The 252,765-nt window shown below is 42.1% G+C and overlaps 1 protein-coding gene and 1 long non-coding RNA gene across 5 annotated transcripts; one reads left to right on the top strand and one right to left on the bottom strand.

Annotated features, from left to right (window-relative positions):
- Positions 1-15,831: 15,831 nt before the first annotated feature.
- KLF3 (KLF transcription factor 3) lies at positions 15,832-51,446 on the bottom strand. 4 transcript variants are annotated; one of them, XM_065907063.1, is made up of 7 exons: positions 50,978-51,441; positions 36,987-37,082; positions 29,729-30,215; positions 28,696-28,846; positions 22,816-22,892; positions 22,466-22,626; positions 19,672-19,807 (listed from the first exon to the last, which is right to left on the bottom strand). In XM_065907063.1, exons 2-6 carry the CDS (start codon positions 37,041-37,043, stop codon positions 22,490-22,492), a joined length of 909 nt encoding a protein of 302 aa, XP_065763135.1. In that variant the 5' UTR covers positions 37,044-37,082; positions 50,978-51,441; the 3' UTR covers positions 19,672-19,807; positions 22,466-22,489. The 4 variants fall into 4 exon arrangements, with proteins under 4 accessions (XP_065763133.1, XP_065763134.1, XP_065763135.1 ...); XM_065907061.1 differs by lacking the exon at positions 22,816-22,892 and having other exon boundaries at positions 15,832-19,807; positions 50,978-51,430; XM_065907062.1 differs by lacking the exons at positions 22,816-22,892; positions 50,978-51,441 and adding an exon at positions 41,764-41,894 and having other exon boundaries at positions 15,832-19,807.
- LOC136147804 (uncharacterized) lies at positions 50,941-177,421 on the top strand. Its single transcript, XR_010659397.1, has 3 exons — positions 50,941-50,957; positions 150,676-150,778; positions 177,292-177,421. It is a non-coding gene; the product is annotated as an uncharacterized lncRNA (long non-coding RNA).
- Positions 177,422-252,765: the final 75,344 nt, after the last annotated feature.

Here is a 252,765-nt window from a genome sequence, read left to right as displayed (position 1 = left end):
GCTTTCTTCACAGTCCAACTCTCACATCCATACATGACCACTGGAAAAACCATAGCCTTGACCAGACGGACCTTTGTTGGCAAAGTCATGTCTCTGCTTTGTAATATGCTGTCTAGGTTGGTCATAACTTTCCTTCCAAGGAGTAAGTGGCTTATTTAAAAATGGTCTAAATATGTGGAGGATGGACTTGTGGCTGCCAGCGTGAGAGAGGGATGGATGGGGAGTCTGGGATTAGCAGATGCAAACCGTTACGTATAGGATGGGTAAGCAGCAAGGTTCTACAGCACAGGAACTGTATTCAGTACCCTGTGAGAAATCATAGTGGAAAAGAATGTGAAAAAGAATATATACGTGTAACTGAATCACTTTGCTGTACAATAGAAATTAACCCATTGTAAATCAACTATACTTCGATAAAATAAGTTTGTGAAAATGAATAAATGAAAAGGGTCAAAATGAGAGTAAAAGGAGAAGTCGGTTTGTGGCAGAAAGTCAGTGATGATAGTTTGAAGAAGCTGGTCCTAGTCACCATTTCTTGAAAAACCAGGAGACTTTAAAAGATGATAAGTGGGCTCATTGGTTGCTGGGACCAGCCCAAGGGTGATTTTTTTTTTCATTTATTTAAGATGAGATAATGAGGGCGCAGGGGGTGCTTCTGTCCTCTGCCCGCTCCCATCTCCTCGCCGACTTCACCCCGCCCCACTTGGCTTACAAAGACACCACTTCCCTTTCCACTCGTGCGAGGCCTTCGAGTTGATATTTTCTAACCAGGTCTGCCGCTGAGCGGGACTGTCAGTCAGGTTTGCAGCCCTATAGAGTCCCAGCTCGGTTTGCTGAGAAGCCAAGGAAGTTTCCAGGGCTTCACTAGCATGGGCTTTTCCAAGTCTGGGGTGGGTTGTGAGGGGGGAGAGTGGGCACCAGTGTCCTGTTCCCTCAGCATTTGCTCTTGTGATATTTGCAGAAGTGTCATACTTCAACTAAGGTTGGTGAAGACCGCTGTCTGCTGCCTTCATGACTTCGACTTGGGTTGTGGGATAAGAGCAGCTTTGGATACTTTGGGGATTTGCTGCAAGGACTACTAACTGAGGAATTTCATTTTGGGGGCTTAGAAGGATGTATTCCTGTGTTTTTTTTTTTGTTGATGTTGTTACTTCTGTGCTGCGTTTTTGTCAATGTGGGACTAACATCCTGGAATATTTTTATCGCCCACAGGGCTGGCTCCACCTGTTGGCTACATGCAGCTGCAGGGCCAGAGGTTGTGGAGCAATAAGAAGATCTTGCAGCGTCTGGCCCAGATGTGCCAGTGGAAGAGAAGTGAGGTTTGAAATGTACAGGGTCAGAAGCTAACCCGAGGAAATGCGCCCAAGCATCAGGCGTGCAGAATCCCAGGCACGGGACTCAGTTCTCCTCAATACGTGATCCAAACAAAAGTTCTTTCCTGTCAAGAATCTACTCAATAATGCAATGAGTATCATTCTAAGTGAAGCATAACACGCCTTTTCTTTTTGACGGCATCACGTGAAATAGATGTTTTTCCGAATTTCTGTATTTATAAGGCACAAACCTGTAGCATTCTTACAAAAGCGTATATATTTGTGTGTGAAGTCACACACACATCCAATGATTAATAATAAAAATCTAATTTTAATCAACCATGCCAGAGGAAAGACTGACTTGTCTTTCTGTTCTCACTCTATATATAAAAAGCTATGAAATTATTATCATAGAAAAAAGCTATGCAGCCAAAAATACGTAGAAAAGCAAGCATTGCTGAAATGGTCAGGATGGTTTGTGAAGAGACGGTATGATATTGTTAGAGATTTTGTAATGTTTAACATATCTATGAGCCTTTAAAGTTTACTGAGATTTCTTTTCTCATTGGAAATAAATGTTCACAATCATAACTGATTTCATATTTTTAAATTTTGTATTTGTGTTCATAGTTTGATGTTTTTTTAAGCCTCTCCCCTCTCAAATATATATACTTAAGATATATATATCTCTCTCTACAAAACTATATCTGCTCTTGAGTCAATTACACTGCATTTCTGAGACTCATTTTCCATATGGCTGCCAGCCCATCCCTCTCTCCCCACCCCTTCCAATAAGGTTGTATTTCTCCCTGACTTTTTTGTCATTCTCACTTGCCAAGATAATCTCTTATTTAATCCCAGCCAACGTGTCTTCCCATGTCTTAAATTCTTGTAAAATCAGCAGCAAAGATCTTTGCAATGCCTCGCAGGCAAAATACTTGTAGGCATATTAAGTTTGGTCTAATTAAAAGCTCAAATGCAACCAATTGTTTCACTCCATGTTTTATTAGGGAAGGGAAGCCTTTAAAAGAAATGAGCCAGAGGATTCTTCTCATTTCGAACACTCAGTTCAACTATTTCCTTACTGTTACTTGTAATAAAAAGAAAGTTCTGATTAGGAAGCTTGAATGATTCTGCTCATTGAAAAAAATATGTACAGTAAACCTAGTCTTGGTGGCATAAACTTATGTGAGTCTTTGAGGTGGTGCTGGGGAGGGAGCTAATGACTGGTCCATGAGTTGCTAGACTAAACGTTTGATGAACATTTTTTAGTCTAATTTTTTCTTGCATGGAATTGAGTACTCATGTTTAGACTAGTGCTCTGTGCTGAAGTGTAGGTTGTCTTTCTTTCTTCCCCCACTTTTCTCCCTTACTTTCTACTGTCATTCGTCTCCATCCAATATACATACTTTAAGTCCTGACTTTAAATATGTCTATATTATAAAACATGTCATTTTATTTTGCGTGCATATGTGCATCTATTTATATGGATGGCATGCATGAATGCTGATATGTTTCAGTTGCGTCTGACTCTGTGCGACCCACTGAACTGTAGCCTGCCAGGCTCCTCTGTCCCTGGGATTCTCCAGACAAGACCACTGGAGTGGGCTGCCATGCCCTCCTCCAGGGGATCTTCCTGACCCCAGCGACTGACCCTGAATCTTTTATGTCTCCTGCATTAGCAGGCAACTTCCTTACCACTAGTACCGCCTGGGAAGCCCCATACAGATGGCATGCAATATTAATATTGCTTCCTACTTTTCTCACTCAACACTGATTTTGAGGTCTATCAATATTGATTTATATGTCTTTTGTACAGCTTTTATATAGATACTAGAAGTATCTGTTTCTGTTCTGTTAACTATTGCTAACTTTGTTGAAAGAAATGAATTTTGGTACAGTGAAATACACTAAAATTTTGCCATATGGTTTTTATATTTCCAGTCTCGTTCATAAACTCTCTCCCTACCTGGAGCTCACGATGATGGTCTCCTACATTTTCCTGTTAGCACTTAGCTTTTTTCTTTTACATCAGACATTTTTTTTTTTTATATAAGTAGAAAATCTAGCTTATTTTTCTCTGACTAGTGTTTCAGTTTTTTCTAATCATTTTCTAAATAGCTTTTCACCTCTCGAGAGGTCCATGGTGGCCTAGTGGTTGGTATTCCAGGTTTTCACAGCTGTGGCCTAGGTCCAATCCCTGGTCAGGGAACTGAGATCCCATAAGACATGTGAAATGGCCAAAACAAATAAACAGAACCAAAAAAATCCCAAACCTCTTAATGTGTGTTATTATCTTTCTTATGTGGGTTTTTATCGTTCTTATGTATCAGGTGCATGGGTCCAATGGTGAATTCTAATGGGAACCAAAAGCAGCCTTCATATATACATATGCTCCTATTGTTTATAGGTAAGTCTCCTGCATATAAACCTTCAAGTTGCCAGCTTTCAAAGATGAGCATGGGTGTCTGCATGTCCAATCATGCAAGTCAGTTCCTGTGACTGGCGTACATCGTCATGCGTGTGCACCCTCTACAAGTGGTTGTGCGTTGCGTACTGTGTGGAGCTTACTGATGAGGACCTGATGGAATTGGAGGTCCAGAGGAAGGATGAAGAGCAGCAAGAGGATGAAGAGTAACTGGAGAACCAAAGAGATTCGGGATGCAGGAAATGGCAAGGGGATTTTCTTTACTTGAGGAGGCATTATTAGTTTTTGTGGAAAAGGAAATGGCAACCCACTCCAGTATTCTTGCCTGGAAAATCTCATGGACAGAGAAGCCTGGCAGGTTATATAGCCCATGGGGTTGCAAAGAGTTGGACACGACTGAGCAACTTCACTTTCTCTTACTAGTTTTTGAGGCACAAGACCCAAGCCTAGAATGGTACATGAGGGTTGCAGCAGCCATTTAGAATGCAACCCAGGGCTACTGTGTCATCTATGATGAGAAAGAAAGAGCTACTAGGCAGACATCCCTGGGTTGTTTTCTCAAGAGGGTAGATAGAATTGAATCCAGCAAGGAACCAGAACCTGCGCCATCAGTGTCAGGCATGAGTGAAATTGTAGTTTGCCCCCTCCATCCCTTATTACTAATGATCCTTCAGCTCTGCCACCGGCCACCTCTTCTCCCTCCTCCAGTGAGTAAGTCCTCTTGCTGTTCAGTCAATGCTAGCCCCTGTATGCCAGCGGTTGTACTGTACCTCTGTACTTTTCAAGGTACTGTTTTCTTTATTTTCATATTTGTTTTTAGCCTATTATTTGTGTGAAAAGCATTACAAATCGATTACAGTATAATACTATATGTGTGCGAAGTCACTATGCAGTCAGTTATGTCTGTTGGGTAACTATGCGAACTTTGTTGAATATATGAACAAGTTGGACTTACAAATGTGCTCTTGGAATGGAACTTGATTTTATGTAGAAGACTGATTGTGTAGTAATAGCGCGCGCGCGCACACACACACACACACACACACACACACATATATGTATATAAAATGGCTCCAGAATCCTTCAGTAACATTAGGCTTGTCTTGCTCTTTAAAGGAGATTTTCCACCATGGAAAACACAAACCAATATCAAGAATCTTAAAACACAGGGACTTCCCTGGTGGTCCAATGGTTAAGACTTTGCCTTCCAATGCATGGGGTGGGAGTTCAATCCCTGGTGGGAGAGCTAAACCCTTATCCCTTGCCGCTAAAAAACCAAAACATAAAATAGAAGCAACATTGTAACAAATTCAATAAACCACCTCTCCACCCCGCCCCAACACACACAAAAGAGTTGGGAACACAGATCTCTTGACTTTTTGTGTGTTTACACCTACTAGTACCCAAGGGCATGTCCCTGTCTTCTAGGTATTTAAAAGGAAGATAACAATCTTCATCCCAAGAGCCTCCACTCACCCCTCAGATGGGCCTGATGATGCATGCATTACATTTTGTGGCTTACCCTGTCTTTGTGCCAAAACTTAGGGAACCCATTTAAAGCAAACAGAAAGAAATTCGTAACTTTGACAATACATTGAAAAAATAAACAAGGGAAGTTGAAAACAAATGTTAGGCAATTTTCTCCAGAAGTTAAAAAATAGCAACAATGCAAACCCAACAAGAAGGAAGGAAGTAACAAAGAAACTAATGGAATCAGATACTAACCAAACTAACACAAGAGCCCCAGAAGATGAATTAGCTAAACATATTTGGCTGTTTGAAAAATTGGAATGATAGACTTCTGGCAAGGTTGATCAAGGAAAGAAAAAAAAGACAGAAATACATAAAAAGTAGGATTATGGAGATGAAAATGATTGTGAAATGCTACCATGATGAACTGTTTCAAGTAAATATGATAACTTAGATGAAGCAGATATGTTTTTGGGAAAGTAAGAAAGGCAAAAATTGGTGGAAGAACAGATAATTTAAATAGTGTAATGGTTATTTGGTTATTTAATGGCTATTGAAAACGAAGACCTCCACTGTCCAGGATTTGGCCTGGGTAGTTTCTCAGAGGAATTTTCCCAAACTTTCAAGAATCTCTATCTTCTATAAGTTGTTCCAGAAAATTTTAAAAGAGGGAAAGCCGCCAAAGTCAGTGAAGGGTCTAAATATACAAACAGATGATGACCAGATCATATATACAAATAGAACTCTGACCCAAATAGGCAATAATTGGCCCAGGAAACTAGTCCACAATCTACGGTAACCAGCCTAGGAAGCTAACTGACTATCTCCAAGTCAGACTTGTAGAAAGTTAGACCACTGTCTCCAGCAAACAGTCCAGGAAACCAACAATAACTTTTGCAGTCATCAGCCCTGAATAAGCCAGGACTTGATTAATAACTAACAGCTTCTCTAATTTTTGTCCCTATTTCCAATTTAGGACCAACAGGAGAAAGCCAAATGTGTACCCCTAACCCATCACACAGAAGGGCCCACTCGTTAGCCCTCCTACAGCCTCCCCATGTCAACGACCTCCAAGCAGGGCAAACCTTCAGCCTTTCATCTTTTTCACTAAGGCTTTCCCCCTCTTCTGCCTGCCTTTGAGTCTTTTCCCAAATGCAAGTGATGGTGGCTGACTCTCTTGCTTCAGCATGCTCTGAGTAATAGCCCTGTCTATTCTCATCTGATTGGTCTTTGTTTATTTCTACACAGTTTAGGAAGCAAATGAAACCTTAAGCAATTATAGGATCATTTCACTTATTGTCACAGATATAAACACATTTTACATTTTACTAAAATATGCATGTTTGTATACCCTGTGCACAAGCAGTCTTTACATGAGAAATGGTTTCACATCAAAGAAATCTTTCACTGTAAGTTACCATGTTAATCGTCTAAAGGAGAACATCCATAAGCGTATCTAAATAGATGAAGGAAGAACATTTGTTGAAGTTTAACAACTATTTATATAAAAAATGCTCAGAAAACCAGAAGAAGAAAGAACCCTCTGTGCCTACATAAAGGCGTGGATACTAAAAATCCTACAACAGAAATCATGCTTATTGAACAAATTTTGATGTATTTCCTTGAAGATAACAATAAATGGGATGCCACAGGGTGCCACTATTACCTACCATGATATTGCAAAATTTAGCCAACATTGTAAAAGGAGAAAAGCATATGAGCTATGAGGATTGAAGGAGAAAACTAATAGTTATTACTGCAATTATTTTACTTATCTTTACTAAAAAAAAAAAAACCTCAGTAGTATCATCAGAAAAGGAATAGAACTAACAAGAAAATTCACCTTGTTTTCCAGATACAAGATAATTTTTTTTTTTTATAAAACCAATGGTGTTCCTCTAGGACAGAAACAAAAAAATATAACAGAAATAAAGAGGGATGAGAAGGCCTATTCCAAATATTTGTGGCACCTGGGACAAGAATACAAAATAAAGAGACATCAAATACTTAAATATCTAAAATTAAAAATCAAAGCTAGAACATCCCCGGTGGTCCAGTGGAATACTTAAATATCTGAAATTAAAAATCAAAGCTAGAACATCTCCGGTGGTCCAGTGGTTAAGAATCCTCCCCGCAATTCAGGGGGGGTGCAGATTCAATTCCTGGTGAGGGAGCAAAGATCCCACATGCTGAGGAGTAAGCAACTCAGCCTGCAGGCCACAACTCCTGGAGCCCACGCAGGCCAGAGTGCGTGTGTTACAACTAGACCGCTTCGGGGCCACAGCTACTGAGCGGATGCTCCACAATTAGAGTCTCCGCACCACAACAACACATTCCACGTGAAGATCTTCTACAGTGAAGACCTGGTGTGCCATAACTAGGCCCCGATGCAGACAAATGAATAAATACTAAAAAAACAAAGCTATTTAAGTTACATTTAAGACAGGAGTACATTTAACGACATCTACCAGCAAGCTCACCATTTGCTTGTCTCACTGCATCACCATCTGAAAGTGAAGACAGAGGACCAATGTTTCTTTCTGCCATCAGGCCATAGCTGCATATAGCTGGGTTAGGCTCCTGGGAAATACACTCCAAGACTGAGATCTGCACGTAGGTGGTTTAATGGGGGAACAGAACCTGCAATAGTAATAGAGAATGGGCCCTGCATGAGAGTGTGGGAAACAGGATTGGGCAGATGGGCAGGTGGAGAAGTTTCATTTAATTTTTAGAAATTACACGAACTATTGTTAAATGTTTTCATCAGGAAAACCATTTACAATTCTAGTATTTATTATCTATCTAGTTGTCAATGTAAAAATTCTGTATCATGTCTCATCCATGTTATGTCTAATCCGGGGTTTTTTTGTTTTGTTTTGTTGGTTTTCCCCCTTTTATCTCAGCAGTCTGATTATGATGTGTCTAGGTGGGGATTTCTTTGGGTTTATTGTTTTTCAAATTTAATCAGCTACTTGAATCTGGAGTTTGCTTTTTTTTTTTCCCTTTCTTTTTGTCTTGCAACAAATTGGGGGAGCTTTTACACTAAAAAGAAACCTGTGTTTGATCCCTGGATTGGGAAGATCGCTTGAAGAAGGGAATGGCAACCCATTCTGTTTTCTTGCCTGGAGAATTCCATGGACAGAGGAACCTGGCGGGCTACAGTCCATGGGGTTTTGCAAAGACAGGACTGAGTGGCTGACATGCACGTATTAAATTTTCTCTGTCCTCTGTGATCTCTGTCATTGAGCTTATTCAGTGAATATTTTTATTTTGGATATTTTATTTCTCAGTTCTAAATTTCCATTTGATTTTTTTTTTATATCTTCTATTTCTTTCCTGAGATTTTCTAGTGTTCTGCTTGTTTCCAGAATGTTCATAATTGCTTTTTTGAGAATTTTGATGGAACTTCCTTAAAAATCTTCATCAGACAATTCCAACACTTCCATCTTCGGGCCTTAGTATCTGTTGATTTCTTTTCTCACACAAGATGAGAGTGTCCTGGCTTTTACTATACCAAGTAATTTTGGACTGTATTTTAGAAATTCTGTGTATTATGTTATGAGACTCTTGTTCCTCTTTAAATTTTCTATTTTAGCAAGCAGTCAACCCATTTAGATTTAGAACGCACATCCTGGCCCACTTTTGTGGGCTGTGGTTTGAATGTTAATTTAACTTTTAAACTTTTGCAGCACTATTCTGGTCTGCCCCACTGTGTACTACTGAGAGGCCAGTCTGAAACCTGGGTGGTATTCCACACTGCGGTTCAGCTCGCAAAGCTTTTGAGGTGTTGATTCTGGTCAGTTTAATGCTTGAGCCACTCAGAGATGAGCCTGGGGCTTAGATTAAAAGGTCTCTTTCTTCTGCTCCCTCCTTTCCATAATCCTTTCCTGACTCTCTAGCTGGGAGGGGGAGGGGATGTTGCCTCTTGGCCTAGTGCAGGTTGAATATTGTCAACAGGGCAATACCCCACAGCCTCTCAGCAGCGCGTTTGGTGGTAGAAGAGCTGCTTCTGTGTGTGTTTATTTAATGCAGAGCAGGGAGCCTCTACAGTCCTCCCCACTGTCTCTCAGAAAGCGACGGGGAGCCACTTCTGGCTTGACCTTCATTTTGTGCAGAGTAGGGATGGTGATGGTGGTAACGGGGTTGGTGGGGGGGCAGGGTTGCACCACTTACGGTATTTGCCTGGATTAGGTCTGTTAGAGTAAAAAATGTTCCAACATGTAGTCATCCTCTTGGTCTTTGGTTAAGAAAGAGTTGTTTTCTGTTTTGTTTTTTGGTTTGTATCTGATTGTGGTTCCAGGTCCTGGGTTGCTCTAGGCCCCAGGATATATGACAGGCTATTAAACAAATAAACAAAAAACTACTCAAGAAACTTACTGCTGGATGGTCCCTTAAGTCCTAAGTTCTCCAGCTGGTTTACCATCTTCTCATCACCTTTTAGAGTCTACTTATAGTCGCTTTTATGTTTTACTCTAGAGTTCTTGGTTGTAATTAGCAGGAGGAATAGAGTGGAATGCATTTATTCACATCTGACCTGAACCAGAGGCTCTTTTCTCAGGGCTTTGATTAATCCTTTTATGTCTGTAAATGTACTTATTTTTATATTCTTTCTGACAATTCCACCATATGACTTTCTTCTGTTGTATTGTTTGCAGTGACTGCTGACTCTTGCTTGTACTGTTTGCTAGTTTGACTTAGGGACTTAAATAAGTAGGGCTTTCTCTGTGTCATGGGTTAAGGGTATGTTCTTCTAAAAAAGTGTTTTGCATTTTGCATTTACTCATGTTCATGGATTTATGTAGATCTTGGTTTCAGCTACTGTAATCAAAATTGTGTGATATTGGTGAAAGGATGGACACATAGATTAATGAAATACAAAATGCAGAGATTGACCCATGCATATATATAGTTAATTGATTTTTTTGACAAAGATGCAACAGCAATTTAACGAAGAAAAAATGGTCTTTAAAAAATAATGCTGGAACAATTGGACATGTATATTAAAATTTTGATCTTGACTCATACATTATATACATAAATTAACTCCAAATGGATCATAGACCTAAATGTAAAACCTGAAACTATAAAACCTCTACAAGAAAAAATAAGAAAAAAAAACTTTGTAATCTTGGGTTAGGCAAAGACTTTTTAGGACATAAAAAATATAACCCATAAAAGAAAAAAATCGATCAACTAAGCTTCATCAGTTTTAAACACATCACTATTCAAAAGATACTGTTAAGAGAATGGAAAGACAAGCCACAAGCTGGGAGAAAATATTAGCAAAAGGTCTTCAAAGGCCTCCTCTACCACACAGAGTCCTTTAGAAGCCAAGTCCTTGGGCTGATGGAGTTCCTGAGTGTGACAGTCAATTTTATGTCACCTTGACTGGATTGTAGTTGTCATTCAGTCGCTCATGCCTCTTTGCAACCCCATGGACTGCAGCACTCCAGGCTTCCCTGTCCTTCTCTATCTCTCGAAGTTTGCTCAAACTCATGTGCACTGAGTCGATGATACTATCCAACCATCTCATCCTCTGTTGCCCCCTTTTCCTCCTGCCCTCAATCTTTCCCACCATCAGGGTCTTTTCCCACTGGGCTGTAGAGAGATTAGATTAGACAGTGTTTCTGGGTGTGTCTATGAGGGTGTTTTTTGATGAGATTAGCATTTGAATCTGTGCGCTCAGTAAAGCAGATTTTCTCCTTAATTTGGGTGGGCATCTGCCTACAATGCGGGAGACCTGGGTTCAATCCCTGGGTCGGGAAGATCTCCTGGAGAAGGAAATGGCGACCCATTCCAGTATTCTGGCCTGGAAAATCCCATGGACGGAGGAGCCTGGTAGGCTATAGTCAGTCTGTGGGGTCGCAAAGAGTCGGACACGACTGAGCAACTCCACTTTCACTTTCATCGAATTGAGGGCTTGCAGCAAACAAAGAGGTATATGAAGGAGGAATTTGCTTCTTTTGCTTTATGAGCTGTGACACTGGTCTTCTCCTGCCCCCGTACTAGGATTTACACCTTTGGCTAAACTGGTTATGGGGCTTTGGACTAGAATTAATCATTGGTTTCCCTGGGTCTCCAGCTTGTAAATAGCAGATCATGGGAATTTTCAGCCTCCAATTCAACACTGACAATCTCTTTATATCTACACTTACATTTCTATATGTCTTATTGTTTCTGTTTCTCCAGAGAACCATGACTAATACACTGAATCTTGAGAAGGAAGAAACACTGGGTATGCTCAGTGTGAAAGAGAGATATGGTCTAGTAACCTGCAGATTCAGTTTCTGTCTTCTATCCATAACCCATATCACTCAGGACACCCACAGGGAATGCAAAACCAGGACAGAACAAACAGAACTCAAAGCAGTAAGTATGTCTAGATTTGGTGAGAACTATTTGGCGAGAACTTATTCCCCACAAGAAAGGAATAAGCTTAAAAAGAATTCTAATGACCGCATGCATCATTTTAATTTGGGGATCACACTCTGCACATGCAGTCTCATCCCAGCCACCAGGTCTGTTATCAGCTCAGAGAATAAGAAGTGGTAACAGGTACAGTTTATATATCTTAAAATAAATGCCAAACCTAAAGGAAATCAACCCTGAATATTCATTAGAAGGACTGATGCTGAAGTCGAAGCTTCAATACCTTTGGCCACTTGATGCAAAGACAACTCATTGGAAAAGACGCTGATTCTGGGAAAGATGGAGGGCAGAAGAGGGCGACAGAGGATTAGATGGTTGGATGGCATCACTGAGTCAATGGACATGAGTTTGAGCAAACTCCGGGAGACAATGAATGACAGGGAAGCCTCGTTGCCATGGTCCATGGGTCGTAAAGAGTCGGATATGACTGAGCCACTGAACAAGAAGATAAATGTACCCTTGAAAGGCAGTTTATTGTTTTGTGTGTACTTTGGTCTGTTCGTTCAACTCAGACACCTATGCATGTGGGCCTGCTCAGCCCACAGATTTGTCCGACTCTTTGAGATCCTTTGACTGTAGCCTGCCAAGCTCCTCTGTGGGAGGATACTGTTCAAGGCAAGACTACTGGAATGGCTTGTCATTTACTTGTCCAGGGGATCTTCCCAACCCAGGGATCGAACCCATGTCTCCTGCATCTCTTGCATTGCAGGCGGATTCTTTACCCACTGAGCCACCTAGTCTATTTTCTTGAACCCATCCTTCCCTTAACAGAGCCACTTCTTTCCTTGAAGGCATACTAGACTTGATAACTTGCCCCCAGCAAGGCTCCTAATCTCTTCTTCAATCTTACAGTTCAGTTCAGTCGCTCAGTTGTGTCCGACTCTTTGCGACCCCATGAATCGCAGCACGCCAGGCCTCCCTGTCCATCACCAACTCCTGGAGTTTACTCAAACTCATGCCCATCGAGTAGGTGATGCCATCCAGCCATCTCATCCTCTGTCGTCCCCTTCTCCTCCTGCCCCCAATTCCTCCCAGCATCAGGGTCTTTTCTAATGAGTCAACTCTTGGCATGAGGTGGCCAAAGTACTGGAGTTTCAGCTTCAGCATCAGTCCTTCCAATGAACACCCAGGATTGATCTCCTTTAGGATGGACTGGTTGGATCTCCTTGCAGTCCAAGGGACTCTCAAGAGTCTTTTCCAACACCACAGTTCAAAAGCATCAATTTTTCGGCACTCAGCTTTCTTCACAGTCCAACTCTCACATCCATATGTGACCACTGGAAAAACCATAGCCTTGACCAGACGGACCTTTGTTGGCAAAGTCATGTCTCTGCTTTTAAATATGCTATCTAGGTTGGTCATAACTTTCCTTCCAAGGAGTAAGCGTCTTTTAATTTCATGGCTGCAGTCACCGTCCGCAGTGATTTTGGAGCCCCAAAAAATAAAGTCTGACACTGTTTCCACTGTCTCCCCATCTATTTCCCATGAGGTGATGGGACCAGATGCCATGATCTTAGTTTTCTGAATGTTAAACTTTAAGCCAACTTTTTCACTCTCCTCTTTCACTTTCATTAAGAGCCTTTTTAGTTCCTCTTCACTCTCTGCCATAAGGGTGGTGTCATCTGCATATCTGAGGTTATTGATATTTCTCCCGGCAATCTTAATTCCAGCTTGTGCTTCTTCCAACCCAATATTTCTCATGATGTACTCTGCATATAAGTTAAAGAAGCAGGGTGACAATATACAGCTTTGATGTACTCCTTTTCCTATTTGGAACCAGTCTGTTGCTCCATGTCCAGTTCTAACTGTTGCTTCCTGACCTGCATACAGGTTTCTCAAGAGGCAGGTCAGGTGGTCTGGTATTCCCATCTCTTTCAGAATTTTGCACAGTTTGTGGTGATCCACACAGTCAAAGGCTTTGGCATGGTCAATAAAGCAAAAATAGATGTTTTTCTGGAACTCTCTTGCTTTTTTGATGATCCAGCGGATATTGGCAATTTCATCTCTGGTTCCTCGGCCTTTTCTAAAACCAGTTTGAACATCTGGAAGTTCACAGTTCACGTATTGCTGAAGCCTGGCTTGGGCAATTTTGAGCATTACTTTACTAGCGTGTGAGATGAGTGCAATTGTGTGGTAGTTTGAGCATTCTTTGGGATTGCCTTTCTTAGGAATTGGAATGAAAACTGACCTTTTCCAGTTCTTTGGCCACTGCTGAGTTTTCCAAATTTGCACTCAGCAGCACTTAAACAGCATCATCTTTCAGGATTTGAAATAGCTCAACTGGAATTCCATCACATCCACTAGCTTTGTTCGTAGTGATGCTTTCTAAGGCCCACTTGACTTCACATTCCAGGATGTCTGGCTCTAGGTCAGTGATCACACCATTGTGATTATTTGGGTCGTGAAGATCTTTTTTGTACAGTTCTTCTGTGTATTCTTGCCCACCTCTTCTTAATATCTTCTGCTTCTGTTAGGTCCATACCATTTCGGTCCTTTATTGAACCCATTTTTGCCTGAAATGTTCCCTTGGTATCTCTAATTTTCTTGAAGAGATCTCTAGTCTTTCCCATTCTGTTGTTTTCCTCTATTTCTTTGCATTGATCACTGAGAAAGGCTTTCTTATCTCTCCTTACTATTCTTTGGAACTCTGCATTCAAATGGGAATATCTTTCCTTTTCTCCTTTGCTTTTTGCTTCTCTTCTTTTCACAGCTATTTGTAATGCCTCCTCAGACCACCATTTTGCCTTTTTGCATTTCTTTTCCTTGGGGATGGTCTTGATCCCTGTCTCCTGTACAATGTCACAAACCTCTGTCCATAGTTCATCAGGCTCTCTATCAGATCTAGTCCCTTAAATCTATTTCTCACTTCCACTGTATAGTCATAAGGGATTTGATTTAGGTCATACCTGAATGGTCTAGTGGTTTTCCCTACTTTCTTCAATTTAAGTCTGAATTTGGCAATCAGGAGTTCATGATCTGAGCCACAGTCAGCTCCTGGTCTTCAACCTTACAGCATATAAAATATTGGGCAATGGTTATGTATTTGGTGTGTGTGTGCTGAACATCTTAATTTGTTCAACCATTCCTCAAGGAATTTGGTTTCTCATAAAACCTGTATTTGTCATCATTCTGATCACTCACTCAGGCAGAATCCAGCTTTAACAAAGTATTTCCTTAGATGACTAGGTTGCATTTTCAACTCAGCAGGTGGTATCATCTCACCCATATGTAGTGGAGGACTGCAACCAATCATTTGGACTAATTCAAGGTGACATTCCATTAGAATGCAATAGACACATAAAATACTTTGAGCTTGCAGCCAACTATCACAATATAAAAGCAGAGAAGTCCCCTGGAGTAGGCTGATGGAGAGTACTCGAAGACTGACTTCAATGTCTCCCCATCTTCCTTCACCCATCCAACCGGTGAAATTGTCTTGTGACCAGCACCAATCAGACATTATTTTGTGTTATGCTAAGATGAAGTCTGCTGGAGGAAGCTGTTGAGAGAGCTAAAAAGCCAGCTTCAGTTACATTTAGGGATTCTGAGAGGGCAAGACATTTTGTCTTAGAAACTCTAAATGACAAAGACACAGCAGTGTCCATGGACATGGCTTATTGAAGGTTTAAAGAAATCATGTTCATCCAGATATAATTCCTGACTCCCCACTGTCCAAGTTATGAATTTTGATTTTATTAAAAAGTTTAAAAAGTTATTACACACATGAAACGGAAAATTCTTTTTGGAGGTAGTTAGGGTCATAATAGGGAGGAGTAAATGGCAACCCAATCCAGTATTCTTGCCTGGGGAATCCCTGGGACAAAGGAGCCTGGTGGGCTGCCGTCTATGGGGTCGCACAGAGACAGACACGACTGAAGTGACTCAGCAGCAGCAGGGCCATAATAAAATATTCCAAGAATGCACTAGGTGAGTTTGTAGGTTCATGCTGGCTTGTCTTCGTTTATGGTTTGTACTTAGAAAATTTCTTATCACAAGACCAGGGACGCAGCTTTAAGGTTAACTCATATAGTGCATCCCCCAGTTAGATCTGCTTTCCTTTCCCTCCATTAATGATTGCCTATTAAAAGATGATTTACTTTGAAATTTGTAAGTAAGAGTCTCTTTCATGTGACTTTGCTAGTAAGTTTTGTTCCTAGTGATCACTGTATATATAGTAATCACATTATCACATTTAATATTCTGATGGTTTTATTAACAAGTATATAATACATATATTGCATACTGTATATAGTATATGAGGACTGTACAGTACAAATTTATGTTCACAGTTTGACATGACAAAATGTCATTACTGAATTCCCATTGGACTACAGAGTAGAAACAGAGAAGGAACATTAAACATTCACATCTTTAGTAAGAAAGATTACCAAAATGTTTCAGTATTTGCAAGTATACTAATGCATGCTAAAAACCTTTACCCATTCAGTCTTATTAGCTTATAAAATATATTACACTTTATTAAAAATTTCTGCATAGTTTATACAAGTATTAAAGTACTGTAAATGTAATAATCCTGCTATATTTGCAGGTATGGTTTAAGAGATGCTAAGCAGAAAGATTATTTTGACCCTCTAACACTAAGTACATAACAGCAAAAAAAAAAGTGCTAGTATTTGTAAAACATAATATTGTTGTAGCCCTCGTTTAATGCATGTAAAATGGCTTTGTAAATGTATTATTTAAGTGAATTTGCAATCATTTAGAAATTGTTAACCTTGACCAAGAAGAGAATAAAGACCACTCTGAGCAACTTCATGCATGACAGTGACTCCTTCAAGATGACTGTATATTTTCAAACCAACCAAATTATTTTAAAACCTCAGACCTTTGAGATTGTCTTTTAAACAATCTAATCAGGAATGATGTGCAGATATACAGTATCAGCAATATAGTTTTTCAAATTCCACATTAGTGCAACACTGATAGTGCAGATGGGTGTTTAATAAAATATACACATACATATAGAGTTCCCCTGTAAATCTGTTCCAAGGCTCTTGAAACTTCTGGTATTTAGCCATTTCCTTAGTTGAACATAGCTATGCTGCTAACACATTCTCCAAACCAGGTGATTTAGAATGTTAATGCCCATTTATGATGTAGGTTCACATTTTAGAACTCTAAAATAATGATGGTTGCAGATTTAATTTTTCTGACTTCTGCCCCAGGATGACACTTGGATAATCATCAAAGAAATTCTATAACCAACAGAATTTATACAACACCAACTTCATGTTTACAAATCATTCTCATCAATTTAAAATATTCAAAATTAAAATCACCATTGATAGCAACATGGCATATCATTAAAACCACACGTTCAAGGGTACCTTATCTTGTATTGGAGGTCTTCCACAATAACAGCTAAAAATTACTAAGATACTAAATTTCTCAGCTATCATATTAAAATACAAATATATATAAAGAAGGAAAATTTGGTTAACAGCCAATTGGTAACTGAAGTATACAGGCCAGCATGGGAACAGAAAAAAGCTTCCTGGGTTGCTTTATTTTCAGAGTTGAATTGTATTCTTGTTAATGTTACCATATTTAAGCAGGCTGAATAGTAATGTTGTAAGTCTTTGCAGGGTTCTGCTTGCTTTTTTGAAAAAAATTTGAATATGTTACAGCAAACACACATTAAATTTCATGAGAACCCATGAAGCTTTCTATCAGCTGGACTTCGACTCAAAGCTAATTATCCAAAGATCAGTTTTCTACCCTTTCTTGCCTCTTTTCCCACCTTCAAGATGGGTTAGAACATGCACAAATTGGTTAGCTCATAAAAAAAAAAAAATAGTTATTTGCACTCCATTCTTCGGTGTGTTGTGGAAGAACCATTTCAAGCTATAAACACTTTGGCATGAATGTGACTAAGCATCTACAATATAGACAATACCTACTTTTCCAAGAGCCATTTTTTTTTTTAAAATCCCTCAATTCATGTCATAGTTGCAAAAAAAGAGCCTCATAAGGATGGTTTAATATTCTAAACAAATTTTGCAGTGCTTAAGAAAAAAATAGAGAAAATAAAAACCAAGTGCCACATACAAATTACTCTGCATTTCTCAACTACATCGCCTTTCAGTTGGATCCAAGGGCTGATAAGCGGGATCTCTTAGGTGCGCAGTCCCTACCACTCACGTTTATTAACATGGCGCCAATCAAGGTAAGCTCCCCACACGATCGCAGGCCTCCAGAATCACTCATGCACTGATGTTTTAAAAACAGCTGAACAGTGTATTCCTCCCAGTTACGGTTGTGGTGGATCCTGAGTTGTGGCTGGGATGAATCTTCAGGATTCCGTCCTTCTCTCTGCTCCTCCTTCCTTTATCGAGGGATGAACGCGCATGTACTAACTTGCACCCACACTAGACCACCATCGCCCACTTTCTTCAAATTTAGGACCAATGGCATTTCTATGCGTAGATTATTTTTATTGGCATTTACACTATGGTGCTCAAAAGCCTGCTTTTGAAAAACTTCCCCTAAAATAATGGTGCTATTAATCGTCAACATAAACACGAGTCATTTTCAGTTTGTTCTTTTCTGATAGGATATGTGATAATGATAGGAGATTTCCAGCTCCCACAGTAAACATTTGGGAATCTGAGCTACATTTATGAATCCCTGAACTGTGGTTTTCCAGATTTTTCAGAAATCTGTCCCCCAAAGAAAAGTATGTGTGCTTCACAACTATTTATATTTACAAATAGTGTCACTCAGGTCTTAGACTGAAGGGATCTACTAAAGCATTCGCAGATGCTTGTTTATGATATGTGTTTTGAACACAGATGACAGCCAATTAGGCAGTCTGCAGCTCAAACAGAAAAGTTTCTGTATGAAGTTTCCATGATTAATTGGATAGGGGAATACAATTACCACTCAAAGTTTTCCTGTTTGCAAAAAAGCTATTAAATAAGTGGGGTAAAAGAAGGCCATTCATACCCTTACCCAAAAGATTTTTTTTTTTTTTAGCATGTCTGGGCAGATATTTTTGTGGCATTCCTATGATCAATGCTTGGTGATGCACATGAAGGACACTGCAGAAATGGAGACAGGTGTATGGAGAAGCCCACTCTATCTGGCTTTGCAATAGGATTCTGCATAGCTGAACAGGCATAGAGGCTGAAACTCTGGGAAGGCTCTGCCCAGCTACAAAGCGATGACGTCTCACCAGAAAGCCCCTGCCCAGCAGCATGGCTGGCTTCCCCCTCTGCCCACCCCGCTCTGCTTCTGTTCCATGCCCATTTGCTCCAACTCCATGCTAGGCAAATAGAGCATCCATCCCCTCACCTGACAGGCATCACCCGCCTAAATCAGCAGCTCTGGCTCCCCTCCCAGTGGTGGCAAAGCCCTCCCAAGGAGCTGCAGGCACAAAGGAGGTTAAAGGATGTACATTTAGATGAAGTGACAAATCCAAGTTGACAAGCCAGATATGTGAAGGACAGAGGAAGAGCTGACTGTACCAGCCCGACAGCCGGCTGCAAGTCTAGCTAATCTGTGAAAGCTTACGCCCTTCTTTTCGCTGTGAAGCACCAAACACGATCACAGGGCACATAGGTCTGGGTGTCTCTGGCAAGGACTAGCAGGCTGGATACTGTACTTGTAATACATTTACTTGGATGTTCTCTTGAGGAATACATGGAGAAACCGACAATTGGTTATGTTAGTTTACATGTTCCCTTGTTTTCATTACATTAAACGTATCTCTAAGAAGGGTTTGCTTAGCATCCCCGGAAAAAAAAAAGTGTTCACATTCTTTAGGTCTGACCCGTGGTAAGGAGAGGGAGGATTAGAGGATATTTACTACTGACCATATGGAAGTTTGAATGATATAAATTCAGATTCAGACCAGCTGAATCGAAATTAAAATGTACATGTAAAAAATGAGTTAGCTGATGGGAAGGAGGATAGAGAGCGAGCTGGAGGGTGGGGGGCCACGCTGAGGCGGGCGGTGGAGGTGTTCACACGAGCATGTGGCGTTTCCTGTGAAGAGCAAGGTGGTCGGAGCGGGAGAAGCTGCGGTCACAGTCTGGACACTGGAAAGGTTTGATTCCAGTGTGTTTTCGGAAATGTCTTGTGAGTTCATCAGACCGAGCAAATTTCCATGTGCATCCTTCCCACGTACATTTGTAGGGTTTTTCTCCTGCAGAGAGGTGGGGGAAAGGAGCTTATTGTTTTTTCCTAATAGCAAAACGCTATTAACAACTAAAGACAGCAAATATTTTTGAGCCAAAGCTCTTGACAACGGGAAGGGAGTTTGGGGGAGAATGCATATGTGTATATGTAAGGTTCAGTCCCTTTGCTGTCTATCTGAAACTATTACAACACTGTTAATAGGCTATGAGCTTAGTCATTCAGTTGTGTCTGACTCTTCCTGACCCCATGGACCACAGCCCACTAAGCTCCTCTGTTCTTGGGATTCTCCAGGTAAAAATACTGGACTGGGTAATCATTCCCTTCTCCTGGGGATCTTCTCAACCCAGGGATTGAACTCAGATCTCCTGCATTGCAGACAGATTCTTTACCATCTGAGCCACCAGGAAGCCCATTTTAACAGGCTCTACTCCAATATAAAATAAAAAGTTAAGAAAAACAGCTCTTGACAAACATTATTTCCAATATATGATCATACATTTGTTTCTCAATAATACTGCCCTATGAACCACTAGGGGATAGACAAGAAAAAGAAACTGTGTTAATGTGTAATTGGCTTTCTGCTCCCCAAAAGGGGGAAGGGTGGGTCTTAAGAGTTCTTAAAGCATATTTATGGCACTGAAATCCACTCTAAGGGGCTACCAAATAATTTTGGGTTTGCCCTCAATAGTAGTGACGAACCTGTTCTTAACACACAGTGATCTGTATTTGCTAACCTTCAAGTTGTAAACCTACTTAGGAACTTAGCTACCTGAGGCATTATCCAATGAGAAGCCCAAATTAAAAGTCTTGTGGGGATTTTCTTATTCAGTAGTTTTCTAAAAATGTAAAGTCCCTTAGTCCCTATGAACTGAAATATTTATCAGGGATTTTGCATTTTGCTTTTTGGTTAGTCAACACCATCAATGCCTAAGTATAACGCTTTAATGAAAACAGAGTAATTTCTCCCCACCCTGTCAGGGGACGTCAGGTTTCTGCAACTCTCTCCTGGGCAAGGATAATCCACAGGTGAGAAAAAGAGACCGCTGCTGGGGAGTCACAGGCTCAGCTGGTAAGAATCCGCCTGCAATGTGGGAGACCTGGGTTTGATCCCTGGGTCGAGACGATCCCCTGGAGAAGGGATCGGCTACCCACTCCAGTATTCTGGCCTGGAGAATTCCATGGACTGTTTAGTTCATGGGGTCGCAAAGATTTGGACGACTCAGCGCCTTTCACTTACTGACTTGTGGGGAAGTCACAAGGACAGTCAGTATGAAGGTTTTTACTAATAAACAGGCAGCTAATGGCCCTTTTACCTGTTTAAACTAGTAATAATGGGTAATGAGCATCACAGATTCATTTCCATTTACTATCTCCTCAGTTTTCCAGAAACCTTAAAGGACTGCCATTCCTTGGCATTTCAATGACATACTCAGAATTTATACTACCTACTTTATTACACAGAATATACATGTAAGAGGTAATTTTTCCTACATCTAAATTGTTATCCAAATACCCAATGTCTTTTTAATCTTATGCTGGCATGTGATAACACCCACCTCTCAGGTCCCATTCATGCCCCTGGGGAGGCATTCCTGAATCTGCCTGGCACTGCCCATTGGGGGACCCCTAACCGCAAGGCTGTGGCCTCAGCTCTCTCCACAGTAAGGCTGCGAGGAAGCCGAAGGACAGCTGTGTGCGGGATGGGTTCCTCTGCCTCCTCTGCAGGATGTGCTAAAAAACTTCACTTCCACTCGGCCAGACACTTTAGTTCCTTTCCTCTTCCGAATCCCAGATTGTTCTCTTTGTAAACATTCCTAACACGAATGACTCACAAGGTCCCCAAACCCCTACATTCTGAGTTAAGGAAATGTACAGAGAGGCAAATGACTATTATGCTAGAATTTCACATCGAAGACTTCAGGCCACGCCAGATGAGGCCTCCCATAAACATTAGTCACCACTACCAACTGCAATTACTCAGGTTTGTTTAAAATACTTTTGTACGAATTCCTTAAGATGTTTGTTCACGAGCCCAGGGGACAACTTTATGTTTTCTTCACCTATTTAACAGTTTTTATAAGATCTGCCTGCCTGCTCTATATTCAACACCTGGCAAGCTGGAAAATACCCTAGAACAAATATGGCAGGCAATGGCATACAAGCGCCCTCACTTTTAGAAGATTATAATTACCAATATCTCTTTACTTTTCTTCCCTTCAATGACTTCCATTTCCATCTGAATTCCATTTCTATACACTGCTGCATTTACTTGTTCTGCATGAAGCACTGCTTTTTAATGTACAACATTCATTAAATGACAGTCTACACGAAGGCCACATCTTTGATGACGCAGGCCTGTGGTTAAGGGCACTTTCCCCTCTGCTCGTAGTGGAGGTGTCCTGCCCTTCTCTGCCTCTTACGACAGAGACTGCAAGTGGTTGTGAGGGACCTTGTTACGCAGAGAACCCTGACTATGTCCTATTAGAAAAACAGATCAGCAGCAGCAACTTCGTTCTTCACAGCTGCAGAGAGACAGCTGTAGCTGACTAGGGCAACTTTCAAGATGCCTGAAAAAATTTCACTGTGGTAATCTCTCCAGGACAGAACGTTTAACACTCCCTTCTAGTACTTCTTAAGGAGGTAAATGAAGCGGGTCTCTTAATACCTGTGTGTGTTCTTCTGTGTGCTTTCAAGTGAGAGCTCTTAGTGTACACTTTGTTGCATCCGTCATAATCACATCTGTGTATCCTCCGCTTCCTTTGTGTGTCTGGAGATTCCACAGGTAACGGTCTCTTCCCGGGCTGCACGATGACTGATGGGTGATTCCTAGGAAAGGCAATGCCAAACGCAAGACGGTGAGGTGCAAGATCCTTGCCTTCAGCCTACCAAAAGCATTAACAACACTGGGCGGAAACAAACGAACAGAAAACCCAACAAAATAAACAGAAAGAAATTAGCTGATCAACCCAAGAAGCACTGCTATATTCATTCAACAAACATGGACTGAGCACCTACCATGAGCCAGGCACTGTGCTTGGCACCGGGGCACAAAGATGAATAAAAACAGGGTTCCTGCCCTGGAGGAGCTCACTCTAGGGGGAGACAGACATGTAGATAAGTAACGACAGTAAGAAGGGTTCGGTGCTGTGCTAGAGGGAGGTGTGGAGTGCTGGGAGAGTCTTCCCTCAACAGAAATTTGCTTTGCAGAATTTTGTGGTTGGAGGCTAAACACTGTACTGTTTTCTCACGGGCCGCTCTGGTTTCCATTTACTGTTCTTTCGGGGAAAACCTAAGAGGTCGAACTCCAAAGTCTCAGGCAACCACACTGTAGGTTGAATCTGTATTTTATCCTCTATGTAACTGGCGTTTAGTTTGAGTCTCTTAAAGAGGCTTACATTTGATTTTGATCTTCAAAAAAAAACAAAAGCAGTTGGCATGCTGCCTTAACAAACTCAGACCTCTGCTGTCACTATTATTCCTCCATGGGAGAGAACCTGGAGCAGGGCTAGTGGTCAGGCGAGGGAGCGCCTCACCCAGGACCCAGGTGCCGTTCCGGGGCTCTGAGCAGCTGCCTGCCATCCTCCCTACCTTCCTGGCTCCTCTCCCACACCCGCCTTTTCCTGGGCCTTCATACCTTTCAGGGGTGCGGGAGGGGTTGAAATCAAATCCTGTTGAACGTCATTACTATGAACTTCCTCTTTTTCAGAGAGGAAGTTGGTGGAAATGGCAGATGAGGAAGAGCCAGGAAAAATCTGTAGTTTTTCTCAGGCTTCTGCTGATTGATGTAAGTAATTAACAAGCTCTAATCCGTCCATTTGCTTCCCTAATGACTAATTACTTGATACATTACAAGCTTATGTAGTTGGTCTCTGTGACAAAAGACTCCTGCTTCTTTTCAATCTGAATCTAAATTTCTTAAAATGTTATGCAAGAACATATGCAGGGTGGGGGGGGGATGGGGGAAAGACTGGTGGAAAGGAAAATAATACTTAGTTCCTGAAATAAAACTTATTTATCTTGGTAAAAATATATTAATAAATACATCTCTTATCAACAACTTTCCCAGGCACCTGAAGAAGTGACTAGGAAGAGAATAAAAAGGTACATTTTACCTTGAGTGACCTTACTTATTTCTCAATTATGAGCAAAGAAAACTGTGATTATTTCCCTTTTTTTAAAAACTGTCAGTTTTGAGTATCACGTTACCTTCCTACCCTGATACTTAGAGGGACTATACGGAAGAATGAAGTTTAGCCAGTTTAGATACATGGAAAAAGGAACGCGAACTAGTCGGGAGTGGGGATGGGGCAGGGAACAAGGACTTCAGTTATATAAACGTAAAAGTAACAGGGAAAGTAGGTAAGCGAAGAGAATTATGGACAGAGTGTTTTTTTTTTTTTTTTTTTAATAAAAGCCCATTATGAAGATCCTTCAATAAAAAGAAAAGCTTATCCGTTTACTTTAAAATTTCAACTTTAATGTCACTGACTGAAAATTTTCATCTTAAAAGAACTTCAGGAAACAGTGCTGAAGGAAAAAAAATGAACAGTTAAATGTATCTTATGTGCTTCTGGGACACTGGGAGAGAATCCCAGATGAGTTCAGAAGTCTCTCCCAGTTATTAAGATTTTACAGGTAGGGCATCTAATAGTTTCTGGGTAGTAATGATGATCATTGCTTCAGTTACTCACTTTGTGAAAATGTCAGCCTCAAAAAAGGGACCCTAAAAGGCTGTGAGCTTCAGCTCTAAATCCCAGCTCTACCACTGATGGTCCTCGTGACCCCTGGCAAGGCAGTTACACTCTCCATGCCTCAGTTTCCTCTCTGTAAAATGGGTATATTAATAGTATCTCATTCAGAAAACTAAGATCATGGCATCCGGTCCCATCACTTCATGGGAAATAGATGGGGAAATAGTGGCAACAGTGGCTGACTTTATTTTTCTGGGCTCTAAAATCACTGCAGATGGTGACTGTAGCCATGAAATTAAAAGACACTTACTCCTTGGAAGGAAAGTTATGACCAACCTAGACAGCATATTAAAAAGCAGAGACATTACTTTGCAACAAAGGTCCTTCTAGTCAAGGTTATGGTTTTTCCAGTGGTCATGTATGGATGTGAGAGCTGAACTATAAAGAAAGCTGAGAGCGGAAGAATTGATGCTTTTGAACTGTGGTGTTGGAGAAGACTCTTGAGAGTCCCTTGGACTGCAAGGAGATCCAACCAGTCCATCCTAAAGGAGATCAGTCCTGGGTGTTCATTGGAAGGACTGATGCTGAAGCTGAAACTCCAATACTGTGGCCACCTCATGTAAAGAGCTGACTCATTGGAAAAGACCCTGATGCTGGGAAAGATTGAGGGCAGGAGGAGAAGGGGACGACAGAGGATGAGATGGTTGGATGGCATCACCGACTCGATGGACTTGGGTTTGGGTGGACTCCGGGAGTTGGTGATGGACAGGGGGGCCTGGCATGCTGTGGTTCATGGGGTCGCAAAGAGTCGGACACGACTGAGCGACTGAACTGAACTGAATAGGATCTCAGAAGGTCGCTGTGAGTGATGCACACGAAGCCCTTAACGTTTGGTCCAGATGAAAAATCTGCTCAGCAGCAGCTGTTGATATTTCAAGGTTCAGAAATCCACTTGCAAACTTCGTCCTTACAGTTGTCTAGTCTTGAGGAATTTTGGGGGGCATGTCCTAACACCAGATCATGAATCTACTCCAGGATAAAGAGATGCTGGCAGCATCGGAAGGCAGTAATACTCTGAGAGGGGTCAGCAGTCCATCTTGAAAGGGGCCAGACATTGGTATAGGTTGAGGTTCAGGATCTTGGGATTTCATTCACCCTTCTTGCTCTCTTCACGGCTTATTTTTAAGGAGGTTGTTTTGAGATCTTTCTAAGCAAGAAGTTAGAATACCTAGTAAATACCAGAGACCTGGTCATTGTTTTGAATTAAGCTGATCCCTCTTTTTTATTTTTCAACTGTTTATTTATGGCTGCACTGGGTCTTCACTCTGCTCACAAGCTTTCTCTACTCACAGAAGAATGGGGGCTGCTCTCTCGTTGTGGTGCAAGAGCTTCTCATTGAGGTGGTTTTTCTTATTGTGGAGCACGGGCTCTAGGGTTCATGGGCTCAGTACTTATGGCCCACAGGCTCAGTTGCCATGAAGCATGTGGAATCTTCCTGGACCAGGGATTGAACCTGTGTCCCCTGCATTGGCAGGCAGATTCTTAACCACTGGACCATCAGGGAAGTCCAAGCTGATCCCTGTTAGGTTTGCTACAGTTTCATGTACACAACTCAGTGGGGAAATCTGATCTACAAGATTTTGTTCTAAATACACTTTCATACATATAGATAAATAACAAAAGGAATCTGAGTGACTTTATAAATAATTCTAAAGCTACAACTTTATGATCAAGCAAAATGGATTTCAAACTGTAGTCCTCCCCTGAAAAGGAATGGCTTCCTAAGACACATATCATTGGGGCTGCCTCATTGAAATGGTACCAGGCATTTGGTTTCCAGTGATTCTTTCCTGGCTAGCTGGTTTCCTATGTGGGCTGCTACTGGGCATACTCCAAGACATTACTTAATCACATCTGTGAGAGAATTACTTAAAAAGTACATGTTCCAGTTGTGGCTACTCTGTTCAATTTTCTGAGAGGCAAAATGCATTCTTAGATCAGCATTAGAAGCAGCACATTACTCATTAATCATTAAAAGCCATTGAATGCAAGATCATCAAAAGAACATTACTTAAAATAATAGACGTTTTCTTTTCAGCAGCATTCGGAGAACAGAATATTGCCTTCAAATATTCTTCTTCTGAAATGTGTTAGATTGTAATTCACAATAACCTCGACTTTGGAATACCCCTTATAGTCAATGGATCCCTCTCTTGGTGAGTGGCTGGCTTTAGAGCATCTTTTTTATCATCTGTTCAGGAACAATTACAAGTGTTAAGCCAGGGTACCAGTTACTTTGTAGAGACATTTGTCATTCTAAAAAAAGAGGCAATTCAGCTGTGCCCATTTTGGTTTGTTGTTTAGTCACTAAGTTGTGTCTGACTCTTTGTAACCCCATAAATTGTAGCCCACCAGGCTCCTCTGTCCATGGGATTTTCAGGCAAGAGGAGTGGGTTGCTACTTCCTCCTCCAGGGGATCTTCCTGACTCAGGGATCCAACCTATGTCTCCTACATTGCAGGTGGATTCTTTACCACTGAGCCATCAGGGAAGCCCCCCATTTTGGCTGGCCTGTTTTTCCTTTCAGTCAAGTACAGGAGCAGATGTAATTTGCTCGACATGATCTAAAAACGGCAGGCAGAGCACACGTCTGGGAGGAGGAGATCGGCCCAGGTCCCCTCTGCTCCTGTTAACGGTGTGACTACAGCAGACTCACACATGTCTTGGCTCATCAGGTCTCTATTCGCTCTGACTCCCACATGCTTGTTTTGGGAGAATGAAATAACTCCTTTGAAAACACTTGGAAAAGTTCTTTTTTTTTTTTTTTTTTTTTAAATTTTGTGGGAAAGGAGTGCTATGCAATTGTGAAGGGTAACAATGAAAAGAGCATCAGATAGGCTCCCTACTGGTGCGGCTGGGGCAGGAGATTGATTCTCCTCTCGTGTATCAGGGAGTGGATGAACTCCCCCACCCTCTCCCCCAAAAAAACTAATTTGGTTCAAATGATAATTAACCCATGAGCTATTATGAATGTACCAACTTGGGCTGAATGTAGATACAACCAGAATTTATTTGAAGTTCCATAAAATAGCTGTTCTAAAACCAGAGAATTCATATTCTGTTACAGAATTTTTTATGTAAGGGAGAGAGGAATGCAGAAGATAAAGTAGAAAGGGGGGCAGAAAAGCTGGAGGAAAAGTGATATGGGGAGGAAAGTGATAGAAGGGAGTCTGAGGAGACAATAACTGTTAGACTTCCTCTATACTAGACAGCTGGTCCTTAAACCCAATGTCGAAAGGACCATAATATAAGAAAAATAATTAAAACCAATAATGTAAATAAAGAGAAGGCAGGGGCAAAAGAGCAAGTGGCTAGGCCAAGGTCACACATGGTGGAGAGCAGAGGGGGGATCAAAGATGTTGGGCCAGAGACGATGTCTGTACCTACTGCAAGCACAGCCCCCGGGAGAAGTCAAGGATGGTGCAAACCACAATAATGATGTTATTTAGTCTGTGTGTGACACCCTCACATGACAGCAAGTTAACCACTGTTCAGGTGCCCGGATGCTGATGGGTACAGTGTCAACGTCCTACTGAAGTTTTCTAAAGCAGACCGAACATTCTAGGGCACACAGAATGAAAAAGACTGGAGAAGAAAGAGCTCTTTCAAAGCCAAGCTTCTCTGAGCAATATGGTCAACTTTCTGTTGCCATAGGACTGGTTTTGGAGAATCTTCCCTGGGCTTTTGTGGCTGGCCTGAAAATTCTGATCAAAGCCATACCCCATCACAGAAACACTGTGCTTTATGAGCGCCGACAACAGGAAGGACGATGAGTGATCCCATAAAGAGTTTTCAGGATCCAACCTTAAGTGGGATATCTAGAACACCAAATTCAATCCACACTGGGATAAAGATGATGGGAGGACTATATACACATAGTCTGGAAGGACAGAAAAAAACAGGATAAAAATGATTTGAGGGGTAAAGTGGCAAAATGAAGGGTGACTGACTCGCTGAAAAGTGACCCAAGGAGTGTAACAGAGCACAGTGACTGTGGAGGGAGTCCATCTGGCCCAGGGGCTGCCCCGAACCGCCAGGCGGTCCTAGCAATCCACCAGACATCCCTCATCGGAAGCTCGGGCTTCCATTCCAGTTCTGAGATGCACGTTGCTATGCAACCGCCGGGCAGACCTCAGTATACTTACTCTTGCAACAAGGCTTGCGGGGGGGACACTGAGTTCATTAAAGGGGGTGACATTTCTTCGGGATAATAATCTGTCCTCTGTGGTTCGATCCCAGGTTCTATTTTAATTTTTTTCTGCAATATAGGCTTCTCATATGATTCAATTACAGGTACTAAAAAATAAAAATAGAAAAGTTACTCTATGTGCACTTTACCAATGTCCAGCCTTTAAAAGCTTATCCCACAGCTTCTAGCTACCACACTGATGTGTGAGTATCTTCCTTTGGTGAAATGACAGCAGAAATAAACCCGGGGGTGGAATCCTTACTTTGTTAGCAAACACTATGTAGGAAGTTGGACTTTTAAGACATAGCCCCCAGGGGATTTCTTCCTTATGACTTTTGGTTATCTCCTTTTACAACAACCTGCAGCCTCTGACCAATCAGTAAACAAGCTGGCTTTTCATAGCCATTCATTATCACATGGTCTAAAGCAGCCATCTCCAATCTTTGTGGCACCAGGGACTGGTTTTGTGGAAGACAGTTTTTCCACGGAATGGGGTAGGGGTGTGGGGTGGGGGTGAATCAAGCCCATTATTACATTTATCACGCACTTTATTTCTATGATTATGTCAGCTCCACCTCAGATCATCAGGCATTAGATCCTAGAGGCTGGGGAGCCCTGGTCTAAAAATAGCTCTTACCAGCCTTTTGCACCTAGAACCATGCTGGCATTCAATAAAGCAAAATGTAAAGTCAAGATTCTTGTTATCCCAAAGTTGACAAGCACATAGTGAAACTAATCGTTTCACGGCATCAAACAGACAGTCTGATTCTTGGGAGCTCTTGCAGGATCAACACTTAGAAACGAAACGCCTCAGGCAGCCTGAGTCGAGGGCTTCCTTTGCAGAGTAGAGCGGCTCTTGGCCCCTTGCTTCCTCTGCTCCCGCGATCAGACCAGACTGCCTGGCAGCGAAGCGCTGCAAGCCCGGATTAAGGCGGGCGGGCAGAGCGGGGGCGGCAGCAGTGTGGGCGAGCTGCAGAACGGGACGGTACCTTGCATGCTACTGCTGGAATTTTCCATCTCCTCCGACAGGGAGACCATGAGCGGCTGCTGCAGGTGGCTGGTGTACATGAAGGGGACGGGCTGCACCACGACGGGCTGGATGACGGGCAGGATGCCCGGGCTGCGGATGCCGTGGCGGGACAGCGCCGCGGCCATCACCGGCGGCATGGACAGCGGCACGCTGAAGGGCTGCACGCCGGGCGGCGGCGGCGAGTACTTCTTCCCGGGCGGGCTGGACGAGGGCAGGCTCAGCCCCGGCGAGGCCCGCCTGTGCGGGGGCTGGAACTTCAGGGAGGACGGCGAGCTCCCGGCGGAGGGCGGTGAGCTGCGCTTGTTGACCGTGAGGTCCACCGGCTCCATCTGCATCCCGTGGGACAGGCCGTCCGGCGTCGGGAAGAACTTGTCCGACAACGGCGTGGAGTAGATGACGCCGTACTTGTTGGGCTTCATCGACTCCATGTAGTTAGACGGGTATGACTATTAGGAGACAGAAACGTGTCAACGCACAGGTGCGTTTGCTTGGAGCAGGAAGTTAAGATGAAAATACACAGCAAGGCGCATTCAGTTACATGGACTTTCATACATGCGTTTGGGTTTAGATATATGCTTGACAGTAAAAAAAAAAAATAATACCATGAAAGAGTTGGTCTAATAAATGTAGGCACTAAAGTTAACGTGGTAACCATGTCACACACAAAACATCTCGAGTTTAACTCTACAGTGATGGCCATATCCAATGTTAAGATGGATGATGACGTCTGGAAAAATTCTAAAGCAGGTTATAAAAGGCTTATGGGCCTTTATCGTTAGGAGGTGGGGTTCACCAAGAACCAGCCAAGCCAAGGAACCTTATTGCTTTTCTGATGGGGTTTCTTAATTGGCAGGAAATACGCTCCTTGGCTTCAGTGTCCTCCGCCCGAGCATGAAGACACAGAACATTTCCCCGGCTTGTGGGTAACGTGGGCAAACCGAGCCACGAGGTATGCCTTGGCGTGCTCTCCAGCCACTGAGCAATCCATGCTAAGGTGACCACGAATCCTGGCTTTAGTGCTAAATGTCCGACATCTGAGGAGATGCCTCAGTATCATGCAACTCAGGATGGCTAGTCACCCCACACACTTATATACAGAAGGCCGCCCACACGAAGGCGATTATGTCCTTGGTCTCAACTTGTTCAACAGATTTATTCACAATTTGAGATACTGTAGAAGATGATTTAATCTCCATATCTGAGGATGACACAGAACTATAAGAAAGAGCAAATATAACAGGACTCAAATAAGGACACGTGATGTTGGAAGGGACCTACATACAAGCTGAGGCTTTGCCTTCTCTCCTTTCCACCTTGCTACCCCCTCATCAAGAGACTGGGGGACAACCTAACAAGATGCTAGAGGTGAGATAAATAGTCCCCTGCGAAATCTAAGATCTGTTCATAACTGACTTAATTTGTCTTCAAATACATTCCTTTCTTTTAATATCAAGATAACATAACTCTCATTTACCAGGTTGAAGTATAAATCAATCGTAATTGCACACTATGGGTACTGTCCTTGGCCATGGAATTCATTAAAATTACTTCTACTCCTTAAGTAAAATTTAAAGTCTGTTGTAGAATGTTTAAAAAAAAAATTAAACTCAACATAAACCCTTTACTTGCATGCATTTTAGGGGAACATATTTTCAGTGGTAACATGTCAAGTCTAACTGCAGAGGATTACTTATATTTGAATGTTTTATAGTAAGGGTGAAAATAACACACTGTGCCTCTCTTCCAGCCCTAAAATTCAATGCATCTGTGATTCTGAAGCAAGACTAGCTTACAATGCAACTGAGAAAACCCACTAGTGGGAACTTATAATTAAACAGCTTAAATGCACTATTAATTTCTGAACCTCCCTGGCCCCTTCACTGGCCACTAATATGAGTTATTAATAACTGTGGGACAGCAGTGGTTTTGACTGGGATTACTACTGAGATCACACCCTTTCCTCTCTGGGCCTCACTGGGTGAATCTCCACCTGGCTATGCACCCAGCTCAGTGCTGCTTTAAAATCCCAGTCCTGCACTTTCAAAGTAACTTTATTATGTTCAAAAGCAGTTTTATAAAAGAAGGCAAGAAAAATTACTAAATAAATATTAGACATGCAAGTGTCACGAGGATATGTCAAAACCTGTCAAGGTGGTGCGGGATACTCATCTTCTAGGAGGCTGTGACATTAAGATTAGAATTGCACCCAATGAGACGCCTGTGAGATGAACTTAACACACACTGGGGTCGAGGAGTCTTTTCCTCCTGCTGTATATCACAGGTGTTATGACTTCAGTGGGCTCTGATATTATGAGGTGTTCTTCAGACTTTACTAAGCACACAGATTCACCTGGGCATCTTGTTAAAATGCAGATTCTGAGTTACTGGGGGAATGACTCAAGGTGCCATAGATCAGCCTTGGACTAGCATGGCTCTAAATGATGAGATACAGAATAAAAATACTGATTTTTATTACTAACATTTGGTAAATTATTTAAATGCAATTTAAAGGTGGGGAGGGAGAATTTCCACTAATAATACTGCTTAAAAACAAAGACATGGGGATATAAAACCAGGAAATGCAAAACAAATTGTTTTTTAAAAACAGTTTTGAATTATGTATCAAAGATCAAATGAAGAAAAGGCTATTTCTACCTTTCTTTAGAATGAGACACACAGAGGTGCAACACAAGGTGAGAGGCTCAAAATATACAGTAATATTAATATGCAATAGATTTAAATTGAAATATTAAAATAGGCAAAAGCAAGAGGCACAAGGTTTGCGAACAGAAATTACACATTATGTACAATGAGGGCTTAAGGAAGTAATTAACTACAGGAGGAAAAAAGATTTCTCCTAGTTCTAAAGTTTAGCCAGCTTGATATAATTTTCTAAAGGGCAAAAGTTCTGGTACAAGAAACAAAAACTCCAGGAAATGGGAGGCAGTGTTCATTGTTTCTACTCACAGAAATGTAGCTTCTCCCTTATTTTCAGCCCTAGTCTTCAAAGACATCCCTATGACCTAGATTTTAATACCAAGTTATTGGCAACTACATAGGAAGCAGGATGAGGACAAACTTTTCTTGCTGTCATTGCTGGATTTTTCTATCTGTGGGGTGAGTTTAAGGAAAGCAGGAATTTAGAACCTGGGGGATGTGCAAATTTAATAACAGTCTCAGGTTTCTTGAGCCATAAAGAAACAGCCACACAGAGCTGAATTTTATAAACATTATGCACAGTTTTGCTGAGAGTCTTCCCTCCCATGAATGCCCCCTGTCCCCCACACTGGACATGTGGTCTTTGGAAGCCTCCAGGGCTAAAAAGCAGGGGGACTGTTTTCGTTGACCTGGGCATACAACTGAGTCCAGTGTTAACTATTTCTGGTCTGACTGCTTCGCCTGAGGGTGAAGAAATGTGGTTCTTCAAACTGTCTCACTAGCAAACTTCATAGCAGTGTTTACCAGAACCTTCTATGAGGCATGTTTACTTTAATCATTTGGGTGGAGCACATAAGCCACTGCAATCAGCTTGCAACAATCTGGTTCTCCACGGCATAAGGACTGACACAGGGCTTGCGTGGGGTGTGTGCCTTGGGTGGATACACACTGGTAATAGTTGCTTCCTCTCTGTTCCAGAGCATTCCTGTGTTCTAATGAAGCAATGCAAATAAGTGTGGCTGCACCAGCAAAATCCACATTAGCCCCAAAGAGTGATGAAGCAGAAAGAGGTCCTCTGGCCACTGCTGGGCATCCACGGCCCTCCTGACTCAAGCAGAGGTCTCCTCCACTCCTGACCCCCAGTAAGGGCAGCAAGGGGGTTACTTTCCCCAAAGGTCTGGTATTAAGAAGGGTTCTTTCCCTCTGTGGTAACATGCATTCAAGTGTTCACACCTCCGTGCCCTGGCTTATTTACTTGTCGGTGGCTTCTTGTCAATGGAGTGGGAGATGATGGTCCAGCCCAAGTGCTCAGAGAACACTGGATGAATGGATGACATGAATCAACATGCTCTCTGAGCAAGTTTTTACCACTGACCAGGCTCAGCATAACAATTTTTTGATTCTCAAAAAAAAAAAGAAAAGAAAAAAAAATTTTTTTTAAGTGTGATGAGGAAAAAGGCTCAGGGTTTGGATAATTTTCCAATGCTATCACTTCCTGTGAAAGTGAGAATGAATAGTTTCTCATTTTATTGGAAATAGTTTTGGTGAAGTTTTCCATTACAAGATGGTTTAAGTGGACAGACTGACTGCATGAAACGTGGGTGAGTCTGTTTCACTATTCATTAATATGAAAAAAAACTGCGACCGTCCGTGACAGGGCGATGGCAAGTCAAAGGAATCTTCATACCAAGGGTGGAGCTCCAAGTGCAGGAAGGCGCGGTGCATTTATAAACAAACTCTTTGGAAACAGCAAATGTCATGCCCTCTGTGCAAACAAAAGTAGAAAGCTCTCTTTCTACCAGGCTCGGAAAAGTCATGAGAAGTTTCTGTTAGAACACAGCGGAGGGACTACTGGTTTTAAGTACTTCTTCATCTGTAAGGAGTCTGTTAGATGATAATTTTCATTACAGAAAAAAATACACTTTCTTCAGAAGTAATCTTCCTTTAGGAACAGAAGAACATGAAGGAATACTTTTTAAAAATTTTATTTTCCCATTTCCTGAATTAAATTCTAGTTTTCAACCTTCTTTGGCAGTATTGGTAAAAACAACTCCTTTACATTTTATATACACCTGCCATTGCATGTGTTTTTTTTTTGTTTGTTTTTTTTTTCATTGCATGTTTTACATGTAAGTATCTCCAATTTTATAAATAAGAAAAAAACTGGAGACTCAGGGAGCTGCTGATGGCTTTGCCAGCAACGCATTGACAGTAAGCAGCAGAGATCTACAGCATAGGATAGGTGTACTCTGCTCCCCATTCTTGCAAATCTTAATGGGATTCAGACTAGACAATCCAAAGTCTAGTCTGCCTCAAGGCACACAGTTTAGTGAGCATTATGAAGGTTTATACTTTAGTAAGAGAAAAGTGACATTTCCTCACTTTCTCTAAATTATAGCAAAACACCAACTAGGCAGATTATTTTTACTCTTCTTAACTTTTAGGGAAAAGGGGTGAGAGAGGGGAATAACTCACAGTAAAATATTTTTATTCATATGTGGAACTGAAGCAAAAACCAATCTTACATGTTACTGCTTCATGTTTAGAACACTGACCTGAATAAACAAAGACCTCAACCTTTAGGTCAAAGGCAGAATGAAAAAGAGAAAAGGAATTAAGGAATGATAAATCAAATTTCACATGCTTCACCTATGAAGGTAGGAAAAATAAAATTTGAAGATTTAAGAGTGGAAACAAAGAAACTTCACTGTAAGAACTGGAACTCTCTTTTGGTGAAACAATATGATTAAATTCTATAAGCAGCAGCAGAACTTGAAAACTAGAGCATGAAGGAGAAAAAAACTATTAATTGCAAAAATACTTCCACATATTTTAACTCCATGCATTAATATGTTACAGCATTATAACTATTACAACAAATTCATTTTATTTCCAATTTTTTTCAGCTAAGTGCATTTCCTTGTATGGTGAAGTTCATTTTAGCTTTAAATTAGGCTCTTGTGACATTCTCATGCTTGATTAAAAGCTCTGAAAGTATACTGAATAGTAAAATGCATCACTGATGGGCCTACATCATTTACCAAATTAATCACAGTCGCTGGTATTAAAACCCTATTCATATTTCAAGGATACAATTAATGAGGACATTTTATACCTTAATATTGCTCCAGTATGATCATGCAATAGGTGGGGGAAGGGGTTGATGACAAAATGAGTAACATTAGAAGCCAATTTAGCTTTTTGATTAATAAAATTCTTACTGCTCTGTTATTATCATGTGGTTATACAGTTGTCAGGCAAGAATGTAAATGCTGTTTCCTTAAGGCCACCCTGACTTAACTTTTCAGCGTCCAGAGTGGTAAATACTGGCGCAGAAATCTCCACGGCAACTCAGTTCCAAGGGCCTTGGAGTGACCCCGTGTCTCGTATAAACAGTTTTGGCAGCAACTCCATGGCCAGCGTGTAAGGATGATCTAATTTTTGCAAGCGTGTCATTACCAACCTTCAGAGCCACAACTCAGGCCAAGTTTTCCCCCTCGTGAGTATTTTCCAAGCCCGAGGAAGAAAAGAGCTGGGAGCGTGGCCGTGTTATTTCACGTCCACTAAGCCAGAGCCCCTCTGGTCTCAGCCACTCCCGGCCCTGCGGTCGGACCCCTTTCTGCTGTCAGCCCCGTCCAGCCTCCAGAGAGCTGGTGCTGCACCTCCATAAACAACCGGACTCAGTACTCCTCCCCTGGTGGTCCACAGGCACGAAGACCGGGCCAGCTTAGCGCTGAAGTGTTGAGAGAGACGATGAGTGTAATTGCCTCCCAGCCACCCCAGACTCTGAGTGAAACAAAATTCCATCCTCGGGGTCAAGTTCTTTCCCTAGCTTCTCCCAAGTCAGCTCCACAAGGCTGCCTGCTTGGAGTTTAAGCAAATCATTTTATTCTTAATATATTTTTACATGCAAAATGATCAAGGATTTTCTTCTCCCAATTTTCATCTTTTTAATGATTTTTGTGATGGACATCCTAAGCACGACGTGAAGGAAAATGGAGTCTTTTTTTTTTTTTTGCTTCCAATCAAAAAAAAAAAAAAAGATTGACATTCACAAACATGTTTAAGAAACTCCTCTATATAGTCTGGGTGGTCATCTTGAGTGAAAAATACCTCTAAGTAAACTCACTCTTGATGAAGATTTCTTGTAGGTACATTTGGAAACTGCTTCCTACTCATGATAAACATTGTGTACAATTATTTTTTTTTTAAACATTCCACATGCACATTAATTTTTAAAAACTAGTCTGGCCATTTTTTTTCTCTTTTGGCCAAAATCAATAATCTTGAGAGCTCAGACTAAAAAACTGACAACTAAGGGGTTTCTGAAAAACTCTTTCTGCTGTGAGCAGATGTACCTGTGGCTCAAGTTCTGTGCAGATGACATCCTGGGGGTGGTGGGGGACTGGGGCATAGCGCTTAAGAAAACATGGACCCTGTTTACAAGTTTGCCTATCAAATGTCTGTCGGGTAAGGAGTACTTCTAAGGAATAACACAACACACAGTAAAGTTATTACCACTTGGAATCAACGAGAGGTGTTTAGTTTTGGAAACTCACCACCGAGACAGGGTCCATGGCCTCTTGCTTGACAGGAACTGGGTCAAACATGAGCATTCTTTTAGTTATGCTTTCTAGGGTGCTCTGGTGTTCAGCCTGGAAAACAAAACAAGGTGTCTGTCTAAATCCTGAGGTTAATTTCAATATAAACTGTTGAAAAAAAAAAAAATTTCCTCACCCTGCTTCCCTGGTCTTTCCTCTCCCCTGCCCCCAGAATGGCTGGAATTTGTTTTCCTTACCTATGAAAATGCCATTTGATATAATTAAGACCAGACTCCATGGTCATGACCAGAGGAGAGCCAACTGGCATTTCTAACTCAAAAACACAAACCCTGACGTTTCTGGAACAATAGGTACAGCCCTCCTGAGCGGCCAAGCTTGTTTAATAAGATTACTGTGCAGCTCAACAGAAGTTCACATTATATACAAATGTTAAAAAAAAAACAACTTTCCTTTCCATCTTATGTCATAAACGGAAAATAAGGGAAAAATAAGGCAGGCAAAAAGACAACCTAGAAACAGTTATCACGACTATCTTTGTTTTTATCCCTCCAAACTCTCTTTAAATGGATAGTAATATGCATGCTATCCAGTACCCATAATTTCACGTAACAATTATTGGGAAAATGTTTCCTTTCCAGTACGTGTGGTTTCACACCATCAAGTTCAGCGTGTCACCGTGTGAACCAGATTTTTTTTGTGTGTGACCGTGCTGAACAACTGGTGGGATCTGCTCCCCAACGATGATGGACAACTTGCCTCAGGCCCCTCTTATCCAAATTTAGTCTAAATGTTCAGCACTTTGGTTAAAAGCCAGGTCTTTATATATCACTTTTGTTTGGGTGGGAAGGTGAACGAGTTCCAGATTGAGCTCCATTTGAAAAAGGTGTAGAAACTCCTGTTTAGATTACTTCCTGTATTTCAGTATTTAAACTCCCCATCCCCACCTCCCTGACAGCAATCCTGTCGTTAGTGGTGTCCACGCTCTATGGGTTAAACTAAGAGATCTTCATGCACAATTATAAAAGTAATATTGTGTAGTTCTGTGCTTCACTGCTGTGTTGAAGAAAGACTGTCCAGGGTCTCATGACAACACGTGAATATCATCATTAACTCCACATAAGGCCCTGACTTCAAAATTATATTTTCCTACATCACAGGACGTATTATAATCTGCGAACACAATCTGAAACCAGGCTGCTCAAATCAATGGTGCTACCACCCTCTTCTGTGTCCCAGTAAGAACAAACCCCACAGCCAGTGAAAAATGGATGATTTCATAATGAAGGATGAAAACCCCTTTTGTGTCTTGGGATCTATTATTAACCAGTTCCCAGCCTAGCAGCTGTACGGATGGATATGGTGCTAAGAATTGCTGCCCAGGGCCCCAGAGCGGACCATACACAAAAGATGTGAGATCGCATGCTTCTATCAATGAGGTCAGATGATTCAGCAGCCTCGACCCACAGCCCGTCATCCTCCCCCAAGCTTTTTAGATTTAATTTACTCTTACAGATTCATCCACTCCACTGGAGAGTATCTTGCTGCAAATCCTTCTAAATAGAAGCACTCATATTCTCAGGAGTGTAGTGGAAGAGTTCTGATCTTGAAACTCAAGCAGGAGATCAGTACTTGACCCTCGCCGTGGGGAAGTAGATGAGGGGAGGCCAGTTTTTACATGCAAGATGCAGAGGGCACCTCTTTTGTCTACTTCCTAAAAGATTTACCTTCAAGGTTTTGGGGAAATTAAATGAGATTAAAAATAATAAAATCCAAAAAAAAGAAAAACTCTTTTTGCCCTGCAAGTTGTTTATCTGAATATAGACACAATTTTTGAATCTATAATACTATACACACAGCACTAAATATGTTGATTCTGATCTCTGGAACAATGTCAAGTACTTGCCTCTTTCCTAGAATATTTAGCCTTAGTGGTCAACACTACCCCCTCCCCAACACACACACCCTTAAAAAACTGACTAAATTCAGTTTAAAAAGTAATGGCTGCTTTCATCCTATCTGAGATCTCATACAGGACCTTGTCACTTGAAAATCGCACCATCCCAATAGTTTCCTATCATCTCTTGCCTTGCCTTACCTGGAATCCTTTACTACCAGTAGGAGCAGCACAGTGGAATTAAAGATGATGGGGTCTGGAGCTCATTTTGGTTTAAATCCTAACCCCATCATTTAGCTCATGAAGCCCTTCAATGTACAGAACATTTGACTTTTTCAAATGTCTACAGCAGTAAGTACTGAACCCATTTAGAAATGAATGACACATCAACTTGCTATAGTTTGTATCATTTTAAGACACTGGTGAAATTACTTTAATTTGTTAGTTTTTATGTTTTATCTAAATTTAAGGAAATTAGTGCTTTGAAACACTTGTAATCTTAAGAGAAAAATTCATCTATCATAAAGCATTCCTCCTAACAAAACTGGACTCATTTTTAGTAAAAAATAATTGTAAGGGTTGTTTATTCAGAGCTGTACCTCGAAGAGTAACTCAATCACTGTTGAAGGGATACTTCTCATACACAAGGATTTCAGCTAATAAACAAGTAATGATATTACAGAGTTTAGAATACCTCGTTTTAAAACTCCTAACTAAATAAAGCATCACTTGGCAATAAAAGGTCTGCGCAAAATTCAAACGTCACTGTGAACAGAACCACACTCACTGTCCACTCACACGTTTAATAGTACTTTGCTCTCAATCTTGTAGCTTCTAAAATGACTGATTATACTTTCAGTGATAGTCAAAGGCTACGAGACAAGAAGGACATGTAAAAAAAAATATAAGAAAAAGACACACCCTAACCTTTAACAAGGAATTCTTGGGAGAGGTGGGGGCAGATTTATACATACCTGTGTGCCTATTTTTAAATGTATTAATTCTATAATTGAAACTTCTAATAGAAGTAACAGGGAAGCTAAGCTAGAAGACATCAAATTTAGGAAGAGACTCAAACACACTAATGCAAATCAGACTTTTGTTATTTATTTGCACAAGTCTAGACTCTGTACCCACTGTTTCTTGAGTGGACCACTTCTGCCACTAGCACTGACCTTATCTTTGGGTTCTGATCTAGAATAAGAAAGGAGTGACTGCAGTGTCACTGAAGGGCCTTCCATGTAATTCAGCACTGGAAGAAGTGTGGTCTCTAAACTTAGTGGCTTTTGCTATGCGTGGGCAACTCTGAGCTCTGGGGCTATTCAAAGTAAACTTAAAATGCTATAGAAAATCTATTACTACATAACCCTGACAGCAGTTCCAAGTATGACCATTAGGTGGCGCGCTAAAACAAGTATTCAGTAAATCGAGTTCGCCAAAGTCAGGGTCTTTAAACCTAGGGGATTTTAACCAGGCTCAGGAGTTCTTATCACAGAGATTAGAAGGCCCCCCAAAGTGGTTCTGTTTTTCTTACAACTAGTTCCCAAACATTAACAGGTTTACATCTTAGTTGTGTTAAACTAGCTTAGGAGACATACATTCTAAACTAGTAATCCCAGGATAACACTGTATTTACAAGAGGAAAAACAGGCGAAACAGGTTTAAAAAAAAAAAAAGTCTAAGTTATCAAAGTGCCTAAAAGCAAAAATACAGAAACATCACCATCGCGAAAATAATTTTCCATCACGGGACAAACGTCTTCTTCCCCAACTGTTATTTTACTGGGAAGGGCCAATAGAGAATAATTTTCCTTCAAAAGGAAGAAACAGATTTTCCTTCACACTCTACTTATACTTCTGACTTTTCAGCTGTTGTAAGAAGGCTCAGATTTTTGTCAAGATGCACAACCGCGTGTTTATGTTTGAGGAAGCTTTGGCGGATCACTTACATGAAGTTTCACAGGCAGTCTAGTTCCCTCACATGGTTGTTTTCAGCCCTCCACGAGGCCTACTCGACAATTGCTTCATGAGGGTACAAATGAGCCCCAGAGCTTAGAAACACACACAGGCCTTAATGTAAGAGGTTATGCTGCCAGCCTCCTTTGAAAATACCTTGTCTTGAAGCTATGGCACATTTTATTACAGAAACCACCTTTTAAATAACTGCCCCTTCCTTAGAAGAATGGGGGGTGGGGTGGGGAGGAAAGGAAAAGAGAGGGAGGCAGGTGTGGGGCAGGGTATGGAGGGAGTTCTGGAGAGAATGTATCTGAAAGAAACCTCTTGGCGATCTATCAGGATTTGCTCTGACATTCTCCCTTCTCCTCTCCTGTCTAATGCACTCAAAGGGACCCTGAATACTTCTCCCCCAGCCCAGCCTGACCCTAAGCTTCCAAACTACCTGCCTCCTTCAAAGCTCATTTTTTGCTTCCTAGCCAACCTCAGCCAGGGGTAAGGAGAAAAAGAGGATGGTGAAACCAGCACGCCATCTGCAAGTGCCCCTTTCAACCCACCCCAGCCTCTGGGCTTTAAAGGAGGAAGCACGCTGCCTCCTCTCACCTCTCACTCCCATAAGGAACTTCAGGGAAAAAATAAAAACAAACAAACAAAAAAAGGTGCGTGGGTGAGTGTGAGTGTGTGTGGATGTACGTGAGAGAGATTCTCGGTCAGGAGGAGGACCAGGGCGGACAGGTAACATCCCTAAACTTCCTCTCCAAAGAAACTTTTCTTTTACTTTTGTACCCAAACTCTTTCAAGAGCTCCAAGGAGTTGTGTATTTAATGGCAGCTGCTCTGGCCAGAAATCCAAGGGGCTGGGCAACAGATGGAAGTAGACATTTCTAAGTCGGAGCCTCCTTCCAGAACAGCTGAATGCTGGCACCTACCTGGAAAGGCGTCTTGTTTTCATGTCACTCGATGATTTTTCTCCTACCTCAGTCTTGTACTGTTGGTGTGAAAGGAAAAAGAATCCCGTGGAACACTTCTAAATCTTTGCCCCTCGTAAATTAGTTCGTTTGCATCAAAATGTTTTGTAAATGGGAAAGAAGTTAATTATTTAGTTTCAGATTAAATATAATGATCCATGAGCAAACAATCCGCCCTCTCTCCTCTCTGGGCTAACAAGCCACCCAATTTTACTTTCCTGCCTCCACCCATCTGCTCCACCCTATGGAGAGTTGCCAAGGCAGTCCAACTTGTCCAAACAGGACATGGCTTCAGATAAGATTCTGCCCACACCCTGTACTTCGGAAAGACCAAGTGAAGCAATTGATTTTGCATGTAAATAAGGACAGGTGCAAAGGTAAGAAGCAAGCGAAGTCCCTCCACTTTTGCAGAGGGCCCAGCAGAGCAGGGTGGAGGCGGGGAGGCGCAAACCCATACCCTTTAGGTGAACTCTCAAGTTCAATGCCACCCAGTTAGTGGCCTACCACATCTTTCTTAAAGCAATTTTAGCGAACACTAGTCATTTTCCCTACTAAGGTTATGCACTCGGTTTTCCTCCCCATGCCGACAATTTTCGTTTTTTAAAGGCCAGCGACCCCCAAGTCCCCCTAATGCGTGTACATGGCTGACGCCGCCTGCCTTGGCGTGTCTTCTCCTGCGATGTGTTATATAATCAAATCCAGAAGGGCTGTGGGAGGCCACGGCCTCTCCAGGCGGGTGCCCTATCGCTGGAGACCCACCCCGCCCCGCCCGAGGGGCCTCCACCCTTGGGCCCCACCCTCCAGTGGAGGCTGGGAGGGACCAGTTGGCTTCAGCCAGCTGCCAGTTCCTGGAAATGCCGGCCTGAGCAGCGACGGCTGGAACCTTGCAAACAGCCAGAAAGTGGTGGCACTGCTTCCCCCAGCTCCTGAGGATGCTCACCACCAGCTTCTCAGAGCCACGGAGCCTCTGGGTGTGGAAACGTGAGCTGCTGCGGACCTCTCCCTTCAGAAGCTAACAAACGGAAAAGTACTCTGCACCACGGCTGTGGAAGAGAATTCAACGTGTCCCAAACCCCAACCCTCCTCCTTGTCCCCAAAAGGCTGCGCCCCACATCTGCCTTATCTTCTGGCCCCTCGCCTCAGAATCCTACAGGTCATCTTTCAAGCTTTCCTCACCAGCTTTTCTATTTCTCCTACTGCCGTGGCCAGGCTCGCAAACCTCAAGACTGAGTTACTGGGACTCCCCTCCGTTGGTCTATGCTCGCCCCTTGGACCCTCCAAGCCATTCTGACTATTCCTCCCCCGACCTGCCACTTGCCACCTACGGGTCACAAAGCCCTCTTCCCTGGGAGTCTTTCCCCAACTCCCAGACTTCCCTCCAGGGACACCCCCAGGGCTTGCAGAGCCCTGCCTCCCCAGGCTTCCCCCTCCACCCGCACCCCCTTCCCCAAAGCCTTTGTTCATTTTTGGCCCCGATGCTGGGCAACCAGAGTGGAATGCCCATCCCCTTCCGGCTTATCTAAATCCTCCTAATTCTTCAAAGACCAGCTCGAGGCCCTCCCTGCTCAGCGCTCAGCGCAGCTCCTGGGCCCATCTGAGGCCGCCTCCTCTTACCTAGATAGGTGGGCCTTTCTACCCGCCAAACAGGCTGTCCAAGACCACCTCCGGGCCTGGAAGCGCCCGAGCACAGGCATTAGTTCACAGCTCCTTAGAGGGGTTCCCCTCCTGCTCCCCAAACGACATCAGGCACACGCGCTAAGTCAAGGTTCTGCCAGGCAGAAAGAGTGGATGTAAAAGCCCTGAGCGACAGGAGTCTCCATCACTCCCCTTTCTCTTGAAATGCACTTGAAAATCTCCCTTAAAACAGTAACAGGAGCGAGGGGGCGAGGGGGCCTAACCTAAAGAAAACCTATTACATGAAACTTCCTCAAAAACCCTACTGCTCCTAACCTTAACCCTTGTTTCTTATTACTCACCCAGAGAGCTCTTCTAAACAAGCCCAGTGTCCGGGTCTCTATTTTAAAGCCTAAATTAAGGGCGGGGGTGCGGTGGGGTGGAGGACAGAGAAAAGAATGTGGTAACTTGAAGTGTGTGCGCGCGTGCGTGCGTGTGTGCACATGTGTGCTAACAAACATTAGGTTCGTTTTGTTTTAATGCTACTGCTGTTGACCAAGGAAAACCAGGAGCTCAGGCATGTCACAGGTTTCCTACTGATGGTCGCCACCTTCATAACTGGCACTCTCCAGGTCCCGTTCTTTACAAGGACTGTGTCATTTCATGCCCACGATGTGGGGAGGTACTACCTTCTCATTTTACGGCGGAAACAGAGAGGTAAAGTAATCTGCCCGAGGTCACACAGCTATTAAAGGTGGAGAGCTGGGATGCAAACCCAAAGCAGTCTGGTTTCAAGGCTGGTGGTGACTTGGATCTCACTTCCACTGCCTCCCGCACAGAGCACGCCCCACAGCTAGAGTGGAATGGAGGGTTCTGCAGGCAGGTCCGTCCACTGTGGATCCGGAACCAGGGGCAGTGGATTTATGGCAGGGGTGACCTCAACTCCTGCCCGCTGGCCCCTGCTGCCTCCCCCTCTGAGTGCAGGCTTGGATGCAACATCAAAAGACACAGTCTGAAGGCCCCGATTTAGGCAAACTATTCTTCCTGGCCAATGCACCTGCAATTGGTCCATAAAACGGCTCAGAAAAAATTGGCAGCTTCACCCAAGTAAATACGGAAATCCTCATAATAACTGTACAAAGGTGGAAGGGTCAGGCCCTCATCCCCATTTTAGAAATGAGGAAATGAAGGAACAGAGGTGAAATGACTCGCCCAAATTCGCCGAGCTGGTGGGAGCTGCAGCCAAGAACAGAAGTCTGTCTGCTGCAGACCCAGGACTCTTTCTGTTCTTCCGCTCCACTCTGCGCTGCAGGACCCGCTTTGAAGTCAAACCATCTTATACACTCGGGCATTCCCCCAGGGTCGGCGGGGAGCGGGATGTGTGTGCTGCCACGCTGGTCCATGGGAGGCAGTGCCATGGGGAGGTTCCGGCTGGCAATTATGATTTCAAAATGACTTTTCAGGTTAGATCACTTGGGACCTACTCCATCCTTGTGGCATAACTGAGAATAATGACTGCACGCAATCTGAGATTAGCTCTAATGAGTAGGTGCTCAATAAATACTTGTGGGATGAATACATGAACAGATGTCAGACTACCTTTCTCACATGCTAGGATAAAATGAAGGGCAAGGGCCTAAGAGTGACTGTGCATCAGGGGTCACACAAGGATAATCTGCCCAGGGCCCAGTGGAACTAGCCCGAAAATCATCTTCTGAAACGCAAAGTAAATGTGAAAACCGTCGCTTGGGAGACAAAACACCCTTGCTTGGAGAACTGGAATAGGAACTTGAACTTACTAATGAAAGCGGTTCTGGGGCTCAAAGCTTTGTAAGGGGCCAGGGCGTATAGTGCAAGAGCAGATACGGGAGGCGATTTCAGCCAGCAGACTCAGAACAGTCATTAAGAGAACTAGAGCATATGGGCCCAAGGAGAAAAACCCCACACGGGACCACTGGTGGCTCTCCTGGGTAGAAGGCACTGACCTCAGTGTCCGCTGGATCTCTTCTGTCTAGATTTGGCCAAACTCCACTGATCTGGGCTGAGACTAGCTCCAGGCCATCCCTGGAAAGCCCCAGGCCTTCCAGAGATTGGCCACCATCTCGGACATGTCCCAGGTTAAGCTGGTCCTTCTGAAAGGGGGCTGCGTCTCAAGGGAGCATCCCCTTCCCAGGAGAGGGTAAGGGCGAGACCCAGGGTTACACAGAAGCTGAAGGGCCACGTTAGTGACTCCAGTTGGTCTGTGGCTCCCCTTAATAATGAGATGGGGAAATGGTAATGTATTCGACTTGCCAACACAATGGAATGAGTTTCCAATCGCTCTAGGAACCTGCTTTGCTAGAGAAAGGACCTTACTATTTATTAAACACTCTGACCAACAGACACAAAATATACTAATAGCTTTTTCTAATGTGCCATTGAACTATGGTGACAATGCAGAGGAAGCAGAGCCAGTTTCTGCTTTGGGAGAAAACAGTCTTAGTTCTGGTTGAGAAACTGTGTTTGTAGGATTGTATCTCTTTTATTGCTACTAAATTTCAAGGAAGGAGAGTGGAGGGGGAAGCAAGGCTCCCTCCCTTAGACAATGCCCTCCCTTATCAGGGCAGACTGCCGTCTGGTTTCCTGTCTCCAGCGCGGGCATTACTGTTTCAGATGAGAAACCGGGTCTAATAAGGGGACAGATCAGGCTTGAAAATGAGAATGCTGCAAGTTACCACAATCCTTCCCTTCTAACTCACTCCAACATGAATTCTGGCTGGAATACTACCAGATATCAATTGTTTTATAACTCTAAGGATTTTCTTTTTTAAAGTTAGCACCAACTGAAGCACTTCAGAAAGAAACCCAATTTTCAAAATAATGTAATTCCTGGTATTTAAAGGGTCAGGTTGCTTTTATTTATTTTTCTTACACACAACCGGATGTGAAAACAGAGTAAGAAATGCCACTTTAAGATAGCTATTCATTTTATAGCAAAAATGTTGATTTGCACACATGAAGAAGGCAGATATCTAAAGAAGGGGATGGAGGGAGAGGATTTACATGGCTTAGTGACTACCTTCTCTATGTAGACCGTCCACCTCCACCCCACCACTTTTTTTAGTGATTATAACAACTATCAGATTGGTACAATTTTTCCTAATTGTTTAGTTTACCTTTAAAAGCTTGCAGAATACTTCCTGATAGAATAATATTAGTTTCTAATCATCTCTATTAACCACCTCCCTCTCCCCATAAATAGGGAGGAAAGACAGACTTGAGAGTAAGTCAAAGACTCCATCTACCAAATCTAGTTGGATTGTTAACAACTTTGGAGCTAAAATAAAAAATCTTAACTTCAATTTGGGTTACTTTTGAATTCAGTTTAAAGATCTCCTGTCCTACAAGCAACTTAATATCACGAGTCTGCTTCCTCCAAAGAAGAAAGGAAAAATCTTATTGAAATTTTCCAAACTGCCGTCTTTTTTTTCATGGAAGGTTATCAATATCCTACTATTTGACGCTAGCAGTTTTCTTAATATCATACTGTGTATTTTCCTTTTTATCCATCAAGGAAAAATGTGATGGGTTGAGATGCTAAAACCAAACATTATTATTATGATGATGATCACCAATTTGGGGAAAGAATAAGGCCTGATGTGCTGCCTCAGAAACTTTTTCCATTAATTCCATTAGAGAACACTGTAGATAATTCCTCTAGATTTTAGAGAAAATCCCCATATAAGAAGTTTAAGGGAGAAATCTGCCAAAAAACTTTTCTTTTCCAACCATTTTATGCAAACTTTGTTTCTGGAGACCAAGAGAAAAATAGTTTGTTAAAGCAGGTTTTAAATAGTTAACCCAGAAACCTGCTTACTCACGACTGACAGAATATACCAAAGAAAAAAAAGGGGGTGGGGGGGGTGGGGTGGAGATTATGAGAAAGTTGCTGTTGTAAAACAAAAACAAAGAGCATTCTCCTTCTGTTTTCAAAATATTAGGTCAAACATTTCCAAACTATCATTAAAAGAACTTATTGCATTTCTCCTTTCCTTTGAGCTTTTTATTCTTAAAACAGTTTGGAAATTGGATGTAGGATACAGTAAAATCTTTGTCCTTAAAAAGAAATAATCCTGTAGGGCTCTTAATACATCTTACAATTTGTTTCAATACACGATGTCTCCCTTAAAACATAAGCAAGACTTCTTTAAAGTCAGTACAAGCAGTCCAAGACTGCTTGAGTTCGCTGTTCAGTGAAGCCTACGATGCCTAGTGTCCGGTGATAAACGCAATATGAGCCACATCCTTCAGATCCTGCTAGATCTTCTGAACTGTAATGTGTAACCCCATCCAAAATTGACAGCTCCGGGGCAAAATGCGTATCAATACTCAAAACAAGAAGGAAAAACAAACAAAACAACCTCCTTTAGATTTCCAGCCAACACACACACACACACACACACACACATTTCTTGAAATCGAATTGATAAACTAAAAAAAAAAAAAAAAAAAATACAAGTACTTATTCACCCATATAAACACATGGGAGCAAAGGGTGTACGTAAAAAGGTTAGCTGACTTTTGTCATTATGACATAACACAGGCATCTTAGGCAATCCTAAGTGTGTGGAGACATGATAACTCCCTGGGTGGGGACCGGGAGTTTGAGGGCAGGGACCGTGGCCTGGTCTGGGCTACTGATCTACCAGAAAACAGCCTGAAACAGGAAAGAGCACACACATGCCACTTGGAATGTATGACGCAAACCCCAGCCTTGAAACAAAGAACAGGAAACAGCTCTGCAGGCTGCGCTGGAGAGAAAGCACAGAGAAACATTTAGCCGGCCCTCCCTGACCCTAGATTCATGAGCAGCTGGAGTTTTTTAAGACAACAACAGGGGGGTGGAGGTGTTTGTTCTATGGGTGTGAATAATAACACCAGCTTTATACGGGAGACCTGCCCTATTTACAAATAGGAGCTTCCACATACAGTAAACATCATAAGTGAACATGTGATTTTATCATATTCAAGCAGCAGCAACCTTCCTAATTAACACCAGCCTCCCTACCAATTTCTTTTGTCTCTTTCGCCCCCATCCCAATGGCTGGTCTCTGGCTACAGTCAAATTCTGGGTTGGGGTAATGCATACTGCAGTCTCAGAGCATCAGGAGGAAGAGGAGAGGGCACTGCAGCTGAGAATTCAGATGACACTGGGGTCATCCCACATAACCAAAATGGGACCAATTTTAAGTGTTCCTGAGCCACAGAAATAAATCCCAAGACAGAGTGTGGAGACGTCTAGAGTCATCCCAAATTTTCAGTCTTTTGAAACTGCAGAGTTACAAAGATATTTGCACACCACTGCACATCTGTTCTACATGTACACACATCTACAGAAATCCACCTTTTGAGAATGCAATTCTGTTCCTGATATTTCATTTAATCCAACTGAAAAATTGTTATACAATCTGTAGAATAGAGTATTGATTTTTATAAGATGTTCTCAAATGTCTAGTTTCCTTTAGCTATTTGTAAAGTAGCAAAATCCATTCACTAGTCCTTTCCCCATTATTTCTCTTTATTTTGTTAGCCAGTACTGTTTAGGTTCCCATTAGCAGAGATTTAAGAATCTGTGTGTAGATATAACTACAGGTAAAAAGAAAAAAAAGGGAAAAAAAAAAAAAAAGGCATCACTGTGTCCATAGCAACCAGAAGGTTGGGTTTTAATTTAGAAACTTTGCAGTAAAAAAAACAATAGCTTTCTCCAAAGCTATGTTGCCATCTTTTACATCTGACAAGGTTCTGTGGTCTAAGCAGTTAAGTTTTGTTATTCTCACATTAGGATTTTCATACTTGCATTTTCCTTCAGGCAGGCAGGAATGCTTCTTATAGTCTATTTTCATTGACCATGGTACATTAGGCTGCTTTTTTCTAACAGTTCTGCAGCAAACCCCACTGACTGTAGAAATTGAGATATCAGCTTCTTTAGGAGCTGAACGAAATTAATCAAACATCCCATTTAAGGTTTCTGTGAACAGAATAAAGTCAACTTCCATACCCCATGTTTCAAGCCACGGAAGAAACACATCCACTCTTTAAAAAATACTAGTAACTCACAAAATTTTCAAGATGCTAGTGTCATAAAATTGTTTTTCTCCTAAAAGCAAATCTTCTCTTGGGTTATGCAGATTATCATCCGGATGAATTTCTCTTTTAAAAATGCTCCTCAAATTCGTACATATGAGAACTCAGAAAAGGACAGCACAAAACTGTTCTGTGAAGTAACCTATAATGAACAACTGCCTTATACCCTACTTGTGTTTAATAATTCGACACTAAATCTAAATGAAGTCAGAATACCACTTCATACTTTTCTCTATAGACCAGACTCTTATGAGAATATAATCAATATGTTTCGAACGTCTTGGATGACCTATCGAAAAATACATTTTGAGTTAGTAAAAAACAAATTCAGTGTACAATGTTTATTTTTGTGAAATATAAGAAGGTGAGCCATTACCAATTTCCCTTTAACCTGGTTTAGGGAAAAAAGTCCCATTCACACGGTCTTCATCTAGTTTTATAGATTGCAGTAAAATTTAAAGTAGAATTCTGTTCTCGCTTTTAGCTGCCAAAGAAGTAGCTATGACAATTCCAGGTATTGTCTGCCATCTCCAAAGGAAGGTCCCAAGCGTCCAGGTCCAGAGCTCCCTCCCTCGGTCCCCACCCGGCTCGGGTCCCTAACACTGCAGGCTGTCGCCTAAGGCGCTCTCCGCCTCCAGCCACGCTGCAATCCTTCCTCCAGACACTGCGGCAGGTTCTCTCCTTGCACCCGAGGACGCCTCTCCAAACCCGGCCAGCTTTTCCCCTTGCCCTCAGGGATCCAGACGCCCTGGTCAGCTCCTGGACTCCAGGACCGAGAATGGGATGCTCCCTCCACTCCCGATCGCCCCAAGTTTCTTCCCAGAGGGCCCGCCAGGCTGCTCCAAGTTTGCTCCGGCGACCGGTGAGCGGCAGCGCGCCCGGGCGGAGCAGGGGGGCGGCGGGGGGCGCAGGCTGGGGGCGGGGAGGGGAGGGCGCGGGGGTGGGGGCCGCGGAGGGGGAGGAGCAGGAGCGCGCGGCCTCGGCGCTACCTTTCTCCAAAGAACGTCGCCACACGCGGAGAACACTGAGATTTCTGGGGCTTTGGAGGGGATCGCGAGCGGGCAGGCGGGAGGCGGTCGGGGGACCACACAGGTGAGCCCCCGCCCGCGCCCCATCCCGGGCCGCGGCGGGCGCCGCCGGCCTCGCTCGCCGCTCCCGCAGATCTGCACGGCGGTTCTCCCCGATCCCACACTTTCCCCCGCGGAGCCCGGGGCCCCCTCCCCCTCGCCTCCTCTCCCACCCCCGCCCCCGGCTGCCAGGAGCTGTTGCACTTTCCCAAGCCCGGGGGCGCCCCCACCTCCGCGTTGCACCCCCAGTCCATTCACCGCACTTCCCCCCCACCCACCCCGGGGGAAAAAAAAAAAGGAAGCTGGACTAGCCGAAAAGGGGGGCAGCGGGAGTCGGGGCGAGAAGGAAAGGTGAGAGAGAGGGGACTTACTTTTCGAGGCGCGGTGCTGAGCGCTGCAGGCGAGAAATAAAGGCCCGGATCCGGGCTGCCTGGAACCCCGCGGATGCGGCGGTGTCAGCGCTCCAGCACGGGCGGCGGCCGCTGGGGACGGGGACAGGCGCGCGTGCGGCGGGCGCGGCTCGGCTCGGCGGGCGCTCGCGCTGCGCTCCGGCTCGGGCCCGGGCTCCGCGCGGCTCCGCTCCTGGCTCCCCTCTAGCTCCTGGCACCAACTCCGGGCAGTCACATGACGCCGGCGCCGCTCGCTCTGCGAGCCTCCCAGGGCTGGCGGGGTAAGTAGAGGCTGGGACCCGGGGTGGGAGGGTCAGGGAGGGGAGAGGGAGCCGCCGCGGCCGCCCGGGCTGGGCGGGTCCCCACCCACTTGGGTGGAGGCGGCCGCCGGAGGGGTCGGCCGAGTCACTCGCGCAAACACGCACCCCGCCCTGCGCCCTTCCCCCGCCGCCCCCGCCTCCCGCGCCGCCCCCGCCCCGCCCCGCCCAGTCACCCGGGGACGGCCTGACAGACACTCATTATTCCCCGGAGCCGGGCGCCGCCCCGCCGGCCCAACCTGTCCCGCGAGGCGCGGCGCGGCCGTGGGGCTGGGCGGGCGCCGCCCCGCCCGCCGGAGTCCCCGCCCGCGCCCCCGCCCGGCGCCCTCCGCCCCGGAGCGCGCGGCCCCGCCCGGCCCGGCCCCGCCGCCGCGCCGCCGCCCGAGCCCGGGGGGAAGGAAGGGCGGCGCGGGGCAGCAGCCGCCCGCTGCGCCGCTTCCAAGACACACAGCCGGGCTCGCGGGCGAGCCGAGGCGGGGGACCCGGGGCGGCCGGGGCCATCAATCAGACGGCTCCGGCGGGAAGGGCGGCCCCGGGCGCGGCGGGAAGGGCTGGGCCCAGTGGCCAGCGCGGACAACTCTCTTAAAGGGAAACCAGAAAAAGGCACCGCTGGCGTTGCAGCGGGCGGACGCAGGCAGATTCGGGAGAGACGGAGAGGCGAGGAAAGGGAGGGCAGTCGGGGTGACTGCCGCCCCAGCTCGGCCCCGCGTCTCCAAGGTCACTCCCCAGCTTCCAGCGCGCTCTCTTTGTGCCCGGGGCGCCGGGCGCCCCTGGTCGTCCGCCCCGGAGGGGAGGTGCGGCCCGGCCGGTGGCGCCCCCGCCTCCCGGGGACTTTTCTCTGAAGGCCCGGATACCCCCGAGCAAACTTCCCACGGCCGGGCCTGCCGCCGGAGCGAAACGGCGACCGGGCGCAGCGGCGTCTGCTCAGCCGGGCTTGTCGGAAAACTTGGCAAACTTCGGGCCAGCTCCTCCCGCTTGGAGGGAGGCCTTTGCGCGAGCCGAGGGCTAGGAGCGGCGACATTTCCTTACATGTCGCCTCCCCGGGACCGAGGGCGAGCGTCCTCGGGCGCCTTCCCGGGAGCCAGGCCCCCGGGAGGACTTTGCAGAGCTTGGTACCCAAGTTTAATGCTTTTTGAGTTTTCTTTTTAAACAGTATTAATGTAATAAAGAATGCAATAAAAAGAACAAAAGACAAATTGGTTCAATTGTTTTAGTCCTGTGCACTGTTTAAAAACACCCCTGCTGCAGTCTATGGCTTGTTATTGCTTCAAGATGTTTTAAAGGCCCTTTAAGTTCACCATTTTCACTTTGATGCTTCATCCAGGCATGATACTATTTAAAACATAGAGATACCATGTATTCGGAACTCCAGCGTGTAACTACACAATATTATAAAATTAGTACCGGGAAACCTCAAATAGTGAAATTGCTTATTGTAAAAAAAAAAAATGCATATACATAAAGACCACGTGGAAAACACCCAGAACTGACACTGTTTATGTGCCATCCTACTGTCCCATAAAATTAATCTTTAAATGCAAAAGGATGAGGGTTTTTGTTTTGTTGGTGAATAAAGACAAGTGCAAGGGGAAAAGTTGGATTTGTATCAATTACTAATCGCAACTTATTGATCATTGACATCATTAAATGTCTGATCGGATGCCTTAGATTTGTATTAGCTGAAAAAACATTAGTGACGACTGATGAAATTGCTTTGCATTTCCATGCCTGTCTCATAGTAGAGACTCAAAAACCACAGGCTTCACTCAAGGGACTCAGAATGATGAAAACCTGAAGAGTGAAGTAGGTCTATCTGAAAAAAGCGCTATTCCAGATAAGTACGGAGTGTCTTTGATGTGAAAGATGCAGGAGGGAAGAGAAAAGTCGTAAAAAAGGTTAATTAATGAACACACCGTGTTCAGGGCCCTGTGGGAGACTGCTCAAACATAACTTGCACAAAGATGAATCCATCCAGTGAAGGACAACCACCATCTCTCCAGGTGCCCAAACCAGAACTGCCTGAAGTCATCTTGAACTCCTCCCCTGCCTTGCCGGCCACAGCCCTGCCTTCGCTGGATCCCAGACCTCAGTCCTCACCCACTCCCTGGCCACCGCCCGGGCCCAGCCCATTCCCACAGTGTCATCCTGTTTGCAGCGTGGCTGAACTTTAAGTTAGGGATTGCAGCAAAGGATTAAGCCTGCCTTTTTCTAAAAGGCAAACCTAAACATGTCAAACCCTTCAGTGGCTTCTCTGCTGATAAAATCTGAGTTTAGCCTCCATGTTGACCTGACCTCCACTTATTATTATAAACTCATTTCTCCCTGTTCTCCCCTTCCACTCTTTTCTCCAACACTTTCCTTTCTTCCAGCTCTTTCTCTCCACCTCTGGCCCTTTGCATATGCTCATTTTTTTCTAGATGGACTAGCCTCCTCAGCTTCTCCCTGTCTCCTTACCTCCACTCTCATTTCCCTAAATTTCTATTCATCCTCTAAATAAATATTAAATTTATTTAGTTATTTAGTTAAATTTATTATTTAATAAATAAATATTCAATGACATATTTTCAATAAAATGTCTTTTCTTACTGCTGTCCCTTTGGACAAGTGGAGGCGGCTCCTTAGTGCTCTGAGAGCATCCAGGCTTCACCTCTTGTTAACACTTTTTATTCTTTCTTGTAATTGACTATTTAACTCTTTACAGCACTGAACTAGAAACTCTGTGAGGGCATGGACCGTGTCTTTTTAGCAAAATTGTATCCCAATGACTCAGATGCTCGATGAATATTTGTAAAATGAATAAATGTGAGCTATGGATTGCGAAGAAGTCATTCAGGCTGAAAAGATGAGAGGAGGCTTCAGGGTGGCAAGTGGCCATGCACCTCTGAAATAGTAAGGGGGAGGGTAAGGGAAGCAGAGTGAGATGGTATAAGTGTGTCTAAGTCTTCTTTTTATTCCTAACACTAGCACAATGCTTTACACAAGCTGAGGTGCTGGATGAACCCATAAATCCTAGGTCAATGAAATATCTCGTGTGTGGTCCTTGCAGTGGTTACTTCACTGTTGCTCTTTGAGGACAGCAGGCCAGTTTGGTTTAGATTTGGGCAGCATGGGCTCAGAGAAGGATACCCCTTCCTTGCCCCAGCATCCTTGCTCCCAGCCAATCATTGATGTCTTTTTGGGGAGTGACTGTTCGGAGAGTAGATATGTGACCTTGTTCTAGCCACCAGTGGGACCTGAAGGGAAGTGTGCTGGGGCTTATGAGAAATTTGTTTCTTCCTGATGAAAGGAAACTCTTGCAAGGATAAACCATCAGACCTACTTTGGAAATTATATGAGGATGTGATGCTTTGAAGCTATGGTACCTATCTTATATTCATAAGGAAAAGGCATGGTTTCAGGTTTCCATACAGATAGCTTTTTCTTCAATATTAGTTTTCAGCTCAAATATAACCTCTTTAGGAATGACCACACAATCTAAAATATCCCTCCTTTCCTCAGTCGATGTCTAACTGTCCTTGCTTCAAACAAACAAACAAAAAAACAACCCAACTTTTTTCCCATTAGAACCTGGGATCCATGAGAGCAAGGACATTGTCTTCTTCATTCCTATTTCCCAAACTTCTGGAACAGTGTCTGGCAAATATAAGTTTTCCAAAAGTATTTGTTGATTAGTGGATGACAACTGAACAATAACACTATGTTGAGATTGATTCAGAGCCTAATGGATACAAGTCACTGTAAACCTCCACTTTCTCTTTCAGGACTTGTATTACAGTTCTATTTCAGGCAATCTCTTTCTGACACACAAACACATATTCTTGAGATTCTTTCTTCCTCCTCCACTCTCTTTCAGAGCTTTTCCATGTTCCTGCCAGGAAAGTTTCTTCTCCTTTTGTGATGATGGACCAAATTATGAAGGCAGAAAAGTGTCATGTGCTTGCGAAATTATGAGCAACACAGACACAGCTACCCTAAAGGAAAACACGTTTTCTTTCTTCTTTCTTTTTATTCCAGCTTTACTGAGATGTTATTGGTTTATAACACATGTAAATTTAAGATGTACAGTATGATGATTAGATAGACGTGTACAGTGCAAAATGGTACAACAACAATTACAATAAGGTTAGTTAACACCTCCATCCCTTCACACCTTTTTGGGGGGGTGGTGGTGATGGTGAGAACATTTAAAACTTACTCTTAACAACTTTTAAGTATAGAATACAGTTTGTTTATTATCTGCACCATGCTGTACATTCAGTCCCCAGACCTTCTTCATCTTAGAGCTGGACGCTTGTATCCTTTGACCAGCACCTCTCCATTTCCCCATCTCCCAGCTCCAGGCAACCACCACGCTACTGTTTTTCTGAGTTTGGCTTTTTCAGATTTCATGTGTAAGTGAGGTCATCCAGTATTTGCCTTTCTCTGTCTGACATTTTGCCTAGCATAATGCCCTCGGAATCCATCCAGGTTGTTGCAGAGGGCAGAATTTCCTTTTATTTATTTGTTTATTTTGCCTGCATGGGGTCCTGGTTGCAGCACGCAGGATCCTCGCTGTGTCGTGTGGGATCCCTCGCTGTGTCCAATAGACACTCCCGTTGCAGTGCACGAGCTTACTTGCCCTGAGGGAATGTGGGATCCCAGTTTCCTGACCAGGGATTGAACGTGCGTCTCCTGCATTGCAAGGCAGACTTCCAACCACTGGACCAGTAGCGAAGTCCCCAGAATTTCCTTCTTTTAAGAGCTGAGTGATATTCGTGTGTGTGTGTGTGTGTGTGTGTGTGTGTGTGTGTGATATTTTCTTTACCCATTCATCTACTGATGGATGCTTGAGTTGTTTCTATATCTTGCCTATTATAAATAATGATGCAATGAACATGGGAGTACAACTATCTCTTTGAGAAAGTGATTTCATTTCCCTTGGATGTATACCCAGAAGTGAGATTATTGAATAGCATGGTAGTTCTATCTTCAGCTTTTTGAGGAATTTCCACACTGTTTTTCATAGTGGTTGTGTCAATTTACATCCTCATGAACAGTATAGAAGGGTTCTCTTCTCTCCAGTCCCCATCAACACTTGTTATTCTTTTTTTTTTTTTTTTAACAATAACCATTCTAACAGGTGTGAGGTGATATCTCATTGTGGTTTTGATTTGTGTTTCCCTGATGATTAGTGATGTTGAGCACCTTTTCATGCTCTTGTTGGCTATTTGTGTATCTGTTTTGGAAAAACATTTATTTAAAGTGCTTTGCCCGCTTTAAAATTTATTTTTTGTTTGTTTTTGTTTTTTGCTATTGAGTTATGTGGATTCCTTATGTAATTTGGATGTTAGCCCATTATCAAATAGATAGTTTGCAAATGTTTTTTTCCCTTCCATAAGTTGCTTTTTCCTTTTGTTGATTGTTTCCTTTGCTATGGGAATCCTTTTAGTTTGATGCAATCCTTCTTGTTAATTTTTTCTTTTGTTGCTTGTGCTTTTGCTGTCATAGCCAAAAAAATTGCTGCCAAGACCAGTGTCAAGGGCTTTTTCCCTTATGTTTTCTTTTAGTAGCTTTATGTTTTCATGTCTTATATTTAAGTCTTTAATCCGAGAGGCTGTACTTTCTCCACTGAGTGTACTTGACTCCTTTGTCAAATATTACTTGACTATGTATCTGTGAATTTATTTCTGGCTTTTCAATTCTGTTCCATGGTTTTATATATCTGTTTTTATGCCAGTACCATATTGTTTTGATTACTATAACTTTGTAATATACTTTGAAACCAGGAGTTGTGACGCCTCCAACTTTTTTCTTTCTCAAAATTGCAAATCCATATGTTTTGAAGTAAAATTAGAAATGCTAAACTAAGGGTCACTCATCTTGATAGCACTGCAAATGTTGCAGAGTTTCTCTCTAGCATCTCTATAAGTTTTCACCTATATTATCCATCCAACCATCCAATTTAGGGATGCCAGGAAATACTGATGTTGAGTTAGATGACCATGACTTTTAATAAAGATCAAACTGGACGTATGTCCTGTGTTTCCACCCCAGGAACTCTCAGCATTTCTTGTGCAGGTGGACAATTGAAATTGTCCTGGATTATGTTTGTCAAAGCAATATAATTGAAGGACAGTAGTACAAAAATAGTTGAAATATTAGATCTTGGAATCTAAGTTGGAGAGATAAAACAGGAAGAGACTCCAGAGATCTGGTCAAAAGATCAGTGAAATGAACATTTCAAATAAGTTGAAGAGTGTTGGGAATAATGAAGTGAATGGCCTGGAAGGTTAGGTGGTAAGTAGCCAGAGAGTGGGGATATGTGAGTTTAACATTTTAAATTGTTGCAATCTCTGGGGATAGCATGGTTCAGAGTGTGCCCCTGGGAGTGGAAAGTGAGAAGGGGGTGGAGGATATACCTGGAAATGAGGAGATGAGGGAAAGAATGAATGAGATATTAAACATGGTTCCGTGTGGATCTTGAAATTACTCAGAATTTCGGCCAGACTTGGGAATCAAGATTAAGACCCAGGTCCTTGGGCCACATCTTCATTTCCCAAGAGACTGGTGAATGTCAGCAACCAGGATTCAATAGATCATGCATTTCATATAGTTAAGTCTACTTTCCTTGAATCATGATTATTCAAGTTAAAAATAATCACTTATATTTGGTTGTTTTTATTAGTTATTGTACTAGTGAAATATGTAAATAATTTTTCTACTTTTTCTTGCAACATACTATTTCTGCTTCATTGAGAGTTGAACTTGGCTTTGGGAGACTTATCGGGGGTCTGAAACATTATTTATAATATGATTTCCTTCATTTAAAATATTTATTTATTTGACTGCACCAAGTCTTCGTTGTGACATATGGGATCTTTAATTGCAGCACGTGAATTCTTTGTTGTGGCATGTGGCATATACTGCTGCAACTAGGGATTGAACTTGGGCCCCGTGCACTGGGAGCATGGAATCTTAGCCACTGGGCCACCAGGAAAGCCCCTATAATACTATTTCAAAAGGAAATCAATTGTAATTTCCAAATCAATGACCTACACATACAAAGGTGTAGAATGTAACTTATTTTTATTTTGGGGAATATCTGGATTTCTCTGTTCTAGGAGGCAGAGATTAGAGAATGGGAGACCCACAAAGTAAGATAAACTACTTCCCATTTTTCAGCTTGTTTTGGAATGAGGCTGACTATGTTTCCAAACCTCTCCTTTGCATTATGGAAATTTTACTGGCCTTTAAATCCTGGATGTAAGTTAGCTTGGTAAGTATCGGTTGAACATTTGTGATGTGATCTGAGGTGGATGTAGAAGAGTTAGAAATATGTATATGATCCCTGTATTCAAGGAATTTGAGATAATATATATATTTGCTTAAATTATTACACAGAGTAGAATATAATAAGTAAAATTTTAAAAAGAATCATGATATGGGTCCTAAAAGGATACAAAGGTAAACTGCTTCATTCAAAAGCTATGAGTATTCTTGCATGGGTTGGGCCCTGTCTTCAAGGAGCTTATGGGTTTGCAAAAGAAATCACATTGGTCAGGAAATTCCCAAAAATCTTCATGGAGGAGGTGATAACAGTGCTATAACTTCCATTACTGGAGTTAGAGGGGGGCTCCACACTGCATTTGGAGTCTGCAGGGGCCCTGGGGTGGGGTGTGTGGAACACTCAGGTGTGGTGTAAGGCATGCTAACCAAGGTCAGCTGAGGCCGCGCAGGGGGGGAATGCAATGCCAAGTAGATGCAACTTTTTCCAGCAGACTTTGGGAAACCGTGGAAGGTTTCTGAACAAGGGAGTTGCATGATAGCATATAAGTGATGTTAAATACAACTCTAATGGGAAGTTCCAACAGTGCAGTACCAGAGGGAGCAACTATGGCACAAGTACCGTGGGGAGAAATACATATATACACACATATATACGCACACCATCTCTTTCTCTCTCACTCTACACAGACACACACACACACACACACACACACACACACAGAGAAATACATATATACACACATATATACGCACACCATCTCTTTCTCTCTCACTCTACACACACACACACACACACACACACAAACACGTTTTCTCCCTTCAGTAACCAAGCCAGCAGAGGGATGGTGTGTAAATTGTACGCTTGGGAAGAGGCCTTGCACACGTGCACACACACACACACACACACGAGGCCTACACACACACACACACACACACACACGTTTTCTCCCTTCAGTAACCAAGCCAGCAGAGGGATGGTGTGTGAATTGTACTCTTGGGAAGAGGCCTTGCAGCCTTCCTTTTTCTGCTGATGCAATTGTGTGTTGCATGCTTACGCCCAAACCCTCAACTGTGACATGTGAAGCATTTACCTCCATGTGAAAGCCCAGTTGCACCAGTTTCCCCGGTACTTACTGGGGAAGAAGGTTTCAACTTTCATTCCTTGGTTTCCCAACCTCGAAAGCTTGTCCACACTCACAAGCTTGTCCACACTCATAAATGCTTTAGAAGTTTGCTGAGATGTCTAGAAGAATAATAAGCATATGGTGGAACCACATGAAGAGTAGAACGTTCTTCATTGCCCTTGTAATACAAAAAGATTTGCACACAGCAGATAATATTAAAATCATAGTAATATCGTATCAAAGTGATAGGAGTGAGAGTGATTTTTCTTTTTTTGCCTTTCAGCGCTCTTCTGTGTTTTTTCTCAAGTGAGCATGTATTTGTGTGTGTTTGTGTGTGTGCGCACACTCAATTGCCTCTGACTCAGAGTTTGTATTACTTTGGTAATAAGTGTGCTTTTTCAAATAGCTAGGATAGTCATGTGCATGCTATGTGTAATTAATTAAATGCAGGGCCTGAAGCATAGTTTTACAAGGTGGGCCCTTGAAGGCACCCAGACCCAGAGGGGTGGTTCTGTGCCTTGGAGTTTTAGGGAGGTGGTGGTGGTGGAAGAGGAGGGGCTCTAGGAGGTGAGGCTGTGAGAGAGGGTGACCATCTCCCTTTATTGACTCTATGTCTTTTAAACTACTGCTTGAATAGCGAGACCTGTGCAAGTTCTTGGAACTAAAGTTCTTCCTCAAAAATCACATGTATTTACTTTAAAAGCCGCTCCAAAGAGCAAAAGTTAAAAAACAAAACCAAACCCAAAACCCAGAACACCCGGCACATTGGACTGAATAGAGCCGAAGTTCCTATTTCTCAAGCGATAGAAATATACTTCCTGGTGCACAAAGTCCACTCATTTTCTCCCTGTGGTCTGTCGCCGGGATCTGTTGATTCAGCGGGAAACAGGAGTGTCAGCAGTTCACTGGGTGTGAATATGTGGGAGATTATCTTCACCTCCCCACGCTCCACTGATACAGGGGGCCGTGGTCCCAGCCAGCCGAGGGTAGCTTCTCTCGGGGTTCTTTAAGCTCCATTTGTTTGTCTGTTATTGTTCTTAAAGTTTTCTGGGTAACTATAAGCAACAGACCTTGTTAGTTCCTCTTGAGATTGCCCACTACTCCCCACCCTTATTTCTCACCTCCTGGCATCCTGTTTGTCTCCCTGACGCTGTCCCCCGCCCCATCCCCACCCCACTCAGCTACCAACCCTTTTAGCCATGTTTTTCTTCCCTCTGTACTTTTGAATTTCTGTTTTTATGTGTTCTCATACCAAAGGAGGCATGCCATACGTTCAATCTTTAATTCATTGCTTTGTACTTTTTTCTATCATGAATACCTCTAAATTATGTCTCAGCGTGTATTCCAAGGTCCATCTCCCCTCATCCCTTTTCTTGAAGATGCTGTATTTCCAGGAGGGAATATTCTTGCCTGGAGAATTCCATGGACAGAGGAGCCTGGCAGGCTACAGCTCATAGGGTCGCGAAGAGTGGGGCATGACTGTAGCTACTTAGCATGTATGCACACACAGAAGGAAATACAGAGAACTCTGAACTGTGTACAGGACTTTTGGGGTGATCTTTGTCTATTTAAAGTCACTTACTTATGATAGAGACAAGAACGATATAAAAATGTATATTGTGTTCATGCTTGTATCAGTATAATATTTCATTTGTTATATTTTAAAGAATATTTCAGCCACTCAGTTGTATGTGAACTGCTTAGATTTACATTTTAATTTTGTTCTTTATTGTTGCAAATGGATCTGTTGCTTACTGAATATTATGGATTCTTAGTTGTGTCCGATTCTTTGTGACCCCATGGACTGTAGCCTGCCAGGCTCCTCCATCCATGGGATTTTCCAGGCAAGAGTACTGGAGTGGGTTGCCATTTACTTCTTGAGGGGATCTTCCCGACCCAGGGATCAAACCCGGGTCTCCCACACTGCAGGCAGACTCTTTACCATCTGAGCCACCAGGGAAGCCCATTAAGGAGTCTGGCACCTCTTGAGTTTAGCAGGTTCATGAGAAATATTGAAAAATTTTGAGGGACTTCCTTGGTGGTCCAGTGGTTAAGAACCTACCTCCCAATGCAGGGGATGCAGTTAGATCCCTGCTCTGGGAAGATTCAATATGCCTCGGGGCAACTAAGCTTATGCGCCACAACTACTGAGCCCATGCTTTAGAACCCAGGAACCACGTCTGTTGAATCCATGTGCTGCAACTAATGAAGCCTGCATGCCCTAGAGCCTGAACTCTGCAACAAGAGAAGTAGAAGCATTAGTCATTTCATTGTGTCCAACTCTCTGTGATCCCATGAACTGTAGCCTGCCAGGCTCTTCTGTCCATGGAATTCTCCAGGCAAGAATACTGGAGTGGGTTGTCATTCCCTTCTCCAGGGGATCTTTCCGACCCAGGGATTGAACCTGGGTCTCCTGCAGTGCAGGCAGATTCTTTACTGTCTGAGCTACTGGGGAAACCTATGACTAATGCGTGCTGCAACTATGGAAGACCATACGCCCTACAGCCCGTGCTCTCAACTAGAAGCCACCACAAGGAGAAGCCTGCACACTGCAGCTAGAGAGTAGTCCCTGTTCTCTGCAGCTAGAGCCCACGTGAAGCAATGAAGACCCAGTGCAGTCGAAAATAAATAAATAAAATTTAAAAAGATTTTATTTGCAATAGCATCATAAAGCAAGCCATCAGTACCAGTGAATATATAATTCTGCCTAGTAGTCACAATATCTTGTAGGAGAGGAAATTCACTTTCTAAAAAAAAAGAAACATTTTCAAAACTCATGGAATACAATTTTTGCTACACAGTCATTTATCTAATCAGTTTCCTTTTCTGTGCTGGAGATAAGAAAGATGAAGATTTAAAAGAAGCTGAAATTAATAATGGTTGAATCCTAAACTCATTAACATTTTGTGGATTTATGAAAAATGATTTCTCCCAGAGTCACACAAATTTTTCTCCTTTCCCATATGTTTGTTTATTTGGCAAAATTTTCAAATATGATTCTCTGTATTTCACTTAGTCCTGAGAAGATGAGGGCATGTTAAAGAAGTTAGAGCAGACAGAAAAGGTCTTGATGAGGATTTATTTACCATGTTTTAAGAGAGATACTGTTGGTAGAATCTGTTTGCTTTCCCTCACCAGATATCTCTAGGAGTTCCCCATTCTGTTGCGTTTGTAAGAGTTTTTCCAAAACCCAGCCCTTGGCACCTTGTGGTTTTGATTGGGTGGTTCAGTTCAGTTCAGTCGCTCAGTCGTGTCCGACTCTTTGTGACCCCATGAATCGCAGCACGCCAGGCCTCCCTGTCCATCACCAACTCCCGGAGTTTATTCAAACTCATGTCCATCGAGTTGGTGATGCCATCCAGTCATCTCATCCTCTGTCGTCCCCTTCTCCTCCTGCCCTCAATCTTTCCCAGCATCAGGGTCTTTTTCAATGAGTCAACTCTTCGCATGAGGTGGCCAAAGTACTGGAGTTTCAGCTTCAGCATCAGTCCTTCTTTTTTTCCTATTTCAGCTCTTTATACTTAATGTTGTCATTATTCATTCAATAAGTCATGTCTGACTCTTTTTGACCCCATGGACTTCAGCAAACCAGACTTCTCTGTCCTCCACTACCTCCCAGAGTTTGCTCAAATTCACGTCCATTGAAACAATGATGCTAATATTGTCCTCACTGCCCACTTCTACTTTTGCCTTCGATCTTTCCCAGCATCAGGTCTTTTCCAATGAGTTGACTCTTCAAATTAGGTGGCCAAAGTACCAGCATTTCAGTCTCAGCATCCGCCCTTCCAATGAATATTCAGGGTTGATTTCTTTTAGGATTGATAGGTTTGATCTCTTTGCTGTCCAAGGGACTCTTAAGAGTCTTTTCCAGCACCACAGTTTGAAAGCGTTGTACTTAATGCATGCTTAGTCACTTCAGTCGTGTCCAACTCTTTGCAGTCCTGTGGACTGAAACCCACCAGACTCCTCTGTCCATGGGAATTCTTCAGGCTTGAATATTGGAGTGGGTTGCCATGCCCTCCTCCAGGGGATCTTCCCAGCCCAGGGACTGATTTCGAGTCTCTTAACTTCTCCTGCATTGGCAGCTCAGTTGCTCAGTCATGTCCAACTCTTTGTGGCCCATGGACTACAGCATGCCAGGCTTCCTTGTTTATTACCAAATTCAGGAGCTTGCTCAAATTCATGTCCATCGAGTCGGTGATGCCATCCAACCATCTCGTCCTCTGTCATCCCCTTCTCCTCCTGCCTTCAATCTTTCTCAGCATCAGAGTCTTTTCCAATGAGTCAGTTCTTCGCATCAGGGAACCACAGTATTGGAGCTTCAGTTTCAGCGTCAGTCCTTCAATGAATATTCAGGACTGATTTCCTTTAGAATTGACGGGTTGGATCTCCTTGCAGTTTAAGGGCCTCTCAAGAATCTTCTCCAACACCACAGTTCAAAATCATCAATTCTTTGGCGCTTAGCTTTCTTTATGGTTCAACTCTCACATCCATACATGACTACTGGTAAAACCATAGCTTTGACTGGACAGACCTTTGTCGGCAACGTACTGTCTCTGCTTTTTAATATGGCATTGAACAGGTGGGTTCTTTAACATTAGCACCACCCAGGAATCTCATTATATTCGCTTAGTTGCTCAGTCATGTCTGACTGTTTGCAGCCCCATGGACTGCAATGCCAGAGGAGCCCACCAGGTTCCTCTGTTCATGGCAATTTTCCAGGCAAGAATACTGGAGTGGGTTGCCATGACCTCCTCCAGCAGATCTTCCCAATCCAGGGATCGAACCCAGGTCTCCTGCACTGCGGATGCATTCTTTACTGTCTGAGCCACCAGGAAAGCCAATATACTTATTAGAAAATTCTATATTATTCCAACAACTAATTTCCTTGACTATGTAAGTGATCTTTTTATGTTTGAATTTATTATCTATAATAGGATGTCAGTACTCTTATTTATATAGTATTGATTTTTATTTTGATATTTTATACATTATTGCGTATCACTTGCTTTAGTATCTCTGAGTTATACTCCTGAAAATACAAGCTTTACGCAAAATAGTGTTATTCGAGTCTAATTTCCCAAAGAAAATATTGTAATTAAACATTATATTTAAACTATTATGAATAAAAATTCCATTCAGAGTGTCCTCTTATATCACATAAAAATGGAGAGAAAGTTAGACTGGGAATTAAGTGAGCGAAACGTTAAAATAGTGGAAGATAGTGACATCCATACTTAGCTGTGAGGTTAGGACCCTCCTTTCTCCAATTATCTTTATTTGTCATTATTGCTTGGTTCTATTTAAATGAAAAGAAGTACCACAGCAGGATTCTGTAAAGGTCATAGGAAGACGAGATCAAGTGGTCTGAAAACAATTAAGAAATACCACAGCAGAGGGGGTATAGCTCCGGGGTAGAGCATTTGACTGCAGAAATACCACACTCATTTTTCCTAAAGGTTTCTGTTAAATCAAGAGAAAAGACCTTTCCTTACATTGGGTCATGATTTATATTGGTATCATATCATATCATGTTTTCATACCAGAAAAATTACTGATAGCATTTAATTCTATACGGTGTTTCTTTTGCCTATGATTGCCACAAACACACTCTAGTTGTTTCCCAAGCCCACAGAGGCAGAGATAAACCGTATTTCCACATCATGCTGCTGGTTTGGTTTCTAAGGTGTCTAGTTGATCCAAAAAAGACAGTCAGATGAAAGAATAATAAGAATCCTTGGAAAGGAAACTCCCAGAATTGATCAAATAGACATTATTCAGAAATAGGGCCTGATCCATGTTTATTAGAGTGGTGTAACGGTGACGTTAATGGCTCCGCTGTTCTCCACTAATAACTGTAATTCTCCACTTCCCACTTTTAGTAGGACTTCTGCCCAAGTTGTTAAAGAGACTCGGATTTGCCACTGCCTTCTCTGGCTCTTTGTGCTCAAGCTTGGGCTTCTGTGTAAGTGCTGACGATGCTGTTTTCCAGTGATTTAATTTAAAAATCTACAATATTTGCTGGACCTCTTCTTAGATAGGGGTAGAATTAAGTAATTTACAACATCCTTGTTCTCAGAGATTTTCAATCTAAAATGGAAACCAGAAAGGACTCTTCATCCAAAGATAACTGATGGTTTGAGGAAGTAGATGATGTGTTTTTTTAAACAGGTAGTCCAAATAAAGAGTGGTATCACTTTGGCTTCATAGGGTCAGAAGAGGCTTCATGTGTGAGGAGGGGTTTGAACTGAGCAGGGTGTATCTAGAAGGGATGCAGAGAACACAGTTCAATTCAGTTCAGTCGCTCAGTCTGACTCTTTGCAACCCCATTGACCGAAGCACGCTAGACCTCCCTGTCCATCACCACCTCCCAGAGTTTACCCAAACTCATGTCCATTGAGTCGGTGATGCCATCCGACCATCTCATCCTCTGTCGTCTCCTTCTCCTCCTGCCCTCAATCTTTCCCAGCATCAGGGTCTTTTCAAATGAGTCGGCTCTTTGCATCAGGTGGCCAAAGTATTGGAGTTTCAGCTTCAACATCAGTCCTTCCAATGAACACAGTAGTTCCAGCAAAATGTGGAAGAAAGAGGTTGGAAAAGCAAGTGAGAGCTTTAAGTACAGTACTTCAATTTAGGTCAAGGAGTAGGGGCATCAAGCAGTTGGCAACTTATTCAACCAAAGCTGGATTTTCCTAGACCAGCTTGAATTTCATGACATTTGCCCTTTTCAATTGAGGTGATTGTTAAGTGTGATTTCATATTAAATGTTTTACACTGCTTATACAAATATACTTACATAACTTTTTTTTTTCAGCCTATGTCCTGGCTTGATCTTTGGGAAATAGAATCATTTATTCTATCTTCAAATATTTGCTCAATATTTTGTGCCAGATTCAGGAATGAACATTCATGTAAAAGTTAAAAAATTACTTATTAGGTGCTTGCTATGTCTCAGGCTTTGTTCTAGGCACTCAGGGTACATCACTGAACAAATGGAAAAGAGAAATCTCTGCTCCCATTGAGCTTTTATTTCAGTGATATGTTAGTTTTCTAGAACCGCCACAGACTACGTGTCCTGCATGTGCGTGTGTGTGAGCTCAATCATGTCCGACTCTTTGTGACCCCGTGGACTGTAGCCCGCCAGGCTCCTCTGTCCATGGGATTTCCCAGGCAGGAATACTGGACTGGGTTGCCATTCGCTTCTCTAGAGGATCTTCCCAACTCAGAGATTGAACCCGTGTCTCCTGCACCGGCAGATGGATTCTTTACCACTGTGCCACCTGGGAAGCCTAAATGTCTTAAACAACAGAAATTTATTTTCTGACATATCTGGAGGCTAGAAGTATGAGATCACGTGGTCAGCAGAATCTGTTCCTTGTTAGGGCCGTGATCTATTCCAGACCTGGATCCTTGGCTTGTAGGATGATCTCTCCTTATGTTTTAACGTTGTCTTCCCTCTTTCCTTGTCTGTGTTTAGACTTCCTCTTCCTGTAATGACAATATAAGGATAGAATATATAAGGAATATCCTTATATTGGATAACAGTCCACCCTAACTCTCATTTTAACTTAATTACTTCATTAAAGATCCTGTCTCCTAATATGGTCATGTTCTGAAGTAGGACTTCAGCATATGGATTGGGCCAGGGGGATGGCCATGGGACACAGTCTGGCCCATCACAGGTGACACTGATGGCACAGCAATGAATGATGCCCAGAGCCCAGGTGTTCCTTATTACTGTGTGCCAGGCGCTGTTCCTGGCACAGTGATACACATCGCTGCTCTGGTGCGGCAGCCAGCCCATGAAGTAAGTATCGCTGGCCCCACTTCACAGTGAGGAGGCTGAGGGCGCGCCACATTTAGTGCCTATGGGGGTTTGCTTTAGTGATACTGTGTTTAATGTTTTCACTAGGATGAAACCTTGGAAATGGAAAGTGAGCCATGGTTAAAAATGTAGAATGTGTATTTATGGCTTATTCAGATGCAGAACTGACAATTTCTGGGTGTGAGTATAGAGAGTGCAAATTGTTTTTTTGTTCTGTTTTGTCTTTTTATATTGGGTTTTAAGAATAAAACCAAAAATAAGAGCAATCTTTGATAATTATCTTTTTCTCTCTGTAGATAGTTCAGTAAGTTGTATTATGTGATAACATTATAACAAATAAATATAATTATTTATAATATACATAAACCCTAGATAATTATATATATATATATATATATATATATATATATAAAATATATATATATCTCCATCCATCCATCCGTCATCCATCCCCCCAGGCTTCATTGAACCTCACCCATGTCCTTGGCACTATTGTGCCCTGAATCGTTTACTTTTCTATCTTCTCTCTCCTCTCCTTCTCTCTCCTTTGACTGCCTTAACTTCTGCCTCTTTATTTGTTTCTTGGATCTCCAGTATTTGACTCACATCTTCAATATTATGTCCTTCTCAAGTCCTTTCTATTATTTCCTTCTTTCTGGCTAAACTATCACTTTTCATCTTATTTTCAACAAACAGATTGTTTCTCCACATTCTTTTGAAAATTTTCTAATCAGGTAAAAGAAAATTAGTTTTTTGGGGTGTGTGTGTGTGTGTGTGTGTGTGTGTGTGTGTGTGTGTAGTCACCTGATTATAGTTTCATGCCTTAATAACGAAATGCTGCTAATATAAAACAAAATCTAAATATTTATCTGCATCTATCACCTATCTATATTTTGGATCATTTCTTTCTTTTAATTATAAACTCCTGGAGAAAGTCAGTTCGATCTGTTTAATATAGCATCTGGCACTTGTGGTAATCACTTCCTAAACTTTTAAAAGAGGCAATCCTTTTTGGGTCTTCTAATGTGTTTGTTGCACCTCTGATATAAATGCAGAAATGAACTCAGAAATGCACAGCCCAAGATGAATGTGGTTTCAGATAACTCCTGTAAAGTTATCTCTGTCCTTTCTGTCATAATCTGGACATGAGAAATCCAAGTCAGCAATAATACAGTAAATCATTGACTACTTAGGCAGACCCATCAGGAAAGGGTTTGTATTTACCCCGCTGTTTCCACACAAGTCAGTTCAGTTCAGCCGCTCAGTCATGTCCTTTGCGACCCCATGAACCGCAGCACGCCAGGCATCCCTATCCATCACCAACTCCCGGAGTTTACTCAAACTCTTGTCCATTGAATCGGTGATGCCATCCAACCATCTAATCCTCTGTCATCCCCTTCTCCTCCCACCCTCAATCTTTCCCAGCATCAGGGTCTTTTCAAATGAGCCAGCTCTTCACATCAGGTGGCCAAAGTATTGGAGTTTCAGCTTCAGCATCAGTCCTTCCAATGAACACCCAGGGCTGATCTCCTTTAGGATGGACTGGTTTTATCTCCTTGCAGTCCAAGGGACTCTCAAGAGTCTTCTCCAACACCACACTTCAAAAGCACCAATTCTTCGGTTCTCAGCTTTCTTCACAGTCCAACTCTCACATCCATACATGACCACTGGAAAAACCACAGCCTTGACTAGACGGACCTTTGTTGGCAAAGTAATGTCTCTGCTTTTAATATGCTGTCTAGGTTGGTCATAACTTCCCTTCCAAAGGGCAAGTGTCTTTTAATTTCATGGCTGCAATCACCATCTGCAGTGATTTTGGAGCCCCCCAAAATAAAGTCAGCCACTGTTTCCCCTGTTCCCCCATCTATTTGCCATGAAGTTATGGAACCGGATGCCATCTTAGTTTTCTGAATGTTGAGCTTTAAGCCGAATTTTTCACTCTCCTCTTGCACTTTCATCAAGAGGCTCTTTAGTTCCTCTTCACTTTCTGCCATAAGGGTGGTGTCATCTGCATATCTGAGATTATTGATATTTCTCCCGGCAATCTTGATTCCAGCTTGTGCTTCTTCCAGCCCAGCATTTCGCACGATGTACTCTGCATATAATTTAAAGAAGCAGGGTGACAATATACAGCCTTGATGTACTCCTTTTCCTATTTGGAACCAGTCTGTTGTTCCATGTCCAGTTCTAGCTGCTGCTTCCTGACCTGCATATAGGTTTCTCAAGAGGGAGGTCAGGTGGTCTGGTATCCCCATCTCTTTCAGAATTTTCCACAGTTGATTGTGATCCACACAGTCAAAGGCTTTGGCATAGTCAATAAACCAGAAATAGATGTTTTTCTGGAACTCTCTTGCTTTTTTGATGATCCGTCGGATGTTGGCAATTTGATCTCTGGTTCCTCTCCTTTTCTAAATCTAGCTTGAACATCTGGAAGTTCACGGTTCACGTATTGCTGAAGCCCGGCTTGGAGAAATTTGAACATTACTTTACTAGCTTCTGAGATGAGTACAATTGTGCAGTAGTTTGAGCATTCTTTGGCATTGCCTTTCTTTGAGGTTGGAATGAAAACTGACCTTTTCCAGTCCTGTGACCACTGCTGAGTTTTCCAAATTTGCTGACATATTGAGTGCAGAACTTTTATAGCATCATCTTTCAGGATTTGAAATAGCTCAACTGGAATTCCATCACATCCACTAGCTTTGTTCATAGTGATGCTTCCTAAGGCCCACTTGACTTCACATCCCAGGATGTCTGGCTCTAGGTGATTGATCACACCACTGTGATTATCTGGGTCGTGAAGATCATTTTTGTACAGTTCTTCTGTGTATTCTTGCCACCTCTTCTTAATATCTTCTGCTTCTGTTAGGTCTATACCATTTTGGTCCTTTATCGAACCCATCTTTGCCTGAAATCTTCCCTTGGTATCTCTAGTTTTCTTGAAGAGATCTCTAGTCTTTCTCATTCTGTTGTTTTCCTCTATTTCTTTGCATTGATCGCTGAGGAAGGCTTTCTTATCTCTCCTTGCTATTCTTTGGAACTCTGCATTCAAATGGGAATATCTTTCCTTTTCTCCTTTGCTTTTTGCTTCTCTTCTTTTCACAGCTATTTGTAATGCCTCCTCAGACAGCCATTTTTGCTTTTTTGCATTTCTTTTTCTTGGGGATGGCCATGATCCCTGTCTCCTGTACAATGTCATGAACCTCCATTCATAGTTCATGAGGCACTCTGTCTACCAGTTCTAGTCCCTTAAATCTATTTCTCACTTCTACTGTATAATCATAAGAGATTTGATTTAGGTCATACCTGAATGGTCTAGTGGGTTTTCCTCACTTTCTTCAATTTAAGTCTGAATTTGGCATTCAGGAGTTCATGATCTGAGCCACAGTCAGCTCCTGGTCTTGTTTTTGCTGACTGTATAGAGCTTCTCCATCTTTGGCTGCAAAGAATATGATCAAGCTGATTTCGCTATTGGCCATCCGGTGATGTCCATGTATAGATTCTTCTCTTGTGTTGTTAGAAGAGGGTATTTGCTATGACCAGTGCATTCTCTTGGCAAAACTCTATTAGCCTTTGCCCTGCTTCATTCTGTACTCCAAGACCAAATTTGCCTGTTACTCCAGGTGTTTCTTGACTTCCTACTTTTGCATTCCAGTCCCCTATAATGATAAGGACATCTTTTTTGGGTGTTAGTTCTGAAAGGTCTTGTAGGTCAGTTACATTCAACAAATGTTCTTTGGAAAGTCTGAAGAGCTAGAGTACACTATCTAGAAGATTCCACTTATCAAAAGATAAGTAGAGGGGATTTCCCCTTCAAGGCATGTTGGAGCAACAAGGACCAGACCTCACTGCTCACTGTAAATAATTATGGTTGGAAAAAATGTGAAAGAGTGGTTTTCAGACATTAGACAACAGTCTGCATAAGACTGTGATCCTTGAGAGAAAAGAAGCAAAGTGAACTTGATAATTACCCTGGCTTTCTGCCTGGAAGCAATTTCTAGAGTGTAGATTCAAACAGATCCTGGCAGCCTTGCTGAGTTGATGAGATGGAGGTCAGAGTTTGGGGAGGCTAAGGTGAGTAGAGGTAGTGTGGGATGGAATTCTGGGAAGAAGGGAGCTATGCAGAAAAATGTAGTGTCAATATGTAGTGAAGGGTCTTTTGCTGAATACCATGACACACATGTGTAGAATGATACTCCACAGGGCTGGACAGAAAAGACTGGTGAACTGTAAGTTGAATAAATCCCAGGGCACACATGAAATAAGAGCATATTTGTAGCTTGACGAGCCAAATGGGTAAGTCCTTGTTCATCCTTGGAGTATTCAGTGGAGACCCTAAAGTAATTATACATTAGTAATGAGTCTGAACTATCCTTGGAGTGAAAGATCCTCTAGACCAGGGAAATATTTTCTGAAATTTACAGATAGCAAATATTTTTGACTTGTGGGTCATATGGTCTCCATCACAACTACTCAATTCTGCCATTATAATGTGAAGGCAACCACAGGCAATACATAAGTGAATGAGTGTGACTATGTTCCAGTAAAACTTTATTAACAAAAATAGATGGCCAACCTGAGGGTTGTAGTTTGACCTCTGCTCTAGACCAGCATTGACCTATAGAAATATAATTAATGCAAGCCATATATGTAAATTAAAATGTCTCATAACTGTAGTAAAAAATTAATGATAAATAGATAAAATTAATTTTAATAATATATTCTATTTAACCTAATATATCCAAAATATCAATTCAACATGTAATCAATATAAAACTTATTAATGAGAAAGTTTGTGTTCTTTTTCTCACATTAAGTTATCAAAATCTGTGTATTATAGATGAAGCAAAACCTGTATATTTTATACCTATAACACATTTTATTTCAGATTAGTCATCGTTCAATAACCACATAGTAATTGCCATATTGGATAGCACAATGCCAAGGTTTGATGGAATCAAACTGATGAGCAATTAACTTCACCACCCATCAAAACCAAACCCAATGCTGTTTAAAAGAAGACAACACAAAGCAGACACTTGACAGTACCAAGACATGCTAAATTAACTAGACATGCTAAATTAACTAGACATGCTAAAAAGTGGACCCCCCAAAGAAAGAACCAAAAATCAAAAAACAGCCCTATAGCCAAGAGAAGAACTAGCTAAGATAAAAAAGACCTAGAAATGAGAAGATAATAGAATTAGCAGACAAGTGCATTAAAATAGGCCTTATTATTATGTGTAAGTATTTAATGGAAAAGTTAAAAGAATCAGAAGAAAAATGAAAAATATAGAAAAGAACTAAATGAAACATCTAGAGATGAAAAAAATACTATCTAAGACGAGGATTTCACTGAATGGGATTAATAGCAGATTAGGCATTGTAGAAGAAAAGATTAGTAAACCTGCAAACATAGCAATTGAATTGATACAAGGTGAACCACAGAGAGGAAAAAAAGACTGGAAAAAATAAAGGAAAAGAGGTTCAGTGATCTGTGGGATAATATAAAATGATCTACCATAAATGGGGAAATGAAAAGGGTACAGAAAAAATATCTGAAGAAATAATGCCTTAAACACTTTAAGGTTTGATGAAAACTATATTTCATAAATCTAAAAGCTTAAGAGGTCATTATAAAAAAAGAAATTAAGACACATAATAGTCAAATTGCTAAAAACTAGCATTGAAGAGAAACTTAAAAGCAGTTAGAGAAAAGTCCACCTTGCACACAGAAGAACCGATATGTAGATGACAATAGATTTCAGTTCAGAAACGTTTCCAGCCAGAAGACAATGAAATAACATCCTAAAAGTGCTAAAAAAAAAAAAAAAGTCAACTTCTAATTCTGTATCCAATGAAAATGTCTTGCAGAAACAAAAGTGAAATAAACTTTACCAGACAAACAAAATTTCAGGAAACTTGTTGCCAGCAAATATACTATAAGAAGTATTAAAGAAAATCATTCAGATCGTATAAATCTTTCGCCTTTTACTAAAGAAAATCATTCAGGCTAAAACAAAATGATACCAGATGGAAACTTGGAATACACTGTGCCAGAGATGCTAAATATGTGGATAAATAGACAATGTTTTCTTTAAAAAGTTAACCTCATTGTTTAAGAAACAGATAATTACAATGCATTTTTGAGATGTATCAAACAACTAGAAGTAAAATATATGACAGTCACTTGAAGAAAAGGGTGGGGAAAATGGCAATCCATAATCGTAAGGGTTTTACATTATACATGAAGTGGTATAATATTGTTTGAACATATATTATGAATTAAAAATACATATTGTAAAGTGTAGAACAATCACTAAAAATTTAGTAAGTTAAGAAAAAAATAACACCAACAGTGCTATGTATAAAGAGAATACTAAGAATATCAATTAATTCAAAAGAACCAAGAAAAAGAAAGAGTAACAAGTTGAGACAAATTGAATGCAAATAGTAAATGGCATATTTGAACTTAATGATACTGATAATTATATTACATGTAAATATTCTAGATAGTTCAATGAAAAATGAGCGATTGTCAGACTAGATTTTAAAAAGTAAGTCTATTACATGCTTTGTGTGAGAAAACCACTTTAAATACATAGACAAGATGGATTAAAATGAACAGGATGGAAAAAGATGTGCTATACAAACACTAATTACAAAAAGTTGGAGTGGCTCCATTAAAAACTTGTTGATGAGTGACATGTCATTATGTCCTTTGTTCAATTCAGTTCAGTTGCTCAGTCATGTCCGACTCTTTGCGACCACATGGACTGCAGCACACCAGGCCTCCCTGTCCATCACCAACTCCCAGAGTTTACTCAGACTCATGTCCATTGAGTCGGTGATACCATCCAGCCATCTCATCCTCTGTCATCCCCTTCTCCTGCCTTCAATCTTTCCCAGCATCAGGGTCTTTTCAAATGAGTTAGCTCTTTGCATCAGGTGGCCAAAGTATTGGAGTTTCAGCTTCAACATCAGTCCTTCCAATGAACATTCAGGATTGATTTCCTTTAGACTGGTTGGATCTGCTTGCAGTCCAAGGGACTCTGAAGAGTCTTCTCCAACACCACAGTTCAAAAGCATCAATTCTTCGGCACTCAGCTTTCTTTATAGCCCGACTCTCACATCCATACACGAGTCCTAGAAAAACCATAGCTTTGACTAGATGGACCTTTGTTGGCAAAGTAATGTCTCTGCTTTTTAATATACTGTCTAGGTTGGTCATAACTTTCCTTCCAAGGAGTAAGTGTCTTTTAATTTCACAACTGCAGTCACCATCTGCAGTGATTTTGGAGCCCAAGATAATAAAGTCTGTTACTGTCCCTATCTAATTGCCATAAAGTGATGGGACCGGATGCCATGATCTTAGTTTTCTGAATGTTGAGCTTTAAGCCAACATTTTCACTCTCCTCTTTCACTTTCATCAAGAGCCTTTTTAGTTCCTCTTCACTCTCTGCCATAAGGGTGGTGTCATCTGCATATCTGAGGTTGTTGATATTTCTCCCGGCAATCTTGATTCCAGCTTGTGCTTCTTCCAGCCCAGCATTTCTCATGATGTACTCTGCATAGAAGTTAAATAAGCAGGGTGACAATATACAGCCTTGACGTACTCCTTTCCCAATTTGGAACCAGTCTGTTGTTCTATGTCCAGTTCTAACTGTTGCTTCCTGACCTGCATACTGGTTTCTCAAGAGGCAGGTCAGGTGGTCTGGTATTCCCGTCTCTTTCAGAATTTTCCACAGTTGATTGTGATCCACACAGTCAAAGGCTTTGGCATAGTCAATAAAGCAGAAATAGATGTTTTTCTGGAACTCTCTTGCCTTTTTTACCCAAACGTTATTGACTGGAGTGTTTCAATATTCACTTGCATAACAAATCACTGACCACAGGCATTAGTTTCTGCAAAATCTCCTGGTCAAAAATGTGGTAATATTAGACAAAGCAGACAACACAAAAAAGAATATTGCTAGAAATGAGAAGGGATCTTTCATAATGATAAAGAGATCAGTTCATCAGGAAGATGTGATAACCTTAAATGTAATAGCACTTCAAAATACATGAAGCAAAACCTGACAGAATGAGTCAGAGGTCTGGAAATCATTTAAATTCTTTGACGTTAATCAGTTGTGTGGCACTGGGGAAATTATTTAATCTATGAGTGAAAGCTTATTCCCTTATAAAATAAAAATGATAGCATGTATATCATGAGAATTTTATGAGAATTAGATAAAAGTACATGTGAAACTTTTTAAAATAAAACTTGATGAACTAAAGGGAAATTTTTAAATCCACAATTACAGTTGGATTAGTCAACATTCTTCAGTTAGAAATCAAGAAAGAAGACAGAACATCTGCAAGGATGTTGAAGACTTGAATGACACCATCGGTGAGCTGGATCTAATTGGCATTCATAGAATACCTTGCCCAACAACAGTAGACTACACCTTCTTTTCAAGGTCACATGGAACATTAACCAAAAGAGACCATATGTTAGTCATAAACAAGTGCTAACAAATTTAAAAGTATTGAAATCAGAGAATTTGTCCTCTGATCATAGTGCAATTAAATTTGAAATTAATAAGAACTATTTGGGAAATCTCCAAATATTTAAGAATTAAACAGCACACATCTAAACCACACACAGTTCAAAGAAGAAATCACAAGAAAATGTAGAAAATATTTTGAATGAAAATGAAAACACGTATCAATATTTATGTGATGTTAAAACAGAATCTTGAGGGAGCTATATAGTTAAATGTCTATATTGGAAAAAAAGAAAGGCCTAAAATCAATAATATAAGATTATAAGTTTAAAAGAAAGGAAGAACAAATTATACACAAATAAAGTAGAAGAGAGAAAATAAAGGCAGAAATTAATAACATATATGACAAAAGTAATAGAGAAAGTCAATGAAATGAAAAGCTGGTTGGTAAATTTCAATAAATGGTATAAACCTCTAGCTAGACTCATTAAGAAAAAAAAAATGAAGATACAAACTGTCAATTCAGGAATGAAATGGGATGTGCTGCAGATGCTGTAGACATCGTAAGGGTGATAAATAAATATATGAATAATTTTATGTGGATAAATTCAACAATTAGAAGAATGGGCAAATTCCTTAGAAGACACAATTAACCAAATATGACTGAAGAAGAAGTAGGAAACCTGAATATCCCAAATCTAGTAAAGAAATTAAATGTGTAAATTAAAAAACTTCCCACACAGAAAATTTTAGGCCCATATGGCTTCACTTCTGAATTCTAGAAAATATTGTAAAAAGAAACATACCAATGTTTCATAAACTCAGAAAATAAGAGGATGGAATACTTCTGAACTCATTTCAAGAGACCAGTATCACCTTGATATGAAAATCTGACAGTAACATCACAAGAGAAAGAGAGAAAGAAAAACAAGTAGAGACCAGTATGCCTCATGAACATAACTACAAAAATTCTTAGCAAAATAATAGCAAGTTGAATTTGGCAATCTCTTTAAAAAAAAAATGCCTTGTGATCAAAAGGGTCGGGGTTACTTCAGGAACATAAGAAAGTCTAGAGGAAAACCATTGAAGGTGAGGATGTATGCCAATGGGAAGTAAAGATGAAAAGGGAATATCACAAGCTCCAATAGTCTTGAGTTCCATTCTTATTTATAGCAGCTGACATTTCCAAGCATTTATCACATTCCAGAAAGCATTTTCAGAGTTGTATGTGAATTAATCTCGTTTAATCTTTGCAAGAACCCTGTGAGGTAGGTACCATTTTCTAAATAAGTAAACTAAAGTCCAGAATGTTAAAACAACCTTCATAAAACTAAGATCATGGCATCCGGCCCCATCACTTCATGGCAAATAGTTGGGGAAACAATGGAATCTGTGACAGACTTTATTTTCTTGGGCTTAAAAATCACTGTGGATGGTGACTGCAGGCATGAAATTAAGACGCTTACTCCTTGGAAGGAAAGCAGTGACAAACCTAGACAGTGTATTAAAAAGTGGAGACATAACTTTGCCTACAAAGGTCCATATAGTCAAAGCTGTGGTTTTCCAGTAGTCATGTACTAATCTGAGAACTGGGCAATAAAAAGGCTGAGTGCTGAAGAATTGATGCCTTCAAACTGTGGTGCTGGGGAAGACGCTTTAGAGTCCCTTGGACTGCAAGGGGATCAAACCAGGCAATCCTAAGAAATCAACCCTGAATATTCATTAGAAGGACTGATGCTGAAACTAAAGCTCCAATCTTCTGGCCACCTGATGGGAAGAGCATACTCTTTGGAAAAGACCCTGATGCTGGGAAAAATTGAAGGCAGGAGGACGAGGGGAGGACAGAGCATGAGATGGTTGGACAGTATCACCGACTCAATATACATAAATTTGAGCAAACTCCGGGAGATGGTGAAGGACAGGGAAGCCTGGCGTGCTGCAGTCCATGGGGTCACAAAGAGTTAGACACGACTGAGCAACTAACACACTTTGCTAATGTACCCTCTATACAGAACTGCTCATTTTCTGTGCTTTTGCCTAGCAAGACTGTTTTCATCATTCCTGAAGTGGCTCATCAGTAAAGAATCTGCCTGCCAATGCAAGAGACATACGACATGTGGGGTTGGATCCCCGAGTCCAGAAAATCCCCTGGAGGAGGAAATGGCAACCGACTCCAATATTCTTGCCTAGAGAATTCCACGGACAGAGGAGCCTGGTGGGCTACAATCCATGGGGTCGCCTAGAGTCAGACACGACTGAACATGCATACAACACAACAAAAACATTTATGTACTTTTTCAGCCCATAGTTAAGAACTGCCATCTGAGTCAGACAGTTACAAATGCAAAATTATACTTCTAAAATAAAAGTATGTTTATTAAATTATAAAGCTCATGATAGGAGAGTGGGAGCTATGCTACTTTACACCCTCCTAAATGTTTATGTGACCACAAACGGTGCCACCTCCAGGAAGTGGAAAGGATGCTTTCCCTTCTCCAGGCTTAGAACAAAATGCTTGTACTTCTCCCGCTGTGTAGCCTGGATCTCAGTGCTGGCACTGTGACTTGGGCAGAGTCTTTAAGCCCTGTGGGCTTTAGCTCTCAAATTTGCGAAATGGAATAGGATAGTGTGAGGATGAGGAAGACTTACAGGTATTCTTTTATTCTCTCTGCTTCTCCCTAGCTTTTCTCCTCCACAGTGCTTGCATTTCAGAAGTTTGACCTTCTCCAGAAAAGCCTTTTTCAAACTTTTTGGACCATTGCCCACAATAAGAAATAACTTTACTTCACAAACCAGTAGACACATGATGCACATATGTATGTATAATGAAAATGATCACCCAGTTTATTGTACACATTATGAAAATTATTACTTTCGAAAGTAACTATGGGTTGCACCTATGGGTTGAAGTCAATGACTTTCCCACGGTTCAAATAAATAGATTATGGCTTGTATGTGTAAGTTTTTGAATGTTTCTATGAACCAAAATCACTATGGATGGTGACTGCAGCCACGAAATTAAGACACTTGTTACTTGAAGGAAAAGCTATGACAAGCCTAGGCAGCTTATTAAAAAGCAGAGACATCATTTTGCTGATAAAGGTTCATGTAGTCAAAGCTATTGTTTTTCCAGTAGTCATGTATGGATATTAGAGTTGGACCATAAAGAGGGCTGAGTGCCGAAGAATTGATGCTTTCGAATTGTGGTGTTAAGAAGAGTCTTGAGAGCTCCTTGGACACCAAGGAGAGCAAACCCGTCAGTCCTGAATATTCATTGGAAGGATTGATGCTGAAGCTGAAGCTCCAATACTTTGGCCACCTGATGCAAAGAGCTGATTCATTGGAAAAGACCCTGATGCTGGGAAAGATTGAAGATAGGAGGAGAAGCGGGAAACAGAGGATGAGACCGTTGGATGGCATCACCAACTCAATGGACATGAGTTTGAGCAAACTCTGGGAGATAGTGAAGGACAGGGAAGCCTTGGCGTGCTGCAGTCCATGGGGTCACAAAGAGTCGGACATGACTTAGCAACTGAACAGCAACAACAGTGAACCAAAATGTAGATAAAGAAGCATCTTGAGTGGTTTGTCAGCATTCTCTATGATGTGTATACAAATGTTAGTAAGAAGTAAACCCCATCTACTATGATCTAGTAGCCCCTATGTGGCTGGGGTGGAGACCTCTGGGGAGGGAAATGAGGGAGTGTTATTGGGAAGGTTGATATTGATGAGGATAAGATAATAAAAATTGTGTGTGTGTGCACACTTGGGTGTGTGTACATGCATCTAACCAGTCACAGAACCCTGCCATCACCCGTTTCATATCCTTCCTTCTAGCCCTGCTTCTTTCTTTCCACATGTTCCTCTTAGTCGACAGAGTTTAAGATCAGTGGTTCTTAATAATTCTTGGACCTTATCCTGAGAACAATCCACATCCATTACACACAGAAAATTTTATATGTATCAGAGGTTCTGGAACCCTAGATTTAGGAATATGTGACCCGTAGAGTTTGTAAAAAGTTAATTCATAGATAAAACTATATTTAGCCAATAAATATATGAAAGATGGTAAAACTCATTAACAATGAGTTAAAGAACTCTATTAAAGAACTCATAAAAAGGTCTGTGTTACATATAAATGCTTTTGTATATGTATAGAACATATATGCATTTGCCTGTTAAGACATCCTCAGCTGTCTAACACTCATCCTGTCCTTCAAGACTCAGTTTCAACATCACCTTTCCCAGAACCTCTGGTCCACGGGCCACCTCCAGCCCAGTGGGGAGGGTGCTGCTGAGGGCTCCGTGTTCCAAGATGTATTTCCCATAGTACACCACTTTTTGTGCCCTCCTGCCAGTTTGTCTTAGCATCTGTTTCCTTTAGGTAAGAACACTCTGAAGATAGAAGCAGGGCTTTGTGTCACTCTGTTTCCATTGCATAACCCAGTGTCTGGCCACAGGAGGCTCCCACCAAGTGGCTGTCTGAGGGTAAGATGCCCACGCTTGCTTTCTGGCATCCTTAAAGAACTATGAGACACTGAATTTTAAAAATTTCTTGTGAACTTCTTTTTTGCATAGAACCTAGATTGAAATTTAGAATCACAAAACCACTGTACTTTTTAAGTGGAAATGACTTAGGAGGAGTTGTTTTCAATGAAGAGTCAATAGATTAGTGCAAATTCTCACACTCAAAGGAAAAATGATAAAAATATGAACAATGGAGCAGATTGAAAAAAAAATAGGTTAAATGATGCTTTCTTTTTCTGATATTGTTGCCCTCTCATTTTAAGGTTATTTTTGAATTCTATGCTAGTATTTTTTGAAAAGTTCTGTTAAATCAAAAATTCTGGAAACTCTGGCTCTTATGTCTTTCTGCTCAGAACTAAAATCCAGAGAGATTGTGACTTTGCCCATGGCCAAACCAAGAAATAAACTTTTCAGTCCGGTATCTTTCTGCTATTATGTTTAATGCAATTGTGTACATTTAAAATTTTTACAGATATGTTTGGTACAATTGGTTTTCTGTTCAGCCTTTTAAATTTAGAAATGAAACAGTCAGTTAACATGTTTGTTTTATTATAGTCAGAGACAGGTTTGCTCTCTGAGAAATATCTATAACCATATGATATTGCTGACTGTCAGTATTTGGTGAGGTTTTAAGAAATGTCAGAATCTTCAAATTATATACATATCTAATATTAATATTGGGGCTTCCTTTGTGGCTCAGATGGTAAAGAATCTGCGTGCAGTGCAGGAGACCTGGGTTTCAGGTCTGGGTCAGAAAGATCCCCTGGAGAAGGGAATGGCAACCCACTCCAATATTCTTGCCTGGGAAATCCCATGGACTGAGAAGCCTGGTGGGCCACAGTCCTTGGGGTTGCAAAGAGTCGTACACAACTCAGCAACTAGCACTTTAATATTAACTTTGATATGGAATTAAAGACCATTTTCTTTCCATTTTTGGATGTGTCTTAATTTTGAAGGTGTTATAAGCACTTAAAGAATTTGAAGAGATTTTGAATTTGGCTATTGCTTTAATTCTGATTTTAAGCATCTGAATACTGTCCATCTAAGAAATTCCACTTCTAGGAGCTTATAAGAAAATAATGAGATGTGCAGAAATGCATGCTTAAATGTGTTCATTAAAACATTTATGTTAGTAAAGATTAGAAAAAAGCATAAATACCCAGTAATAAAGAATTGGTTAAATACTTCGACATAGTCATTTTATGGAAAGTGCTTTGGTAATTAAATATGGCTGTATTTTTATATTCTTCTATACACCCATATTTCCTTATTCTTATCTATCACAAATATTTTGTACTTAAGTGATTTATTTGAAAAGTTTTAAAATTTGCCCAACTCAATATTTTGTCTGAAATTATATTGCTTGCTTGTTTTTTCTTATACTTTTTTCCAATTTGACATTTTAATTGAATAGCCAAAGTTCAGTATATGTGGAATCTAAGTTTTAATTTTTCAATTTTACTTTTACATCTTCTGTGTTTATGTAGTTTAGCTTAACTTCAACACCTGACATTGAACTGATTATGGAACAGCACACAATCCAATGAAAAGCTGTCATTTTGGTCTGAACACTGTGCTCTTCTGCAAACTCATCTGAAGCCTGTACATTCTCATTCTTGATAATTTAGTATCAAGATGGACAAGCACAACCATAAACTCAAAGATCTAGAAAATATTTGAAGATGTAATCAGTTCAAATATTCTTTTTCTCCTCTGTAGTTGGCTGCATCTTAGCTCAGAGTAGAAATTCTGGCTACAACTTTTTTTGCAGGACTGCAGCCTGTTGGCCTAAAAGTCAGTATGTGTAGGATCTTTAGTATTTACAGCTCAAGAGTTGCCTCTTTGAAAGAGGAAGACAAGCGGTTCCTGATTACATCATAGCTATGTCTGCCTGTGTGTGCATCTGTGTGCGTGTGCGTGTATGTGCATGTGCGTGTCTGAGAGAGGAGGAGGGGGCGGGGAGGGGATGGAGGAGAGACGAAGAGAGTGGGATGGTGTAAAGGGTTTCTGTTATCTTTGGCACTGGGGTCATTGGCCCATGTAAAGTTCTTATGGATTCCAGTAGTTCTTCCTAGTAGTTGTACTACTTTAATTAATTGTTCAATGTCTGGCTTTCTTTCTAGAAGTCAAGAGACATCAGAGCAGAAACCATGTCTCCACACACCCCATTGTCTGTTTCGTTAGTTTCCAACACAATGCTTTTTGCATATGTAGTGAGGATTTATGAATATTAGTTAAGTAAATACATGGATCTTAGAAAACTTGATTTGTTAATTTTCTACCGTGTGTAACAGCTTCTATGGTTGCTTTAGCTCCCCCTCCCCCTCTTTATTCCAGCTGCTTCTTAAAGCCATGTTTAGAATGGGGGGGGGTACCATTGCCTCGGACTGAAAGCAGTGCCTGCCGATACTCCATCCATTTGTGAGCTTCCAAAGGTGGAGCCTGGGCTTCAATCCTTTTAGGATCAGTGTTTGTGCTCACCTTCCTGGCTCCAGATAGTTCTGTGATAAAAGCCAAGCATCTGTTTTACCATCTGCAGTAATACGGAGATGTAGCCTGCATTGGAGAAGGAAATGGCAACCCACTCCAGTGTTCTTGCCTGGAGAATCCCAGGGACAGGGGAGCCTGGTGGGCTGCCGTCTATGGGGTCGCACAGGGTCGGACACGACTGATGTGACTTAGCAGCAGCAGCCTTTTTAGGACAATAGATTTGGATGCCATTGTGACTGTGGGAACTCCAGCTCTCTCCTAGACAAAGTATACAATCATCTTTAATTTGTGCAACATGCTAGGCTTTGCCTCAAGAAGGCTTGGTGAAGGCAGGCATTTCTGTCTGTGTTGTTCATTGCCCCATCTTCATCCCTAAGGACAGGGCTTGAATACCCACTCTGTGGGCACTCCATAAATGTTTGTTGAATGAATGATGAATGATGAAATATCCTCATAACTGATGAATGTCATCTTGTGTTTGATGTGCCATTTTGGCAATAGTTCCAGTTAAGCTGGCTGGTTAGCTCAGTTGGTTAGAGTGTGGTGCCAATAATGCCAAGGTTGTGGGTTCGATCCCTGTATGGGCCATTAAGTCTACTTTAGGGCTTCCCAGCTGGCGCTAGTAGTAAAGAACCTGCCTGCAAATGCAGGAGATGTAAGAGACACGGATTTGATCGCTGGGTCAGGAAGATCCCCTGGAGGAGGGCACAGCAATCCGCTCCAGTATTCTTGCTGGAGAATCCCATGGACAGAGGAGCGCGGAGGTCTCCAGTCCATAGGGTCGTGCAGAGTAGGACATGACTGAAGTGACTCAGCACACCAGTTCAGAAATGGAAATGTGTGCTGTTTATGAAGAGGCAGCCTTTTGCTCACCCTTCCCCGCCCCACCCCGCCCTCACCCATGACTGTTTGCATGCTCCCATACTCTGCTGCATGATCCTTCTAAACAAGATCCCAGTTCTTGAATTTTCCTTTATAGAACAGGCCAAACCATTAATGTTGGCAATCATGTGCTAGTGAGTATGTTGTTACAAAATTTCCAAATCTTCTGATCAACCCACAGACTTTACAAATATAACAAATTTATTTATTTGTTTGTTTTGTAAAATGCATTTTCAAATTAATGTTTTCCGTAAGATTACTGATTTTTGTTGTGTGGATTCAGAGAACAAATGGTGATAATATATGCTAAAATTAAAATTAGTCTGCCTCCTTTTATAAACCAGAATCTTATCACTTCCCAGTTTACCTTGTCTCTCAGGAAGCTCAGAGCTAGGAGTTATGCTTACCCTCAACTTTCTGAAACAGGGATTTCATCTCTGTTTTCCTTCATTACTTTGTTTTTTGTATATATGGTATAATGCTTTGCTGAAAGTAGCCTCAAATTCTTTTTGGTAGATGGAAAATTATAATTAATGAAAAGAAAAATATTTAACTGTTCACAGGTGCTTTTCAAAGCCTGCCTTCCATGATGCTATCAATGCCTCCATCTAACTCACTCGGTATTGACCCTCTTCTGAGCCCAATTTCTCCAGTGTAGAGGCACTGGGAAATAGAGGCGTTTTATGTTAGAACATTAGCATTCAGCAGAAAGAGCCCTGGGTTTGGAGTCAGCAGAGCTGGCTTCTTGTTACAACTCCACGAACTGTTGGAGTGACCTCGGCGGACAAGTCTCTTAGCCTGTTTCTCTTCTATACCTTGAGTATAAAGTCACACTCTGTACCAACTACCTTAGGTTCTCCTGATATTGAGATAAGACATGTTCACGTGTTTTGTAACGATTACAGTTGTCTACACGTCTGTGTCCCCACAAGTCTATAACATTCTGTAAGGTCAGGGACTGCATCTTGTTCATCTTTGTCATCAGGGCTTGGCTTGTTGACCTGAAGATGTGGAGTGCCCTGAATGTGTGTGACACTAACTTACTCATTGTTTTCTTTCAGCAGAGTTCCTCTGGTGTGTCTGTTCGTCAATAAACCTCCACTGGTCAGCTGATCTTAACTGAATACTTTCTACATGCTTTCTACTACCCCTCAGATATTTAATTGCGGAAGAAGTACAGAGGATAAACATAGAAAAATGAAAATGCACACACACGCACATATACATACCCCCCCCATTGTAGATTCCTAAATGTCAGAGGTCACAAAATAGTGGCTTAAGGGCTAAATCTGCCTTTAAATGTGCTTTCTTTGGCTCAATCATGAATTTTTAAAATGTAAACCAATAACCTAAAATACAGATCTGTGGATTTTTGCTTCTTCCTGAAGTTGTGAACAGCTGGTCACACCAGGCCAGCTGCAGTGTTTGCAGGGACAAGTGGCGATGCAATGCTGGCGGTTACAGGCATTTCCTTGATGGGCCAGCCCAGGTACAACGTCCCCATTGTCTCTTGAACACCAAGGTAGATAGGAGCTACCATTTTTCATCACATTTATTACGCTTGCACTTGGGTGGCAGCATTTACTGCGTACCAGGCACTATTCTAAGCTCTTTGCTTACCTGTTCACCTTGACTGTTGTTCTTTAGTCGCTCAGTTGTGTCCGGCTCTTTGAGACCCCATGGACTGTTAGCCCGCCAGGCTCCTCTGTTCATGGAATTCTCCCGGCAAGATTACTGGACCGGGTTGCCACTTCCTTCTCCAGAGGATCTTCCCGACTCAGGGATCAAACCCACGTCTCCTGCATTGCAGGCAGTCTCCTGTGTTACAGGTGGATTCTTTCTACTGAGCCACTTTATGTACCCAAGAATGACAGGTAGGGAAACTGAGGAGCAGTTAGTCTGTGGTGGATCAGGGCTCAACCCCGGACATTGGGCTCCCAGGTTCTGGCTCTTAATTGCTCAGCTAGCTGTATCATATCTTGGTGGGGAGGGAAGGATATAAAAAAGAATCATACCTAAGAAGTGATTTTGCAGAGTTTTCAAGGTATAAAGAGTCAGGAGTCCAGGCAGGTTAAATGTACCGTGCAGAGCCCTGGCTGGAGATCTGAGCACAGTCTTGGTTAACGCCCCGGTGCAGGAGGGTGCAGACAGGATTCAGGCAGGAGGTGATGTGTGGCGGCGGGGGACTGGGGCTTGGGTCTGATTCCCCAGGGAAGGGGATGGCCCTCGGCATCTTAGGGTGGCCTGAGGTAAGGTCAAAGTCCTGTGACCCACGTGGTGCGGGGTGAGTCGGCATTCTTACAGGAGTTTTGCTGAACTTCATTCATTGCTTTCACAATAGAAGAAAGTCGGTTTTGAAACCCAGGTGTCCCTATAATACTGGCCTGACTGTTTACTTCTGCTTTGGTCCCTGAGTATATGAGCAAATACTTCAGCACTGCAACGAGCAGAAACTTGAGACAGAGCTTATCTTGTAATGCTGGGTTTTGCATCATATCCAGGGTGTGGTGTTACTTTAGAAGGCAAGTTCAATAATTACGTGTTTACGGATTGAGCAAATTCTGCATGTGCCCTGGGAGGGCTCAGGATTTATACTTTTCGAGCCTAGGGAACTTATTTAGCTGGTCAGCAGGCTTAGTACCTGGATATAACAAATGGTCACAATATAGTCAACACATTTATGTGTGTGTATATGTATTTACATTGAATATTTATGTAACACCTGGTACTGAATCATAGTTATTTACAAAATAGCCTAGGGAAGCTTGGAGATAAGTGAATCAATTGAAACTAAACAGGCAAGCCCTGATCATTGACCCACCCCATGTGCCCTCTCTTGTTACCTGTGATCTATTAAATACCACATTTTGTGTTTTTGATGTAGCCTAATGATATAATAAAGGGACAAAAAATGAATGTTAAAAGCATCAGGGTCACCAAAACTTCTTTTTCTTTAGAAAATAAGGATGGCTATTAAACAGTTACGCTCTGTATTCTCTTGCCTATTATTATGTCTGTCTTTAGGAGAGAGACTGAAAGCATGTTTATTACTCTGTTCTTAACCAGGCCTGTCAACTACGGCCATACAGTGAGTGTTTAAAGCATCTGTAATAATGATTGCAGCCCACACCCCTGCCTGATCTCTGTTTCCCTGCTTCATTGCCCTTTGATAATTTCTTCCATTTCTCTTTTTCCTTTTTCAAGGACAGCACAAGGCAGAAAAGATTCAGGACTTTTAAACACACTTGAAATATGGCAGTCACTTGTTATTCTTGATAACAAACCTAAAGGCAAGCTTTCAAGCACTGACTTGTCTTCTCCCTCCTCATTCCAGCTACTCAGACTGAAAGAGAAGGACTTTGAAATTATCTGCTTCCTTGGGTTGCATGTCACTGCTGTCAGTGAAAGTGGCTTTGGAATACAGGTGTTGGTTTTGGGGGAAGGGCTCTGCTGTGGTTTTACATGTTTTGTCTTCGTTGCTTCGCTAGCTTTGAGGACCAGGCAACATCCTTGGCTTGTTCTATTCCTTTTGAGGTCGACGCCGTCTGAGTCTGGCCTTCCTTTGCTCTGGCCGTTCAGGTGCTCTGGACTTGATATTCTGCTTCTTTTGGAATGGACATCAGACGTCCACATACAGACTTTTGATGCACTTAGAGTTATGCTAGGAGGAGCATGAAATGACTTCCCAAAGGATGTGGTTCCCGCCCCCTTAAGAACTAAAAAAGGGAAGGTCATGGTTGGACCAGTAACCCGTCCTACTTGACTGTCAGTTTCCTTATTTGTAAAGTGTCAGAGTCAAACAAGATCATTTCTAACATCCTTTTCTGCTCAAATAATCTGAGCCAAAGCAGGCTGAGAGCACATCTACACCGAGAATTCTGTAATTTTAATAATTTTCTGGAAAAGCGCGGTGGTGGTACCAGCCAACAAGACTGAGACAGAGTTTGCAGTCAATTGGAATTAAGGATAAACCCGGTTCTGCCAGTTTGTTTTTTTTTTGCTCTGTAACCTTTAGCAAATCACTTCTCTTTGAGGCTTATGTTTCTCATCTTTAAATGAAAATACTACTACATACCTAGCAGAGTTGTACAGATTTAATACATATATTAGCATGTTTTTGGTGCTACATGCATAGCCGACACATAGGAGTCATTCCGTACATGGTGGAAGTTACTCTAATGACAGTAATCTTATGAGTATGTGGTTTGGGGAATAGATAAGGGCTTGGAATAGGTTCAGTCTAAGGAAGATGGCATGTGGAGAAGTCTTTGAAGTTGAAAGCTTACTAAGAATGATTTTGAGGGTAGGGTAGCTGCTGAAAGAGATGATGCCAAGGATGTGATAAGAAACAGGGGAAGGGCGCTGACGGGCAAGATCATTCATTCACTCGATCCCAGTACTTGCTACAGGTCTAGGTACTCCAGTGAGATCACCTCCTTGTGATCAGTCTTGTTTTGTGCCTTGGCCTGTATATTATCTTCCAGACACAGAGTCAACCTTTGTGGTTGAAGATGGTGGCACGTTGATGATGTATGGTTCCTCTTGCCGTCTGTAATGGATTTGGGCATGTCTGAAGAGACCAGCTCAAGATAAAACCCAAATATACTCCAAAACCCACAGATGGAGACTGTGTTTGATTTTGTAGCTACTGTCAATGCATGTACTGCCTGCCTCTTACTGTTTCTGCCGACATCTGGATTCTTGAAAATTTCACTTTACTTTAGATCTTCTTAACCCGGGCTCCTCTAGTCCAGCAGATTTTTGAAGTCCTTGAGATTCTTTGCAGGACTGCATGTATATGAGCATATGTGCAACCTGGGAGGGGTCAGACTCGAAAAAGCCAACAAAGCTGCTGAAGGTGTCTTAGACTAAGAAAGAATTAAAATGATTTTACAAGGTGAAAAAATGATCTAACACAAACACAGAGGTCCCCAAATACTTGTTTGTTTCCACAACTTTAATGAGTCCACACCTTCTCCTTTCCTCTAACAAACAATGCAATGGGTGAGTCTCTTTGGCAAAGTTTTCACATTTTCCGAGCAGTTCTTTATGACATGATCCGGAGTCTGGTTGAATGGTCTGGTGAGTGGATGTGGAGACTTTGTGCTTTCTTCATTGTCCCTAGAAAGAGCATTAATAATTAAAAAAAAAAAAATTTTTTTTTTAAAATTTCTTTAGAAAGACTAAAGACTCAGAGAATAAAGTTTCCAGGAAAAGAAATGAAAATGATTTTGACATCAGCAGCCTAAAAGGGTAAAGTAAATGTGGCAGGGTAATAAGAGTTTTAAAGAAAAAGAAGGAACAGTGCTTGTTACCCAGATTTCGTTTACAAAGAGAATTAGTTCTTTGTGCCTGGCTTTGCCTCCAGGCCAGCAGGGGCCACAGGGCCACTCCTCAAAGAGGGTTTGGGAACCTTCTCTCTTCCTCCTCCCCTCCTCTCCCCTTCCCTCATCCCCTCCCTCTCCTCTCTCCCTGTCTTTTTCTCTCTCTTTCTGTATTTCTGTCTCCATCTCTCTCTCTCTCCCTCTCTCAAACACACACACACACTCACTCATCTTTAAAAGGCACAACCTTCATTGTATCACCAGTATTAGGATTTGGAACATCTTAAGGAGATGTTGACCCCCACAAATCTAGATTAGGAAAGGAAGTGAATTTTAGTTGAACCTGTTTTGAAAATACAGAACTTCTCTTTTAAGAAACAAGAGGAAATAAATAACTAGATAGAATTTGTTCAGCCTCTGTGAGTCCAAAGCTCCTGTTGAAGTTTTCTGATAGAGTCAAAAGCCCAAAATTCATCATTCACCGAATTGTTACACAGATACAATGATTTTCTTAGATGCTGGCTGTAGAAGTTGCTCTTTAGATATTTACTTTCTAGTCTGGGAGACAGATCTCACATACATGGAACAATTAAGGAGAATAAAGTAAAGTCAGACTTCTGAGAAGGGAAAGCTTAAGTGGACTGGAAGAATGCATCAGGTCAGCAACACACAAAAATTGATGTACTTCAGCAGGGGAATGGGTAAATAAAACTGATGATTTCAAAAGATGAAGAACTATTCATTAGCCAGAAGTATTGAAATAAATCTATATGAAGCCACATGGATAAGTTTCAAAATATTGTTAAATGAATTTAAAGTAAAAAATAAAGCAATTTGTTTAGGATGTGTATAGCATTATGGGCTTCCCAGGTGGTCCAGTAGTAAAGAATGCACTTGTCAGTGCTGGAGACATGGGAGTCTCCGGTTTGATCCCTGGGTGAGGAAGATCCCCTGGAGAAAGAAATGGCAACCCACTCCAGTCTTCTTGCCTGGGAAATTCCATGAACAGAGGAGCCTGGTGAACTACCGTCCATGGGGTCGCAAAGAGGTGGACACGACTGTTCATGCAAACACCAGCATCGCATTATACCATGTATGAAGAAACACACATAACGTAACATCATTTATTCTTTGTGTGTGCGTGTGTGTGTTTCTTTTAAAAGGTCTGGAAGGAGACACCTTAGCTCAGAATCATGGTTTCTTTTTGAGGATGGAGAAGGATGACAGTCAACGCTCCCTTTAGTTTCATCTATTTCCTGCTGCTTTTGCATTTGGTGATTTCCTCTGCTGACTAGGAGTCTGGAGGCCCAGCTTTCTTCTGCAGGAAGCAGTTGCGGGTTTTGTAAAGATCTTGCCTTCTCCTAATACACCACATGACTTCCTGGTAGCCAGGGCCTCTCTAGGTCTTTTCCATTTCTTTTCTTTTTTTTTTTTTTTTTTTGGAGGTTTCCAGCAAAGTAATGAAGAAATGCCAGAAGAAGCATTACAAGCACACCGCACATTTAAACTATGTTTAGCCGTTAAAGTTGTGTGATGATGTCTCTTCAACCCTGTCAGGGTATCTCTTGTGATACCATCAGAAGTCCTGGGTCAATTGTCCACCTGCTGTGCTCCCCCCAGGGGCCCCAGGAAGCCAGAGAAAGGCCCTAGGTGGAGCCGGCTGATGGGCTGACAGCGGGAGGCCTCTGAAGGCAAACTCCGGAGCGGGAGTTCTCCCTTCCGCCCGGCATTTGCATCTAGAGGGAGGTCTTGCCTGCAAAATGGGTTGCGTTTCAGCTCTATACGTGTGTTCTAGAACATCAGATGGAGAAAATTTTCCCTTTCCTATCACTACCGAACCCTGCTCCCACAGCACTTCCTCCATTCAGGGCATTTAAGGTCAAACAGGCTTTTAGTACAGATTCTGGGCAACTCAGCCCAACTCTGCATCCCCACCCCCCCCCGTGTCCAAGGAGACTTGGGGCCAAATGGGGCTTGTTACAATTTCATAGGCTGTAAAATGTCCAATCATTTTATTTTTTCGGTAGGAAATGTTTATCCTAAAAAAAAGTTGCAAAGGGGCATAAAATATTAAAACTTGCATCTATCTCACTTTATAAAATGGATTTCATCTTCACGTCTTTTGCACTTGGTGAAATTCTCATAAATATCTGGAGAAGGTGACAGCCTTAGGCAATTGGGAGCACACTTCTGAACCCTTTTGAAGAGGTTTGTCCCTCCAGTCTCCCCCTTTTTAATATTCTGTGGAGAGTGGATGTCTAATCTAAAGCATTCTCATTATGACAGCGCTACTAATCATTTGAAAGAATACATTCATCTAAACAAATACTACACTCCAAGGAGAACCAAATGCTAATGCACATTTTATTAGACGAAAAGACAAACAATATAATTATCCTTGAATTCCAGGGAACCAAAGAGTAAAGCAAAGTTGACATCAGAGCCCAGAGCTGGGTTTAGGTTAGCCATACATGCATTCACTTTTCCAAGTTTGGAAAGTTTGTTCATTCAAACTAAGGGCTACTTCACCAGACTAACAAAAAGGAAAATGTCTATCAGTTTTTCTTTTGTTCTTTTCAGCTCCTGTTCAAGTGCACGCAGAACCAGCAGGTTCACCAGAAAAGCTATTGAGCGTTTGCTGGAACACAGTATGCAGGGTGAATTTCTCCTGGAATGTTGCCAAGGGTTTTTTATGCTTCTGTGGTAGGCATTTCTGGAACATTGTCATTTAGCCAAGCAAAGAACATTTGCTTAAAGGATAGAAAATGTTAAAAAATTCTTGTTTGTTTAAATGCAGGTTAAATAGCAATATGAGCTTAGGGTAGGGCAGCAAAAAGCACTTATTTCTCTAAGTGATCTGATTAGGTTATTTAATTTTGGGGAGTTGGGGTGGTTAAACAGATTTGTAGCTTCTAAAATAATTATATATTAATATTTTTTCTAGAAAGTGTCTTCCAGTGCTTATTTTTCTTTGATGTGATTTAACCTTTTTTTTCCTTTATGTCAAAACTGAAATTTTACTTTAGTGATTTCTCCCATTTGTGTATATAGGAGCTACTAGTAATAGCTAAAAGAATTGGAGGCGCAGAGCACATGCTAGATTAGAATTTCTTTTTTCATTTATAATTTCAGAACTAGATCATTAAAAAAATTAAAATGGAAAACATAAGAATACCTTTAAATTAGAGCAGATAATATTTTTAAATGCTTATAAATTGGAGTATAAATCCAAAGTTCAAATTTTGACACATAAAAAAATATGACATAAACCCTCCCCAGAAATTATTTTCTAATGAGTAGTAAAATCTAATCCAAAACCACCTCACTTTAACAAAGTTTCATTAATACCAAAGTTAGCATCAGATTCTCTGCAATACTTACTGACATGTAAGGGATCTTATTAAATGTGGCGAGGAAATATCCTAAATATAAAAGCCTGAATTTTGTCTCTGCCATCTGCTGGCAGTGTGATCTTGGGTAAGTTATTTAGCGTCTCTGAGATGCAGTGCCCTCTGTGTAAGGCAGGAATAATGATACCTATTTCAAGCGGCTGCTGTGAGGATTAGAGATGTTTGTAAGGAGTCTCAACAGTGCCTAGCATCTTGTAAAGGCTTAAAAAAGTATACATTCCTTCCTCATCTTCCCCAATCCATTCCACCAGAATAAACCAATCTGGAGATTAAAATAGTCAAAACTGTGATCTAAGTTAGAATTGTGTTGTTTTAGTGTTAGGATATTTCTGGCTGCTTCATTTCTACTTGGACCTTAAATATACAAGTTTCAATAAACATTCTTTAACAAAGTTAATCTTTTAATTTTGATGAAGATAGGGCTGGTTCTGATACAATGCTTGAAGAACTAAAGGACCTGCAGAATTTTGTCTTTATAGGGCTGACTCTGTTAATGAAAATGTACTCAGTGAAAAGTAAATATGGTGCTATTCTCACCTACTTAGTGTTTAAATTAATTCATAAGGAAAAATATGTCAATTCTCCTTTTATAACTAAATCCTATGGAATTTGCTGCCTCCTGTATTCAAGTTCGGGTTATGATCTTAAGCTTGGCTCCCTTCAATTGAGTTTTGTTACATACTTGGCATGTTCCCACAGCTGAACCTCCCATCGGTAACTTGCACCTGCAGTTCACAATCTTCAGCCCAGAGAGATCTGTACTTCCGGGCCACTCAGGTACCTACAGGCTCTGGCTGCGGGCTTTCATGCCAGTTTCTCGGCCAGTTGAGACACTGCAAACATTTGGGCGTTCCAGTTTCTGCAACTTTGCCTTAGTCCTTTAAAAACAGCTCTTCCCCCAGCCCTGGCACATCACCATTTCTCCAAGGCACTCTTTGTGAAATGGGAAGGCTGGTGTCTGTCATTTGCATTCCAGATTGAAAAGAACAAAATCTAGACTTTCTCTCTCTCTCTCTCTTTGGAGTCATGACAAACTAAAGAGGATATGAGATGTATTTCTTTTTTTGTAAAATGCAGATGTTCATGTTCAATTTCCCTCATTTGCTTTGAGCTATTTATATAAACCATAGTCCCAGTCTTTAATAGACACATTGTAGGTATGAATTTGGTGGAGATACTGGGAGAAGATGGTGATGTGGAAAACTATTTCTTTCTCATTGCCACGAGACATTTAATTCCTGGAAAGAAAATTTTGTTGTTGTTTAGTTGCTAAGTCATGTCCGACTCTTTTGCAACCCCATGGACTGTAGCCCGCCAGGCTCCTCTGTCCGTGGGATTTCCCAGGCAAGAATACTGGAGTGGGTTACCATTACCTTCTCCATGGGATCTTCCTGACCCAGGGATCAAACCCAAATTTCCTACATTGCATTAGGATTCTTTACCGCTGAGCCACCAGGGAAAACCAGGAAGAACATATATAATGACAAAGAGAATGTCTTGGTCCTTGGGCCAGAGTCTGTGTTATGTATGTGCAGGTTTGTACATTTACAGCCGTCATAGCCTTGGTTTATGTTGTTCTTCCCCCAGCATGTTCTTGCAAGGCAAATCGGCTTGATGCTGGATCAGGATCTTTGGATAAAGAAGAATAAATACAATAAGCAAATTCATAACAATTAATTTCTTTTTTTAAAAAAGCTTTAAAAAAGAGAATATTAGGAAAGAGTGTGGTCAAAATGGCACTCTTCCTCAAATGGATTCTGGACTGAGGGGTGGAAGTTGGAGGCAGATGTGACATGATGTAAATGCGGGTTCTTAAATATTTAAAAATATTTTTTGGGAGGATAGTACTGAGAATCTATGGGTTAATGTAATGCCTTTTTTTTTTTTCTTTTTAATTTTTATTTGAGTACAGTTGCTTTACAATTTTTTTTTTGTTTTGGTTTCTGCTGCATAGCAAAGTGGATCAGTTATCTGTGTACATATATGCCATCCTTTTAAAATTTCCTTCGCACTTAGGTCACCGCAGAGCATTGAGTAGAGTTCCCCGAGCTGTACAGTAGGTTCTCATTAGTTAGTTAGCAGTTATCCATTTTATACATCAGTATCAGTAGTGTATATATGTCGATCCCGATCTCCCCATTTATCCCACCTTCCTCTTGTCTTCCTTGGTATCCATGCGTTTTTTTTCCCCCCTATGTCTGTGTGTCTATTTCTGCTTTGCAAATATGTTTATCTGTACCATTTTTCTAGATTCCACATATATGTGTTAATATATGGTGTTTGTTTTTCTCTTTCTAACTTACTTCACTCTGCTTTTTCACATTGTAAGTTCTGGTTAAGGTAAACCATTAAAATTTGAAGAGTTTACATTTCTGACATCAGTGGTTTACTTCCCACCTTCCCTCCCCACACCCCCAGCTTCTTCCTTTCTTCTCTTCTTTCTTGTAATGGGCAGGAAACTTGCCTTCTTCAAGATGCTCGTGATACAGTTAAGAAAGCCTCCAGGAAAAAAAAAAATGCAGATAGGCTAGAGCAGAAAGGGTTCTAGAGAAAAGATATATACCTGCCACAAAGGGAATTCAGAAGCATCAATCCAAAAGATCTTCACGGAGGAGGTGAAGCAGATGATTAGACACACAGGACGTGGGGAGGGAGTGGTGGCGATGGGATCCTGTGAAACTAGCTCAGGCAGAGGAAAAGAACAAATGAACACTAATAATACTGAGTGCCTAGTACTTGAAAGTTTATTCTGTGCAGCCCCTGCCAACTATTTTTCTTGGATTATCTCACTGAATTCTCACATAAAAGTTTTAGGGTAGATTTTATCCCTATTTTAATCAAGAGAAAATTGAGGCAGACCAAGGTTATGCTACTTCCTCACAGATCCATGCTGGTGAGTGGGAGAGCCGGGAGCCGAACCCCACAGCCCTGGCTCTTATCGTCTTCAGAAAGTTGCTGCTCTTTGGGGAATATTGAGTGATGGAGTTAAGAGTCCAGTCTGTTTCTTGAAGGTGTGGTGGGAGATGATTTCATTGTTATCTGGAGAGTAATGTTTCCTAATGACACATCTGGTCAGAATTTGCCAATGGTTTTTCTTTGGGGGGCTGGGTGGGAGGTGAGGGGTGGGAGGTGAGGAGTGGGAGGGTGTAGTGAAATTTCAGCTTTTAAAATTAATTCATTTTTATTCCTTTGCTTATATTAGTATGGAAGCAAAAGTTTCTTTAAAATGTCCTCCATTTTTCTTCTAGGCATATGTGTTTGTGAAAGTTAACCTGGAGGCAGCCTAGATTGAGGTGGGACAGTAGGGTGGAGGGGTGGAGGGGGTTGGGGAGGTTAGCATACTTGGAGGCAAGAGAAATGATTAGGAGACCCTTGCCATCTCTGATAAGAGGTAGGGGTGATGAAGATGACAGTTACTGTTTGACTGAGTCCTTACCATGTGCCACTACATCCTCATTTAATCCTCACAGTGGTCTCATGAGATCTTCATACTCTCAAAGTACAAAAGAAGAGATTGAGGCTCCCAGAGGTTAACTAACTTGACTAATGTCACACGGCAGGTTAAAGGCAGAGCTGGGATGTGGATAAGGATCTGTCTGATTTCTGACTTCGAGGGCATGAATGTGTGCAGAGGAAAAATTTGGGTGAGGATGGTGTCCTGGGAACCACTCCACGGAGGGAGACGAGCTTGAGCATGAATGACCCTTAGAAGCAGAGGTGGGGAGTGAAGATCCTCCCTCTGAGCTCTGTGAGTCCTCCACCGGGTGTCTGTGGACAAAGTCTTTACCTGGCATCTCAACCTCAGCGAAAATGTAGGAAACAACCCACTTTCCTAGATGACTTGACAAGATGTTATGTGATGATCAGTGAGGTGTGGTCCATAAACATGCTTTAGGAACTCCAGAGTCCTTTGTGATAGAATATGCATGAAGGCAAGAGGGGAGAAGGGGAGGGTCTGACCTCACCAAGTGGGCTGAGGGTGCTGGGGGGACAGAGCTGTGAGCTTGGACATAGAACAAGCGGAAGTTACTGAGATGTGCATGGGTTTGCATGGAAACCCTGGAAGAAATAACTCTTTAAGGAAGATTTAAAAGTAGGATGAGAGCGAGGACCAGGGAGAAACTCTAAAGAATGTTAGTGATGAGATTAGTGATGAGAAGAGGAGCCTGATCTTTGTCTCCAGGGTGGGAATTCCCGCACCACCTTTGACCCTCACAGGCTTTTGCCCTTTAGCACATGAGCCTCTATTCTCGGAGCTTATGTAAAAGTGATGCATATGGTTAGCATAGATGGACCAAACAGCCCAAACTGGGAATGACAAGTACTGCTTTGACTTACTTCTGGTCCAGGGCTCTATGCAGGTTGTGTTGAGAAGGGGGGTGAGGCCAGAGAGCAGGAGTCAGGGTGGGTGAGTGAAATCTGCTGATGGTGTGTGATGGGGCAGTGCTTCATCCAGGCGTCTGACCCAGGCCTGATAAAACAGGAGATTCACCATCCAGGACATGGAGGAGAGCCCGAGGAAAGGCCGCTCTGGAATTCTGGGGACAAGGTAATTACTCGGGAGATGTCAGCCTTGTGGCTCTGTCCCTCCAGGGCAGACCCGGCCCTTTGGGACGAGTCTGTGCTTTGTGAGGAGACTAGAGAGAGGCGCTGGGAGTGGCCCTGTTCTTCTGGAAGGTGACTCCTGGGGTCTGGGCCAGGAAAGGGTTTTGAACAGGAAAGGGGATCACAACAGGGCATACTTGAGAGGAGTTGTTTAAAGCTTTAAACCCACTCCAAGGCAAGCAACATGACCCAGACCTATGAGTTACTTTGGATCGACCCGTCTATCTGTCTATCGTGTGTAGCTTGAAAATGCCTCCCCTGGCAGTATTTGTGTTTTTGAGCTCCCAGAGAGTTCCTCGTGTGGCGTGGGGGAAGGGATTCCTCTGGGGACAGACAAAGGTGGGGATGCACTGACTTTGAAGACTGAATTTCCTCCCTTTTTATGCCGGGGTGTAACCAGAGACCAGTGTCAACAAGGAATCTGGCTCAGGAACGCTTTTGTTTGCAGCTCTCCTTGGGGCGTGACTTGTTTTTTTCAGAGGTCAATGAATTGTAAATTGTGTAATTTCAGATTCTGCTGAACCAGAGTAGGGAGCATTTTTGAGGGGGGTGGAGGATGTCACTCAGGCATCTAGGAAACTCTTGCTGTCTGTCTGTAAGTCCAGACCTGGCCATGTGGAATCCTCCCATTCACAGGAGAAAGAAAATATATGTGGATTAGACTGTTTATGTCTAAATTTGCTATAGCAAATGGATCTTGTGTCAAAACTCCAAAATAAGGTAATATCCTAAGTTCAGAGCAGTGAAAGCAATAAAACCAGTTATTTGGTATGCTTAATAACACTTTTCTGGTTAAAACTATTCGTGGTGGCCTAAGAAGGTATATGGGCTTCCCTGATGGCCCAGTGGTAAAGAATCCACCTGCCAAGGCAGGAGACACAGGAGATGTGGATTCGATCCCTGGGTGGGGAAGACCCCTGGAGAAAGAAATGGCAGCCCACTCCAGTGTTCTTCGCTGGGAAATCCCACGTACAGAGGGAGCCCGGCGGGCTACAGTCCCTGGGGTTGCAAGAGTCGGACACGATTTAGCAACCAAACAACAACAACATGAAGGTATATACCCTGTGCTCTGGGGAAGCCTACCAAGCTGGGAGCCTCTAAAGGTCTTAATCAGTTTTTCAAAAACAATTTTATAACTTCTAGGTTTTCTTTTGAATTTTAAAATTAATGTATAATTGACATACAAGGGCTTCCCTTGTGGCTCAGTTGGTAAGGAATCCGCCTGCAATGCGGGAGACCTGGGTTCAGTCCCTGGGTTGGGAAGATTCCCCGGAGAAGGGAAAGGCTACCCACTCCAGTATTTTGGCCTGGAGAACTCCATGGACTGTATAGTCCACGGGGTCGCAAAGAGTCAGACATGACTGAGCGACTTTCACTGACTTATATATTAGTTTCAGGTGTGCAGTGTAGCGATTTGACGTTTATATACATTATAAATTGACACCATGATGAGTCTAGTAACCATCTAGACTCAACCACCACACAAAGTGTTTATAATATTATTGACTGTATTCCCTGTGCTATATATTACATCCCAAGGCTTATTTATTTTATGACGAAGTTTGTACTTCTGGATTTTTCTCACCTATTTTGATATAAATTCCCCTCTAGCAACTACCTGAATATTCGCTGGAAGTACTGATGTTGAAGCTGAAACTCCAATACTTTGACCACCTGATGCAAAGAACTGACTCATTGGAAAAGACCCTGATGCTGGGAAACATTGAAGGCGGGAGGAGAAGGGGGCAACAGAGGATGAGATGGTTGGATGGCATCACCAACTCAATGGGCATGAGTTTGAGTAAACTCCGGGAGTTGGTGATGGACAGGGAGGCCTGGCGTGCTGCAGCCCATGGGGTCTCAAAGACTCGGACACGATTGAACGACTGAACTGAACTGAACTAGCAACTACCAGTTTCTCTGTATGTATGAATTTGTATCTATTTTACTTTGCTTGTCTTGTCCTTTTTTTTTTTTTTTTTTTTTTTTTAGATTTCACATATAGTGAAATCATATAGTATTGTCTTGCTCTGTCTGATTTATTTCATGTAGCACAATACCCTCTACGTGCATCCAGGTTGTTGCAAATGGCAAGATTTCATTTTCTGTGATGAGTGAGTAATATCCTATTGTGTATATAGGTCTTAAGCATTTTTAATCTATATTTCCCCTCCTGTACACTAGGATTAAAATTACTCATGCAGTCAACAAAAATCTATTCAATATTTAACTTATTCCAACCACTGTCCTAAGGGCTGAGGACATAGAAATTAAACAATCTATTGCTCTCTCCAAACTTACAATCTACTGGGTTGGGCCAGACAATAAAATTAATGTTGTATAATCTACCAAATAGTGAGACCTGCTAGGAAGAGAAATAGAGAGGGATCCAGGAGATGGAAAGGAGTAGTATATCTGAGGAAGAGGAATTGGAGCAGAAGTGAGGCGGTGAGCCCTGAGGCTGACTGAAGCAAGCATGTCAAAGAAATGACACCTCTTTGGGGCAAAGAGGGTTCAGGGGAAGTGTTGGAGGTGAAGTCAAAGGGGATCCAGAATCATGGGCTGTGCAGATGTTGTGGGGCTTGGTGGGTCCCCACAAGGACTTTGGATTTTATCCTGAAGGAGATGGGAAGCTTGTGGAAGGTTTTCAGTAGAAGTGGGACAAGATTATGGTGGCTACTGATTTTAAAATAAATTGAATAGGGCAAAGATGGAAGCATGAAAACAGGATATGAGACTCTAAGCAAGGAGGATGGTGGCTTAGAGTAAGGATTTAACAGATTCTAAATACTTTGAAGGAATAACTGGCAAGATTTTCTGATGAATGGAATGTGAGCCTGGAAAGAAAGGAGCAAAAAATGAGTCAAGGTCTTGGGTCTGAGCAGCTGGAGGAGTAGAGCTGTTGTTTACTAAGATGGGGAAGCCTAGAGGAGGAACACATTTGGAAATGGGGGTGCTAGAATTCGTCTTTGGAATTAAGTCTATCAGATGTCTAGTAGAGAGGTCTAATAGACTATTGGATGCATGAGGGGAGGAGGATGGGTTAGAGGGTTAGAAGTATAACTTTGGGAATGGGAAGCACGTAAAAGAACTGAAGCTGTGGATGAGATAATATCACCTAGGAAGAGAGAGTATAGATGGAATGGAAAGTAACCTGGGGCTGAGCCTTGGGGATGCCAGCATTAGTAGCTGAGAACAGGAGAAGAACCAGACAAGGTGATAAGGAGGAACCGGTGAGATAGGAAGAAAGGGGAAACACCCAGGGACAAGGGGAGAAGCTATTTCAAGAAAAGTGAAAGTGTTAGTCACTCAGTCGTGTTAGACTCTCTGCGACCCCATGAACTGTAAGCCTGCCAGGATCCTCTGTCCATGGAGTTCTCCAGGCAAGAATACTAGAGTGGGTTGCCATTCTCTTCTCCAGGGGATCTTCCTGACCCAGGGATCAAACTTGTGTCTCCTGCTTTGCAGGCAGATTCTTTATCTTCTGAGCTCCCAGGGAAGCCCCAGGAAAGGGTATGTCCTAATGGGTCAGAGGCTGCTGAGAGATCAAGTTCAAAGAGGACTTAAAGTTAGTCATTGTATTTGGAACATGGAAGTTGTTGGTAAAGTTCACAAAAACCAGTTTTAGTGAGATTGTGGGGGTGACAACCTGATTTGGAGTAGTTTTGAAACAAAGTCAGAAAAGCATAAGTGGAAATTGTGAAAATATGGATAATTTTTCAAGCAATTAAGTATAAAGAGAAGCAACCCCCCCCAAAAAAAAAATTGAGGCAGTTGCCAGAGGGAGCAGTGTGTCTCTAATATGGCCCTATCACATGCCAGGAGCTGCTTTTCAAATAGGAAGTCATTTTCCCCTCCAGGAGAGCTGTAAGCGTCTATCCTGTGGCTCTCCGGCTTGCCAGAGACTCTACCCTGCATCCCTATCTGTCACAGATACCTCTGTATCATTGGATCTGCCAGATCACATGAACCAAGGGCACCTCACATGGCAGCCTGGATCTACTCCAGAGCCCTCTCTTGCTCCAGACCTCACTCAGAACCATAAATGACTTCAATCACCCAATACATAGCAATATTCCCTATTATAGGTTATGTTTCCCCAAAACCTTAAGGGGCTTAGCTAGCATTGTATTTCTTTCTTAGTAGTAGTAAGCCCAATGTGTAATAATGTGTTCTTTATCTGTCAGGGGACGTCCTGACATGCCTTAGATCACTGAACTCCTAAAGACTTCACTAGTGTGGGAGACACTGCCGGATCCTTTCTCAAGGGGACCCAGGTTAGGGGTCTGAGTACTGACTCAGATCTGGAAATTATGAGCACATCGTCGTTCTTCTTGATAGCTCTTGACTTTTTTTTTTTTCCTTCTTGTTATACGAGTCACACAATACCTTTACTGGCTGATCATCTATCCCAGTCCCAGGAACACCATGCATGGTCTATTAGCCTTCATCAAAACGGGGTGGGTGGAGGCGCCAGACAACGGCTCTGGTTGCCTCCTGGCCTTGTTACCTTTGTGTTTTATGTCCACCTTGACTCTGGTGGTGGAGCGCTGACTTCTTGGCCTTTGTTATTCTGGAATCCCATCATTCCCCCTGAGTCTAGGGAGCCCAGTTATATGGCAGAGTCACCTCTTCTCACCCTGGCCCACGATGGACAGTTACCTCCAAGCTTCTCAGGGATGTAGTTTCCTCTGACTGACATACTCCTTATTGCCCTAAAGCAGGGACTGTCCCCTGAACCCTCCCAGGAAGCATATGTCTCACATACATTTGTTCTAACATATCTGTCTCCCTGAACACTCTGATCCTATCCTCAATTTTCTGCCACGATAGTGCAGCCTCTCCCCGCAATTTATTGTAAAGCATCATGCCCAAGCTTCAAGGAGCTATTCAGAAATGCATTCATTCTGACTTTAGGGGAGCTCCCAAGTCAACAACCCCTTCCTCACCTTTGTATTCTGCTCTCTTCCTTCCTTTCCTGTGTATCATCCTTGAACATGCTCCCACATGTGTCCCCCTAGCTCAGGCTGATACATCTTCACCAAGTTCTGAGGACAGGACGTTTTCTTCTGGACCAGGCATTGCATTTCTTCACTTGGGCTACTTTGAAACCTAACCCCAGTTATTTGACCAGAAGTAAAGAATGAAGGTGGGGTAGGTCGTGAGGAAGGCATAGTCACTGTCAAGAATAGTCTCACCTAGATCTGCAGAAGAAAACAGAAGCAACATTCAGGTAAATATCAGGCAACTAATAGAATATTTTGGGTGAAATAAGAGAAGCCAGGGGATGTACCCTCAGGCTCCAGGCTTCTTTCTACAGGCCTGGGAAGAAGCTGGTAGTGGCAAAATGTAGATGAGGCAGGAGGAGGAGACTTGGCAAGGAGGTTCAGATATCTGGTTCTTGGAAATGAAACATGATTGATTCTTTCATTTGTCTATTAATTCATTCAATATTTATTGGAAGCCTCTTTTGTCAATCACTCTGCTAGGTGCTTGAATTCAAAGACAAATACAACCCGGTCTTTATCTTTCAGAAATTCAGAGTGTAATGTGACTGAGTGTAAGTGGACAGAAATGCGATTTACTATTTATTGCCTCACACATGATGGGAAGGAGGGGTATACAGGGTGCTATGGGAGTCCAGATGAAATAAAAAAACAAAACACTCTTGCCTGGCATGTGTGCATACGAAGAAAGAGTTATATAAAGCCTAGTCTAGTTTCTTGTTCCCCCACACTTCCATTCCTCATTTCTAGAGCCTCTTGACCATTGCTGGTCAGGGGTAACTTAACGAATCCTGGTTTGGTAGCTCAGAGGACTATGAAACCAACCTTCCTTTCTGTTTTCAGCATCTGTATGTAATTTCTTAATCTGTTTTTATGACCTATCTCCTCTTGTCTCCCAATTCCATTGTCTTGGATGTCTTTTGGCTGCTGTTGAGAAATCAGTTGTCAGTTTAATCATTGGTCCTTTGATGGAAATCTCTCCTCTTCCTCTGGCTGTTTTTATTTTCTTTGTTCATGGCCTCTAGCGGTTTTGCTTTAAAGTACCTAAGTTTTACTTTATTTTCAGTTTTGGATTTCTTGAATCTAAACAGTTGATATAGTCAATTAGTTTTGGAAAAGTTTCAGCTCTTACCTCTTCAAGTCTTATTTCTATTCCCTTATCTCTGTCTTCACCTTACAGGACTTCAGTTAAACATAAACATTCAATTAAACATGCATAAAACTTTTCATGGGTCTTTTATGTCAATGCTATGGTCTGAGAAAAGTTAAGTACAAAAATGGAGAGTAAGAATTTGGAAGGTTTTATAGCAACTGACAGAGTAATTTTATGTCTTACAAATCTAATAAAATTTTGGCCTATATTTGAATATGTCTATTACTTATTTCATTGTTCTACTATGATTAAGTAAAGCCAATGCTTAAGAACAAAGAAAGCTATAGAGCAACTCTCAAAAGCCAGCACAAAAATCTCACAAAGAATAACCATGTTGGGACAATAAGTATAGGAACAAGTAGCTTTATCTGTTTTCCTAGACCCTCAGAACGTGTCAGAGTCCACATGATGAGGATCATGAATTATTCATAAAAGGTCATATATTGTTTTTATTTCCTTTATTCCCTTTGTTTTTAAAAGATAGGAACCACACTGAAACATATAATGCCCACTTCCTTGTCTTCTTTGACGATGTGTTGTACTTACGGAAGTTTCAGGAGTCTAGAAAGTTATTTTCTCTAGAGTTGTAGTTCTCAAACTACCATGCATCAGAGTTACCTGGAGGGCTTACTAAATACAGATTTCTGGGCCCCACCTTCAGAGTTTTTGATTCAGCAGGTTTGCATTTGTAATAAATTCCCAGAGAGATACCAATGTTATTGGCCTGGGCACTACATTTTGAGGACCTCTGTTTGGGAGCATCCATGTCTCTGATAAATAAAGCATTGCAGTGCTAAAGAACCAGGAGTAGGAATATTTAGACAGAATGTGGAGTAAAATAAAATTCAAATGCTTTGCTGTGATATTCAAGGCCCTGCCTGATAGAGCGCTTGTCTATCTCACCCACATTATCTCACACTGTGTTTTTCATTTTTGCATTGGCCTCCATTCTGTTCCTTAAAGGCAGCAGGCTCATTTCCGTCTCCAGGGTGTGCGTGCTGGCCCCACTGCCTGGGGCTCTTCTCTCTCAGGGTATGGCTGTCTCTGTGTCCTCACTCAAGGCTCCGAATGCCTGCTTTTCAGAGAGGTCTTCTCTCCTTTAAGAAGCCATTCTCTATCACACTTCTAGTTTATTCTCTTCATGTCACTTATGATCTAAAATTCCCTTTTTATCTCCTTGTTGGAGAATTCCAATATAGCAGATGTCTTGTCTCCTAGTTTCTTTTGCTATCTCCATTCTGGAGGTGGGCCTGATACGTTGTAGGTGCTCATTAAATATCTGTTGGTTGGAAACACCGATGTTTGGCGTGGGTCTCTTGCTTTTTACTTTGTTTCTGAGGGGAAATGAAGGGCACTGAAAAAGGAGCTGGGTCACACGAGGAATTTAAAATGTGGTCCCTCCTCCATCTGTCTGTACGTTACAGCTGCCAGGATTCTGCCTGGCTTATAATGTGAGGGAAAGGGGTCTGTATTTTTCCCTGCCCTTACACTGCCTACCCCTGGCTGCCTCATAAGAAGACAGTATGGTGACTTGGGTAGCACTCTTCACTTTCAGGGATTCTAGAGAGTTGCTAAATGGGTCGTTTTCGCATGCATCCAGCACACTCCTGACTTGTGTCAGTGATTCTTTGCAGGATGGCTAGCCTCTGCCAAGTGGTCCTCAGCTGCAGGGAGGGGAGAAGAGGGGCTTCCCTGCCTCTGCCAAGTGCCAGGTGGGCTCTGACTGTGGCTGCTCCCCTCAGGTCCCTCCAGCTATTTCAGATTCCAGGTTAGGAGTGGACCTGATTGATCCTATTGGAGAAGGCCTGGGCCTCTCATCAGGTGAAGGAAAAAGTCAGTTTGCTGACTCAGATATTTTGAAACTATGTTTTCCTCCCAGTGGTTTCCTCATTAAAAACTGGGTGCTTGTGCCTGTGCTGGCTGCTCACAGGCCTGAACATTTTCTCTACAGGGGACTGCTGGTGGTCTGAGCTGACTCACCCCTTCCCTTCCCCAAGGCAATGCCCCTGGAGCCTGCTCTTGGAAGGCTGGTATTCTAGTCGTAGCTTCAGGCTGCTGCCCTGAGTCATAGGCAAAAGTAACAGGGCTTTCCTTAGGGATTTCCGGAGTGAGCCTCATGGGCTAGATGCTGGCTTTTCTTGCTGTGTGCGTGAGGTTGGGGTGAGGGTTTATCCCAAACTGGGTGGTTGGGGATGCTCTGGATCCCCATAGCACTAGGGTTGAAAATATTTTTACACAAGTATGTTTTAATTCTATCTATCACGTAGATAAACCTATAGAACATTCCAGCTACACTAACTTCTTTCACTTCTGCCCTTTATCTGTGTTAAAGCTGGTTAGAGACACTGGTACTTGATTGATGACTTTGGCGTTGCTTGCACTTTCTGTTGTGCTGGGAATGAGCTGAAGATGGATTTGATGAGAAGCAGAGGTCATGGGTGGGAGGTTTTGACAGCTGCCAGAGGAGCTGCCTTGAGTGTTTTGTTAGGCCAGTTCACCTGCTTCTAGAGCTTTCCATGTCTGTGTGGGAGTTCACACATCAATTTGTTAAGCACCTACTCTAAGCCAGGCACTCCTCCCAGTTAGGTGCTGGGGGTACCAAGACTCTCACAGAATTATCTCTTTGCCTTCAAGGGCCTCAGCGTCTTAAGGGCAGAGGGGCCTGTGGTGGTGACTTCAAGATGGCTATACATCCTTTTTACTCCTTCTTTTGGATTTGAGCGTGTTCTATCACTTGCTTTGACTATGATAGAATGCGGTGTAAGCAATGTTGTGTAATATTCAAGCTTGGGCCTTAAGGGAGCTACAGCTTTGGCTTTTGCCACTGAAAACTGTTCTTCTTAGAAGTCAGTCACCATGTAAGAAGCTGATCTACCCTAAGCCCACAATCTCGTGAAGAAGCCCAAGCTAGCCACACAGAGCAACAATGTGAGAGGCCCGCTGAGGACACGTGAGTGCACCCATCATGGGCCTTCTGTTCAGACCAATGGCTGAAGGAATTCAGCTGAGTGAATGACCTCAGCTGATGCCGTGTGGAGCAGAAGAACCACCCAACTAAGCTTTATCTAAAAGCTTGACCCATAGCATTTTGAACAAATAAAATGGCTATTCTGGACTCTATGGGAGAAGGCGAGGGTGGGATGTTTCGAGAGAACAGCGTCGAAACATGTATATTATCAAGGGTGAAACAGATCACCAGCCCAGGTTGGATGCATGAGACAAGTGCTCGGGCCTGGTGCACTGGGAAGACCCAGAGGAGTCGGGTGGAGAGGGAGGTGGGAGGGGGGATCGAGATGGGGAATACATGTAAATCCATGGCTGATTCATGTCAATGTATGACAAAACCCACTACAATATTGTAAAGTAATTAGCCTCCAACTAATAAAAATAAATGAAAAAAAAAATAAAGACTTTATCAATGTCAGCCCATCAAAAAAAAAATAATGGCTATTCCTTGACCCCATTAAGTTTTGGGGTACATTATTAGGCAGCTGTAGATAATTAACATATACACATATTTCCTTTCCTTTTTTTCCTCTTTTCAGTGGGAGTTTAGTTCCCTGACCAGAGACTGAACATGGGCCCTTGGCAGTGAAAGTGCAGAGGCCTAGTCACTGGGCTGCCAGGGAATTATCTACATGTATTTTCTGGAAGGAGGTCTGCATGGGATGTTATAGGAGCACAGAAGAGGATACCTGAGCCAGCATGTGTGATGAGAGGATGAACATGGAATGCCTCCCAGAGGAGGCTTGCTTGAGTAGAATCTTCTCTAAGGGCCCAGATGTGAGCCAGGCTTAGGGAAGGGTAAAGTCTGTCTAGATATAGGGGAATTGAGCAAAATAGCATGGAAATGATTAACAGCATGGTAAAATATGTGGCAAGAACGCATAGAAGAATTTTACAAAAAGATCCTAAAGATCCCAATAACCCAAAATGATATGCTCACTCATCTGGAGCCAGGCGTCCTGGAGTGTGAAGTCAAGTAGGCCTTAGGGAAGCATCGCTATGAAGAAAGCTAATGTAGGTGACGAAATTGCAGCTGAGCTATTTAAAATCCTAAAAGATGATGCTGTTAAAGTGTTGTACTCAATACATCAGCAAATTTGGAAAACTCGCAGTGGTCACAGGACTGGAAAAGGTCAATTTTCATTCCAATCCCAAAGGAGAAGAGTGCCAAAGAATGTTCAGACTACCATACAGTTGCACTCATTTCACATGCTAGTAAAGTTATACTTAAAATCCTTCAAGCTAGGCCTCAGCAGTATATGAACCAAGAATTTCCAGATGTACAAGCTGGGATTAGAAAAGGCAGAGGAACCAGAGATCAAATTGCAACATTTGCTGGATCATAGAGAAAGCAAGAGAATTCCAGAAAACGTCTACTACTGCTTCATTGACTACACTAATGCCTTTGACTGTGTGGATCACAACAAAATGGAAAATTCTTTAAGAGATGGAATACCAGACTACCTACCTGTCTCCTGAGAAACCTGTATGCAGGTCAGTAAGCAACAGCTAGAAGCTTACATGGAACAACTGACTGGTTCAAAATTGGGAAAGGGGTATGCCAAGGCTGTATATGGTCACCCTGCTTATTTAACTTATATGCAGAGTACATCATGAAAAATGCCAGGCTAGATGAATCACAAGCTGGAATCAAGATCGCTGGGAGAAATATCAACAACCTCAGATATGCAGATGATACCACTCTAATGGTAAGAAAAAGTGAAGAGGAATGAAAGATCCTCTTGATGAGAGTGAAAGAGGAAAATGAAAGAGCTGACTTAAAACTCAACATTAACAAAACTAAGATCATGGCATCCGGCCCCATCACTTCATGGCAAATAGAAGGGGGAAAAGTGTAAGCAGTGACAGATTTTATTTTCTTGGTCTCCAAAATCACTGTAGATGGTGACTAAAGCACAAAATTAAAAGACACTTGCTCCTTGGATTGAAAGCTGTGAGAAACCTAGACAGCATATTAAAAAGTAGAGACATCAGTTTGCAAACAAAGTCTGCATAGTCAAAGCTATGGTTTTTCCAGTCGTCATGTGTGGATGTGAGAGTTGGACCATAAAGAAGGCTGAGCGCCAAAGAATTGATGCTTTTGAATTGTGGTGCTGGAGAAGAGTCTTGAGAGTCCCTTGGATAGCAAGGGGATCAAACCAATCGATCTTGAAAGAAATCAACTCTGAATATTCATTGGGAAGGCTGATGCTGAAGCTGAAATTATAATACTTTGACCACCTGATGGGAAGAGCTGGCTTATTGGAAAAGATCTTGAAGCAGGGGGAAATTGAAGGAAACAGGAGAAGGGGGAGGCAGAGGATGAGATGGTTAGATAGCATCACCAACTCAATGGACATGAATTTGAGCAAACTCCGGGAGATGGTGGAGGACAGAGGGGCCTGGTATGCTGCAGTCCATGGGATTGCAAAGAGTTGGACATGACTTAACTACTGATAACAACAACAACATATGTGAGGGTTCTTCAAGGTCTGTAAGACAGGGAGTAATGGACAAGGTTGCAGAGATGTTCTTCATCGTTATCATTGTCCTCATCATCATCGTAGCTGATTACATTTCTTGAACTTTACTATGTGCCAGATACTGACCTATGGTTATATATATATTAACTCATTTAATTCTCACAATTCTATATTATTATTCCTTTATTACATCAGAAGAAAATCAGACACAAAGAAATAACTTGTTCAAGTCCACATGGCTTGCAAGTGCAGAGTAGAGATTTAAGCCCAGACAAGACCCTGGAGAACTTCGTGTGCCTCCTGAAAGAGCTTGGGATTTGTTCTGTAGGTGATGGGATGTGACCCAAAGGAAAGGTTTTAAGTAAGGGAGTGACATGGCCGTGTGGAAAGGTTCTGTAGTCTTTGTAATTTCCCCGACTTTGGTTTTTTTCTTTGCCTGTTATCTATTTTTCTACAGTGACTAGCAGTGAACTCTATAATAAGCAGAGCCTGTGAGCTTATCTATGAAGGCTACAAGGAAAGAGGGAGGTATGTGGGACATGTGCTACTCCACAGCTGGTCATGGGGGTGGAGGGGAGGACAGAACGCCCAGGGAGAGAATGGGTGTGGTGGCCACCAAGAGAGAAAGTGGGCTGTATCCTTGACCCTATGGTGGGAGCACAGCAGCATATGGGAGCCAGCCTGTTCTGAAAAGACTTTTTTAGGCGGAGGCACAGATAGGCTCAGGCTGTGCAGACATCTGCCTTTCTCTCTTTCCTCCTCCCCCTGGCCTTTCAGGTGATTAGCATCAAAATATTAAAAACAGCTGTTGAGTTCCCAGTAGCGGTCAGCAAAGAAGAGTGTTTCACATCGGTTCAGAAGTGCTCATCTGGCCGCGGCCATTCCTTTGTGAAGAAGCCCTCCTGGGTGAGCCACTGAATAGTTCCTCCTGCACACACCACACCCAGTTTCTCTCTGAGCCCTGCTCTGTCGACCGTGGATGGTAGAACTGACTCAGTTGAGTCGTAATCTGTAGGCAGACTCATCATGTTCTCACTTCCACAGATTCTGTGCAAGGAAAGAAGAGACAGAGTGAAGAAGAAAGAAGTCTGGTTTAGGTTCTAGCAGAACCTAGGAGATTCAGCCCTCAGACTTGGGTCAGCTCACACTTGCTTTGTGTGATAGGGACAAATGTCTGACAGTCTCTAGGTCTCAAGATCCTCATTTGTAGTAGGAGGGTGTTGGGTGAAGACTAATCTCACCACAAATAATAAAAATAACCATAGCCAGTGTTTACTGAGCAGGTACCAAGAGTCTGACTCTGTGTTAAGCATTTCATACATCTTATTTATTTAATCTGCACAATAACCCAAGCTCAATGAAGCTCGCTAAAGCCTTTCCTGATCATCCTATCTAAAACTCTCTGTATTAGTTATTTATTGCCATGTACCAAATGGCTTCAAGTCTTAGTAGCTTAAAAACCACAGTAAAAACAATAGTCTCATAGTTTTTGTGGGTCAGAATTCCAGCGCAAATTGGCTAACTTCTTATGGCTTGGAGTCTTTTATGAATTTGCTAGGGTTGCAAGCATCGCTTTCAACGTGGCAGGTAGACATCGGCTATTAGCAAGGTCAGTACTAGCTGTTGGCAAGGTCAGCACTAGCCTTTCCTCACCACCTTGCCATAGGATTGTCCATGAAACCATGTGGATGTTCTCACAACATGGCAGCTGGCTTCCCCCAGAGTAAGTGACCCAAGAAAGAATGAGATAGAAGCTGCACTGTCTTTTGTGACCTGTCCTTGGAAACCACACACCATAATTTCCATAACATCCTATTGGTTACCTCAGCCAGCTCTATTAGCGTAGTGAGAGGTATACAAGGACAGGAATCCCAGGAGGTGACCATCATGAATGCCCTTCTTTGAGGCTGGCTATCGCCTCCTCCGTAAACTTACCTTATATTACTATGTATTACCTTTAATAGCAATTCTCTGAAATTATCAAATTTGTTTCTTTGATGCTCATTTCCCCCCCACTGGAATATAACCTTGCTAAGAACAAGAATTTCATCTTTTTCTTTTTTTTTTTAATTGTTGTATCCTCTGTACTTAGAACAAGGTCAGGTGCATGGTTGATGCTCAATATTGAGCATAGGATAGATACCATCATTATGCCAGTTTCAGATGCAGAGGCTCAGAGAAGTTAAATAATTTTTGCCTGAAGCCACAGAGACAGTAAGTGTTGGAGCTGGATAGTAAGTGTTGAACCAACTTATTCTTAGGGACTGATAACAGTCTGCATGGATAGCAATCAATGAATAATTGAATAATTATAATTGAACTGGATAATTCCAGTGCTGAAATTATGCAAGTGGAATTATCTGTGGAAGTGGAGAGCAGGACAGCATGCAGGAGGACTGGGAGAATTCCTGGGTAATTAGGAGATACCAGGAGGAAATATGTAAGTGTATATAAATGGATGTGTGCTTATTGTTGAGATGGTTGTGAGAAACAGAGATAGGTAGATAGGTAGGTAGACAGACAGATAGGTAGGTAGACAGACAGATAGGTAGGTAGATAGGATATGTGGGCATGGTAGCTGGATCATTAAAGGGGAGATAATGTAGTCAGAACAGCTGTTATGACATAGACCTAGATATAATTCTTTGATCTTAGTCTTATTTGCTGCAAAATTCTTTGAAAAATTTGTCTCCCAGGAACATCCTTATTAAAATGACTAAGTAAATTTTCCTTTAAAAAATCCCCAAAGCAATTTAAGTCATTATTTAACTAGGAAGCATATTGCCAAATTATACATGGATTGCTAACTTGATTATATTTGTGGGAATTATCCATTTTCTGGATTACACGCCAGAAAATAAAAGCACCGACTGTTGGCCACCCACTCTCCTTTCTTCTTCCCAGCCTCTTGAGGGAGGGGTCCTGGTATTTGTCAAACATACAATGGGTCCTCTTAGAACAATGCCTCATCCACCCCCTCTCTTGGCCTGGGGAGATGGAAATTTGGGAAGGAATGGAGGGAAATGATGATTAAAGTCCCTCACTTACTCTCCCTCATCCGAATCATTCTGCATCATGAGTTTGGAGGCAAGGGGTCTTTGCTCTTAGGACAAGATGAGGGTGAGACTCGGGAAAAGCTATAGAAGGGTGATTCTGATCTAGCCTTGAAGCCAAGGTGGTGTTGGTCCCTGAGTTTCTTCAAGGTCCAGCTCAGTTCATCACTGCAAGAAAGCAGACAGTGATTCTATGCCAGAGGCCCACTCAGGAAAACAAAAAGAGTTTGAATTTAGCTTGAAAGAATCCTCCAGAACCTGTGGGTAGCTGTGATTGGTTGGAGCAAACCAGACTTGGCTGAAAGACTGAAATAAGTTTCCCCTCAAATGACTGAGTTTCTCTTCATGAGCCGTATCTAGACAGACACCCCATAGCCTTGTGTGAATGAGAATAGCATTCCGTGAGCTTTCCACTGAGACTTGCCACTTGCTTTAGTCAAAAGCAGATTCTAGGAGGGCCCACTTTTCCCTTTTCCGTGATTCCTTTAGGAGAGGGTATTGGTTGTTGTTCAGTTGATAAGTCTTGTCTGATTTGCAACCCCATGGACTGCAGCACATCAGGCCCCTCTGTCCTCCACTATCTCCTGGAGTTTGTTCAACTCTTGTCCATTGAATTGGTGATGCCATCCAACCATCTTGTTCTCTGTCATCCCCTTCTCCTTCTGCCTTCAACCTTTCCCACATCAGGGTCTTTTCTAATGAGTCGTGTCTTGGCATCAGACGGCCAAAGTATTGGAACTTCAGCTTCAGCATCAGTCTTTCCAATGAATATTCAGGGTTGATTTCCTTTATGATTGACTGCTTTGATCTCCTTGGTGTCCAAGGGACTCTCAAGACTCTTTTCCAACACCTTAGTTCAAAAGCACCAATACTTCGGCTGTCAACCTTTTTATGGTCCAACTGTCACACCCATACATGACTACTAGAAAAACCATAGCTTTGACTGTATGGACTTTGTTGGCAAAATGATGCCTCTGCTCTTTAACATGCTGTCGAGGTTTGTCACAGCTTTCCTCCTGAGGAGCAAGCGTCTTTGAATTCCATGGTTGCAGTCACTGTCTTCAGTGATTTTGAAGCCCAAGAAAGTAAAATCTGTCACTGTTTCCACTGTCCCCCTTCTATTTGCAATGAATTGATGGGGCTGGATGCCATGATCTTAGTTTTGTTAATGTTGATTTTTAAGTCAGCTTTTTCATTCTCCTCTTTCACTTTCAACAAGAGACTCTTTAGTTCCTCTTCACTCTCTGCCATAAGAATGGTGTCATCTGCATATCTGAGGTTATTGATTCTTTTCCCTGCAGTCTTGATTTCAACTTGTGCTTCATCCAGTCCAGTATTTCGCATGATGTACTCTGCATATAAGTTAAATAAACAGGGTGACAATATACAGCCTTGACAAACTCCTTTCCAATTTGGAACCAGTTCATTGTTCCATGTCCGGTTCTAATTGTTGCTTCTTGACCTGCGTACAGATTTCTCAGGAGGCAGGTAAGGTGGTCTAATATTCCCATCTCTTTAAGAATTTTCCACTGTTTGTTGTGATCCACACAGTCAAAGGCTTTAGCATAGTCAATGAAGCAGAGGTAGATGGTTTTCTGGAATTTTTCTTCACTTTCTGCCATCAGAGTGTATTATTTGGTTATCTGAGGTTGTTGGTATTTCTCCTGGCAGACTTGATTCCAGCTTGTGATTAATCTAGACTGGCATTTTGCATGATGTACTCTGAATGTAAGTTAAATAAGCAGAGTGACAACATACAGCCTTGAGGTACTCCTTTCCCAATTTTGAACCAGTCGGTTATTCCATGTCTGGTTCTGTTACTTCTTGACTTGCATACAGGTTTCTCAGGAGACAGATAAGCTAGTCTGGTATTCCCATCTCTTTAAGAATTTTCCACGGTTCTTTGTGGTCCACACAGCCAAAGGCTTTAGTGTAGTCAATGAAGCAGAAGTAGATGTTTTTCTGAAATTCCCTAGCTTTCTCCATGATCCAACAAATGTCGGCAGTCTGATCTCTGGTTCCTCTGCATCTCTGAAACTCGGGTTGTACATCTGTAAGTTCTTGGTTCACGTTCTGCTAAAGCCTAATTTGAAGGACTTTGAGCATAACCTTGCTACCCTGTGAAATGAGAGAAACTGTACAGTGGTTTGAACATTCTTTGGCATTGCCCTTCTTTGGGATTGAAATGAGAACTGACCTTTTCCAGTCATGTGGCCAGTTCTGAGTTTTCCAAATTTGCTGATATATTGAGTGCAACACTTTAACAGCATTATCTTATAGGATTTTAAATAGCTCAGCTGCAATTTCATCACCTATACTAGCTTTGTTCGTTGTGATGCTTCCTAAGGCCCACTTGACTTCATACTCCAGGATGTTTGGCTCTAGGAGAGTGACAACATCATCATGATTATCTGTGTCATTAAGCCCTTTCTTGTATAGTTCTTCTGTGTATTCTTTCCACCTCTTCTTAATCTCTTCGGCTTCTGTTTCTTGCTATTTCTTTCCTTTATCGTGCCCATTCTTGCATGAAATGTTCTCTTGATATCTCCAGTTTTCTTGAAGGGATCTCTAGTCCTTCCCATTCTATTTTCTTCCTCTATGACTTTGCATTGTTCACTTACAAAGACCTTATCTCTCCTTGCTATTCTCTGGAACTCTGTATTCAGTTGGGTGTATCTTTCCCTTTATCCCTTGCCTTTCAGTTCTCTTCTTTCCTCAGCTTTTTGTAAGGCCTCCTCAGACACCCATTTTGCCTTGCTGCATTTCTTTTCCTTGGGGATAGTTTTGGCCACCACATCCTGTACAGTGTTACAAACCTCTGTGCATGGTTCTTCAGGTACTCTGTCTCCCAGATCTAATCCCTTGAATCTATTTGTTACCTCCACTGTACTATCATAAGGGATTTGGTTTAGGTCATATCAGAATGGCCTAGTGGTTTTCCCCACTTTCTTCATTTTAAACCTCAATTTGGCAATAAGGAGCTCTGGATCTGAGCCACAGTCAGCTCCAGGTTTTGGTTTTTCTGACTGTATAGATAGAGCTTCTCCATCTTCAGCTGCAAAGAATATAATCAATCTGATTTTGATATCGACTGTCTAGTAATATCCGTGTGTAGAGTCGTCTCTTGTGTTGTTGGATAAGGGTGGTTGCTATGACTAACATGTTCTCTTGACAAAACTCTGTTAGCCTTTGCCCTGCTTCATTTTGTACTCCAAGGCCAAAATTTCCTGTTATTCCAGGTATCTCTTGACTTTGTAATTTTGCATTCCGGTCTCCTATGATGAGAAGGACATCTGTTTTGGGGGGAGGGGGGTGTTAGTTTTAAATGGTCTTGTAGGTCTTCATAGAGTCTTTGAACTTCAGCTTCTTCAGGTTTAGTGGTTGGGGCATAGACTTGGATTACTGTGATTCTGAATGGTTTGCCTTGCAAATGAACCAAGATCATTCTATTGTTTTGAGATTGCAGCCAAGTACTGCATTTTAGACACTTTTTTGATTATGAGGGCAACTCCATTTCTTCTAATGGATTCTCTGCCCATAGTAGTAGATATTATGGCCATCTCAATTAAATCACCCATTCCCGTCCATTTTAGTTCACTGATACCTAAGATACTGATGTTCATTCTTGCCATCTCTTGCTTAACCGTGTTCAATTTACCTTGATTCATGGACCTGACATTCCAACTTCCTATGCAGTATTGTTCTTTACATCATTGAAGTTTACTTTCACCACCAGTCACACCCACAACCGAGCATCGCTTCTGCTTCGGCTCGTTCACTTCACTCTTTCTGGAGCTATTGCCCTCACCTTCCCCAGTAGCATATTGGTCACCTTCTGATCCAGGGAGCTCATCTTGCAGTGTCATATCTTTTTGCCTTTTCGTACTGTTCATGGGGTTCTAGCATCAAGAAAACTGTGTGGGTTGCCATTCCTTCCTCCAGCGGATCGTTTTTTTGGTCAGAACTCTTTGCTATGACCTGTCCATCTTGGGTGGTCCTATATGGCATAGCTCATAGCTTCATTGAGTTACACAAGCCCCTTTGCCACAAGAAGGCTGTGATCCATGAAGGGGATGAGGGGGCAGAGCACGGTGGTTCGAGCAAAAGTCTTAGAGTTTGCTTTAGTTTGTGCCCTGGACTCTGGCACTTACTATGTGACCTTAAGCAAGTTACTTAACTTCTCTGTGCCTCCATTTTCTCAAATGTAAAATGGGAATAATGATTGATTTTACTTCATAGAGTAGTTGTGAAGATGAAATTGGGATAATATGTACAAAGCTCTTATAACAGTATGTTGCATTAAGTATTCATTTAACAAGCATATATGGAGCAATATACATTTCTGTGTGCCAGGTGCAGGAGAATAGTGACAAAGACCTGGTTCTGGCTCCCATTAAAATTGCTATTTCAGTATGTGTGGAGGGTGGTAGGCAGAATAATGACCCCTGCCCCCACGATGTCTGTGTTTGAATCCCCAGAACTGGTGAATATATTAGGTTACACGGGCAAAAGGGAATTAAGACTACAGAAGAAATTGAGCTTGCTAATAAACTGGCTTTAAAATAGAAGATTATTTTATATTATCTATATGGGTCCAATGTAATAACAAAGATGGAAAGAGGCAGAGAGTTTCAGAGTGATGCCATGTGAGCAAGACTTGACCTGCTGTTGCTGACCTAGAAGATGGAAGAGGGACAAATGCCAGGGAATGCAGATGGACATTGTGAGATGACAAAGGCAAGGAAATGAATTCTTCAAAAGGAACACAGCCCTGCTGATATCTTGATTTTAGCCCAATGAGGCTCATTTCAGACATTCAGCCTCCTGAACTCTAAGATAATAGGTCTGCATTCTTCAAGCCACCAAGTTTGTGGTAATTTATTACAACAGCAATAGGAAACTAACAGTAATTCAGACAAAAATAAAGCAGCGAGTGAATATATATGTGATTTCAGGTAATGGTAAGTACTAGGAAGAAAATGAAGCAGATTAAAGGGATAGAAGGCGATGGGGGTGGGAGCTCTTTTAGATGGTCAGGGAAGGCATCTTTGGGGAGATGACATTTGAGAAGAGGCTCGAATGAAATGAGAACACAAGCCGTAGTTCCATACTCTAGGCAAAGGGAATAGAGCCTGCAAAGGCATCAAGGAGGGAAGGACCTTGAATCATTGAAGAACAGTCAGTGTGGCTAAGGTGTAAGGGCCAAGTGGGAAAACAGGAGGAGATGAGATCAGATGAGGCAGAAGTCAGATCTTACAAGCCCCCAGAGTTTTGATTTTATGGTAAGAAATTCAGATTTTGTTCCCAGGGCAGTAGAAAACCATTAGAGAGGAAACATTGGAAGGGGTGATATGAAATGATTTAAGTTTTACAAAGCTCATACAGGCTGCTGTGCGGGAAATAAACTGGAATGAGTTAAAGAGTGGATTGCTAAGTCACTTCAGTCATGTCCGACTCTGTGCGACCCCATCCCTGGGATTCTCCGGGCAAGGACACTGGAGTGGGTTGCCATTTCCTTCTCCAGTGCGTAAAAGTGAAAAGTGAAAGTGAAGTCGCTCAGCCATGTCTGACTCTTCGCGACCCCATGGACTGCAGCCCACCAGGCTCCTCTGTCCATGGGATTTTCCAGGCAAGAGGACTGGAGTGGGGTGCCATTGCCTTCTCCAAAGTAACATGCTAAATCAGGAGGATGCCATGGAAAACAATGGACTAGTCTCAGCTGGTGTGAGAAGGAGGTGGAATCTAGGCATATCTTGGTGATTAGAACTGACTGGACTTTATGCTGGTTTGGATGTGGGGTTTAGGGGAAGGAAACAAATCAAGGACACCTAGCTCTGGGCTGGAGAAGCTGGATGAATAGACATGCCATTTACTTACATGAGGAAAACAGGAGAGGGACAGGTTTGGAAGGTAAAAGTCCTGAATGTTCACCTGATAAATGCTTAGGGATCATTTTCAGTATCTGGCGCTCCTGACTCACTCATCTCTTGTTATTTCTCATCTGGCTTCCCTGCTGGCTCAGTGGTAAAGAATCCACCTGCCAGTGCAGGAGATACAGGAGACCTGGGTTCGATCCCTGGGTTGGGAAGATCCCCTGGTGGAGGAAATGGCAACCCACTCCAATATTCTTGCCTGGAAAATCCCATGGACAGAGAGGCCTGGTGGGCTACATTCCATGGGGTTGCAAAAGGGTGGGACATGACTTAACAAGTAAACAACAATGGCAGCATCTATGCTTATTATATTTCCTTCATCTGGAGCTTCTTCCTTCCACTCTGTTGTCTCAATTCATTCCCATCCTTCAAGGCCCATATCCAATGTCATCTGTTGCCTACTTCTGCTATTAGAGGAGACCACTCTTGACTTCACAGAAGCTAGCATTTGGGCCTCTGTTATCAGTTTGCTTTTGGACCTCCTCTGTGATGCCTTATCTACCCTGCTGGGTAGTAACCTCCTTGAAGGCAAGGATGTGCATTTCTCCTCTTGGATTCTCTGCTGCTTAATGATAGCACATAGGAGGGGCCCAGTAAACTATTGCTGAATGGAATGGGATGTCATGGAGAAGGCTGTGTTGTATAAGGGAGTTGAACTAGGTGTTCTCTGAGGCTAGTTTCTGCTCGAAGAGTTCATGATTCATTTGAAACCATGGTTCAGAGGTTTCCAAGTTGCCTAGTTTTGCACCTGATTAAGGAATGTTTGGAGAATGAAATCTTCCTACAATGCCAGTCCAAGGAACACTTTCATTAGGAAGGAAATTTGGGGTTTGTATTAATAGATACATTCAATGATGGTTTTCTGAGAGCAAATACAAATTGTTTCAGATTGTGTACAGTTTTATGCTACACCATACCCACCCTTTCTTTCTATTCTTTCCCCGCTCCAATTAATGGGGACAATATTACAATAGGTCAAAAATAGGAAATGAAAGTACTACCTTCAATTATTACATTTCCACAACTGTGCAAGAGTCTCACATGTACTATATATTTAATGATTTAATTTTGGCAGCACACATATGTATCCATTTCTAATGCCAAGATTGCTTAATGAAAGTATATATTCAAAGATTGCTTAATGAGATGTGGTTAAGGGAAGTTATTCTTAGCAGCAATTTACACGGGAAGTTGTTCTTAGCAACAGTTTACATTCATGCATGTATCAGTTAGCTTTTGCTAGATGACAAATAATCCCAAAGCATCATAGCTTAAAATAATCGTCACTAAATTAATTCTTAATTCTGAGGTGTGCAGTTTGAGCTAGGTTAGCCAAAAGTCTGGTCTGGGCTGGCTTGGCTGAGTCCACTATGTATCTATGATCAGCTCATGGGTTGGTTGGGCCTGGATGGTTTGATGGCTCAGTAGAGGTGGCTGGGAAAACTGAGTTACTCTCCACAATTTTTCTCCTCCTGCATAGGCTAGCCTGGGCTTATTTTTATGGTAGCAGCAGGATTCCATAAGTGAGAAACCAACTGTGTAAAGCCTCTTCAGGATCAGGTTCTGAACTTTTCAACATTGTCCAAAGCAAGGTGCAAGCCCATATGCAAGAGGTGGAGAAATTATCTCCTTCTAAAAGGAGAAGCAAAGTTGCGTTTTGCACAGGCCATAGATACAGCAAGTGGTGAAGAACTATGGCCATTTTACAGTCAGTCACCATTAGTTAGGGTGCTTCTGGCCTAAGTAACAGAAAATTCAATTCCAGTTGCATAAATAATAAGGACACATTACCTCACAAAATAAGAAGCTTGGAGGAAACATGATTACAGGTTTATTTCAGCTACTTAGCAATGCCATCATGGACCTAGGTTTTTCTTTCAATCAACTTTCAACTCTGTCATTCCCAACATGTTCATTTTTGTCCACATTTTAACAATATGTCCATGGCAGTTTCAGGCTTTATTTATATATGACAAAATCCAGAGGAGAAGAATGGAATGTGTCTCCTTATAGAAATGAGAAAAATCTACCCAGAAAAGGAATCTCGTGTCTCCTTTTAGAAATGAGAATCTACCCAGAAGCCCTTGCGGTCTTCCTCTTGGATCCCATTACATCATATGCTTGTTCCTGAGGATTGAATAGCCCTGCTTATCAATCTTATACTAGGAGCTTTTGGGCAGGAAAGATGGGGATTAGAGGTGGTGAGCTGGGGATACATTTCCCTCAATAATTACAGGAACTTAGGAATGTTGAATGGAGGGCAAGTAGTTCTATCCAGAAAGTGGCTTTGGATTAATCATTCTGCTATTCTTACCATTTTCAGTGATTACTTTCATAATAATAATAATAATAATAATGACAACAGCAAAAATAGATGGTAAACATATGTGCAAGTATAAAACTAATTCAATTGGCAGGACGTTTTTGACTCAAGGCAATTTCAAGTAAATTAAAACAAACAAACAAAAAAACACTCTTGTTAAGTGAGCCTTATTTTGACTACTTATGTGTGCTTCTTCAGCCATGTAACACAAAGTATAATTCTTTAAATCTTAGAGGTCAGTGATAAAATCTGATTTTCACAGTCTTAAACAGTCAAAGAGTAAAAGGATGGAAAAAACAGCCACCAGCTAGGAAACTTTAAAGCGTTTGTTTACAAAGTACATTTGTCCTTAATTTAATTAAGTCAAAACAACATCTATTAGTTCTCCTGTCTTTAAAATTTGGCCTGGAGTGACATATATGGCAAATGCAAGTATCGTTTTTCTAGAAAGTCGTAAGTAAAATATGCCTCTCCTTTAACTATGCTCCATAAATAAAATGTCTTGTAAAAAGGCTATCACCTTAGCAACTGTCAACTGAATCAGCTTTATGAAGACAAAGTAAAACTACAAGTAAACCTGCAGATAAGGCCTGAGTAACTTTTTTACCATTAAAGAAAGTGAATTTTTTTTAAAAAGTGATGTTTGACCATGCTTTGAGAAAGATTAAACTAAGTAATTTTAAAGTAAACACAATTTTCTAAAAGAAGAAGTTACCCTGAAAGGCAAGCTTGAAAATTGCTTTGTTCTACAGTTTCCTTCCTTTTATGATTTGTTTGACTATCTATTTTCTCTCCATGTTAAACTGCTTACACTTCAAAAGCTTTTCCTCTTTCTATAAGTATTACCATTAAAGTGAAATCAGCCAGAGCATTTAGTGAATCCCACACTTTGGATTTCTTTTATAGTGTTTTGATCCTTTGGTAGGATTTTGTCATGAGCATGCTTGTTCATATGGGGAATTGGGTTGTCAACCCTCTTGCCCAAACAACTTAAATATCTATGACAAGACTTTCAAACGTAAACCACAATGATTTTAGAAAAGTATGAACAACTTGGGTAATTGGTCAATGATCTAATGTATGATCAACTTTTTTTTTTTTTCTTTTCACAATGACATATTGCAGGGGTGATGTACTTCAGACACTAGGGTGTGATGCTGGTTAGGAGAAAATTTTGGGAAATTTCACCTTAGAATATTCTTTCCTAAGAACAAAAAACTGCACTAAGAAATATAAAATCATCTTCTGCACTCTCACCCCCAGTGTATATGCATGGAAGAAAAGCCCGAAAGCACTGCCTCCAAACTGTGTTAACTGTGATTGATCTCTGAGTGATTCCTCTTTAGGAATCCCCACTGTGTTGAGTTTTGGTAGAGTACCATGCCCTAGCTGTCTGTAGAAGTGAGAAGGGGAACCCTTTCCGCTCACAGCCTAGCAACTAGAATGCGGTTGTATGAATTGGGCTTCTGCACTGGAGCTTCCATCTGGAACTTCAAAACTTGAGTGTGTGTCACAGGACCTGCGGGAAGATGAGACAAGTGAGGCATCGCGGGTGTTAGAGTGTAACATTTAAGGAGGCACACATTTTCAAAATCGTTGAAGTGCTGATATGCATTTGTATGACCCGTAGGGTATGTGCCTCCTTAAATGTGGTTCCCTAGGCACTCGACTTGCATCCTCAAGTCCCAGGCATGGTTCGATATCTGGACAGTCAGAAAGCAGATCATCACAGTAGGGGTGGAGATGACGGTAGTGAAACAATGACGGGGTTGTGCTTATGACAGAAGAAATGATGATGGCGGCAGTGGCTGTGGTACTACTGACTCCATTGGTGGCGTCTTGTACCTTGGGATGAGCCTGGCACTGGATCCCATGGGAAAGACTGCTGGTTCTCCTGCCTTTGGATTTACATTACGTGCGTGCTAAGTCGCTTCAGTTGTGTCCGACCCCATGGACTAGAGCCTGCCAGGCTCTTCTCTCTATGGGATTTTCCAGGCAAAAATACTGGAGTGGGTTGCCATTTCCTCCTTCAGGGGATCTTCCCGACCCAGGGATCCAACCAGCAGCTCTTACATCTCCTGCATTGGCAAGCAGGCTCTTTACCACTAATGCCACCTGAGTGGGGTGTTAATCACTCACTCATGTCAGACTCTTGGCAAACCCATGGACTGTAGTCTGCCAGGCTCCTCTGTCCATGGGGTTCCCCAGGCAAGAATACTGGAGTCACTTGCCATTCCCTTCTCCAGAGGATCTTCCTGACCTAAGGTTAGAACCCAGGTCTCCTGCATTGCAGCCAGATTCTTTACCATCTGAGCTACAGGGAAGCACCACCTGGAAGGCCCTCAATAGATTACATTTCTACTTAAATGAACCAGTGTTGGTTTCTATTGCTTGCAACCAAGAACTCTAATACAGCGAGATAGTGAGCAATTTATATTTTGTTCTCCTTTATCTTTTTCTGTGTTTTCATGTTTCACATACTTATAACCAGATTACTCTTTCATGGAAGGCCAGATATTTTTATCAACTTGTTCTGTCATCAAGTTGACCAAAGTGTGTAGGATGGGCTCCAGAGTGAGTTAATCCAGCATTTCAGTGATGTTAACATGAAGAACCTATGTTCTTTTCATCTCTCCACTGTTCCGTACTTGATGTTGGCTTTATCTTCAGGTTAGTGGCAGTCTGACAGTAGCAATTCCAAGAATTCCATGCAGAAATGACAATGTCTAGAGGAAGAAGAGAAAGGATCTCTTTTTATGGTTCTCTCCCAGGAATGAGGCATGGTCTTCCAGAAGCCCTACCAATTTCTCTCTCATTTTTTTGGTCCAAATTGTGTCACATGCCTAAGGATGGCCTAACTCCTGACAAGGGCAATGTTATCCTGAGACCAATCAGACCCATTCCTGGAGCTGAGGTTTGTTTTCCCTGAGGCATGTGACACTGTAGAGGAGAGAAGAGTAACTGAACAAAGTGAAAATTCTCTTAGGGAAGAAGAAAGATTGAATGAAGGTTGGATAGTCAACCTGCAGTATCCATAGTTTATTTTGATTGCTTGTTGAATGATTTGCTCACTTTGGGGTGTGTGGCTACAGTCTGAGCATTAATGTATATTTGTTCTCTTAAGCAAGAGTTAATCACATTTTCTGAAACCAGCTTGAAAATGCTGACCAAATCATAGTAAAATAGTGCAAGTCACTGTGGAAAACAGTATGGCAGTTCCTCAAAAAATTAAACAGAATTATCATACAGTCAAGTAATTCCACTACTAGGTATTCAAAAGAATTAAACAGGGTCTCAAACAGAAGTTTGCATACTCATATTCATAGCAGCATTATTAACAATAACCAAAAGATAAGAGCAACCCAGGTGCCCATGAATGGAGAAGCAAAGTGGAGTATATGCATGTAGTGGGATATTATTGTTGTCGTTCAGTCGCTCAGTCATGTCTGACTCTTTGTGACCCCATGGACTGCAGCACACCAGGTTTCCCTGTCCTTCACCATCTCCTGGAGCTTGCTCAAACTCATGTCCATTGAGTCAGTGATGCCATCCAGCCATCTCATCCTCTGTTGCCCTCTTCTCCTCCTGCCCTCAATCTTACCCAGCATCAGGGTCTTTTCCAGTGCGTTGGCTTTTCACATCAGGTGGCCAAATTGTTGGAGCTTCCGTTTCAGCATCAGTCTTTCCAGTAAATATTCAGGGTTGGTTTCCTTTAGGATTGATTGGTTTGATCTCCTTGCAGTTAAAGGGACTCTCCAACACCGCAGTTTGAAAGTATCAATTCTTTGGCCTTCAGCCTTCTTTATCTCTCACATCCATACCCGACTACTGGAAAAAGCTGAGTGGGCTATTACTCAGCTTTGAAAAGGAAGGGGATTTTGACACACACCAAAAGATGGGTGAACCTTGAGGATACCTTGACGTGAAATAAGCCAGTCACCAAAGGGCAAAGCTTGTTTGAGGTGCGTGTGTGTGACTCGCTCAGTCGTGTCCGACTCTTTGCGACCCCATAGACTGTGTCCCGCCAGGCTCCTCTGTCCATGGGATTCTCCAGGCAAGAACACTGGCGTGGGTTACCATTCCCTTCTCCAGGGGATCTTCCTGACCCAGGGATTGAACCCTCATCTCCTACATTGCAGGCAGATTCTTTACCATCTGAGTCAGGAAAGCCTACATGTATGAGGTACTTAGATAGTCAAATTCAGAGACAGAATGTGGAGCAGCTTTTGCCAGGGGCTGGAGGAGAGGGAAATGGGGAGTCACTACTTAATAGACACAGGGTTTCAGTTTGGCCAGATGAAAAAATTCTGCTCAACAGTGTGAATGTAGTCAATATCACTGAACTATACACTTAAAAATTATTAAAAAGGTAAATTGTATGTTGTATGTGTTTCATCAGAATTTTAAAAACCATAAATTAAAAAAAGAAAATAAGCCCGTTGCGAGGGTTAATTTTACTAGTCAACTGGCTAGGCTATTACACACCAGTTGTTTGGCCCAATAGCAGTCTAGAGGTTGCAGTGAAGATGTTTTTTAGGTCAGATTAACATTTAAATTAATGCCTTTAGTTCTGTTTCTCTGGAGACTAATACCTCAGTTTTTTCATAAGTATTATATGGTATTTACAGAAATTTCATGATTAAACAAATGCCCTCCTATTTGTGACTAGAGGATGTGGGACCCACGGTTGTGAATCCCAGCAGGGCTGGACCTAATGCCCATGGAATGGGTGGAAGTCTCATAGGAACAGAGGAGGAAGGGTGTGTATTGGGAAAAGCCTGCAGAGCTTTACCCTTGGCCTGGAAGCCTCTTGCCTTACACAGCCGTCTACTCTGTTCTTTATGAAACTACTCAAAGCAATAGCTGGTATGACAAGCACTTAAACTATGTTAGTAACTTTTATTATTATTTTAGGGGAAGATGTGTCTTCCCCATTCATAATATTTCCTTTTATGTGGAGAAAGCTCCACAAGGGAAATAATCGGGCCTCTCCTTCCTCTCTCTTCTCACAGATGGTTAATTTAGAAGAAGCAATGGAGTTATTAGTCTCTGAGAATTATTGTAACAAATTAGCACAGGTTGAGCGGCTTAAAACAAGAGGCGCTTATTCTTTTGCAATTCTGGAGGCCCGGGGTCTAAAGCCAAGTTGTGGACAGGGTTGGTTCCTTTCAGAGGCTCCAAGGAACAACCTGTTCAGGGCCCATCTCCTCATTTCTGATGGTCAGCCACAATCCTGGGCTTGTAGGTACATCACTCTATTCTCTGACCTTCTCCTCTCTATCTTCCGTCCTTTTCTCTTTTTTGGGAAAAATATTTATTTATTTACTTGTTTGGCTGTGCTGGGTCTTAGTTGAGGCACATGGGATCTTTAGTTGCCGCATGCAAACTCTTAGTTACAGCATTGGGATGTAGTTTCCTGACCAGGGATCGAACCCAGGGCCCCTTCATTAGGAGCACGGAGTCTTAGCCACTGGACCACCAGTGACGTCTTAGCCCTTTTAAGGATGCTTGCCATTAGATTTAGGGCCCACCCTACCACAGGACTGATCTTATTTCAAAATCCTTAATTAGGTCTGTGAAGAAGCTTTTTTCCAATAAGGTCACAGTCATAGATTCTGGGTGGATATATCTTTTGCGGGCCAGGGGCAGGGAGGTCACCATTCAACCTGCTACACTGAGCAAGTATATTTCAGCCTCCTTCTCTCCTTTTATTTTGTGTTTCCTGAAGGGTAGGGAGTAAGCCTGCCTGCTGAGAATATGTGTCCTGCTCTGATTCTCCTATTGTAGGTTTTATTAGAATCTTGCTGTCCCTCAGAAAGCCTGTGTGGCAATGAGGTCCTTGTGACTATATGGATAAATCAAATTCAGGGTTTAGACTTGGAAACCCACTTACCCACAGTCATAAAGCCTTATTCTTCAGTATCAACTTCATCAAGTAAAGGTGATAGTTTGGTCTCCCATCTACTCTATTCTTCTATTTCAACTAGTTTAGTATTTAGGAATAGAAGTAAGGTACCCTTTATCCGGCTCCCTTGAAAATTCAATTAATATTTCTTAAGGCTCCCATCAGATGTCTGCAATTTTCTAAATTGTTCCCTTACTCTCACAGGGAGAATTAGTCATCTTTTCTGGGCCTTCACCCTCCTTCGCCTTATTTTCTGTTAGTATTTTTTCCTTGGAGTTACAGTTGTTCACAGACCAGCTATCCCCCATTTTGCATCCCCTGAAGCCCAATTCTGTTGAGGTCTATGGATAAAGGATTGGGGCAAGCAGGGACTATGTGTTGACAACGCAGACATCCTCTTAAGAATCCTATAGCATCGCACGCGTGGTTAGCCACCACCCCGTTATTCTGTTGTGCTTTTGATTTCATTGTCATCTTTGTTTTCTTAGCTGTTATGGGTCATGAATAAGAAAGGAAATCTCCCTTTTTTACTGGAAGCAGGATCCAAAGTATCTTATGTATATATATTTTTAATTAATTTATTTTTGGCTGTGCTGGGTCTTTGTTAGTTTTTTGTGGGTCTTCTCTAGTTTCCTAGAGCAGGGCCTGCTCTGCAATGCAGTGCACAGGCTTCTCATTGCAGTGGCTTCTCTTCCTGGGGTGCACAGGCTTCAGCAGTTGCAGTAACAGGGCTCAGTAGTTGTGGCTTGCGGGCTGTAGAACTCAGGCTCAGTAGTCATGGCACAAGGGCTTAGCTGCTCTGCGGCATGTGAAATCTTCCCAGACTAGGGATTGAACCCGTGTCCCCTGCATTGGCAGGCAGACACTTATCCACTGTGCCTCCAGGGAAATCCCTCCTGTATTTTTTGTCAAAACCAATTTGTGGGTTTTACCTACTAAGAAACGGTGGTCTTTTATGCTATTTTATATATCTTACAATTGAGGTGTGTTTTTTTTTTGCCTTTGAAACGTTGAGAAGTGAAAAAGTGCATATGAAAGAACATAATACTCACACATCACCCCCATCATCCAGAGTCCTTGTTGATTCATCTCTCTCAGTTCCAGAGGTGAATGTATAATTAATTCACTAATAATACTATATAACTTATATGTACTGATTTTTATTTAGCATTATATCAGTGAGCATTTTTCTTTGTTATGATATATCCTCCAAATCATGATCCTTTGGAAGGCTGTATAGTATTTCTTCTTATAAATACAATTTATTCAGCTATTTTCTTCTTGTAGAGGTATTCAAATTGCTTTTAATTTTTATGTATTTAAAGTAACTTTCAAAATGTGCCAACAATTTAATAATTGTTATAACATTTTGTCTGACATTATTTGTAGCAAAGTTGAACAGCGGACATAGTCAAACTCAAGATGGCAAACAACACACTGGTACATTGTTCTGGAGAAAAGTCAGTTGCGATTGCCAGGCTGAGCCACACCCTCTTGCCATGCAAGCTGCTGCAGACAGTGCTCTATGCATGGCTGACATGATGTAAGTCAAGCCCTGCTTCCCTGGTTATAGCAGATTGAACAGAGAATTGATGCTTGACCCAGAGGCCGTGGTACTCGGGATGTGCAATAGCCAATGAGACTGGCTGATGCAAGAGCTCCGCCCAGCGTGGTCACTGTATCCTGGATGATGACTGGCCAATCAAACAAAGCCTCTTCCACACAATTAGAATTTGAGACCCATTGGGCGTACTAAGCCGAAAGGCTGGGCAGAGATGGGCAGAGCCCCAGAGAGGAGTCCGGAAGGCCTGACCCCAGGCTGTGGGAGCCACGACGCAGCAGGAGCAATGGAGCAGAGAAGGAAATACAGAGAGGCTGTGGTCGCCCGGGCGGAGGAAGCGGAGGCAGAGTGTAGCTGAGTCACCATACTGGCAGAGCAGTAGCGAGGGAGCAACAGATGCCCGCTGCTGAAGCGGTGTCAAGAAAAACAGGTGGCTGGAGATAGACTGTGTCCTGAGTGACATTCCCCGCTCCGCCCGGCAGCTGCTCAAACTGCTTCCTGCTCTCGCCGACTTCCTCGTATATCCTTACAACGCACCGCGTTCACCCAAGCTGCCAGAGCTCGTCTCCTCCTGGCAACCTGAGAGCGCCCCATCCACACCGTGTAATATTCACGTCTCTCTTATGACACAGATCAGGTGGCCTTATGATGATTTGCTTTTATGACTTCTCCCCTGACCAAACTCCTGAGGTCAAGGACTATGCCTTCTATGCCTTTTTAAAACATCCTCTGCGACTGGGACATACATTATCACATAGTAGGTGCATATCAATTGTTTCATGAGTGAATGCCTGGTGAGGAGTATGAATGTGCAGGTGGGCAAAACAGCCTTCGAAACACAGGGAGCTCAATTTCTCTAAGGGAAGTACATTTCTGGTTTTTTATTTTGTCTGCTATTAATAGGGGTATCAAACCTTTCCATCTCACAAATTTTATCTGAAACAATGGCTAGGCAAATATTATCCTTTAATTTTGGTGTAAATAAAAAACGTATTTTAAAAAATATCTGTTTATTTGCTGAACAGTTACTGAGTCTGCCTCATATCAGACATGGCCCTAAGCTCGTATTATACGTTATGCTAAGCTCTGTGGGGAGAAAGTATGTGAGGCAAAGCACTGGTGATTTGGGGTTTTCAGTCTAGGAAGGGAAGCGTGCCGTCCAAACCAAGATTAATAAAGCAATGAAGAATGCCTACAGTATTGCTGCAAAGTACTGAGGAACTATATTGCTGAAATGTGATTTTAGGAAAGGCACTGGAAGGTTAGCTCTTGAGGTGATAGCATCTTTTAAAACAGTGGTTAATAGTCCTGTCTACATTATTAGTTTCATAGGGCATGATCCTTACATTTCAGGTTTTTCAAAGCTGTTCGGAATGTAATAGGTTGTGAGCTCCAGAATATTTTTCTTGTCTTAGGGAAACTTTGATCCACTGTCTAAGTGCAGCAAGGAGATGTTTTTCCTGTTTCAAATGAGACAAGAAATCACTAATTATTTTTTCCAAAAGGAAATTTAGCAGTGTAGCACTTTGATGCAACAGTCACATCAGCTTGCTGCTGGTTTTACATGGGCTGAATGAGTTCAGTTTGGCCGTGTGGGGTTGCGGTATCACCGTCATACTCACTGTTGTTGACAATCTGTCAGCAGTTAAGGTGAAACTTAAAATTGTGACTCAAATTGCAAAGCATTTATTTTGTTGTGTTCAGACTTTGAACCACAGTTACTGAGATATCTGACTTTAAAAAGTGATATCGAATGGCTATCATTTACAAGAACACAAATAAATGTTGGTGAGGATATGGAGAAAAGAGAACCCTTTGTACATTATTGATGGGAATGTAAATTGGTGAGCTACTATGGAAAACAGTATGGAGAGTTCTCAAAAAACTAAAACTAGAACTATCATATGACTTAGCAATTCCACTCCTTAGCATATATCTGAAAAAAATGAAAACACTAATGTGAAAAGATACATACATCCCAATGTTCATAGCAACATTATTTACAATTGCAAAGATATGGAAGCAATCTAAATGTCCATTAACAGACGAATGGATAAACAAGATGTGGTAATATATATATATAATGGAATACTACCCACCCATAAAAAAGAATGTCTTTTTGCCATTTGCAGCAACGTGGATGGACTTGGAGGGCATATTTCAAGCCTATGCTCTTTCCAGTTGTCATGTACGATTGTGAGAGTTGGACCATAAAGAAGGCAGAGCAACAAAGAACTGATAACTTTTGAAATGTGGTACTGGAGAGGACTCTTGAGAGTCCCTTGGACAGCAAGGAGATCAAACCAGTCAATCTTAAAGGGAATCAACCTTGAATACTCATTGGAAATACTAATGCTGAAGCTAAGGCCTGAATACTTTGGCCACTTGATGCGAAGAGTCGACTTATTGGAAAAGACTGTGATGCTGGAAAAGATTGAAAGCAGAAGAGGGTGACAGAGGATGAGATGGTTGGATGGCATCACTGATGCAATGGACATGGTTTTGGGCAAACTCTGGGAGACGGCAGGGCACAGGGAGGCCTGGTGTGCTTCGCAACGAAGAGTCGGACACAACTGAGCGACTGAAAAACAACAGTGCTAAGTAAAATTAGTCAGAGAAAGACAAATACTGTATGATGTCACTTATTTGCAGAATCTAAAAAATATAACTAGTGAATATAACAAAAAATAAGCAGACTCACAGAGAACAAGCTAGTGGTTACCTGGGCTGGGGAGGGGAAAGGGGCAATATAGGGGTAGAGAATTAAGGTACAAACTATTGGGTATAAAATAAACTACAAGGATATGATGCACAATACAGGGAATATAGGCAATATTATATAATTATAAATGGAATATAACCATTAAAATTGTGAATAACTATGTTGTACACCTATAACAAAATATTATATACTTCCACTATACTTCAATAAAAATAAATGAAAATATCATATACTGCAGATATATTTGAAAAACCTCTTCCCAGTGAACACTGAAATTATCAGAGGAGACTCTTCACAGTAGATGGTAATCAGACTTTGAAATAGAATTGCCTATTACTCAAAACTTTTGGCCTGCTTTCAAAATCTGCACAAATTTATTAAATAATTTAAAAGTATCCTAAATGTTCCAGTATGCTGTTTGAAAAAACTTAACTATTTGTAACTACTCACCTATGTGAATGAAGATTTTCTCAATACTGTGCAAATAAATTTAAGGCAGAAGCAAACTGCAAGTTAAGGCTGATACAAGCCTGCAGTTGTCATTCCTTAACCCAAATTTAGAACGTTTGCATATTATTTGCACATTAGCGTAGACTGTGTTATCTTAACCTGTCCAGCATCTTTCCTTCTTCTCCTGGCGATAGCACCTTGGTTTTCCTCTGAGACGCCATCTGTCCCCCTCAGCTCATGGAGAATCTGGGAGGATGAAGGACCCACCATAGTCGGTCAGTGTGTACCATGGTCCAGGGCACAGCGAACCGGTCTGGGGATGGGTGTGTGAGTCAACCGGGCCATGGAGACTTAGTTCTGAGATTGTGTTGGGTTCTGTTAAGAAGGAGCAGCCAACTTGGAGGGACACGGAGCTGAGAAATGGACAGAAAGCTTTGACGATACTCTTTTAGCCCTTCCATCAACTGATTCAGGAATCCCAGAACCACTTCTAGATTTACATGAATCTATATTTCTTTCTCCTGCCTCACTTTTTGTTTTTCTTCCCTGAGTTAGTTTGGCTGGGGTTTTCTGTCATTTGTACTTGACTGATGTGCAAACGATTATACTTTTTTCTCATTAGTTAATTTGAGAATAAACAAATGTAGTAAAGTTGAGATTATAAAAGTAAGTTTGCACTCATAAAACATTGCTTCTCTTTGTTATATGGATTCAAGTTCCTCATAATAATTGCTTGACAATGTAAACATTTGAAGTATAAAAATTTAAAAATAAATATGGAACAAATATATGAAATGTTTACAATTTGCAGGCTACACAATAAGCTCAAGTACATGTGTTGTGAGTCATCACGGGCCATTTGCAGTCTCTCCTGACTTACTTTTCCAGTCTCAGGCCTTGAACTCCCTTCATGTCAGAATTCTAACCTTCTCTCTCTAGCTGCTTCTGCCTCTCAATCTTCTGAGTCTTGCTTGGCTTCTATCCTCCGCTCAGAATACACCCTTTTCTAGATCTTGAATTTTTTTTTACTCATTCTTTATGGATCAGCTAAATAGTGCTTCCTCTGTAAAGCCTTCTAGAGTCTTACCATGTAGTTAGTTACTCTTGCTTCTGTTTAGTCCTCATCACAGTCTGACCTGTACCGTGGCTGGGAACGCATAACTGACTTCCTTCTACTCTGGAGTTTCATGGGCTGGGCCTGCTTCTTACTCATCTGTGGATACTTCCTGCTTAAGCTCTGTCTGGCACCTAGTAGATGCTTGATGCATATTGTTAAATAAAATTTCAGTGCCAGGGCTAGGGGTAGGTATTGCATTTATTTTCTCCCTGAGGTGGGCTTCCCAGGTGGCACAGTGGTAAAGAATCCACCTGGCAAGACAGGAGGTGCCAGAAATGCAGGTTCGATCCCTGGGTGGGGAAGCTTCCTGGAGGAGGAAATGGCAACCCACTCCAGTATTCTTGCCTGGAAAATTCCATGGACAGAGGAGCCTGGCGGGCTACAGTTCATGGGGTCGCAGGCATGACTGAGCATGCACAACCTCAGCCTCTCTCTGAGGTACTACAGACCCTTCTCATTTAGGGCGTAGAGAGGTGTATGTATTGTACTTAGTAGTACTACTGTAAGCACTCACAGTCACCGAACACCGTAAATGATCCGTGTTCCGCTCATTCAGAGTCCTGGCCCAAGCGTGAGTCTTATTGGCTCTATTTATTGGCTCAGACATAAAGTCCTTGATTTTAGTGGGGCCTTGAGCCAAACTTAGAAATGCACAAATCCAAAAGCCCCAAGGGCATTCAGTATTGTGGATGGTACCATTCTTCATCAGTTTTTATTTTGGCTTAGTGATTTAGTGTATTTTTCCCTTGGTAATTTCCATATTTCACAAAAATGGAAGATGCTTACTCAAGTAGTTTGCAAGTATTTCAAAACACATTTAGCTATCAGGACGCTTGCTTTGTACCCAGCCACACCGGGCGCGTCAACTTCTTTGGGCATCATTCATGACTCCTGTCACCTTCTTGGGCTGTTTAATTGGCCTGTATGCTTTGGGCCGTTTGACCTGGTAGTGACTTCCCATGTTGCTTTACTGAGTAACTAATGATAGATACTATACCTACAAGTGTTAACCACTCCCAATTTCAGTTGGACTTGTTGAACAACATTAAATGCTCTTAAACTGGACTTCTTTTGCTGATGGACTTTCTTGGAGATTGAGCACCTCACCCACTACCTCCCCGTTGAGGAAGAAATATTGCTATGGACCCTTTACCTTGTATCAAAGGATGCCTTCTATCTTCCCATCTGGAAGAGAATGCAGAGCCCATTCTATTGACCAGTGGGTCGTTAACCGTGTTGACCTAGTTCCTGCTGAGTGATAAGGAACATTTTCTTTGTGGAAACAGCCACGTGGAGGGGAGTGACAATACAGATGCTAGGGTTGTTGGGCTGGCCCTGGGTCAGTCCACAGATATCAACACTAAGTTCGTCCTTTGGGATTGAATTCTGCTGGATTTTCACGGGGAGTAGGGAAGAAGATTGGCCACAGAGGTGATAAGGTTCTGTTCCCTTGGGCCTTCCTGCTTTGTTGGACAATGAAGGCAAATTACAGACTGGAGAACACTATTTGGAACGCATGACAACTTGTTAAAAAGAGTCAGCTCCTCTGATTTTCCTGGAGTAGGAAATGACAACCCACTCCAGTATTCATGCCCGGAAGATTTCATGGACAGAGGAGCCTGGAGGGCTATAGTTCATGGAGTCACAGAGAGTTGGACACAACTAAATGACTGAACATGCACGCTCTCTGCTCTCCCAGTAACCAATCCCATCTTAAACCATTTTATTTTCAAAATGACCTTTTCTGTTGATTTTGTTGTTCGTTGATAGCCCTCTCTGAGTTTACCCAATTGCAGCTTCCTAGCGTTTGGGGCTGGGTGAGCTTTACAGGAATTGTAAAATCAAAGAGAGAGTGTTTGGAGTAGATGTGTTGCTTTTCATGATTAAAGTCTGAAAAATAAAGAAAAAAGACTTCCCTCACATTCTCTAGAACATTTTTGTGTTGTTTTCCTGAAAATGTAGAATTACACATATTTTAGAGGGTAGGATAAACTGTTTAAGAAAATATGATCATAGATGACTACTCTGGATCTCTGGAATCCAGTAAGAGACAATCTTCTTTTAAGGAAAGGGCAGGAGCCTTGGGGGTCTGCTGGGCATAAGTTCAAATCCTATCATTGGCTCCTATTGCTGTGAATAGCAGGATTACTATGAGGTTCAGAGACAGAATATGTAGCAAAGTATCAGATTTCTAATAGTGTAGTTTATTGTATAATAAGAACATTTAAAAAAGTAAAATTAAGTATTCTTGAAACTTTGGTCAATATACATACCAGGCAAAAGTAAGCTGCTTGCTATTCCCAGGGATTCTGTCACTTTTGTAAGAAAAGGTGGTGGTGGGCAGCCTTCTCTTTGTAGCCTTTCTCTGGTGCATTTTGATCTTGAGATTGGTGGATGTCTTCCTGTATCCTCCAAGGTCTTACGGTTTGGTGGACATGGAGAGCAGTACCCACTTGTTCCTGCAGAGATGGAAACAAGGGGTTTATTGGCCATCTCGCTCAAAAGGCTCTAGACAGAGGAGAAAGAGGAAGTGAAGAGGTTTAGGATTTGGAAGGAGATGAGTGCTCTCTGTATCTGCCTGGCAGAGTGAAAACTCCTAAGTGCAGAAAACATAATGACTGCCTTTGTTGGCTGGAAGGTTGCTGGTGCCTCTGGTTGTCAAGTTTTTGCCTGCTTCATAGATGCAGGCAGAAAGCAAGAGATGCTAGATTCCCTTGAGTTAAGCACTTTGTAGTGCCAGGATATTAAAAAATTTTTTTAAATTTGTTGGAATGCAAATTCAAGAGGAAAATGTGGAATTGTTGCATAAATGCATGACATTTCTAAATCTGATAAGTCCACAGCATTATAACTTTGTGAGAAAACCAAAAAACATAAATGGTATTAACCTAGCAAAGTCATCTTAATTTTGTGCACTAATAATATTGCAAATATTTGTCTTCCCCCCACCACATTTCTTTCAAAAGTGGGAGAAGGTACAGAAAAGTTCTTCCCCCCACCTTTATGCATTAAAACATTTTGGTTGCTCCCTTTGTATAATTGATTATTGTATGAAGGTAAATGCATGGATGATGCCTCTTTTTTGCCAGCTCCACCTTTTATAAGGAAATCCTTTTAACCTCTTAGTGATGTGATTTCTTTTAAAATGGGATTATTGTAAGTATTAAATGAGTGAATAGTGAAGTGTTTGGCAAGTAAGTATTATGTAAGTGTAATACTTTCTTTCTCTTCTTATAGGCCAGTTTATTTGTGAGGAAGATGAAGTAGGAGCTACTAATGTCCTGTGTGGAATATAAAGCTCAGAATGACAGAGTGCGTTCTGTGGGGTCACATATTTAGTAAGCTAAAAAAGTGGGATTCAAATGTAAGCATTCTAGCTTTCTACTCTATCTTCCTTAACTTCTAGAAATTTTACACTCTTGGTCTTTTCCTTAATGCTCTGGGAGTGAATTGAGCACAACTATTGATTGAATATATCTTCTTCAAATATATACTTATTAATTGAATAGAATGACTAAGAAGAAGATATTGCCTAAAGGAATACTAGTAAACATTCTCTGCTATAATAACACAAACATTCAAGCATTTTACAGAATTTCCCCCCCTGAGAGTAATAAAGTGTTTTGTTATTGTTATTATTTTTAGATAAGGTTGAATAAAGACAACTGATGCTCAAGTTATCACTATGCCAAGTTCAAGAACCAAGAGTGAACAAGTCCGTATGCGTGATGAAATGACACAAAAGCCATGTTACAAATGATGCAGTCATTGAAAATGAAGCATTTGCACAACTCGAAAGTATGGTTAATCTTACAGGAGATCTACTTCCATATCTTTTGTCGACATGTGGCTATCATTGCTTTTAATCAAAACACTGAAGCATGAATCACCCTGAACAACAGCATATAAGACTGAGAACCAGATTTCAGAAGAAATCCCTTCATTTTATCAGTGTGTCTACTTGGAAGCTGTGGGAGCTGGAGAGGAGGAGGTGATGGCCATGTTGTTTTGTACATTGTTATGCTGAACAGTTATAGAGGGGGCAGGGAGAGGAGATTGATGATACCCTGGAAGAGCAAAGAGGAAGGAAAAGAGCTGCTTAGGGCACAGCGCTTGTTCAGTTAAGTTCTGTTGCTCAGTTATGTCCAACTCTGCAACCCTATGGACTGCAGCACGCCAGGCCTCCCTGTCCATCACCAACTCCCAGAGTTTACTCAAACCCATGTCCATTGAGTCAATGATGCCATCCATCCATCTCATCCTCTGTCATCGCCTTCTCCTCCCACCCCCAATCTTTCCCAGCATCAGGTTCTTTTCAGATGAGTCAGTTCTTCACATCAGATGGCCAAAGTATTAGAGTTTCAGCTTCAACATCAGTCCTTCCAATGAATATTCAGGACTGATCTCCTTTAGGATTGACTGGTTTGATCTCCTTGCAGTCCAAGGGACTCTCAAGAGTCTTCTCCAGCACCACAGTTCAAAAGCATCAATTCTTTGGTGCTCAACTTTCTTTATAGTCCAACTCTCACATCCATACATGATTACCGGAAAAACCATAGCCTTGACTAGATGGACCTTTGTTGGCAAAGTAATGTCTCTGCTTTTTAATATGCTGTATAGGTAGATCATAATTTTTCTTCCAAGGAGTAAGTGTCTTTTAATTTCATGGCTGCAATCACCATCTGCAGTGATTTTGGAGCCCCAAAAATAAAGATAGCCTCTGTCTCTCCATCTATTTGCCATGAAGTGATGTGACTGGATGCCATGATCTTAGTTTTCTGAATGTTGAGTTTTTAGCCAACTTTTTCACCCTCCTCTTTCACTTTCACCAAAAGGCTCTTTAGTTCTTCTTCACTTTCTGCCATAAGGGTGGTCTCATCTGCATATCTGAGCTTGTTGATATTTCTCCCAGCAATCTTGATTCCAGCTTGTGCTTCATCCAGCCCAGAGTTTCTCATGATGTACTCTGCATATAAGTTAAATAAGCAGGGTGACAATATATAGCCTTGACATACTCTTTTTCCTATTTGGAACCAGTTTGTTGTTCCATGTTCAGTTCTAACTGTTGCTTCCTGACCTGCATACAGGTTTCTCAAGAGCCAGGTCAGGTGGTCTGGTGTCCCCATCTCTTTCAGAATTTTCCACAGTTTGTGGTGATCCACACAGTCAAAGGCTTTGGCATAGTCAACAAAGCAGAAATAGATGTTTTTCTGCTTGCTTTTTCGATGATCCAACGGATGTTGGCAATTTGGTTTCTGGTTCCTCTGCCTTTTCTAAAACCAGCTTGAACATCTGGAAGTTCACGGTTCATGTAGTGCTGAAGCCTGGCTTGGAGAATTTTGAGCATTTCTTTACTAGTGTGTGAGATGAGTGCAACTGTGCCGTAGTTTGAACATTCTTTGGCATTGCCTTTCTTTGGGATTGGAATGAAAACTGACCCTTTCCAGTCCTGTGGCCACTGCTGAGTTTTCCAAATTTGCTGACATATTGAGTGCAGCACTTTCACAGCATCATCCTTTAGGATTTGAAATAGCTCAACTGGAATTCTATCACCTCCACTGGCTTTGTTCATAGTGATGCTTCCTAAGGCCCATTTGACTTCACATTCCAAGATGTCTGGTTCTAGGTAAGTAATTACACCATTGTGATTATCTGGGTCATGAAGATCTTTTTTGTATAGTTCTTCTGTGTATTCTTGCCATCTCTTAGTATCTTGTGCTTTTGTTAGGTCCATACCATTTTTGTCCTTTATTGAGCCCATCTTTGCATGAAATGTTCCCTTGGTATCTCTAATTTTCCTGAAGAGATCTCTAGTCTTTCCCGTTCTATTGTTTTCCTCAATTTTTTGCACTGATCACTGAGGAAGGCTTTCTTATCTCTGCTTGCTCTTCTTTGGAACTCTGCATTCAAATCTTTCCTTTTCTCCTTTGCCTTTTGCTTTTCCAGTGCTTGTTAGGAGTAGATAAAGTTGCCATGAGGAAGTTTGTTTTAGCTCTTTTAAGGTTTTAGAAAAGATTTCTAAGTTAATTTCATAGAATTTTATTACCGAGAAGAATTTTAGAACTTATTTGCCACAACTTTTTCACTTTTTTTGGTCCAGTAGACAATTGAGCTGTCTCTCTCCCTCTCACTGATGCAATGGACATGAACTTGGGCAGAATCTGGGAGACGGTGAGGGACAGGGAGGCCTGGCAGGCTGCAGTCCATGGAGGCACAAAGAGTCAGACATGACTTGGCAACTGAACAACAATAGGCAGTTGAGGTCTAGAGGGATCAGCAGTTCCTCCAACGTCACAAGTTGAGTGTAAACCAGTTAGCGATTAGGCCTTTTGATTCCCCTTTTAGCTCACTATTGAATCCTGTGCCTGATACGTTGCTGGTATTCTGCAAATATTTGATGGAGGAAAGAAAGAAAAAGAAAAAATGAATGAATGACTCTATCTCTCATCCCTTTGGTTTTGGACCATTTTGTACCCCAAATTAAGAACAAGTCAAAAGAGATTGTCTCGTGCTTTGTAGTTGGGCATGGAGATGGGGAAAGCAAAATTTCTAGTTCTGCCACAAACACATCAGAAAAATGACCCCATTTCTTTTTCATTTTCCTTTTTCTCAAGGGAGAAATCATTCAGCAGAGATGTGTCTGCTGGGAGGGCCAGGTTCTGAAGTCAGCCACAGGATGAAAATTACAGATAAGGAAAACTTACCTAGAGGTTATCTTAGGGAGGTACCATGCTGGAACTGGTGGACTATTTCTCTGCCAGTTTTCCCTCTGTCTTTGGAGCAGACAGCTATTTTCTAGATTGAGTACCAGTGAAACAGTTAGCTTAAGTTTTGGGGTCATATATATTAAAACTATGTCTTTTAAGCAAAAGACTGCAGAGGGAAGGATCTGTAGGCATGGAGACAAACCTAGGGCAAGACATATATGCTGGTGGTTCTGTCTCATGTTCACTCTGGGGCATATGCTTTTTAAGATCAATTCTCTCTCTCTCTCTCTCGCATATAATCCAATATGTGTAAATTTAACGTATGTAAGATTTCACGCCACCATTCTATCTAGTACACTGGAAGAGCTGAATTAAACACTGACCCAGTATCTAGAATTAAGATCCACATTAAAAGTATTTCTTTTATCTCGTAGAACATCTTAGATAAAGATGAGATGGCTAAACTCTAGAATTAGATAATTTTGCTGACTGTGCTATAAGTTATTATTACTTTTTTTCTTTTTTCTTTTGCTGTGGAGGCTTAAAAAGGAATTTTTGGTATGGATATGCCTGGGAAAAGGAAAATATATTATATGATGACTGAATTCAGAGGAATTTAAATGCAAAAGGCAATCAGCTTCTGCCACTCTTGCCCTCTTCCCCCATCTCTGAAAAAAGCAAAACAAAATCCCTGGTTTGCTCAGTGTCCCTCTTTAAGACTTGGTTCAGACATCCAAGCTTTCTATCTTCAATAGGCCGTTTGTTGCTTTTTTTGCATCTCTCTCTCACTTCCTACTCATCTCTACTCTTAAATCTCCATTCCCATTCTTTTTTATGCTGCAGCTTCACCATGGACACAGACCATAGTATCAAGGAGGCTTTTGTGAGAATTTCTTAAACTTACTAAAAAGTAATCAACTCTTGCAGACATTACAAAGGAGGCCTTTGGACAGAGACACCTAGCTGATTTCCTGGAACAATACCTGGGGAATTACTTTTTGGCTCCAAGAGGATAATATTTTAAGTTGTTATATATTTGCTGATCTTGGGGGGAATGATTGGAACCATCCAGCATGCACAGGAAGCTTGGGCTCTTGGCCCAGTTGGCTCAGTCTAAATATTTGGAGGATGAATATTTGAAAATGCATTTAAACATTTAAAGCATTTTATTTGTTTTTCTAATAAGTTGCATTGTTAGTGCAATACACTTCTGAAGCAGGATTCTCTCTGCGGGAGGCATGAACCTCCTGGACAAGCCCAGGCTCGAGCTTCACCTTAGGCCTTGGTGTGAAGCCAGAGATGTGCATGTCCATTGCTTAATGTCCACAACCCATGAAGTGGGTTATTATTATAATCACTCACCCTCAACGCCTGTGTTCTAAAGTCATGCTAAGGGTCTGACCCAACTCTGCACTGAAGCCAGGAATGGAACTTCTCACATACACACACACAGACACGTACAGACACACACATAGACCCAGACAGACAGACAGACAGACAGACAGATACACACACACACTCCATTTTTCAAACCATTTGCTGCAGAGTTTCCCTGCAGTGGTGCAGTAGCTTTATTACTATTGCCAACTTTCGACTCTACACTTCGAGCATCTGTGGTCAGTTTTCCTCTCCCACCCACTAGAGCATATCTTTGGACTGGTATGTGCTTAGAGAATTTAAACTAATACAACTGCATTAGATTATGTAAAACGTAATTAGGAAAGCAAATTTGCTGTAAAAGCAGCCTATGTGTTTATAGACCTTGGAACCAATTATAAGCAACTAGGGGATTTTCCATGTTCTTTAGACCCACAGGTATGTCCAAGGACCTCAATTATAGCAACCATTTGCCTATCTCAATCGAATGATCTAGATAATTGCCAAATATCTGCTTTGCTATGCCATCGCGCCCTAGACTCTCACTGTCTCGGTGGAATGGGAGTGAGTGTCAGCTTCACTTCTGAAGTTTGAAGTAGAAAGGGCTGGGGAGGCCTGATGGGGTGGGGTAGCCTGGGTGTGCACCCGACCTGTAATCACCGTGGTAGGGTGTCTTAGACGACCAGATAATAACCCTCTCAATAGAATTGGGGATGCAGTAGCAACAGTAAAAATTATATTAAACTGGGCCTGATGCCCAGACTAGCAGCCTCAGATAAACAAAGGGTAAGAAAAACATTTCAAGAGGGACTAGCTTGTGAATCAAGGGAGCTAAAACAGACCAGAGAGGTGCTCACTCGAGGAGCTTTTACCTCCTTGCAAAAGCTCTGCCCAAACTAATTAAAATGCCCAATCTAATTAGAGATCTAACCATAAGCCCCCTGGCGGCCCCTCACTGCACCCTCTCCCATTGCTAAGATGCTAATAGGGTCTCCTGGCTGAAAAATTATTGAACCGGTGAGTTTGTGAGCGCATACATATAATCCCCCGCCTACTGAGTTGGAGCAAAGATGCTGGTGATTTGTACAGTGGTGGTGGTGTCTCCCTCAGCAATGATGTATGACGTGAATTAATGCAGAGCGGCCATCTGCTGTTGAGGAGGGTGATAGAATCTGTTCCTCGGTGGCAGACGGCTCCGCGGCACCGGCCAGCTGGCTCAGGGTGGACGAAGTTGGACCGGGAAGCGATGCCCCAGCAACCCTCTGGGGAAGTAACTCCAGGGCCTTCCCCTCATGTGCCTGTATTGGTCCCCACTGGCTTCATGCGTTCACACGCATCACAGAGTGGATACAACACAATCCACTTTGGAATGTGGGGAAGAAAGACGCACATGCCCTCCACTAAGGTTGAAAGTTGCTGGTCTCGAGCATGAGACGTGCCCTTGAGTTTCATGGTGGTTGTTGTTCAGTCACTAAGTTATATCCGACTCTTTGTGACCCCATGATCTGCAGCATGCCAGGCTTCCCTGTCCTTCACTATCTTCCGGAACTTGCTCAAACTCATGTCCATTGAGGCAGTGATGCCATCCAACCATCTCATCCTCTGTCATCCCCTTCTCCTCCTGCCTTCAATCTTTCCCAGCATCAGAGTCTTTTCTAATGAGTCGGCTCCTGGCATCAGGTGGCCAAAGTATTAGCGCTTCAGCTTCAGTTCTTCCAATGAATATTCAGGACTGATTTCCTTTAGGATGGACTGGTTGGATCTCCTTGCAGTCCAAGGGACTCTCAAGAGTCTTCTCCAACACCACAGTTCAAAAGCATCAATTCTTTGGCGCTCAGCCTTCTTCATGGTCCAGCTTCTTTAAGAACAAAAAGAGGAAAACTGATAAAGCATATGGCTCTTGTTATCTGGGAAAAGAAAGTCCGTTTCTTAGAAGAAATAAACTTTTTCTTACTTTTTCACATTTGACTTCATAAAGAGGAGAAACCGAATTTCTCAGGGTGTTTATTACAAAAACGTCAAATTGATAGTGTGCTTGGTCTATGGACAGAGATAGGACCTGACCGTGGGCCTCCAGTGACTAATGAAAAATAGGTAGCCCTCTGCAGTTCCCTAACAGGATCATGATTTTTACCTTTTGCTCTTTGCACATCTGTATATTTTCTAAAATTTCTACTGTGAACATGCATAGTACTTCCTTTTTTTAAAAAGCTTTTATTTATTTATTATTTATTTTTGACCGTGCTGGGTCTTCGTTGCCATGTGGGCTTTTCTCTAATTGGGGCAAGCCGGGGCAACTCTCTAGTTGCAGTGCATGGGTTTCTCTTCGTGGTGGCTTCTCTTGTTGCAGGGCAGGAGCTCTAGGGCGAGCACGCTCCAATAGTTGCAGCTCCCAGGCTCTAGAGCACAAGCTCAGTAGTTGTGGTATACGGGTTTAATTGCTCCACAGCATGTGGGATCTTTCTGGATTAGGGATCCGATGGTGTCTCCTGCATTGGCAGGCGGATTCTTTACCACTGAGCCACCAGAGAAGCCCCGACAAGACATTCTCATGCAGATGACCTGGTTCTGAGTCTGCTTGACCTGAGATCCATTCCTCACCCTTCCTTCCGGGGGTATATTCAGGGGGCCTAGCCCTTCAGACCGACGTTCTCAGGCCCCATGTCAGCCGGCTCCCAACTGGGTTTGGTCCATGAAGGCTCTGGTGGGGGTTTGGAGAACAGAAGGGAGGGAGAAGTCAGGGTATTTCTCTCTCCCTCTCAGTACTGGGTGATATCTCTGGTAGCTGCTGCCTCTTTTCCTTGGCTCCAGCTCTCACAGGAAACCTGCCATAGTTCCCGTTTCCGCTGGGTAGTTCCAGGCCCAGGGCTTGGGTAGCATCGCCTCCTCCCTTTGTCGCTCCAGCCTGGGAGTGGCGGCGACTTCCTGCCACGGCTAGTCTCAGGATTGCCTCAGCGTCCCTTGTTTGGCTTTTAAGTTCTTTTCATCTCAGTGCATGAGACTTCCTCTGTTTTAAATATTCAGAGTGGTTTCTGTCTTCCTGGTTGCGCACTGACACCAAGAAACAGAAAGGTGTTTGAAACACAAATGAATGGGGCAAGAGAACTCAGAGGACCACAAATTGGAGAAATAAGCAAAGAAGCAAAAGACGGCAGATCATGGCAGCAGACACAGGGCGAGGTCCAGTCTTGGTGTGCACCAGCTGGAAGGGACTTCCGGTCATGTGAGGGCCTTTTTAGGCACATTCACACACACAGATTAAAACTTCACTTTAGAGTTACCAGCTCCTGAAGTGAAGGATAACAATATGTCTGTTTAGAGAAGAAACAACCCCACCCCAAACCCCAATAGGATTTGGAGTCCTAAGTCTTTCGAGTCCCATAGAAGCCAAGTCCTGGCTTGGGTGGACTCTGCAGCCTCCGTTCCACCCTTCCCGAGTGGCATAGAAGCCATGGCATTTGGGGAGGACTGATCCAACCTCCAACCTCTGGGCTGTGGCCTTGATTGACATGGTCACTGGTTCCTGTACTCCAGGCCTGAGCCAGTCAGTACATGGCAGCCCCTTGGCCACCGGTGCAGTAGAAGTGAAGCCTGGATCCCACGTTTGATGACTGGAGAGAGAAAACGCCTTTCTCCTTCCAGGTAGTGTTGTGGGCCCTGACACTGTTCCAGCATTTGGCTACTAAATGGAAAAAGAACCTGAGAATAGAGCTGATGCAAGAAGAAGGATAAATTCAAGATAACCAAAATAAAACAGCTGGATTTCTGATCAAACGGTGCCCAAAGCCCACTGTACCACTGAACTTTTCCATCACAGAGTTTCTATATTCTATTTACTGTTTAGTACATTTTGATTTGCGTTTTCTGTTACTTGCAACCAAAATCATGTGGTTCAGTGGTTAGGACTCTGCACGTTCACTGTTGAGGGCCTGGGTTAAATCCCTGGTTGCAGAATTAAGATCCCGCAAGTCTCACAGTGCTCCTCCCTCCAAACAAAACAAAACAAAAACAGGCTGGTTGCGACACAGAAATGTTGTCTCGTTGGCTGTGTGGCCTTGGGCTAGTCACTGAATCTTTCTGACATCACTTCCCTCATCTATGAAATGGAACTCTCAAGACAATTTATCTTAAGGAATTTTTGTGAGGATCTAATGAGCTGATAAATGAGAAGGTGCTTTGTAAATTGCAAGCAGTTATTTGAATCTTCTTATCACACATATAATTTATTTCAATTGTTAATGCAGTTCTATATCTCTCCTACATATAAAAAATCAATTTTATCAAGCATAAAGTTCTATAATACCTACCTCATTGCTATATTGTGAGTGTTCACCAAGATTAATCAGTAATAGCTATTATTTCACTCTGGTGATGGTTTAGTCACTAAGTTATGTCTAATTATTGCAACCCCATGGACTGTAGCCCACCAGGCTGGCTCCTCCGTCCGTGGGATTTCCCAGGCAAGAATACTGGAGTGGGTTGCCATTTCCTTCTCCAGGGGGTTCTTCCTGACCCAGGGATCAAACCCAGGTCTCCTGCATTGCAAACAGATTCTTTGACTGAGCCACCAAGGGTTTCACTCTGTGTAGACCTACATAGCTTACTTTTGAGGTCCTGGGTGACCTATGTAAACTTGAAAGGATTTAACTCAAAACCCACAGCCAGTGGACATGAGTTGAGTAACCCCTCTGCATAACCATGCATCACTCACTCAGAAAATGTGTGGTTTCATCGCTCCCCTGGAGCAGCCGTGAAAGTGGGTATGTGACATTCCTCTTACGGAGTGAAAGTTCAGGCACATCCGAAAAGGACCAGCTGGTCAGTTCTGCCCTTGCATTTTCTTGGAGTTGCTGCCCTGAGATTGTTTGGTAACCTGAGAGAGTGGTTTAGGCCTGAAACTTTAAAAGGGCTGCAAAATTGAAAGCTTCCAGGGAAACAACACTTAGTGTTTAGATTTTTGTAATAACAAAAGGTTAAGAGTAATTAATTTATCAAGCCTAATTAGATAAGCTGTCTAACGTTTAGGGCAATGAAAATAAAAGTGCAAAAGAAATATGTTTGTTTGTCTTCCAGTAATGGTGTATCTTAGGACAGGACTTGGGATGCGGGCTGTGATGGATCAGGACAGACCCATAATGACTGGAACTGAGAACTTGACCCACCCACCCACAGGGCTGGGACAAGCCCGGAGAACAGGAACTGCAAATTCAGACTTGATTTTTCTCACCAAGTGCTGTGAATACCACCTCCCAATTTGACCTCACGTCTCCCCCCTCTCTGTCTGCCTCGTCACCGAGCTGGGTTAAGTGCTCATCACCTGGGATAGTCTCTCTGCCCCCAGCTTCAAACCCCTCAAGTTGCCCTCAGCTCACCTCTATTCATCCTCCACCCTGCTATAGGAGCCTTCTTTTAAAATTACACTATGTTGCCCCACCCCCTTCCTCTCTTAAAGCTTTTCACTGGCTCCCTATGGGCTGATCCTATAAAACCCAGAGCCCTTGGCATGTTAAGGAATTGTGGGATCTGACTCCTCTTAACAATCAGTCCAGCTTCTTTCCTTCCTACCTCCCTTTCCACCCCACCACCCCCCAACTCCCCCAAGTTCCTTCCGAACTGAATCAGAGACCTGGGACACAGCTCTTCAAGGCTGTGGTTATCAGGGTTTGACGGTCGTAAAAATTACTTGATCCTGTTTAAAACACAAATTCCTGGGCTGTATCCTCACATGATTCTGATCCAAGGGGCCTTGTCTACAAATGTGAACTTTCATATGAACTTTGGTAAAGTCAGGTGCGGCTGGGAAGACTTGAAAGTCCAGGCTCAGCTGGGAATGTTGATTCAACACCTACCTGTGGCCCCTGGTGTGGCTGGATTCTGAGAGGGACCCTCTGGAGATGGAACTCTGGAGAGTAAGTGCTTCAGGCAGAAGCAAGGAGACCTCCCTATCTAACATGCCTTTAGAGGCAGGCAGCATCTCTTAACTACCCTTTCAGTGAGTGGCTAAGGCCAGCACCAAGCCTAGAGAAGTGAATGTACACTTCGCCTCTTATAGGCAAGCTCACTTAAATGCATTTCTAGAAAATGCAATTTGCCACAACTATTAGATGATATTCATAAATGATTGTCATTTTTTTTTTCTTATCCTGTTTTCATGGATTTTTTTTTGAAGTATTTATTGAATTTGTTACAATATTGTTTCTGTTTTTTACGTTTTGGTTTTTTGGCCACAAGGCGTGTGGGTTCTCAGCTCCCCAACAAGGGACTGAACCTGCACCCCCTACATTGGAAGGTGAAGTCTTAACCACTGAACCTCCAGGGAACTCCCTTGGATTTATTTTTTAAAAAGTCCTTGATATATTAGAGAGTCATGCTAAGTATTCATGAGGGAGATGATACATTTGATATTTGCTTTAAAATCCTACAAAAAACTCCCTGCAATCATAATTACTCATGTTTACATAATTGTCATTGTTTAGCCACTAAGTCATGTCCAACAGTTTTTGCAACTCCATGGGTTATAGGCCGCCAGGCTGCTCTGTCCATGGGATTTTTTCCCAGGCAAGAATAACTGGAGGGGGTTGCCATTTCCTTCTCCAGGGGATCTTCCTGACGAGGAACTGAACACACATCTCCTGTATCCGCAGGCAGATTCTTTACCACTGAGCTGCTAGGGAAACTCTTGTTTACATAGTCTGATAACTTAAATGTGTGGTAACTTATAATTTCTGAACATTTATGTATAGAGCATTTTCAACTTTTTGATATTAAGCATATTGACTGGGATAAATATCTTGGTTTCAATATTTAGTCTCAATTTTATTTCCTTAATATAGACTCTAAAGCTACCCATGGTATTGTGAAAGAGCATGACCTATAAAAATGACTCTTGATATATTGCCAGATTTATCTTCAAAGGATTTGTGTTCACTTATGGTTTTCCTCCTCATCCCCAGAATGCAGGAGTATCAGGTCTTAGGTAGTATCTCAATAACTCGCCTATGATCTTTCCAAATGAACTTCAGAATAATCTAACTAAGTGAAAATAAAGAGAAAGAGGGAGGGAGAAGGGAAGAAAAAGAAAGCTTAGAGAATTCCTATTAGGATTTTCTTTGGGTTAAAAAAATCCTGTGGTGTTTAAAAATCTCATACATGATGCATGAATACTCACTTCCTTAAGAAATCAAATCAGAACTGTATGGAGAGGTAAACATTTTAAATCTCCTTTCATTTCCATTTACCTCCTCTCTCTAAATTGCATTTCCCTCCAGAGATAAAATTTTTAATGCCTATCATATCAGGCATAAAATCATATTTATATATGCAGGCACATTTACTTATTGTTAGATTGATTTTTTGTTTCTTGCTTTTATTTTATTCATACTATCTCTATTCCTTTAATAATTATTCTTAAAAACCTAGTACATTTATTTATACATCGTATTCATTCAATGTCTAAAGTTAAACCATAGTTGTGTCCTTGCTAAATAATAAGACACATGTCGTAGAAAGTTCTTACTTCTCCCTTCTCTTCATTTCCTACCATAAAGAAATCATCTAGGGTTTTAATTCCAGATTTCATTAATTTATTTACATTGTGTATCAGAACTATTTAAACTTAAGTACCCATCTTCCTACACAAGGTTTATATATATATGTATATTATATATATAGATCCCACAACTAAGACCCAGAGCAGCTAATAGCTGCTCTGGGTCTTAGTTGTGGGATCTTAAGTTGTGGCATGTGGGATGTAGTTCCCTGATCAGGGGTTGAACCCCCGGCCCCTGGCATCAGGAGCTCAAAGTCTTAGCCACTGGACCACCAGGGAAGTTATTATACAGGGTTTTTTGTGCCCCATTTTTTTTTTCTTCCTTACAAGTCTCCTTTGTCTGAAATATGTTCTCAAGTCATTCTTTCAGAAAGGAGCTGAGCATGTTATACTTTCACATTCAAGAAAATCTCTGTTTTTTTCCCTCCATTTGAATACTGGCTGATGGGGTATATAATTTTAGATTAAAATTCTTTTGTCTGAGAATTTTGAGGATTTGTTCGATTTTCTTCCCATCATACAGTGTTGTTGACAAGAAGGCTATTACCAGTCAATTTTTTAATTGTTGTTGCTTAAAACAAGTGATTTCCCCTCTCTGTAATCTTCCCAGCTCTATTTTCATGGTGTAAAGCATGAATCTCAAAGTGAGTGCCTCCTTACATCTCTGCCCTCGGCCCACCACTGAAGCCAGGCACTGCATGTATGTTCTCTAGAAATAATGGAAAACAAGACAGACTGGGTCTCTGTCTGCATAGAGAATGTATTTGAGGGTTGGGGTTGTGGAAGACAAGACTGTAAGCAAATGCATAAACAAAGTAATTGATGTGAAAAGAAGGAAAGGAACATGTTGTAAATGAGAACAAGGGATTGGTGTATAGCTTCTTAAGATGAGGGAACATTTAGGAACATACAGAATTTTTAAAAAAACTGTATTTGATGGGTCTTTTTAATTTGAAGACTTGTGATTCACTTCAGCTCTGGGAATTCTCATTTTTGTTCAAAAAACTTCCAGTTTTGCTACCATATGCCTTTATTCTATTTAGGACTTTGGTGGGGGGGCAACTTTAAAAAAAATATTAATTTATTTGGCTGTGCAGAGTCTTAGTTACAGCATGTGAGATCTTTTACTTGTGGCATGTGGGATCTAGTTCTCTGACAAGGGATTGAGTCCAAGCCTCCTGCATTGGAAGTGTGGAGTCTTAGACATTGGACCACTGGGAAAGTGAAAGTGTAAGTCACTCAGCTGTGTCGGACTTTTTGCGACCCCATGGACTATGCAGTCCATGGAATTCTCCAGGCCAGAGTACTGGAGTGGGTAGCTGTTCCCTTCTCTGGGGCATCTTCCCAACCCAGGGATTGAACTTAGGTCTCCCACACTGCAGGTGGATTCTTTACCAGCTGAGCCACTAGGGACGCCTGGACCACTGGGAGGTCCCTGTTAATACAGTTGGCTGTCCTTTTTTTGGTCTACAACGGCATATCTATCAGGGTTTTTCATTGTACCCTCTGTCTCAAGTTCTCTTTCCGTCTTCAACCTTTCTTTCACCATGCTACACTTTGGCCATTTTTTCTTATGTATCTTTTAGTTCACGAATTCTTTACTGCTTTGTCTCATCTGCTGTTAAACTTGTTTTAAGAACGAAAGCTCTTAATTTTGGCCATTGCATTTTCAGTTCTAGAACTTCTATTTGATCGCTTTTCAAAGCTGTAGTGTCACTGTTATAGTTTACAGACCTTTGCCAACATTTTAAAGCTTATCTTTTATCTCCTTGAACATAGTAAGCATTGTTGTTTCAGAATCGATGCCGTGTCTATGAGAATGTGGAGTATCTCTGGGCCTGTTTCTGTTGCCTCTTATTTCTGTTGGTTCTCACTCATGGTGTTTTGTCTTTTTTGTGTGTCTAGTTATTCTTAATTGTGTCCCAAACATCTTATTCTAAAAACTTGTAGAAATAATTTGAGAACTGAGATGACATTTTCTTTTTACTATAAGACAAGTTTTATTTTTGTATACATGAATGTATCAGCAGTCTGGGATCACCACAATCCAAGTATGCATTGACTGATATTTTTTAGCCTCTGAATGTTGTAAAACTGAGCTGCAGTCAGTGTGATGGCTGGTTTGCTTCCAGTTTACCTTTACACGTAGTGTGCAGGTCTTCAGGGTCCCACTTCAAAGTAGTGGGAGAGCATAAATTTTATCAGAGAACTGAGCTGACCTTGTTTTTTTATTTTTATTCCTCGTCTCTGAGAGGCTGTCAGCAGTGGATGTGTCTTCCCAGCCTTTTCTTCAAGATTGGCACATGTCCCCTCCATAAAAGCGATTTGAGTGCCAGAATCACTTTCCTGGCTTCATTTCTTTTCCCAGATCTTGTTTCTTAAAGTAGAAGTCTTTCTTTCTCTGGTAAACTGAAAGACAGTTTTCTTTGCTGAAAGGAGAATAAATTCTCCCTATGTAACCTCTCTATGAAATGAGAACTCCTCTTGCATTGTAAGCAAAGGCTTCCAAACCAGGTAATTAAGAGAATCACTAGAGGAACTTTTAAAATGGCCCAACTCTGGGATGTGTATATGTCACCGAGTGAAGACTCTCTCAGAATCTGTGACCACAAATGATTTTAAGGTGATTTACAGATCCCTAATATCCATAGATCTCCTGGAGAAGGGAATGGCAACCCACTCCAGTATTCTTGCCTGGAGAATCCCATGGACAGAGGAGCCTGGTAGGCTACAGTCATGGGGTTGCAAAGAGTTGGACATGACTGAGTGACTTCACTTTCACTAATGTCCATAGATACTTTTTCCTCAGAAGCCACCTGTGCTTAGATACTCTTTTTTACAGAGCTCTTTTCCTATTAACAGCTACCTGGGTGGACATTGAAACCAATCAGAGTTCTCAGTCCTCCTGGTATTCAAAGTTTTTATCTGTCTATGAAACTGAATCAAAGACAATCAGAATCCTACCTGGGATTTTTTTTAAAGGGCCATCAGAAAAGATTTGTACCTTCTGGACTATGATTACTGAGGTGGGATGGATGTGAGTCTGGCATTGCTAGTGGTCATTTTTCTTTCTCTACAGCAAATCTGTTTAAGAAAAGAAGAAAGGAAGAGAGAGAAATAGACTGCTGACTACATAAAACGTCTACATCTTGTGCTGGATGCCAGTTGCATCCCTGGACTCTGTAGTTAACAATACATCCCTTTTCTTCTGCTTCAGCTAGTTTGAGTTGGGTTTGTATCACTGGCAAACAATGACTGCTCTCTCTCCATTCCAAGGAGACTGGTGTGAATAGACAGGTTGCCAAGACAAGAACTTGGGTCCAGGGAAAGAAGGCAGGTGCTTAGCTATGATACCAGGAACATCTGGGATAGGACCAGAAGCAAAAGATTGAACTGGGAGGATATAAAATAAAGTCAGTGCATAGATCCATCATCTCTGTCCTGTACTCATAAAAGACATCACTAATTGATCACAGCATTCTTTCTACCAAGTCAGGATGTCATCGCAATCCTACTTTTAATTTAATTGCCTGAGCTTCAGGCAACAACTATTACTGATTTGAATTTAATGCTTGGTGACTGAGATTGTCCAAGAACTAGGCTTGAGCTTGGAGATTAATGTAATTTTAGTTGGGATTTCTTTCTTGTGGATACTTTCAGAGTATGCCTGGTCAATTATTATTATTAAAAATACTATGAATATGTATGATGATAAATTATTGAGCTTTCTTTTTATATGTTTTAAATATTCTACATGTAACTATAAATATGGGCTTCACCAGATGGTAAAGAATCTGCCTGCAATGCAGGAAACCAGGGTTCAATCCCTGGGTTGGGAAGACCCCCTGGAGAAGGGAATGGCAACCCACTCCAATATTCTTGCCCGGAAAATCCTGTGGTCAGAGGAGTGGGCAGGATACAGTCTATGGGGTCAAAAAGAGTCGGACACAACTGAGTGACTAACACGCTCAGAACTATAAATCTGGTTCCTGAATCCATGCCTTCCCACTGGTATCTTTGTTTCTTTTAGTTGTTCTAGAGAAATGATATTTTCAGTTGGTTTTGAAAGTTGTCAAGCCCTGATGGTTTTGGAATTGTCTCTGTCCTTTACAGAGAAAGCCCAGGAGATCTTGACGCTGACACAATGGTACATCACTTGGCAGTTACAGATTTTCTTCCTGCAGTGGCATAATGCTTCCGTTTGCTAGCCACCTTAATTTCCTGCCCTTATCAACTTGAAAATCAATGATAATTTTCTATTATGTGGGTTTTCATTGAATCTTTTATGTTTAAATTCAACCATTTCTCCATAACCAAGCAAACAAGATGTCCTACTCAACGGATTCAATTGCAATTGCTAACTGTGGTGCTGGAAAAGACTCTTGAGAGTTCCTTGGACAGCAAGGAGATTAAATCAGTCCATCCTAAAGGAAACCAACCCAGAATATTCATTGGAAGAACTGATGATGAAACTGAAGTTCCAATACTTTGGCCACCTGATGGGAACAGCCAACTCATTGGAAAAGACCCTGATGCTGGGAAAGGTTGAGAGCAAGAGGAGAATTCTCGGGGCAACAGAGGATGAGATGCTTGAATAGCATTACTGACTCAATGCACATGAGTTTGAGCAAACTCCAGGAGATAGGGAAGGACAGGGAAACCTGGTGTGTGTCAGTTCATAGGGTCACAAAGAGCTGGGTTTGACAGCCACTGAACAACAACAAGAGCATTTGTCACAGAGTTCCATCGGCTTGAGCAAAAAGTCAGTACAGCCAAATATCACTCAAGACTCTACCTATTTCTAACCCTTCTTAAAATTTATTAAATATTACAGAAGAACTGTCAACTGTGTTATTGTAGAAATAGTAGCTTTTTGTCTCTGGATTACAACTGACAAATAGATTAAATTTAAGATGGCTTAGGTAGCTTTTTTGTCTCTAGATTACAACTGACTGATAGATTAAATTTAAGATGGCTTAGGACAAAATATAAAAAATCATTCAATACTTTAAAAAAATGTTAGTACATCAAAAGGATCTACATAATATGTTCAATGACCAGGTTGAAAGTACATTCACTTTGGCTAATTATAGTAGTTACTATGACTCATTATCACCAACCTCAGCTTTAATAGCTAACATTTATTTAGCATTTACTTGTGCTAGACACTCTACCAAGTGCTTTACTTGAATTATTATATTTAATTCTCACATAAGAAGTATATACTTTTATTCTGTGCTTGAGATATGGAGAGTTTGGGTAATTTACCCAGTGTTACAAATGTTAATTAATTAATACACAACTGCATTCAAACCTAGATTTGTATGAGTGTGGAGGCTATGAATAAAATGTGACTATGAAAACTTGCATATATATTCTTTAGGATCAGACACAAGTAATAGAAAAACTCAAAATGACAGCAGGTTAGTTTATCCATTTCCCTTGTGTTGAAGGGGTCTGGAGAAAGTCCAGACCTCATAAGGCATTCCATGGTGTATGGGACTTAAGCTTATCTGTTGCTCTGCCAATGTGTGACTTCTATTCCTGAAATCACCTTGTGGATCAAAATGGCTGCTGGAGCACCAGTCATCATATCTGCATTCTAGAAAGTAGGAATTCACACATGAATTGTATTTCCTGTTTTTGCTTTGAAGTTAGTCATAGGGTCACACCTAGCTTCAAGGAAGTCTAGGAAATATAGTCTCCATTCTGGGCAGCCATGTGTCCAGCTAGAAGTCAGGAAGAAGAAAGAATAAATATGGAGAGTAGCTTAATTAACAGCTTTTATAACATCATATTTTCAGCTGCTTTCTCATAATTCATGTGAATACAGTAACTTTATATTTTTGCATTCAATACTATTCAGATTATTTTTAAAAATCAAGAACTTCATTAAACTTATGCTTATTATTATGCATTTAGACATTTCACACAACAAATTAAAATTCTGAATCTAACGTGACATGAAGCAAAACTTGACATTATCATTTGTCTACTACACAGGAGTCAATGTTGCCTTGAATACAAACATGAGAAGGAGTTCTATTATTGAGGAATATATATATATATTTAATTTTATATTGAAGTATAGTTGATTTACAATGGGTTAGTTTCTGGTGGACAGCAAAGTTATATATATATATATATGAATACATATATATCTACAATACATACATATATATGTATATGCATACATATGCATATATATTCATATTCTTTTCCATAATGTTTTATTACAGGATATTGAATCTAGTTCCCTGTGCTATATAGTAAAACCTTGTTGTTTATCTAGTTTATATACAGTAGTTTGTGTCTGCTAATCCCAAGCTCCTTATTTATTCCTCCCCCACCCTCTTTCCTCTTTGGTAACCATAAGTTCGTTTTCTGTGTGTGTGAGTATGTTTCTATTTCACAAATAAGTTCATTTGTGTTATGTTTTAGACTCCAGATGGAAGTGCTGTCATACGGCATTTGTCTCTCTCTTATTTCACTTAAAGTGGTCATCTCCAGGTCCATCCATGTTGCTGGGATGGCGTCATTTCATTCGTTTCTATGGCTGAGTAGTGCTCCGTTGTGTGTATACACTACATCTTCTTTAGCCATTCATCTGTCAGTGGACATTAGGTTGCTTCCATATCTTGGCTATTGTAAATAGAGCTGCTAAGAGCCTTGAAGTGCATGTATCTTCTTGAATTAGAGTTTTGTCTGAACATATGCCTAGGAGTGGGACTGCTGGATCATATTGCAACTCTATTTTTCGTTTTTAAGGAACCTCCACACTATTCTCCATAGAGAACATGTGCCAACGGTGTAGGAGGTTCCCTTTTCTACAGTGGAATATTTTAACCAGCATTCTTTCATGCTCTGTCTGTAATTTTTTTTTTCCTGCTTAACCATCACTAGAAGCCACGAGAGAAAAAAATTTCCTAGTTGTTCGCTCTTTCCTTTATACTGTGCCAAAATCTGAGCTGGAAAGTGTATTACTTTAAACGTTCATTCATTCAGTAAAAAATTCCAGGTACTGTGCTGGGTGTCTAGTAACAGCAATACTAATATAATTCTGTGCTCTTGTTTACTTGTCAAAGGTTTGACACTCCTGCCATCTGCTTTGATCCACGTATATGGGAATATAAATGTCATAATCAGAGAAGTCCTGGAGCAATGATTGAACATTTTTTTCACTTACTTATTAAGCTCTCACTAGTCTCAGAACTGCTTAGACACAGAGAGAAGAGATCCAATCAATGATAACTCTTCACACTGCTGAGTTCAGAACTAATTCAGAGACAAAATAAAGGGGTAGGGCAGACAAGGATGAAAGCGTCATCTTTATGACTGGTCAAGTTTGTGTTAGGATGTGGCTTAGGTTTGCGACACAGGACCCTCAAGCTCAGTGGGTTTCATACATCGTCTCAGGCAATGCTAGCGATCATTATGGGACCTTGTAACACCTGTGGGATGAAGGAACCAGCCAATAGACTGGACTGAGATTTGCTCTATGTCCTAGAGGAAGGCTGAGGTTATACCAACGGAGTGGAGACATCAAGAGTGAGCAATGTTTCCCTCATCTGTCTCTACCCACAGAGATCAACCTAGAACCATCTGGAAGCACCCCATCATCTATGGAGGAACTGTTTCCTGTCTCTCCAGCTTTTCCCTTCACCATCCTCCAGCTCTTCTGATGGAGGCAGAGGTTTCCTAGAGGTTGAGGTCCTCTTTTCGCCTCCAGGTACATCAACTCTGTAGCTGTCTGTTGGTTTACTGTCTCTGTTGGCTGGCTGACCAGTCTCCTTCTACCATCTTTCTCCCTGATCATCTTTCATTGAGAGGTGGTCACGTGACATTTTCAGTTTGGGATACCCAGGTGCAAGTGTAAGTTGCACTCCCCCAAGTTCTTGGGGGAGGCTGCCATTCCCAACCTACAAGGGCAGAACCTTTCTAAAGGAGAAACTTTTGTGAGGGTGGGCCCTTCATTATTCTTTTATTTCTCTGCTGGGAATGTGAAGATGAGGTCCAGAGGAACAATGAGAAAGCACCTCATAAAAGGATGAAGAAAGGCCCCTTGCTAAGAACGTGGAGCAGAGCTGGAAAGTGCTTGGATCCCTGATGACACTGTGAAGTAGCTTTATGAGCTCTGGACCAGTTATCTCAAAGATCCCCAAATGATGTGTGAGACACATTGTGTACTGTGGTCTGAATGTTCGTGTCCCCACCAAAGTCATGTGTTGAATCCTAACCCCTCAAAGTGAAAGTGAACGTGTTAGTCGCTCAGTCTTGTCTGACTCTTTGCAACCCCATGGGCTGTAGCCTGCCAGGCTCCTCTGTCCATGGGATTTTCCAGGCAAGAATACTGGAGTGGGTTGCTGTTTCCTTTTCCAGGGGATCTTCCTGAATCAGGGATCGAATTTGGGTCTCCTGCATTGCAGGCAGACTCTTTACCGTGTGAGCCGTCAGGAAGCCTAGTTCCCCAAGGTGATGGTATTAAGAGATGTGGCCTTTGGGAGGTGATTGGGTCGTGAGGGCAGAACCTTCATGAATAGGATTAGTGCCCTTATAAAAGAGGCCCAGAGAGTTCACTTGCCCCTTCCACCATGTGGACATAGCAAAAGGGACAGCCATCTATCAACTAGGAAGCTTGTTGTCATCAGACACTCTGAATCTTGGACTTTCTAGCCTTCAGAACTATGAGAACTAAATTTCAATTGTTTCGAAGCCACTCAGTCCATGGTGTTTTGCTATAGCATTTCACATGAACTAAGATATTATATATCAGAGCCATAAGAATCCTGAATTTTGCTTTCAGAACCTATACTTGATTTATAAAATATTCTTTTGGAGACAGGTATTTGACTGGATGTGTTCTGACATTGAAGGTAAATATATGCTTTTGGGGTTAAATATTCATTAGCTTTATTCTTTGAAGCATGTATTTATACAGTTGATATGTCAGATGGGGATGGGGATGCATAGGTTGGAGACTGAGAACAATGAAGAACGGACCTCTACATCCAGCATCTCAATACCCCTAATGTCCAAGCCAGACAGGAACCTGGGGAGCTTCTAGTCTAGAGGGTCTCAGACTGTTTCACCAGGTCCTTGGACTTCCTAGAGGTGCCTCCAGGGCCGTCTTGAGGGGATGAGAGGAAGTAGAGTAGACGGACTCTAGCCTTCACCCTGGTTTTACCAGAACAATCTCTACATATATCTGTGCTCTCCACCAGGATTCCTTGTAAAATTCATTCAGGAGGAAAAGGTGGAGAAGGTTTATGTTGTCAAATTCAGTTTAAAGTTGCTTGTTTAGTCAAAATTAAGTTTAAAAACCAACTTAACGTTTCCCAACATCCTTATTTTATAAATAAGGAAGCTGACACCCAGCAAAGTTCAAATGATTTGATCAAGTGGCAGACTACAACTGAGTTCCTTAATATCCTCCCTTCCTGTTAACAGTATATTGCTATTGTGAATTAATGCTCAATTTCCACAAATTGCACAAAAGAGAATTTCCTCCAAAGGTTTGTCTCTGCAGGAGTGAATTTCCTTGGGACATTTCCACGTACAGGAACCTCACATTAGGAAAGCCTTAGCATTGTAAACCCCAGTCATCAAAAGGAAGGATGCAGCCTGAAAATTCAAGATGTAGATGGGCTTCAGATTTGGTTTGATCAGGGCTCTCATCCTGTAATCTTCCATGGCTAACTCAGTCTGAATCCCCACATGACAGATGTCTAAGGGGACAAGAATAAGCAAATCCCAACCTTTGCTCTGAACCATCTATGAGCCAATAACTGCAGCAAGCTGTCTTGGCTGCTCAGGACAATTACCTTGCATTGTTGCCTAATGTTCTCTTGATCTTACCTGTGCTTATTACAGTTTACAAGTATCTCTTTAACTCAATGATCTTACATGATCTAGTGATCAATGTCCTTACTGGTCCATTCTTCCTTTTCGGCTAAAGCGTTACCTGAGCTGTTTTCTTCTTAGTACCTCATGACTCAGAGTTCCACATTGTGTCCCTTTAGTGCCAGTTTCATTTTTTAACATTGTCTAACCTGAAAATTGAGGTGGGATTGCTCAGCTTTTGCAACTTTCACCATTCAAGTGATCTGGAGAGTGGTCTATTCATCTTCCCTAATTGAAGGGGGTGAGTTTGTATTCCCTGTGCACCACTTCATGAATATCCTCTCTGTGGAGATGACTGTGTTGTGTGAGAAGCACAGCAAGCATCACGGTGAGCTGAGGCTGCTCAGGGACACTCATATGACCAGATCTCTCTGGCTTCAAACACTGTGTCTTCAAAGCCCCTTCCCCACTTCCCCAGCCATGAGTAGGGACTTGGGATTGGGGCTGTGGGATATGTCCCAGACTCTGAACTGTCAGGACGTCCTGCAGTTTCTATCTTGTCTGGATTAGCAGCTAATCCATTAAATCAAAATGGCCTGAGTCTTTGTTCCTAAGGATAATGAAAAAGGATAAACCTGGCTTGAGGAAGAGGAATCTTAAAGCATGAGTGAGGGGTGATGAGGGAGGTTGGCTGGGAAAAAGGGATGAGAGTAAGGCTCCACCAAAGGATTTGGGAATGGAAGATCTGGGTTCTTAACAGGGTTCTTGGCTCTGAGGGTATGTAATGGAAGGATAAGAGAGACAGTTGGGGGCTTTGGGGAAACTTTGAGGAATATTTTAGTCAAAACAACACCCAGTTATAATTTCATCTGCAGGGGATTGAACTTCCCAGGTGGTGCTAGTGGTCAAGAACATGCCTGCCAATGTAGGAGACACAAGAGGCGAGAGTTCCATCCCTGGGTTGGGAAGATCCCCTGGAGTAGGAAATGGAATTCACCCCAGCATTCTTGCTTGGAGAACCCAAGGACAGAGGCGACTGGCAGGCTACAGTCCATGGTGTCACAGAGTAGGATGCGACCAAAGCAACTTAGCATGCATGCATGAACTAAACAAACACATCAAAAGAAAAAGATGCCATAAAAGCAACCATTTTTTTAAAGCAATGTCTATGTAACTGTACATTGTATTTGCTGAAATAACAAAAAAAAAAAAAAAAGAAAAAAAGAAAAAGGAAAGAAAAGAAAAGCATTTTGAATACCCAAAGACAGAGAAATAATAAAACAAGATACCAATACTATGAAATATTACATACCCATTGTAAGAAACACATACGATGAGTCTTTAGAACTGTGGTGGCCAATAATGGAGTCATTTACCCACAAGTGGCTATCTACACTTGCATTTAAATGAATTAAAATTAAACAAGATAAGAATTCAGTCCCTCAGTGACGCTAGCTCCACTTCGGATGCTTAAGAGCCACATGTAGCTAGTAGCTACCATTCAGGAGCAGGTATTAGGCATTTTCATTATCACAGAGAGTTCTGTTGGTTGCTCACTTTTTTCAGTGATTCTCTGGAAAGCTGCAAATGTGTTTAATGTGATTGTTCGCAGGGAACAGAAGAAGCATAAGAAGCACATGCACTGATTACGCCAACATAAAAATTATATATATGCCGGACATATATTCATCAGGACAAGGAAGCATGAAAATTATTTCCACAAGGGAAATAAATACACAAGGTGGATTTAGAAGTTACTTTTTAGAATGGTTTAGAGTTGAACTACTAATACATGAAATTATTAAGTACTGTATTAATTTGGGAAGCCAACTGTTCCTGCTCCTCCTGGGCTAGACACTGAGAGTTTGTAGAGGTGGTCTCAGAACGTGGGAGTAAGATTCTTTTGCTAAAAGAGCTCTGCGACGTCATAGAAGTCACTGCAAGTCTCCTGGTTTCTTTGGATAGTTAGTCTCTAAGATCTCTTCCAGCTTACAGGAACAGTTGTATTTGTTTTCCACGAAGGGCATGTATTCAAGGGACCTGTTATGCTAGTTCTTGGGAAGCCATATGAATAGAGAGATGGGGGAAAGTTATCAAGAAGCGGGGACGTTCAGCAGAGTCTGGGGATAGATCTGTAGATCTGTCTGTAGATCTAGTCTGTAGGTCTCAGGGACAAAGGAAGAGATGTAGAAAGGGTTACTCAGTATTGAGAAGCTGGTCATTGACATGATGGGGATTTATAGTCCTACACTAAAGACCTATAAGAAAAATTGCATCTGTTTTTATTAACTGTTAGAGATGACTTTTATCAGAAGCTAAGTGAAACTGCAAACTCAGCTGAGAAAATCCCATTTCTGTCTGGTTCCTCAGAAACTCCACCCCCTCTTTTTCCGGCTGGCTCTCTAGTTACATGTGGTTCACCAAATACTTTCCCATTGCCTCATTAATAACACTCCAGGGCAGGGCAATTCTTCCAATTTTTTCAACAATTTCTCTGATGTCCGATCATAAAATCATACTTCTTGAAAATCACTTATTCTTGAATATTTCCTCTCTGAATTCATTTTACAGTTATATCACTTTGTTTAAATCATTTTATACGTCTTTTTAAAGTAGAAAAGTATGTAGTGTCTCATCCCATTTCCCTCATTATATATTTTTCTATTAAACATCACATGAAGAAATGCTTCTACTAAATAAGTGATGTTATCATCTACCTTTATGAGTTTTGATGCATAACAACTACACATTCACATGTCTTTGAGATGTCTCATATGGTGTGATTTCCTGTTCGTACTTTTATTGTATGTGTGTGTGTGTGTGTGTGTGTGTGTGTGTGTGTGTGTGATCTACACATTCACTGAATAATGAACCACCTACTATATGCCATGCCCTGTGGGAAATGGAAGTTCAAAACACACAGCCCTGTCTGACAAGGAGCTTATAATCATATAGACAAATACTTTGATCCTTTCTGAACAATCTCAAAATTTAAAAAAAACTGGGTCCCCCCAATTTTTTTTTGGCTAGGTAATGTGGCAATTCCCAGACCAGGGATCACCCCTATGTACTCTTGAGTGGAAATGTGGCATCTTAATCACTGGACTGTCAGGGAAGCCCCCGCTCCCCACCAAATGTATTTTAAAGTCAATATTTTGGAACCCCAAAGAATTTTTCTTTACAAAAATTTTACACATTTAGTAGTTTTCAAGTTCAGTCTCCCTCAAATGACTGAATGCATACGGTACTCTGCCTGAGTACAGTAGAAGCTGTATTTAGTATAATTTAATGACCAGTTAATTACTGACATACCATGTGAGGAACTAGAATGCAAAAATGTGTAAGACATATTTCTTGCTTTCCGGCAACCGCTAGCTCGGTAGGAAAGGCAAATCAGTAAACACGTAAGTTCTAACAGGTACAAAGGTGCCAAGCTGGTCTGGGAAACCTCACAGTGAGCACTGATGACCAACCTACCCAGTTCCAAGTTTGATGGACACTGTTGTTTAGGGACAACATAGGCGGCTTGGAACACCTTTTCTACCGACAGAGCTCTGATGGTGGAAGAGGAAGGACCCATTTTTCTTACTCTTCACGCCTGCTGTTGAGGCTGTGGAGAGGCACAAGCTCTGAGGTGGTAGGATCATAGCCCAGAGCGAAGGCTGAATGACCTGTCAAAGCAGGACTTCCTATCAGTGCCAGCGTGCAGGCTCCCTTCCTGTTTTCCCCTCACTCTCCATCAGGAACCAGGAACGACCCCTGGTTTTCTTCCACTGACAGCACCATCGACTCCTTTCCTGGCTCACTGTGCAGCTAAGAGGAGCCTAAGAAACCCGTAGGAACTTCCCACTGTCTTCAGGATAAAATCCAACCTTCCTTCAGGGCTGGTCCTTGTCCACATCTCCATCTTCCCCAAACCACGCCCCATCGTGCTCTCTTTTCTGCAGTCACGCTCCCCTCTCTGCAGTTCCTTCAGCTCTGTGTGCTCCAATCTCTTCTCCAATCTCTTAGTTACACTCCTCCCCTGACCTCACGACTTTCACTCCTGCTCTAGGACAGGAGCCTAGTCATTCACCCATCCTCAGCTTACAGGTCATCTCCTTAAGGAGTTCTTCATTGATCCACCGTGAGGGAGCTTCCAGGTGACCCAGCACCTCCCTGATCTTCATCCTCATCACGCTGCAGGTGATTATTCCTCTCACTCCTTTCTTCCGTGCAGTCCAGAGGGAGGACGCAGACCACGTGTCTGACTCACCGCTGCATTCCATCACCTGGTCCATCATTTGACGGATGCAGGATGGACTTCATGGGCATGCAGCCTGTGGTTGCACCAGTTCCACACTCACAAGGGCGAGTTTAATGCTTGATTAATGGTTGCCATTGCCATCTTGGAAATTCTTAGTAACGCAGAACAAGCGGTCCCCCTTTGAGTTTTGCAGCAGGGCCACACAAATTGTGAGGCTGATCCCATGTGGATAAATAAGTGAATTAATGAATATGTATATCAATCTTCAGAATTTGTTGAACCAAGGCAATTAAGATTTCTGAAGTCCCAACTTCAAACAAGAAAAAATATTTTAGGAAGAAGCTTCAGTGTGTAGTTTAGGTATCTTTATGATCGGTTTTGCTACTTTTTACATATTGTTTGTTAGAGAGGCAGTGCCTGAGAGAAGTACTTCCTTGTTTTGTGAGAAGTATTTTCACTTAAAATTACTTTTTATTCAACCACAACGTTTATGAATTTCCAGAACGGTTTACTCTGTCTTGTGCCTGTTTCATTCTAGTAATTGGAAAAATGAGGTCTAACTTCTTAGAAAAGAAAGACAAGGGGGCTGGAAAATTCTACAAGGAGTGAGTGCTACCTAGATTGTACCTCCTTAGGATGCATGAGCATCTGCAGGAATATCATAATTTGACTAGTAAAAGCACTATTAGAAAAGAATGAATCTCAAAGGAAAAAGATGCAAAGTGGGAACATTCCATTCATAAACTCAAGGATACCATTCAAGAGAAGCAATGTCTGGGATTGCGCTTTCACGGTCTATAAAGGACCTTGTGGTAAACTTAGTGAGGACAGCTGAGGAATCTTCTAGTTCTTTTACTAAGGGCCTTTCTAACCTCCACCACCTTCTCTAGCAACCTGTGACTGCCTTTACTATCTTTGACAGACTGTGGAGGAAGCAGCTCTTTGGAGGAAGGAGGATAGGAATATGGATGCCAGCAGAGAGGGACCTGGAGCTCTTTACCATTTTGAGAAGCTAATTTCTTTCTTAGTCTTGTAGGTCCAGAGACCCAGCTTCAGGTCTGGCGATGCCGATCGCTCTCTGTACGACTTTAATGATTTCTTGCCTCTGTAGTTCTGCTTTCTTGTGTGTAAAGCCAGAAGTGGATTAAGATTTCACATCACCTCCCGCCTGTCTGTCCAGTACCCCCAGTCTCCACTGAAGGCCGTTCCTGTCCCTGGCCCCAGGAGCTTGGAGCTCACCTCCTGATCTTGTACTCTGGGATCTTCATCATCAGGTCTCCATTCGCCACTTCCTGACGCTCTGTCCTTTCTTGGATATTCTGTGGTCTCTGTCTCTGTATCTCACTGAATACTCTCCCTTGATCTCCACACTTTCGTGATGTACCTGCCTAATGCCTATGCATCCTTCAAGAAGTTAAATTCCACCCTGCTCAGAGCTCTCTTCAGTTTCAGCCTCTAGTCCACATTCTACCTTGTCCTGCTCTGATTCCCATATGTTCTCACAGCCGACACTTTCTGCTTCCAGCTCTCATCACACTTTATTGCTGTCTGTTTCCTTCTGGAGTCCCAGAGTTCTTCGAGAACCCAGGTGATGCCTCTTCAACTTGCAGCAGAGTCAGTGGGACACAGTAGGTGTTCAATCAATGTTTGTGGAATGAATGAACCTATGAAGGAAGGAAGGAGACTTCATTATCACTCATTTGGCTTTTAGAAAGCAGTATGCATTTAACTGGGCCTCCTGAAAACACAGTGTCTTAATGAGGGAGGGCCAAGTGGTAGAGGTTTGGGCTGAGGGGGAAAAGGGGTCTCTCTGTCCCTCAACTGGCCCTTCTGCTTGGCCTCAGCCCACCTGGCCCAGCTCATGGTACCGTTGTAGGGAGTAGCAACTGGAGGCATCAGGAAGCTCCTTGAGTTTTATTGACTTTGCTCACATTTACTGGATGATTTCACCCTGTCTTAATGGTACTGGCAGTAGGAAGGAGGGAAGGGGAGCAATTATCCCCACTCACCGTAGCTCCTGTCAGATTGGCACAATTCCTTCCTCAGAAGTGCCCAGGAGCGTATGTTAGAGACATGATCTTCAGGCTTGGTGGGGAGAGTGATGGAGCTGATAGAAGTTATGAATTCAGCAAACACACATGCAGCATGCAGCAGGCTCTGTGCTGACGCTGGCATAGGTATGTGAGGACCAGACACAGCTCCTGGCTTTGAGAAGCTAGAGTCTATTTGGGGAGCCAGACAGAAACACTACAGTGGAATGACTATTATGTAAACTTTTCTTTCCTCAGTATGTAAATAGCTAAGAGAAAGAGAAAGATATACCTAACTGAATACAGAGTTCCAAAGAATATCAAGGAGAGATAAGAAAACCTTCTTAAATGAATGATGCAAAGAAACAGAGGAAAAAATAGAATGGGAAAGACTAGAGATCTCATCAAGAAAATTGGAGATATCAAGGGAACATTTCATGCAAGGATGGGCATGATAAAGGACAGAAGTGATAAGGACCTAACAAAAGCAGAGAGATTAAAAATAGGTGGCAAAAATACACAGAAGAACTATACAAAAAAGGTCTTAATGACCCAGGTAACCATGATGGTGTGGTCACTCACCTAGAGCCAGACGTCCTGGAATGTGAAGTCAACTGGGCCTTAGGAAGCATTTTTATGAAAAAAAGCTAGTGAAGGTGATGGAATTCCAGATGACCTATTTCAAATTCTAAAAGATGATGCTGTTAAAGTGTTGCACTCAACACATCAGCAAATTTGGAAAACTCAGCAGTGGCCATAGGACTGGAAAAGGTCAGTTTTCATTCCAATCTCAAAGAAAGGCAATGCCAAAGAATGTTCAAACTACTGTACAATTGTGGTCATTTCACATTCTAGCAAGGTTATGCTCAAAATCCTTTAAGCTAGGCTTCAACAGTACATGAACCAAGAACTTCCAGATGTTCAAGCTGGATTTAGCAAAGGCAGAGGACTGGAGACCAAATTGCCAACATCTGTTGTATCATAGAAAAAGCAAGAGAGTTCCAGAAAACATCTACTTCTGCTTTACTGACTACACCAAAACTTTTGATTGTGTGAATCACAACAAACAGTGGAAAATTCTTAAAGAGATGGGCATACCAGGCAATATATTTTACCTGCCTCCTAAGAAATCTGTATGCAGGTCAAGAAGCAACAGTTAAAACTGGAAATGGAACAATGGACTGGTTCCAAATTGGGAAAGGAGTAACATCAAGGCTATATATTGTCATCCTGCTTATTTAACTTAGATGCAGAGTACATCACGTGCAATGCTGGGCTGGATGAAGCACAGGCTGGAATTAAGGTTGCTGGGAGAAATATCAGTAACCTGAGATATGCAGATGGCACTACCCTTATGACAGATTTTATTTTCTTGGGCTCCAAAATCACTGTAGACAGTGACTGCAGCCATGAAATTAAAAGATGCTTGCTCATTGGAAAAAAATCTGTGACCAACCTAGACAGTATATTAAAAAGCAGAGACATCACTTTGCTGACAAAGGTCCATATAGTCAAAGCTATGGTTTTTCCAGTAGTCATGTATGGATGTGAGAGTTGGACCATAAAGAGGGCTGAGGGCTGAAGAATCAATGGTTTCAAATTGTAGCACTGGAGAAGACTCTTGAGAGTCCCTTGGACTGCAAGAAGATCAAACCAGTCAATCCTAAAGAAAACCAACCCTGAATATTCGTTGGAATTACTGATGCCGAAACTGAAACTCCAGTACTTTGGCTACCTGATGTGAAGAACCGACTCGTCGGAAAAGACCCTGATGCTGGGGAAGATTGAAGGCAAAAGAGTAGGGGGCAAGAGAAGATGAGATGGTTGGATGGCATCACCCACTCAATGGACATGAGTTTGAGCGAACTCTGGGAGACAGTGGTGGACAGAGGGCCCGGCCCGCTGTGGTCCATGGGCTCACAAAGAGTCGAACACGACTTACTGACTGGACAACAACATAATAGGAACAGGTCTGAATATAAGAGTTGCACGCTTCAGCCTGGGGTGGGGTGGCTGGTTGGGAGGAAGTTGAGACAAGATATGGAACTCCTCTGGGGACAGGGAGAGACCTGGGTCCTACTCTGACTGCAGAGGCCTGGATGGGAAAGGTGGCCAGATGGTTTAGACATAGTGGGTTCAAAGGGCAGTGTGTGTTCCAGCCAAGGATAGATCGGTGTTGGCACCCATTGGCATCAGGTAGTGTAATCCAGCAGCTGGACTTTGGCCAGAATATTAGACTGTGACCCAGAGCATAGGAGCCAGCATGTGGCTGTGGCTAAGACCGAATCTGAATGCAGACCCTCATTCAGATCCTTTTCCCCCAGCTTCCCCAGCAGAGCGTGGGCAGCAGTGCTCCAAGGGACTCCAGGACACCCAGATTGCAACTCTACTTGACTCTATGTCTGAGTTCTTAGGTCCTTGGTATATCGGAGGCCACTGACTTCCTGCCCCAATCAGAAACAGAGGCGTGTCTGGGCTTGTAAGTAGATGCGGCCAATAGGAGAGCTAGCCAAGTGTAGGCAAAGGCCAGGGAAAGAAGGAAGGGCCTGGGAGTACCTGGGCTAACTTGCAATTAAGTGCAAGTTACTCAGAGGACAACATTCCTTAACCATTCCGAAATGAGTTTACTGTAATTCCAGATAAAAACAAAACTTTCAGAGCTGATACTTAGACACTTAAGTCAAGGTTGGTTTGTTTTTTTTTCTACAGTTTCAATATAATTCAGCACTTTCACTTTGCAAAGATAGACCTGACCTTTATGTGGTCTGCAGAATGCTGATTCAACATCAGGGTAACCAGTGGTGCAATCATGACATGAAACAAGACTGGTGGTTGTCAGGGTTTTTAATCCTCCTGACTCGGGTTATCCCACGATCTCTGAACACTCTGCCTTTATCAGAAACTAGAATCCTTGCTAAAGCCGAGGGCTGGGTATGCGCACGTTCATTCGGAACCATTTTTAAAAGGATTTTGTTGTATTTTATAAGAGGTTAGAGTGCTTATGTGATGCAGGTCTTTCTTCCTTTTCTGTAGTAGCTGGCAGCTGAAGGGCTGATGAAAGAAGAAAGGGGGAAGGAAGAGGAGAGAGAAGAGGAAGGGGAGATGAGGAAGAGGAAGGACCAGCAAGGAAGGCTCACTTTTCCTTCCCTGGAAACCTTGGGTTCATTTCCAAAACTCTAACTTGAGGTTCTCCTGGAAAAGAAAAAGGCTTGGCTTCTTCTGCGTGCTTGATTGTATGATTTTTTAAAAATCTGGATGGATTTTATGGTTTCTCTGGAATCAAACTGGGAATTGAATTATTCCCCAGGTGAAAAACATAGACAAAAGTTCTACAGTGTTCTCCAAAACACAATGCAGTACCCACCCCTTACACCCACCCCCCCACCATACACCCACACTTCAAAGCACCAAATTGACGTGTTTGACATACTTATCGTAAATCAAATCTGCTGTGCACACCAGTACCTAGTGCCAGTAAGCCCAGTGTAACCAATTCAGATTTTTCAGCCTTGACTTCCAATGGTGAGAACAAGTGAATGCTGACAGAGAGAGAAAGGACGAGGCAAGGGTGCCATGCACATGCCCTTTCAGAAGACAGGAGAACCGCTGCAGTCGGGGAGGAAGGGAGCCTGAAATCAAGGCTGACCCAGTGCTCCTCCGGGACAGGCTGGCAGAAGCCAGACTGGGTCACATGGCCTCGGGTTACTCCTCGTAGGTTCTCTGCATTTTCTCTGCAAGAGCAGAGTGAACTCTGATGCAGATAAAAGGGAAGTTGCGAGAAGTGACCTGTCTTCTGGCTGGTGGGACCCAAGCCTTAAGCAGCAGCCCCTGACCCAAGTCTTCTCACTTGTCCTAACTCTCACACCCCAGCTCTGATCCTTGTTCTGGAAACTTGATTTTTGCCTGAGTCCTTAGTTCACCTCTTGTGTCAAGTTGTATCCTGGGTACATGCAAATTGAGGTATTCTTCCTTGATGCTCACCACAGCTGATGCTTTGATCCTTCTGGTTCTGCTTCCTTCCTGTTCTCCACTTCTGTGCCATCTTCCTTTCCAGCCCCTTGTGCTCCCCATATCCAGCATTGGACCTCCCTCCAGCCGAGTCTCTTTAGGAACAAATATATAGGTCTATCATTGCCAGGCCCCTTTGTCAGTACCCCTCCACAAAAGGTTTATCTCATTTCATCTTCTCCATAAGGAAACTCTTCCATCTCCCGACATAGCATGCAGTCTGTGAAAACAGAACTCTCAAGTCAAACCGTGCGATCTGAATCACTTTCAGATTCCTCTTAACGTATTACAGACATATTGTTAGTAAAGAAAGAAGTTTTGCTCTGTAAATCCAGCTGTGGAGTTGTTTCTGCCATTGTTCCTGGCGTGGTACCTGGTGTTCCACAGCACTTGCTTTGGGAAACATCACTCTTCTGTTGCCGGGCAGTGCGGTACAGAGGCTGAGTGCCTTGCTAGGGGAACACGCTGCTTCCTATAGAATCACCTTGGTGAGTTAGCCTCATCTTCATCTGGAGATCAGGCTGATCATAACATATCGCTTTGTAAGGACACGATGAGATCATTGAAGCAAGGTGCTTAGAATATGACTAGAACATTGTACCCACTCAATAAGTGACATTAGTTATTTTTCTCATTTTCTTTTGGGCCACCTCCAGTTCTGTGGTCTACAATATTTTCAAGGTGCTCTTTCTTGGCAATAAGTAACACTCTGGGGTGCTATCCCATGCAAACATTTTAGATAATTTCCCTATAATTTATGACCTTACATGTGTATACAATAAAGCTTCTTAGCCATATTTTTGCTTACTTCTGCAACCTCAGGAGGTTTTTCTGCACTTTACTTAGTCACTTGAATAATGCTTCAGTTTAAACAAAATCTCCATGATAGTTGAAGGAAAAAAATCAGCTTGTGTCTCTCCCACAAAACAGATGGCAAATGATTCAGAACAAGACAGTCTCTAGAGTTACAAATAGTGCCCTTTCTTTTGGGAGAAAGAATGACTTATTTTTTTGTGCCTATGCCAAAGTCTGGGACAAAATTAAGTTACTCCTTGTTTATTTCCTTTTTCCTATGTTATCTCCAACTGTCTGGCGACTCTGCCCACTCTGAGTGAACCGTCCTTTCTCCACTCAGAGGTTGTAGCTCAAAGGAATAAAGCACCTAGTTTAGAAACAGACAAACAACAGGCAAATAAACAACTGCCCAAGTGCCCTAAGCCTCCCAAATAATAAATCAGAAAACCTACTTTATTCTTAACTACAAGTGACACATCAATGTATTCTCTTACAGATAAACCTGAAGTCCCCATTGACTGTCAACTCAATCTCAGGACTTAGTTTGCATGCACACACACACACACACACACACACACATAATTGCCTTGTGTTTGCTTTTAGGTAAACTACATCCAGCTTTATTCTTCAGCCTATCAGTTCAATTCAGTCACTCAGTTGTGTCCGACTCTTTGCAATCCCTTGGACTGCAGCACGCCAGGCTTCCCTGTCCATCACCAACTCCCAGAGTTTACTCACACACATGTCCATTGAGTTGGAGACGCCATTCAACCATCTCATCCTCTGTTGCCCCCTTCTCTTCCCGCCTTCAATCTTTCCCAGCGTCAGGGTCTTTTCAAATGAGTCAGTTCTTCACATCAGGTGGCCAAAGTATTGGAGTTTCAGCTTCAACATCAGTCCTTCCAATGAGTATTCAGGACTGATTTCCTTTAGTATTGACTGGTTGGATCTCCTTGCTGTCCAAGGGACTCTCAAGACTCTTCTCCAACACCACAGTTAAAAAGCTATTTCAGTCTATAGCATTTGGTTAAGAAAACACCTTTGAAATTTATTTAAGTGATTCATGTGTTAGCTCCTATCATTCACAGCTATAACTTCATTCAGTGAAATTGCATTCCAGGTACTAATAATACCATTGTTATTGACATTATTATCTGCGACAACCTTTTCTTATTAGATTTCGTAGGTCAGTTGTTCTCAAACTTTGTTACATATTAAACTCATCGGGAAACTTAAAAAAAAAATCTTAATACCCAGTCTTTGGCCAGGGCCAGTGAAATCAACATTTCTAGGGGTGGGCGGAGGCATCACTGGTTTAAAAGATGACCAGGTAATTCCAATGTGCAGCTGAGTTTGAGGGTCAGTGGTTTAGGAGATGTCTGAATTCTGCCTCCTTAAACCTGATTCCTATCACCTTCATATCCATGTTTAGAGAGGCTCTGAACTGGTCCAGGCTCCCAAGGATGAAACTTGGTTGGCCCAGGCAGACCAGGGAAACCTGTTCTTCTCTCCTGACCACCATCAAAAATAAAAGCTGAGCAATAGCATTTTATTGTCATTTCTTTTCTGATAATTTGGAAATATTGTAGCAGGTTTCTTCTGAGCCACCAATAAAACCTTCAGGAATATTCTGGGATATCTATGGAGGTTTTTCACCTTTAAAATTTACATACCAAAAGAAATTTGTTTTCCAGAACTCTGGGATCAGTCCACAGAACTATGCATTTAAACACTGCTTTGGTTACAATACCAGTGATCACAAACAGCAGCAGAGAATGGAATTACAGATGCCCCACTCATATAGGCAATGAAGGGGTAATGATGTAAAACATTATGGAAAGCAGAATAGTGAAGAGCAAATGCAAGGCCTTAAATTTAGACAGACTCACATTCCAATATTGGCACGGTCACTTGATCTGTGCGTGCGTGCATGCTAAGCCTCTTCAGTCATGTCTGACTCTTTGCGACCCTGCGGACCATAGCCTGTCAGGCTCCTCTGTCCATGGGATTCACCTTGATCAAATTACATCATCTTTTTGAGGTTGTTTTCTCAACTGTAAAATGAGCATACTTTTGTCTACCCCATATATTTGTGCAGATATGATTGTCAAAAAGTTTGTTAGAGTACCAAATATTTATTGGCACACAGAGGCAGTCAACAAAAGCTCTCTGATATTTCCATCTCAAAGTCTGAAAATAACCCAATAACCAGTTTTGTAATCTAAATAGAATCTGAATGGTGGTTCCCCCTTCCCCATATTTGCATTCCCTAATTTAAAGAGTGGTGAAATGGTCCACAGGAATAGGAAATAGATTCTTTTTGAAGCAGAGGGAACTGAGCCAGAGATGAAATATTTAAGTATCACTGGTTCTCACTCTGCCTGCTTCTAATATGGACAAAATTCAGTTTATCACAGTTTAGTTCAATAGCACCAGATCTCAGTGACACAGTTTAAATTTCAGTTACATGATATATTGAAAAGTGGTAATCGCTCAGTTGTGTCCGACTCTTTGCGACCCCATGGACTGTAGCCCGCCAGACTCCTCTGTCTTTGGAATTCTCCAGGCAAGAATACTGGAGTGGGTAGCCACTCACTTCTCCAGGGGATCTTTCCGACCCAGGGATTGCAACGGGGTCTTCTACTTAGCAGGCAGATTCTTTATCATCTGAGATGACAGGGAAGCCCTATATGAGCAATTGTATAAGCATAGGAAATTACAAGCTTTGCTGCTAGCTCTTTAGTCCACAAATTCCTACATAGATACCATGTGCAGTATGACCGTGAACAATCACATCACTTCTTTCAGTCTGCTGTGAATGGTCACTGGGTATCTGTTGTTAGGTTCATATACTGACAGCAATGTCTGCAGTTGCGTTGCTTCCTTACCTCCAAGATAAACCCATATGACATGTTACAAACATGGATAATCAGAGGAAGGAATTGGCCAACAAAAATGAAAGGGAAGCAAGAAAACAACAACAACAACAAAATAATGCTGGAAGTGAGTTGGAATTGCCTATAAATAGAAGAAATAGCTGGATGTGAGAGGTTCTAGACGTGCAGCCAGAGAAACTTATTGAAGGGGAACTTATTAACATTAAATGAGGAATGTGGCTGTGATTAAAAAGATGAACGAAGATATCTGAGAAGTGATGGTAGCAAAAACAAAAGGAATTTTCATATGTCTTTTGTAACACTGAAAATGCAAAGGAAGGGATGTTGGAAGCTAATCTAAACTTGGAAGTGCGACAGTGTGCAAAGGCATAGGAAAACAGGCAAGCGCATTCACAAGGCTCTTGAGAATTTTTTGACAAAGAACTAGAACAGTTAAATTCTCAGTGTCTCTAATATTTTAAATTCCCATCTACTAAACCAAGCATTAGCTTTACTGTGTTTACCTATACACTTAAAGCGAGTGTTTTCTTATTTCCCTATACACTTATGGTTGACAGTATTTTTAATGTCTTGACAAAACACTTAAATATCACGAAGTTGACATCATTTCCCACTGATTATTGAGATTGCTCAGCACTGGTTCATCTTGCAGGGCCTTTTTTATGATCCCACACTGCCATGCAAAGCCTGTGCTTCCAAACTGTTTGAAAGAGAACTTGTAGTTGAGTGAGTGAGATTAAATGCGATCAACAGGAAACCTGGCCCCTCCCTCAGCTACTTCCGGGAAGGCAAATGTGAACACCGGTGCCCCTCCAAAAGTCACATGTGAGAGGAGCCCATGGAAAACTACCTAGATTTTTTCTTAATCCTTTCCTTAGAATTTCTTTATGGTCTGTACTATGAACTATTACATCTGCTTCTGCAGAACCATCGGCTGCTAGAGTTGCAGGCAGGATTGATCAGAGTACAAGCATAACGCACTTACATTGTGCCTGATACATAGTATGTATTCAATAAATTGTTATCAAGATTCTTGCTGTTTGACTCTATGCTGACCGACTGTCCCAGTTTGTCCAGGAACCCAGAGGTTTCCTGGGATGCAGGATTTTCAGTGCTGAAACTGTGACAGACCCAGGCAAACTAAGGTGGTTGGTTACTCAATTTGAGTCTCTAGATCTGACCAGACAAAATACTGAAAGTACCGTAAGAAATTATCTTGGGATGTAGGAAGTAAGTAGAAGAGAGAAAATTCCCCATGCATAATTTCTGGATTAGAACTTTAGGGGTAGAAAAGATTTTGCAGCCCGTGCTTCACCATCACACAGCAGGGCCAGTTCCTCCCATGCAGACTCTGTTTTGGAAAGCCTACAAGAGAAGAAAGTCAATGACATATTCGATTGATAAATATCATTGATCAATCACTCTGCCAAGTATCGAGGGAAACTAAGTGAATGAGACTCATTTCCAGCTCTATAGAGGCTTACATCCTAAATAGACAAAGCACCAGTGATATGCACCATGAATTATCAAGAAACCACCCTTGACAAAGAACTGACACCATGCGAGGTGCTTTAGACATGTGATCTCATTTGTTAATTAGTCGCTCAGTCATTTCTGATTCTTTGTGACCATGAACTATAGCCTATCAGGCTCCTCTGTCCATGGAATTCTCCAGGCAAGAATACTGGAGTGGGTTGCCATTCCCTGCTCCAGGGGACCTTCCCAACCCAGGGATTGAGCCCAGATCTCCTGCACTGCAGACAGGTTCTTTGTGATCTCATTTAGTCCTCACAATAATCCCAACAAGATATCAATATTATTTCATCTTACAGATGAGGAAAATAAGGTTCAGAGAGATTGAGTTGTGCAAATTCACAGAGCTAGCAGTTGTTATAATTGATCTCAGGACCCAGAGCGTGAGCTCTGGAGTCTGCTAATATGTGTTTGAATCCTGATTTCCACTGTCTTGCTTTGTGACAAGTGCCTGCGAGCTGCTATTTCCTCCTCTGAAAAATTGGACAAATAATAATATTCACTTGTGTGCGTTGTGAAGATTAAGTGAGAAATGCACTTAGTATGTGCTTAACATAAGGTGTGTGTGTTGTGTCTGACTCTTTGCCAGCCCATGGACTGTAGCCTGCCAGTCTCCCCCGTCCATGGAATTTTCCAGGCAAGAATTCTGGAATGGATTGCCCTTTCCTTCTCTAGGGGATCTTCCTCATCCAGGGATTGAACCCATATCTCTTTCATCTCCTGCATTGGCAGGTGGATTCTTTACCACTGAGCCACCCAGAAAGCCCCTAACATATAGTAAATGTTCAAAAATATTTATCATTGTCACCATCAAACCAAAGTCAGAGTATATCCCCCATAGCAGGTGACTTCTTCCATTTCTAGGCAAATCCTTAGGGGAAAGAGAAATCAAAGAAATACTTCAAGAGTTCAGAGGTGAAGATGACTGTTTCAATTTGTGATGATAGATAAAGATCTCCTGTACAGTGGAATTTGATCTTCATAAATGAATAGACCTCAGTATGTTGAGGTTGGGGCAGAGAGAATATTCCAGGCAGAGGGAAGGATTTTAGTTGAGGCAAAGAATCAGGAAAGCAGGATGAGTTTGGGGAACAGTAACTACTGATGGTTGGAGTGTAGGCATCTTTTAGGAGACTGGTGGAGAAAGGGCAAAAAGAGTGAAAGCCTCATAACTTGGGTGATGTTCTAGGAACCGTTGCATGGAACTTTTCCTTCAGAAGCTGCTTTCACTGTCTTCTTAATTCTGAGCTCTCAAATGGACTGAGATCGAGATTTGGCTCACCTGGGCTTGCCCGGGACAGCTCCCCTTGACCCTGCTGTCTCACTATCTTGTCTTCATGCCTCTCTTGTGGGTGCGGAACCGTGGTGTTGGGTTCCACCTTCTCCAGGGTGTTCACAAGGTAAGTTCACAACCCCTGCTGACAGCTTGGGGTTGGGGGTGAGGCAGAGACTGAAAGAGCGTCTCAATGGCCAAGTCCTTGGGAGAAAGACAGGAAAAACAGCACTTGTTCCCCAAATGGACAAGTTTCAGGGTTCTTGGCTTTTTCTAGAGGATTAGATAGAATCAAAACAATACAACCCAGCAGCCTGTGGTGCGTATTGGAGGCGTGTGTATTTCTCAGAAGGTCTGTTTCTGGAAAGATGGTCCTGAGTGCTTGTGGGAAATTTAGAAGGATGAGCCTCTACTTCTGGAAAGTGAGGATTACACTGGGGAGAAATGTCTGGAAACAGAAGGAAAGGAACAAAGGCAGTGCTATGACCTGGAGTTATAAGTGACTTTTCTAATAATGTAGGGCTTCCCTGATAGCTTGGTTGTTAAAGAAATCGCCTGTAATGCAGGAGACCCGGTTCAATTGGGTTTGGAACATCCCTGGAGAAGGGATAGGTTACCCACTCCAGTATTCTGGCTTGGAGAATTCCATGGACTGTATAGTCCATGGGGCCACAAAGAGTCAGACACGACTGAGTGACTTTCGAATTTCACTTTCACTTTCTAATAATATAGGCAGAAGAAGTTATTCTGCATGGAAGGTGTTTCGTGTTGGATTGTGTTCCCCCAAAATTTATATGCTGAAAATGTGACTATATTTGGAGATGTGGTCTTTAAAGAGGGAATTAAAGTTAATGAGGTCATTTGGGTGGACCCTAATTCACTATGACTGTTGTCCTTATTAGCACACAGACACAGAAAGAGAAAACGTATGCAAAGGGGAAGGACGAGATGGTCATCTACAGGCCAAAGAGAGGGGCTTCAGAAAACACCAACTCAGATGACATTTTGATCTCGGACTTCCATTCTCCAGAATTTTAAGAAAATAAATATTTTTCATTTAAACCACCCAGCCCATGATTTGTTATAGCAACCCCAGCAAACTAATAAGGGAATATTGTCAGCTCTGCCCCGATAGCATCTGTTTAATTTGTCAATTCTTTTTCATTTCTCTGTAATATGCTCCAAAAGGACTTTAAGGAATTCATATGTTTATTTTTCAGAATTCTGTCAAAGGTAAAAATGAGGAAAATTAATTCCCTCCACCCAGGGGATGGATCCCAATGACCTGCGTAGCCAGATGCAGTTCCTACAGGGCGGCCCTGAAGCAGGTGCAGAATAGCAAACCTTGGAGATTTCACTGGGGACCGTAAGGTCTGAGAGGGTGGGGTGTGGGTCTATTACACAGCCAACTGTATAAACCACTCAGCCAGTAGCCCTTTAAGGTTTCTGACCCTTTAGGCCTCTTCTCCCCAGGTCTTTGCCCCCACCCCTTCCTCAAGCAGCACCCAGACCTCACCTTGGTGCTCAGGGTGACAGCCCGCCTACCCGTAGCCCCTGAAGGCTCTGCCTCTCCGCTCGCTCACTGATAGGGTTAGGTGCTCAGTTGAGTCTGACTGCGACCGCGATGGACTGTAGGTGCTAGTCTCCTCTGTCCATGGGATTCTCCAGGTGAGAATACTGGGGTGGGTTGCCATTTCCTTCTCCAGGGGATCTTTCTGACCCGAGGATTGAATCCAGGTCTCCCGCATTGCAGGCAGTCTCCAGCATTGCAGGCAGATTGATTCTTTTCCATCTGAGCCACCAGGCACCCTCTACTTACCACCAAAGCGCTGACTCAGCACAAGTGGGTCGTTCCTGGGAACTTACTCTGCTACTGAGGAAACCGTGATCCTTCTCTGCGTGTGCATCTCCTGCTGGGCTCATATTTGCCCCCTTGGACTCATCTATCAGACTTTCCTCTGTAAGAAGTGTGAGAAGAGAAAACGAGACACAAGAGGCAGCTCCACCTGGGCTGTGGAGGGGTCCCTGGCGGGCCAGGCTGGCATGCTGCTGCTGCTGCTGCTGCTAAGCCGCAGTCGTGTCCGACTCTGTGTGACCCCATAGACGGCAGCCCACCAGGCTCCCCTGTCCCTGGGATTCTCCAGGCAACAACACTGGAGTGGGTTGCCATTTCCTTCTCCAATGCACGAAAGTGAAAAGTGAAAGTGAAGTCGCTCAGTCGTGTCTGACTCTTAGTGACTCCATGGACGGCAGCCCGCCAGGCTCCTCCATCACTGGGATTCTCCAGGCAAGAGCACTGGAGTGGGGTGCCATTGCCTTCTCCAAGGCTGCCATGGGATGCACTCAAACAGGAGGGATGGTGACCCACCTGGAAGCTGAACAAATGGGCTGGATAAGCGGACAGGATGTGAAGAGGAGTTCCGCCAGGAGGGGGAGAGGGAAGGCTGGCCGTGGATCTGAGGAGGGAAGAGCAAGTGCAGAGACCCTGTGGTGGGAATAAGCTGGCATCCCAAGGGCAGGGGCCTCGCGAGGACGGCCCATGGCCAGGTTCGCTTCCAGCATCAGAACCTCAGGGGCCTGAGGCGTCCTCCTTCCCTCCCGTCCCTAAACCCGCACAGAAGCCTCAGAACGATGGTGCTCAGTTGTGTGCTCTGAAACAACCCTTTCCTCCATCGGGTGCTTCCTCCTTCCAAATGAGCTTTGCTATCGGGAGAATCTGGGCGCTCCCGGCTCCCTGGTGTAGCGGTTTTTTTTTTTTTTTTTTTTTCCTATTTTGCTATAAACACTCCCTGAGGCCTGATTTTCAAAATTGTGTTTGCACAGCTAGGAGTAGCTGCGAGGTCTTTGGAGTCTGTCACAGAAGGGCCTTTGGCCTTTGTGTTGCTGTGTGGTCAGAAGCCTGCCGTATAGAAGCCAGCCTCTCACCACACCGCCGTGTGCTCGTCTGAGGGCCAGCAGGCGTTCCACCACAGAGGGGCCTCTGTGGCTTTGAGGCCTCATATAATCCCTAATACCAGAGCCTTGCAAACGTCCCACTAATTTGTTGCTTCTCCGCCCTGGGGTTGCGGGCCAGGTCTGCAGCACGCCTGCTGTGTAGTCAACCGACAGCTCAAGGCCTCCTCTGCAGTCCTAGCCTGGTGTTCGCCCTGAGTGTCCGTACCCTTGGTCTGAACTTGCTGGGCAGTCAGCCCACGAAAGGACTCCAGCCCCAGGTAAGCGTGCAACAGTGTATGGGGCGGGAGGGGTGAGAGAGGGCTCGGGAGAGGGCTAGGGAGCAGAATTTAGACTCTTCCGTGGATCTCCTGTCAGCTTCTGGGACAGAATCCAATTGCCCACGGACTAAGGTGTTTCTATCACCAGTCTACATGCCGTCCATTGGCCTGGGATTTTCTGAGAGAGTTTCTGGGAGAAAGTGTGCTAACATTGCATACACGGGCACGTCCGGATGACCTTCAGAGGCAGTCATCCCAAACCTAGCATCATTTTAGAGCTCCCATCCACAGGTGTGATAGACCTGAGAATCCTCATGACGGTGCCAGCTTGTCCTCCGGTCTCTCTGGCCGCCGGGTTGAAGGTGCCCACCTTGCCCTCTTCTCAGATAGTTTAATCAGAACTAGAGCTGACTCCTCTGCCCTAAAGATCCGGGGTGGGACCGAGAACCATAGCCCAAGTATGGTCGACTTCTCACAGGAAGCCCTGGTTTCACCCCAAGCCAACCACAAATTTTGTCAATACATTTTCATGTCTCCAAAATGAAATACAGAGTAACGTGTAAAGCACATAGAGTAATGCAGATTATACTGAAAAGTCAGCGAGGAGGAGGAGGAAAGGGCTTATGTGACCCACTGTGCAGCAAACAACAGGACTCTTGGTTTTTCACACCTCCAGCCCATTAATTCCCTCCTCAGCCAATAGCTCCTTGCTCTCCCTGCCCCCACCCCCTTGTCCTCTCTCTGAACCACTTTTCACATTTATGTTCTGCAGTTGTTTGATGGAGTGTCCCATCAAATGTGCCAGTGAGGTCAAACCGGTGGGTGGTGCTGTTCAAATCTTCTGTCGCCTTCCTAGAGTCATTTTCCAGGGGTCGTTTGTTGGCAGCCCACTCCAGTCCTCTTGCCTGGAGCATCCCACGGACGGAGGAGCCTGGTGGGCTACCGTCCACGGGGTCGCAGAGTCGGACACGCCTTAGTGGCTTCACTCACTCACTCACTTTGCTCTGTCTACCCACACCATTGGCTCTCTGTTTCTTCTGAGCTCCTTGTCCGTGTGTCTGTTCAGAGTTTGGTCTCTGTCTCTCATGGTTGTTTTCCTCAAGTGTCTGTTGATCCTAGGTTGTCCGTTTATATTTGAGTTGAGGATGAAGCACTAGCGAGATGGTGGGGGCTCTGTGTCTGCACAGGACTTGCTAATCTATGGGCTAATCTATAGGTGATTGAATGGACTCCGATGGGGAGACTCACAAATGCTTGTATTTCTGGGTCTTTTTTATTGCAAGATCTATTTCTCTGGAGAATAACTCTCTGGGGTCAAGAAGGGGAAGGCATAGGAGTCTCTCCATTCGGTGTGCACTTAACCCCCTTGACATCAACAGGGAGCCCCCCATTCAGCCCCCTCTGTCCACAGAAAATTCCGGTTGGTTTCTCTGGAGAATAAACCCAGTAGGAGAAAGGCAACTGCCAGACTCTTCTGGGTGAAGGTAGGAATCCAGGTATCTTGCTACCCTGTATTAAGGTTTTGAACCAGTCTTGGTATTTGCAGCCCTACCCTATATATAGTTGTATATATATTTATTAATAAATTGATAAGTTTATTTAATTAACTTATGTGTTGTATTAATAACTGCAATCTGCAAACTGGTCACTGCAGTCACCAGTCACTGCAAACTGGTCTTCCAGTTACTGAATCTCTCCAGGGTGCTGTGATTTGAATGGGTTTGCTTTTTATGTTAATGAATACGTTTTATTTTATATTGTTAGCATATGACACATCATGATGATCTGGGCAATTCCTTTTTGTTCTCCTAATTGTGTATAATTTATGACATAGACTGCCAAAAACAAAAACAATAAAGTACAGATAATAATGATTTTTAAAAACAAACCTGAAGAGTAGATCTCAAAATTTTGGTTTCAGGACCTCTTGCAACTCTCTCACTCTATCTTTTTTTGAATGGGTTTGTTTTTATTGGTGCCATCCCTTGACCCAAGAGAGTTAGGTTTCAGCTTTCTTCACTTTTTATTTTTCTTCATTTAAGAAAAATTGGGTGTCTGGCCAATAAAGCCATCAATGGATGATGGAGAGAGAAGAGAAAAGGGGGCTTTCAAAGGTTTGCAAAGGAAATGGCATTTTGATGGGGTCTTGAAGAATTAGTAGACTTTGACTATAGTAAGACTGGCTGGAGTATTAGAATATATGGAAGAAAATTCTAAGTCAAAGATTTTTTTTAATATTTAATGCTTTTATTATTATAATATCAGGGTGTTTATGAGGAAGCAAACATTTTGAGTTATGAGGCACATAGAAATTTCATTTGATTGTCATTTTTTTAATTTTTATTTTTTATTTAATTAATTTATTTTAATTGGAGGCTAATTGCTTTACAATATTGTAGTGGTTTTTGACATACATTCACATGAATCAGCCACAGGTGTATGTGTGTTCCCCATCCTGACCCTCCCTCCCGCCTCCCTCCCCATCCCATCCCTTGGGGTCATCCCAGTGCACCAGCCCTGAGCACCCTGCCTCATGCATCGAACCTGGACTGGCGATCTGTTTCACATATGATAATATACATGTTTCAATGCTATTCTCTCAAATCATCCCACCCTCGCCTTCTCCCACAGAGTCCAAAAGACTCTTCTATACATCTGTGTCTCTTTTGCTGTCTCGCATATAGGGTCATCATTACCATCTTTCTAAATTCCATATATTTGTGTCAGTATACTGTATTGGTGTTTTTCTTTCTGACTTACTTCACTCTGTATAATAGGCTCCAGTTTCATCCACCTCATTAGAACTGATTCAAATGCATTCTTTTCAGTGGCTGAGTAAAGTAAAAGATATTACATGAGCAAATGAGGAGCAAAGTGATTTAGGTTAAACGATTTCTTTACTCTAAGGTAGTCATCAGCTTCACCATCTGCTTTCCATATGCAGAATTTGGACAGCTCTGGCCCTCTTTTGTCTCTTCTCCTGAATTTTGGCCTTCTTCCATTTTTTATCTTTCCATACCTTTACTGTCAATTTAATAGGGCTTGGAAGTAGGGCAGTAATGAATGCAATTTTTAATCCAGGGCTTCTCAACCTCAACCATCAAACTGTTGATGTTTTGGGCCAGGTGGTTCTCCATTGTGGGGAAAGGGCTTCCTTGTGTGTTGAAGAGGTTTAGCAGCATCCTTGGAGGCCAGCAATTCCTACCTGCCGTTGTGATAACCAAAAACGTCTCCAGACATTGCTAAGTGTCCCTTTTTGGGAACAGTGGGGTAGGAGGTGAAGGATTGTCCAGTTAACCACTGGTTTAATCCATTGTCTTATTGGATGTCTGGAAAAATAGATTTATGAGTCAAGATGGTGAGAGGAAAGAATAGGGGTTCTGGAAGACTTACTAAATGGATTTTGACAGAGTCTTGGAGAATAAGTCAGATTTTCAGGATGGAAAATTGGCTAGTATTAGATTCTAGTGTTAGAATGCAGGGAAGGAAATTCTATAGGTCAAAGAAACTATGTAAACGAGGGGGAGCAAAGTGATTCAGGTTAAATGGTTTTCTGTAATCTCTGTGTTGGGTACATGTGGTGGGGAAAAGGCTGGAAAAGTAGGAGGGAGTTTACAAAGGCTTCGACTGCAAACCTCTGGAACCTGGCCCTTATCCCACAGTGATGTTATCACATCTTTGACCAATGACTCTTAACTCTAGAAAATGAGACCTGAGGGCTTTGGATGAGTTAGGTGTTCAGGGCAATAGTCAGGGATGTGGAGCCTGACTGGGGCAGTGGAAATTGGAATAGAATCTTTAAAGTGTCTTTATTTTCATGATAATGAAAGGGACTGAAGGGAAGCTGGGGGATGAGTTCATTATATATTTGCAGATTAAAAGAAAAACTATGTCTTCATTCAAGGAAAGTACCTTAACCAGTGGGAATTTCAGGGGGTGGATACCCCAAAAACCACACCCATGAAACAGCAGCCTGCTTTATTGGTATATTGTCAGCCCAGGGCCCAATTATAGTAATTGCCTATCACAGATGGCATTGATGCTTGAGGTTAAAAAGGGAACTAATACTTCCTAATGAAGACCGTTTAAATTTGCATTTGAAGGCAAGATGGTCTACAGAAGAGGTGAAATGCTTTCGGAGGGAACATCACCCATGTCACCCTTGACACCTCAGTTCCTAATCTTAGTAAGAGAAACGGAACTACCCTTTTATCTCAGGTCTGCTTGGAAGATCAAGTCAATTTGGCTTTCTGACAGCTGCTACTATTTTTTTTTTTAAAGGTAATTGTAGAAACTGTCTTTGAATCATTTTGTTTACAAGTAACAAATTCATTAAAAGCAAAAAAAAAAAAAAAGCGGGTGAGAAGAAATTGTTCAGAGATCCTGGAATTTGGTGGATAGAGAAGAAATATTTATAGAGGCAGCCATCCTAGAGTTAAACTTGTTCTTGAATAATTGGGACATTGGTGGTCCTTCTGGGGGTCAGGGGAGGTGCCGTGACCACACCACTCCAGCTACCTTCCCCACTTTCAATTTCTCCTTTCTACTTGTCCAAAGGTTTTGAAATTTTGACTTCCTGGGTAGCTCAGCTGGTAAAGAATCTACCTGCAATGCAGGAGATCCTGGTTCGATTCCTGGGTCAGGAAGTTCCCCTGGAGAGGGGATAGGCTATGCAGTCCAGTATTCTTGGGCTTCCCGGGTGGCTCAGATGGTAAAGAATCTGCCTGCAATGTGGGAGACCTGAGTTTGATCCCTGAGTTGGGAAGATCCCCTGCGGGAGGGCATGACAACCCACTCCAGTATTCTTGCCTGGAGAATCCCATGGACAGAGGAGCCTGGTGGGCTACAGTCCATGGGGTCACAAAGAGTCGGACACGACTGAGCGACTAAGAACAACACATGCACGCTGTCCTCCTCATTAACGAAATGACGGGGAAGTTTTGGTGTAAAGTGAATACTTCCTGATTTGAGTAAAATCAGAAAAAAGTACAGAAAGGATATATGGTTTTGAGAGCAAAGGGAAACTGACTAAATGTGAGATCTTTGGCAGCTGTATTAACCTGGGAACTCCACTTGGAACCTCATGTTGCAGGAGGTTCTTGGAGACACAGATGCTGAGATTCTCACATCTCCCAATGAACTGAGGATTTAGGTGTCTCCATGTGACACCTTCACCTTAGACTGTATTTTAGGCCTGGCTTCCCACTGGAGAGTATGTCACACATCTGACTATTACAGGGTTAGAAATCTGTTCTATCAATAGAGAAGGTGACCATCAACTTTGAAGATTCCAGTAAATCTTCATATAAATCTGATGAATAATGTTAGCAGTGACTTGCTGCTAGAGAGGATGAAGCATCACCTATTGGAAGATATGTGTTCATTTAATTTCATATTATCTCCTCTGAATTAAACAAGAAGGGAGCAGATACATTTTAACAAATGATTCACCTAAGTCTATTCTCCTTCCATATAAAATATCCAAGGCAATTATATATATGTATATATATAATTTTCTACAAATTCTAGTCATGCTCTGCAAAGTTCATTTTTTCTTTCAGCTCAGCAGAAGTTTTAATTGTGGTGCACTATGGGCTTCCCTGGTGGCTCAGAGGTTAAAGCGTCTGCCTGCAATGCGAGAGACCCAGGTTCAATCCTTGGGTCGGGAAGATTCCCTGGAGAAGGAAATGGCAACCCACTCCAGAATTCTTGCCTGGAGAATCCCATGGATGGAGAAGCCTGGTAGGCTATAGTCTACGGGGTTGCAAAGAGTCAGATACGACTGAGTGACTTCACTCACTCACTCATGCCATATCCAGTAGTCATGTATGGATCTGAGAGTTGGACCATAAAGAAGTCTTAGCACCAAAGAATCGATGCTTTTGAACTATGGAGAAGTTTGAACTCTTGGAATAGACTCTTGAGAGTCCCTTGGACTGCAAGGAGATCAAACCAGTCAATCCTAAAGGAAATCAACCCTGAATATTCATTGGAAGGGCTGATGCTGAAGCTCTAATACCTTGGTTACTTGATGTGAAGAGTCGACTCATTGGAAAATACCCTGATGCTGGGAAAGATTGAAGGCAGGAGGAGAAGGGTATGCCAGAGGGTAAGATGGTTGGATGGCATCACTGACTCAAAGGACATGAATTTGAGCAAACTCCAGGAGACAGTGAATGTCAGGGAGGCCTGGAGTGCTGCAGTCCGTGAGGTCAACGAGGAGATGGACACAACTAGCGGCTGAACGGTAGTGCCGTGTTGCTGGTACAATGCCTTGCGGACTGCAGGTGGGTAGAGATACAACAGGCTGCATCTGTAAACTGCCCGATTTGAATTGATTATTGGTATAATAAGGGATTATTATACCCTTACTGACATTGTTGCCGATTCTATTTGCAATAACAATTTGCCTATATCGAGAAGAGTACTGTCTTCTGAAAGTAATTAAAAAAGAAGTAAGCCTGATACAAATTAGACCTGAAAAGAGTAGACCATATGTTGGTAAACTTTGTCACAATCAACAAATGCTCTTTTTATGTTCTTGAAGTTGCTCAGAAGGAGGGCAGTCATCATTTAAATAAATAAAGTGTAGCAGGAAACCCTAACATCTACATAGACTCGATCTATCACTTGCTAATTGTTGCTGGACTTCAGCTGGCTCAGGTGCCATGACTTTGATAGATACATTGAGAGGAGTAATATTACTAGATGGTCAATTTCACCTTTTGTTCTTTCAGGATTCTCTAAATGTTAATCAATAAAGTCAGTAAACTTCTTGAACTATTTTCTTTTTCTCATCATCTATTGGGGTGCTGATGGGAACTAGATCTTGACTTCTTGAAACCTGGAGAACTGCCGTTTGGAATACTGAAAGCATTTGATGCCTGTTTGATGGAGTCTACAGTCTGTCTTTGGTACAGATTGGTTTGGCTACTTTGTGGAACTACGTGTCAGGCCGATACTAACAATAATGACAGCTAACATCTCTGCACATGTGTCAAGCAGTCTTCTAAGTACCTTACATGTGTTAATTCATTTGATCCTCAAATGGGCTGTCTGATGCGATATCCCCAGTTTGCAGATAAGGAGACTGAGGCACAGGGATGTTAAAAATATTGACTGGCAATACATGGTGTCATCCTCATCCTAACTATAGGTATCAGCCATTTCTAGCAACATTTCCCTTTCAGCCCCAATTCCTCCCCACTTCGTTTTTTAAATCTTCATAAATATGGTGTCAAAATCCAGTTTGGACACAAATATCAATAAAGAAAGTCAATGTGAAGCAAATACATAAATAAAAACATTGTCTGTCAATACATGGTAGAGCCAGAGAGCCAGAATTCACAGCTAGGCTTCTCCATGCCTAAGTCTACACTCCTAATATCGTGAAAGATATTCCTCTTGAGATAATGATGGGCAGATAGGATTATGGCTAATCAAAGGCACGTGCACCAACCAGGACAGGCTTATGGAATATAAACTCCCAAGGATTCCAAGAACTAAGTGGGCAAGGGTAGAGCATGGGAAAGAGAATCAGGAACTCCCCATGTTTGAAGGAAGACAGTGATTCAGACTATTACAGAGGCATTAGGGACTGGAAGGGTTGAGGGCATCTAAATTATGTATGTTATTATAGCCCACGTTCTAACTATGTGACTTGTTCTTAAGCTGGAGGCACAGGGGTGCTCAGTGTAGGGAGAAAATGCGACTTATAATTTAATGTGCTCACTTATCCAACAAATACCTGTTGAGAGTCTAGTGAGCTCTCTGTACCAGAGAGTTACACAGAGCCGAGGACACGGCAGCATTTCTCAGGGGACACAGTCAGGATCTGGGGACCCTGGTTTCCTGTGGCCTTCTCGGTGCATGCAGTGGCTGTAGCGTAGCCCACCCTTCCCCTTCTTCTGTGCGGGGACTGTGTTTCAGGGAGCATCCCCAGGTGCTGACCACCAACACAGAGAGTGGTGGTCCCCGGTAGGACTGGGGAAGGTGGAGGGATCACACACAGCCGAGGGCACCCACCCAGGAGAGTGACTTAGAAAGTACTTACCATAAAACCTCTCCTTTCCAGGTACAATTCTCAATTCCTTACCTATACTTCTAATGGGCCTGGGGGGCGGGGGGGGGGGCTCATCGTTATTTGGCAACAGTACTTGACCTGATAAGGGGCTGTTTCCTCTCTTTATTCCATGCAGCCTAAATTGTTCTATGTTTTGCAATAGAAATTTTAATATATTTGATTATGTGGCCCCCACCCCATCCCGCCAGGTGTGAAAATGGGTGAGGTGCACACCAGGTTCCTAGGCTAGATCCCTTCTGTGTGCCCGCGTCCACTCTCTTTCCTTTTCCACTTTCCTCGGTCCCTGGGAGGCAATTCATGTGGATACTGCAGTGGGTGCCTCTTGCCCTTCAGTTTCTGGTTGGGATCAGCCAATGGGAGGTTCAGACGAGGCCAGAGAGCAGGAGGAGAGGGCGATGGGGTATCTATGCCCCTGGTTGCCCTGCTGCTGGACCCAGAGGTGGCAGTGGCCCAGGACCTCTATGGAAAGCTACAGCTCTGGTCAGACAGCCTCTCCTAGAACGACAGCCACAGTCCTCTCTGCATTCCTGTAACCACACCTTCCCCTATCCTTCCAGGCCTGTGAACTACTAATGTGCTGGGATACTTAAAATAAAAGATGCAATTATAGGACATCAGGCATCATCTAAAAATTACCTAGGCTGGACAGTGAAATAAGAGGAATTACAGCTTGGAATGTGGCCTGAACCTTTTTGACTCAGGAGAAAAAGAGAAGGAAGAAGTGAAGAAGCAGCTAAGTTCAGAGAATGGTCATTCCCTGAGCATCTACTGTGAGTCAGGTTCACGTGCATTTATTATCTGGCTTAATTCAACCAACAGCCCTGAGAGATCTGTTATTATTCCTATTAGAGGCTAGGGACTTCGTTGTGGTTATGTAGATAGTAACTCCTGCTAATTAAGCGGCAGGGTCTGAGCTTGACTATGTGCCTCAAGAGGGGATAAAAATGGATCCTTCTGCCTAGGCATCTCCTATGATGCCCATTCTTGGCACTGTTGGACTAGGAGCAAAGGGTACAGGAAAGGGGAGACTGGCATGTCATGATGACAGGTTCCAGAGATCAGAGCCTTTCCTAAGTTGGCAGAGGGTGAGTCAGCAGGAAGGGGGCTGGGTAGCAGGGCTAAGGGAGGACTCACCTCTGGAAAGGGTAAAAGCCTGCACCAAAAGCTGCCCTCAAGTGTATCTTTGTGAAGTCTCCTCTAGACTTACCCTGTTACTTTCAATCATATTGCAAAAATAAGAGGGAAGGTCTTCGGGTTCTTTTGTTTAATGGAAACCATGAGTGTGAGACTGTTGGCCCTATTGATAACCTAGAAATGCCACACAAATTTATTTCATAGAAGATTCATTCCTAAAGGGTCTTTAATTAACACCATTATTCTTTTTTTTTTTTCCAATTATTTTTATTAGTTGGAGGCTAATTACTTCACAACATTGCAGTGGGTTTTGTCATACATTGACATGAATCAGCCATGGAGTTACATGTATTCCCCATCCCGATCCCCCCTCCCACCTCCCTCTCCACCCGATTCCTCTGGGTCCTCCCAGCGCACCAGGCCCGAGCACTTGACTCATGCATCCCACCTGGGCTGGTGATCTGTTTCACCATAGATAATATACATGCTGTTCTCTCGAAACATCCCACCCTCACCTTCTCCCACAGAGTTCAAAAGTCTGTTCTGTACATCTGTGTCTCTTTTTCTGTTTTGCATATAGGGTTATCATTACCATCTTTCTAAATTCCATATATATGTGTTAGTATGCTGTAATGGTCTTTATCTTTCTGGCTTACTTCACTCTGTATAATGGGCTCCAGTTTCATCCATCTCATTAGAACTGATTCAAATGAATTCTTTTTAATGGCTGAGTAATATTCCATGGTGTATATGTACCACAGCTTCCCTATCCATTCGTCTGCTGATGGGCATCTAGGTTGCTTCCATGTCCTGGCTATTATAAACAGTGCTGCGATGAACATTGGGGTGCACGTGTCTCTTTCAGATCTGGTTTCCTCAGTGTATATGCCCAGGAGTGGGATTGCTGGGTCATATGGCAGTTCTATTTCCAGTTTTTTAAGGAATCTCCACACTGTTCTCCATAGTGGCTGTACTAGTTTGCATTCCCACCAACAGTGTAAGAGGGTTCCCTTTTCTCCACACCCTCTCCAGCATTTATTGCTTGTAGACTTTTGGATAGCAGCCATCCTGACTGGTGTGTAATGGTACCTCATTGAGGTTTTGATTTGCATTTCTCTAATAATGAGTGATGTTGAGCATCTTTTCATGTGTTTGTTAGCCATCTGTATGTCTTCTTTGGAGAAATGTCTGTTTAGTTCTTTGGCCCATGTTTTGATTGGGTCATTTATTTTTCTGGAATTGAGCTTCAGGAGTTGCTTGTATATTTTTGAGATTAATCCTTTGTCTGTTGCTTCATTTGCTATTATTTTCTCCCAATCTGAGGGCTGTCTTTTCACCTTACTTATAGTTTCCTTTTTGTGCAAAAGTTTTTAAGTTTCACTAGGTCCCATTTGCTTATTTTTACTTTTATTTCCAATATTCTGGGAACACCATTATTCTTTAAGAAATAGTCAGAAAGTGGTCGTCTGTTTTTAAAAAGCAATCACAAATACTTCTCCCATTAAGAATTCATACTGCTCATCTGATAATAATACCCAGAATGATAACTGCATGGTGGTCAAAACATGGTTTTATTAATAGAATCAGGCAGAATCAGGTTCAAATTCCAGTTCAACTTTGAAATAATTTGGATATAGGTTGGCTATTTAAAAGAAATCCAAATATCAGAGATTTCAGCAAGAGAGAAGTATATTTTTTCCATTACGTAATAGTCTGAGGGAGGTGACCCAGGAATGATCTACACTACTAGACTCCCAAGAACCAGGCTCTTTTGATCTTATTCCACCATCTATAGGATGATGCCTTCGACTGTCAGGCCCAAGACGTCTTACTCTTTCAACATTTCCAGCAGCAGGAGGGTGGAAGAGGAGCGAGCAGGGATGCTCCTTCCCTTTAAAGCCGAGACCAGGAAGTTACCCAATCTGTACCATTTCTCCTCTTGGTCCATTGGCCAGATCTTAGTTTGTGTCTGTACCCAGCTGCAAGGGAGGCTGGGAAATGAAGTTTCTATATTCTAAAAGGTTATGTTTTCAGAAAATCAGAGGTATGATTGCTAGGGGATCAGCTGTGTGATGTTGGGCAAGTTAATTAACTTCTGGTCTCAGTTTCTGTATCTGTAAAATGGGAATAATAAAGTTTTACCTCACAGAGTTGATTGGTGATTAAAGAGGAATGTGTTTAAGCACGTAATAAATTGAGTTATGTTTATCAGTGGCTTCCTGAGGTTGGAAGCAGTGATGACACAACCCACCCAGCTTGCCAGGATCCTGACCTTTTCTTTTCAGTGAAAGCTCATGTCTGAATCTTCTAAAGACTTTTCTGATTAAAATTTAGTGACCAAAAAATTACCTTCTGACAATGATAAACAAGGATATATTCCACATGATTCCTAGGAGAAAAAGAGTTGGCTATGGTGTCTTTCTCCTGTTCACTAGCTCATGGAGAACCATGGACTGGGGTTGGGGGATGGAGGTGAGGAGCAGAGTTTGGCTCCATCTTCTGCTGCCCAGTCATGCCCAGAGCTTACCTTTTATCTCTCCAACCCAGCACTCCAGTTTCAAGCTGAAGTCTGCCAACTCCCCACACAGTGCTCTCAGGCCCATTCTCCATGGCCTGGACCCCGGCCAGCCCACCACAGAGCCGGTCACATTTAGCTGGAAGTTAACAATGAATTATTATTAGAAAATAATTTTTATAGTTGCCCAGTTTGCCTTTTGCTGGCTATGTTTCAAGAGGCTGGGTAATAATGCAGGTGCTAAATCAGATGGGAGGGAGAAGCTTCTTTCTTCCAGAAGAAGCACGGCCTCTAGATCCTTGTTGGGGGATGCATTAGCACTGTGACGTGGCTAATCCACTGTAAAGGACCCTGTTAAATATTTGGAGTTCAGAGAAGCCACCTGAACCTCTCTAGGGATATTAGTGCTGTAGTTTATAAAATACTATCTCTTACATGTGACCTACCAGACACGTGTTTTCAGGTAGCCCCAGTTTGGCTGAACGTCCTCATTTCAAGGTCTGCAGCCTACTCTGTTCCAAACTCTTTCATAGCCCTTGGGCTCTCACCTTCCGGGTGGTGGGGGCGTTATCAGCCTGCTTTGCTGATGAGTAATCTGACCACTTAGCACAGTTCAACCTCAGAATTCTGTGGCCGTTCTTATTGCATTCTAGGATGTTGTTTCCTTGTCCCTTTCCTCCTCATGGAAAGAATTATCTCCTTAACTTCAATACTACATCTGGCAGCAAAGGCTTAGAGCCCAAGGCAGTTGAAAACATGCATGTATTTTCAGTCCACAGGGGATGAAGTTCTTCTTGGCTGTAAATCATCAAAGAATTCCTCAGCTGCAATGGTTCCATTGTTAACACATAGAGATACTAATGAAAGATGTTCTAAGTCAATAGTGTTTCGTATGTTCCTTCCTTTTGTCCCTCCCTTTTCCCCTTTCTCCTTCCCTCCCCAACCCTTCCTTCCTCCCTCTCTCCCTCTCCTCTTTCCTTGCGTTTCTCCATCTTTTCTTTGCTCTTTTTTCTGGGAGTGGGTCGGGGGAGGGATATATAGAAATCACTGCAATTGCAATAAACAACCTAGATTGAGGTTTCAGCAAGCTAAGGCTTACAGATCACTAATCACTAGTTTGTCCTCACTGCAGTAAACTTATTTGATGCCCTCTGCACAGTTAAGGGAACCAAAATGAATTCTACTCCACACTCTGGTTATCCACAACGAGGACCAATGCCTTGAGAGGCATCACTTGTAATAAAAACTTTGGTTTTTCAAATTGATTCAATGTCCCTCGATTCCATCTGGATAATAGAAGTTGTAATGTAAAACAAAAGCAACTCTGGTTTCTGCATAGAATAAGGGCCATGTGTGGAACTGAAACCACTCCTTTTCACTGTAGCTTATTTTCTAACAGTTTGGGCAATCTCCATGTGTGATAGCAAGGAAAATTCTCCCAAGGCAGCAAAGATTCCCTCCTCCCATTCTTTAATATTTTTATGTTGATTCTTTGCTACTTAGACCTAAGGAAATAACTTGGCTTAAATATAATAGTTGTGCATTACCATAACCTGTTGCCTGGTGTGGTTTTAAAGCAACTTTTATTTTCAATATATATCCTTTGATAACAAAACATGACCCTTCTAGAAATTAGTAATGCTTTTCAACAATCACTCTCCCAAAGGAATTGGCATAACTCTGTAAGTATAGTTAAGTTTCATGTTAGTATTTGTACATAGATACAGGGAGGATTTTATAGACAGGCAGAAATACTACTCTTAACAACACAGAAACCAATATGACCCCCACTGGAAAGATTCTTATTCTCCTGTTAGATTCAAAAGCAAAGCCTAAAAGAGGGCAATCTATATTTTTAATTGTTTACTTATTTGAGAAAAAGGTCTTATTTCTTTAAAGAAATAGAAGAACATAAAGATGGTGGGTAACTTGAAAGAACGACAAGACTGCTCTTCTAAACTCATGGATCTTGGTTTCTGCTGCTTTCTTTTGTATTTTTTTTAATGCATTTATTTTTTACTTTTGGTGGCACTGGGCCTTTGTTGCTGTGAGGGCTTTTTCTAGTTGTGGTGCTTGGGGTGGGGGGTTACTCTTTGTTGCAGTGCACGGCCTTCTCGTTGCGGTGACTTCTCTTGGGGCACACAGGCTTCGCTGCTCCGAGGAACGTGGGATCCTCCCAGACCAGGGATCAGACCCTCGTCCGCTGCATTGGCAGGTGGATTCCTATCCACTGCGCCACCAGGGAAGTCTTCTTTTCTGCTTTTTTCTAGACAAAAAGGCCACTTTCTATCATGTGATAAAATAACTGATAAGGCATTATTCAAGGAATGGAGAGAAACATTTCATTTTAGTTGACTTTAACATTGAAATGTGTATAGGAAATGTTCATAATTTAAATTTAAGTGAAAGAAAGCAAAATGCCAAAATGCCAGATCAGGAGCTCAGTTTTGTAAAAACTGCAAAAACACACATCAAAAAGATTGAAAACTCTGTACTAAACTGTTAGCATTTGTTTTCTCTGGATATTGAGATTATTTTGGGGGGATATTTACCTTTTTTTAGCGGCTTCCCTAGTGGCTAGGTAAAGAATCTGCTTGCAATGCAGGAGCCACAGGAGGTGCAGGTTTGATCCCTAGATCAGGAAGATCCCCTGGAGGAGGGCATGGCAACCCATTCCAGTGTTCTTGCCTGGAGAATCCCATGGACAGAAGAGCCTGATGGGCTAGATTCCAAAGGGTCACGAAGAGTAGGGCATGACTGAGGCAATTTAGCATGCACACACGCACACCTTCTTTATCCTTTTGTGCTGCTTTTATTTCTATAGTGGTTAAGTTATATTCTTTGGGGGGCTTCCTGGTGGCTCAGAGGCTGGGGAATCTGCCTGCAATGCGAGTGACCCAGGTCTGATCCCTTGGTCAGGACGATCCCTGGAGAAGGAAATGGCTACCTGCTGCAGTGTTCTTGCCTGAAATCCCATCGTCAGAGGAGCCTGGAGGGCTACAGTTCACAGGGGTGCAGAAAGTTGGGCATGACTGAGCAACTAGAAAAAAATATGAGTTTAAGAAAATATGAAATAATGTGAGGCCTCCTTTACCAATGGAAATAAAGCCGGAAAACATCGGAAAAAATTTTCTTTCAGAAAGTGAAACTTTGGGTATTTTTTTTTCTTTCTTTATTCCAGGAGTTGACAAACTTTTTTGTAAAGGGTCAGTAGTGGACGTTTTACGCTTTGTGGGCCATCAGCCTCTGTTGTAACAAGTTTACCCAGTCATTTTAGCACAAAAGCCAGTGTGGACAATACATAAATGAATGGGCATAGCTGAGTTCCTAAAAAACTTAATTTTTTGGCATCAAAATCTGAATTTCATATATTTTCATATATTATGAAATATTATTCTTCTTTTGATTTATCCCAACTATTTAAAAATATAAAAACCATTCACAGCTTGTGACTCATATAAAAACACATGGCAGACCTGATTTAGCTTTCCAACCACTCTTTGCCAGCCATTGCTCTATTCTATTCTGCCATGTTTTCCCCCAAAATGTAAATAGAGATGCATTGATTTTTTTTTTCCCAGTTTTTTTACTTTAAAATTGTATATGACATCAAAACACATATCCCACAGACACAGAAAACAAATTTATGATTACTAAAGGGGAAAGGAGAAGGGATGGATAAATTAAGAGTTGGGGATTAACATATACACATTATTATATACAAAATAGATAACCAACAGGAAACTACTGAATACAGGGAAGTACACCCAATATTTTGCAATAACCTACAAATGAAAAGAATCTTGAAAAAATAATTGTGTATGTATAAAACTGAATCACTGTGTTGTACTCCCAATACTAACATGACATTGTAAATCAACTATATAAAAACATGTGGCAGGCCCAATTTAGCTTAAAAAAAAAACTTAAAAAAATAAAAATTAAAAGTGATTGCATATACTCAGGTCACTCACAGTACAAAAGTTTATCCCTATGGGTAGAAACTAAGTTGAGTTCTGCTCCAACTAAAATCCCAAGTCTGGGTGGTCAAGTCTTAGAATTCTAAAAAGTGGCTGGTGTGGCTTCACTGTGCCGATGGAAGGGAAGGGGGTCTTTCCCCACCAACGTCGCCATGGCCAAGCCTCAGAAGCCGTTCCTCTGAAGGTATCTGGCGCTGGTGTCAGTGACGCTTCCAGAGGACTTCGGCGTGGAGGAAACGACCACTCTCCCAGGGTCGCCACAAAGGCTGAACCTGGAGAGCTTTCCCCACTACGGTGAGTCAGAAGTCACCCCACACTGTACCGCACTGGTTCAAGGAGGATGTTGTTTATAGGAGGGGGAGTCTGTAAACCAGAGGTCCGTGTGGCTCAGCGTCAGTAATTTGTGGCCCTTCTAAGTGACTGTTGTCATGAGCTGGGGTGACTTGGGGGTGGGAGGGAGGCAGTAGGGTCAGACCCCAGTTGTTTATTTTTCTCAAATATTAGTAGACTGTTTCCTGGAGTCTTTTGTTATTAAAAAATACCCCCTCCCCCCTTTTCTTCAACTGCTTCATTACCTAGTTCAGTAGAGAGCAGAATCACATTAGCAAGGTCAATGTAACTGAGGAGAGAGGGACAGTGGTGTCTGGGGGAGGGGCACAGTTGTGGGAAATCGTGAATGCCGTGAACCCAACAGAGATGGATCGAGGGAGGCAGGGTGTGTACTTCGCATCATCAGTCAATGCGTCTATTGGAAAGCACTCATTACTTACCTACTGTGCTCCACATGTCTATGGCCCTGGTACATTCTGTCTGCTCTTCTGTACCAAGGATGGTGGTGGTGGTTTAGTCGTTAAGTCATGTCAGACACAATATGCTTCCAGGACTGATGGAAGGTCCATCAGCTCAGAAAAGTATAGGCAACATTTTTTAAAAAATACAACTTTGCAGCTTACTGTAGACTCAAAGGTCTGCTTATCAGAAAGGGGCTTAATATAGGAGACATTATAAAACTAATTATAGACAAATAAATTAAAGGGATTAGAACCGATAGACAGTGCCTTTAGAACTATGGATGGAGGTTCATAACATTGCATGGGAGGCTGTGATCAAAACCACCCCCAAGAAAAAGAAATGCAAAAAGGCAAATCGGTTGTCTGAAGAGGCCTTCCAAATAGCTAAGAAAAGAAGAGAAGCAAAAGGCAAAGGAGAAAAGGAAAGACATATCCATTTGAATGCAGAGTTCCAAAGAATAGCAAGGAGAGTTAAGAAAACCTTCCCAAATGATCAATGCAAAGAAACAGAGGAAAACAACAGAATGGAAAAGACTAGAGATCTCGTCAAGAAAACGAGAGATACCAAGGGAATATTTCATGCAAAGATGGGCACAGTAAAAGACAGAAACGGTATGGACCTAAGAGAAGCAGAAGATATTAAGAAGAGGTGGCAAGAATACACAGAAAACTATACAAAAAAGATCTTAATGACCCAGATAACCATGATGGTGTGATCACTCACCTAGGGCCAGACATCCTGGAATGTGAAGTCAAATGGGCCTTAGGGAAGCATCACTACGAACAAAGCTAGTGGCAGTCATGGAATTCCAGTTGAACTATTTCAGATCCTAAAAGATGATGCTGTGAAAGTGCTGCACTCAATATGCCAGCAATTTTGGAAAACTCAGCAGTGGCCACAGGACTGGAAAAGGTCAGTTTTCATTTCCAAAGAAAGGCAATGCCAAAGAATGCTCAAACTACCACACAGCTGCACTCATCTCACATGCTAGCAGAGAAATGTTCAAAATTCTCCAATCCAGGCTTCAACAGTATGTGAACTGGGAGAACTTCCAAATGTTCCAGTTGGATTCCTAAAAGGCAGAGGAACCAGAGACCAAATTGGCAACATTTGTTGGATCAGAGAAAAAACAAGAGAATTCCAGAAAACATCTGCTTCATTGACTATGCTAAAGCCTTTCACTGTGTGGATCACAACAAACTGTGGAAAACTCTTCAAGAGTTGGGAAGACCAGACCACTTGACCTGCCTCCTGAGAAATCTGTACGCAGGTCACAAAGCAACATTTAGAACCAGAAATGGAACAACGGACTGGTTCCAAATGGAGAAAGTAGTATGTCAAGGCTGTATATTGTTACCCTGCTTATGTAACTTTATGCAGAGTACATCATGTGAAATGCTTGGCTGGATGAATCACAAGCTAGAATCAAGATTGCCGGGAGAAATATCAATAACCTCAGATATGCAGATGACACCATCCTTATGGCAGAAAGTGAAGAAGAACTAAAGAACCTCTTGATGAAAGTGAAAGAGGAGAGTGAAAAAGTTGGCTTAAAGCTCAACATTCAGAAAACTAAGATCATGGCACCTGGTCCCATCCCTTCATGGCAAACTGGTGGGGAAACAGTGGAAACAGTGAGAGACTTTATTTTTGGGGGCTCCAAAATCACTGCAGATGGTGATTTCAGCCATGAAATTAAAAGACACTTGCTACTTGGAAGAAAAGCTGTGACCAGCCTAGACAGCATATTAAAAAGCAGAGACATTACTTTGTCGACCAAGTTTCATCTAGTCAAAATTATGGTTTTTCCAGTAGTCATATATGGATGTGAGAGTTGTACCATAAAGAAAACTGAGTGCCAAAGAATTGATGCTTTTGACCTATGGTGTTTGAGAAGTCTTGAGAGTCCCTTGGACTGCAAGGAGATCCAACCAGTCAATCCTAAAGGAAATCAGTCCTGAATATTCATTGGAAGGATTGATGCTAAAGCTGAAGCTCCAATACTTTGCCACCTGATGTGAAGAACTGACTCATTGAAAAAGACCCTGATGCTGGGAAGGATTGAAGGCGGGAGGAGAAGGGGACAACAGAGGATTAGATGGTTGGATGGCCTCACCGACTCGATGGACATGAGTTTGAGCAAGCTCTGGGAGTTGGTGATGGACAGGGAAGCCTGGCGTGCTGTAGTTCATGGGGTTGCAAAGAATCTGACACAACTGAGCCACTGAACTGAACTGATAGAACTAACTAATATCCCATTGTGTAAAGATATGCTTCGTTGTAGTCCATGTTAAAAAAAAAATCACAAGAGCATGTCTCCAGTTTTCCTATCTTATTTTGTAGGGAAAGTTCCCACAGTACAAAGACATACCTTATTAGGATCTGCACAGAAGAACAGATGAATCCAGTTCATTGGCTGTGGAAGGAATCCTGGCAGTGTGTACTTCTCTGCTGATGATCTTCTGACAGTCATCACCATGATCTGCATGTTCTTAAAGGGCATCCAGACACCACCGTGGCAGGAGACTGGGCTAGAGTGTGAGCCCAATAGCCCAGAGAACTGGAAGCATCATAGATGTCCTCCCTCCTTGGCAGATCTACTCTTTTATTTCGCATTAAACCAGCAAGAGCTATAGGTGATAACTTTAGGAGAAGAAATAGATTTAGGCCCTTGGGGCTCTGCAGGATCTGGACGAGGGGTCACACGAAGAGGTTAAAGCTACTTCACACCTAGTCCTCTTGTGGGCTGGGCTTAGTCCTTTGCTGGCTGACAAAGCACAGTGCTACTCAGGGATGAAGGACATTTCAACATTTTGAATTCAATATTTTTTCTTGAAGTCAAAACATTTTGTGAGTACATAGCTCTGGAATCACACATGGGAAAATCTGACTTGTTTTGCAGAAATTGACTTTTTTTCAGGGATGTATTTTATTTTCTTTTAATGCAAGTCACTACTGTGTTATTATTCCCATCTTAGTGAATCTCATGATTTCTGGAATTTTTTAAGTTAAATTGGGAGAGGTGGTCAAAAAGAAAAATGGGAGTATGTGTGTGTGTGAGCACGCATGTGTGTCTGAATGAATGAAAGTTGCTGTAACACAAATAATTTATGTAAAATAAAGGATTTGTGAATAGGACAGACACAGGTTAAAATCCTAACTAATTCCAGCTATTTTTAATGAAGTGATTCGGGATAAATTTGATGACCTCAGTTTTTTCATCTGTAAAACTGGTAAAACCTTAACTGTTTAGCACTAACACAGAGGAGGTAGGTGGTCAATGGACGACAATGTTCATTATTACATCCAGTGCAATTACTACATATGTACAATTATTACATTCATATACAACAATTATGTTATTATATACATACAATTATTGGATTCATTATTACATACCTCAGAAAAAATTGTATGGAACTCACGTCCCACTTCCATAGTTTCAGAAGTTCTGTAGTTTGATTTTGTTGTTGCTGTGGTTCAGTAGCTCAGTCATAACTGACTCTTTGTGACCCCCATGGACTGCAGCACGCCAGGCTTCCCTGTCCATCACCATCTCCCTGGGCTTGCTCAAACTCATGTCCATTGATTCGGTGATGCCATCCAACCATCTCGTCCTCTGTCGCCCCCTTCTCCTCCTGCTTTCAATCTTTCCCAGCATCAGGGTCTTTTCTAATGATGAGTCGGCTCTTTGCATCAGGTGGCCAAATTACTGGAGCTTCAGCTTCAGCATCAGTCCTTCCAATGAATATTCAGAATTTATTTCCTTTAGGATTGACTGGTTTGATCTCCTTGCAGTCCAAGGGATTCTCAAGAGTCTTCTCCAACACCAGAGTTCAAAACCATCAATTCCTCGGCGCTCAGCCTTGTTTATGGATTATATTTGGATCACAGAGGAAGTAAGGAAATTCCAGAAAAACATCTACTTTTGCTTTGTTGACTATGCTAAAGCCTTTGACTGTGAGGATCACAACAAACTGTGGAAAATTCTTAAAGAGATGGGAATACCAGACCACCTTACCTGTTTCCTGAACTTTTGATTACTTTACCCAATTGACTAGCAAATCTTCATACCTGTTAACTTCAGTTTCAGGACTCCAGGTTTTGAAACATGTCTAGTGATAGGATTTGAAAGGGAAGCCCAGACCCATGGGTCAGGGGTATGAGGTTGGGCCAACTCATTCTGCAGAAACCACATCACAGCTCTTACGGTGGTCATTCTTGATGTCTAACAATGCCACTGTTTAAGAAAACTTGGACTAACTAAAGTTATTTTCGTTTTCCCCAGTGAATGATTAAGAAAGAGTATGCAATGTCTGACATTTACTTAGAGGCAGGAGAGGGCCCAGAAAGTGAGTCCTGGACAAGAGTTCTGGGGATCTGGGCAGAGGAGACAGGGGGCAGGGGTGAGAGTGGAAAACTCCTGAAGTCAGTGTTGACAGGTAAAGCCAGACTGGAAGACCAGCAGACAGCCCACCTGACGTGTTACTCTAAAGAGGCTGAACAGAGCTGTGGATGCATGAAAGTAGAATCAGTGGAAAACCTCTGGACACAGTAGGAGGTTTGGGGTGGAGATAGGAGAGAGACCTGTGAAAACTCCCTGAGACCTTAGGAAGTTCCTGTGGGAGGACTGCCTGTGGGAGGATCTGGGTTGGAGAGTCTGGGTGTGTGGGGGGGCAGGTGGGATCTCCAGAGTGCTAAACTAAGTCACATACATACCAAGTACAACCTTGATACCAGGTTCTACTAGGGAGTAAAGAGTCCCTCAAATATATTTGCTTTTCAATAGCTGAATTTTAGTACTTAACACCTTAAAATGATGGTTCTCAACTCTGGTAATCATCTGAGAGTCATTTGAAGAATTTATACAAATGCAGATGTGCATGCCTACGTGCTAGGTCTCTTCAATCATGTTTGACTCTCTGTGACCCCATGGACAGTAGCCCTCCAGGCTTCTCTGTCCATGGGATTCTCCAGACAAGAATACTGGAGTGGGATGCCATGCCCCCCTCCAGGGGATCTTCCTGATCCAGAGATCGAGCCTGCGTCTCCTGCATTGCAGGAGGAATCTTTGTCCACTAGCCACCTGGGAAGCCCAGAAACACTAATACCTGGGCCCAAACTCATATCAATTGAATGGAATTTGGTGGGGGTGGGTCCCAGATACAGATGTTTTTGAAAAAGCTTCTCCAAAGATCTTCCTATGCATCTAGGTTTGAGAACAAGGGCCCTAAAACATTTAAAATTTAACTTACTTTTTTATGGCTGGATTGCCATTTACACTGTATCAGGATTCATTATGCTTTTATTTGCTATTTAGATGTCATCTTTTTCCACTGCTGCTGACACCATTCTAGCCCACCATTCTACTGCTAGGAACTGTCTGTCCTCCCTTCTCCTCCTCTGTGTTCTAATTTAATCTTTCAAATGATGTTCATATTATCTAGGGAAGCTGCTAACCAAACATGTTAGAATTGTGGTTCACGATCATTCTCCCCTTTGGCAATTGACTCTTTGGTGCTCTAAACTTCCAGTTTCAAGGTGTCCAAGTATTAAAATGTATGTAATTCTTAGGTCAAGAAGATTGAGAACTAAGAGCCCAGAAGCATAAAACATGGACTAGAGGGTAGGCCAGTCCATTTGGAACATGGTAGCCTCACAATTCTTATATTGCAGAGTTTGAATTAAAGCCAAAGGGGATCTACTAGGTATGGAAAGGCAGAAACAACCCAAATCTCGGAGATCTGGGTTTTCATACTGTCTCTCTCATCAGCTGTGTGATCTGGGATCAGTTTGCATCTCTGTTTCTTTAAAAAACAAGGGAGATGGACTAGACAGTTTAGAAAGCTATGAGATATTTTGAACAGAAACTCATATAGAATGACGTAACATTTAGAGTGCCACCCACTCTAATAACTTCTATTCCTTTGCCATATTTTCTTCTTAAGATACTTCTGCAGCCTCTTCTGAACTCTGGCCTAATCCCATTCCCATTCTCCTCTCTTCATCCCCAGAAACAATCACTATCTCTTTAGTGGAGTTTATCGTTCTCATGTGTATTTTTAAAAAAATATTTGTTTATTCATTTGGCTGCATTCAGTCTTAGTTGCGGTATTCGGGATCTTTGATCTTTGTTGCAGCATGCAAATCCCTACGTGGGGTATGTGCAATCTAGTTCCCTGACCAGGGATCAAACCTGGGCACCTAAGGCATGGAGCCTTCACCACTGGACAACCAGGGAAGTCCCTTCCATGGGTACTTTTGATACTCTACACCTGATTGCAAACAATGTCTCACATCATTTACTTGCTTTTACACTTGAAATGAAGGGGGTGGCTATTCTTATCCTTTTTCAGTTTCCTTTTTAAAAATGCAATTCCATGTTTGGAGGTTAATGGATGTTGATGCACGTTGTTCTGGTTTGTTCTGTACAACATCCTGTTAAACAAATATACCATCTGATTTAGCCATGCTTCTGATGATGGATCTTGAGTTGTTCAGAAAGAGAAATTCTAAGGTGTCCTCTAGTTATAATGTTCTAAGATTTGGCATAAAAATACAATTTTTTCTGAAGAAGTTTTGTAGCAACATTTTGGGCTCTTCCCATTGTTCTCAGGTGTCCACTTTTTCCAGTGGTACCTTGTGGGTGTGTGTGAGATCACCAGAAGCCTGGTCTTGGACCAGTGAGGTCATTCAAATGGTTAGTAAGCACCAGAGAGGTTGCATCAAGCAGTGATTAAAAGCACAGACTTGGGAACCAGTCAGACTTTGTCTTACATCCTAGCTTTGCTATCTGTGAGCTGAATGGTTTGGGCAAAGGATGTAACCTCTCTGAACCTAAATCTCCTCATCTGGAAAAAGGGGAAAACAACTTCTATTCCATATGGTTGTCATGAGGATTAAAAAAAGATAATGCATGTACAGTACTGGGCAGCATGCCTGCCACCTAGTAAGTGCTAGACAAAGTGGTAGGCGATATTATATATAGATCTATAAGATAGATAGATCTAGATCTATATATAGTGACAGAGAACACTCTGCCAAGACCAGAGCTCATGTTTACCATATTCTCTAAGGCATTTCCAGCTCAGTATGATTCCTAACACATAGTTTACACTTAATAAATATTTGCTAAAAAAAGAATGAGTTTCTTACAAAATTAAATGTAATTTTACTCTATGATCTGATCGCATTACTTGGTATTTACTCAAAGAAATTGAAAGTCCATGTCTTCACAAACCCCTACACATGGACGTTTGTAGGAGCTTTCTTTATACTTGCCAAAACTTGGAGGCAACCAAGATGTCCTTCAACAGGCAGATGGATAAATTTGGTACAGTCAGACAATGGATATTATTTAGTGCTAAAAAGAAGTTGGACCATAAAGAAAGCTGAGTGCAGAAGAATTGATGCTTTTGAACTGTGGTATTGGAGAAGACTCTTGAGAGTCCCTTGGGCCGCAAGGAGATCCAACCAGTCTGTCCTAAAGGAGATCAGTCCTGGGTGTTCATTGGAAGGACTGATGCTGAAGCTGAAACTCCAATACTTTGGCCATCTGATGCGAAGAGCTGACTCATTGGAAAAGACCCTGATGCTGGGAAAGATTGAGGGCAGGAGGAGAAGGGGACGACAGAGGATGAGATGGTTGGATGGCACCACTGACTCAATGGACATGAGTTTGGGTGAACTCCGGGAGTTGGTGATGGACAGGGAGGCCTGGTGTGCTGTGGTTCATAGGGTCGCAAAGAGACACGACTGAGCAACTGAACTGAACTGAAAAAGAAGTGAGCTACCAAGCTATGGAAAGAAATGGAGGAAACTTCGATGCACATTCCTGAGCCAAAGAAGCCAACCGGAAAAGGCTACATATTGCTATATTTCTGTTCTGGAAAAGGCAAAACTACAGGGATAGTAAAAGACCAAGGGGAGAGCTGGAGGGAGGACTAGGTGGAGCACAGAGGGTTCTTAGGGCAATAAAAATATTCTGTACGATACGATAATGGTAGATTCAGATTATGCGTTTGTCCAAACCCGCAGAATGAATAACACCAAGAGTGAACCTTAATGTAAACTATGGACTTTAAGTGCTGTGATGTGTTAATGTAGGTTCATCAATTGTAACACGTGTCCCACTCTGGTGGGGGATGTTGTTAATGGTGGAGGCTGTGCACGTGGGTGGGCAGGGGGAATATGGGAAATCTCTTCCCCTCAATTTTGCTGTGAATCTTACACTACTCTAAAATACAGTTTAACTTAAAAATAGAATAACCAAGTATGTAAATATGTAAGTGAAACTATAGGAAAGTGTATTTACCAGTAGGATTGAAGAAAGCGCAGCCTGTGAAATGACACAGAAGAGTCTTCCAGAGGTTCCTATTAGTAAACTTTGAGTCAGAAAAGGTGAGAGAATTTCTTCTAAAGATCAAATATTCTGTCGTATAAACTAGTCACTTCTTCTGGTCCCCCCAAACAACCTTGCTTAAGCTCTCGGCAAAGAATAGCCGCAGCCTACAGCTCAGATATTACCTGCAGTTTCCTATTTGTCAGTGTCGCAGCTCCTGGCCCTGATTGCTCCATCCTGTCTGATCAGAGTTCATTCTCGAGACAGCCTGACTTCTTAAGCGAATGTCCACGTTTACCCTGGAACAGCAGGCGCTTCCTGGCAGGCTCCTTCCAGACAAGGAGCCTCTGTTCGCCTTGGGACTGGGGAGGAAACAGCCTCTGACTGTCCCAGCTGGTGAGCGAGGAGCCCCAGCCCTGAGACAGCAGACTTTACATACATATTTTTGAGCCGTGGATGGGAAGCAAACCAATAGGTTATGATGCCAGCGTTTTAAAAGAGTAGCACTCAGCAGTAGTGTTCACAGGCTAGCCTTTAGGACAACAAAAATGCCTATCTACCAGGAATTCCTTTTCAGGGGTAGAGAGTTTGCAAAGGTGTGTCGTCTCTGAATAAAGAGCTTCTTTCTGACAGGAGCTCGTGCTGAAAAAACGGTGGAGTACTGTCTGGTTCTCTGCTACTTTGGAGGCTGTGTTTATATACAGCTTCAGGCCTTTAAAAACACTGTATATAATCTTGAGACTAGTTTACTTGGCTTCTATTTAAAAAGAGAAAAAAAAAAGGAAGAAGATAACTCATGTTTCTGCCTGACTTTGGGGTTAGTAAATTGAAAGTGGCGGGCTTGTGGTCTTAGGTCTGCTCAGCGAAATAGATTCAAATCCCCACTTGGAATCAACCTTTGACCGCCTTGGGGGAATCAACCTTTGACCGCCTGAGGCCTTTTGTTAGGGGGCATCCTGAGTAGGGATGACAAGTATTATAGGATTTGGGTGGTTATTGTCTCACAAGCAAGCTCCTACAACCAAACCCCTTTCTTGTTCGGTTGAGGGGAAGCTGGATGAAGCAGGAGAGTGAGCTCTGGGGCTGGGGCGAAGGGAGGAGCAGGGAGGGGGCAGTGTAGCCCCTGAGACCTGCCCGCCCCTCCCTCCTCCAGCCCACCCCCCACCCCGCACCCCATCACCTTTCTGCTGACCCAGAGAAGGACCACAGCGACGCGCTTTGCCGGTCCAGAGCGCTAACTGGCAGTGGCCTGCTTGAGCTGAGGCTATTTTCTAAGCCACTCACTAATCAGAAGTGACTGAGGCTCTGAAGAGAATACAGCCCAGCCTGGGTTCCACCCTCCATGCTAATGAAGAAGGCAGTGAGGTGGATAATTAAGCGCAGCGATGTGAATAATTCCACACTGATAATCCAGAGGTAATGAAATGCATTATGAGTTCTGGGGACAGCAGATTTCCTTTACCAGCCGAGGCTGTTTCATGATAAAATGAGCTTGCTTTTTCTAAGCCCAGAGCAGCTGACTCTGGGAGGAGCCACCCTGGGATTCAGGATTCAGGCAGCCATTAAAAACATCGTTTAGGAAGCCTGCATAGCCATACAGGGAAATGGGTGTGATGCGATTTTAAGTGAGAAAATGAAGAAGCGTGCAAAGTGAGTATTTTGGACAACCACAGCCAGGTACAAAATAAACAAAACTAATACCAAGCAAAACGCTACATGCAAAGAAGAAAGACTGAAAGGAAATGCACCAGAAAATTAACAGTAGTTAATGTAAGTTAAGTAGTGGGACTGCAGGGATTGCTTTTATTCTTCTCTCTGCTAATTTTCTCTAAATTTTACACTAAGTTAAATTATCTCCTTAATGAAAAAAGGGAATGCACTAAAAAAGAAAAAAAAAAGAAAAAAAGGCTTGACAGAATTCTTCTGCAGAATTCCTCCCCAGAATCGACACTGGAGAAGCAACTCTGATGCAAATTTTCTGACTAATGCGGATGGGTGTCCAGGCTAGAATTCACTGCACAAGCTGTTCCAGGTCCCAGCAATCCTCTTCTGGATGAGAACATTTCCTCTGTCAGATTCAGACCGTGTGTGAATCTCCCTGGCCCTGCTTTTCTGAGAATCGAAGAGATGTTTTCAGCGGCACTGGCTCTTTGGCTCCACAGTCTTCGTGTAACCAGTTCCTACCAAACTCAGTGGAACCTCCTCCTAGTTATGTTTCTTTCCCCAGTTTTCTGGTTTTCGGACTTTTTTGGAAAATAACACTATCATGTTAAATGGATTTCTTATTTCACAAAGTCATGGGACCGTGGGTTTTATAGTAGGTATCCAGGAGGTGATGGCTGGTTATTCCTCACTCTTACTAACGGGACAGATGTGGGAGAGTTGGTAGCAAATTCTTTGTTTCATTAAGGTTTTTAATTAACGAAGAGGCTCTGACAGCCAAAAATAAAAGCCATACTTCCTTCTACAAATGTTTGGGTGTTAAAACAGAAAATCCTCAGGGACTCTCTGAACACTCATTCTTACAATGTTGCTTTTGGCACTGGATCTGCCGGATGTTTATGCCGAGATTGGCGGGGACCTTCTTCAGGGTAGGGTGGGTGCATTGCTGGAGAGTTAAGGTCCCACAGTCTAATGGAGTTGATTGCATTACTTAGTGCAATCTTATATCATCCAGATTTTTCAGTCTTGTCCTCTTAACATTCGAATGTGTGCTAATGAATCATCATTTCACAGTTCTATACAACCTGGAAAATGAGGACAAGGATACCTTTAGTTATGCAGAGAATTAAATGAAACGTGTGAAGTGATCAGCACAGTGTTGAGCAGACAAATTCTGTACTGGACCCATCAGTCAGGTGTGTGTGAGTTATGGTGCTCACGTGGAGGAAGCCAAAATGCTTAGAGTGCTCACAGCCCCTCCTGAGCCCGGCCTTGAGGAGTGCTGCGAAGAACTAATGTAGTTCCTTATGTAGTACGGAGACTAACAGGGTTTTTAAATTTTGCTTTTTTTTTTTTTTTGGTGATGGGATGGTTTTTGAGGGATGATGATGAGCTTAGTGGGGAGAAATATAAACCTTTGGGTATGTAGAATACAAAGTTGGAAACATTCTGCAACAGAAGCTTAAAGGGGCTTTACTGTTTCTTCTTTTGAAACACACCACTGAGTATTGTGTCTTCAGCATTCTGCAGCATCTCCCCAGAACAGATTGAGGAGATCTGTTAGAGCAAGGCTCCAGTTCTTCCATATCCGCTTTTTATGTGTTATTGTATTCTTGAGTGTGGGCTAAACCGCTTCAGTCCTGTTTGACTCTTTGCGACGCAGGCTTCCCTTTCCATGGGATTCTCCAGGCAAAAATACTGGAGCGGGTTGCTGTACCCACGTCTCCTATATCTTCTGCATTGGTAGGCGAGTTTTTCATCACTAGTGCCACCTGGGAAGCCCATTAATGTATTCTTAGTTAAATGCATTTACTGATATTTGCTTCTAGGAAGCGCATTCCCCAAATTGACCATGGAAATACGTTCCTGGAGCTCCCCACGCACTGGCTCCTGTCGCCTGCTGCTTGCTCAGCCCCAGACCCTCCAATTCCCCTGCACTCTACACCCTCAGCCACACTCACCCAGAAGCTGGAGGGGGCGAAGTCGTGCTGGCTTCTCCCGCGTTGTCCTGACTTTTGCTGGCAGGTCAGGCGACCCTGCTGGGCCACAGGCCTGGCCCTGCTGCTCGCAGCGAAGGTCAAGGTCACTGTGCCCTGATGGCCACTGCCGAGGTGTCTGCGGTGCAAGGTTTCTCAGTCCCCAGGTGCGCAATTCACTTCTCCACACTCTGCCTGTTGGGAGGTTTGGGGTTCTGCAGATGAAACTTTCTACGTTTAAAAAGTTTATATAAATTACATGAATTGTAATTCTCATATTAATAGAAGTTCAAATGAAACATTCTGCCTAGGCCAAAAGATATGCCTAAACAACATTTCCTGGTGGCTCAGTTGGTAAAGAATCCACCTGCAATGTGGGAGACCGGGATTTGATCCCTGGGTTGGAAAGATCCCCTGGAAAAGGGAACGGTTACCCACTCCAGTATTCTGGCCTGGAGAATTCCATGGACTGTATGGTCCATGGGCTTGCAAAGAGTTGGACACGACTGAACAACCTTCACTTTCAAGAAACATTCCTCATTTGCTCAAGGCCGCTGAATGTCATGGATACCAGTAACAATGAAAAAGCTTGTCTACAGCAGGCAGAGGGAGCAAAGATTTCAGCGTGATATTCTATAAGCCAAGATTGCAAACCACTCTCACTATACAAAAGTTCTAATGACATACAGAGGTTTGTGTAGGAAACTCTTGTACTTCTGGTTGGCACATCACCTACTTTTCAATATGTGAAATTAATGCAGAGGTTTTTGAGAGGTTGTGCATACCATTGTATTTACAAAAATGGTACAGAAGTGAATTGGGTCGATGTACATGCACACTTCACTCACATCTTCAACAACAAAACTTGTCAACACTTACACAACTAACACTCGCTCCAACTGCAGCTGTTAAACCAGAAGGAGCAAATATTGTCAAGTAACATTTGCTGTTAAAACAGAAACAGGTGACAGTGTAGCCTTGCCTGTGTTCCAAGTCAGGTCCCCTTGTCTGCTGCTGTTTGAATCAGAGGAGGCCGCCGGACCTGAGGACGGTTCTTCTAGAGGCTAATTAATGGCTTATGACGCTCTCCTCATCTCTGCCCATCTGGAGTATTGACAGTTCCCTTTCTCAGTCAGCTCTCTCAGTGAGCTGGGACTCAGGATGTTCTTGGCGTGTCAGTTAGCTGAAACAGTAGAGACCAAGTCAGAGGGGAACTAAGTCACTGAAAGGGCTATAGCTTTTGTCTGCTCAGCTTCTTTTCTGGTGCCCTCTTCTGGAAACAGGCCCCAACCTTCCGGTCATAGCTCACCAAGCCGTGTCAGAGGTCCTTCTCAGCTTTTCCTAATTTAAGTTCTCTTCCCTCTCTGGGAAGGAGGTCCTATGAACCCTGGCTCTGCAAGCAGATGCCTGCCAGACTGGTAACTTCAGTGAGAAGTGTTCAGATGGGGGGAAAAAAGTGGGGCTGTAGATAGCCTGTGACCAATGAGAAGGCACGCCTAAAGGCAATCAAATTAAAGAAGAATTGACACCTGGCCACACCTGCCTTGGCTAATAAAATAAGCCATATATTTCCTCCCATTTTATTGAGACATATTTGACATACAGCACTGTCTAAGTTTGGGCTTCCATGGTGGCTCAGTGATAAAGAATCCACCTACAATGCAGGAGATGTTGGTTCTACCCCTGGGTCAGGAAGATCCCCTGGAGGAGGGCATGGCAACCCACTCCAGTGTTCTGTTTTTTTTCCCTATGTCTGTGAGCCTGTTTCTGGTTTTGTTTTGTTTTTTTAATAGAAGGATAATTGCTTTATAGAATTTTGCCGTTTCTGTCAAACCTCAACATGAACCAGCCATAGGTATACATATATCCCCTCCCTTTTGAAACTCCCTCCCATCTCCCTCCCCATTACAGCCATCTAGGTTGATATAGAGCTCCTGTTTGAGTTTCCTGAGCCATACAGCAAACTCCCATTGGCTGTCTATTTTACATATGGTAATGTAAGTTTCCATGTTACTTTCCATACATCTCACCCTCTCCTCCCCTCACCCCATGTCCATTTGTCTATTCCCTATGTGTTTCTCCATTGTTGCCCTGTAAATAAATTTTTCAGTACCATTTTTCTAGATTCCATATATATGTGTTAGAATATGGTATTTATCTTTCTCTTTCTGACTCCCTTCACTCTGTATAATAGTTTCTAGGTTCATACACCTCATTAGAATTGACTCAAATGCATTCCTTTTCATGGCTGAGTAATATTCCATTATGTATATGTACCACAACTTCCTTATCCATTCATCTGTCAGTGAACATATAGGTTCCTTCCATGGTCTAGCTATTGTAAAAATGCTGCAATGAACAATGGGATACATGTGTCTCTTTCAATTTTGGTTTCCTCAGGGTATATGCCTAGGATTGGGATTGCTGGGTCATATGGTGATTTTATTCCTAGTTTTTTAAGGAATCTCCATACTGTCTTCCATAGTGGTTGTAATAATTTACATTCCCACCAACAGTGCAAGAGTGTTCCCTTTTTTCCACACCCTCTCCAGCATTTACTGTTTGTAGACTTTTTGATGAGGGCCATTCTGACCAGTGTGAGGTGATATCTCATTGTAGTTTTGATTTGCATTTCTTTAATAATGAGCAATGTTGAGCATCTTTTCATGTGTTTGTTAGCCATCTGTATGTCTTCTTTGGAGAAATGTCTGTTTAGGTCTTTTCCCCACTTTTTGATTGGGTTGTTTCTTTTTCTGATATTGAGTTGTATGAAGTGCTTGTATGTTTTGGAAATAAATCTTTTGTCAGTTGTTTCATTTGCTATTATTTTCTTCCATTCTGAGGGTTGTCTTTTCACCTTGCTTATAGTTTCCTTTGCTGTGCAAAAGCTTCTATGTTTAATCAGGTCCCACTGTTTACTTTTGTTTTTATTTCCATCACTCTAGGAGGTGGGTCATAAGAGGATCTTGCTTTGATTTATGTCATTGAGTGTTCTGCCTATGTTTTCCTCTAAGAGTTTTATAGTTTCTGGTCTTACATTTAGGTTTTTAATCCATTTTGAGTTTATCTTTGTGTATAGTGTTAGGAAGTGTTCTAATTTCATTCTGTTATATGTAGCTGTTCAGTTTCCCCAGAACCATTTATGGAAGAGGCTGTCTTTGCCCCATTGTATATTCTTGCCTCCTTTGTCAAAAATAAGGTACCCAGAGGTGCATGGGTTTATTTCTGGGCTTTCCATCTTGTTCCATTGGTCTATATTTCTGTTTTTGTGCCAGTACCATACTGTCTTGATGACTGTAGCTTTGTAGTATAATCTGAAGTCAGGAAGATTGATTCCTCTAGCTCCATTCTTCTTTCTCAAGATTGCTTTGGCTATTTGGGGTCTTTTGTGTTTCCATATGAATTGTGAAATTTTTTTGTTCTAGTTCTGTGAAAAATGCCATTGGTAATTTGACAGAGATAGCATTAAATCTGTAGATTGCCTTTGGTAGTGTAGTCCTTTTCACAATATTAATTCTTCCTACCCAGGAACATGGAATATCTCTCCATCTGTTTATGTTGTCTTTGATTTCTTTCATTAATGTCTTATAATTTTCTGTGTACAGTTCTTTTGTCTCCTTAGGTAGGTTTATTCCTAGATACTTAATTCTTTTTGTTGCAATGGTGAATGGGGTTGATTCCTTGATTTCTCATTCTGATTTTTCATTGTTAGTATAAAGAAATGCAAGTGATTTCTGTGTATTGATTTTGTATCCTGCAACTTCGCTAAATTCAGTGATTAGTTCTAGTAATTTTCTGATACTATCTTTAGGGTTTTCTTTTCTTTTTTTTTTTTTTAATTATTTTTTTTTTTTATTTTTCAGGGGGTTTTGTCATACATTGATGTGAATCAGCCATAGAGTTACACGAATTCCCCATCCCGGTCCCCCCTCCCACCTCCCTCTCCACCTGATTCCTCTTGATACTATCTTTAGGGTTTTCTATGTACAGTGTCATGTCTTCTGCAAACAGAGAGGTTTACTTCTTTTCCAATCTGAATTCCTTTTCTTTCTTTTTCTTCTCTGATTGCTATAGCTAAGACTTCCAGAATGATGTTGAATAATAGTGGTGAAAGTGTACACCCTTGTCTTGTTCCTGATCTTAGGGAGAATGCTTTCAGTTTCTCACCATTGAGAATAATGTTTGCTGTAGGCTTATCATATATGGTCTTTACTGTGTTGAGGTAGGTTCCTTCTATGCCCATTTTTTGAAGAGTTTTAATCATAAATGGGTGATGAATTTTGTCAAAGGCTTTTTCTGCATTTATTGAGATTATCATATGGTTTTTATCTTTCTATTTATTTACATGGTGTATCGCATTGATTGTTTTGTGTATATTGAAGAATCCTTGCATCTCTAAAATAAACCCAACTTGATCATGGTGTATGAGCTTTTTGTTGTGTTGCTGAATTCTGTTAGCTAAAATTTTGTTGAGGATTTTTGCATCTATGTTCATCAGTGATATTGGCCTGTAGTTTTCTTTTTTTGTGTTGTCTTTGTCTGGTTTTGGTATCAGGGTGATGGTGGCCTTGTAGAATTAGTTTGGAAGTGTTTCTTCCTCTGAAATTTTTTGAAAGAGTTTTAGAAGGATAGGCATTAGCTCTTCTCTAAATGTTTGATAGAACTCTCCTGTGAAGCCATCTGGTTCTGGGCTTTTCCTTTTTTGGGAGATTTTTGATCACAGCTTCAATTTCAGTGCTTGTAATTGGGTTGTTCATAATTTCTATTTCTTCCTGGTTCAGTCTTGGAAGATAGAACTTTTCTAAGAATCTGTCCATTTCTTCCAGGTTATCTGTTTTATTGCCATATAGTTTTTTGTAATAGTCTCTTTTAATCCTTTTTATTTCTGCATTGTCTGTTGTAACCTCTCCTTTTTCATTTATAATTTTGTTGATTTGATTCTTCTCTCTTTTTTTTCTTGATGAGTCTGGCTAAAGGTTTGTCAATTTTGTTTATCTTCTCAAAGAACCAACTTTTAGGTTTACTAATCTTTACTATTGTTTATTTCATTTCTTTTTCATTTATTTCTGCTAAGATCTTTATGATTTCTTTCCTTCTACTAATTTTGCGGGGGGGGGGGGCGGGGAGTGTGTTCTTTTTCCAGTTGTTTTAGGTGTAAAGTTAGATTGTCTATCTATTGTTTTTCTTGTTTCTTGAGGTAGGATTGTATTGCTATAAACTTCCATCTTAGAACTGCTTTTGCTGCTTTCCATAGGTTTTGAGTTGTCACTTTTTCATTGTCATTTGTTTCTAGAAATTTTTTTATTTCCCTTTTGATTTCTTCAGTACCTTGTTGGTTATTTAGAAACGTGTTGTTTCATCTCCATGTGTTTGTGTTTCTTACAGTTTTTTCCTTGTAAATGATATCTAGTCTCCTAGCATTGTGATTGGAGAAGATGCTTGATACAATTTCAATTTTCCTAAATTTACTGAGCTTTGATTTGTGACCCAAGATTAGCTCTATTCTGAAGAATGTTCCAATTGCACTTGAGAAGAAGGTGTATTCTTCTGCATTTGGATGGAATGTCCTGAAGATATCAACAAGATCCATCTCATCTAATGTATCATTTAGGACTTGTGTTTCCTTATTAATTTTCCGTTTTGATGATCTGTCCATTGGTGTGAGTGGGGTGTTAAAGTCTCCTACTATTATTGTGTTACTGTCAATTTCTCCTTTTATGTCTGTTAGTGTTTGTCTTATGTATTGAGGTGCTCCTATGTTGCTGCTGTGGCTGCTAGGTCACTTCAGTCGTGTCTGACTCTGTGCAACCCCATAGACGGCAGCCCACCAGGCTCCCCTGTCCCTGGGATTCTCCAGGCAAGGACACTGGAGTCGATTGTCATTTCCTTCTCCGATGCATGAAAGTAAAAAGTGAAGTTGCTCAGTTGTGTCCAACTCAGCAGCCCCATGCACTGCAGCCTACCAGGCCCCTCTGCCCATGGGAGTTTTCAGGCAAGAGTACCAGAGTGGGTTGCCGTTGCCTTCTCCTACTCCTATGTTGGGTGCGTAAATATTTACAATTGTTTTGTCTTTCTCTTGGTTTGATCCCTTGATCATTATGTAGTGACCTTCCTTATCTTTTGTAATCTTCTTTAAGTTCTATTTTGTCTGATATGAGGATTTCTACTCCAGCTTTCTTTTACATCAGATATATTTTCCCAGCCTCTCACTTTCAGTCTATATGTGTCTTGAGATCTGAAGTGGGTTTCTTGTAGACAGCATATTTATGGGTCTTGTTTTTATATTCATTCAGCAAGTCTGTGTCTTTTGGTGGAGCATTTAATCCAATTACAGTTACAGTAATTATTGACACATATGTTCCTATTGTCATTTTCTTAATTGTTTGGGGTTGATTTTGTAGATCTTTTTTCTTCTGTTGTATTTCTTGACTATATAAGTCCATTTAACATTTGTTGTAAAGCTGGTTTGATGGTACTGAATTCTCTTAACTTTTGCTTGTCTGAAAAACTTTTTATTTCTCCATCAATTTTGAATGAAATCTTTGCCAGGTACAGTAATCTTGGTTGTAGATTTTGCCCTTTCAGTACCATAAGTATATCCTGCCATTCCCTTCTGGCCTGCAGAATTTCTGCTGAAAGATCAGCTGTTAAGTGTAAGGGGATTCCCTTGTACGTTACTTGTTGCTTCTCCATTGCTGCTTTTAATTTTCCTTCTTTGTGTTTAGTCTTTGTTAGTTCTATTAGTATGTGTCTTGGTGTGTTTCTCCTTGGGTTTGTCCTGTATGGGACTCTTTGTGCCTCTTGGACTTCATTGACTATTTCCTTTTCCATGTTGGGGAAATTTTCAACCATAATCTTTTCAAAAATTTTCTCATACCCTTTTTTTCTCTCTTCTTCTTCTGGAATCCCTATAATTTGAATGTTGGTGCATTTGCTATGGCCCCAGAGGTCTCTGAGACTATCCTCAGCTCTTTTCATTCTTCGTAATGTATTCTGCTCTTCAGAGTTATTTCCAACCTTTTATCTTCCAGCTCACTGATTCGTTCTTCTGCTTCAGATATTCTGCTATTGATTCCTTTTAGAGTATTTTTAATTCCAGTAATTGAGTTGTTTGTCTCTGTATGTTTACTCTTTAATTCTTCTAAGTCTTTGTTAGTTGATTCTTGTGTTGTCTCCATTTTGTTTTCAAGGTTTTTGGTCATCTTTGCTATCATTATTCTGAATGCCTTTTCAGGTAGTTTGCTTATTTCCTCTTCATTTATTTGGACTTCTGTGTTTCTAGTTTGTTCCTTCATTTGTGTAGTATTTCTCAGCCTTTTCGTTATTTTTTTTTAAGTTATTGTGTTTGAGGTCTCCTTTCCCAGACTTCAAGGAAAGTTGAATTTGTTCCTTGAAGAAGGTTGAATTCTTTCTACCTTTTGGTTTCTGCCCTCCTAAGATTGGTCCAGTGGTTTGCGTGAACTTCATTTAGGGTGAGATTTGTGCTGAGTTTTTGTTTGTTTTTCCTCTGACGGGCAAGGCTGAGTGAGGTGGTACTCCTGTATGCTGATGATTTGGTTTGTATTTTTGTTTTGTTTGTTATTTAGATGAGGCGTCCTGCACAGGGTGCTACTGGTGATTGGGTGATGCAGGGTCTTGTATTCAAGTGGTTTCCTTTGTGTGAGTTCTCACTATTTGATACACCCTAGGGTTAGTTCTCTGGTAGTCTAGGGTCTTGGAGTCAGTGCTCCCACTTCAAAGGCTCAGGACTTGATCTCTGGTGAGGAATGAAGATTCCACAAGTGGTTTCTTACAACATTAAGAGAGATTAAAACAAATATCCAAAACGAGAAACCAAAGATGATCCCCAAACAAATGGCTGTTACAAAATCAGGCAAATCATAATTAAAATAATGGAATATACACATATGTATATATACCCATGAGCAAAGTGAAAACAGTCCACCAAAAATAAAGTACAATAGATTGACCCAGCAAAAGAGGAAATAAAAAATTATATTCATCAGTTAAGAACAAAACTAACTTAAGCATAAACTGGAAAACAAAACTAAAGCAAGGTTCCAAGTGGGGAATAAAGAAATAAAAACAAAACTAACAAATATGTTGAAAGGAAAGGAAAGGAAAGGAAAGGAAAGAAAGGAAGAAGAGATATGCAAAGTTAAATAGAGGTAGCCGAAGAAGACTTATAAACATTAAAGATTAATTACAAGGGGAAAAGAACAGTAGGAAAGGCAAACAAAGGAATAAGTGTAGAAACATATGATAGGTTTAAAAAAATTAAAAATTAAAATTATAAAAAGAGAAAAGAAAAAAGGAAGAAGAAAGAAAAAAGGGAAAAAAATAAAAAGGAAAACTCCGTAGAACTGCAAAAGCCCAACATAGAGGCAGAGGTTTATAACAACAGTAGAAAGTGTGACTGAATATACACATATATGCCCATAATCAAAATCAAAACAGTCCAACAAAAATTAAGTACAATAGATTCACCTGGCAAACAAAGGAAACCAAAATTTATATCTATCAGAACAAAACTAATTAAAGCACAAACTGGAAAACAAAACTAAAGCAAGGTGCCAATTGGAGAATAAAGCAGTGAAAATAAAACTTACAAATATGTTGAGAGGAAAGAAGAGAAAGAAAGAATAGATATGCAAAGTTAAACAGAGGTAGATAAAGAACATTTATATATGTTAATGATTAACTGCAAGGGGAAAAGAACAGTAGGAAAAGCATACTAAGGAATAAATGTAGAAAAAATAATAATAGGTTAAAAAATTAAAATTAAAAAAAAGAGAGGAAAAAAAAAGGAAAACACCACAGAACTGCAAAAGCCCAACACAGAGGCAGAGGTTTATAACAACAGTAAGAAATGTTACAGAGGAAAAGAAAAGAAAAAAAAAAGCTCAAAAGCTTGATTAGATTTCATAGTGCCAATAAAATCAACAACTACAACAGAGGGGGAATAAAAGGAAAAAGAAAGAAAAGAAATTTTAAAAAATCTGCAGAACAAGTCAAAACATAAGAATAATAAATGTTTTTCTTGAGTCACTGCTGTCACTGTCCTTTCTCTCGCTGGGAGTCACAGTCCATCTCACCCCCTAGGGTGTCCTCCAACACCGTGCTGATCTCTGGACCTGCTGCGGAGGCAGCTCAGATTCTAATCTGGTCCTACTCCTATATGTTCTTGCCTCCAGTGTCCACAGCTATCAGAGCTAGTGCGTTTTCTTTTGTGGGAGCTCTCAGTGACCTTTTATATATTCCATAGACAGAGGCTGCCTAGTTGATAATGTGGATTTAATCTGCAGCTTGTACAGCTGGTGGGAAGGTTTGGGGTCTTCTTCCTTAGCCACACTGCCCCTGGGTCTCAACTGTGGTTTTATTTCCACCTCTGCATGTGGGCCGTCCACTGGGGTTTGCTCCTGAGGCTGCCCTGGAGGACTTGGTTTGCCCCTGTGAGGCCAGGTGTGGAGGTGGGGCAGTTGCTTGGGTCACAGGGGCTCTGGCAGCACCAGGAACTCAGGGGAGTTGGAGGCTCGGGCAGCAGGAAGTACAGCGCTCCAGAAGGGGATGGCGGCCAGGATTGGCCAATACGCTCCAGTATGCTTGCCTGGAGAAACCCCGCTCTGACAGAGAAGCCTGGCAGGCCACAGTCTACAGGGTTGCAAAGAGTCAGACATGACCGAGGCGACCCTGCGTGCATAGATGCAAGATTTTATTTTGCCTGTGGCAGCTCTGCCCCAGTGAGAGTTAAGTGTGAAGGTGGCATGGCTGCTTGGCTTGCGGGGACCCTGGCAACACCAAGTGTGCAGGGACACGTACTGCCTCCAACACAGGAGTTAAGGCCCTCAGTTCAGTTCAGTTCAGTCACTCATTCGTGTCTGACTCTTTGTGACCCCATGGACCACAGCACGCCAGGCCTCCCGTCCATCATCAACTCCCAGAGTTTACTCAAACTCATATCCAATGAATCAGTGATGCCATCCAACTATCTTATCCTCTGTCGTCCCCTTCTCTTTCCACCTTCAATCTTTCCCAGCATCAGGGTCTTTTCAAAGGAGTCAGTTTTTCACTGTTTTCACATCAGGTGGCCAAAGTATTGGAGCTTCAGCTTCAGCATCAGTCCTTCCAATGAATATTCTGGACTGATTTCCTTTAGGATGGACTGGTTGGATCTCCTTGCAGTCCAAGGGACTCCCAAGAGTCTTCTCCAACACCACAGTTCAAAAGCATCAATTCTTTGGTGCTCAGCTTTCTTTACAGTCCAACTCTCACATCCATACATGACTACTGGAAAAAACGTAAATTTGACTAGAAGGACATTTGTTGGCAAGGTAATGTCTCTGCTTTTTAAAATGCTGTCTAGGTTAGTCATAGCTTTTCTTCCAAGGAGCACGTGTCTCTGTCACCATCAGAGTCTTTTTTTTGAGCCTCCTGTAGCTGGCAATCAGAAGGCCTCTTTGAGCAGGATTTCTCTGTAGCTCCGCCTGTTCAGGCACCCAGAGGGCTCCCTTGCCTGGGGTCCTTCTCTGGTGTTGGACTTGTCAGTCACATAGAGGGGCCCCCCGGCTGGGATTCCACTATGTAGTTCAGTGCGTCAGGCATTTGATGGATCAGTTGCTTTATCATTCAGCTGCCGATGCTGGTCTGTTGGGAGAGAGAGGCTATGGAAATGGCGTCACCTGCTACGCGTGACTCAGCAGTATCTCCTTGCTTCCATGACTGCCTAACTTGCCTCCACCAGCATTTCCCACCACGATCTCCTCCCTCACATCCCCTCAATCCGTCTCTCCACGGTCAACATCAGCCCTTGCCCTGGGATCGCTCCACAACCCCTAAACTCCAGCTCCTAGCCACTTGCGCCTTCCAGGAGACCAGCGTTCCTGTCCGGGGTATGTATGGCTGCAACAAGGACTGTGATTCTCACTCCATTTAGGCTGCCACAGATCAGCTGTTTCACTCTCAGCCTTAAATGGTCCTCCTCTGACTCAGACGATTGTCCCGATGTGGGGATCAGGCCCCTGCTTCAGTTCTCTCACCTGCTGAGGACAGGTCCAATCCTACTAATACTCCTGTTTTTCCTCCTAGTTCATTTGTCCTACCGAGTTTTGCGTGGTTTTTATAGATTCTTTTCCACTGGTCAGGTACTCCTGTCCATTCTCAGCATGCACGCCTGTGTCTGAAGGTGTATTCCTGATATATCCGTGGAGAGAGATGTACTTCACGTCCACCTCCTCCTCTGCCATCTTGTTCTCCCACTCCAGGGTTCTTGCCTGAAAAATCTCATGGGCAGAGGAGCCTGGCAAGTTATAGTCCATGGGGCTGCAAAAGAGTGAACATGACTTAGCAGCTTAACAACAAACTACTAAGTTTAAGGCATACAGCGTAATGATTTGACTTACGTGTATTATAAATAAAGGAGGTCTTAACATGGCCCTTGCTGGGGATTTACTGCCCCAGATAATGTCAGTCCAGAAGCCCGGGTCTCATTCACTCACCCTATAGATGGACTTTCTCCAAGAAGTGGCCATTGTGGAGAATGTCATGGGCCAAATATTTGCATCCCCCTTAAGTTCATAAGCTGAAATTCTAACGATCAGGGTGATGCTATTAGGAGATTGGGCTCTGGAAGGTGATCAGGTCATGAGGATGGAGTCCTCATGATTGGGGTTAATGTCCTTTTAAAAGAGACCTCGGAGCCCCCTCAACCCTCCCACCATATGAGGACATGGTGGGAAAGAGTCATCCATGAACCAGGAAGTGAATCCTACCAGAGAGGACCTGCCAGCATCTTGCTCTTCTTGGACTTCTCAGTTTCCAGAACTGTGAGAAATACATTTCTGTTGTTTATAAATTATTCAGTTTATGGTATTTTGTTGCAGCAGCCTGGATGAACCCAGACAGAGTAGTTACTCTGTGTTTGGTGACTGGCTGTCTAAGAGGAATAGAACTAGTTAACCAAATGAAAGAGATAACACTTCTGTAAATTAATAAATAAAGTATAAGGCAAAAGAGAAACTGAGAAAGTACTTGCGATACACTTTTTTTTTTTTTTTTTTTGGTGCTGCCAACTCTAGCTGAGCATTAATGCCACAGGCCATTTCTCTTTCCTTCTGTGGTTTGTTAACTTACTCGGGCTGGCAGATACAAACAACTCTCTCTGTGAGGTGACAGAGATCTATTAGCCTGTGGATCATCTGTTCTACCTCATCTGAACAACTAATCCCCCAAATCAGTCTGGTCTTAAGACTGAGGGGGAAGTTAAATATTTCATTTTTGAACTTTTAATTGTCATTTCTATATGTTATCTCCAAACAGAACTCTTAGATATTTTGGGGTGAACTTTGAAAACTTAAAGTTGTTTTCTGATATTTGGTCTTCTTGGGATACAGCAGCAAAACACCACTGAATGATGACATCATCTCTGAGCCCCTGGGTCTGAGTCATATAGGATTGGAAGGGTCATGATACCTCCATGCAAAAATGAATGCTTCTGTGTAAGTAATACATAGTTTAAGTGAGCTCAGTTCAGAGAAAACTCCTACATTTCCTGCTTCTCTTGGTACTATCTTCTATCCTGTGAGAATTAAGTAAAGTACCTGGGTTTTAAACCAGCAGCACCATTTCCCAGCTATGATTTCCTTTGTGACCCAGTAAACCCCCTAACTCATACATCTACTTCATAAAATTAAAAATACTTATTAATATCAAACAAGAGAAGCCATTACTTTTCTTTTGAATGTACTGGACCTCATAACCTCATTCATAATATCACAGACCTTGAACAACTTTGGAAAATAAGCTGTGAATGGGATGTTGGAAACACTGTTTTAAGGAAAGATGGGAGTAGAATATATACTCACAGAGATGATCCCACTAGTTCAGTTCAGTTCAGTTGCTCAGTTGTGTCTGACTCTTTGCGACCCCATGAACTGCAGCACACCAGGCCTCCCTGTCCATCACCAACTCCCAGAGTTTACCCAAACCCATGTCCATTGAGTCGGTGATGCCATCCAACCATCTCATCCTCTGTCGTCCCCTTCCTCTCCTGCCCTCAATCTTGCCCAGCATCAGGGTCTTTTCAAATGAGTCAGTTCTTTGAATCAGATGGCCAAAGTATTGGAGTTTCAGCTTCAACATCAGTCCTTTCAATGAACACCCAGGACTGATTTCCTTTAGGATGGACTGGTTGGATCTCCTTGCAGTCCAAGGGACTCTCAAGAGTCTTCTCCAGCACCACAGTTCAAAAGCATCAATTCTTTGGTGCTCAGCTTTCTTTATAGTCCAACTCTTCACATCCATACAGTACCACTGGAAAACCATAGCCTTGACTAGAGGGACCTTTGTTGGCAAAGTAATGTCTCTGCTTTTCAATGCTGTCTAGGTTGGTCATAACTTTCCTTCCAAAGAGTAAGCGTCTTTTAATTTCATGGCTGCAATCACCATCTGCAGTGATTTTAGAGCCCAGAAAAATAAAGTCAACCACTGTTTCCACTGTTTCCTCATCTATTGGCCATGAAGTGATGGGACCAGATGCCATGATCTTAGTTTTCTGAATGCTGAGTTTTAAGCCAACTTTTTCACTCTCCTCTTTCACTTTCATCAAAAGGCTCTTTAGTTCTTCGCTTTCTGCCATAAGGCTGGTGTCATCTGCATATCTGAGGTTATTATTTCTCCCAGCAATCTTGATTCCAGCTTGTGCTTCCTCCAACCCAGTGTTTCTCATGATGTACTCTGCATACAAGTTAATAAGCAGGGTGACAATATACAGCCTTGACGTACTCCTTTTCCTATTTGGAACGAGTCTGTTGTTCCATGTCCAGTTCTAACTGTTGCTTCCTGACCTGCATACAGGTTTCTCAAGAGGCAGCTCAGGTGGTCTGGTATTCCCATCTCTTTCAGAATTTTCCACAGTTGATTGTGATCCACACAGTCAAAGGCTTTGGCATAGTCAATAAAGCAGAAATAGATGTTTTTCTGCAACTCTTTTGCTTTTTCGATGATCCAACGGATGCTGGCAATTTGGTTTCTGGTTCCTCTGCCTTTTCTAAAACCAGCTTGAACATCTGAAAATGTATGGTTCACGTATTGCTGAAGGCCAACTTGGAGAATTTTGAGCATTACTTTGCTAGCGTGTGAGATGAGTGCAATTGTGTGGTAGTTTGAGCATTCTTTGGCATTGCCTTTCTTTGGGGTTGGAATGAAAACTGACCCTTTCCAGTCCTGTGGCCACTGCTGAGTTTTCCAAATTTTCTGGCATATTGAGTGCAGCACTTTCACAGCATCATCTTTCAGGATTTGAAATAGCTCGACTGGAATTCCATCACCTCCACTAGCTTTGTTCGTAGTGATGCTTCCTAAGGCCTACTTGACTTCACATTCTAGGATGTCTGGCTCTAGGTGAGATTGTCTATTGTGGTATTCTTAAAAATAGTTATTTTAGAGACAGAAGACAAGAAAATTGGACAAGCAGGGGAAATCATCACTTCTTTTTTACAGATAAGGTAGGGCTAATTCATGTTGGAACTCTTAGGAGGATCCCCTTTGGTTATGGGGACCCTAGTGTCAGCATTCAAGAAGATACCTGAGAAGGGGAAAGGAGAATAAATCACAAAGGGGAAAAGAAAACCATCATTCTAATCATCTTGTTGCATGATAAGCCAAATGAGAAGGTCGTGACAGCACATCAATTCATTATTATTTCTCATGATCCTTTGGGTTGACATGGCTGGAAGAGCTAGGGGCAGCGGGGCATTGCTATCCATGCAATCACTCTACATGACAGGTTGGACTTCCTCACAGCTTGGTAATCTTAGGCTAGCCTGATTTTTTTTTTTTTTTTTTTTTTTCACATTATGGCCAGCTTCTGCCTGAGCAAGTGTTCCAAGAGGCCAAGGTAGAAGTTGTCAGTCCTGTTGAACACTGGGTCCAAACCAGCATAGTATCTCTCTGCCATTCTGTGTTGGTCAATGGCTAGTCACAGGTCAGCCTAAACTTAAGAGGAGGGGAATTTAATCCCACTTGGATGGAAATAGTGTTAAAGAATTTGTTACCATATTTAATCCACCACCACCATCAAGATGATCTTAAAGGATGAAAGAAGAACCAAATTAGAGCCTGAAGGAACTATGGAGAAAGGATGGCTTTTCCCTCCCATCTACTGAGAATTAGGATGTGTAGTTCTGATTTCAATAGTAGGGGAGGGAGATAAGAAATTTGGAGCTGTTTCAGAGAGATGAGGACCCCACAGCAATGATTTAAATGTTGAAAAGTGAGATCTGTAAAAGGGATTAAATGACATCAGATTGGTTTGGCCTCAAGCAGGGAAGACTGAGGAGTAACTGAATGATCATCTTCAAATTAATTCAGTTCAGTCGCTCAGTCGTGTCTGACTCTTTGTGACCCCATGAACCACAGCACACCAGGCCTCGCTGTCCATCACCAACTCCCAGAGTCCACCCAAACCCATGTCCATTGAGTCAGTGATGCCATGCAACCATCTCATCCTCTGTCGTCCCCTTCTCCTCCTGCCCTCAATCTTTCCCAGCATCAGAGTCTTTTCCAATGAGTCAGTTCTTCGCATCAGGTGGCCAAAGTATTGGAGTTTCAGTTTCAGCATCAGTCCTTCCAATGAATATTCAGGACTGATCTGCTTTAGGATGGACTGGTTGGATCTCTTTGCAGTCCAAGGAACTCTCAAGAGTCTTCTCCAACACCACAGTTCAAAAGCATCAATTCTTCGGCACTCAGCTTTCTTTACAGTCCAACTCTCTTGTCCATACATGACCACTGGATAAACCTTAGCCTTATATGAGGGTTATCACAAAAAAGATGCATGAGCACTGAAAGCTGAGCAAAGTGGGACTGGGCTGAAAGCACTGAAGATTTCCCCACCAAGAAATGGGTATCTTGGGACCTGGAAGAAAATCTGCTTTCTGAAGCTATTTAAGGAGAACACATCATATAAGCCTGTAAAAAAAATTAGGATTAGTTATACTGAAGATGGGCTTCCCATGTAGCACTAGTGGCAAAGAACCCGCCCGCCAATGCAGGAGACATAAGAGACATGGGTTCCATCCCTGGGTCCGGAAGATCCCGTGGAGGAGGGCATGGCAACCCACTCCCGTATTGTTTCCTGGAGATTCCTATGGACAGAGGAAGCTGGCAGGTTACGATTCAAGGGTCACAAAGAATCAGACACGACTGAAGTGACTTAGCATGCATGCACACACGCATGCATGCATACTGAAGACAGAAATATTAGACCAGACCTTTTTTTTTTTGGTAGAAGAGCTATTTTTTAAAGAGAAATCTTGCATGAAACAGATGAATGGAAAGTGATGCTGTTTGTGTTAAGAAATGGTATGGCCCTAGTGCCATTTACTCTCTTCCCCAACACTTAATACCCCAGGTTGCCCTAAGGTCACCATATGAGACACAAGGACCCTGTTGAAATTTGTTTGAAAAGAACTAAAACCAATAAAGCGCTTTCTAACTTTCTACAGAAAGTTACGGGTGCGTGGAGGTCTTTTTTAAATGGCAGTTCAGCCTTGAGGGTTTTGTGAAAGCGCCGTTTTCTTTTCTTGGTTCAGTTTTTTGTTTTGTTTTGACTGTGCTGGGTCTTCATTGCTTCATGGGCTTTGCTCTAGTTGAGGTGAGTGGGAGGTACTCTCTGGTTGCAGTGCATGGGCTACTCATTGCAGTGGCTTCTCTTGTGGAGCACAGGCTCCAGAATACAAGCTTAATAGCTGTGGTGCATGGGCCTAGCTGCTCCTCAGCGTATTTGATCTTCCCAGATAGGGACTGAACCCATGTCTCCTGCAGTGGCAGCCAGTTTCTTTACCGCTGAGCTACCAGGGAAGCCCCTCTTGGTTTAAATTTGTGAAGCAGTGTTATTTCTGAGCTTAAGTCCTATTTTCCTGTGTACTGTCAAATGGCACTCTTGTATCCACTCTCTTAGTAGCGCATCTGTTACTAAGAGTACCAATGTATAAGGGGAAAAACAGTTGAAAATTTTAATTTTTGTAAATTTATTTAATTTGCTTAAATAAAGTTCCAGTAAATGAAATTAGCAGTTTTACTTCATTAATGGTCAATGAAATTAAGTGTTTATTAACTCTTAAAAAAATTCTTTACAAAAAGGAGAACATCTTATAACCACCAAGACTGTCATCCTAATATTACTTCATAAATAATCATTTACTTTGGGATTCTCTCTATACAAAAAGAACAAAATGTTTTTCTGGCACCTCTTTAACACTCATGTATTATTATGGTTTCATAATTTATAAAGTTTACATGAAATTTTTAAATATATGAAGATTTCATGGTTGACAACTTCTAGCTTCATGATGGTGAACTGATCACCTGCCGTTCATACAAAGGTCATGTAATTGGTAAAAATATTATAAAAATGCACACAACTTCATTGAAAATCAAGCACAGCCTTCAACTTAGGATGATTCAACTTATGATTTTTTGACTTTATTATGGTGTTGAGGTGATCATGCATTCAACAGAAATTGTACTTTGAATTATGATCTTTTCCTGGGTGATAGGTGGTACAATCTTATCTCATGATGCTGGGCAGGGCAGCAAGTCACAGCTCCGAGTCAGGCACATGATTACGAGGGTAAATAACCAACACCATACCCAGCCCGCCATTCAGTTTTTCAGTTTCAGCACGGTATTCAATAAATTACATGAGATATTTAACACTTCACTATAAAACAGGTTTTGTGTTAGATGATTTTGTCCAATTAGGATAAAAGAAGTGTTCTGAGCACAATTAAGATTGGCTATGCTAAGATATGATGTTCTGTAGGTTAGTTTTATTAACTGCAACATCACACACAACTTAGTGATGAAACAGCAGCAACAATATAACAATAGTTTTAACTTACGATGGGCTTATTGGGATATAATCTCATCATAAACTGAGGAAGATCTATACGGCCAGATTGTATTTAAAAAATTTACCTACATTTTTTACAAGAAATATCTTAAAGAAAAATAACACAGAACAGTTGAAAATACAGGAATGCAGTGGCTATCATGGAAAACAGCATGAAGATTTTTCAAAAAATTAAAAATAGAACTACCATATGATCTAATGCTTTCATTCCTTGTGATATTATCAGAAGAAAACAAAAAACTATAGAAAATATATAAGTACCCCTATGTTCACTGTAGCATTATTTACAATAGCCAAAATATGAAAGCAACATAAGTGCCCATCAGTAGATGAATGGGTAAGGAGATCATGGCATATACATATATAATGGAATATTACTTGCCATGAAAAAGAATGAAACCTTGCCATTTCTGACAACATGAATGGAACTAGAGAGTGTTATGCCAAGTGAAATAAGTCAGATACAGAGAGACAAATAACAGATTATTTTACTTACATGTGCAATAAAAAAGAACAAATGAAAAACATAACAAAATATAAATACACTTACAGATACAGAGAACAGGTGTTTGCCACAGGGTGGCAGTTAGTGGGAGGGAAGCAAGGGTGAGAGAGATTTAGTATCAGTTCAGTTGCTCAGTTGTGTCCGACTCTTTGCCACCCCACGGACTGAGGCACACCAGTCTTCCCTCTCCATCACCAACTCCCAGAGCTTGCTCACTCTCGTGTCCGTCAAGTCGGTGATGCCATCCAGCCATCTCATCCTCTGTCGTCCCCTTCTCCTCCTGCCTTCAATCTTGCCCAGCATCAGGGTCTTTTCCAATGAGTCAGTTCTTCACATCAGGTGACCAAAGTACTGAAGTTTCAGCTTCAGCATCAGTCCTTCCAAGGAATATTCAGGACTGATTTCCTTTAGGATTGACAGGTTGGATCTCTTTACAGTCCAAGGGACTCCCAAGAGTCTTCACCAACACCACAGGTCAAAAGCATCAATTCTTCAGCACTCAGCTTTCTTTATAGTCCAACTCTCACATTCGTGCATGACTACTGGAAAAACCGTAGCTTTGACTAAAAGGACTTTTGTTGGCAAGCTAATGTCTCTGCTTTTTAATATGCTGCCTAGGTTGGTCACAGCTTTTCTTCCAAGGAGCAAGCGTCTTTTAATTTCATGACTGCAGTCACCATCTACAGTGATTTTGGAGCCCCCCAAAATAAAGTCTGATACTGTTTCCATTGTTTCCCCATCTATTTGCCATGAAGTGATGGGACTGAAAGATATGATCTTAGTTTTCTCAATGTTGAGTTTTAAGCCAACTTTTTCACTCTCCTCTTTCACTTTCATCAAGAGGCTCTTTGGTTCTTTGCTTTCTGCCATAAGGGTGGTGTCATCTGCATATCTGAGGTTATTGATATTTCTCCCTGCAGTCTTGATTCCGGCTTGTGCTTCATCCAGCCCAACATTTCTCATGTTGTATTCTGCATATAAGTTAAATAATCAGGGTACATAAAAGGGTGGATGTAAGTTAAATAAGCAAAGTGCTGCTTTGACATACTCCTTTCCCAATTTGGAATCAGTCTGTTGTTCCATGTAAGGTTCTAACTGTTGCTTCTTGACCTACATACAGATTTCTCAGGGGAAAGTTAAGGCAGTCTGGTATTCCCATCTCTTGAAGGATTTTCCATAGTTTGTTGTGTCCACATAGTCAAAGGCTTTGGCTTAGTCAATAAAGCAGAAGTAGATGTTTTTCTGAAACTCTGTTGCTTTTTTGATGATTCAAGGGATGTTGGCAATTTGATCTCTGGTTCCTTTGCCTTTTCTAAATCCAGCTTGAACATCTGGAAATTCACAGTCCACGTACTGTTGAAGCCTGGCTTGAAGAATTTTGAGCATTACTTTGCTAGCGTGTGAGATGAGTGCAATTGTGCGGTAGTTTGAGCACTCTTTGGCAGTTTGAGATCATGGATGTTCACTAATCTTATTGTGATGACCACTTCATGACACGCGAGTCAAATAATTATGCGGTACACCTTAAACTCATATAATGCTGAATGTGAGTTATATCTCAAGGAAACTGGAAGAAAAAGAGATAATCATAAAGCCAAAAAACACAGGAATTAAAGAAAAGTTTACAAAGTAAATGCTAACAAAAAGAGACTGAGCAATATTGGTGGTCGTTTAGTCACTAAGTCGTGTCCGACTCTTGAGACTCCCTAGATTGTAGCCCGCCAGGCTCCTCTGTCCATGGGATTTCCCAGGCAAAAATACTGGAGTGGGTTGCCGTTTCCTTCTCCAGAAGATCTTCCTATCCCAGAAATTGAACCCAGGTCTCCTGCATTGCAGGCAGATTCTTTACCAACTGAGCTACAAGCGAAGCTGTCAGACAAAATGTAATTCAGAGAGAAAAGACACTTTCAGACAAAAAAGAATTCTAGGATGAAAAAAGGTACTTCATATTAAGGAGAGTAACAAGTCACTGAAAATATACAGCATCATGCGCTTTTAATGCACCTGATGATGTAGCTTTGACAAACAGGTTTGAGGACATAGGTCATAGCGTTGTTGATGGTTATAAAACATAAAATTAAAACAGAATTGAAAAGAACCTAAAAGTCCATCAACTGATGATTGGCTAAGTATGCTGTGGAATATAAACACTTTGAAGTATTTTGTAACAGAGAATGAGGTCAGTCAATGTCCTAACATAGCTGGCTCTCTAAAATGTATTGTTGTCTGAGAAAGCAACTTTGCAGAAAGATGTGTGCAATAATATAAAACCACTTATGTTAACACACACAGTGTTGCTATGTATTTAGTTTGGATACAGAAGTCTTCATGTAAATAAATAAGGAAAAAAGTCAGAAAAGAACACTTACGAAAGACATAACTGTGATAACCTCTGGGGAGGGAAAAAGAAGTGGACGGGTTGGGATACTTAATCGGAAGGGAGTCAAGATTTTGTTTGGAATGCCTCCAAATAAAAATTAATTTTATTCTTACTCATGTTATGAAATTTTTAAAAAAGATTCCATGATTTCGGAAAGTTTTGAAAGCCCTGTACTATATGTACTGATATGTCAAATTGGACACCTTTGGATGCAAATACCACAAAACCTAGTCTAACGACAAGGCTTGAGAAGTAGTGCAGTTTATATTATTTTGTGTAACAAGATGTTCTGCAGAGTAGGGGGTTAATCAAGTACGAAGTTCAACTGTGTCATGGAGGACCCAGCTTCTTTCTATTCATTTGCTTCAACACATTTTGAAGAAATTTACTTCAAATTCTCTTTGCATCTCTTGAGAATACTTAGTCCTCAGGCTCAAAGCAAGATCATGCCAGCAGTTTCAAGCAACAACATTCATAATAAAATAATAGACAACAGTTATACAGTGCTTTCTGTGCGCCAGCGTTTTACATATGTTAATCCATTTTTTGGTCTCATAACTTTTTGCTGATAAGAAAACAGAGGCACTGAAATTTGCGGAATGTTACATAATTGTAAGTGGTAGATTCGAATCCAGTCAGCCTGGCACAAGAAGATGTGCAATTAATCTCTGTACTTTATATGTTTTCCCTGTGACTTTTTTTTTCTTTCTTGTCTTTTCTTGTAGTTTTCTCTAAGAAGTAAGGAGATTTTCCCCAGAAAAACAGCAGACAATTCTACATCTCTTTGCAGATGCCCACTCCTGAACCAATAAATTACCCTCAGCCCAAACAGACCACTCCTGGAATAGAGAGTGGGGTCACCCGCCCCCAGGGACATTGCTGGGTGGGTCAGTGCAGGCCCGTGAACCAAATCTGGGCCCTCTGGGGACAGAAAAGGGAGCTGAGGGGGCTGATGCTGAAAAGATAACCAGCAGTCCCCAGTGAAGGTAGCTACTACTAATCCTTTGTAGCTCAATGATTCATTCATTTGAATGCCTGTTATGTTGGGCATAGAAGTGAAATTTTCCAGGAAGAATATATGATTTGAATCTTGAGGAGGAGAATCTAGGCTAGAGATAGAGATCTAAGTATTGCCAATGCAGAGATTGTAATTAAGTCACCAGGATGGAGAGAATTCCCACAGAAGACAGTCTAGAGTTTTGAGAGAAGAGGGTCTAATATGAGAAGATTTAGTGTTTGCTAAGATTTACTGTTTCCTTCTTCCATGTTATTAGATTAAAAGTAGTATGATTTTAAAAAGAGCTTTAACTGTATCTAGTATACTTAATTGCTATTAATAAAATACCCACTCATTTGTTCATTCATTTAATTTATTAGTTTATTTACTTTATTCTAAACATCATAAATAATCTTGTTCTTCACAAATCCAAGATGTTGAAGGATCCAATAATCAAACTTTCATAAAAGTAACCTAAAGCTGTCCCTAGCTAAATACAAAGGGTGAAGTAACTTTGCAGCAGAGACGACAAGAGTTGCATTTGGTACATGTAGCCTACCAACTTTCCCTTGGCTGTCTCCTGTGCTCATCCATCTTCAAGAGAGAACTCCTCAGTGGGTGTAAGTTGGGCTAATCCAACAAGCCCCATAGCTCAGTGGTTTAATCCAGTAACAGTTTATTTCTGATTTACACTGTAGTCCAGTTCGGTATGGCAGGGATCAGTTCCTTCCATTCAGCAGCTCCACTAAGATCTTGAACCCCAAAGTCTGCCCCTGGATCCTCATAATTTGGCTAGGAAATTACAAAAAAGAAAAGAGCATAGAGAATTGCATAGGAGGCCTTATGGGCCAAGCGTTGGTGTGGTAGATACCGCTTCTGATCCACATTCTATTCGCTGGGGCTCAGTCACATGATCACGGTGAATGCAAGGAAGTCTGGGAAATTCAGTTTGTAGCCATGTGCCAGGAAGAAGAGGAAAGCGGGGTTGGTGGGTACCTGGTTAGTCTCTGCCCTACAATGGATTGAGTGAAACCCTTCTGCCATGTTCAAATGCAATGTTTTTGTTTACTTGGTGTTCCTGTTTCTCTGCAATATCTTGTACCCATTCATGACATCTTTCTTATGTTGTATTCTTCCTTCCTGGTTATAGATTGATCATTATTCGTATTTCATGCTTTTAATTATTTGGAGTCCTCCCAGCTTTGCTTTTGCAGTCTCTAGCTATTTTCTTCTTTCTTTAGAGTTCTCTGCCTTCCACATCTTGGACTTGCATTTCAGCCAGAATACGTTTATCTTTCTTCCAGTGCTTCAGTAAAATTTTTTTCTGTTTTCTATAGTTTTTACGTATGGATCAGTTATTTCATGCATCACAAAACTTTTAAACCTTGCAGTAAATGGACATTCAAAATACATTATTTGATTAATTAAATAAAACCTCAGACATGCACCCGACTCTTAGAACCACCTTAACGTCCTACACTGAGTTCAAAGCAGATAAATTGTATTTAACATTATGAATTGTGGAAATTATAAGCTTGATTTTTAAAAGATTAAAGCAGATAAATTGTATTTAACATTATGAATTGTGGAAATTATAAGCTTGATTTTTAAAAGATTAAAGCAGATAAATTGTATTTAACATTATGAATTGTGGAAATTATAAGCTTGATTTTTAAAAGATTAAATACATGCTCAGAAACACAATCACTCTTGAGAAACAATCATTACGTACCCATCAACTGTCACTGTTAGCATTTAAAAATTAACCATGTATATGGTTTTCATGTAATCCTGGCAAGATCAGGTAAAAACCACACCCAGCCAAACCTTGGAGAGACATACTTGAGCAATTCAAATATATTGATATTATTTTTTCCATTGTTGTCATTACTGTCAAGATCAATGAGGTGCTTAGGGACAGATAAAGCCATAGCTGTTGCAATTAATTGTACCCTTACAGCTTCAAGAAACAAGCCCCAGCAGTGGTGACCAGCATAGTCCCAGGGAGTGACAAGTCCTAACAAGGGCACCTTGGCAGAGCACCCTCTGGGTCCCTCCCTGAAGACAAATCAGTGGCTTGATTAGGTGGGGCTGGGGCCAAGTCTCCCTGGGGTGGGGCTGGGCTGGGCCTGGGTGGTGGCAGGCTCTTAAGTGCCGGCTTTCATTGGCTTGGCTACACTCCACTCTATTACTCTGCCTAGGTGACTCGACTCAAAGCCAGGCGAAGCAGCTTGGGAACCACAAACAGGGCACCTGATAATTAGCGACCATTTTATAAGAGTGAGTCGTAGGGTCATCAGTCCCCACTTTACAGGCCTCTGTGAGGTCATGCCAAGTCGCTTCAGTCGTGTCCAGCTCTTTGCGACCCGCTGGACTGTAGCCCACCAGACTCCTCTGTCCATGGGATTCTCCAGACAAGAATACTGGAGTGGGTTGCCATGCCCTCCTCCAGGGGATCTTCCTGACCCAGGGCTCAAACCTGCATGTCTTATTTTGGCAGGTGGGTTCTTTACCCGATGAACCACCCGGGAAGTACTTTAGCAGACCTTCTGGCTCACTATCGGGACAGCAGAGAGTGGTGGCTGCCGCTCTTCACGGCAGAGCAAACGTGGCAATGTTAGATTTCACCGAAAATGGTGACCCTCATTTGCCCAACTCTTGATCAACATTTGACTACTCACATCATGTCACACAAATGATGTGTAGTATATCTTAAGTTTTTTTTTTTTAATTTGTTTAAACGACTTGTTTTATGGTTTGCTCTGAAGCCAGCATTAGATTCTTAAGTGCTGTATAAAAAGAGTTCTAAGCAGAATTAAACCTAACCTGGCTATTTCGTTATCTGCTAGATCTAAGTACGTCTTCCTCATATTGTTCTCATCTCAGTGAGATAATTAATTAGCAATTCCAGGAGGTGTTTGTGGAAAAGCAAGGTTTTGGGGGGTGAGGATCCTGTGCCAAACAAATGCCCAAAATGAAAAAGAAGAGTTCATCATTTTATCACCTGTCTCTTGGAAAATATAAACCTTGTTTTCATGTAGCCAGATTTCCTGGAGGCAAATAGGAAACCGGGAGAATCAGATGGAGATGTTAGCAAACAGTTTAACCATGTGTGCCAATCCCTGGGGGAGGGGAGAGTGGGAAGGAGGGAGAGGGGAGGGGGAATGGGGAGGGGAGGGGATTACCCTCATGTGCAAGGTGCTTGATCTAGAACAGTGTTTCTTTATGCCATGTCTTTCTGGATGGAGCCTGCCAGCTTGGACTCCTGACTACATACGCAACACAGTCATTCAGCTCCCATTAAACAGGTCACTGCTAAAATGAGCAAAAATAGACATCAATCTGGGTTGAAAAGGGAGAAGAGCTGGAAAATTGGGATTGGTCTTATGGAACATCAGCCACTTGGAAAGCTCAGTGCCAACTGAAAAAGTGTTTTTAAGCAAAATGATGTGAATATGGATGTAAGTCAAGAAGGGCCACAGGATCATGCATCTGCCTTTAAAGGTAAAGTTACAACGTAAGCAACCCAACTTGGCAGAACAACATTCAGAGACGGGGGGCGCACCAGAAGGTTGAGTGATTGAGTGGGATATGCAGTAGCTACAGTTGGCTGCTTTGGGAAATTCTGAGCTTTTTCTTCTGGGGGATGAGGGTGGGTTTGGGGGGCAGGCTCTGAGTCTCTTAACTTCTATAGCTAGCGCCCTGGTGCCCAGGGATGGGGAAGCTACATCATGAAAATTTCTGACTGTCAACATCAGGGTGTTAACTGGTTGCTTTTCCTTTAACACCAATGAAGTGTTCACTTGGATATTTTAATTTGGGAACCTCTGAAACTTTACTGTTTTAGCGTCAGCAAGGTAGTATTTAGCAATTTTGATGCTTTAAGAACCTGGCTCTATTTATGTCTAAAAAGCTTTACAGTGCCTTTTAAAATGGTCTCACTGAAACACTTGAGATTTTATCAGCACTAGGTATGTCATCCACATGAATATCCTCAGAGTCTCCCCGTGAATAATGTGATTAACAAGCGTGATGTGTGGCCACCTGGCACATCGGGTGCTTCATCGGCCTGACTCCTCCGCTCACTTCCTGGGAGGGACTGGTGTGAACATCCTCCACGATGGCCTCCATCTTGCCTCAGAATTGTCTCTGGCAGAGGGGATGAGGCTCAGAGGTCCTTCAGGCTTTCAAGCCCTATGACGAGGGAACACTAAGGATTTAGCATTTCTTTTTCGCACAGATCTTGTTGTTTGTAATGGACAGAGGTAAATGTACCCTTTGAGAGAAGACCGTGGGAGACAACTGAATCAGCCTTTCTGGCTAGCCAGCCCCTCTCCTTCTCCAGCCACAGAGGAAGAGCTGGTGGTTGGTGGGGGGTGGGATGGGGTGGAGGGGAGAGAAAGAGCTTCACAATAACCGCCACCATTTTCTCGAACCTCTGGGTTCACTCTGATCTCCCGGCGTCCTGATGCAGGAGAAGGCAAACCTGTATCCCTAGTCAAAATCCGTCAAAAGAGGTTTTGCTTAGCAAGTGAAGATAGATACTCCAACCTCTCCCCAACTCCTTAGAACCTAAAGATAATGTAAATTATGAAGCTGGTCACATTTTTAGGGGGCCAGATCCTAGTAGAAAGCAAAGAGTAACTGAAGAGCCTCTTGATGAGGGTGGAAGATGAGAGTGAAAAAGCTGGCTTGAAGCTCAACATTCAAAAAACTAAGATTACGGCATGCAGTCCCGTCACTTCATGGCAAATAGAAGGGCAAAAAGTGGAAGCAGTGACAGGTTTTATTTTCTTGGGCACCAGAATCACTGTGGACAGTAATTGCAGCCATGAAAATAAAAGACACTTGCTCTTTGGAAGGAAAGCAACGACAAACCTAGGCAGAGTATTAAAAAGCAGAGAGTTTGCCAACAGAGGTCCATCTCACCAAAGCTATGGTTTTTCCAGTGGTCAGGTATGGATGTGAGAGCTGGACCATAAAGAAGGCTGAGTGCCCAAGAATTATGCCTTTCAATTGTGGTGCTGGAGAAAACTCTCGGGAGTCCCTTGGATTGTACAGAGATCAGATCAGTCAGTACTGAAGGAAATCAACCCTGAATATTCCTTGGAAGGACTGATGCTGAAGCTCCAATAATTTGGCCACCTCATGTAAAGAGCCAACTCATTGGAAAAGGCCTTGATGCTGGGAAATATTGAGGTAAGGAGGAAAAGGGGAAGACAGAGGATGAGATGGTTGGATGGCATCACTGACTCAATGGACATTTTGGGACATAGTGAAAGGGAAAGTCAGTCATGTTCAACTCTTTGTGACCCCATGGACTATACTATACAGTCTATGGAATTCTCCAGGCCAGAATACTGGGGTGGATAGCCTTTCCCTTCTCCAGGGGATCTTCCCAACCCAGGAATTGAACCCAGGTCTCCTGCATTGCAGGCAGATTCTTTACCAGCTTGGATACAATGAAAAGGTCGGCTTTCATTCCAATTCCAAAGAAAAGCAATGCCTAAGAATGTTCTAACTACCACACAATTGCACACATCTCACATGCTACCAAAGCAATGCTCAAAATTCTCCAGGCCAGGCTTCAACAGTACAGGAATCATGAAATTCCAGATGTTCAAGCTGGATTTAGAAATGTCAGAGGAACAAGAGATCAAACTGCCAACATCCATTGGATCATATAAAAAGCAAGAGAATACCAGAAAAACATCTACTTCCGCTTTATTGATTACAACAAAGCCTTTGACTGTGTAGATCACAAAAAACTGTGGAAAATTCTTCAAGAGATGGGAATACCAGACCACTTTACCTGCCTCCTGAGAAATCTATATGCAGGTCAAGAAGCAACAGTTAGAACTGGACATGGAACAATGGACTGGTTCCAAACTGGGAAAGGAGTCTGTCATATAAATAAGCTGTATATTATCACTCTGCTTATTTAACTTATATGCAGAGTCAGTCATGCAAAATTCTGGGTTGGATGAAGCACAAACTGGAAACAAGACTGCTGGGAGAAATATAAAAAACCACAGATAAGCAGATGACATCACCCTTGTGACAGAAAGCAAAGAAGAACTAAAGATCATCTTAATGAAAGTGAAAAAGGAGAGTGAAAAAGCTGGGTTAAAACTCAACATTCAAAACACTAAGATCGTGGCATCCAGTCCCATCACTTCATGGCAAATAGATGGGGAAACGATGGAAACAATGACAGACTTTATGTTTTGGGGCTCCAAAATTGCTGCAGATGGTGACTGCAGCCATGAAATTAAAAGACGCTTGCTCCTTGGAAGAAAAGCTATGACCAACCTAGAAAGCATATTAAAAAGCAGAGACATAACTTTGCCAACAAAGGTCCGTCTAGTCAAAGTTAATGGTTTTTCCAGTAGTCATATACGAATGTGAGAGTTGGACTATAAAGAAAGCTAAGCACTGAAGAATTGATGCTTTTGACCTGTGCTGTTGGAGAAGACTCTTGAGAGGCCCTTCAAATGCAAGATCAAACCAGTCCATCCTCAAAGAAACCAGTCCTAAATATTCCTTGGAAGGACTGATGCTGAAGCTGAAACTCCAATACTTTGTCCACCTGATGTGAAGAGCTGACTCATTGGAAAAGACACCGATGCTGGGCAAGTTTGAAGGCAGGAGGAGAAGGGGACGGCAGAGGATGAGATGGTTGGATGGCATCACCGACTCAATGGACATGAGTTTGAGCAAGCTCTGGGAGTTGGTGATGGACAGGGAAGCCTGGTGGGCTGCAGTCCATGGGGTCGCAAAGAGTCAGACATGACTCAGCAACTGAGCAACAACAACAAATCCTACAGGCTGCCATGACAGTGTCTGGTCAGAGCTTGGTTCACCAGCCTCCTTTATGGAACATTTCCCCACAATTCCAACCACTCCCATTCCTATCTTCTACAAAATTCTTCTCACTTCGAATTTAAGGTCAAAAGCTTAGGCTCCCATTATGATATATTTCATCAAAATGAAAGCAACGACAGCAGCAAAATGTTCAAACCACCAGCAGCAACAGGTAGTAAGAGTGAGATCATTTCTGGAACAGAGAAGTCAAAGTCACGAAGTTCGCCTTTTTTGCATCATCTGACACAGATTTTCTACTCTTACCCTACCAAAGAACTTTGGTGAGAGTATAACCTTCCATATTTAAAGCTGGTGTTCACTAGGCACTCGCTATGTGTCGGGTGTCTGCTGGACACTCTACCCTCTTTTCCTCTGTTGAGTCTCACAGTATCCCTCTGGTGCCTGTAAAAAGCATGTTTTATTGGTTTAGCCACTGTATAGATGAGCGAACAGAGGTGTAAGGTGACTGGGGATCTTGCTAAGAGTTGCCATGGCTGATCCATGGCTCCCCAGATCTGTGAGGCTCCAGGTCTATCCAAGTTCACACTCTCCATTACTAGCAGGTGGCACTGAAGTCTCTTGAAGTGATCCTTTCCACCGAGGGTCATAGAAGTTAAAGTCAGCAGACAGAGAGAGGAAGCCGATGGAGAGTTTGATTTGCAATTCCGATTTTTGTTTCTTGGTTCTTTCTTTCCCCCTTCAACCCAGATGTCTTAACAAAACCAGCTATGGAATTTTGCCCAGTGCAAAATGAAAATGTGGGCTTCTCTAAAAGTTATGAAAAATTTCAAAATGGTGCCCATGAAGCTGGCTCTTCATCTAGCCCTGATTAAAGTTGGTTATTTCTAGTATTCTGTCTCTAGGACTCTCAAAACCCCATTTGGGAGTACCTCCAGAAGAGTGGCTCCAGGAAGTAGACATATAGATGGAGATGCCGATACTGCTGAGTGAGCATTGGTGGTATTTTTTTCTTGTGTCCTAGGTCAATGAAGCTTATTCACGTGGCCACCATCACTTTAAGTGATGTTATACACCTTTTAAACCTAAGCACTTAAATGTAGTTTTTATTTGTTAGTTTAATGTGTATATCACCTTGCTGACAAAGATCAATATAGTTATATCTATGGTTTTTCCAGTAGTCATGTATGGATGTGAGAGTTGGACCATAAGGAAGGCTCTGCACTGAAGAATTGATGCTTTTGAACTGTGGTGCTAGAGAAAATTCCTGAGAGTCCCTTGCACAGCAAGGAGATCAAACCAGTCAATCCTAAAGGAAATTAACACTGAATATTCATTGGAAGAACTGATGCTGAAGCTGAAACTCCAATACTTTGGCCACTTGATACAAAAAGCCAACTCACTGAAAAAGGCTCTCTTGCTGGGAAAGATTGAGGGCAGGAGGAGAAGCAGACAACAGAGGATGAGATGGTTGGATAGCATCATCAACTCAATGGACACGAGTTTGACCAAACTCCAGGAGATACTGAAGGACAAGGAAACCTGGCATGCTGCAGTTATGGGGTCACAAATAGTCGGACATGACTTAGTGACTCAACAACAACAAATAGTTGAGGTCAATGGATTCTGCAGATGAAATGGTCCAAACTGATGTCTCCCCAATTAGCTAAAAACAAACAAACAAAAGGCACATCCATTTATTTTATTTAGTTCATGCAAAACAGCTTTGCTTGAGTGAAGAAGAAACACATTTGAGGCACCACCCTTGGTCTGAGTCCTCCTGCATGGCCCAGAGGGTGGCTTAAGTCACGGGGAGGCATTTTCACAAGCAAAGCCCTAGGCAAGGGCCAGGTTCACCTAAGGAAAGACCTCTTTGGCCAAGACTGGACCTGGAAAGGGTGTGGGCTCCACCAGGTAAGTTGAGCTTCAGGACAGCCTCCAGGCCCAGCACGCAGCCAGGCCAGCATCTCCCTGGGCTGGGCAAACTGGTCAGGGGAGGTTACGGAAGGCCTGAAGAAACACGCAGGAAGACAGATGCCACACACCGTCAGGGTGGAGACCCCTACGGGACTCAGGAAACCAGGGCAGGACCTGGGTGGGGTCAAAGCCGCAGGTGATGATCTGTGGGTACCTGCAGCTATTAATACTGTTTCATACTGAGGAAGCATTAGCGTGCCAAGCATAGTTCTCTAAGCACTTGAAATGCATTAACAAACTTGGTGGTTCTCAAACTTGAGCATATAGCTGTTAAGACAGATCACTGAGCTCACTTTCAGGGTTTCTGATTCAGTAGCTCTCTTTTTTTTCTTCCTAAAGCCTCTCCTTTATCCATATCCTGTTTTGGGTCCCTCCCTCTCTGGAATCTCTTCCCTGTCCATGCCAACTCTGAGTTATTTCTCCTCTGAGTCCTTCTATCTCTGAGCATATTGGTTAAGGTAAGGGAACATCCCAGATCTGGGTTTGAATCCTGGATCTACCACTTTACCAGCTCCTTGGCAGTGCCCGTGTGTGCACTCAGTCATGTCTGAGTCTTTGCGACCCCATGGACTGTAACCCGCCAGGTTCCTCTGTCCATGGAATTGTCCAGGCAAGAATACTGGAGTGGGTTGCCATTTCCTTCTCTGGGAGATCTTCCTGACCCAGGGATCAAACCTGAGTCTCTTGCATCTCCTGCATTGGCAGGCAGATTCTTTACCAGCTGAGCCACTGGAGACACCCTTGACTATGAACAAGTTATTTTATGGCTTTACTTCCAAAATATAAACTCAAAGATGAAATTATTAAGAATTTCAAGACAGCAACTGGTGAACATTAAACCCCAGGCAAGAGGCCCTTCTGCAAGGGGCCCTGAGCAATTACACGGGTCAAACATCCCTGAAACTGACCCTGGTTGCAAAGGAGAGAACTTAGCGCAGCTCAGAGCCAGAGAAGACAGTCTGGGTATGAGTGGGAGGATCAGGGAGCAGGTTCTGATAGAGATTTGGGCTCCCACTAGATTGGGAAGACTTGTCGACAATCTAATTATCCTAGGAGAGAAAAGCTCTGAATATTTAGCATTCAGCCCAGGTAGGCAGGATAAAGGAAAAAAATCTGAGAGTTCGACCTGTGAGTTGTGCTACCACTCTCAGCTTAGGTAAGCATGATTTAGCAGAATAGACTCAGTAAGCTCATCCAATTTTAGTCTTCTGGGAAACTATTTTTCTCTTTCCATTTTTAGTTTCATTAGTAAAAATTTCTTCAGGGGACTGCCCATCTTGATTTGGCTGAGCAAAGAGAACAAGGAATTTTTCCACATTGAGCTGGACAGACAGGGCCTCAGTGCCTCTCTGGAGTCCAAGTGCGGGGGGAGGCTGGGGCTGACTCAGCCTAGAAGAGGGGACAGCATGACTGGACAGGTGTGTGGCATCCTGGAGACTGGGGACATATTCCGCTGTGGGCGTTGCTCCCGCGGACATGGTGACCATCACAGAATGACAATTATTTGCAGCCTTCTCAAGCAGACTACACATGGGAGAGCATCTTCCCTCCTAGGAGTCATTCTGAGTCTCTGCACACACTCACTGATGATCCTGAAGGGCAGTGTGGTAGAGCAGAAAGAATGTGGACCGTCAAAGGAGTCAGACCTAGACTAGAATCACGGCTTTGCAGCTTTTCCATTTCTCCCTCCTTTCTTTCCATCCTTCCTCTCCTTTTTGCTCCTTCCCTTTCTCCCTCTCTCCTCCCTCCCCTCATTCCATCAGTTCACTCACCAAACACTGATTGAGTTGTTATACTGGGGTGCCAAGTGCTGAGGATACAGTGGTGACCAAGGCAGACATGCAATCCCTTCTCTGATGGGACCTGCAGTGGAGAGGCTGCTGATCAGTTATTATGAGGGATGTGAGTGTGTGTAATGACAGGCTGCCAACCCAGTGTGGTGCGAGGATCCAGCAATGGGGTTTGAGCAGAGCAAGGATCGTGGGCGAGGGACTCGCCACTTCATTGTCCTCGCTCTACATGGTGATAATTACTGGGTGTAAAGTGTCCAGCACCAGGCTTGGTCCACAAAGACTCTGTGTCAACTCAAGCCAGCTTTGGGATTCTTCTTGGAGAACTGTTTCCAGAGGGAGTTCCAAGCCCCATTCATGGTCATTTTTTATTATTCTGCCTCATCTTTCTTGTCCTAGTTATCTTTTCCCCCTGGTTCTGCCTCTTTAGGTCCAGGGTTCCCCAGAAGGCAGAGACCTCAGTTACCCTCTTTCAATCTATAGATCATCTACAACAATGCCCAGCACGTAGTAATGGCTCAATAAATATTTCTGGATGAAAAGGAGCTGAAAAATGAAAATGAATCCCAGAGAAAAGACACCAGTTCAGTTCAGTCACTCAGTTGTGTCTGTTTGTGACCCCATGAATCGCAGCACGCCAGGCCTCCCTGTCCATCACAAACTCCCAGAGTTTACTCAAACTCATGCCCATTGAGTCGGTGATGCCATCCAGCCATCTCATCCTCTGTCGTCCCCTTCTCCTCCTGCTCCCAATCCCTCCCAGGATCAGGGTCTTTTCCAATGAGTCAACTTTTCGCATGAGGTGGCCAAAGTACTGGAGTTTCAGCTTCAGCATCAGTCCTTCCAATGAACACCCAGGACTGATCTCCTTTAGGATGGACTGGTTGGATCTCCTTGCAGTCCAAGGGACCCTCAAGAGTCTTTTTCAACACCACAGTTCAAAAGCATCAATTTTTCGGTGCTCAGCTTTCTTCACAGTCCAACTCTCACATCCATACATGACCACTGAAAAAACCATAGCCTTGACCAGATGGACCTTTGTTGGCAAAGTAATGTCTCTGCTTTTTAATATGCTATCTAGGTTGGTCATAACTTTCCTTCCAAGGAGTAAGCAACCAGGCAGTCCAAAAACTGAGAACATTTTACAGAAAGAAATTAGAACCCATACAGCTGTTGTGATACTATCTTTATGACCTCTAGGGAGAATAAAAACCAACGCACATCACACACTTTCTCTCATCATTTCCTCTGCTATGAGGTAGGGAGCATTAATAAAAGAAAGAATATTTAGTTGAGATTTTACTCCAAGGGACCCTTCTTAATTTAAGTGGTGAGGCATTAATTAAAAATCTAATTAATCATCATAAGCTGTCACTGCTGTGCTTGACAGTCTGGTGCAGGCTTTCTGACAGACATGAGGTTATAGGAGTTTTGAGCTGTATGTAAAAGAAATATCCACCAACCCTCCAAATAGATGGAGAAGCACGGAGCAGGCCATCCTTCTGTGGGCCTCTTACAGGCTAATACACAGAGACAGACTTACCATGCAGACAGTGAGGCTTAATCTTTGGGCCCCTCACTTGCATAGACCTTATCTGGGTCATGGTATGGGACCTCAGTGTATGTTTTGTTATATATTAACACACACCCACATATATATACATGCATACATAGATTTGCAGTGGGGGGGGGGGTAAAATTTGCAATGGTAAGATATTTTTATACTCTCTTAAAGAGGGTTCCTTTAAGCTTCAAGTCAATAAATTTAGATTTCTTCTACTAATAACATGTCTCCTAGAAAAGGCCTAGGGGGTAAGATGGAGCCCAGGTGGGATGACGTTAATAATGAAGATGGCGTTGATGATGATTGATGATAATGAAGGTGTGACTGTACAAGGAGGAACTGGAAAGAAGGGCTGTGCAGAGCCCAGAGAACGTGTGGAAAATTGTTTTGGATCAAAATGAACAGCAAAGGCCTCATGAAAGTGTCTAAAGGTCAACTGACCAAGGTTGGAAGGCATCACCTAACCTGATCTAAGCCCAGGGTTCATGGAGGGGCTCCTGGGGCTCCACGGGCACCCTGAGTGTGCAAGTCACTCAGTCGTGTCTGACTCTTTGCAACCCCATGGAGTATACAGTCCATGGAATTCTCCAGACCAGAATACTGAGTGGGTAGCCATTCCCTTCTCCAGGGGATCTTCCCAACCCAGGGATCGAACCTAGGTCTCCCACACTGCAGGGAGATTCTTTACCAGCCAAACCACCAGGGAAGCCCCCAAATCGTGTGCAAATTGTCTCTATATGTGCATTTTCCCCTAGGAATAGCAATATTATTCACAAAGATGGGAAAGTCTGAAATGGACATACTTGACAATGGATTTTGTGAGATTACACTATTCTACAGAGCAGTACATATAACGGTTGGAGGAAATAAAATTTATAATAAAAACAGTGTGTTGAATAATCTTGGTTCTGTCTTCTCTGTATCGTGTTTGAGTTCATGTTCTGAGGCAGGTGCAGGAAGACAGGCTGGATGGAGGCTGCCTGCAGCTTTGGTGCGTAAGGGGTTGAGATGGGGAGCTGCAGTCCTAGAACCAACCTAGGGGTCTGCCTCCCACGCTACCTCCATATGAGGGTCAAAAGACTCATGGCCCACCACAGAGGAGGCCAGAGAGGGATGGAGGGACAAAGAGAAAGCTGTCTTCCAGCAGTGGGGTATGATCGGATTGAGGGTTCCAAGATTTGGGATGCTGACCAAGTCTTTATGTCATGATCTCTTCCTAGGCATAAAGGTTAGAGCCAGGGGTTCAAATAGTAAACTGAGAGAAAGATTAAAAAAAAGATAATACTTGATAACAAGGTGGTGCCTACCACTTAGAGATTCATCTTAACTAGAGGTTGAAACTAGAATCTGGGGTCCAATGAGAAAAGAACTCAGGAAAGGTCCTTATAAGCCTGATCAGGAACAGGAATAGGCTTGATCTTAGACACAGAGGATGAAATTAGGACCAAGCTAGGAGAAGACTCTTGAGAGTCCCTTGGACTGCAAGGAGACCAAACCAGTCACTCCTAAAGGAAACCAACCCTGAGCGTTCATTGGAAGGACTGATGCTGAAGCTGAAACTCCAATACTTTGGTCACCTGATGTGAAGAACTGACTCATTGGAAAAGACCCTGTTGCTGGGAAAGATTGAGGGCAGGAGAAGGGGACGACAGAGGATGAGATGGTTGGATGGCATCACCAATTCAATGGCCATGAACTTGGGCAGACTCCAGGAGATGGTGAGAGACAGGGAGGCCTGATGTGCTACAGTCCATGGGGTTGCAAAGAGTCGGATACGACTGAGCAACTGAACTGAGCGACAACAATCAGGAGCTATGGCAAAGCCAAAATCACAAGATAACACCCAGACTGAGAAACGGGCTAGGAAGAGGACTCCTTGGCCTCCAAGGCGAGAGCCAGAGAGTTCGTGGTTTATGGGGTCAGGGAGTGGCACTGGATCGGAGCCAAGTGCGTAGCCAGAAACCAGGTGCCTGTCTGTAGCTCCCACCTACACACCCACTCGAGCCAGGTGCAGCTGCGTCCCTGCCAGCACCTGCAAGGCTGAGGCTGGCGGAGCCCAGTGTCTGGTCCCACCCCAGCTGGAAGGATGTGAGGAACTTCCTGCCTAGGGCAAACATTTGGCTCTCAACCAAGTTCTCCTGGCTATTCTTCCCTTGTCTCTGCCTGCCCAGTCCTGCCAGCTCTCTGACCCTTCACTGCCCCTGATGCCTGGTCCTAGAATTCTCCCAACTCAAGTCAACCCAAGCCCCAAGGTTTTGTCCCAACTTTTTTGGTCCCAGCCTCTTGCACTCTTCCTGGGATCCTTCAATCCCATCCTTGCACCTACAGCAGGAAATAAGGCTAGTCTCCAATGCTTTCACTCAGGATAAGGGGTGGGGATACCTGAGGAGAAAGAGAATAAGGTAAAGGCTGTGGCTCAGGTAATGTTGGTAAGAGAAATTGTCCCTTTATCCCCCAAGAGTGTCGTTAACATGTTAATTCAAAATCCGAGAAGCCAAAGGGGTGGACGAACCTATCAGGTGCATGCATTTTGTCACTCTTGGCCCCCAGGGAAAGAATAAGGGACAGTCAGAAATTCTCTATAATGTTCTGAGAACGCCTATCACAAAAGTCATTCACTCAGGATCTATGTTATATGTCTCTAAGGAACGAGTTACTGTTTGTAGAAGCAGAGTCTATCCTCTTTCTCCAGCACGGGGACTCTGTGCTCAATCTGGGCAAGGGTTAACCATTGCAGGAGATTATATCGAGCTTGGGTTTAACTTTTAAACAAGATGCTAGGGGGCATGTCTTAACTTCATGCTGCATTGTAAATTTAGAGTTTGGGTGTGGAAGCTCTGCTCCCTGCTTTATAATCTACACAGGTGTGCAGAGGACTTCAAAGCCAATTCTAGAAGGAGGCTGTTGAGAATTACCTTTGGGGGAAAAAAAGAAAGAAATCCCGCAGAGCAGATGACGAGAGAAGTGAACTAAACCCTCCTGTAGTAATTACCTTTGCATTAATTTACAAATTCCAAAATCTTTTGTGCTTTTGCTCAAGAATGGGCATTCCATTCCAATTCACCATTCCAAAGAATGATTTCAGATTTGATAACCTCTATTATTTTCTGAAAGTGACTCAAATCGGAAGTTTGCCCAGGGAAATTTTGCCAGTGAGGACACAGACTCTCAGTTCAGCCTAGTACATGCTACCTTCAAAGACATTGTTTCTTGCCGTTATACTAACCAGCAGCTGTACTATTGCAGTGGAGAACATATGCAATATGTGGTCACTTAGCCTTTGCTGTTCTCCTTTAAAATCAATTAAGTTAATGAGTAGAGCATCCTTTTTAAAAAAATGAGATGATTTTGCTGAATTCACTACTGTTCAATAGGGTATGTACACTTGGAAGTGTATTTTTCAATAATAATGTTAAGGCTTGATTGCAGTTATCGTATGAAAAAAAAAATTCCTCCTTCTAAATATCAATACTTGAGTCCTACTAAAAGCTAAGGGGGAATTTATGCATTTAACCTAAAGCATATTTTACTTCTTGGTATTTTGATGATTTGTGGCCAATGAATCATGAAAATGAAATCTTAAAACCTCAAGAAACCACCAGAAACCAAGCTAGGCATTTAGCATATTTCACAGTAATTATTCCCACCCCACTCCAAAATGAAAATGTTTTGTTTTCCCCAATTTGTCTGCTTTTTTCAGTTATTGACATTTGGGGAATTTCCAGATGAAATTGCCCGTTCTACAGAGGGCAGGATCCCGACACTGGAGTTCGGAAAATTCTGTTTAGTTCAGTTAATCTCTTTCTTCCTCGGAGAACAGGAAAGATAGTCATTTTTCTCATTTCATAGAGGTTTCTTACCTTTTTTTTCTTCTTGGAAAGATGACTTCTACTAGATTGTTTCATAACTGTTAACATATAGGACTTAAAAAAATGTTTGACTTTTAACAACTTTCTGGTGGGGAAGCCTCCACCAAGTTTAGTCATTCATTTTCTAGGCAAAGACGATTCAATTCATATAGCTATTTGTCGTCATTACCTTCTGGCTCACCCTATAGCTGAGCTACCAACACCCTATTTAATATTTTCCACCACTTATTCTTAGCAATTTTTACTTATTCTTGCTAATTATTCCTAGTTTCTTTTCATTGGAGGGCCTTTTAATTTTTCAGTTTCTTATGGCAGACTCTTAGTTTCCCTTCTGTGTCAATTCTTCCCTTCTTTCTGGTAATAGAACTTACTCCCATTAAAGCAAAATACAGTGTTCCACCCTCTTTTCCTTCCCCCAAAGACGAATTACATTTCCCAATCTCCCTTGCAACTAGTTGCGACCATGTAACTAAGTTCTCACTAATGGATAGAGCAGATGTGTTGAGCATGTATTGTATTTGCTTCCGTATAAGAACACTGTTTATCTGCCACTTCTTCTTCAACATAGGCTGGGACCTGGGTGTGGCACTCATGGGCCAACCTTTACCATACATAAAGACAACATCCTAGCTGACAGGAAGACCTTGAAAGTGAAAGAAACCTTAGTGCTTGAATAAGCCACACAGCTCTCCTGGACCACCTGCCTGTGGTCTCACCTGCCTAGACCCTTAAACGAGAGAAAAATAGATTTCTCTTATTTGAATGAGTGTATCTCGAAGTCTCTTTGTTACAGTAGCATAACGGATACCCTAACCCCTGACTAATATATTTTTTAAACAAAAGAGAAGGTGCTCCCACTGTGTTCTGTGCTGCTCAGATCTTACTTGGAGTGTAAGTGAATCACGTTATAAGAGCATAAATACAAAGCTGAGGTTTTTCAGATAAAATCAACAGGAATGGGGAGGGAGTCAAAGAAGAAGAAACTGGAAGAGAAGTCTCAGAGTACAAGTGCTATTTTTAGTCATCCAGAGGGCTAGCATGCAAAATGATTCCTCTCCTTCTGTGTGGTTTTAGTGGGTAGAAGTAGGACTCAAGGTGAAAACGGATTTTGCTTGAGACAAAGAACATTCCTGGCTGCCAGCTCTGCATAGAAATGGAAAGGGCTACCCTGGCAGCATTGAGTTCCCTGCTTTTGGAGCATGGATAACCATTTGGCTGGATTTCATAAGGACTGTGTCATGCACATATATTACATAAGTCATCTCGAATTCTCAGAATAACACTAAAAATTATACATATTTTACCTCCATAGGTTAGAAAGGGAGTCTAAGTCTCGGGCAGGTTAAAACTTACCAAAGGTCACAGAGCTAGCTGGTAGCGCAGCACACGTTCTTTCCACCAATCACTGTTAAAGTTGACTTACAAAATGGCTTAAAAATTTTTTTTTCAAACCTGACATTCTATAAGTTCTCTGGAAAACTGTCTTTCCAGAATTTGTGCTTAAATTCTGAGGACTCAGAGCCAGACATCTCCTAAAGGTCAGTGTGCCTAATCTCCTACGTTTTAACCCAGTTGGCCACTTACTTCAAGTCTTCCTTTTTTAGGCAGAGATTGCCAGTCAATCACCAACCTATTTTTCCCTTCTTTTCTGGCACACAATGAAAAGGCATCTTCCAGTTTCCCTTGCACTGGAATGTGAGCAAAAATGAGGTGGGCCACTCCCAGAGCTGGTCCACTAAAACCTCTCATATACTTTCTTCTGCTGCTGCTGGATATGGGCACGTGGAGTGACCTTGAAAGTTGAATGTTGAAGATGGAGAACTTCTGCCTTGGTGTTAAACAGAGCCTCCTGGCAAGCTGAAGCTGCTTTGGACTGTGTGATGAGGGAGTCATAAGCTTACTGTGTCTGGGCCATCTTTGTCTCTAGAGTCTATTGGTAATAGCAGCTAGCCTACCTCTGTATTGATTGCAGGCTTCCCTGATAGCTCAGCTGGTAAAGACTCCGCCTGCAATGCAGGAGATACTGGTTCGATTACTGGTTCAGGAAGATCCCCTGGAGAAGGGAAAGTCTACCCACTCCAGTATTCTGGCCTGGAGAATTCCATGACTGTATAGTATAGTCCATGGGGTCACAAAGAGTTAGATATGACTGAGCGACTTTCACCTCTGTAATACTCTGTAATACATTTTCAGCCACTAAATTTCAAGAATTGTTAACTCAGTCATAGGACTATGCCCAGGGTCATGGTGTTTATCAGTAGCTCTACTAAGCTAATCCTTTTGACACTGCAGATATTCCACACTTTCTGACTTTAAAAAAAGCAGAACTTTCATATAGACTCAGTCACTTCGGTCATGTCCAAATCTGTGCGACCTCATGGACTGTAGCCTGCCAGGCTCTGCTCTCCAGGGCATTATCCCAGCAAGAACACTAGAGTGGATTGCCATTTCCTTTTCCAGAAGATCTTCCTGGCCCAGGGTTTGAACCTGCATCCCGTACTCTTGGCAGGCAGATTCTTTTACCGCTTAGGCCACTTGGGAAGCCCAAACTTTAATATAGTTCAACCTAAAATAACAGAAGGTAATCTGATGCCTTTCACCTCTCACTCTTTTGATCCCCCACACAATCCAGTTCAGCTGATAAAGAGGGATCACATTCTTTATAGAACAGTGCCAGAGAAGCTTCAAATACAGACTACCCTTGATAAAGGTTTGCCACATGTTTGCTAAATGGAGTCCTATGGTGCAGTCCACTGGTTTATGCTACTAGATTCTTCACTTTTTCTTTCTTTCTCTCCTTCCCTTCCTTCCTTCACAATTTGAAAACCAATTTGACAGTTTCTTAGAAAGTTAAATATATACCTACTCAATGATTCAGTCATCTTATTGCTGCATATACAAGAGAAATACAAGCATATATCCATACAGAGACTGGTACAAACATGTATCTGGTACCTCTGTGTATAACAGCCAAATAGATAAGAGAACGCAAAGGTTCATCAATAGGTGAATGGATAAACAAATTGTGGTATGCTCATATAATAGCAAATTTCTCAGTCATAAAAAGAAATGCATTAGTAATACACACATCACGGGTGAATTTCAATACAATGGAGTTAATGAAGCCAGACAAAAAGAATGTACATACAGAATGATTCTACTTGCATAAAATTCCAGAAAGTGCAAACGAATCTGTAGTGATAGAAACAGATCTTTCTATCTGACAGAAGTCAGAGAGGGGGTGGGAGTGAGAGATTACAGCATTGTACCAAAACACCCTTGGGGGTGATTAATACGTTCAGCATCTCAATTGTGGTGATGAGTTCATAAGTATATATCCATGTCAGAACTCATCAAACTGTATACCTTAAATACAGGCAGTCAATTGTATGTCAATTATACCTCAGTGAAGTTAAAAAAATTTTGACTAGAGCTGGAAACGGCAAAAAATGGATATTGAGTGATGAAATATTGGAAACACAGCCCAAGATTATTATTTGTTGCTTTTTTTTTTTTCCCATCCTTCCTATCTTATTCTTTTCTTCAGGGCCTTCCTTCTCTCCAGGGAACAGTTTGTGTAAGATCACCATGTATAAGATGTCTATGGCATCAATACAATAAAGGACTTTCTGACATTTTCTGCTCTCAAAATATGCAAGGGAATGAGCTATTTCATAGGGAAATATCTATCTCTGGGATTCCCCAGCATAGATTAAATGAACTCTTGACAGGGACATAGTAGCATCAGACATGATGCTGGGCCAAACAGTGGCTTCAATCTTTTTTTTTTTTTAAGTCATAAAACTTTTCCTACAAATGAATAAAATCCTTGGTGGAAGACGAATATTAGAGAAGATGAAGAAGAAGCATTTCTTAAAAACAAATTCGAGTTCTTAGAGCCCTGCCTTCTTGGCCCCATCTTTTACCTATTATTGTAGCAGCTTCTCGAGTGGATGACTCTTGTTTGTTCCAACTCTTAAATCCTATGAACATTTAGTTTCAGTGAGAGTAATTGAGGGCCATGAATGAAAAGTTTGTACCCAAACTACCCTAATTAGAGCAGGGGGTTGAAATGAGGGTCTGACCACATCTTAGTCATCTGAGAAAGTGTTCCCACTTGTAATAGAGAAGGTCACATTCTTTTCAAATGAATTATAACACGGAAAATTTTTTTCCCCCGAGGGAGTGTCATATAGCTACTATTTATCCAGATGTAACAGTCCTTTTTCCTCTTTGCTTTCTGAGAAAAAACAGTGGTTCAAATAATGGTTTAGGTTAATAACAGTTTGGTCATTTTTGCTCCTCTTTAGATCATGCAAAATTTTTTCCCCTTTAACTCTGAACATGCCAATTGTGTTTGAATACATTTGAGCCAATAAGAGAAAGAAAGTTCCTTTTTCATACTCATAAGAATGATAAAAAGGTATCACAGTATTTGCTATTTGCTGTTCTCAGTTTCTCAGTCATGTCTGACTTGCCACCCCTTGGACTGTAGCCCACCAGGCTCCTCTGTCCATGGAATTTTTCAGGCAAGAATCCTGGAGAGGGTTGCCACTTCCTACTCCAGGGGCAAGCCTGCGTCTCTCGCCCACCTCCTGCATCGGCAGGCGGGTTCTTCACCACTGTGCCAGCTGAGAAGCACTGCATGATAGTTCATTTTTATGTGTCACCTGGGCTAGGTATGGAGATATTTGGGCATACATGATTCTGGGTATTTATGTGACTTTGTTCTCATCTAGTTTTTAACATTTCAATGATCAGTATTTCCTTCAAACAGTCTACTCCTCATACAGCTAATGAGTCAACGCCTTTTAGTTTAGGAAATTGGATTCTCCCAAACAACTATACATTGATTACAAACTTAATATTAATCTTTTCCAAGTATATCCATTTAAATGTTTTATACACCTTAAAAAGCAGAAACACAATAATGTTGTTATAATGATTATAAGAACTCCACGGACAAAAATTTATTTCCCTACTATGTATGTCATCATTCTGTCCCCCTTTTTGCTCTTTTTTCCTAATACTTATTGTGATTCTTTAAAAAAAAATGGATATATAGTCAATGTATGACATTATGTTAGTATCAAAATATGCTACATAATGATTTGACATTTGCATGCATTGTGAAATGATCATCACAATGTATGTAGTAACCATCTGTCCCCATATAAAGCAATGCAATATTATCAACCATACTCCTTATGCTATATATTATATCCCTATGACTCATTTATCATATAAATAAAAGTTTGTACCTCTAAATACCCTAAATACCCTAAACACTCTAACCTAGTTTGCAGTCTCCCATACCCCTTCCTTCTGGTAACCACTCACTGATTCTCTGTATCTGTGAATGAGTTTTCATTTTGCTTTGTTTGCTTATTTGGTTTGTATTTTAGTTTCCACAGGTAAGTAATATCATGTGGTATTTGCCTTTCTCTGTTGGACTTATTTTGCTTAGTGTAAACTGTGGAAAATTATGAAAGAGATGGGAATACCAGACCACCTGACCTGCCTCTTGAGAAACCTGTATGCAGGTCAGGAAGCAACAGTTAGAACTGGACATGGAGCAACAGACTGATTCCAAATAGGAAAAGGAGTACATCAAGGCTGTGTATTGTCACCCTGCTTATTTAACTTATATGCAGAGTACATCATGAGAAACACTGGGCTGGAGGAAGCACAAGCTGGAATCAAATTTGCCGGGAAAAATATCAATAACCTCAGATACGCAGATGACACCACCCTTATGGCAGAAAGCAAAGAAGAACTAGAGTCTCTTGATGAAAGTGAAAGAGGAGAGTGAAAAAGTTGGCTTAAAGCTCAACATTGAGAAAACTAAGATCATGGCATCTGGTTCCATCACTTCATGGCAAATAGATGGGGAAACAGTGATTGACTTTATTTTTCTGAACTCCAAAATCACTGTAGATGGTGATTGCAGCAATGAGATTAAAAGATGCTTACTCCTTGGGAGGAAAGTTATGACCATCCTAGATAGCATATTAAAAAGCAGAGACATTACTTTACAACAAAGGTCCATCTAGTCAAGGCTATGGTTTTTCCAGTAGTTATGTATGGATGTGAGAGTTTGACTATAAAGAAAGCTGAGTGTCAAAGAATCAATGCTTTTGAACTGTAGTGTTGGAGAAGACTCTTGAAAGTCCCTTGGACTGCAAGGAGATCCAACCAGTCCATCCTAAAGGAGATCAGTCCTGGGTGTTCATTGGAAGGACTGATGCTGAAGCTGAAACTCCAATACTGTGGCCAGCTGATGCAAAGAGCTGACTCATTTGAAAAGACCCTGATGCTGGGAAAGATTGAGGGCAGGAGAAGGGGACGACAGAGGATGAGATGGCTGGATGGCATCATCGACTCAATGGACATGGGTTTGGGTGGACTCTGGGAGTTGGTGATGGACAGGGAGGCCTGGCGTGCTGTGGTTCATGGGGTCGCAAAGAGTCGGACATGACTGAGCGACTGAACTGAACTGAATACCTTTTAGATCCAACCATGTTGTCACAAATAACATAATTTCATTGTTTATGACTAAGTGCTATTCCATTATATGTATATATATATATATAATATATATACATACACACACATATATATATCCCATACACCACCATTATGAAGACTCACATACATCACATATTCTTCCATTCATCTAACAATGGACACTTAGGTTGTTTTCATATTTAGGCTATTGTAAATAATGCTGCAACGAACATGGGAATTCATATATCTTTTCAAATTAGTGTTTTCATTTTCTTCAAGTAAATATTAAGAAGTGAAATTGCTCAATCATACAACCGTCTTATTTTTAATTTTTTGAGAAATCTACATACTGCTTTCCACAGTGGCTGCACTACTTTACATTGTTGTCAACAGTATATAAGGATTCCCTTTATTCCACATCCTCACCAACACTTGTATTTTTATTGTCTTTTTGATGATAGCCATTCTAATAGGTGTTAGATGGTGTCACACTCTGGTTTTTATTTACATTTCACTAATGGTTAGTGACGTTGAGTATCTTTTCATGTGTCTGTTGGCCATCTGTATGTCTTCTTTGAAAGATGTCTATTCATAGTCATGTCCTCTGCCAATTTTTTAATCAGCTTTCTTTTTTGGGGGGGATGCTGAATTATGTAAGTTCTTTGCATATCTTAGATATCAACCCCTTATAAGTATATCATTGGCAAATATCTTCTCTTATTCAGTAGGATACCTTTTTGTTTCATAGATAGCTTCTTTCACTGTGCAAAAGCTTTTTAGTTTGATGAAGTCACATTTGTTTATTTTTGCTTTTGTTTTTCTTGCCTGGGGAAAGAGATCCAAAAATATATTGCTAAAGCTGATGTCAAAGAGTGTACTACCTACATTTTCTTCTAGAAATTCTGTGGTTTCAAGTCTTATGTTAAAGCTTTTAATCCATTTTGAGTTTTGCTTGTTTGTATATGGTGTGAGAAAGCAGTCCCATTTGATTCTTCTGCATGTAACTATCGCATGTTCCCAATACCACATATTGAAGAGATTGTCTTTCCAACATTGTATATTCTTGCCACCTTTGTTGCAAGTTAATTGACCATGTAAGTGTGGGTTTATTTCTGGCTCCCTATTCTATCCCATTGATCTATGTATATGTTTTTGTGCCAGTAAATACTGTTTTGATTACTGTAGCTTTGATGAATAGTGTGAAATCAGAGTGTGATACCACTAGCTTTGTTCTTCTTCTTCATTTTTTCTTTTTTAAATTGGAGGATAATTGCTTTACAATGTTATGATAGTCTCTGCCACACATCAACATGAATCAGTCATAATTAAATATATATTCCCTCCCTCTTAGGCCACCCCCCCCCCCTCCCATTTCACCCCTCTGGGTCATCACAGAACGCCAGGCTGGGCTCCCTGTGTTACATATAGCAGTCCCCACTAGTAATCAATTTTATATATGATAGTGTAATACATGTCAGTGCCATTTTCTCAATTTGTCTCATCCCCTCCTTCCCTTGTTGTGCCCACCAGACCATTCTCTATATCTTTGTCTTCGTTTCTTCTCAGTAAATAGGTTCATCAGTGGGGCTTCCTTGGTGGCTTAGATGGTAAAGAATCTGCAAGCAGTGCAGGAGACTTGGGTTTGATCCATGGGTTGGGAAGATCCCCTGGAGAAGGCAATGGCTACCCACTCCAGTACTCTTGCCTGGAGAATTCCATGGACAGAGGAGCCTGGAGGGCTATAGTCCATGGGGTTACAAAGAGTCAGATATGACTGAGTGACTAACACTTTCAGTATTTTCTTAGATCCCGTATGTATGCAATAATATATGATATTTATTTTTCTCTTTCTAACTTCACTCTGTATAATAGGATAAAGAAGTTGTGGTACGAAACAATGGAATATTGCTCAGCCATAGAAAGGAATGAATTTGAGTCAATTGTAGTGAGGAGGGTGATTCTAGCTGTGTTCTTCTTTCTCAAAATTTCTTTGGCTATTTGGGGTCTTTTTGTGTTTATGTACAAATTTTAAAATTATGCTTTCTATTTCTATGAAAATGCCATTGATATTTTGTTAGGGATTGCATTGAATCTGTAGATTGCCTTGGCTAGTATGGTCATTTTAACAATATTAATTCTTTTAATATATAAATGTGAATTTGTTTGTATTTTCAATTTATTTCACCAAAGTCTTACAGTTTTTTGAGTTATCTGGTTAGATTTATTCCTGGGTATTTTATTCTTTGTGATGCAATTGGAAATAGAATTTTCTTAATTTCTCTTTCTGATAGTTTGATGTGGGAAGGTTGGTACCAGACTTTGTGGATCCCTCTGGGGTTCTCAGAGGCCTGTTATGAAGACTCATGTCATGAGAGCAGAGTAGCAACCACATTGGCAAATCTCACTTCATTTTGCTGGTAGCTGCTCCAGAATATTCATGATCCATTCTAGAGAACAAATGTTTTCCAACTCCAAAGACTAAATTTTATAAAACTAGAGAAAGCATAGACTTCTGTTTTTGTGTCATTTG

The sequence above is a fragment of the Muntiacus reevesi genome, chromosome 16, assembly GCF_963930625.1.
Source record: "Muntiacus reevesi chromosome 16, mMunRee1.1, whole genome shotgun sequence".
NCBI classification, from domain to species: domain Eukaryota; kingdom Metazoa; phylum Chordata; class Mammalia; order Artiodactyla; family Cervidae; genus Muntiacus; species Muntiacus reevesi.
The sequence above is the reverse complement of the archived record's forward strand: the minus strand, read 5'-3'. Positions and strand labels throughout refer to the sequence as shown.

What these genes read in the sequence shown, in the direction of transcription:
- KLF3 (XM_065907061.1), bottom strand. Translation starts at nt 37,043, where the DNA reads ATGCTCATGTTTGACCCAGTTCCTGTCAAGCAAGAGGCCATGGACCCT. An exon ending in CCATGGACCCTGTCTCGGTG is followed by an intron (nt 30,216 to 36,986) that starts GTGAGTTTCCAA and finishes GTCTCCTAATAG; the next exon opens with TCATACCCGTCTAACTACAT. An exon ending in CCGCAAGCCTTGTTGCAAGA is followed by an intron (nt 22,627 to 28,695) that starts GTAAGTATACTG and finishes TGCCTTTCCTAG; the next exon opens with GAATCACCCATCAGTCATCG.